The following is a 227500-nucleotide window of genomic DNA, read 5'->3' as shown; positions in this document are numbered from 1 at the left end:
AAGGATTGTTTTAATTAAATGGATTCATGGGCTCAAAGTGGCAGATATGGAATAAATTAGCCCGCAGGAACCGCAGATGCTGGGATCCCAAGCAAAAACACTCATCTGCTGCCTTACAGATCCCGACTACGGGTGCTTTCTGTACGGAGTTAACATGGAAACATAGAAAATAGGTGCAGGAGTAGGCCATTCGGCCCTTCGAGCCAGCACCGCCATTCAATGTGATCATGGCTGATCATCCACAATCAGTAGCCCGTTCCTGCTTTCTCCCCATATCCCTTGATTCCGTTAGCCCTAAGAGCTAAATCTAACTCTCTCTTGAAAACATCCAGTGAATCGGCCTCCACTGCCTTCTGTGGCAGAGAATTCCACAGATTCACAACTCTGGGTGAAAAGGTTTTTTGCTCATCTCAGTCCAAAATGGCCTCCCCCTTATTCTTAAACTGTGCGACCCCTGGTTGCCCAACATGGGTAACATTTTTCATGCATCCAGCCTGTCCGATCCCTTAAGAATTTTATATGTTGCTATAAGATCCCCTCTCATCCTTCGAAATTCCAGTGAATACAAGCCCAGTCGCTCCCGATTCATCGAGTACATGGATAGGTGTCTGAAGAAGGGTCTCGACCTGAAACGTCGCCCATTCCTTCTATCCAGAGATGCTGCCTGTCCCACTGAGTTACTCCAGCATTTCCTGACTGACTCCCCACCCCCACCAACACCCCCCCCCCACCCCCCCCCCACCCCCCACCCCCACCCCACCCTCCACAATCTTTGTACATCCAATTTCCCTCTTGGGATAAATAAAGTTCTATCGTATCATATTTTATGTCTATCTTCGGTGTAAACCAGTATCAGCTGCTCTTTCCTTCACAATTCATCGCGACCCGAAACGTCATCTATCCATGTTCTCCCGAGATGATACCAGACCCACTGAGTTACTCCAGCACTTTGTCTCCTTTTGTGTAAACCTGCATCTGCAGTTCCTCGTTACTACATTTCCTCCCACACTCCAAAGATTTACAGGTTTGTAGGTTAATTGGCTTCTGTAAATTGTAGACCTCCCCCAGCACGTTGGACACTGTTAGTGTAATCACTAGTCGGCACGGATTCGGTAGGCCGAAGGGCTTGATTTCAAGCTGTGTCTCTAAACTCTAAAGTAAAGGTGAGAGGTAGAATCAGAAGGGAGTTTAGTTCAGTTCAGTTTAGTTTATTGTCACATGTACCGAGGTACACGTGAAAAGCTTTTGTTGCGTGCTAACCAGTCAGCGGAAAGACAATACATGATTACAATCGAGCCATTTACAGTGTATAGATACATGACAAGGGAATAATGTTCAGTTTAGTTTAGTTTAGAGATACAGCACGGAAACAGGCCCTTTCGGTCAACCGAGTCCGCGCCGACCAGCGATCCCCGCACATTAACACTATCCTATACCCACTAGGGACAATTTTTATATTTACCCAGCCAATTAACCTACAAACCTGTACTTCTTCGGAGTATGGGAGGAAACCGAAGATCTCGGAGAAAACCCACGCGGGTCACGGGGAGAACGTACAAACTCCGTACAGACGGCGCCCATAGTCGGGATTGAACCCGGGTCTCCGGCGCTGCATTCGCTGTAAGGCAGCAACTCTACCACTGCGCCACCGTGCCATTTCGTGAAGAAATGTTGCTGTAGGAGTAGAGATTTAAGAGTATGATTGTAGATCTGTTTCTGTGGCCGGCATGCAAGTGGTCGCTGGGGTTGGACGCCATCTTGGAAGCAACCTTGGACGTTGGGTCGTGGAGCCACACAACACGGAAACAGTCCCTTCGGCCCAACCTGTCCATGCTGATCAAGGTGCCCCATCAATGCTACTCCCATTGTACCCACGCTTGGCCCATATCCCTCTAAACCTTTCCTGTCCAGTTGCTGGAAGTTGATGGGAATGTGGGGAGAATAAAATGAGATTAAAGTAACATTAGTGTAAATAAGTGGTTGATGTTTATAAGTGGCTGATGTTCAGCACGGTGGGCCGAAGGGCCTCTTTCCATGCTGTATCCATCTACGACTCAAAGATACACTCACACGCGCACACACACACACACAACATACTTACACAACGCGCACACACACACACACACACACACACACACACACACACACACACACACACACACACACACACACACACACACACACAGTTTATTCAGAAAAGGACAGAGCAAAATCACACATTCATAAGCACAGGCACCAATAAACACGTGTGAATTCAAACATGCACCTACACACACTCATGTGCATGCACACATAAACATACACACATGCAATCGCACACACATTCACACACACACGTGTGTGCGATCACATGCAAAATCACACAATCACAAACACGCACACGCACACAATCACAAACACACATATACGCACATACAATCACACACACACACAATCTATCACACACACAATCACTCTCTCTCTCTCACACACACTCTCAGACAGACAAACACACATGTGCTCACAGCACAGAACCAATGAGGGACGGCGATGCACACCCATATTCTTCCCTTCACATTTGTAATAAAACTGTTTGTTCCCTTGTTGGAATAAATCCACAAGCAGGCTACAAGCACATCTCAACCATAAATTCCCCAGGGCTATTCAGAGTGCACGATATACTGTACTTTTTATTTTGCATTAAGCTTGAGAGCATTTTTATTGCATTAAGCTTGAGAACTTTCATCAGCGAGAGAAGGAGAACTTCTTCAAAGTCGGCGTGCCTTGTGGAGATTTCGCAGTGGAGCGGGCGGACGCAATGTGTAGGAAGGAACTGCAGATAAGTTCATATTCATAACGTGACAGGAGTAGAATTAGGCCATTCGGCCCATCGTGTCTACTCCGCCATTCAATCATGGCTGATCTATCTTTCCCTCTTAACCCCAGTCTCCTGCCTTCTCCCCATAACCCCTGACACCCGTAACTAATCAACAATCTATCTATCTCTGCCTTAAAAATATCCACTGACTTGGCCTCCATTGCCTTCTGCGGCAATGAATTCCACAGATTCACTACCCTCTGAATAAAGAAATTCCTCCTCATCTCCTTCCAAAGGAACGTCCTTTCATTCTGAGGCTTTGACCACTGGTCCTAGACTCTCCCACTAATGCATGCTACCTGTGGTTCATACTGAATATGTACCAGATGCCCTTTATACCAGATGCTGCTTTACACCCAAGATAGACACAAAAAGCTGGTGTAACTCAGTGGGACAGGCAGCATCTCTGGAGAAAGGGAATAGGTTATGTTTCAGATCGATACCCTTCTTCACTCTGAGGGACAGAGGGATGGAGAGAGAGATTGAGAGAGGGAGAGGGAGAGGGAGAGGGAGGGGGAGAGGGAGGGGGAGAGGGAGGGGGGGAGGGAGGGGGGGAGGGAGGGAGGGAGGGAGGGAGGGAGGGAGGGAGGGAGGGAGGGAGGGAGGGAGGGAGGGAGGGAGGGAGGGAGGGAGGGAGGGAGGGAGGGAGGGAGGGAGGGAGGGAGGGAGGGAGGGAGGGAGGGAGGGAGGGAGGGAGGGAGGGAGGGAGGGAGGGAGGGAGGGAGGGAGGGAGGGAGGGAGGGAGGGAGGGAGGGAGGGAGGGAGGGAGGGAGGGAGGGAGGGAGGGAGGGAGGGAGGGAGGGAGGGAGGGAGGGAGGGAGGGAGGGAGGGAGGGAGGGAGGGAGGGAGGGAGGGAGGGAGGGAGGGAGGGAGGGAGGGAGGGAGGGACACTCTGGGGGCGATCCCCAGTGGAGGTCTCTCTACAAGGGAGTCCTCTCCTTTACATCGGGGACCTAGGGTGGAGAGTGTTGCACAGAGCCGTGGTTTTGAGCCGGTTCACGGGCTCGCCGGCCGCCTGTATTTTCTGCGGCGAGGAGAAGTCCGTGTTCCACGTGCACATGGAGTGTGTGAGGTTGCTGCCCCTGCACGAGTATCTGAAGGGGTTGCTCCTCAAGTTTTGGCTGCATTTCAGTCCTATGATCCTGGAGTTTGGGCACGGGGCAGGGAGTGGGGAGGGCCGATCGGGAGGGCGGGATATCCTTGTCGGTCTGCTCGTCGGCCTGGCCAAGATGGCCGTCCGCGGTTCCCGGCAGCGGGTGGTCGATGGTCACGCAGGAGTCGGCCGCCTTGCCGTTTTGGTCTCCAAATTTGAGGAAGGATATTCTTGCTATTGAGGGCGTGCAGCGTAGGTTTACTCGGTCAATTCACGGAATGGCGGGATGTTTAAAGACTGGAGCGGCTAGGCTTGTATGCAGTGGAATTTAGAAGGATGAGAGGGGATCTTATCGAAGACAATAGACAATAGGTGCGGGAGTAGGCCATTATCGAAACATATACAATTATTAAGGGGTTGGACACGTTAGAGGCAGGAAACATGTTCCCAATGTTGGGGGACTCCAGAACCAGGGGCCACAGTTTAAGAATAAGGGGTAGGCCACTTAGAACGGAGATGAGGAAAAACCTTTTTCAGTCAGAGAGTTGTGAATCTGTGGAATTCTCTGCCTCAGAAGGCAGTGGAGGCCAATTCTCTGGTTGCTTTCAAGAGAGAGCTGGATATAGCTCTTAAGGATAGCGGAGTCAGGGGGTATGGGGAGAAGGCAGGAACGGGGTACTGATTGAGAGTGATCAGCCATGATCACATTGAATGGTGGTGCGGACTCAAAGGGCCGCAAGACCTACTCCTGCACCTATTGTCTATTGTCTATTGCCCCTCTTCCGGGCCTGTGTCCGTGCTCGCCTGTCCCTGGAGAGGGAACACGTGGTGTCCAGGGGGACTCTGGAGGCCTTCCGTGAACGCTGTTTGCTGCTGGGGGCCGCGGGCACTGTAGATAAAGATACCAACATCGTACTATAATGACTGCTTGATGTATTGTGGCCATCGAGCGTTTATGTACTTTTGGTGCACTGGTATGTGCATTTGTTGGAATGGAACAAAGAGGGAGACTCCGAGAGGAGACCTAATAGAAGTTTATAAAGTTATGAAAGGCGTAGACAGGATCGACAGACAGTACCTTTCTGCAAGGGTGGAGATGTCAAAGATTTGATGGCGTAGCTTTAAGGTGAGACGGGCAAAGTGTAAAGGAGATCTGCTTGACTTGGCATTGTGGTCTGCATGGGACGCTGTGGGCCGAAGGGCCTGTTCCTGTACTGGACTATTCTTACCCCGATGGTTGCTGGGAAGAAGCAGAGTTTGATACCCAATGTTCTCAATTTTCAGGCCTCTGTACCTTTGAGTTCTCAGTTTTAGTTTTATACAAACCGCGGTCGCGGTGGCGCAGCGGTAGAGTTGCCGCCTTACAGCGCGTGCAGCGCCAGAGACCCGGGTTCGATCCCGACTGCGGGCGCCGTCTGTACGGAGTTTGTACGTTCTCCCCGTGACCCGCGTGGGTTTTCTCCGAGATCTTCAGTCCCATCCCACACTCCAAAGACCTGTGTAGGTTTGTAGGCTAATTGGCTTGGTACAAAATGTAAATCGTCCCTAGTGTTTGTAGGGCAGTGTTAGTGTCCGGGGGTCGCTGGTCGGTGCGGACCCGGTGGGCCGAAGGGCCTGTTTCCGCGCTGTATCTCTAAACTAAATTAAACTGAACTAAACAGACAGTAATGTTTAGTGAGGCTGGCATTACAACTTGCTGTTGGGAATAAGAAAGGACAGTTTGTTACAATAAACTGCTTCTACCTTAAGTCTGTTTTAACCTAAAATCCAAGAGTCCACCAAATGTTCTGCTTATTCCATAGAACATAGAACAGGGCCGCACATTGGTGCAGCGGTAGAGTTGCTGCCCTTACAGTGCAGAGACCGGGGGTCGATCCTGACCACGGGTGCTGTCTGTATGGAGTTTGCACCGCGCCGACCAGCGATCCCCGCACACTAACACTATCCTACACGCGCTAGGGACAATTTACAGTTTTACCAAGCTAATTAACCTACAGACCTGGAGGTCTTTGGAGTGTGGGAGGAAACCGGAGCATCCGGAGAAAACCCACGTGGTCACAAGGAGAATGTACAAACTCTGTACAGACAGCACCCGCAGTCAGGATCGAACCCAGGTCTCTGGCGCTGGGTAAGGCAGCAACTCTACCGCTGCGCCACCGTGCTGCCCGAATGATAGGATAGACGCTGCTGCGTTAATGCCATTGACGTTCAGGCTGGGTATATACTGAACATTTTTGTTGGTTGTTATGGTGTTTGTAAGTAGTACTATAGAAACATAGAGACATAGAAAATAGGTGCAGGAGTAGGCCATTCGGGGCCACGCACATCAAGACTGCTAACTAACCCTTCCTCATTACACAATACCCAGTCTAGAATAGCCTGCTCTCTCGTTGGTTCCTCTACATGTTGGCTTAGAAAACTATCCCGTATACATTCCAAGAAATCCTCTTCCTCAGCACCTCTGCCAATTCGATTCACCCAATCTTTATGTAGATTGAAGTCACCCATTATAACTGTTTTACCTTTGTTGCACGCATTTCTAATTTCCTGTTTGATGCCATCCCCAACTCTACTACTACTGTTAGGTGGCCTGTACACAACTCCCACTAGCGTTTTCTGCCCCTTAGTGTTTCACAGCTCTACCCATATCGATTCCACATCCTCCAAGCTAATGTCCTTCCTTTCTATTGCATTAATCTCCTCTCTAACCAGCAGCGTAACCCCACCTCCTTTTCCTTTCTGTCTATCCTTCCTGAATATAGAATATCCCTGGATGTTGAGCTCCCAGCCTTGGTCACCCTGGAGCCATGTCTCCGTAATCCCAACTATATCATAATCATTAATAACTATCTGCACATTCAACTCATCCACCTTATTACAAATGCTCCTTGCATTGAGACACAAAGCCTTCAGGCTTGTTTTTACAACACTCTTACCCCTTATACAATTATGTTGAAAAGTGGCCCTTCTTGATTTTTGCCATGGGTTTGTCTGCCTGCCACTTTTACTTTTCACCTTGCTACCTGTTGCTTCTACCCTCATTTTACACCCCTCTGTCTCTCTGCTCCTGCTCCCACCCCCCCTGCCATGTTTACATGTCTGTTGTGCTGCTGCAAGTAAGAATGGTTCCGCTTTAGGACGTATGACAATAAAACACTCCCTGACTCTTGGGGACCAAGCCGACTCTTGTCAAGGAAGGAACTGCAGATGCTGGTTTAAACCGAAGATAGCCATCTTATCCCCAGCCTAATGGCCTCAAATGGGCAAGATATTCATAACATCGCAAAAAAGCTGGAGTAACTCAGCGGGAACAGGCAGCATCTCTGGAGAGAAGGGATGGGCGATGTTTGTGAAGAAGGGTCTCGACCTGAAACGTCACCCATTCCTTCTCTCCGGAGATGCTGCCTGTCCCGCTGAGTTACTCCAGCAACTTGTGCCTGTCCTCCATTGTCTGGCTCTGTCAGAAGGATGAACGGAATCAACAAACGGGACAAACCACTTGAGGCAAAAAAAAAGTACATTTAATTAAATCAATTAAAGAGCGGCACGGTGGCGCAGCGGTAGAGTTGCTGCCTTACAGCGCCAGAGACCCGGGTTCAATACTGACCACGGATGCTTGTCTGTACGGAGTTTGTACGCTCACCCAGAGACCTGCATGGGTTTTCTCCGTGATCTTCGGTTCACTCCCACACTCCAAAGACGTGCAGGTTTGTAAGTTAATTGCCTTGGTGTGTGTGTGTGTAAATTATCCCTAATGCTTGTAGGATAGTGTTAGTGTGCGGGGATCGCTGGTCTGTGCAGACACGATGGGCCGAAGGGCCTGTTTCCGCACTGCATCTCTGAACAAAGCTCAACTAAATCCAGTCAGTCGCACAACGCCAGTTTTCAGCAGCAGCATCGATGCACATCACATCAATGACCGGTGATACACTAATCAGTGCCATCTTATCCCCAGCCTAATGGCCTCAAATGGGCAAGATATTCATAACATCGCAAATTACCTCCCACTTTGAATTCAGTATTCCTGTGGGATTAAATCCGAGAATCCTAATTTAAAAGGGCCATTCGGCTCATTCGGCCCGTTCCTTATCTTGACATTAACTCGGCAAGGCCAACAGCATAATCAAGGACCAGTCGCACCCTGGCCACTCCCTCTTCACCCATCGGGCAAGAGGTACAGAAGTGTGAAAACGCACACCTCCTGATTCAGGGACATTTTCATCCCAGCTGTCATCAGGAGTAGGTGCAGGAGTAGGCCATTCGACCCTTCGAGCCAGCACCGCCATTCACTGCCATCATGGCTGATCATTCACAATCAGTACCCCGTTCCTGCCTTCTCCCCACACCCCCTGACTCCGTTATCCTTAAGAGCTCTATCTAGCTCTCTCTTGAAAGCATCCAGAGAATTGGCCTCCACTGCCTTCTGAGGCAGAGAATTTCACAGATTCACAACTCTCTGAGTGAAAAAGGTTTTCCTCATCTCTGTTCTGAATGGCCCACCCCTTAGTCTTAAACTGTGGCCCCCGTGACCTGCGTGGGTTTCCTTCGAGATCTTCGGTTTCCTCCCAAACTCCAAAGACGTACAGGTTTGTAGGTTAATTGGTTTGGTATAAATGTTTTAAAAAATTGTCCCTAGTGGGTGTAGGATAGTGTTTTGACGTGCGTGGGGATCGCTGGTCGGCACGGAACCGGTGGGCCCGAAGGGCCTGTTTCCGCGCTGTATCGCGAAACTAAAGTTCCTTCCCTGGTGAAGATAAATGTTGCGACGTTTGTCATCCGCACCATGTCATCTGCTGTCACCTGCATCCTCTGTAAACGTCACTACTTTGCGTGGAAACTCACTTTGTCTTTCCTCAAGGCCACTGCTAACCCTAAGGACATGATATTAACTCCAAGGAATTGGAAGCTCTCAGCCATTTCCATGCCACCAGTGCCATCCATGTTGGTTGGAGCCTGTACTCCGCCATGCTTCCTGACGTCCACAACCCGCTCCTCCGCCTAGCAGTGCGGTCGGTGAAACTCCTTGAAGGCTCGGCAGTGTGTCCTGTCCACGACAATAGACAAAAGGTGCAGGAGGAGGCCATTCAGCCCTTCGAGCCAGCACCGCCATTCACCATGACCATGGCTGATCATCCGCAATCAGAACCCCCCCTGTTCCTGCCTTCTCCCCATACCCCCTGACTCCGCTATCTTTAAGAGCTCTATCTAACTCTCTCTTGAATGCATCCAGAGAATCGGCCTTCACTGCCTTCTGAGCCAGAGAATTCCACAGATTCACAACTCTCTGGGTGAAAAAGATTTTCCTCGTGTCCGTTCTAAATGGCCCACCCACACTTCTTAAACTGTGGCCCCTGGTTCTGGACTCCCCCAACATGGCGGCGCTGCCCTAGCAGCTGCGGCTCACCTGCGGTCCATTTGTCTTTGTGTTTTTGTTGTTTTTTTTGTCTTAATTGTAGTTGTGATGTGGTGTTTTTGTGTTTGTGTACTATGTGTGTATGTGGGGGGGAGGGGGGGATCTGTAACATTGTAAATATGTGTCCCTTCCGAACGGAGACCCGACCTTTGTTTTCTGGGTGTTGTCTCCGTTCCTGCTGCGGCCTACCATCGGCCCAACTCCTGGAGCTGTCGGCCTCCAGGGCTCTGGTTCGCAGAGCCCGCGGATCGGACTTACCATCACCGGAGCCGGCCGTCTTCGGAGGCTGCGGGAGCGGCTGCGACTCGCCTTAGGCTCGGGCCGCGTGGGTGCCGACATCGGGAGCTCCGGCAGCGGCAGCGTGTTCGCCCGCCCCGGATCGCGGGGCTTGGGTCGAGGACATTTCACCGTCCGGCGCGGCCTAAAATATGCCGCGGGATATTTCTCTGCTGGGCGGGGGCTTCAATGTCGGGAGCCACGACCGCCCCGACGTGCAGCAACAGCGGCAGCGTGTTCGCCCGCCCCGGATCGGACTTATCATCGGCGGAGCCGGCCGTCTTCGGAGGCTGCGGGAGCGGCTGCGACTCGCCTTGGGCTTTGCCCGCTGTGGACCGTCCGGTGCGGCCTGCAACCACAACAACCTGACTGCGGGCGAGGACAGCAGGAGAAGGGAAAGACATTGTGGCCTTCCATCACAGTGAGGAGAGAGAGGACTGGAGGAGACTCACTGTGATGGATGTTTCTTTGATGGATGTTTCTTTTTTGTGTGTTTTTGGGGTTGTGTAATTTGAATGTCTATTTAATGCTTTTATTGTTGGACTGTGTTTTGGGGGTTTTTTTTGGGGTTGTGTAATTTTAATGCTTATTTAATGCTTTTTATTGTTGGACTGTGGGTGACTGAATTTCGTCCAATATTGGATGACAAATAAAGCTATCTTGAATCTTGAATCTTGAATCTCTTGAATGTTTCCTGCCTCTAGCGTGTCCAATCCCTTAATAACCTTATATGTTTCAATAAGATCCCCTCTCATCCTTCTATATTCCAGCATATACAAGCCTAGCCGCTCCATTCTTTTAACATACGACAGTCCCGCCATCCCGGGAATTAACCTGGTGAACCTACGCTGCACGCCCTCAATATCAAGGAACTGGGGGCAGCATGGCAGTGCAGCAGTAGCGTTGCTGCCTCACAGCGCCAGAGACCCGGGTTCGATCCCGACTACGGGTGTTGTCTGTACGGAGTTTGTACATTCTCCCCGTGACCTGCGTGGGTTTTCCCCGGGTGCTCCACTTTCTTCTACAACCCAAAGAAGTGAAGGTTTTGTAGGTTAATTGGCTTCAGGAAAAATATTGTAAATTGCCCTAGGTGTATAGGATAGTGCTAGTGTACAGGGTAATCGCTGGTCGGCAAGGACTCAGTGGGCCGAAGGGCCTGTTTCTGCCATGTTTCTCTAAGGTCTAAAGTTTCCAAAAGCACTTATAGCACATTCAAAAGGTCATAAGGTCATAAGTCATGTGATAGGAGTAGAATTAGGCCATTCAGCCCATCAAGTCTACTCCACCAATCGATCATGGCTGATCTATCTCTCCCTCCTAACCCCATTCTCCTGCCTTCTCCCCATAACCCCTGACACCCGTACTAATCAAGAATCTGTCAATCTCCACCTTAAAAATATCCACAGACTTGGCCTCCACAGCCTTCTGTGGCAAGGAATTCCACAGATTCACCACCCTCTGACTAAAGAAATTTCACCTCATCACTTTCCTAAAAGAACGACCTTTAATTCTGAGGCTGTGACCTCTAGTCCTAAACTCTCCCACTAGTGGAAACATCCTCTCCACATCCACTCTATCCAAGTCTTTCACTATTCTTCTAAACTCCAGTGAGTACAGGCCCGGTGCAGACAAACGCTCATCATAGTTTAACCCACTCATTCCAGGGTTCATTCTTGTAAACCTCCTCTGGATCTTCTCCAGAGCCAGCACATCCTTCCTCAGATATTCATTACCTCTGCTTAAATCTCAATGGATCAACTCCAAGTTTAACCATCACCCGGTCCTTATACAACAAAATCGGTATCAAGCACCTGAAGGCATGGCACGACACTGTGTGGGTTTTCTCCGGGTGCTCTGGTTTCCTCTCTCGCTCTAAAGACGTGCAGGTTTGTAGGATAGAATCATAGACAATAGGTGCAGGAGTAGGCCATTCGGCCCTTCGAGCCAGCACCACCATTCAATGTGATCATGGCTGATCATTCCCAATCACTACCCCGTTCCTGCCTTCTCCCCATACCCCCTGACTCCGCTATCCTTAAGAGTTCTATCTAGCTCTCTCTTGAATGCATTCAGAGAACTGGCCCCCACTGCCTTCTGAGGCAGAGAATTTCACAGATTTACAACTCTCTGACTGAAAAAGTTTCAAGTCATTTCCCTTTCCCCTGGCTCTCAGTCCGAAGAAGGGTCTCGACCCGAAACGTCATCCATTCCTTTTTGTCCAGAGATGCTGTCTGGACCGCTGGGTCACCCACTCCAGCTTTGATGTGTCTATCTCAGGTCTGTAGGTCATTTGGCTTCGGTAAAATTGGAAATTGTGCACGTGGTGATCGCTGGTCGGCGTGCTCTCAGCGGGCCTAAGGGCCTGTTTCAGCGCTGTACCGCTAAAGTCGAGACTCTAGAAATCTGACTGAACAGTGCATTAGCAGTGTGTAATAAAGGAGAGGCAATCTGTCGTCTGCAGATTAGGTTGCACAAGAAAATAGAGTTACTTATTTGAAAGGCGAGATTGTTATTTTAGCTAATACAATCAGGCATTGTTATTCAACTCGGCCAGAACGGAGTGCATGGAACACAAGTGGCAGGGCATTTTGCAGAAATTATATTTCATAACAGTACAGAATTGAATTACTTACATGCAGCATTCGACCTACTTTCTATCCCAATCCTAATGCCTGATGCTGAAGGCATTAAACGTCAGGCTGTAGTGGAGCAATACTTGACTGTTTATTTTTCAACTAAAACGGTTTGCAGAACTATTTTGATGACAAAAGGACACAAGGTGCTGGAACAACTCAACAGACAATAGGTGCAGGAGGAGGCCATTTGGCCCTTTGAGCCAGCACCACCATTCACTGTGATCATGGCTGATCATCCACAATCAGTACCCCGTTCCTGCCTTCTCCCCATACCCCCTGACTCCGCTATCATTAAGAGCTCTATCTAACTCTCTCTTGAAAGCATGCAGAGAATTGGTCTCCACTGCCTTCTGAGGCAGAGAATTCCACAGATTTCCAACTCTCTGAATGAAAAGGTTTTTCCTCATCTCCGTTCTAAATGGCCTACCCCCTTATTCTTAAACTGAGGCCCCTGGTTCTGGACTCCCCCAACATTGGGAACATGTTTTCTGCCTCTAGCGTGTCCAATCCCTTAATAATCTTATATATTTCAATAACTCAGCGGGTCAGGCAGCATCTCGGGAGACCATGGATAGGTGACGTTTCACAGAGTGCTGGAGTAACTCAGCAGGTCAGGCAGCATCTCTGGAGAACATGGACCAGGTGACGTTACACAGAATGCTGGAGTAACTCAGCGGGTCAGGCAGCATCTCTGGAGAACATGGATAGGTGACGTTTCACAGAGTGTTGGAGTAACTCAGCGGGTCAGGCAGCATCTCTGGAGAACATGGATAGGTGACGTTTCACAGAGTGCTGGAGTAACTCAGAGCGTCAGGCAGCATCTCTGGAGAACATGGACCAGGTGATGTTTCGGGTCGGGACCCTTCTTCAGACCGAAGGGTCTCGACCCAAAACATTGCCTATTCATTTTCTCCAGAGATGCTGCCTGACCTGCTAAGTTACTCCAGCACTTCTTTGTCCTTTTATGCATTGACCGGCATTTGCAGTTAGTCATGGAGTCTTACAGTGTGGTTTAAATGGGATTGTTTTGATTCCTGTCTTTGTTAGTCCCTCCTCGGACCACTGTCAGTAGGTACTCACCACTGCTGACCGGGAGCACCCCACAAGCCTTGCCGTTTCAGAGATGCTCTGACCCAGTCGTCTGGCCATAACAATCTGGCCCTTGTCAAAGTCGCTCGGGTCTTTACTCCTGCCCATTTCTCCTGCATCCAACACATCAACTTCAAGAACTGACTGTTCACTTGCTGCCTAATATATCCCACCCCTTGACAGGTGCCATTGTAATAACATAACCAATGTTATTCACTTCGCCTGACAGTGGTCATAATGTTTTGGCTGATCGGTGTATATATATATATATATATATATGTATGTATCGATCTATGCTAAGACAGGAATCAACACAATCACATTTATATCAAATCACTCCGGTATTTTGTACTAAATATTTAATGCTTTTATTTCTCATCGTTATGCACTGGCACGATTTGCTGTCAATCATTTTGTACTTGCAAACTGAACAGAAATGTAATCAAAATAGTTTAGAAGGTCAGCAGGATCCATTAAACATTAACTTCACCTGCTCCGCAATAATAGAAAAGCTACAAATGGAAAAATACAAACTTTAACAAAAAAAAAAACATCCGACTTAATCGGATGGAAATATAAGGCAGAATAGAGACTTAATGTTTTCTCAAATGTCAAGGCAAATCAGCTGTTGTTTAATTCATATCTTTACTAATAAAATTCAGTTTGTATCAACTGGTAAATTGGTTCCAAAGTTGCAAAGAGCCGAAAGCCTGCCTCTCTAATGTGACACTGTCTGAATGCCAATTCCTGCCTTGATGTTCGTCATCCGTTTCTTCCCTCCCGACCCATTGCAAAATGGTGAATGCCAACAGTTGCTTATGTCTCTCTCCCTGAGTCCAATCCCACACTCAGGGATTTCACCTCGCTAGGCCGCCCTCCTTTCTTGAGTCCAGAGCTACGGGACCGTTTGATCAGTGTTTGACTGCACTGGGCCTCTCCTCATATATAACAATAACATATAACAACTACAGCATGGAAACAGGCCTGTCCGGCCCTACCAGTCCACGCCGACCATTCTCCCTGACCTAGTCTCATCTACCTGCACTCAGACCATAACCCTCCAATCCCCTCCTATCCATATACCTATCCAATTTACTTTTAAATAATAAAATCGAGCCAGCCTCCACCACTTCCACCGGAAGCCCATTCCATACAGCCACAACCCTCTGAGTAAAGAAGTTCCCCCTCATGTTACCCCTAAACCTTTGTCCCTCAATTCTGAAGCTATGTCCCCTTGTTGGAATCTTCCCCACTCTCAAAGGGAAAAGCCTACCCACGTCAACTCTGTCCGTCCCTCTCAAAATTTTAAAAACCTCTATCAAGTCCCCCCTCAACCTTCTACGCTCCAAAGAATAAAGACCCAACCTGTTCAACCTCTCTCTGTAGCCTAAGTGCTGAAACCCAGGCAACATTCTAGTAAATCTCCTCTGTACCCTCTCCATTTTGTCGACATCCTTCCTATAATTTGGCGACCAGAACTGCACACCATACTCCAGATTCGGCCTCACCAATGCCCTGTACAATTTCTACATTACATCCCAACTTCTATACTCGATGCTCTGATTTATAAAGGCAAGCATACCAAACGCCTTCTTCACCACCCTATCCACATGAGATTCCACCTTCAGGGAACAATGCACAGTTATTCCCAGATCCCTCTGTTCCACTGCATTCCTCAATTCCCTACCATTTACCCTGTACGTCCTATTTTGATTTGTCCTACCAAAATGCAGCACCTCACACTTATCAGCATTAAATTCCATCTGCCATCTTTCAGCCCACCCTTCCAAAAGGCCCAAGTCTCTCTGTAGACTTTGAAAATCTACCTCACTATCAACTACTCCACCTATCTTAGTATCATCTGCATATTTACTAATCCAATTTGCCACACCATCATCCAGATCATTAATGTAAATGACAAACAACAGTGGACCCAACACAGATCCTTGGGGCACTCCACTAGACACTGGCCTCCAACCTGACATACAATTGTCAACCGTTACCCTCTGGTATCTCCCATTCAGCCATTGTTGAATCCATCTTGCAACCTCACTATTAATACCCAACGATTTAACCTTCTTAATCAACCTTCCATGTGGAACCTTGTCAAATACCTTACTGAAGTCCATATAGACAACATCCACAGCCTTGCCCTTATCAATTTCCCTGGTAACCTCTTCAAAAAATTCAAGAAGATTAGTCAAACATGACCTTCCAGGCACAAATCCATGTTGACTGTTTCTAATCAGGTCTTGATTATCCAAATAATTATATATATTGTCCCTAAGTATCTTTTCCATTAATTTTCCCACCACAGACGTCAAACTAATAGGTCTATAATTGCTAGGTTTACTTTTAGAACCTTTTTTAAACAAAGGCACAACATGCGCAATGCGCCAATCTTCCGGCACCATCCCTGTTTCTAATGACGTTTGAAATATTTCCGTCATAGCCCCTGCTATTTCTGCACTAACTTCCCTCAATGTCCTAGGGAATATCCTATCAGGACCTGGAGACTTATCCACTTTTATATTCTTCAAAAGTGTCCGTACCTCCTCTTCTTTAATCCTCCTAATTTCCATCACTACTCTACTTGTTTCGCTTACCTCACATAATTCAATATCCTTCTCCTCGGTAAATACCGAAGAAAAGAAATTGTTTAATATCTCCCCCATTTCTTCCGGCTCAGCACATAGCTGTCTACTCTGACTCTCTAATGGACCAATTTTATCCCTCACTATCCTTTTGCTATTGACATATCTGTAGAACCCCTTGGGGTTTACTTTTACATTACTTGCCAAAGCAGCCTCATATCTTTTTTTTGCTTTTCTAATTTCCTTTTTAAGATTCCTTTTACATTCTTTATATTCCTCAAGAACCTCATTTACTCCCTGCCGCTTATATTTATTGTATATCTCCCTCTTTTTCCGAACCAAGTGTCCAATTTCCCTGGAAAACCACGGCTCTTTCAAATTATTATTCTTTCCTTTCCACCGAACAGGGACATAAAGACTCTGTACTCTCAAAATTTCACCTTTAAATATCCTCCATTTCTCTATTATATCCTTTTCATAAAACAACAATTTCCATTTCACTCCTTTTAAATCCTTTCTCATCTCCTCAAAATTAGCCTTTCTCCAATCCAAAATCTCAACCCTTGGTCCAGATTTGACCTTCTCCATAATGATATTAAAACTAATGGCATTGTGATCACTAGACCCAAAGTGCTCCTCAACACATACCTCCGTCACCTGACCCATCTCATTTCCTAACAGGAGGTCCAACACTGCCCCTTCTCTGGTAGGTACCTCTACGTATTGCTGCAAAAAACTATCCTGCACACATTTTACAAACTCCAAACCATCCAGCCCTTTAACAGAATGTGATTCCCAGTCTATATACGGAAAATTGAAATCACCCACAATCACCACTCTGTGCTTACTACTAATATCTGCTATCTCCTTACATATTTGCTCTTCCAATTCTCGTTCCCTATTTGGCGGTCTATAATACACCCCTATAAGTGTTGCTAAACCTTTCTCATTTCTGAGTTCCACCCAAACAGCCTCCTTAATCGAGCCTTCTAGTCTGTCCTGCCAAAGCACTGCTGTGATATCCTCCCTGACAAGCAATGCAACACCCCCACCTCTTGCCCCTCCGATTCTATCACATCTGAAACAATGAAATCCTGGAATATTTAATTGCCAATCGCAACCCTCCTGCAACCATGTTTCACTGATCGCCACAACATCATACTTCCAGATGTCAATCCAGGCTCTAAGCTCATCCACCTTTCTTACAATGCTCCTAGCATTAAAATATACACATTTAAGGGACCCATCATTTCTTATTCTCAGTTTATTTCTTTTCCCTTCTTTCTCTCCTACATATTGGGTCTGAGTGTTTCCCTTTTCTGCCTCCTGCCTCACACACTGCCTATTAGCTATCTGTGTTTGAGTCCCTCCCCCCAACCGTACTAGTTTAAAGTCTCCGCAGTTATTTTAGCAAATCTCCTCGCCAGGATATTGGTTCCCCTCGGGTTCAGATGCAACCCGTCCTTTTTGTACAGGTCATACTTCCCCCAGAAGAGGTCCCAATGATCCAGAAACTTGAAACCCTGCTCCCTGCACCAGTTCCTCAGCCACGTATTTATCCTCCACCTCACTCCATTCCTATTCTCACTATCGCGTGGCACAGGCAGTAAGCCTGAGATTATTACTTTGGAAGTCCTTTTTTTTAACTCTCTTCCTAGCCCCCTGAATTCTCCTTTCAGGACCTCTTCCCTTATCCTACCTATATTGATGGTACCTATATGTACCACGACCTCTGGCTCCTCTCCCTCCCCTTTCAGGATATCCTGGACACGCTCAGACACATCCCGGACACCGGCACCAGGGAGGCAAACCACCATCCGGGTCTCCCGACTGCGTCCACAGAAACGCCTATCTGACCCCCTCACTATAGAGTCCCCTATTACTACTGCTCTCCTCTTCCTTTCCCTACCCTTCTGAGCAACAGGGCCGGACTCCTTGCCAGAGGCCCGGGCACCGTCGTTGCCCCCAGGTAGGCTGTCCCCCCCAACAGTACTTAAACAGGAGTACTTATTTCCAAGGGGTACAGCCACCGGGGTACTCCCTAGTCCCTGCCTCTGTTCCTTGCCCCCCCCTAACAGTGACCCACTTGTCTACCTCCCGTGGTCTAGGAGTGACCACCTCCCTGTAACTCCTATCTATAACCTCCTCACTCTCCCTGATCAGACGGAGGTCATCAATCTGCCGCTCCAGGTTCCTAATACGGTCCCTTAGGAGCCCCATCTCGTCACACCTGGCGCAGATGTGGATGTCTGGAAGACTATCAGACTCCCAGATTCCCCACATCTGACACCCAGAACAAAAAACTGCCCTGGCAGTCATACTCTCCAAACAAAGCCCCGCGCTCAGTTACTAAACCTACCGCCCGGCCGCTACTCCAACCGCTCCAACCGCCCACCCAAAAGAACTGAGTGATCTCCTGGGAGAGGCGAAAAACCGGATAAAAAACCCAGGCCAATATGGGAAAAAATCCGGGAAATTCCTCTCCGACCCCAAGCTAGGCGATCGAAAGTAGTCCGGGAGATCACACAGGTCTTACTCCTTACTATCCCCACACACTACTTCCCAAGCAACACAGCTTGGTGCTGCTTGCTGCTGCTACTGCTGCTTGCTGCTGCTGCTACTGCTGATTGCTGCTGCTGCTTGCTGCTGATTGCTGCTGCTGCTACTGCTACTCACTGCAGGGTTGCCAACTTTCTCACTCCGAAATAAGGGACGAAAGGTGACGTCACCGCCCCGCGCCCCACATGACCTCACCCAGCCAGCGGCCACGTGCTCCCGCTCCACCAATGGCTCAATCTCCGTTAGGCGGCGCCCGGGCCTCCGGGCCTACACTGTCCAGGCCTACAGCGCCCACCGGGCCTACAGCGGCCACCAGGCCTACAGTGTCCGGGCCTACAGTGTCCGGGCCTACAGTGTCCGGGCTTACAGTGTCCGGGCCTACAGTGTCCAGGCCTACAGTGTCCGGGCCTACAGTGTCCGGGCCTACAGTGTCCGTGCCTACAGTGTCCGGGCCTACAGTGTCCGGGCCTACAGCGCCCTCCACGCCCCCCGGGTCTAATAAGGAACAAGGGCGGTCCCGTACAGGACAAACCAATTTAGCCCAATATACAGGATGTCCCGGCTAATACGGGACAGTTGGCAACCCTAACTCACTGGGGTATAGAAGGATGAGGGGGAACCTCATTGAAACGTACCTCACTGAGCGGGGACCTCATTGAAACACAGTGAAAGGCTTGGATAGAGTGGACGTGGAGCAGATGTTTCCACCAGTGGGAGAGTCTACGACCAGAGGTCAGAATCTCTGAATTAAAGGGCGTTCTTTTAGGAAGGAGATGAGGAGGAATTTCTTTAGTCAGAGGGTGGTGAATCTGTGGAATTCATTGCCGCAGAATGCAGTGCAGGCCAAGTCAATGGATATTTTTAAAGCAGAGATAGATAGATTCTTGATTAGTACGGGTGTCAGGGGTTATGGGGAGAAGGCAGGAGAATGGGGTTGAGAGGGAAAGGTTGAGATAGATCAGCCATGATTGAATGGCGGAGTAGACTTGATGGGCCGAATGGCCGAATTCTGCCATTTATCACTTATGAACATGAATCTATGAACCAGCATGGAGATGGAATCACCAAGAAGGCTTGCCAGATCTTCTTTGCACGTTGTGGAGGCAGCCCAGACCATTACACACAAATCAAACTCACTTCCATTGACTCCATTTAGGTTCTACCAGCTGAACCATCGCGTCATCCCGAATGTTCCTGGTATTTGCTGATTTTGTTCTATCCATGATTCATTTGGGCTTTTACAGCAACTTCAGTAGCTTTAGGATCAGCAAAAGCAAGATTAGCTCCTTAATACCAGATTTATTTAATTACTTGAATCTAAATTCCTCAACTGAGAATCGAACTCTAGATCGATAGCGCACGTTGCTAAATACCAAACCAATTATTTAGTTTAGTTTAGTTTAGAGATACAGCGCAGAAACAGGCCCTTCGAGTCCGCGCCGACCAGCGATCCCCGCACACTAAACTATCCTACACGCACTAAGGACAAGGGATTGGACACGTTGGAGGCAGGAAACATGTTCCCAATGTTGTGGGGAGTCCAGAACCAGGGGCCACAGTTGAAGAATACAGGGTATGTCATTTAGAACGGAGATGAGGAAAAACCTTTTCAGTCAGAGAGTTGTAAATCTGTGGAATTCTCTGCCTCAGAAGGCAGTGGAGGCCAATTCTCTGGATACTTTCAAGAGAGAGCTGGATAGAGCTCTCAAAGATAGTAGAGTCAGGGGGTATGGGGAGAGGGCAGGAACGGGGTAATGATTGTGAATGATCAGCAATAATCGCATTGAATGGCAGTGCTGGCTCGAAGGGCTGAATGGCCTATTCCTGCACCTATTGTACTCATTCACTCATTTATTTATAATGATTGATCTCTTGTTATCCACTTTGCTGCTGTAACACTGTAAATTTCCCTGGTGTGGGACGAATAAAGGAATATATTATTATTGGCTTGCCAGAACTTCTTCTGCAGTTGTACAGGGCCCTAGTGAGACCACACCTGGAGTACTGTGTGCAGTTTTGGTCTCCAAATTTGAGGAAGGATATTCTTGCTAATGAGGGATTGCAGCGTAGGTTTACTAGGTTAATTCCTGGAATGGCGGGACTGTCATATGTTGAAAGACTGGAGCGACTAGGCTTGTATACACTGGAATTTAGAAGGATGAGAGGGGATCTTATCGAAACGTATAGGATTATTAAGGGGTTGGACATGTTAGAGGCAGGAAACATGTTCCCAATGTTGGGGGAGTCCAGAACAAGAGGGCACAGTTTAAGAATAAGGGGTAGGCCATTTAGAACGGAGATGAGGAAAAACTTTTTCAGTCAGAGAGTTGTGAATCTGTGGAATTCTCTGCCTCAGAAGGCAGTGGAGGCCAATTCTCTGAATGCATTCAAGAGAGAGCTAGATAGAGCTCTTAAGGATAGCGGAGTCAGGGGGTATGGGGAGAAGGCAGGAACGGGGTACTGATTGAGAATGATCAGCCATGATCACATTGAATGGTGGTGCTGGCCCGAAGGGCCGAATGGCCTCCTCCTGCACCTATTGTCTATTGTCTATTGTCTATTGTTGTGGATGCAGCCCAGACCATTACTCACAAACCAAACTTCCTTCCATTGACTTCATATCATATCATATCATATATATACAGCCGGAAACAGGCCTTTTCGGCCCACCAAGTCCGCGCCGCCCAGCGATCCCCGTACATTAACACTATCCTACATACCTGTACTGAGTTCTAAACTGCCAATATGGGCAGCTTTTGATTTGATCGTGCAACTAATTTGTATGTTTGCGTTTGTTTTGGAATAAAGTATTTGCGTTAAAAAAAAACGGTGAACCCACATTTAGGTTCTACCAGCTGAACCATTGCATCATCCCGAATGTTCCAGGCATTTTTCTGATTTTGTCGCACTAATGAAACAGTTAGGTTTTTACAACATCTCAGTAGCTTTAGGATAAGCAGAAGGAAGATTAGCTCCTTAATCCCAGATTTATTTAATGACTCGCATTTAAATCCCTCAACTGGGAATCAAACTCATATCTCTGGATCGATAGCCCAGGTCACTAACTACGTATCCAACGACTTAAATGCTGGGTGACCACCTCACGAATCCCACTAGTCCCGTACTTCATTGGGGGGCCTTAGAGCTCAGTCATGGCCAAGGATTCTTCAGACAAGGGAAGGTTTAGGTTTATTGTTGTCATGTGTACTGTGGTACAGAGAAAAGCTTCGTTTTGCATGCTCGCCGATCAAATCAGATAATACTCTACATAAACACAATCAAGCCAAACTCAAGTTTATTGTCTATTGATACGGGGAGAATCAATGCCGCCCTGTCCTCTTAATTCTTGGCAAGGTTCCAGCATCTGTTCCTTGTGTCTCCAGGGTTAAATCGCAGGCTGGTTCTAAAATATTTTTAAAAAAGATTTAAGACTATAGGGAGGGAAAGGGAAGAGACTCGACAAGCTGGTCAGGAAGGCCAGCTCTGTCCTGGGTTGCTCCCTCGACCCAGTACAGGTGGTGGGAGAGAGGAGGATGATGGCAAAGTTAACGTCGCTGCTGGACAATGACTCCTCCCACCCCATGCAGGACACTGCACTGAGTAGCTCCTTCAGTGACAGACTCCTTCACCCCAAGTGCGTGAAGGAGAGATATAGGAGGTCCTTCCTTCCCGCTGCTGCGAGACTGCACAACCTGCACTGCTGCCAGCAGACGAGTCAACAGTAACAGTTAAGAAAACACAGAAGACTGATGACAATTTATGTATCTTTTATTTATAATGAACTAGACAAAGTGGACCCGTTGGGCCCAAACCTCTCCTGCATTGGTGCAGCACCCTTTCCTCACCCCCCCCCCCTCCTCAAACCCCCCTCCCCTCTCCCCCACTCCCCCTTCCCCCCTCCCTCCTCCCTCCTCCCTCCTCCCCTCCCCCTCCCCTCCTTTTAAACTTTAAAATGTGAATAACTTAAAAAATATAAGACCGATTTCAATAAAACTACTTGCATTATCACTAAAGTGACGACGGTGAGTAAGTTGGGCCTAAAATTGTCACGCTATCGTTCACTGTTTTGGCTGAAGTTCAGTCACAAACAAGATAACAAACGAGAGTTTTAGTATATAGAAGATCTCTTGCTGCCTTGCTATCCACTTTGCAAATTTCCCCGGTGTGGGACGAATAAAGGAATATATTATTATTATTATTATTTGGACATTGTTGGCCAGTGTAGGCTTGTTGGGCCGAAGGGCCTTTTTTCCCCACACAGTATCACTACTCAATTTCTTTGTAAGCCAGATACCTTTGACTTTCTGAAGAAGAAGGGTCCCAACCCGAAATGTCACCTGGCCATTTTCTACAGAGATGCTGCCCGACCCGCTGAGTTTCTCCAGCACTTTGTGTCCATGTATGTGGCTAAGACGCGTGAAATAGTGGTCGGGTCAAGTTGAGATTATGGTCATATGCACAATCATGGTGAGGCACGGGTGCAGATACAATGTAAACCTTGCTTACAGCAGGTAGACACAAGATACTGGAGCAACTCAGCGGGTCGGGCAGCATCTCAGGAGAGAAGGAATGGGTGAGGTTTCGGGTCGAGACCTTTCTTCAGACTGATCACTAATGCCAAGTCAAGTCAAGTTTATTTGTCACATACACATACACAATGTGCAGTGAAATGAAAGTGGCAATGCCTGCGGATTGTGCACAAAAAAAGAATTACAGTTACAGCATATAAATAAAGTTAATAAAGTTAATATAGAGCAGACAAAATTTAGTCCCTGGAGTTATAAAACTTGACAGTCCTATCATATCATATATATACAGCCGGAAACAGGCCTTTTCGGCCCACCAAGTCTGTGCCGCCCAGCGATCCCCGTACATTAACACTATCCTACACCCACTAGGGACAATTTTTACATTTACCCAGCCAATTAACCTACATACCTGTACGTCTTTGGAGTGTGGGAGGAAACCGAAGATCTCAGAGAAAACCCACGCAGGTCACGGGGAGAACGTACAAACTCCTTACAGTGCAGCACCCGTAGTCAGGATCGAACCTGAGTCTCCGGCGCTGCATTCGCTGTAAAGCAGCAACTCTACCGCTGCGCTACCGTACCGTCCTGATGGCCTATGGGAAGAAACTCCGTCTCATCCTCTCCGTTTTCACAGCGTGACAGCGGAGGCGTTTGCCTGACCGTAGCATCTGGAACAGTCCGTTACTGGGGTGGCAGGGGTCCCTCATAATCTTGCTCAATCATAATCTTACAGCAGTATCGCACGGTGGCGCAGCGGTAGAGTTGCTGCCTTACAGCGAATGCAGCGTCGGAGACTCAGGTTCGATCCTGACTACGGGCGCCGTCTGTACGGAGTTTGTACGTTCTCCCCGTGACCTGTGCGGGTTTTCTTCGAGATCTTCGGTTTCCTCCCACACTCCAAAGACGTGCAGGTTTGTAGGTTAATTGGCTGGGCAAATGTAAAAATTATCCCTAGTGTAGGATAGTGTTAGTGTGCGGGGATCGCTGGGCGGCGCGGACCCAGTGGGCCGAAGGGCCTGTTTCTGCGCTCTATCTCTGAATCTAAATCTAAAAAATCACAGGGCCAAGTAAGAATTCCTTTGTTCCGTTGACTATGACAATCAAACACTTTTAAACCTCTTGATTCTTGACATGATTCCATCATCTGTCGTTCCTTGTGTCTCCAGGCAGGTTCGAAATTTTATTGAACAGATTTAAGACTGTTTCTTTGTAAACCAGATAGTTTCTTTCTAGGACTATTAGGGCAGCACGGTGGCGCAGCGGTAGAGTTGCCGCCTTACAGCGCTTGCAGCGCCGGAGAGCCGGGTTCGATCTTGACTGCAGGCGCTGTCTGTACGGAGTTTGCACGTTCTCCCCGTGACCTGCGTGGGTTTTCTCCGAGATCTTCGGTTTCCTCCCACACTCCAAAGACGCACAGGTTTGTAGGTTAATTGACTTGTTATAGGTGTCAATTGTCCCGAGTGGGTGTAGGATAGTGTCAGTGCGCGGGGATCGCTGGTCGGTGCGGACTCGGTGGGCCGAAGGGCCTGTGCCCGCGGTGTATCTCTAAACTAAACTAAACTAAACTGTTATCAAGGCAACTGAGTCATCCTACCACAACCAGAAGGAGCAGTCGTGAACTATTATCTACCTCATGGGAGACACTCGGACGATTTTTGATCGGACTTTACTGGCTTTGTCTTGCACTAAATGTTATTCACGTTAGTCCTTTTATCATGCATCTGTGCACTGTGAACGGCTCGAATGTAGACAATAGACAATAGACAATAGGTGCAGGAGGAGGCCATTCGGCCCTTTGAGCCAGACCGTCATTCAATGTGATCATGGCTGATCATTCACAATCAGTACCCCATTCCTGCCTTCTCCCCGTACCCCCTGACTCCGCTATCCTTAAGAGCTCTATCTAGCTCTCTCTTGAATGCATTCAGAGAATTGGCCTCCACTGCCTTCTGAGGAGGAGAATTCCACAGATCCACTGTAATCATGCGTTGTCTTTCCGCTGACTGGTTAGCACGCAACAAATGCTTTTCACTGTACCTCGGTACACATGACAATAAACTGAACTAAACCTTTGAGTTTCCCCAACCCAGAAATGCCACCGATCCATTTTCTGCAGAGATGCTGCCTGGCCCACTGAGTCACCCCGGCACTTTGTGTCTACCTTTTGACTTTCCCTCCCACTGTTAAAAGTACCAGATGGGTGAGTGAAATGTTAATCTGAATGAGCTCAGCGTCGAAAGTAAAGTGACGATGAAGGTGTTTCGGGAACGGTCTGAGTGCGAGATCCTTGGAGCTAATAAGCGGTTGGTGAGAAAGGAGTCATGGGCTTTACCTGGAGGCAAGGCAATCTGTGCTCGTGAGTGTTCAGGCCAACTCAAAGGTTAAGCATCTCCTGAATATGCATGCCTTACACGCATACCGGTGTCATCTTGGCGCGTGCCGAAACAAAACCCAATCGAAAGGAACGCTGACGTCAATACCAATATAAGGCCGCAAAATACTGCGTTAACAGAATCTCTTACCATTCACATCCCTCCCATTGTTATCTCTCACACCTTGTGTCTTTTCATCTCCGGCCTTTGTGTAACCATCTGCCAACCACCCCACCCCCCCCCTCCTCTTCCCACCCCCCACCCCCCCACCCTCACCCCCAACTTCCTCTCTCCCCTACTCTAGCACAGAGTCTTTTGCCCAGAGGACAATACAATACAATACAATATATCTTTATTGTCATTGTACAGGGGTACAACGAGATTGGGAAAGGGCTAAGGTGAGGGGGGGACATAGGGTTAAGGTGAGGGGGGGAGAGGGGGGATTGAATTTAATAGGAACCTGAGGGGCAACTTTTTTTACGCAAAGGGTTGGTCGGTAAATGGAATGAGCTACTGGAGGAGGTAGTTGAGGTAGGTAAGATAATGTTAATAATAATAATAATAATAATAATAATAATAATAATAATAATTATAATAATAATAATCATCATCATCATCATCATCATCATCATCATCATCATCATCATCATCATCATCATCATCATCATAATAATAATAATAATAATAATACTAATAACAATAATAATAATAATACTACTACTAATAATAATAATAATGAGTAAGTTTATTGGCCAAGTATGTGCACATACAAGGAATGTGCCTTGGTGCTCCACTCACAAATGACAACACAAACATATAGTTAACAATTAAGAATAAAGCTTAAACACATCAAAACAATAACGATACACCATTACGGTCTAAACGTGTGGGTGAAAATAAACCAGAGCAAAAAAGAGACTACAGACTTTGGTTATTGAGTAGAACTATCAATCGTGGCAAAAAAAGCCGTTTTTATGTCCGGCTGTGGCTGCTTTGTCAGTCGGGAGTCGCCTTTTAAAAAGAAAAAAAGTTTATTTTTAAGAAACATTTGGACAGGTGCATGGATAGGGATATCAGACAAACGCACGCAGGTGGGACTAGTGTAGATGGGGCACGTTGGTTGGCATGGGCTCATAGAAACATCGAACATTGGTGCAGGAGGAGGCCATTCGGCCCTTCAAGCCAGCACCGCCATTCATTGTGATCATGGCTGACCATCCACTATCAGTAACCTGTGCCCAACTTCTCCCCATACCCCTTGATCCCACTAGCCCCCAGCACGTTGGGCTGAAGGGGCTGTTTGCACCCTGCACGTCTCTATGACTTTATAACTCAGTGGGTCAAGCAGCATCTCTGGAGAACTCGGATAGATGACTTTTAGGGTCGGGACCCTTCTTCAGACTGGTTGTAGTGGGGGAGAGAAAGCTGGAAGAGAAGTGGGGGGTGGGGGGGGGGGCGGGAAGACAAAGCTGGGCAAGTGTTAGGTGGAGAAGAAAAGTGTGAGATAAAGATAGAAGAGGTTTAAATTGTAAAGCCAGAGGAATAGATTGGGTAGATGCACAGTCTTTTACCCAGAGTAGGGGAGTCGAGGACCAGAGGACATAGGGTCAAGGTGAAGGGGAAAAGATTTAATAGGAATCCGAGGGGTAAATCTTTCACACAGAGGGTGGTGGGTGTATGGAACGAGCTGCCAGAGGAGGTAGTTGAGGCTGGGACTACCCCATCATTTAAGAAACATTTGGACAGGTACATGGATAGGACAGGTTTGGAGGGTTATGGACCAAGCGCAGACAAATGGGCATTGTTGGCCGGTGTGGGCGAGTTGGGCCGAAGGGCCTGTTTCCGCACTGTATCAATCTATGACTCTATGAAGGAATATAGGGATTTAGGGGGGATGGAGGGGAGAAATGGGTGCAAATCTAGGTGGGACACAGGAGGAGAGTTAGATAGAGCTCTAGGGGCTAGCGGAAGCCAGGGATATGGGGAGAAGGCAGGCACGGGTTACTGATTGTGGATGATCAGCCATGATCACAATGAATGACGGTGCTGGCTCGTAATGCCAAATGGCATCCTGCTGCACCTATTTTCTATGTTTCTACGTTTCTATGAGAGAGGAGAACATTGCAGAAGGGTCCCGACACCAAAATGTCACCCATTCCTTTTCTCCAGAGGTGCTGCCTGACCCGTTGAGTTGCTCCAGCTTTTTTGCGTCTACCTTCATTGCAAACACACGCAGGCCTTGGCATACTTGCTCCAAGGTGCTCCAAAGAGTGATTTTCATTCCCTTGTTGCTTCACACGTCACCTCCCAAGATATCTCGGAATAATTTAGTGGCCAATTAAAGTGAGCTCAGATAGCAGTCGTCGTTCTCACATCGGAAGGAGCGAAACCAGTTCGAAAACAGCAAGTTCCCACAAACGTCAATGTGACTATGACTAAAGATAGACGCAAAAGGCTGGAGTAACTCAGTGGGACAGGCGTCATCTCTGGAGATGAAGGAATGGGTGGTGTTTCGGGTTGAGACCCTTTAGTTTAGTTTAGTAAGGTCCAAAACGCCGCAGCGAGACTCCTGACGGGTACCCGTAAAAGGGACCACATCACGCCGATTCTGGCCTCTCTCCACTGGCTCCCAGTACAGTATAGAATCAACTTCAAGCTCCTCCTATTCACATACAAAGCCCTAAATGGGCTTGCCCCCCCCCATATCAAAAATCTTCTAACCCACCACTCTATCTCCAGGTCCCTCAGGTCGGCCGACTTGGGACTACTGACTATCCCGCGGTCTAGGCTTAAGCTCAGGGGTGACCGCGCTTTTGCGGTTGCAGCTCCGAGACTGTGGAACAGCATCCCTCTCCCCATCAGAACTGCCCCCTCCATCGACTCCTTTAAGTCCAGGCTCAAAACCTATTTCTACTCCCTAACGTTTGAGGCCCTCTGAGGGGGCGCTGTGAACTGTTTATGTATGTGCTGTTATGTTTGTGTGCCATTGTATGTTCGTTTCTTAGTACCTGAACTGATGTACAGCACTTTGGTCATCGTGGGTTGTTTTTAAATGTGCTATACAAATAAAATTGGCTTGACTTGACTAAAGATACAGCGCGGAAACAGGCCCTTCGGCCCACCAGGGTCGCCCCGACCAGCGACCCGCATATTAACACTATCCTACACACACTAGGGACAATTTTAACATTGACCAAGTCAATTAACCTACATATCTGTACATCTTTGGAGTGCGGGAGGAAACCGAAGATCTCGGAGAAAACCCACGCAGGTCACGGGGAGAACGTACAAACTCCGCACAGACAGCGCCCGTAGTCGGGATCGAACCCGGGTCTCCAGCGCTGCATTCGCTGTAAGGCAGCAACTCTACCGCTGTGCCACCATTCAGATAGAGCTCTAAGGGCTAGTGGAATCAAGGGATATGGGGAGAAGGCAGGCACGGGTTACTGATTGTAGATGATCAGCCATGATCACAATGAATGGCGGTGTTGGCTTGAATGGCCAAATGGCCTCCCCCTGCACCTATTTTCTATGTTTCTATGTTTCCTCTCCCATCCCGCCCACCGTCAGACGGTGATGCAGAGAGATAGAGAACAAATGAATTAAAGGTATGCAAAAATGTAACGATGATAAAGGAAACAGGCCATTGTTAGCTGTAGGCTAGATGAGAATGAGAAGCTGGTGCAACTTGGGTGGGGGAAGGATGGGGAGAGGAGGAATGCAGGGGGAATTCCTAGCCTCAAGTCTTTTGCCCAGAGTTGGGGAACCAGAGGACGTAGGTGTACGGTGAAGGGGGAAAGATGTAATAGGAATCTGAGGGGTAACTTATTTTACACAAAGGGTTGTGGGTGTATGGAACGAGCTGCCAGAGGAGGTAGTTGAGGCTGGGACTATCGCAATGTTCACTACATTATATCTATGTCCCGCCACTGGAATTTAGAAAGATGAGAGGGGATCTTATCGAAACATATAAGATTATTAAGGGGTTGGACACGTTAGAGGCATGAAACATGTTCCCATTGTTGGGGGAGTCCAGAACCAGGGGCCACAGTTTAAGAATAAGGGGTAGGCCATTTAGAACGGAGATGAGGAAAACCCTTTTCAGTCAGAGAGTTGTAAATCTGTGGAATTCTCTGCCTCAGAAGGCAGTGGAGGCCAATTCTCTGAATGCATTCAAGAGAGTGCTAGATAGAGCTCTTAAGGATAGCGGAATCAGGGGGTATGGGGAGAAGGCAGGAACGGGGTTCTGATTGTGAATGATCAGCCATGATCACATTGAATGGTGGTGCTGGCTCGAAGGGCCGAATGGCCTACTCCTGCACCTAGTCTATTGTCTATTGTCTATTGCCCCCTCCCCTGACATCAATCTTCAGATAGCACCTGCTTTCCCTCTCTATCCCCTCCCCTTCCCAGTTCTCCCACTAGTCTTCCTGTCTCCGACTCCATCCTATCTTTGTCCCGCCCCCTCCCCTGACATCAGTCTGAAGAAGGGTCTCAACCCGAAACGTCACCCATTCCTTCTCTCCCGAGATGCTGCCTGACCCGCTGAGTTACTCCAGCATTTGTGTCTACCTTCGATTTTAACCAGTATCTGCAGGGTTTTTTTCCTAAACTGTCAAAAGAAGTAGTTGAAGCAGGTACTAATATAATGTTTAGGAAATATTTAAACAGGTACATGGATGTAGGATAGGTTTAGCGGGATATGGGCCAAATGCAGGCAGGTGGGACTGGTGTAGATGGGACATGCTGGTCGGTGTGGGCAGGTTGGACTGATGGGCCTATTTCCACGCTGTAAGACTCTATGACTCTCAATTTTTATATCTCTTCTAAGAGGTGCTGTGGGACTTTTTAGCTTCATCTAGTGCCTCACCTGGAAGCCAGTGGAGTGAGCAGCTGAAACATTAGCCTTGAGTACTGCCTCAAATCCTGCAGAAAACATTGAACTCAGAGCCTTCTGCCAATTCTGATTTGTTTGTTATCAATCATTCGCGTTTCATCCTCCGAGTCTCAATCATTTCTCTTCCACTTTCCCTTGGAGCCCGGAATTAAATATGAATCCGACATTCTGATGGAAATTTTCACTCATATTGCACAAGGAGGGTTTATGGATTCAGACGAACTTAATAAGGTATAACATCTCATAACTTACACATCAAATATTTATGGAAAGCATTGCTAAGTGTGTTTGAATAATGAAACTTGATGCAATACCCCCTTTCTATATTCATATTCCTGGACGATATTTCTAATCCCTTTAGAAAATAAAATCTACATTATACTTCTTTGAACGCTCAGCAAGGCTTGGGATTTTAACACTGATGAATGTAGTATTATAATTCTCCATTTTCTAGCATTCTGGATGAGACACGGTGCTGGCTGCTATTCCAAATGCTCAAAGGGCGGCACAATAAACAATAGACAATAGACAATAGACAATAGCAGGCAGGAGTAGGCCATTCGGCCCTTCGAGCCAGCACCACCATTCAATGTGATCATGGCTGATCATTCTCAATCAGTACCCCGTTCCTGCCTTCTCCCCATACCCTCTGACTCCGCTATCCTTAAGAGCTCTATCTAGCTCTCTCTTGAATGCATTCAGAGAATTGGCCTCCACTGCCTTCTGAAGCACAGCGATAGAGTTGCTGCCTGACCACGCAGGAGAACCGGGATCGATCCTGACCGTGAGTGCTGCCGGTACGGGAATTTGTACGTCCTCCCCGTGACCTGCGTGGGTTTTCTCCCGGTGCCCAGGATTCCTCCTACACTCCAAGGACGTCCAGGTTTTGTAGGTTAATTGGCTTCAGCAAAAATGAGACATGATCCCTGTTGTGTAGGATAGTGTTGGTGCACGGGGTGATCGCTGGTCGATGCGGACTCGGTGGGCCGAAGGCCCTGTTTCCGTGCTATATCTCTAAAGTCTAAAGTCTGCAGTAAATCTCCATCATGTGTCTTTTGCAATGTAACCAGTGCAGAACCACTGTATATTATTTCACCGTGGGCGGCAACTTCGAACAAGTATCATCCCTGGAAAACCTTGCCAATATTGTGGAGAGTTTTATGTACTACATACAGCTTTACGTTTCAAACATAGAACAGAACAGTACAAGAACAGGCCCTATTAGGGTTGCCAACTGTCCCGTATTAGCCGGGACATCCCGTATTTTGGGCTAAATTGGTTTGTCCCGTACGGGACCGCCCTTGTCCCATATTAGGCCCGGGGGGGCACTGTAGGCCCCGACGCTGTAGGCCCCGACGCTGTAGGCCCCGACGCTGTAGGCCCCGACACTGTAGGCCCCGACGCTGTAGGCCCCGACGCTGTACGTCCCGACGCTGTAGGCCCCGACGCTGTACGCCCCGACGCTGTAGGCCCCGACGCTGTAGGCCCAGACACAATAGGCCCCGACGCTGTAGGCCCCGATGCTGTAGGCCCCGACACTGTAGGCCCTTAGGCCCCGACACTGTAGGCCCCGATACTGTAGGCCCTGACACCGTAGGCCCCGACACTGTAGGCCCCGACACTGTAGGCCCCGACACTGTAGGCCCCGACACTGTAGGCCCCGATACTGTAGACCCTGACACCGTAGGCCCCGACACTGTAGGCCCCGACACTGTAGGCCCCGATACTGTAGGCCCCGACACTCTAGGTTTCCGACATTTTAGCTCCGGGCAGTCTAGGTCCGGAGGCCCGGGCGCCGCCTAATGGAGATTGCATAGCAACTCGTCTCCCAGCCCGGGCGGCCGCCATTGGTGGAGCGGGAGCACGTGGCCACTGGCGCGGGGTGAGGCCATGCGGGGCGTGGGGTGGTGACGTCACCTTCTCCCGTATTTCGGAGTGGGAAAGTTGGCACCCCTATGGCCAACAATGTCTGAGCTGAACATGATGCCAAGACCAAAGTAAGCCACAAAATGCTTTAGTAACTCAGCAGATCGGGCAGCATCTCTGGAAAACATGGAGAGGTGACGTTTCAGGTCAGGGCCCTTCTGCAGACTCATGAATATAATGCCAAGACCAACTCTTACCTGCATGCACACACATTCCCATATCACTCCATTCCATGCATATCCATTTACCTATCCAAAAGTCTCAAGAATACCACTCATGTATCTGCCTGCCTCCAGCACCACACCCAGCAGCACATTCCAGACTCTCACCACACCGAGATGTTGAAAAACTTTTGTTTTTAGAGATACAGGGTGGAAACGCCCATCGGCCGACCGAGTCTGTGTCGACCAGCGATCCCCGCACAATGTAAAATTGTCCCTAGTGTGTATGTGTCGGGTAGTGCAGGGATCGCTGGTCGATGTGGGCTCAAGTCTCAAGTCACCGGTAGCCGATTGTTTTCCTGTTGTTTAGTTTAGTTTAGAGATACAGCGCGGCAATAGGCCCTTCAGCCCACCGAACCCGCACCGACCAGCGATCCCCGCACACTAACACTAGTAGGGCAGCACGGTGGCGCAGCGGTAGAGTTGCCGCCTTACAGCGAATGTAGCGCCGGAGACCCGGGTTCGATCCTGACTACGGGCGCCGTCTGTACGGAGTTTGTACGTTCTCCCCGTGACCTGCGTGGGTTTTCTCCGAGATCTTCGGTTTCCTCCCACACTCCAAAGACTCCAAAGAGGTTTGTAGGTTAATTGGCTGGGCAAATGTAAAAATTGTCCCTAGTGTGTGTGTAGGATAGTGTTAATGTGCGGGGATCGCTGGTCGGCGCGGACCCGGTGGGCCGAAGGGCCTGTTTCCGTGCTGTATCTGTAAACTATCCTACACACAATTTCCTACCACAAAGGGACAACTTTTACATTTATACCGAGCCAAATAACCTAAAAACCTGAACGTCTTTAGAGTGCGGGAGGAAACCGGAGATATCGGAGAAACTCCCACGTAGGTCACGGGAAGAACGCGCAAACTCCGTACAGACAGCACCCATAGTCGGGATCGAACCCGGGTCTCCGGCGCTGTGAGGCAGCAACTCCCCCCCTTGCGCCACCGAGCCGCCCTGCTTGCCAAGTTGCTTGGCACATAACGAGATGGTAAAAAAAAAATGCCGCGTCAACACAAGCCTCTTCTTTGACGTTAATTATTTAAGAAACTAGGCAGTGGCTTAAAATACAAGGTTTGCAATTTGGAGCAGGAGTTCATCCCACTGTTTACCCAATCGTTAAGGATCTGCAGACTCCATCAGATCCATTTTTCGCCGGCTTGATGGGCCGTAATTCCGTTGACCTCTGTCGCTCACCCCTGGGGTGTGTGCAGTTTGGTGTCAGCCTCCTCTCATCCATCACTCCTGGTGGCGGGTGTGATGTGGCATCCATGGTACCGTACGCTCATTGCTCATCGAGTCACTCCTTGTGATCGTCAACCTCCCTCCCTCCCCCCATCCATCACTGTCTACCGGGACGTTATTGCTGACAGGGAGAGAGCCGAGACAAAAGGCTTATTAACTAAATTCAAGTCGGGACCCGTGAAAGCTCTCTTTCTCTCTCCGGGCGGCCTAACGCGCCGCCCACAATGGGTCTTGGACTAGAAACATAGAAACATAGAAAATAGGTGCAGGGGGAGGCCATTCGGCCCTTCGAGCCAGCTCCGCCATTCATTGTGATCATGGCTGATCATCCATTGTGGCCTCTTAATGATAGCGGAGTCAAGAGATATGGGGGAGAAGGCAGGAACGGGGTACTGATTGTACATGATCAGCCATGATCACGGTAAATTCCCGGAATGGCGGGACTGTCGTATGTTGAAAGACTGGAGCGAGACTTGGCTTGTAATCACTGGAATTTAGGATGAGAGGGGATCTTATCGAAACATATAAGATTATTAAGGGGTTGGACACGCTAGAGGCAGGAAACATGTTCCCAATGTTGGGGGAAGTCCAGAACCAGGGGCCACAGTTTAAGAATAAGGGGTAGACTATTTAGAACGGAGATGAGGAAAAACTTTTTCAGTCAGAGAGTTGTGAATGTGGAATTAGTTTAGTTTAGTTTAGAGATACAGCACGGAAACAGGCCCTTTTGGCCCACTGGGTCCGCGCCGACCAGCGATCCCTGCACATTAACACTATTCTATACACACTAGGAACAATTTTTACATTTACCAAGCCAATTAACCTACAAACCTGCATGTCTTTGGAGTGCGGGAGGAAACTGAAGATCTCGGAGAAAAACCCACGCAGGTCACGGGGAGAACGTACAAACTCCGTACAGACAGCACCCGTAGTCGGGATCGAACCCGGGTCTCAGGCATTCGCTGCATGATTACGGGGAGAAGGCAGGAAAATGGGATTGGGAGGCAGAGATCAGCCACGATTGAATGGCGGAGTGGACTCGATGGGCCGAGTGGCCTAATTCTACTCCTATAACGTGAACCTGTGAACCGGCTGGGGGCAGCCGAGAACAAAGAGGGGCTTAGCCAGAGATGAAAGCAGGTGTGATTCAGACTGAAGAAGGGTCTCGATCCAAAACGTCACCCATTCCTTCTCTCCCAAGATGCTGCCTGACCCACTGAGTTACTCCAGAATTCTGTGATACTTCGATTTGAACCAGCATCCGCAGTCTTTTTTTCTAAATCATCATCATCATCTATCTTTGGTCTAAACCACCTCCTCCAGTTCTTTGTTTCTATATTTTGTCTCCTCCACTGTAACATCTCAAGGTACGGCTACTTTGAAGAAGTTCTCCTACTCTTTCCGACAGTTCTACAACACTCTCTCTCACTGCTCCCCCTCTGTGATTCCTCCACCTCTCGCCTCCAGCTCTTCACACCCCCTACTTTCAGTCTACAGAAGGGTCCCGACCCGAATCGTCTTCCATCCATTTTCTCCAGAGATGTTGCCTGACCCGCTGAGTTACTCGAGCACTTTGTGTCCATCCATATAATGTGTTGACGTTGCTTGGAAGATAGGAGAGTACAGCACAGGAACAGGCCCTTTGGCCCACAATATCTGTGTAGAACCTGATGCCAAAATTTGGGGCGGTCACGGTGGCACAGCGGTAGAGTTGCTGCCTAACAGCGAATGCAGCGCCAGGTTCGATCCCGACTACGGGTGCTGTCCGTACGCAGTTTGTACGTTCTCCCCGTGACCTGCGTGGGTTTTCTCCGAGATCTTCGGTTTCCTCCCACACTCCAAAGACGTACAGGTTTGTAGGTTAATTGGCTTGGTAAATGTAAAAATTGTACTTGGGTGTAGGATAGTGTTAATGTGCGGGGATCGCTGGTCGGCACGGGCCTGGTGGGCCGGAGGGCCTGTTTCTGCACAGTATCTCTAAACTAAACTAAACTAAACTAAAGGTAGACACAAAATGCTGGAGTAACTCGGCAGGTCAGGCAGCATCTCTGGAGAGAAGGAATGGGTGACGTATTGGGTCTCGACCCGAAACGTCACCCATTCCTTCTCTGCTGAGATGCTGCCTGACCCGCTGAGTTACTCCAGCATTTTGTATCTACCTTCAATTTGAACCAGCATCTGCAGTTATTTTCCTATACATAAACAAAACTAAAGATCAACTCTTATCTGCCTGCACATGATCCATGTCCTTCCATATCCAGGTGCCTACCCAAAAAATTCTTCCAATTTCTTTCCAAAGACGTGCGGGTTTGTAGGTTAATTGACCTCTGTAAATTGCCCTCTAATGTGTTGGGGTGTGTAGATGATAAATCATCCTAAAAGGGGGAACAATTTAATAAGAAACCGAGGAGCAACTCTTTTGCACAGAGGGTGGTAGGTATATGGAATAAGCTGCTGGAGGAGGTAGTTGAGGCAGAGACTATCATAACGTTTGTGGACAGGTACATGGATAGGATATGTTCAAAGGGTTTTGGGCCAAACGCAGGCAGGTGGGACTAGCATAGATGGGTCATGGTAGTCCAAGTGGGCAAGTTCGGCTGAGTTTCCTTGCTGTAAGACTCTATAACAACAGTGGCGCAGCGGTAGAATTGCTGCCTGATAGCGCTTACAGCGTCAGAGACCAGATTTCGTTCCTGGCTACGGGTGCTGTCTGTACGGAGTTTGTGCGTTCTCCCCATGACCTGCGTGGGTTTTCTCCGAGATCTTTGGTTTCCTCCCACACTCCAAAGACGTACAGGTTTGTAGGTTAATTGGCTTGGTAAATGTAGAAAATGTCCCGAGTGGGTGTAGGATAGTATTAGTGTGCGGGGATCGCTGGTCGGCGCGGACCCGGTGGGCCGGAGGGCCTGTTTCTGCGCTGTATCTCTAAACTAAACTAAACTAAACTAAAGGCAGACACAAAATGCTGGAGTAACTCAGCGGGTCAGGCAGCATTTCAGGAGAGAAGGAATAGGTGACGTTTTTGGTCGAGACCCTTCTTCAGTGTTAGTGATAGTGTTAATGTCTGGGAGTCGCTGGTCGGCGTGGACCCAGTGGGCCGAAGGGCCTGTTTCCGAGCTGTATCTTAGGGGCAGAACCAGGGGCCGCAGTATAAGAATAAGGGGTAGGTCATTTAGAACGGAGATGAGGAAAAACTTTTTCACTCAGAGAGTTGTGAGTCTGTGGAATTCTCTGCCTCAGAAGGCAGTGGAGGCCAATTCCCTGAATGCATTCAAGTGAGAGATTAAGGGCCTGTCTCACTGAAGCGATTGTTTAGGGAACTTCAGGCGACTAGGCTGTCACCACACGGTCGCCGGGGTGTCGCCTGTATGGCCGTGAGTCGTCTCCAAAGAGTCGTAGCGTTTTTCCGGTGGCCGCTGGATTTTCAGAATGTTGAAAATTTTCGCCGACAGTGGGTTTGACGCCAATGAGCGTAGCTTGACGTTTCCTGACGTGGCCGCTGTCGTAGGTTGTTGCCAGGTGACGTAGGTTGTCACCGGTGCTGACTTTGGTGAATTCCATTGGCGACTGCCTACGTCAAGGTACGTCAACCGGCGACATCAAAATCGGAGGCAAAAATTACGTGAATTGTCTTCAGTTGTCGCCAACAGGGTCGTAGCTTGTCACGGGTGGATGTAGGTTGACTTCGGTTGTCATAGGTTGTCGCCTGTGTGGTCGTAGGTTGCCGTAGGTGGACGTCTTACTCGCGACGATTGGATCGCCGGTTGTCGGTAGCTTGCCGTAGCTTGACTAGGTGGTAGGTTGTTGTAGCTTGTCGTAGACGTTGTCGTAGGGGGGGGTCCAGTCATCGGTTTTTCAGCTACGACTATGACAGTCGCCGGCAGTCGCCTGAAAAATCGCCTCATCTCCCCGTGACCCACGTGGGTTTTCTCCAGATCTTCGGTTTCCTCCCACACTCCAAAGACGTACATGTTTGTAGGTTTAGATAGAGCACTTAAGGATAGCGGAGTGAGGGGGTATGGGGAGAAGGCAGGAACGGGGTACTGATTGAGAGTGATCAGCCATGATCGCATTGAATGGCTGGCTCGAAGGGGTGAATGGCCTACTCCTGCACCTATTGTCTATTGTCTATTGTTTATAGCACTTAAAGATTGGAGAGTCAAGGGATATGGGGAGAAGGCAGGCACGGGTTACTGATGTCAGTAATGATCACAGTGAATGGCGGTGCTGGCTCAAAGGGCCGAATGGCCTACTCATGCACCTATTGTCTATTGTCTAAACTAAATGCTGCCGGGACAAGTATAATACATTCGGCTGCAAGCAGAACAAATGAGTAAAAAGCTTTACTAATCAGGTAGCGATCATGTGAATCAGATGTTCAGATCGTGCAATTGATCGAGGTCAATTAGCAGTTTGAAAAAGCAGACTCGATTGATAAGTGTTGAGATTGCTGATTGCATTAGCAGCACAGTTGGAGCCTGCTAATTGTAGCTGGGGGAAAGAATTCAATGTTTCTTCAAACAAGTGCACAGCAGTAGAGTTGCAGCCTTACAGTGCTAGTGATCTGTGTTCCATCCCGACTACGGGCGCCGTCTGTACGGAGTTGGTACGTTCTCCCCGTGACCCTCGTGGGTTTTCTCCAGATCTTCGGTTTCCTCCTACACTCCAAAGACATACATGTTTGTAGGTTAATTGGCTTGGTATAAAAATATAAATTGTCCCCAGTGTGTGCTTAGTGTCAATGTGCGAGGATCGGTGGTCGGTAGGGTTGGCAACTGTCCCGTATTAGCCGGGACATCCTAATCTGGCCCACTATTTTGGGCTAAATTAGTTTGTCCCGTATGGGACCACCCTTGTCCAGTATTAGGGCCTGGGGGGCTCTGTAGGCCCGGACGCTGTAGGCCCGGACGCTGTAGGCCCGGACGCTGTAGGTCCGGGCAGTGTAGGTCCGGAAGTTGCTGTAGGTCCGGACAGTGTAGGCCCGGGCGCCACCTGACGGAGGTTGCCTAGCAACCCGCCTCCCGGCCGCCATTGGTGGGGTGGGAGCACGTGGCCGCTGGCTGGGTGAGGTCACGTGGGGCACGGAGCGGTGACGTCACCTTGTCCCTTATTTGGGAGTGAGATAGTTGGCACCCCTCCTGGTCGGTGCGGACTGGGTGGGCCGAAGTGCCTGTTTCCGCGCTGTATCTCTAAACTAAATTACTCAGCAATTGGTGACTGCGGTGGAGATCCATGAAATTCCAGGCGCAAAGATCCGTAGGGAATAGAACATGGAGCATAGAACACTGAACAGTAAGGACATAAGGAATAGGAGTAGAATTAGCCCATTCGGCCCATTTTCTACTCCGCCATTCAATCATGGCTGATGTATCTCTCCCTCCTAACCACATTCGCCTGCCTTCTCCCCATAGCCTTGGCACCTGTAATAAGGACATGAGGAATAGGAGTAGAATTAGGCCATTCAGCCCATCAAGTACAGTACAGTGACGGCACAGTGGCGTAGCTGGTAGGGCTGCTGCCTCCTAATGCCAGAGTCCCGGGCGGCACGGTAGCGCAGCGGTAGAGTTGCTGCTTTACAGCGAATGCAGCGCCGGAGACTCAGGTTCGATCCTGACTACGGGTGCTGCACTGTAAGGAGTTTGACAATAGACAATAGGCAATAGGTGCAGGAGTAGGCCATTCAGCCCTTCGAGCCAGCACCGCCATTCAATGCGATCATGGCTGATCACTCTCAATCAGTACCCCGTTCCTGCCTTCTCCCCATACTCCCTCACTCCGCTATCCTTAAGAGCTCTATCCAGCTCTCTCTTGAAAGCATCCAACGAACTGGCCTCCACTGCCTTCTGAGGCAGAGAATTCCACACCTTCACCACTCTCTGACTGAAAAAGTTCTTCCTCACCTCCGTTTGTACGTTCTCCCCGTGACCTGCGTGGGTTTTCTCCGAGATCTTCGGTTTCCTCCCACACTCCAAAGACGTACAGGTATGTAGGTTAATTGGCTGGGTAAATGTAAATGTAAAAATTGTCCCTAGTGGGTGTAGGATAGTGTTAATGTACGGGGATCACTGGGCGGCACGGACTTGGAGGGCCGAAAAGGCCTGTTTCCGGCTGTATATATATGATATGATATAATCCTGACCTCGGGTGCTGCCTGCATCTGTGTGAAGTCTGTACGTTCCCCTTGTGACCGCATGGGATTTCTCTGAGTCCTCTGCATTCCTCCCACATCCCAAAGACGTGCGGGTTTGTAGGTTAATTGACTCTCGGTAAAATGCGTAGAGTAAAGGGGGGGGGAAGGGTTTAATTGGAACCCGAGGGGGCAACTTGTTTTACACAAAGGGTGGTGGGTGTATGTAACGAGCTGCCGGGGGAGGTAGTTGAGGCTGGTCTTATCGCAACGTTTAAGAAGCAGTCACATGGAGTCGGCGATGACGATAGAAATGACGGGCAAGAGCGAGTCTGGTGGGAGAGGAGAGGGGAGGAGAGGGGACTGGGATCTGGCTCAACGCCCCCTTCGAGGTCGGCTGCTGCTGCAAGCTCCCACTCCCCGAGGCACAAAGGTGGACGGGCGAGAGGTACGTGGGTTAGCAGGTTGATCCACATGTAGGGTTGCCAACTTTCTCACTCCCAAATAAGGGACAAAAGGTGACGTCACCGCCCCGCGCCCCACGTGACCTCACCCAAGCTAGCGGCCACATGCTCCCGCTCCACCAATGCCGGCCGCCTGGGCCAGGAGGCAGGTTGCTACGCAACCCCCGTTAGGCGGTGCCCGGGCCTCCGGGCCTACAGTGTCCGGGCCTACAGCGGCCCCCGAGCCTACACTGTGTCCGGGCCTACACTGTCTGGGCCTACAGTGTCCGGGCCTACAGCGCCCCCCCAGGCCTACACTGTCTGGGCCTATAGGGTCCGAGCCTACAGCGCCCCCCCGGGCCTACAGTGTCTAGGCCTACAGTGCCACCCGGGCCTAATACAGGACAAAGGCAGTCCCATACAGGACAAACAAATTTAGCCCAATATACGGGATGTCCCGGCTTATCCGGGTCAGTTGGCAACCCTATCCACACGTCCAAGGAAGGCGATGGCTCGAGGCCCTGCAGCAGCCTGGGGCTCGCCTGGATTGGGTACCGCTCACAAGATCTAGAGCGCGGGCTGGACTTTGAAAATGGCGCCAAAACCTGTCGCCAATTGCATGCGGGACCAGTGGACTATTTATGTACACTTTACTATTCAGGATGGTGTTTAGGCATGGCAATACCTTACTGGACTGTTGTAAGAAAATAATTTCACTGTGCATTTGCGCATGTGACAGTAAAGAACCATTGAAATGCTGTGGAGAAGGATGCACAAGGTAGATACTTAGAAGACACAAGGAACTGCAGATGATGGAATCTTGAACAAAACACAAAGTGCTGGAGGAACTCACCCGATCAGGCAGAATCTGTGGAGCGGATGGATAGGCAATGTTTTGGTCAAAACCCTTCATCACTCCAAAGACCCAAAAGATTGCCTATCCGTTCCTTCCACAGATGCTGCCTGACCCACTGAGTTTATCCAGCACATTGTGTGATGTTCAGAAGCATCAGTTTGGTGACTCTGGAATTACAGTGGCATAGCTGGTAGAGCTGCTGCCTCACAGTGCCAGAGACCCGGTTTTGATCCTGATCTCAAGATATTTTTTTTTCGGTTTAGTTTAGAGATACAGTGTGGAAACGCCGACCAGCAATCCACGCACACTTACACAATCCTACCCAGACTAGTACTAGTAGTTGGCTAGGGACAATTAGTACTAGTAGTTAGCTAGGGACAATTACTAGTAGCCAATTAACCACTGGTAGCCAATTAACCTACAAACACGCGCGTCTTTGGAATACGGGAGGAAACCAGAGCTCCCGGAGAAAGCCCACGCAGGTCACGGGGAGAACGTACAAACTCCGTACAGACAGCACCCGTAGACAGGATGGAACCCGGGTCTCTGGCGCTGTGAAGCAGCAAGTCTACCGTTATGGCACCGTGCTGCTAGTACTGTCGGATACTGTCAATGTGGCGTTTGCACGTTCTCGCTGTGACCGTGTGTGTTTCCTCCGTGTACTCCGGTTTTCCTCCCACATGCCAAACATGTGCAGGTCTGTAGGTTAATTGGCCCTCGGTAAATTGCTCCCGGTGTGTAGGGAGTGGATGATGTGTAGGGAGGTGTGTAGAAAGTAGAATAACAGAGAACCAGGGTGAACTAGGGCCATCGATGGTTGGCGCAAACCTGGTGGGCCGAAGGGCCTGTTTTCATGCTGTAAAACTCTAAATCAGAAAAAGAACCCAAAGAAATTCGCGTCACGGTGGCGCAGCGGTAGAGTTGCTGTCTTACAGCGAATGCAGCGACCCAGGTTCGATCCCGACTACGGGTGCTGTCTGTACGTAGTTCGTACGTTCTCCCCGTGAATTGCGTGGGTTTTCTCCAGGAGCTCTGGTTTCCTCCCGTATTCCAAAGACGTGCAGGTTAATTGGCTACGGTAAAATTGCAAATTGTCCCTCGTGGGTATGGGATAGTGTTAATGTGTGGGGATCGCTGGTCGGCACGGGCCCGGTGGGCCGAAAGGGCCTGTTTCCGCGCTGTATCTCTAAACTAAACTAAAATAGAAACCATATCTAATGATAGAATTCACAACTATCAGTTACGCATTTCATTTCACAGTTAGTGATAAAGTAACACACACAACTCATACAAATTTAAAGTATTCAGCCAATTTCATGCTTGGTATTCAAGTCCACCTGACCAGAATGTGCAGGTTGTGATGAGTGGCATTGATTCATTGGAATGTAAAGTCCACATCCGTATGCATTAGATTAAAAATGTTTTTACAGTCATAGTCGTTTCTTAGGTCATAAGGACATAGATAAAGGGAGCAGCATTAGGCCATTCAGCCCATCAGGTCTACTCTGCCATTCAATCATGGCTGACCTATCTCTCCCACCTAACCCCATTCTCCTGCCTTCTCCCCACAACCCCTGACACCTGTACCTCTCGTTCGTCTCACTACTCCATCCTACACTCTTTGTATTGGCCACCCAACCTTCTTTTACCATGACACCGAAAGAGGCCCTTCTGCCCGCCAGTGTCATACTAGCTCCCAGCAAAGCAACCATCTGCACCTTATTCACCTGGAATCGTAGAGTCATCCAGCACGGAAACCCTAAACCCTCAACTCGAGAAAGTAGTGGATCCTGAATCGACAAATAAGACTCCAAAAACATAGAAGTAGCATCAGAAAGCACACGAGGAATGGAGTGTGGGAGGAAACCGGAGCACCCGGAGAAAACCCACGCGGTCACCGGGAGAACGTACAAACTCTTGTGCAGACAGCACCCGTAGTCGGGATCAAAGATAACAGAGCAGAGCAAGATAGACCACTCGACCCTAAAAACCGTAGTACGTCATGACGCCATTTTAGTAGGCAGAAACTTGCAGAAACATTTTAAAAGAAAAATAACAAAAATCTGTGAATTGATGGATGAGATATATTCTGCATTTTAATGGTATCATCACACATACCGTTCCCCCAAAACACTGATTACACTGCGAGAGGCAGAGCGAACGGCGGGTTTTGCCTACTAAAATGGCGGCCGTTCCGCTCCTTTGCGTTCTACACTTCAACATGGGCGATTTCAACGGAGTGGTCCATCTTGTTCCTCTAGTATCTTTGCCCGCAAGTGACCCTCTAAACAACCTAAGCCAACATAAAGGCTGTGGAGTCGATGAATATTTTTAAGGCAGAGATAGATAGATTCCTGATCAGTGCGGGTGTCAGGGGTTAGTTTAGAGTTTAGAGATACAGTGCGGAAACAGGCCCTTTCCGCGCCGACCAGCGATCCCCGCACATTAACACTATCCTACCAGGAACAATTTTTTACATTTACCAAGCCAATTAACCTCCAAACCTGTACGTGTTTGGAGTGTGGGAGGAAACCGAAGATCTTGGAGAAAACCCACGCAGGTCACGGGGAGAACGCACAAACTCCGTACAGACAGCACCTGTGGTTGGGATCGAACCCGGGTCTCCAGTGCTGCATTCGCTGTAAGGCGGCAACTCTACCGCTGCGCCACCGTGCAGCCCTGTGGGGTTATGGTGAGACGGCCGGGGAATGGGGTTAAGAGGGAGAGATAGATCAGCCATGATTGAATGGCTGATCACACCTGTTTTTGTATTCCAGCCCTCTTGATATAAATGCTGGCATTCTGTTTGCCTACTTTATTACCGATTCGACTTGCAGATTAACGTTTTTGGGAATCATGCACCTGTGCTCCCAAGTCCAAAGAAAGAAAAAAAGGATTTCTGTCCAGCTGCAGGAAGCAAACTGTGCAACTTCAGAAATGCCACTTCCTCAGACACCAAATTGTTATTTCTGATATGTGACAATGGAGAATCAATGTCTTAACGGCCCCATAGCAGAAACGACCACGTTACGGGGCTGAAAACTGGATGTGACCTGAGCTAATTCTGCTACCACCATCGTCTACTGTACAAGTGATGGCTCCCACTGATTGTCGCCGGAAGCTTGCGCCCTTTTCAGGACAGACGATAACAGTGATGTATCACTTCACTTCCAATTTCCATCCTGCCCTTAAATATACCTGGACTGTAGACAATAGGTGCAGGAGTGGGCCATTCAGCCCTTCGAGCCAGCACCACCATTCAATGCGATCATGGCTGATCACTCTCAATCAGTACCCCGTTCCTGCCTTCTCCCCATACCCCCTCACTCCGCTATCCTTAAGAGCTCTATCCAGCTCTCTCTTGAAAGCATCCAACGAACTGGCCTCCACTGCCTTCTGAGGCAGAGAATTCCACACCTTCACCACTCTCTGAATGAAAAAGTTCTTCCTCATCTCCGTTCTAAATGGCCTACCCCTTATTCTTAAACCGTGGCCCCTTGTTCTGGACTCCCCCAACATTGGGAACATGTTTCCTGCCTCTAATGTGTCCAATCCCCTAATTATCTTATATGTTTCAATAAGATCCCCCCCTCATCCTTCTAAATTCCAGTGTATACAAGCCCAATCGCTCCAGCCTTTCAACATACGACAGTCCCGCCATTCCGGGAATTAACCTATCTCCGACATCTCCCTCCCATTTCTGGACCTCACCATCTCCATCACAGGAGACAGACTAGTGACTGACACAGCTCGCACAGCTATCTGAACTACACTTCTTCCCACCCGGTCTCCTGCAAAAAGTCTATCCCCTACTCCCAATTCCTCCGTCTAAGCCGCATCTGCGCCCGGGATGAGGTGTTTCACACTAGGGCGTCAGAGATGTCCTCATTCTTCAGGAAACGGGGCTTCCCCTCTCCTATTATAGATGAGGCACTCACCAGGGTCTCTTCTACATCCCGCAGCTCCGCTCTTGCTCCCCCTCCTCCCATTCGTAACAAGGGCAGAATCCCCCTCGTTCTCACCTTCCACCCCATCAGCCAGCGTATCCAACAAATCATCCGCCAACATTTCCGTCACCTACAACGGGACCCCACCACTGGCCATATCTTCCCATCCCCTCCCCTTTCTGCGTTCTGTAGGTTAATTGGCTTGGTAAATGTAGATGTAAAAAAAAAAAGAATTGTCCCTAGTGGGTGTAGGATAGTGTTAATGTGCGGGGATCGCTGGGCGGCGCGGACCCAATGGGCCGAAGGTCCTGTTTCCGCGCTGTATCTCTAAATCTAAATCTAAAACCCTGTTGTGTAGGAAGGAACTGCAGATGCTGGTTTAAACCGAAGATGGACACAAAATGCTGGAGTAACTCTGGAGAGAAGGAATGGGTGACGTTTCGGGTCGAGACCCTTCTTCACACTGATCATCCAGAGATGCTGCCTGTCCCGCTGAGTTACTCAAGCATTTTGTGTCCAATTCCAAACACTTAGCCATTAGTTTTTCTCGTGGTTTGTCAGCTGACAATCACTTCGAATTATTCATCACAGAACAGAAAGGTGCAAAAACGTGCCGATAAGATGAGGAAATCGGACGGCACACTGGCACAGCCACTGCCTTGCAGTGCCAAGGTGCCAGGTTCAATCCCGATCTCGGGCCCTGTCCGTGTGTGGTGTTTGCACGTTAACCCAGGAAACCTCCTGGATTTTCTCCAGGTGCTCTGGTCTCTTCCCACATCCCAAAGGCGTGCGTGCGTGTTTGATTGGCCCTCTTGTAAATTGCCGCCTCGTGTGTAGGGAGTGGATGAGAAAGCGGAATAACATAGAACTAGTGTGAACGGGTGATCGATGGTCGGCTTGGGCGCAGTGGGTCGAAAGGGCCTGTTTCTGTGCCATATCTTTCAATTAATCTTTTAAAAAAACAGGCGTAAAGGGTTTGAAAGTGTAGGTGAACTGACACTTTGATCCTTATTCAGCATGAGGCTTCTCGGATCTTGCTAAAACCCACAATCACCACAAAACCAGCTTCTGAATTCACAATGTGGACTTAAGTGCTGGTATTACAATGAAGTAAAGCGCAGGCTGATGTAAAATGGCCAGAGGATCCACAACCTAGTGTAATTTACTTCCTTCTGAGTGTAATTTATCAATGCCTGCCGTGATGAATAAATGCAAAAGGCCTGACTCCATCTTCAATATGTTAACGTGTACAGCATTTCTGAACGTGCCCTTAAATGAAATGTATGCCACAGCTCCTCAGACACTAAACAATTTAAGCTTCAGGTGAAGTAAATCTTACTCCCAATGTTTATTGAAGAATATAATGGACTCGCACACTACTTAGAACGTATTTAATAATTAGTGAAACGTATCCACAATATGATCGCCACCACAAGTTGAGAGAGAATAAGTGCAACAAATATTTTCTGAAGACATCTTAAAACCTTCTAGTGAGTAAAATGAACATTATTTGCCATTGCTGATACAAAGTCAACCGTAATTCTAACAGTGTTTAATTCGAACAAAGTCCGACATTTGCAAACCTTAAAAACATCGAAATGTTATTTGTTATTTTTCAAACCAGAACTAGATATAATAGATGGAGATATTTTGTGTGAATGCCTGAGCTCAAGTTGAAGGCCTTCGGATAAGTGCATTTCCAATTGCAGGAAATTCCACTGTGGGCCGAAGGGCCTCTTGTTCCTGTGCTGGGGTTTTCTAATTGCCACTGGGTAAAATTGGACGCAGTGTTAAGTTCCTTCTACTCTCTACCCAAGTGTACATGACACCCCTCATACAGTAGTTTTACATTTCAATAACTAGTAAAAATAAATTTTCCATCAGTTATAATGATGAGTGTTTGACGGGACTGGGCCTGTACTCGCATTGAAACTTACCGAATAGTGAAAGGCCCGGATGGAGTGGAAGTGGAGAGGATGTTTCCACCAGTGGGAGAGTCTAAGCCCAGAGGTCACAGCCTCGGAATTAAAGGACGCACCTTTAAAAAAGGGATGAGGAGAAATTTCTTTAGTCAGAGGGTGATGAATCTGTGGAATTCATTGCCACAGGCGGCTTTGGAGTCCGTCATTGGGTATTTTTAAGGTGGAGATTCACAGATTCTTGATTAGTAAGAGTGTCAAGGGTTATGGGGAGAAGGCAGGAGAATGGGATTGAGAGGGAGATACAGATAGACCAGCCATGATTGAATGACGGAGTAGACTCAATTGTCCAAATGGCCTAATTCTGCTCCTATGACCGAAAAACGTAGTCATAATAACGTGAGCGATGGAAATTGAATGTTTTTATAGTTTAGCAGCATTGGGCAAATAAACAATAAAAAGGCCCATATCTATTAGGAATTGGAATTATGCAATACAGAGCCCTGAATGATGTATGCACGCGCCACCCATCTACATTCAAGAGTCTACGAGTAATTCCATATATACAGTACATATATCCTCTCACTCACTTCAATGATATACTTTGAGGTAATTTCTCACCCCTCCCTCTGACTCTATAGAACAACACAGAACATCTGATGAAAGACAACAGACTTGAAACATGAACTGTACTTCCGAGAGACGAGGAACTGCAGATACTGTGGACACAAAGTGCTGGAGTAACTCAGCAGGTCAGGCAGCATCTCTGGAGAAAAGGAACCAGTGACGTTTTTGGTCCGTGTCCTTCTTCAGACTGAAAGTGGTGGGGGTGGAATGTAGGCAAAGGACTGGCACGAGGTGACCTCAGGAAGGTTGGAGCTCATACTGGCCCATTGTTGGCTAAGGAAGAGGTGATAACGAAGGGTTACAGGGATGCAAACAGTGATCGGGAATTGGTAAGACGGCTAGCGTGGGGGGTAAAAGAGGGAATGCAAGGGTTTACTTGAAATTAAAGAAATCAATGTTCATACCTGTAGGAAAAAAACTGCAGATGCTGTTTAAAATCGAAAGCAGACACAAAATGCTGGAGTAACTCAAAGCGGGTCAGGCAGCATCTCGGGAGAGAAGGAGTCTGAAGAAGGGTCTCGACCCGAAACGTCACCCATTCCTTCTCTGCCGAGATGCTGCCTGACCCGCTGAGTTAGTCCAGCATTTGTTTCGACCTTCAATGTTTATACCGCTTGGATATAAGCTGCCCGAGCGAAATAGGAGGCGCTGTTCCCTCAATTTGCGTGTGGCCTCACTCTGACAGTGGAGGAGGCCCAGGACAGAAAGGTCAGTCAGGCAATAGGAAGGGGAGTTGAAATGTTTGGCAACCAGGATATCGTGCAGGCCAAGTAGGGTCTCGACCCGAAATATCACCTATTCCTTTTCTCCAAAGATGCTGCCTGACGCACTGAGTTACTCCAACATTTTATGTCCGATATCAGAATAAGCTAGGAAAAAAAAAAGACACAAAGTATTGGAGTAACTCAACGAGTCAAGCAGCATCTCTGAACATGGCTAGGTGACGTTTCGGGTCACGATCCTTCTTCAGAATGATTGTGTTGAGTCGGGGTGGGGAGGGGGTGGGGGTGGGGGGGAGAGAAACCTGGAAGAGAACACAGTAGGTGGAATATGGAATGAGCTGTCAGAGGAGGTAGCTGAGGCAGAAACAATAACATTTAAAAGGCATTTGGACGGGTACATGAATGGGAACGGTTTAGAGGGATATGGGCCAAATGCGGGCAGGTTAGACTAGCGTAGATGGGGCACCTTGGTCGACATGGGCAAGTTGGGCCGAAGGGCCTGTTTCCCTGCTCTATGACTCTGAGAAGTGGGGGGGGGGACGACGACGCCGACAAAGCCTGGCAAGTGCTAGGTACTTCTCTTACCACAGAGGCTGCCTGACCAACTGAGAATTTTCAGTGCTTTCAGTTTTAATTTCAAATTCTCAGCAGTTTTTAATTAAATTTTACATTGGGTTGGGGGTGATGTGAGGATCGAAGTCAAAGGGGGAATTATGAAAATAGGAAACAGGCCACATAACCATAATTATAGATATAGACACAAAATGCTGGAGTAACTCAGCGGGACAGGCAGCATCTCTGGAGAGAAGGAATGGGTGACGTTTCAGGTCGAGATCCTTCTTCAGACTAGAGTCAGGGGAGAGGGAAACGAAAGATATAGATGGTGATGTAGAGAGATATAGAACAAATGAATGAAAGATATGGGAAAAAAAGAGTAACGATGATAAAGGAAACAGGCCTTAATTATACCCTCCCCACCATGGGAAAGATGCTTCACAGCTACAATGCAGAGTGGCTGACGAACTGGCATCAAAGAAGTCACAAACACTGAAACACAAGTGCCTGAAACCTAAAATGAAAGCTGAAAATGATGTTGACATTCAGCAGGCCGGGGATTCCGATGAAAGGTTATCGACCTGAATTATTTCTCCGCGGGGTTGCTGCCTAACCTGCTGAGTTCCCAAGCGTTTGCTGTTTTCTATAGCATGTCATGCAGGCAGCAGGAGGTTGGGGAGAGGTGCTTGTAAGGATAAAAGCAAACAAATCCACAGCGACGCAACCGATGGCAACCATTTAAAAAATGTCTGATCTGGGAATTCACATCACACCCTGAAACAATGCATTGGTGATCTGCACTGACGCTTCGATAATTGCGGGAGGGTTGATGAAACTCCGCACTATTTTAGGACGTATTTGGCCCCCGCTGAGCGTTGATTATTATTATTACTCCCAGTCTGACCTTTCTGTCATCGGCCTCCTCCAGTGCCATAGTGAGGCCCACCGGAAATTGGAGGAACAGCACCTCATATTTCGCCTGGGCAGCTTGCAGCCCAGCGGTATGATCATTAACTTCTCCAACTTTAGATAGTTCCTCTGTCCCTCTCTTCCCCTCCCCCTTCCCAGTTCTCCCTCCATCTTCCTGTCTCCACCTATATCCTTCCTTTGTCCCGCCCCCCCCCCCCCCCCCTGACATCAGTCTGAAGAAGTTTTATTCACAAAATGCTGGAGTAACTCAGCAGGTCAGGCAGCATCTCAGGAGAGAAGGAATGGGCGACGTTTCGGGTCGAGACCCTTCTTCAGACTGAAGAAGGGTCTCGACCCGAAACGTCACCCATTCCTTCTCTCCTGAGATGCTGCCTGACCTGCTGAGTTACTCCAGCATTTTGTGAAATAAATACCTTCGATTTGTACCAGCATCTGCAGTTATTTTCTTACACTACCTGTTGATTATTATTTGCTCTTTTATTCCTCTTTTTTTTTAACGTGCACAATATCTCACAAGTTTAATTCCGCAATAAAGGTAATGAACACCAACTGGGAGATAATGAGCTGTAAAGTGACTCTTTCGATCTGATTTTAAAAGTAGGAAGGATCGTGCGAGTGCTCTCAGAAACATACCAAAACCCAAACGGTGGATACAGAGAATGAAGATGGAGGAGCAGGGGCAGCTTACAACCCAGCGGGATTTTACGTCCTAAAAAGAAAACTGCAGACGCTGGTTTAAATCAAAGGTAGACACAAAATGCTGGAGTAACTCAGCGGGTCAGTGAGGCATTTCTGGAGAGTAGGAATGGGTGACCTTTCGGGTCGAGACTCTTCTTCAGACCGATGAAGGGTCTCGACCCGAAACGTCACCCATTCCTACTCTCCCGAGATGCTGCAATGACCTGCTGAGTTACTCCAGCATCGTGTGTCTACCAGCGGTATGAACGTTGATTTCTCTAATTGCATTCCCTCTCCCCCACACCCCCGCCCTCCCCCCAACCCTAGTCGTCCTACTAGTTGCATTGTTCGCATCCCTGTATCCCTTCATTATCAAACCTTCCCCAGCCAACAATGGGCCATCATGGGCTCCACCCTTCCTTGGTCATCTGTTGCCGGCTCTGCTTTGTTCTGGCCTTTTCCTACCTCCAGTTCCACCGCCTCTAAATTTCAGTCTGAAGGGTTCCGAACCGAAACGTCGCCTGTTCCTTTTCTCCAGAGATGCTGCCTGACCCGCTGAGCCACTCCAGTGCTTTGTGTCTATCTATGGACAGAATAAACTCACGGCAAAATGGAGGCACAAGTGACTGCGGATGTGAAGGGAACAGGACAGTCTTCGTGTTGGCTGGAGACCCTCCGGACTACAAGCTTTCCACTGCTCAGGCTTTGACTGAGAACAATACCTGACGCAGCGGAAAATTGATGGATATCAATGGTGAAGGACACCATTCTCATTTCACGAACAGAAAATAAGTTAAAACAAATTCTACCAATGCACATGAATTTACACTGGCCAATGCACTGGATCTGAACTCTAATGGCACCCTAGACTTGGTTATTCGTGAGTTCAAAGTGGAAGGTGACCGCGAATTTAATGGCTATCCAGAAAAACCACCGGGGACGCCTTGTACCTGAAAAACCATTAGGAACCCTTGTGCGAAAAACCAATAGGGCCCGGATGCCAGAAAACCAATAGGGATCTTTGTATCAGAAAACCAATAGATAGTGTAAGAAAATAACTGCAGATGTTGGTACAAATCGAAGGTATTTATTCACAAAATGCTGGAGTAACTCAGCAGGTCAGGCAGCATCTCAGGAGAGAAGGAATGGGTGAAGTTTCGGGTCGAGACCCTTAGTCTGAAGAAGGGTCTCGACCCGAAACGTCACCCATTCCTTCTCTCCTGAGATGCTGCCTGACCTGCTGAGTTACTCCAGCATTTTGTGAAGAAAACCAATAGATATCTTTGTGCCACAAAAACCAATGCACAGGGGGTGGTAGGTTTTACATGGTAGGGTGGTAGGGAATCAAAAGCCAGAGGATATAGGTTTAAGGTGAGAGGGGAAAGATTTAATAGGAACCTGAGGAGCAACTTTTTCACTCAGAGCTTGGTGGGTACATGGAAAGAGCTGCCAGAGGAGGTAGTTGAGGCAGGTACTATCACAATGTTTAATCAACATTTAGACAGGTACATTGGTAGGATAGGTTTCGAGGAACATGGGCCAAACACAGGCAGGTGGGACTAGTGCAGATGGGGCATGTGGGTCAGTGAGGGCAAGTTGGGCTAGACTCCATGAATCTAATAGGGATCCTTTAACTTTATGACTTAAATACAAAGCAGCTGATTGAATGGCCATGTGATCTCCCATTGATTCATCACCAATGTAAAATAAATCTGAAATTAACCATTCATTTTGTTTACAATCACGGCTCCAGAGTTTCCTCTCTATTTTGCAAGTTGAATTAAATGCTGAGATGTAAACACGGACTGAGGTAAAGGTTTGGATGCCACTGTGGAAAGGGTCCGAGGGAGATTTACGTGAACGATCCCAGGAATGATTGGGTTAAAGTATGACGAGCAATTGCCAACGAAATGGTGCGCTACAATCTCTCAGTCCTGGGCATGGCAGAAACAAGATGGGCAGAGTCAGGGAAGATCAAATTGGCCCAGCGGGAAGCCCATTATCTACTCCGGAAATGAAGATGAGGGAGCACGAAGGAGAAAATGGAGTTGGATTGGACTCACCCTCACAAAACCCGCCACAAACATCACCCGGCAAGCCCTGAAATGGAACCCCCAAAGAAAACGGAAAAGAGGTCGTCCCCAGGAACAGCAGGAGAAGAGGTATCCAGGCAGGAATGTCTGGGAGTGGGATCAACTGTGGAGATCTCGAAAGAACCGCCAACAACCGAGTGAGGTGGAGGACATTCGTCAATGGCCGATGCTCCCTGGAGGAGCAACGGGCTTAAGAAGATGATGAGCATTGGACAGCACTGGGCCTGTGCTCGTTAAAGTGTTTAGAAGGATGAGGGGGGGGGGGGCGGGGGGACCTTGTTGAAAGTTACCGAATAGTGAAAGGCCTGAATAGAGTGGTTGTGGAGAGGATGTTTCTACCAGTGGGAGAGGCTAGGACCAGAGGCCATAGCCTCAGAATAAAAGGACGTTCCTTTATAAAAGATGAGGAGGAAGTTCTTTGGTAAGAGGGTGGTGAATCTGTGCAACTCATTGCCACAGAAGGCTGCAGAGGCCAAGTTAATGAATATTTTTAAGGTGGAGACTGATAAAGAGTATTGATTAGAACGGGTGTCATGGGTTATGGGGAGAAGGCAGGAGAATGAGGTTGAGAGGGAGAGATAGATCAGCCAGGATTGAATGGCGGAGCAGGCTTGATGGCCTAACTCAGCACCTATAACTTAAGAGCTTATGGGTGCAGAGGTCAGCTTGCCTTCACTGCCGGGGATCAGAATGCTACACTTGCTGTCAGGTGTTGCACTTGAAAGGAAATTGGGGAAGGGTTCGATGAGAAGGCACCGGCTCCATGGATGAACGGTCTTCCTTCCCACGACCAAGGCAGAGAGAGAAGAACCCACACTCTGTGCCCGGAGAATGGCGGGGAGACTAATCGTACGCAGGTAAACCAAACAATTCCGGCTTGAAGTCCTCCAGCGACTTGAGTACCAGGGTTGCCGACTTTGTGAGCTCCGGGTCCAGGTGTGGATCTGGAACGTGGACCACCTGCATCCCTGCCGCCAATCCTGCCTCCACGCCATTCGGGGAATCTTCAAACACGAGGCACTGGTGCGGAGAGAACAAAGCACACGTCTTTGAGAAAAACAACGCACAGATTCCCTGGCTCCCCCAGCACACCGTATCCCAGCCTTCCCCCTGACCAGCCCGCCACTCACACACAAATTCTTATTTCGTTTTATTTATTTAGAGATACAGCGCGGAAACAGGCCCTTCGGCCCCCCCCCCCCCCCCCCCGAGTCCGCGCCGCCCAGCGATCCCCGCGCACTAACACTATCCTACACACACTAGGGACAATTTTTACATTTGCCCAGTCAATTAACCTACATACCTGTACGTCTTTGGAGTGTGGGAGGAAAGCGAAGATCTCGGAGAAAACCCACGCAGGTCACGGGGAGAACGTACAAACTCCGTTCAGACGGCGCCCATAGTCAGGATCGAACCTGAGTCTCCGGCGCTGCATTCGCTGTAAGGCAGCAACTCTACCGCTGCGCCACCGTGCCGCCCATGGGTTCTTCATGGGTTTTAAGAACCCAACCGACCTCCCTTCTTCCATTGACTCCATTTACATCTCGCGCTGCCTCGGCAAGGCCAGAAGCATAATCAAGGATGAGTCGCACCCCGGCCACTCTCTCTTCTCCCTTCTCTCCCATCAGGCAAAAAATACAGAAGTGTGAAAACGCACACCTCCAGATTCAGGGACAGTTTCTTCCCAGCTGTTATCAGGCAACTGAATAATCCTACCACAACCAGAGAGCAGTGCTGAACTACCATCTACCTCATTGGTGACCCTCAGACTATCCTTGATCGGACTTTGCTGGCTTTACCTTGCACTGAACGTTATTCCCTTATCATACATCTATACACTGTCAATGGCTCGATTGTAATTGTGTATAAACAAAATGCTGGAGTAACTCAGCGGGACAGGCAGCATCTGTGGAGGGAAGGAATGGGCGATGTTTCGGGTAATCATGTATTGTCTTTTCCGCTGACTGGATAGCATGCAACAAATGCTTTTCACTGTACCTTAGTGCACGTGACAATAAACTAAACTGAAACTAAAGGTCACTTTGTGGTGTTTAAGAGAGGCACATGAAGGGATATGGAAGTTTGACCAGCTTATCAAAGGCTTGAGGCCATAGCTTTAAGGTGAAAGGGGAAAAGTTTAAAGAAGATGTACAGGACAATTCTTTTAACAGGGAGAGTGGTGGTTCCCTGTCGGGAGGTGGTGGTGGGGGCAGATATATGAATGGCTTTTAAGAGGCTTTTAAGTAGGCATATGGACATGCAGGTAATGGGGGGGGGATGTGGATCACATGCAGGCAGATGAGAAGAGTTTATCTTGGCATTATGTTCAGCACAGACGTAAGACGATGAGATCATAAGACATAGGAGCACAATAGGCTATTCGGCCATCGAGTCTGCTCCGCCATTCAATCATGGCTGATCTATTGTTCCCTCTCAAGCCCATTCTCCCGCCTTCTCCCGTCACCTTTGACACCCTTACCAATCAAGAACCTAACAATCTTCGCTTTAAAGACACCCAATGACTCGGGCGGGTCAGGCAGCGTCTCAGGAGAGAAGGAATGGGTGATGTTTTGGGTCGAGACCCGAAAAGTCACCCATTCCTCCCCTCCCGAGACGCTGCCTGACCCGCTGAGTTACTCCAGCATTTTGTGTCTACCTTCAATTTGAACCAGCACCTGCAGTTATTTTCCTACACAGTCTGAAGAAGGGCCTCGACCCGAAAAACGTCACCCATTCCTTCTCTCCTGAGATGCTGCCTGACCCGCTGAGTTACCCCAGCACCTTGTGTCTACCTGCTGTAAGCAAGGTTTACATTGTATCTGCAGTTTTATTTTCCTACCCAATGACTTGGCCTCCACAGCCACCCGTGGCAATAAATCCCACAGATTCACCACCCTCTGGCTAAAGCAATTCCCCTGCATCTCCATTCTTGTCGGGGGGTGAAGCACCTGTTCCTGCGCTGGACTGTTCTACGCTCCATGTTTTGACTGCAAAAGTCATTCTGATATTCTGTCTAATTTTCCTCCATGCCTGTTTAGTCGGGGGAGTGAATGACAGTGAGCCCTTGAATGACAGACAATATCACAGCTAATTAACTAGCCTGATATGATACTTGGGCAGCATTAAGAAACAGTACTCCTACTGCTTCCCACCCTCCGAATTTTCCGCTCTCTTTCCAGGAGAGGTGTCAGGGCCAACTAAGGCTCCCTGATCTCCAACTCGGATATATGATCAGTTTCCTCCCGAGCACATTTTTTTTCCATGGGCACAATTACTGCACCATCAAATAGATGACACTTGGCTTGCCTCAATGAAAGGATGAAATACAAATTGCCAGATATCACACATAGGAAAAAACCCCCAAAGATGAAGCGGATTCCTTTATGTTCTTTCTCAAGAATGCCACCCATCATCTTCCGCAGATGAAGGGAGCTGATTAGCGAATTCTGATCTGAGAGTTAAAAAACAGGAACAATCCCATTCTTCTTTTATCAACACACTTTGCAGTTGAAATCCTGAGTAGCGACGTTCCTTTTAAGACTTCCCTCCCCTTCCTCGAAGCACGCCTGTGTGTTTTTTTTTAACTTCCCCCAGCCTTGACCTTGAAGGCCTTGCAGTGCTGTTTTGCGTTACAAAATGCATCTCAATTAAAGGATTTTGCAGAGGCTAATATTTCTGTGACAGCAACCTCTTGGAAGAAGTCTTTCACCATGCATCAAGACCGTCTAACTCCATTAATGTTTTCAGAGCTTTGAACAATATCCGCGTCAGAGAAAAAAAAAAGTCAGCCCATTGCCAACTGGCTTTGCCGCTCAGCGTCTATCCACTCTGCAGAATTAAGTCGGACTCCCTTAAAATCCCTGTGTCCAGTGATGAAGAGCTCGGCTGTGATACGGTCCGACTTTTGTGGGTAAGCTTAAAAGCTCCACAAAATGGCATTATCAGACCCTTCAGAAACACTTTGTGTCCAGACATTGCACAGAAATGCACTTGACAAGCTTGCAAAGACGAACCTAATTGACTTCCGTGATGTCATGGATCTTGTTTGCAACCGACCAATTATTACCCGAGCGGTGCGCATAATGGAGGGACTTAACTAATTCCCTGAAACTAGAGGCAATTAAAAATCTTCATTACCGAGGAAGCCAAGCTAATGACCCATAATCATTGCATTTATCTGTTACAGCAAATATATATGCATCAAGCACGGTCTTTGTGCTTTGATTTTGACAATACTGTAAGATGTTAATACCTCCTCAGAATTGAGGGGGGGATGCATGTCAAATTTGATGTGGAATGGGAGGATCTGCTGTATCACACACACACACACACACACACACACACACACACACACACTGTCAATGCCGTAGAGAGATCTGACAGCTACATATCAGATAATGCATCAAAGTTTTCCCTCAGCGTCAGCCTGTAAAGACAGGGAAGAAAATCGAGTTTGCCGCTTCCATTCATCCAGGTGCTTCGTATTATGGATTTCAAAGGGCATTTGTGTGACAAAGCAAAGCAAAAATCTTCTTCCCAGTCACGTCAGCCCCATTAATTATTCCGAGATGAAGAATTATGAATTCTGCCGCACAGAATATTGATCCTGGATCGTAGAATACCGTGCAAGGACAAAGCCCACACTCGCCCTGCAGCTTTCAGCTGTGAGAGCAACTCCGATCTAATAATGTGTTATGGGCAGAAGGGTGGAGTCGGTGTTCAGATTACATTATTATGGACTTGCCTGTGTAGAAAGGAACTGCAAGATGCTAGTTTACCCCGAAGATAAGACACAAAATGCTGACCGAAGAAGGGTCTCGACCCGAAACGTCACCCATTCCTTCTATCCAGAGATGCTGCCTGTCCCGCTGAGTTACTCCAGCATTTTTGTGTCTATTACGGACTTACCTGACGGGCAAGCCTAGGTGGACTGACCAAGTTTACAATGTCCAATTTTTAAATTATTTTAAGCGTGTTGTAGCCTTAGACGTGGGAAGTGTGCGGTGCTTTTCAGGCGATACAGTTTTTACATTCACTAGGGACAATTTTTACATTTACCAAGCCAATTAACCTACAAACCTGTACGTCTTTGGAGTGCGGGAGGAAACTGAAGATCTTGGAGAAAACCCACGCAGGTCACGGGGAGAACGTACAAACCCCGTACAGACAAGCACCCGTAGTCGGGATCGAACTTGGGTCTCCGGCGCTGCATTCGCCGCAAGGCAGCAACTCTACCGCCGCGCCACCGTACATCCTTCCCGTAATGAGGTGCCCAGAACTGCATGCAATACTTTTACGGTTCCCCTTGGTTTAACCATGTAAGGAGCAAAGACGGAATCATGTTAGGTGCGGCACAGTGGCGCCTTAAGGCAGTTGCTGCCTTGCAGCGCCAGAGACCCGGGTTCGATCCTGACTACGGGTGCTGGCGTACGGAGCATTAAATGTAAAAACTGTTCTTTCCAATGTAGTCCCTGGTGGACCACAAGATACAAGATACAAGATGTGAAGGTTTTAGAAAGGGTGCAGAGGAGGTTTGCAAAGTTGATGCCTGGACTAGGGGGTATTAGCTACAGGACCAAACTTTGCAACGTTTTCTCTGGAATGTTGGGGACCTGATAGAAGTGCATCAAATTATGTGAGGCTTAGACAGGGTAGACAGTCAGAACCTTTTCCCAGGATGGGAAAAATCAAATGCCGAGGGCAGAGTTAAGTTTAGTTTAGAGATACAGCGCAGAAACAAGCTCTTCGGCCCACCGAGTCCACGCCGACCAGCGATTCCCATACACTGGCACTATCCTACAAGACGGACAATTTATCATTTTTCCCGAAGTCAATTAACCTACAAACCTGTACATCTTCGGAGTGTGGGAGGAAACCGAGGGAAAACCCAGGCGGTCAAACTCCGTACGCCAGCACCCATAGTCAGGATCGAACCCGGGTCTCTGGCGCTGCAAGGCAGCAACTGCCTTAAGGCGCCACTGTGCCTTATCGAAACGTATAAGATTATTAAGGGGTTGGACACGTTAGAGGCAGGAAACATGTTCCCAATGTTGGGGGAGTCCAGAACAAGCGGCCACAGTTTAAGAATAAGGGGTAAGCCATTTAGAACTGAGATGAGGAAAAACTTTTTCAGTCAGAGAGTTGTAAATCTGTGGAATTCTCTGCCTCAGAAGGCAGTGGAGGCCAATTCTCTGAATGCATTCAAGAGAGAGCTAGATAGAGCTCTTAAGGATAGCGAAGTCAGGGGGTATGGGGAGAAGGCAGGAACGGGGTACTGATTGAGAATGATCAGCCATGATCACATTGAATGGCGGTGCTGGCTCGAAGGGCCGAATGGCCTCCTCCTGCACCTATTGTCTATTGTCTACTGTATCTTATGGTCCCTTAATCTGGATCTATTTGAAGTGGAAAATCACAATACTATAGCTTAACGTCAAAATCCACTCACTGAGCTGCTGAGAAAAAAGTTACTCTCATAGCTTTGGCAAGTTGAAAACCAAAGCAAATTGATTGTGCGCACGTAATATCCCTTTTAATACGGTGGGACTTTGATTATTCATCTTAATCGAGGACAAACGGTCTCAAACAGATTGCCATCAGTTTCCTCTCCGAATACTACTTTCTCTTAGGTCGGAAGCTAAATCTCGAAGCTGCACTGATAGGAAATTATACCTGACACAGGACACCGACATAACAAATATTTATGTGGGAAATGTGTGACACGAACTACTAAATTGCATTTCTGCCAGTTTATGCTAAAGTAAACCGCGACTCGAACTAAATTCCACACTCAGCCCCGCCAGAATTCACTGCATTTATTCCTCATCTCACTTCAGTGAGCTTACCCTGTCACTTAGTTACGCAGAATATATATCCCTTTGTGGCCGCACTCTCTTTTCCGATAAGCCACATCTTTCATTGCCACAGAGACAGACGTCTGCTCACTCATAATGTGTTTATTCCTCCAGCTAGCAAACAGCCCCATCAGGTGGGGGGCAATTCCGAAGCGATTCACCCAGAGAGAGGAGCAAAGAGCATTTTGCTATGCCTGCCCAACGTCGTTAGCAAGAGGCAGGGGCGGGGGGCCATTTTGATGGTCGACCCTTAATTGTCATGAAGGCGGTGAGCTGTCAGCTTCATCCGAACACTGGGCATTGCTTCTTGCTGTTCAGCGAGAGGTTAAGGGTGTGAAACCCACAGCCAGATGGATTGTAAAATGAAGGGGATGGGGGCTGGGAAATGACTGTGAACCAGGCTGCTCATGTGCGGGGAGAGCTTTCAACCGAAGCACACAGTGGCACAGTTTCAGGGCGAGAGTTCAGTCCCGACCTCCAGTCCAGACCTGCGTGGGTGGAGTTTACATGTTCTCTGTGTCTGCTCTAATTCTTTTAAAAAAGAGATTCCGCATGCAAACAGTCCCTTCGGCCCATCAAGTCCACACCGACCATCAATCACCCTTTAGACTTGAGGTACAGCGCGGATAGGGGCCCTTTGGCCCACCGAACCCGCGACGACCAGCGATCACACCGTACCATATCACTATCCTGCACACGAGGGACAATTTACAATTTTACCGAAGCCAATTAAGCTTGTAAACCAGTATGGTGGCGCAGCGGTAGAGTTGCTGCCTTACAGCGAATGCAGCGCCGGAGACTCAAGTTCGATCCTGACTACGGGCGCCGTCTGTACGGAGTTTGTACGTTCTCCCCGTGACCTGCGTGGGTTTTCTCCGAGATCTTCGCTTTCCTCCCACACTCCAAAGACGTACAGGTTTGTAAGTTAATTGGCTGGGCAAAAATATATTTTTTAAATTGTCCCCAGTGTGTGTGTAGGATAGTGTTAGTGTGCGGGGATCGCTGGGCGGCGCGGACCCGGTGGGCCGAAGGGCCTGTTTCCGCGCTTTATCTCTAAATCTAAATCTAAATCTAAATCTTTGGAGTACGGGAGGAACCGGGAGAAATCCCACGCAGGTCACGGGGAGAACGTACAAACTCCGTACAGACAGCACCCGTAGTCAGGATTGAACCCGGATCTCTGGGGCTGTGAGGCAATGACTCTACAGCTGCACCACTCAGCCATTGTGTTCATATTTGCCCATCGCACCTTTAGATCCACTCCCTACACTCAGGGCATTTTACAGAGGCCAATTAACCTGCAAACACGCACGTCTTTGGGATGTGGGAAGGAGGAAGTTAGTTGTTCCTTTTCGATACATATGATAATAAAACACTCTTGACTCGTGGCTCTCTTGAAACTGGAGCACCCGGAGAAAACCCGTGCAGTCGCGGAGAGAAGGTGCAAACTCCACACAGACAGCACCTGAGGTCAGGATCGACCCAGGGTCTCTGGCGCTGTGTTGCATTGGTTCAAAACGGGTCCCGACCCAAAGCTCAGCCGTTCTTTTTCCCCATTGATGCTGCCTGACTCGCTGAGTTACTCCAGCACCTTGTGTCGATCATCGGTTATGAACCGGCATCTGCAGCTCCTTGTTTCCTCTTTCCATGTCCTCCTGAGATGCTGCTTGACCTGCTGAGTTACTCCAGCACTTTGTGACCTTTTGTGTATAAACCGCTATCTGCAGTTCTTTGTTTCGACAACTGATGAACACACCTGAGAGACACTGCCAGGTCCATTACAGGTACCGACCTCCACACCGTCGAAGGGAACTACAAGCGACGCTGACTCAAAAAGGCAGCCAATATCATCAAAGTCCCACACCACCCTGGCAACGCTCTCATTTCACTCCAGGAGTCATCTCCGAACGTACCGGTTGGCAAGGGACTGTCATATGTTGAAAGACTGGAGCGACTGGGCTTGTATACACAGGAATTTAGAAGGATGAGAGGAGATCTTATCGAAACGTATAAGATTAATAAGGGGTTGGACACGTTAGAGGCAGGAAACATGTTCCCAATGTTGGGGGAGTCCAGAACAAGCGGCCACAGTTTAAGAATAAGGGGTAAGCCATTTAGAACTGAGATGAGGAAAAACATTTTCAGTCAGAGAGTTGTGAATCTGTGGAATTCTCTGCCTCAGAAGGCAGTGGAGGCCAATTCTCTGAATGCATTCAAGAGAGAGCTAGATAGAGCTCTTAAGGATAGCGGAGTCAGGGGGTATGGGGAGAAGGCAGGAACGGGGTACTGATTGAGAATGATCAGCCATGATCACATTGAATGGCGGTGCTGGCTCGAAGGGCCGAATGGCCTACTCCTGCACCTATTGTCTATTGTCTTCGGTACCAGTTCCCTGCAGCCCTTCAATTCTTCGATGGTCCAAAGATCCATCTAACTCCTCTTCAAACGCTTTCTACGATCCAACTTCTGCAACCTTCGAGGTGCAGAATTCAAGAGATTCGCCATCCAAGATCAGCTGTGATTGAAACGGCGGACTAGACTTGATGGGCCGAGTGGCCTGATTTCTGCTCCTATCACTTAAGAACTAGCGCAGAAGAGAAGAGGAAGGCGAATGATGGAAGGAGCCAAGCTGAGGGAGTCGGGGAGGAGATTCCAGAGCAGAGAGAAAAATTTCATTTCTGTATTAAAAACGTATTACTGGAGAGGAAAGAACTGCACAAATCGCATGAGGAATCAATAAAGATGCGTGCTCCTAATGCCATTCACAGGTATTAAAACGACATTCACTTTTGACAACAAAATGAATGCATTTCCCGGTCAAAGATAGATACTTTGTGCGAGTGAATAGATATGTTACATAGTTTTCTCATAAGTAAGATTACTGGCAATGTACCTGTCACCTTGTGAATTATAAAAACGTGACACCACAAAAGCTTCAGAAAGATAATAATCCTATGAATGATTTAAATGGGGCTGCGCTCTCAGGAAATTTAATCCAAATAAATGTAACGTCGTCTCTTTACGTGTGAGAGTTAAGAAGTAGTAACCTCATGAGGCACCACATGTAAAAATAAAATCCACTTTATCCAATCTTTTCAACTTTAAGTGAAAGAAAATTCTTAGAAGTAATCAAACTGCATGTTAAAAAAAAAAGAAGCATTTTATTTCACTCTCGGATGGAAAAAGGCAGATGAATGGGTTTCTATGAATACTGATCTGACACAAACACCGAGATATTGTGAAATATTGAGAAGTGAACGTCTCAAATAAAATAAGCGACAGACAGGCAGACCAGGGATTAGAGACATCAACTGTGTGTTTTGAAGGGAAAGATTAAGGGTTGTGTGTCAATAGACAATAGACAATAGGTGCAGGAGTAGGCCATTCGGCCCTTCGAGCCAGCACCGCCATTCAATGTGATCATGGCTGATCATTCTCAATCAGTACCCCGTTCCTGCCTTCTCCCCGTACCCCCTGACTCCGCTATCCTTAAGAGCACTATCTAGCTCTCTCTTGAATGCATTCAGAGAATTGGCCTCCACTGCCTTCTGAGGCAGAGAATTCCACAGATTTACAACTCTCTGACTGAAAAGGTTTTTCCTCATCACCGTTCTAAATGGCCTACCCCTTATTCTTAAATCGTGGCCCCTGGTTCTGGACTCCCCCAACATTGGGAACATGTTTCCTGCCTCTAACGTGTCCAACCCCTTAATAATCTTATATGTTTCGATAAGATCCCCTCTCATCCTTCTAAATTCCAGTGAATACAAGCCTAGTTGCTCCAGTCTTTCAACATATGACAGTTCCGCCATTCCGGGAATTAACCTAGTAAACCTATGCTGCACGCCCTCATGGTATACACACACACACACACAAATTGTGGAGGAACTCAGCAGGTCAGGCAGCATCTGTACAAAACGTGACTCAGAACATACCTTGTCCATGTCTATTCCCTCCACAGATTTGGGGGCTTTATCTATATACTAAAACTCTCGTTTGTTTGTTTGTTTATTCCTGAACTACAGCCAAAACGGCACACGATAGCATGACAATTTTAGGCCCACCTTACTCACCGACGTCCCTTTGGTGCTAATGGAAGAAGTTTCATTGAAATTAGTGTTATATTTTTAGAGTTATTCACATTTTAAAGTTTAAATCTATCTCCTAGGGAGGGAGGGGGAGGAGGATGGGGGGGGGGGAGTGGGAGGGAAAATAAGGGGGTTGAGGGGGGTGGAGTGGGGGGGAAGGGGGAGGGGGGAGAGGGAGGGAGGGAGGGAGGGAGGGAGGGAGGGAGGGAGGGAGGGAGGGAGGGAGGGAGGGAGGGAGGGAGGGAGGGAGGGAGGAGGAGGGGAGGTGGGGAGGGGTAAGGGGGGGGGAAGAGGGGAGGGGGAGGGGGGGAGGAGAGGATGCTGCACCAATGCAGGAGAGGTTTGGGCCCAACGGTCCACTTTGTCGAGTAAGTTTTAAAGATACGGCATGGAAACAGGCCCTTCAGCCCAGCGGGTCTATGCTGGCCACAGACCACCGGTTCACATTAGATTCAAGCAAAAAGCTGGAGTAACTCAGCGGGACAGGCAGCATCTCTGGAGAGAAGGAATGGGTGATGATTCGGGTCATCCTGCTTTTATGGTCACTATTTACGTGACTGGTTCATTCGGGTTTCGGGCTAACGTCAATCCTCGCGGTGTTGATTGTCGGGACTGAACTGCACCACGATTGAATGGCCATGACAGGTTTAAATTTAGTTTTAGGTTTATTATTGTCACATGTGTCGGGGGACAGTGGAAAGTGTTGTCCTGCATGTTGTCCAATGAGATCATATAATGCTATATATTCGGACAATTCAGTTAAACTCAAGTAGAATAGGTGGAACAAAGTGGATGCAGAGTGCAGAATATAGTCCTCAGCATTGTAGCGCACCAGTTCCATGGAGAAAATTCAATGTCTACAATGCTTTGAGGTAAATTGGATACCACATCTCTTCCATAAGCTAGGGTACTGTCAGATTCACCTCCACTCTTTTGCGGACATTGGACTTTGCCTACGGAACTGATGCACCACAATGCTGAGAACTATATTCGGCACGCTGTATACACCGATCAGCCAAAACATTATGACCACTGACAGGGAAAGTGAATAACATTGATTATCTTGTTACAATGGCACCTGTCAAGGGGTGGGATATATTAGGCAGCAAGTGAACAGTCAGTTCTTGAAGTTGGTGTGTTGGATGCAGGAGAAATGGGCAGGAGTAAAGACCTGAGCGACTTTGACAAGGGCCAAATTGTTATGGCCAGTCGACTGGGTCAGAGCATCTCTGAAACGGCAAGGCTTGTGGGGTGCTCCCGGTCAGCAGTGGTGAGTACCTACCGACAGTGGTCCGAGGAGGGACAAACCACAAACCGGCGACAGGGTGTTGGGCGCCCAAGGCTTATCGATGCACGAGGGCAACGAAGGCTATCCCGTCTGGTCCGAACCGACAGGGGGTCCACTGTGGCACAAGTCACAGAAAATGTTAATGGTGGTCACGGGAGGAATGTGTCACAATACACAGTGCACCATCGCACCCTGCTGCTTATGGGGCTGCACACGGAGGACCGACAGCATATTAGGCAGGTGGTCATAATGTTTTGGCTTATCAGGTCATAATGTTTTGGCTGATCAGTGTATATTCTCCACTGTGTATCTTCCCCTTTGCTCCATCTAGTTTTTAGACTAGTTTCAGTTTCAGAGATACAGCATGAAAACAGGCCCTTCGGTCCACCGAGTCCGTGCCAACCGTTGATCACAGATTCACACTAGTTCTACACACTAAGGGCAATTTACAGAAGTCAATCAACCTAGAAACCCACATGTCTTTGGGATAGGGGAGGAAACACGAGCACCTGGAGGAAACCCACGCGGTCACAAGGAGAACATGCAAATTCCATACCCAGGCAGCACCCAAGGTCAGGATCAAACCCGGGTCTCTGGCGCTGTGAGGCAGCGACTCTACCCGCTGTGTCACTGAGGACCAATAGCATATTAGGCAGGTGGTCATAATGTTTTGGCTGATCGATGAATTCCCTTTGCTCTACCTATGGTGCTTGAGTTTGACTCGGCTGTGTTGATGTACAATATTTTCTGATCTGATTGCGTGGCTGTGCGAAGCCCAGGCCCTCTTGTTGGAGACGGCACCTCCGGCATTTTTCTGACCTGAATAGTACAGGCCGTGCAGATAAGGACTGCTTCAATTGCTTTAAGAGTTGCAAACGGAATTGAGCATTTGTGCAATCGGAGAATATATCGTCATCTCTGATCTTCCTTTGAAAGAAAGGACATTGACAATGCCAAAGAATGGAATTCCCAGGCAGTGAGCAGAACATAACTGGGCAATTTCCCGCATTGTCGGGTCGATGCCAGTGCAGTAACTGTACTGGAACAGCTTGGGAGCACAGGTCGTCAATGCCACAGGTAGGATGTTGTCTGGTCCCACGGCCTTCGCCATATTATGTGCTCTCAACCATTTCTTGACACCACACGGAGTGAATCAAATTGGCTGCGGACTGTCCTCTGTGTCGGCGTGGATCTCAGAAGGAAGCCAAGTTGGCAAGTCGATTTGGCACTTCCAGTTGAAATTCAGCCAAGGTGGTGGAGTCTTGTTTCTGCATCAAGCCTCAGTATTCCGCACACTGGGGCCTTGGTTCGTGATACAGGTATACGTATCCTCCCAATAATTATATGAATGCAAAAGACAAATGCACCTTTAAAAAAACATTTTAGGGAATGTACACACCTGGAACGTGTCATACAAAAGGAAACAGGCCCAATTTGCCCACGCTGACCAAGATGCCCCATGTACGTTAGTCCCACCTGCCCGCATATGGCCCATATGCCTCTCAACCTTAATCCATATACTTGTCCAAAATGCTGTTTAAATGCTGTGAGAAGCATATTTGAAGCAGGATAATGGATATTTAAGAAACAGGTAAGTGTGGTACGTGTTGATCTTCTGGAAGAATGGGATCAAATAGGAGCAGGTCTTCATCCGAATGCTTATAAGGTTGTGAATACTTCAGCCTCATGTCTGGCCCCGCTATAAATGAGGATGGGGATATTCTTGATGCCTCCTCAAATTAGCTGTTCTGTTGTTCACCACCCATTCTTGAGATGCAGTTGGACTGCAGAACATGGGGGGTGCCAACTATCTCACTTCCAAAATAAGGGTCAAGGTGACGTCACCGCCCCACGCCACACGTGACCTCACCCAGCCAGCGGCCACGTGCTCCCGCTCCACCAATGGCAGCCGTCCAGGCCGGGAGGCTGGTTGCTACGCAACCTCCGTTAGGCGGCGCCCGGGCCTCCGGACCTAAACTGTCCCGTCCGAACTTACACCGTCCGGACTTACACTGTCCGGGCCTACAGTGTCCGGGCCTACTGCGCCCCCCGGGCCTAATATGGGACAAGGGCGGTCCTATATGGGACAAACCAATTTAGACCAAAATACGGGATGTCCCGGCTAATACGGGACAGTTGGCGACCCTATGCAGAACTTCAATGTGATTGTGAGCTCTGTCTATTGCATGCAGTTGTTGCTGTTTAGCATGCACATGGTCCTGCGTTGCAGCTTCTCCACACTGACACCTCAATATACGGTCTGCCGTGCGTTGGTTGCGGCCTGCCATCTGCATTCCACAGCATGGGTCCACCGTGGGTACTGACCTCCCCACCATCAGAGGGATCTGCAGGAGACGTTGCCTCAGAAAGGCAGCCAGCATCGTCAAAGAACCTCACCACCCTGCCACGCTCTCACTTCAACCCTGCCATCGGGACAGAGGTGCTAGGAGCCTGAAATCTGTGACCTCCAGGTTCAGAAACAGCTCCTACCCAACAACAGTTTGGTTTATTATGGTCACTTGTACTCAGGTGCAGTGAAAAGCCTTTTTCTTTGCATGCTATCCAGTCAAAACGACTGGATAGCATGACAAAAAGTCATCATGGAAAGGATAAAGAGTGTAGCATTCAGTGCAACCATCAGGCTTTTGAACACTACAAACACCAGGTTTACTCCAAACTCTCTTGGTTTTCATCCAGAGGGTTGTGAATCTGTGGGATTCTCTGCCGCTGAAGGCAGTGGAGGCCAATTCACTGGAGGTTTTCAACAGAGAGTTAGATATAGCTCTTAGGGCTAAAGGAATCAAGGGAAATGGGGAAAAAGCAGGAACGGGGTACTGATTTTGGATAATCAGCCATAGAAACATAGAAACATAGAATCATATTGAATGGCGCCATGATCATATTGAATGGCGGTGCTGGCTCGAAGGGCCGAATGGCCTCCTCCTGCCCCTATGTTTCTATGTTGCACTAAGGTCTTTGGGCTATTTTTGCATTAATATTGGGTTTCTTTTTAGTTTATTGAACTTTTCGTTTTCTATTATTTATTACGTTATCTATGAGAACTGTGTTTGCAGGCCTGTCATGCTGCTGCAAGAATGTCATTGTTCCGTTTTCAGTACAAATGACAATTAAGCACTCTTGCCTCTTGAACCAGGATCGATTGTAATAGCAGAGTGAAGGGTTTTCTGGCTCATCGGGTTATGGACTGCACTGGTGCATATTTTTCTCTGACTTCTTGGCTTTCAAGAAAGACCAGCATCACAGTGTGCCTCAAAGGGGTTCGAGACATATTTGCTTTTTCTTTATCTTGATGCCAGTAAACATTTTCTGGTAGGAACAGCACCTCATATTTTGCTTGGGTATTTTACACCCCAGCGGTATAAACATTGACTTCTCTAACTTCAGATAGTCCCTGCTTTCCCTCTCTTCCCCCCCCCCCACCCTTCCCAGTTCTCCCACCAGTCTTCCTGTCTCCGACTACATCTGATCTTTGTCCCGCCCCCTCCCTTGACATCAAGTCAAGTCAAGTCAAATCAAGTCAATTTTATTTGTATAGCACATTTAAAAACAACCCACATTGACTAAAGTGCTGTACATCAGTTCAGGTACTAAGAACGAACATACAATGGCACACAAACATAACAGCACATACATAAACAGTTCACAGCCCCCCTCAGAGGGCCTCAAACGCTAGGGAGTAGAAATAGGTTTTGAGCCTGGACTTAAAGGAGTCGATGGAGGGGGCAGTTCTGATGGGGAGAGGGATGCTGTTCCACAGTCTAGGAGCTGCAACCGCAAAAAGCGCGGTCACCCGAGCTTAATCCAAGACCGCGGGTCTGAAGAAGGGTCTCGACCCGAAACGTCACCCGTTCCTTCTCTCCCGAGATGCTGCCTGACACGCTGAGTTACTCCAGCATTTTGTGTCTACCTTCAATTTAAACCAGCATCTGCAGTTTTCTTTCCTAAACATTTTTCTGACTTGGAGGCAGGTACAAAGGTACCAAATTGTCTATACTGACATGGCTAACGTCCCTTCAAGGCGGAGCATTGTTTAACTTCAAACTGAACCACTTTCTTTAGTCCATCTTTGCCAGTATGAGATGGTTTAGGTTTATTATTGCCACGTGTGCCAAGGTACAGTGAAAAGCCTTTTTTTGCATGCGATCCAAACAGATTAATAAGTACAATCAAGTCAAACACAAGTAGAATAGATAGAGCAATGGGGAACATACAGAATGCAGTTCTCAGCATTGTAGCGCATCAGTTCCATAGACAAAGTCCAATGTCCACAATGGAGTAGAGTTTAATCGGACAGTACCGTAACTTATAGAAGTACCGTTCAGAAGCCTGATAACAGAGGGGAAGAAGCTGTTCCCGAGGAAGGTGGTGCGTGGCTTTCAAGCTTCTGTATTTTCTGTCCGACAGGAGCAGGGAAAAGAAGGATTGACCAGGGAGGGACAAGTCTTTGATTATGTTGGCTGCTCTTCTGAGGCAGCGTGACGTATAGAACCAATGGTGGCAAGTCTGATCCATGTGGTAGACCGAGTTACATCTAAAAGACTGCAAACATTTTTAGCAGTCTTGGGCAGAGCTGTTTCCAAAACGAGATGTGATGCAGGAGTCAAATACTCTGGACTTTAGACCTTAGAGATACAGCGTGGAGACAGGCCCTTCGGCCCACCGAGTCCGTGCCGACCGCATACACCAGAGAGATAGAGAGGGGGGAGAGGAGCACCTGCGCTGCCCTAGCAGCTGCGGCTTACCTGCAGTCCGTCTGTCTTTGTGTTTTTATGTTGTTTTTTTTGTCTTGATTGCACTGTAAATGTGATGTCGTTTTTTTGGGTTGTGTACTATGGGGGGGGGGGGGACTGAAACTGTAAATGTAAAATTGCCTCTTCCGAACGGAGACGCGAACCTTTTGTTTCTGGGTGGTGTCTCCGTTCCCGCTGCGGCCTACCATCGGCCAAACCCCTGGGGCTGGCGGCCTCCACCTGGGACTCGCCTGTGGAGGCTCCGGCCGCGTGGACGTCCATCGGGAGCTCCGGCAGCGGCGGCGTCTTCGCCCGCCCCGAATCGCGGGGCTTGGGTCGGCCCGCCGTGGACCTTTCACCGTCCGGCACGACCTGAAATAGACCGCGGGGTTTTCTCTGCCCGGCGGGGGCTTCAATGTCGGGAGCCACGACCGCCCCGACGTGCAGCGGCAGCGTCTTCGCCCGCCCCGGATGGCGGGGCTTGGGTCGGCCCGCTGCGGACCTTTCACCGTCCGGCGCGGCCTGGAACGTGGCAACTACAACAGCCTGACCGCGGGAGAAGACGGCAGTGGAAGAGAAAAGACATTCTGGCCTTCCAGAATGAGGAGACTCACTGTGATGGATGTTTCTTTTGGTTTGATTGCGTGTGTTATTGCTTATTTTTATTGCTCGTGTTGTTGGACTGTGGGTAATCTTTCATTTCACTGCACATTTATGTGTATGTTACAAATAAACTTGACTTGACTTGACACATACACTAACATTATCCTACACACTAAGGATAATTTACAAAAGGCAATCAACCTACAAACCTGTACGTCTTTGAAGTGTGGGAGGAAACCGGAGCACCGGGAGAAAACCCACACGGTCGCAGGGAGAACGTAAACTCCATACATACAGCACACACAGTCAGGATCGAACACGGCTCTCCAGCGCTGCGAGACAGCAACCTTGCCATGGTGACTACCCCTTCACCACGTATTCCTGCTTATATTTCTTACGAGCCCTGAATCCACAACCTTCTGACTCAGAGAGAGCAGAGTGCTACTGACAGTCGAAAAACAACCATCTTGCTACAAATCAGGGAAGCCTCTTGCCAATAATTTCTCCCCTCGGCGCCCATTCCCATCCTTGGTTAAATACTGCCCTGTTGTCGAGTGTAGCTTTATCTCTCCTCGAGCATTAGCACTAAAATATTTATATTTTTACACAAAAAGTAAACTGATTGTGGAATGATCCCAAAACAATCATAAAAATCATGGAATCTGAGGTAGTAAAAAATAAATTAACTTGTTTAGCCCTCTTGTAACAGCTGCCTTGTACACTTTCTTTTATTAAAGGTCGTAACCAGTTGAACATTATTTCTTGAATTATCAAGATTTTTCTTGGGGCTGTGCTAGTTTCTTCAAGTTGACTGTCTGGTTTTAGCGAGTTTTGAAGCTGGCCATGTATGCTTTTTTTTAATGAGTTTAGAAGGTTGTGGGGTAATGTAATAGTGGCTTTTAAAATGATAAAAGGATTCAATAAGGGAGGTAGCAGAGGAGCCATTTTCTGTGCCGAGGCAAAGAGAGGGATTATTAGGCGAGGACACTTAAGTCTGATATTAAGAAGCACATTCTCACAGAGGGGTTGCTTGAATCTGCAAATCTCGGCAAGTGAAAGTTGTTGAGACAAATGAAATTCTCCAACTTGAAAATGCAGAAGGGTGTGAAAGGTTCAGTTCAGTTTAGTATATTGTCACGTGTAACGAGGTACAGTGAAAAGCTTTTGTTGAGTGCTATCCAGTCATCAGAACGACAATGCATGATTATAATCGAGCCATTTACAGTGTTTGGACATCATTGTTAAAGTAAAACATTCTGCTGTAGGAGTAGATTATTAAGGGGTTGGACACGTTAGAGGCAGGAAACATGTTCCCGATGTTGGGCGAGTCCAGAACAAGGGGCCACAGTTTAAGAATAAGGGGTAGGCCATTTAGAACTGAGATGAGGAAAAACATTTTCAGTCAGAGAGTTGTGAATCTGTGGAATTCTCTGCCTCAGAAGGCAGTGGAGGCCAATTCTCTGAATGCATTCAAGAGAGAGCTGGATAGAGCTCTTAAGGATAGCGGAGTCAGGGGGTATGGGGAGAAGGCAGGAATGGGGTACTGATTGAGAATGATCAGCCATGATCACATTGAATGGCGGTGCTGGCTCGAAGGGCCGAATGGCCTCCTCCTGCACCTATTGCATCAAAGATAGGAGTTTCGCCATCAACATAGGCAGTTATTCCTCTGCTCCAGCTAGCCTCTCCTGCGGAGTTCCACAAGGCTCCATCCTAGGCCCCATTCTCTTCTCTCTATACATGCTCCCCCTTGGCCAAATCATTCAAAGGCACAGCATTTCTTTCCACTGCTAGGCCGATGACACTCAGCTTTACCTCCCCCTGAAAGCCAACAACCAGTCAAATTTAAACAGCCTCTTACACTGCCTTGAGGACATAAAATGTTGGATGGCACAGAACTTCCTCCAATTAAATGAGAGCAAGTCTGAGGTCATCCTATTCGGCCCCCCCGACTCCATCAAATCGACAACAGGCAGTCTTGGAAGTCTATCCTGCCTAGTCAAACCGTATGTCAAAAACCTCGGCATGATATTTGACTCTGCATTAAAATTTGATAAGCAAGTCAACGCTGTGGTAAAAGCCAGCTTCTTCCAACTTCGAACCATAGCTAAAATCAAACATTTCCTCCAATTCGACGACACAGAAAAAATCATTCACGCTTTCATTTCCTCCCGCCTAGACTACTGCAACTCCCTATACACTGGGATCAGCCAATCTTCCCTGTCCCGCCTGCAACTGGTCCAAAACGCCGCAGCGAGACTCCTGACGGGTACCCGTAGAAGGAACCACATCACCCCGATTCTGGCCTCTCTCCACTGGCTCCCTGTACGGTACAGAATCAACTTCAAGCTCCTCTTATTCACGTATAAAGCCCTAAATGGACATTCCCCCCCCTACATCAAAAATCTTCTAACCCCCCTCTCTAACTCCAGGTCCCTCAGGTCGGCCGACTTGGGGCTACTCACTATCCCGCGGTCTAGGCTTAAGCTCAGGGGTGACCGCGCTTTTGCGGTTGCAGCTCCTAGACTGTGGAACAGCATCCCTCTCCCCATCAGAACTGCCCCCTCCATCGACTCCTTTAAGTCCAGGCTCAAAACCTATTTCTACTCCCTAGCGTTTGAGGCTCATTGAGGAAGCGCTGTGAACTGTTTGCGTGCTACTGTACCTAATCAGATGTACAGCACTTTGGTCAACGTTGGTTGTTTTTAAATGTGCTATACAAATAAAATTGGTAATATGTGATTGTAGATCTGCTTCTGTGGCCAGCACGCAAATAGTCGCCTGGGTTGGGCGCCATCTTGGATGCCCTTGGAAGGAGGTGGAGTAGAATGGTTAGCACGCAACCAAAGCTTTTCACTGTACCTCGGTACATGCGACAATGAACTAAACTCACAAACTAAACACCGCAAGGGGGAAACGCAAGAAACTGTGGATGCTGAAATCTTGAGCAAAACACAAAGTGCTGGAGGAACACAGCGAGTCAGGCAGCATCTGTGGAGAGAAATGGACAGTGGACGTTTCAGGTCAGGACGCGTCTTCAGGGCGGGGAGAGGAGACAAAGATGGAAAAGAGAGGTGGGGGCGGTACAAAAGCTTGGCAAATGATAGACGGATGCAGGTGAGGGAGGACTGATTGGCAGATCGATGGAGTAAATGGCAAAAGCTAGAAATGAAAGGGTATCAAATAAGGAGAGATTTAGGTTTATTATTGTACTGAGGTACTGTGAAAAGCTTCGCTTTGCATGCTTTCCAAATAGGTCAAATAATGCTGTACATAAATAGAATCAAGTCAAATTCAAGTCCAATAGGTAGAGCAAAGGACAGATACAGAGTACAAAATGTAGTTCTCGGCATTGTAGTGCATCAGTTCCATGGACAAGAGGTGAATTGGACAGTATCCTAGCTTATCAAAGTACTGTTCAGAAGCCTGATCACAGAGGGGAAGAAGCTGTTCCTGAGTCTGGCAGTGCGCGCTTTCAAGCTTCTGTACCTTCTGCCGGACAGGGGCATGGAGGAGGAGGAATGACCAGAGTGGGCCAAGTCTTTGATTATGTTGGCTGCTTTCCCGAGGCAGAGTGAAGTGTAGATGGAGTCAATGGCGGGGAGCCTGGTCTGTGTGACGGACTGGGCTACATCTATAACTCTCTGCAATTGAGGTCAACAGTGGCTTGACGTGCGTTATTTTAAAACTCTTCTTTTTTTTTTCTCTCTCCAGTGTCTATTCTCTTACTCAAATTAATGCTCAGCAATCCATGCAGAAAAGGAGAAAGGCAAATTCCTCTGGTTTTACAGGCTTGGCCAACAAAGGAATTGCAGTGTCAACATTCGACCACTTGTTGTCATTATTGCACTGTATAATGCTGTGCTGCAGATTAGTGAACATAAACCACTCTGCACCAGACTGCCAGGACATACAGTTATTTTCTCTGTACATCAAGACACGATTGGTAAGTTTGCAGACTATACTAACGTGGGTGGTATTGTCGTAGATAGCAAGGATGGTTATCAAAAACTGCAGCAGGATCTTGATCAGCTGGGCAAGTGGGCTGAGGAATGGTTAATGGAGTTTAATGCAAATAAGTGTGAGGTGTTGCGTTTTTGAAAGTCAAACAGGGCAGGATCTTCACAGTGAATGACAGGGCCCTGTGTAGGGAAGTGGTGTAGCACAGAAGGATCTTGGAGTGTAGGTACATAGTTTTGGGGAGGCTAGGACTTTATTCCTTGGAGCATGAGGAGGATGAGGGGTGATCTGATAGAGATGTATAAGATTGTGAGGGGGAATAGATCTGGCATGGAAACGTCACCTATCCACGTTCTCCAGAGATGCTGCCTGACCTGCTAAGTTACTCCAGCACTTTGTGTCCTTTTGTGCATTAACCAGCATCTTCTGCAGTTCTTCGTTTCTATATTACAGAGTGAACACGCTTTAGAACTGAGTAATTCCCCAAAACCACTGCAAGTGCATTGGGAGACAAAGTGAAGGAGAAAAGGGGCAGAGAGAAAAAGAGGACCAAGAAAAAGCTATTAAAAAAAGCACATTTTTCAATGATTTTGCTGGTAAGGATGTTCCAGTCTTGAGCCGAGCACAACGACCAAATAAATTTCAGCCAACACATTTTAATGCAAATATCAAGGCATCTCGTGTGATGCTCAGAATTAATTATTCAGCAACACTGACGGGCTGGAACTACGAGAAATCGCACCAGTTTCTTTTCTATCTGGGAAGAGATGCAATGTGTGGAAAAGAAACTATTCTCATTGTTCCTCCCCAGCTGTTTTCTAAATGAACGCAACTTTTGAAGGGAAAATATTCGAGCAGACATGGGATTAAAATTTCATGTCCCGTCCATTATTTGTGACATAAATCGTGGTACTAACACTCTCCTTGATATTCCTTGCTTATGCTTTGATACACAATTTGTTCAATATATTAGTGAGAGCTGGTAGTGGAACATCAACACCTCCTTTGCTAATCATACTGACAGGCTACCCAACTTGCAGATCTGTTCCTTCCCATGATGTGCAAAAAGAAATGCCAACAGTCCATCAGACACTTGGCCCAATTGGCAATACAGAGGAACATATTACACTCTGGATGATATCGGGTTCAAAGGTTCAAAGGTTCAAAGGTTTCAAAGGTCTTTTATTGTCATGTGTACTAATTAAGGTACAACACCTTCGCTCAGTCCGCCTTAACCAACCTGATCTCCCAGTGGCTGAGCACTTCAACTCCCCCTCCCACTCCCAGTCTGACCTCTCTGTCATGGGCCTCCTCCAGTGCCATAGTGAGGCCCACCGGAAATTGGAGAAACAGCACCTCATATTTCGCCTGGGCAGCTTGCAGCCCAGCGGTATGAACATTGACTTCTCCAACTTTAGATAGTTCCTCTGTCCCTCTCTTCCCCTCCCCGTTCCCAGATCTCCCACTGTCTTCCTGTCTCCACCTGTATCCTTCCTTTGTCCCGTCCCCCTGACATCAGTCTGAAGAAGGGTCTCGACCCGAAACGTCACCCATTCCTTCTCTCCTGAGATGCTGCCTGACCTGCTGAGTTACTCCAGCATTTTGTGAATTAAGGTACAGTGATATGCGAATTACCACACAGCCATTACGGGGAAAAAAAGCAGCAAGTCACACATATACATAACAGTTAACATAAACATCCACCACAGAAGATCCCCCACATTCTTCACTGTGATGGAAGGCAAAAAAAGTCCAATCTTCTCCCTCTTTATTCTCCAGTGGACGTGGCAGTCGAACCATCCGTCGGGGCGATCGAAGCTCCCGTAGCTGGCGGTGGAAGCCCCCGCGTCGGGGCGATCAAAGCCCCCGCGTCGAGGCGGTGGAAGCTCCCACAGCTTGGAGTTCCTGAAGGTTGGTCTCTAACCGGCTCCACGATGTTAAAGTCCGCAGGCATCACGCGGTTGGAGCTCCAAGGTCGATCCCTGGCAGAGGGATCGCGAGCTCCGCGATAGTAAGTCCGCAGGCACCGGCAACGGAGCTCTCGAAATCGGTCTCCAGCGAAGGCCGCCAACTCCTCGATGTTAGGCCGCAGTGCGGACGGAGATACGACACGGGAAAAAATTGGATCGCCATCGAGGTAAGAGATTTTTAAAAAAGTTTCCCCCAACCACCCCCCCCCCCCCCACCCCCCAACATAAAACAAACTAAAGAACACAAAAAACAGACATTTAACACAAACTAATTAAACAACAAGGAAGGGGCAGAGACTGTTGGCGAGGAAGCCATTGTTGGTGCCACCCAGCTGGATGGTAAAACAAGTCATTTCCCTGCACTCCATTTGATGGCACCACATATTTCTGGGTGTGGTTTCACATTTTGCATCATCTCCCAATGCTTGTTTATTCCCGAGTTCAAAACCAACCAAAACGTCACGTTGGTGTAGATGGGTGGCACAGTGGCGCAGCGATAGAGCTACTGCCTCAAAGCGCCAGACACCGGGTTTGATCCAGACTACGGGTGCTTGTCTGCACGGAGTTTGTACATTCGCCCCGTGCCCGGCGTGGGGTTCCTCCAAAATCTTCAGTTTCCTCCCACGCTCCAAAGCCGTACAGGTTAGTTGACTTGGTATGAACGTAAAATTGTCTCTGTTGTGTGCAGGGTAGTCTTAATGTACGGGGATCGCTGGTCGGTGCGGACTCGGTGAGGCGAAGGACCTGTTTCTAAACTAAACTAAAAACCCCCTCTCACAGCCCTTTTTTCAACACTTTGATGACTAAGACAGTGCCATCTCTTTCCATCACTCTGAATTGTAAAGTTCCATCAATCGCCCTTCCAAATTCCCTATTTCTGGGCCAGCAGAGCCAAAGATGTGTACAACTTCTCTGCCTCAGAAGGCAGTGGAGGCCAATTCTCTGAATGCATTCAAGAGAGAGCTGGATAGAGCTCTTAAGGATAGCGGAGTCAGGGGGTATGGGGAGAAAGCAGGAACGGGGTACTGATTGAGAATGATCAGCCATGATCACATTGAATGGTGGTGCTGGCTCGAAGGGCCGAATGGCCTCCTCCTGCACCTATTGTCTATTGTCTAACTTAAAAAAAGGCTATTTGGCCCACAGTGTCATGCCTACCTGTTCTACTCCAATTTATAAGGTCATAAGTGATAGGAGCAGAATTAGGCCATTTGACCCATCAAGACTACTCCACCATTCAATCATGGCTGATCTACCTCTCCCCCCTTAACGCCATAGCCCCTGACACCCAGACTAATCAAGAATCTATCTATCTCTGCCTTTTAAAAAAATCCATTGACTTGACTTCCATAGCCTTCGGTGGCAAAGAATTCCACAGATTCACCACCGTCTGACTAAAGAAATTCCTCCTCATCTCCTTCCTAAAGGAACGTCCTTTAATTCTGAGGTGTGCCCTCTGGTCCTAAACTCTCCCTCTAGTGGAAACATCCTCTCCTCGTCCACTCTATGCAGGCCTTTCACTGTTTGGTAAGTTTCAATGAGGTCCCTCCCTCATCCTTCTAAACTCCAGCGATCACAGGCCCAGTGCCGTCAAACATAACATGCCTGCGTAAATTCCATATCCCTCTATGCTTTGCTCACTCAACCAGTTGCCCAGGTGAATCCACCATGTCATCTCTGTTCCTAACTCCACCACCTCATCTGCGAGTCCAAAGAAGGGCCGTATCGTCACCTTTCCATGTTCTGCAGTGCTGCTGCCTGACCCGCTGAGTTACTTCAGCACTCTGTGTCAGATTAGTGTGTTGTTTTTAAATGGACAACCAGCTACCTGGGTAGACAGGCACAGCACAAGCCCTGCACTGTTAACACTTCAAAAGATCTCAAATGCTGAGACGATGTTTGCATTCACCTCTCTTAAATCTAATCCCACGACTGGAGAATAATTAGGGACTTGAACACCAAATGATTTCCCTGTGCTTGAGAAAAGAATGCTGAGGCAATGAATAATGCTGAAACTGGCCGAATAAATGCAGACTATTTCAATGTGTGAAGTTCATGACTCAGTCTTGCACTCGGTGCATTCAGCAACGGAATTATTGGGTAGCTACTTTGATAGATTTTCTGGCTCTGAGTAACTCTTGCAGGCTGGAGAATAGCAGATTAAATGAGAACAAACAAGAGTTTGGTACTCCAATCGTTCTGATGAGGAACAATCAACCTTCCATTTAAAAATCAAGGCCACTGCATCAAAATCTCTTTTCCCAGGATTGTTGACTGCACTCTTTACACCAGCAGATTTGGATCTTCCAAGAGCTGCACTGTATTGCGCCTGTCAATTTGCTAAATATTTGGAGCATTTTTGCATTCCTGAGCTTGAGATACCCATTCTATACAGCTCTAAGGGTCCCAACCAGAAAAGGTGCTTATCCAAGTTCTCCAGAGATGTCGCCTGGCACCTGCCCGTTGGCTGATGTGGGCAAGTTGGGCCGAGGGGCCTGTTTCCACGCTGCAAGACTCTTAAGATTATGACCCGCTGAGTTATTCCAGCACTGCACGGAATTTGTACGTTCTCCCCGTGACCGTATGGGTTTTCTCTGGGTGCTTCGGTTTCCTCTCACATCCCAAAGACACACAGGTTTGTAGGTTCATTAGCTTAGCTAAAATTGTAAAATTGACGCTAGTGCGGACGATAATGCTATCGACTCGGTGGGCCCAAGGTTCTACTTCTGCGCCATATCTCTAAAGGCTAAAGTCTCAGGTGTATCTTACCACCTACAAAGGGACCACCTTGTTAAGGGTGACTTCCCTGTGGATTGTCACCTTGTCGTGGTGGAGAAGCTTGTGTGGTCCTGAGATCCTGAGAGCGATGCCATCTGGAGCCACGCTCCTGGTAGGGTCACCCATGGCGGTAAGGTCGAGGGGGAGAGGTCACTGACAAAGAGCGATCCAACCAAGACCTCAACGGTGGAACAGGCGGAGGGTGACGGCTGACTTTAGTGGGAGCGTCACAACGCCTGGGAAGCGGATGAAGGCTGCAGCAGAAAAGGGTCCCCGGTCGTCTTGGACTCCAAGCCACTGGATCCTGACCCAGATCTGTCAAGGACCGCGTCTCCCCACTTTAAACAAAGTCACGCACAGCCGTCCTCCATAAAGGAGGACAGACGTACTCGCTTCGAGTGACCGCCGATGATGGTTAAGGGTGAGCTCTGTGAATCCTGCATTATTCAGCTGGACTCTAACTGCTCTCCAAATTGTGTAGGAAGGAACTGCAGATGCTGTTTTACACCGAAGATAGACACAAAACGCTGGAGTAACTCAGCGGGTCAGGCAGCATCTCCGGAGAAAAGGGAAAGGTGACGTTTCGGGTTGGAACCCTTCTTCAGCTTTCTAAACTGGTGGAAAACCACAAAGACTGAGGCACGATTGCATTTATCAGCTCCAATGACCAGTCTGTGTGACAGCTTGAAGGATAGGACATGCTCAAACAGCACTGATTGATTGCATGTCTCTACTGCAAAGGATTGGAATCAAACAAAAGTTCTTCCTACGTGTCAGTTAACCTGCCTTTCCCATTGAAGAGGTTGTATACCATGGTTATGATATCACATGTGGATCCAAAAATATAAGAACTATTGTGGACTCCCAGACCAAAATCTCTGAGCTGTTTTCTACAACTGATTGCTTTATAAACCACATTTTATTTTCCGTTAATAGTGAAGGAAAGCTACACCCGATAAAGAAAATGTGCAAGTGGACACTACAGTGAAACCACCAATGATTCCGCGTTGAACTCTTCAATTTGAGGTCACTGAGTTACTAACAATCCTCCCCCACCTCTTCTCTTTGACTTCTCTTTGGATTTGTATCCATTTCTCCCCTTCCCTCTCTCCCTGTCCTCCCACCGATATTCCTTCCTCTGGCTTCAAACTTTGCACCTCTTCTATCCTTATCTCTCACGTTTTGTCTCGACAGCTCCGGCCTTTGCCCAACCATCTACTTATTAAAAGCTCTCCGTCATCCGTATCCAACTTTCTCTCCCCACCCCGCCACAATCAGCACTGGCCCGAAACCTCGCCTGCCCACGTTTTCCACAGATGCTGCCTGACATGCCAAGTTACTCTAGCACTTTGTGTCTTATTTTTCCCTCCCACAAATGAGTTTATTATGTCCCAGAGGGAAGCCACTTCGCTCATCAAGTCAATGCAGACCTCAATGGAGCATTTCTCTGAGCCTCTCACACCATGGCGAATTTGTCTCTTCAAAGACTATCCAATTCCCCTTTGAGGTAGAACATAACAGCACATGGACAGACCGTTCCGCCCTGGCAGCTGCGGCATACCTGCAGTCCGTCTGTCTTTGTGTTTTTATGTTGTTTTTTTGTCTTGATTGTAGTGTAAATGTGATGTAGTTTTTTGGGGTTGTGTACTATGGGGGGGGGGGGACTGTAAATGTAAAATTGTCTCTTCCGAACGGAGACGCGACCTTTTGTTTCTGGGTGGTGTCTCCGTTCCCGCTGCGGCCTACCATCGGCCATGCACCTGGAGCTGGCAGCCTCCACCTGGGACTCGCCTGTGGAGGCTCCGGCCGCGTGGTCGTCGGAGGCTCGCAGCCCCCTGCCCTGGGTGGGGGCCGACATCGGGAGCTCCGGCAGCGGCAGCGTCTTTGCCCGCCCCAAATCGCGGGGCTTGGGTCAGCCCGCCGCGGACCTTTCACCGTCCGGCGCGGCCTGGAATAGGCCGCGGGAGTTTCTCCGCCCGGCGGGGGCTTCAATGTCGGGAGCCTCGACCGCCCCGACGTGCAGCGGTAGCGGCGGCGTCTTCGCCCGCCCCGGATCGCGGGGCTTGGGACGGCCCGCTGCGGACCTTTCACCATCCGGCGCGGCCTGGAACGTGGCAACTTCAACAGCCTGATCGCGGGAGAAGACGGCAGGGGAAGAGAAAAGACATTCTGGCCTTCCATCACAGTGAGGAGGTGACTGGAGGAGACTCACTGTGATGGATGTTTCTTTTTGGTTGATTGTGTGTGTTATTGCTTATTTTTATTGCTCTTATTGTTGGACTGTGGGTAATCTTTCATTTCACTGCACATTTATGTGTATGTGACATAAACGTGCAGTGAAATGAAAGATTACCCACAGTAATCAATAAACTTGACTTGACTTCTCTGTCATACATGATGCCAAGACCATCGCTTCGAACATCCCATCACCAATTAGGGAGTAATCCTGACCTACCATCTACCTCATTGGAGACCATCGGACTATCGTTAATCGGACTTTCTGCACGTTATCTTGCACAAAACATTATTCCTTTTATCCTGTATCTGTACAGTGTGGACAACTAGATCGTAATCATGTATCGTCTTTCTGCTGACTGGATAGCACGCACCAAAATAAGGCCTTTCGCTGCACTTCGGTTCATGTGACAATAAACTAAACTAAACACTTAACTATGTATAGGAAAAAAAACTGCAGATGCTGGTTTAAATCGAAGGTAGACACAAAATGCTGGAGTAACTCAGCGGGTCAGGCAGCATCTTAGGAGAGAAGGAATGGAGTGATGTTTCGGATCGGGACCCTTCTTCAGATTCATAACTACCTGTACAGATGCTGCTGACTGATCCTGCCTCCAACGTCCCTGCATGAATTCCAAGTTTTGCGTCATGCTTTCGTAGTGACGCCCCATTAGCTTTTGAGTGACCACTGCTTGCGACATTCGGGTAGGTGTAAGTGGAACGTGCAGGCGTGAGGTCGTGCTTGCTATGTAGTTAATAAAGTCTGGATCGTTATCCAGGTGTAAGGCCTCTGTCATTATACGGTCACCACGACAATGTGGAGGCAGGCAGAAGATAGTATAAGAAAATAACTGCAGATGCTGGTACAAATCGAAGGTGTTTATTCACAAAATGCTGGAGTAACTCAGCAGGTCAGGCAGCATCTCGGGAGAGAACGAATGGGTGATGTTTCGGGTCGAGACCCTTAGACAATAGACAATAGGTGCAGGAGGAGGCCATTCGGCCCTTCGAGCCAGCACCGCCATTCAATGTGATCATGGCTGATCATTCTCAATCAGTACCCCGTTCCTGCCTTCTCCCCATACCCCCTGACTCCGCTATCCTTAAGAGCTCTATCCAGCTCTCTCTTGAATGCATTCAGAGAATTGGCCTCCACTGCCTTCTGAGGCAGAGAATTCCACAGATTCACAACTCTCTGACAGAAAAAGTTTTTCCTCATCTCAGTTCTAAATGGCCTACCCCTTATTCTTAAACTATGACCCCTTGTTCTGGACTCCCTCAACATTGGGAACATGTTTCCTGCCTCTAACATGTCCAACCCCTTAATAATCTTATACGTTTCGATAAGATCTCCTCTCATCCTTCTAAATTCCAGTGTATACAAGCCTAGTCGCTCCAGTCTTTCAACATATGATAGTCCCGCCATTCCGGGAATTAACCTAGTAAACCTACGCTGCACGCCTTCAATAGCAAGAATATCCTTCCTCAAATTTGGAGACCAAAACTGCACACAGTACTCCAGGTGCGGTCTCACTAGGGCCCTGTACAACTGCAGAAGGACCTCTTTGCTCCTATACTCAACTCCTCTTGTTATGAAGGCCAACTTCACTGCCCGCTGTACCTGCATGCTTCATTTCAGTGACTGATGCACTAGGACACCCAGATCTCGTTGTACGTCCCGTGTTCCTAACTTGACACCATTCAGATAATACGTCTTGAAGATAGCATCGTTCGGTGAACTTTTGTAATTATGTCGACGCCAGAAACGTGGCCACACTTGTGTACTGCCTGGATGAGATCTGCTCTATGATTTTACCGTGCCTGGTCTGCTCCATGATTTTACCGGGTTGTTGTGCAAAACAAAGCATTTCACTGTGCCTAGGTACATGTGACAATAAAATATAATTGTAAGAAGGGTCTCGACCCGAAACGTCACCCATTCCTTCTCTCCTGAGATGCTGCCTGACCTGCTGAGTTACTCCAGCATTTTGTGAATAAAATATCATTGAATCATTAATGCTCCCTTGTACCATTTGCCCAAGGTTTTAAACCCTATGCTCACTGGACGTTGAACTATTCTGCTCATGAGTAACGAGCAGATGCTCATCCCTCCAGCTGTACTTATTTTACTGTTGATGTTCTCATTTTAAATGGCCTGGCCGATCAAGCATTGTGCAACAGCAAACAAAGTTTCATGCACATTAAGATATTCCAAACAGGAACAGGTTATACTGAATATGTGGACAAATCCTTCTTTGAACGGTCGCCAACTGTGATTAGATGCGTCGCTGGAGGTCTTTATAATGCAAAAGTGACCGCGTGATGTTTGATTATGAGGTGTAAGATCACAAGGCATTCATTTTACGGAGCTATGCTCATAAGCACAGCAGCCTACGATCGATACTTTCCCCCCAACATCAAGCACCGTGTCTGTCCCTGTCGAGGGAAGCTTCGGCTGGCTGAAGACCTTTTGCCTTCTGGGTTTTCCTGCCAGCAAAATGTCCTTTCCAGCCACAGGAGCGTGACTCTCTGACTCCCTGCCTCATACATGGAAATGCGTTGGAAGATAGGAGTGAAGAATTTAACATGAGACACTGCAACACATTGCTGCTGAAGTGTGGGGCACCTATTCTTTAAAGGTTAGTGTGCGTGTGCGTGTGTGTGTGTTTGTACTTTATCACTTTACAAGTGAGCCATCCACAGTGTACAGATACAGGATAAAGGGTTAACGTTTCGTGCACAAGATAAAGTCCAGTAATTCCAACTAAAGATAGTGTCTGAAGAAGGATCTCGATCCGAAACTACACCCATTCCTCCTCGGCAGAGATGCTGCCTGTCCTGCTGCGTTACTATCTATCGTTGCACTATACAACTGGCTTCAGCGGACCCAATGCAAACTGCCACGCGTTTATTCTGCTGAGACATGTTTTATTCTGCTGGCTCAGGTGAATAGTCACAGTCTTTTTCCAAGGAGAGGTGAATGTGTAACACTGGAGGACAGGGATTTTAGTTTAGTTTTGTTTATTGTCACGTGTGGTGAGGTACAGTGAAAAGCTTTTGTTGTGTGCTAACCAGCCAGCAGAAAAACTATACAGGATTGCAATCGAACCATCCAATGCACAGATATATACGATAGAGGGTTAACGTTTCGTGCAAGATAGAGTCCAGTAAGTTCGATTAAAGATAGTCCGAGGGTCTCCAGTGAGGTAGATGTTATAGGCAATAGACAGTAGGTGCAGGAGTAGGCCATTCGGCCCTTCGAGCCAGCACCACCATGCAATGTGATCATGGCTGATCATTCTCAATCAGTACCCCGTTCCTGCCTTCTCCCCATACCCCCTGACTCCGCTATCCTTAAGAGCTCCATCTAGCTCTCTCTTGAATGCATTCAGAGAATTGGCCTCCACTGCCTTCTGAGGCAGAGAATTCCACAGATTCACAACTCTCTGACTGAAAAAGTTCTTCCTCATCTCAGTTCTAAATGGCCTACCCCTTATTCTTAAACTGTGGCCCCTGGTTCTGGACTCCCCCAACATCGGGAACATGTTTCCTGCCTCTAACATGTCCAACCCCTTAATAATCTTATACGTTTCATACGCCTTTATACGCCTAGCCGCTCCAATCTTTCAACATGTTAGCTCAGGACTGCTCTCCAATTGATGATTGGATTGTTCAGTTGCTTGATAACAGCAGGAATGAAACAGTCCCCGAATGTGGTAACTGAATCAGCAGGTGAAGGGTGAAGCAAGAAAAGAAGATTCAAAGTGGACATGTGAAGCACCTTTTTTCAGGGTGGAGGGTGCATGGATGAGGGGAAGTTGTAGAAGCAGGTATAATTCCTTTTAGACAAGTACATGGATAAGAAAGGTTTCGAGGAATATGGTTCAAACGCAAGCAAAAAAGGTTGCAAAGTGCGAGAGTAATTCAGCGGGCCAGGCAGCATCTCTGGGATAACATGGATAGGTGACGTTTTGGGTCCAGACCCTTCACCTGAAACGTCACCCATCCATGTTACTCCAGAGATGCTGCCTGACCTGCTGAGTTACTCTAGCACATTGTATCCTTTTTTTGTAAACCAGCATCTGCAGTTTCACCCAAAAAAACAACTAACAATGTGTAGGAAGGAACTGCAGATGCTGGTTTAAACCGTAGACACAAAAAGCTGGAGTAACTCAGCGGGGCAGGCAGCATCTCTGGAGAGAAGGAATGGGTGACGTTTCTGGTCGAGACCCTTCCTCACACTGGAGTCTGAACAGATAACAATGGCCTGCTTCCTTTATCATCGTTACTTTATTGCATATCTTTCATTCATTATCTCTACACATCACCGAATATATATCGTATAAGACAATAACTGCAGATGCTGGTACAAATCAAAGGTATTTATTCACATAATGCTGGAGTAACTCAGCAGGTCAGGCTAGCATCTCAGGAGAGAAGGAATGGGTGACGTTTCGGGTCGAGGCCCTTCTTCAGACTGAGGATATATATCTCTCGTTTCCCTTATCCCTAACCAGTCTGAAGAAGGGTCTTGACCCGAAATGTCGCCCATTCCATCGCCCCCGCTGAGTTACTCCAGCTTTTTGTGTCTATCTGCAGTTCCTTGTTTCTACAAACATAAGCAAATAGGACCAGCTCGGGTAGACGTTATGGTCGGCATGGACCAGTTGGGCCATAGGGCGTTTTCACGGCGTATAACCCCGACTCCACGTATAAGAGAAACGGTCTGATAGATATGTCACACTCTGACAGTTTTACTACAGTTCTTTGCAAAATCCTGCACCTATCTCATCTAAACATAGATCTGTCTGTACATAGAGAATGGGAGAAATAGGCCACCTGACCCTTCGAGCCTGCTCTGTCAAGAGGAGTTGAGTATAGGAGCAAAGAGGTCCTTCTGCAGTTGTACAGGGCCCTAGTGAGACCGCACCTGGAGTACCGTGTGCAGTTTTGGTCTCCAAATTTGAGGAAGGATATTTTTGCTATTGAGGGCATGCAGCATAGGTTTACTAGGTTAATTCCCGGATTGGCGGGACTGTCATATGTTGAAAGACTGGAGCAACTAGGCTTGTATACACTGGAATTTAGAAGGATGAGAGGAGATCTTATCGAAACGTATAAGATTATTAAGGGGTTGGACACGCTAGAGGCAGGAAACATGTTCCCAATGTTGGGGGAGTCCAGAACAAGGGGCCACAGTTTAAGAATAAGGGGTAGGCCATTTAGAACTGAGATGAGGAAAAACATTTTCTGTCAGAGAGTTGTGAATCTGTGGAATTCCCTGCCTCAGAAGGCAGTGGAGGCCAATTCTCTGAATGCATTCAAGTGAGAGAGAGCTAGATTTCTGCTCTTAAGGATAGCGGAGTCAGGGGATATGGGGAGAAGGCAGGAACGGGATACCGATTGAGAATGATCAGCCATGATCACATTGAATGGCGGTGCTGGCTCGATGGGCCGAATGACCTCCTCCTGTACCTATTGTCTATTGTCATTCCATATGAATGTGACCGATCCATGCAAATTTTGTCACCAGAGTAGACGGGACATGCTGGCCAGTGTTGGCAAGTTGGGCCAAAGGGCCTGTTTCCACGCTGTAAGACTCTGTGACTCTGGCGTTGCCCTGCTTGCGACTGCGGATATCCAGACCAGACCATCCCACACATCGTGAACGACTGCTCACTGAGGCTTTTCCCTGGTGGCATCAAGGCCATCCACCCAGCGACTGCTGCTGGCCCGGCCTGGATGTCCACCCTCGGCCTACAACTTTAGGCTGTGCACGCCACAAGAAGAAGACTCTGGCGATGCGCACTTTCAAGCTTTCGTACCGCCAACTTGTACACAAATTGGTGCCACTTTTCCACCATCGGCAGTTGTCTGCCTTCAAAAGCAATTCAATGGCTGTGAAATACTTTGGGACAAAGTGATGCTGTGAAAGATTCCATGCAACTTCAAGCCCTCCTTTCATTCTCAGGTTCTCCTGCCACCTTCAAAGCACTATGTACATAATGCCCTCAGGGCTCTGTGTTCCTGTACTTCATTCAAATCCATTCCATTCAGTTTACATCGCCTTTCCTCGGTTCTCCCCGCCAATATTAAATTGAGCACTTAACTACATTAAATTCCATCTGTCAGATGCACTTAAAGCACTCCTGTGTTTATCCTCATTGTGTTTTATGTCATTGGCAAAGTTTGAAATTAGGCCAAGGTCATTTACGCACAGTGGCATGATTAGGTGTGTCTTGTTGTCTTAGCATAGTAATGCAGTGTTGAATCCATCTTTTTAGTGCTACCTTGTGGAGATTTCGCAGTGGAGCAGTAAAATGTAGACCATAGGAACTGCAGATGCTGGTTCACAAAAGTACACAAAGTCGCCAAACACTTGCGGTGGGTCTGCCAAAGCCTAATCTTATCGAAACATATAAGATTATTAAGGGGTTGGACACGTTAGAGGCAGGAAACATGTTCCCAATGTTGGGGGAGTCCAGAACAAGGGGCCACAGTTTAAGAATAAGGGGTAGGCCATTTAGAACTGAGATGAGGAAAAACCTTTTCAGTCAGAGAGTTGTGAATCTGTGGAATTCTCTGCCTCAGAAGGCAGTGGAGGCCAATTCCCTGAATACATTCAAGAGAGAGCTAGATAGAGCTCTTAAGGATAGCGGAGTCAGGGGGTATGGGGAGAAGGCAGGAACTGGGTACTGATTGAGAATGATCAGCCATGATCATCGCAGAGGATCTCTACGCACATCGCAGAGGATCTCACCTGGTCTACCAACACCATCACCACAGTAAAGAAGGCACAGCAGAGACTCCACTTCCTGAGGATCCTCAGGAAAACCAACCTGCAGGAGAAGCTCATGTTGTCCTTCTATCGCTGCTCCATCGAGAGTGTGCTGGCATACTGTATAACCACATGGTATGCCAGCTGCTCAGAAAAGGACAGGAAGGCCCTTCAGAGGGTCATCACGACGGCCCAGAAAATCATCGGCTGCTCACTGCCCTCCCTGGAGCACCTGTTCAGCCTGCGCTGCCTCAGTAGAGCAGGCAAAATAATAAAAGATCCATCCCACCCCGGCCACCGTCTGTTTGTTCATCTGCCCTCTGGTCGACGTTTCAGGTCAATCAAATCCCGAACAAACAGACTTAAGAACAGTTTTTACCCCAGGGCCATACGAGAACTGAACACTACCTGTGCACTAGGCAACACCGTTAAAAAATCTTGTACTTAATTTAATTGTATTTATGTATTTATTTGTTTTTGCATTTATTGCATATATGTTTGTACGCACCGTCAGGATTGGCTGTTTTTTAATTTCGTTGTACTCGTTGCAATGACAATAAATGAATATTATTATTATTATTATTATTATTATTATTATGATCACACTGAATGGCGGTGCTGGCTCGAAGGGCCGAATGGCCTCCTCCTGCACCTATTGTCTATTGTCTAATGGAACACCTGGTTGCTAACCATTTTGCGGACACAAAATGCCGGATCAACTCAGCGGGACAGGCAGCATCTCTGGAGGGAAGGAATTGGTGACGTTTCGGGTCGAGACCCTTCTTCTGGAGGGTCCTGAAGAAGGGTCTCGTCCCGAAACGTCACCCATTCCTTCTCTCCAGAGATGCTGCCTGTCCCGCTGAGTTACTCCAGCATTTTGTGTCTACCTTCGGGTTGAAACCAGCATCTGCAGTACCTTCCTACAAATGCAAACCATTTTAATTCCCCTTCCCATTCCCACACTGACCTTACTGAAAGTCACGGGAAAGGGAAGCGAGAGATATAGAAGATGATGTAGAGAGATAGAAAACAATGCAATAAAAGACATGCAAAAAAGTAACGATGATAAAGGAAACAGGCCACTGTTGGCTGTTTGTTGGGTGAAAACGAGAAGCTGCTGCGACTTGGGTCGGGGAGGGATAAAGAGAGAGGGAATGCCGGGGATACTTGAAGTTAGAGAAATCAGAATTAGAATCAGAATCGCCTTTATTGTCATCCAAAATAACAAGTCTTTTGGACGAGATTCCGTCACCCACAGTCCAACAATAAGAGCAATAAAAATAAGCAATTTCACACACAATCACCAACCAACACAAAACAAAAAAAGAAACATCCATCACAGTGAGTCTCCTCCAGTCACCTCCTCACTGTGATGGAAGGCCAGAATGTCTTTTCCCTTCCCCTGCCGTCTTCTCCCGCGGTCAGGCTGTTGAACTTGCCACGTTCCAGGCCACGCCGGATGGTGAAAGGCCCACAGCGGGCCGACCCAAGCCCCACGATCCGGGGCGGGCGAAGACGCTGCCGCTGCACGTCGGAGTGATCGTGGCTCCCGACATTGAAGCCCCCGCCGGGCAGAAAAAAATCCCGCGGCCTATTCCAGGCCGCGCCGGACGGTGAAAGGTCCGCAGCGGGCCGACCCAAGCCCCGCGATTCGGGGCGGGCGAAGACGCTGCCGCAGCTCCCGATATCGGCCCCCACCCAGGGGCCTGCGAGCTTCCGATATCCACGCGGCCGCGGCCGAAGCCTTCGAAGGCGAGTCGCGACCGCTCTCGCAGCGCCACCACAGCCTCCGAAGACAGCCAGCTCCGCAGATGGTGAGTCCGGTCCGCGGACTCTGCGAACCAGAGCCCAGATGGTCCCAGCTGGAGGCCGCCAGCTCCAGGTGTTTGGCCGATGGGAGGCCGCAGCGGGAATGGAGACACCACCCAGAAACAAAGGTCGGGTCTCCGTTCGGAAGAGACAATTTTACAGTTTCTCGCCCCCCCACCCACACATAGCACACAACCACAAAAAACACTACATCACATCTAAACACTACAATTAAGACAAAAAACAACAAAAGACAAACGGACTGCAGGTGAGCCGCAGCTGCTGAGCTGAGCCGCCATTTTACCTCCGTGAATAAGCCTTCCCCCTAGTCGCGTATCGAGCGATGTCTATTACAAACACACTGACTACCACAAATATCTCGACTACATTCCTTCCCACCCTGCCTCCTGAAAAGACTCTATCCCCTACTCCTAAGTACTCCGTCCGCGCCCAGGATGAGGTGTTCCATACCAGGACATCCGCGATGTTCTCATCCTTTAGGGAACGGGGGTTCCCCTCTCCTATCATAGATGAGGCCCTCACTCGTGTCTCCTCGGTACCCTGCAGCTCCGCCCTTGCTCCCACTAGTCGCAACAGACAGTCCCCCTCGTCCTTACCTTCCACCCCATACATAAAACACATAATCCTCTGAAATTTCCGCCACCTCCAATGGGATCCCAACACGAGTCACATCTTCCCATCTCCACCCCTTTCCGCCATCCGCAGAGACCGTTCCCTCCGCAACGCATTCCTTCTCTCCTGAGATGCTGCCTGACATGCTGAGTTACTCCAGCATTAAATACCTTCCATTTTTGATAACCTCGAACATCCCCCCACCCATCCTTTTTCTCCCCCACACCCACCTTATTTTTTCCTTTCCCCCCACCCCCCCCCCTCCCTTGTCCCCCACCTGAACCTGTACTTTTTGCCCCTCCTCCTCCACCTACATTCCTTCCTCTCGCTTCACAAGTCAAATTCTTCAATCTTTTTGTCTCATACCTTCTGTTTTTTTTTTCCATTTCTGGCCTGTGTCCAACCACATATGGAGTTCTTAAGGGATTGGACAGGCTACAGTAGATGCGGGACAAATGTTCCCCATGTTGGGGGAGTCCAGAACCAGCGGTCACAGTTTGGGAACGAGGTGCAGGCCATTTGGGACTGAGATGAGGAAAAACATTTATCATCCAGAGAATTGTGAATCTGTGAAATTCTCTGCCACAGAAGGCAGTGGAGGCCAATTCACTGGATGTTTTCAAGAGAGAGTTAGATTTAGCTCTTAGGGCTAACAGAATCAAGGGATATGGGGAGAAAGCAGGAACGGGGTACTGATTCTGAATGATCAGCCATGATCACATTGAATGGAGGTGCTGGCTCGAAGGACCGAATGGCCTACTCCTGCACCTATTTTATTTGTTTCTATGTTTATCTGCTTAGCAAACATCCCTCCCCTCACCTGTATTCATCTGTGACCTGCCATGCTTTGTCCCCCCCCACTCAACGATCCTCCTGAAGGGTTCCGACCCAAAACGTCACCTTTCCAGTTCTCCAGTGATGCTGTCTAACCGTCTTGAGTTACTTCAGCATAATGGGCCTTTGTTTAATTCAATCATTAATCAGTGTTGGCTTAGCTTGCTTCGTTAAAAGAAACAACCCACAAGTCAGCGAGGAAACTAGACATTAAATTAAAAGGCATGAAGTGCTGGAGTGACTTAACGGGTCAGGCAGCATCTGAAATGGCAGAGTGCCAGACTGAGACGCACACAAACTGGAGGAACAGAATCTCGTGCTGCACCTGGGTAGCTTACAAGCCAGTGCTATGAACATGGAATTTTCCATTTCTAGGTAACTAACCTCAACACTGCCCTCCTTCCTTCCTTTCTTCTCTCCTGCTCCTGCTCCCCCCCCCCCCCCCCCCCCACTGTGCATCACGTTGAAACATAGAAAATAGGTGCAGGAGGAGGCCATTCGGCCCTTCGAGCCAGCACCGCCATTCATTGTGATCATGGCTGATCGTCCACAATCAATAACCCGTGCCTGCCTTCTCCCCATATCCCTTGATTCCACTAGCCCCTAGAGCTCTATCTAACTCTCTCTTAAACCCATCCAATGATTTGGCCTCCACTTCCCCCCGTGGCAGAGAATTCCACAAATTCACAACTCTCTGGGTGAAAAAGTTCCTTCTCACCTCAGTTTTAAATGGCCTCCCCTTTATTCTAAGACTGTGGCCCCTGGTTCTGGACTCGCCCAACATTGGGAACATTTTTCCTGCATCTAGCTTGTCCAGTTCTTTTATAATTGTATATGTTTCTATGAGATCCCCTCTCATCCTTCTAAACTCCAGTGAATACACTCCAGTGACTAGCACCCATTTCTTTCCTCCGCCTATATTTCTTCCTCCGGCTTCACAATTCGCACTTCTTCAATCCTTATGCCTTTGTCTTTTCATCTCTGCCCTTCGTCTATCCATCTACTTATCAAACCCCCTCTTCACTTGTATCCACCTATCACTTATCAACCTTTGCCCTGCCTTTCCTCTCAATAGACAATAGGTGCAGGAGGAGGCCATTCGGCCCTTCGAGCCAGCACCGCCATTCAATGTGATCATGGCTGATCATTCTCAATCAGTACCCCGTTCCTGCCTTCTCCCCATACCCCCTGACTCCGCTATCCTTAAGAGCTCTATCTAGCTCTCTCTTGAATGCATTCAGAGAATTGGCCTCCACTGCCTTCTGAGACAGAGAATTCCACAGATTCACAGCTCTCTGACTGAAAAAGTTTTTCCTCATCTCAGTTCTAAATGGCCTACCCCTTATTCTTAAACTGTGGCCCCTTGTTCTGGACTCCCCCAACATTGGGAACATGTTTCCTACCTCTGACGTGTCCAACCCCTTAATGATCTTATACGTTTCGATAAGATCTCCTCTCATCCTTCTAAATTCCAGTGTATACAAGCCTAGTCGCTCCAGTCTTTCAACATATGACAGTCCGCCATTCCGGGAATTAACCTAGTAAACCCACGCTGCACGCCACCTTCTTTCCTCCACCTATATTTCTTCCTCCGGCTTCACAATCGGCACTTCTTCAATCCTTATGCCTTTGTCTTTTCATCTCTGCCCTTCGTCTATCCATCTACTTATCAAACCCCCTCTTGACTTGATCCACCTATCAATCATCAACCTTTGCCCTGCCTTTCCTCTCCTCGAGACTTTTCTTCTCCCCCCCCCCCCCCAAACATAACCAATCTGTAGAAGGGTCCCGACACAAAACTCACCTATCCATGTTCTCCAGAAATGCTGCCTTTGCTTGCTGAGTTACTCCAGCATTTCGTTTTGTGTTTTTTTCTCCCCTTCTTCTGGTTTTTACACAGGAATTACTCAGGAGAGGCACTAAAAATGCCATTGTCACCCTTTCCCCTGGAGATATTGACTCGTATGAGAGAGAGATGAAATGACAAAGAAAGCAAACATAGGAGTAATTTATAAGCAAGCCAAATCAGGTGGAGCAAGTGCTGATGAAATTGCTGTGGTGGAAGACGTCTTTCCAACCCGCGATAAACAGAGGCAAGGCCATTACTGATCATTTATGGTCGGGGATTTATTTTAATTATAACAAGTAGATAATACTTTATCAGCATCAATTCAAGCAAAGCAAGATCACCCTTGCAAAAACAGCGCATTGCTAACCATAATTCTACTTTACTACCCGCATTTATTTGGTGACAGCTTAACGGAGAAGTGTTCAGCTACATTTTGCAGGGAAATATCATGAATGCAAACTGGATCCATTTCAAACATCCACGGAAACCAATCCCTTTATTATCAAGCACTGTTTCTCCCTTGCGAACTGTGTGCTCTGCAAGATCACAGGCCTCACCAATGGAATTAAATATTTTACATTCAATGAACAGCAGAACACAGAACAGTACAAATGTATAGGAAGGAACTGCTGGTGCTGGTTTAAAAACCGAAGATAGACACAAAATGCTGGAGTAACTCAGCAGGACAGGCAGCATCTCTGGGTAGAAGGAATGGGCGACGTTTCGGGTCGAGACCCTTCTTTAGACTGTCTGTAGAACAGTACAACACGGGAATAGGCCGTAATTCCAGTTTCGATGGTAGGATTTGACCTCCTTTCAGGTCAATAGACTAGAACATTGAATGGTACAGTATAGGAAGTGGCTGTTCGGCCCACAATGTCAATAGACAATAGGTGCAGGAGTAGGCCATACGGCCCTTCCAGCCAGCACCGCCATTCAATGTGATCATGGCTGATCATTCTCAATCAGTACCCCGTTCCTGCCTTCTCCCCATACCCCCTGACTCCGCTATCCTTAAAAGCTCTATCTAGCTCTCTCTTGAATGCATTCAGAGAATTAGCCTCCACTGCCTTCTGAGGCAGAGAATTCCACAGATTCACAACTCTCTGACTGAAAAGGTTTTTCCTCATCTCTGTTCTAAATGGACTACCCCTTATTCTTAAACTGTGGCCCCTGGTTCGGGACTCCCCCAACATTGGGAACATGTTTTCTGCCTCTAACGTATCCAACCCCTTAATAATCTTATACGTTTCGATAAGATCCCCTCTCATCCTTCTAAATTCCAGTGTATACAAGCCTAGTCGCTCCAGTCTTTCAACATATGACAGTCCCGCCATTTCGGGAATCAACCTAGTGAACCTACGCTGTACACCCTCAATAGCAAGAATATCCTTCCTCAAATTTGGAGACCAAAACTACACACAGTACTCCAGGTGGATTGAACATGATGCCAAGTTCAATTAATCTCCTCCGCTAGTATCCATATCCCTCCACTTCCTGCATATCCATGTGCCGATCTCAAAGCCTCTTAAATGCCACTATCCTATCTACCACCAGCGCGCTCCAGGCACCCACCATTCTCTGCGGGCTTTGCTTGCCCTGCATGTCTTCCTGAAGCTTTACCCCTTTTACCTTGAATAGCTTTAAGGTGAGAGGGGCAAGGGTCAATGACTAGAGAGCATAGCTTCAATCTGAGAGGAGCAAATGCCCAAAGACTAGTGGACATAACCCTCGAATCATTGACCTTTGCCACTCTCATCTTAACGCTGGATACTCTCGTCTTTGACATTTGTCCCTCTCGCCTTAAACCTATGCTCTCTATTTTTTTTAGATTTAGATTTAGAGATACAGCGCAGAAACAGGCCCTTCGGCCCACCGGGTCCGCGCCGCCCAGCGATCCCTGCACATTAACACTATCCTACACCCACTAGGGACAATTTTTACATTTGCCCAGCCAATTAACCCACAAACCTGTACGTCTTTGGAGTGTGGGAGGAAACCGAAGATCTCGGAGAAAACCCACGCAGGTTGCGGGGAGAACGTACAAACTCCGTACAGTACAGCACCCGTAGTCGGGATTGAACCTGAGTCTCCGACGCTGCATTCGCTGTAAGGCAGCAACTCTACCACTGCGCCACCGTGCCGCCCTTTATTTAAAAAGGAACATATAGGAACATATAGCCTTTGACATTTGTCCCTCTCATCATAAACTATGTGCTCTACTCTTTGACATTTGTTCCTCTTGTAGTGGGTGGACCAAGGGAGTGGCCTAGCCCCCGGGCGCCGCCACACTCTCAACTTGAAGCCGTGCCCTGTAGTCTTTGACATTTGCCCCTCTCACCTGAAATCCAAGCCCTCTACTCTTTTGATGTTTGCTCCTCTCACCTTGAAGCTGTGCCCTCTAGCCTTTCACATTTGCTCCTACCCTGAAGCTAGTCAGGCACAGGAGGATCCAGTGGGTCGATGTACAGCACTTTGTACAGTACTTTGGTGAACGTGGGTTGTTGTTAAATGTGCTATACAAATAAAATTGACTTGACTTGACTTGACACTAATATAACGTAGAACATAGAACAGTGCAGCACAGGAACAGGCACGTTGGCCGATAATGTCTGTGCCATCGGTGATGCCAAGGCCAACTCTTACCTGCCTGCATATAATCCATTTGCCTCCACTCCATGCACATCTATGTGCCTACACAGAAGCCTCTTAAATGCTGCAATCATCTTTGCTTCCACCACCCCAACCCCCGGCAGCATGTTCCAGGCACTCACCCACCCTCTGTGCGGAAAAACCTGCCCCAAACAGGGTGGCAAGGTGGCGCAACAGAGGAGTTGCCGCCTCACAGCGCCAGAGACATGTGTCCGATCTTGATGATGTGTGCTGTCTGTGCGGAGTTTGCACGTTCTCCCTGGTCTCGTCAATATATAGGAGTCCACACCGAGAACAACGGATGCAGTAAATTGCAGTTCCCAAAGTTGGGGGAGTCCAGAACCAGGGGCCACAGTTTAAGAATAAGGGGTAGGCCATTTAGAACTGAGATGAGTAAAAACTTTTTCAGTCAGAGAGTTGTGAATCTGTGGAATTCTCTGCCTCAGAAGGCAGTGGAGGCCAATTCTCTGAATGCATTCAAGAGAGAGCTAGATAGAGCTCTTAAGGATAGCGGAGTCAGGGGGTATGGGGAGAAGGCAGGGACAGGGGTACTGATTGAGAATGATCAGCCATGATCACATTGAATGGCGGTGCTGGCTCAAAGGGCCGAATGGCCTCCTCCTGCACCTATTATCTATTGTCTATTAAATGAGGTTGGAGGAGGTGCAAGCGGACCGCTGCCTCGAGGTCCCTGGGTGGAGTCGAGGGGGGAAGATTCGGGACGGGCGTTGCATCCCCTGCGGTTGCTCGGGAAGTATCTGGGGAGGGGGCGCTCTTTAGTAGGAAGAGATGAGCGAGCCAGAGGGCTGCGGTGCGAACGGCTTCTGCGGAAAGTGGAAAAGGGTGGAGGTGGGAAGATGCGGGTAGTGGTGGGATCCCGATGGAGGTGGCAAACACGTCGGAGGATTATATGTTGTATGCGACGTCTGATGGGGTGAAAGGTGAGGACTAGGAGGACTGTACCCATGTTGCAACTGGGGAGTGGGAGGGGAAGGGGAACAAGAGCGGAGCTAAGGGATACCAAATTCACAGCAGCCCATTAACTTAACCACTGCTTCTTCTGGGCGTGGGAGGAAACCAGAGCTCCTGGGCCTAGCCAAGATGGCCATTCGTGGGTCCTGGCAGCGGGCAGTCGAGTCGACGGCCGCACAGGGGTCGGCTGCCTGCCCCTTTTCCGGGGTTACGTCCGCGCTCGCGTGTCCCCGGAGAGGGAACACGCGGTGTCCACGAGGACGCTGGAGGCCTTCCCTGAACGGAGGTCGAACGTATCAGTTCAAAGAATCAGAACAAAGTTGGCAAATTTTTAATTTGCTAATTGATTTGTTTGTAAATAGACAATAGACGCAGGAGGCCATTCGGCCCTTCGAGCCAGCACCGCCATTCAATGTGATCATGGCTGATCATTCTCAATCAGTACCCTGTTCCTGCCTTCTCCCCATACCCCCTGACTCTGCTATCCTTAAGAGCTCTATCTAGCTCTCTCTTGAATGCATTCAAAGAATTGGCCTCCACTGCCTTCTGAGGCAGTGAATTCCACAGATTCACAACTCTCTGACTGAAAAAGTTTTTCCTCATCTCAGTTCTAAATGGAACTGAGTTCTAAACTGCCAATATGGGCAACTTTTGATTTGATCGTGCAACTAATTTGTATGTTTGCATTTGTTTTGGAATAAAGTATTTGCGTTTAAAAAAAAACGGTGAACCCACCTGGTTGCAGGGAGGAGGAGGTGCAAACGCCACACAGGCAACAACAATTAAGAAGCAAACCCTGGTGGGGTGGGAGCTGTGTGGCAGCTGGGCTACATTTTGGTAGAAACTCTAGGAGCACTAAAGCAGGAGGCAGATAGTACCCGGGCCATGAACGTGGCACGACAGCTTTTAGTGACACTTGTCAACGTCTTCAGGAAAGGCGAGACATACATTGATGTACAAAAGAATCAATAGAAAGTTTGTCTTACGGCTGCAGGGCACGCTGGGGGGTCAAACTTCTGAGCAGAGACCAAGAAGGTGTCGGGATGCGGCTTGCCGTTCTTCACTTCGGGATGGTCGCCACGTGTAATGTGGTGGAATAAGGAGAAGAACTCCTTGTGTCTGGTCGTCTTAAGTTCATACATCTCAGTCAATGAGCTGGTGCCCACAGCTATCGGTACATCGTGCTTACGGAGGTGACGCACTAACGTCTCGACACCTGGGGGGGGGGGGGGACAAACAAAACACCAATAAATGTTTATGAATTCACAGTGGCGCAGCGGTACTGCCTCACAGCATCAGAGACCTGTGTTAGATCCTGCTGTCTGTACAGGGTTTGCACGTTCTCCCTGTCACCACATGGGTTTCGATTTTTTAGATTTTTTTAGATTTAGAGATACAGCGCAGAAACAGGCCCTTTCGGCCCACCCGGTCCGCGCCGCCCAGCGATCCCCGCACACTAACACTATCCTGCACACACTAGGGACAATTTTTACATTTGCCCCAGCCAATTAACCTATAAACCTGCGCGTCTTTGGAGTGTGGGAGGAAACCGAAGATCTCGGAGAAAACCCACGCAGGTCACGGGGAGAACGTACAAACTCCGTACAGACGGCGCCTGTGGTCAGGATCGAACCCGGGTCTCTGGTGCTGCATTCGCTGTAAGGCAGCAACTCTACCGCTGCGCCACCGTGCCGCCCTCCGAATGCTCAGGTTTCCTCCCACAATCCAAAGACGTGCAGGTTTACAGGTTGATCGCCTTCTGTAAATCGTCCCTAGTGTTCAGGATAGTGCTAGTGTACAGATGAGCGTTGGTCGGCGCGGACTCGGTGGACCAAAGGGCCTGTTTCCACGCTGTATCTCTAAACTGAACTAAACTAATTTCAATCGGGCATTTCAGAGAATGGACGCGACAAAGAAGTTCACGCTCGCAAGTTATAAGAGTAGAATAATGCCATTCGGCCCATCGAGTCCACTCCGCCATTCAATCACGGCTGGATTTGAGTATAGGAGCAGGGAGGTTCTGCTGCAGTTGTACAGGGCCTTGGTGAGACCGCACCTGGAATATTGTGTACAGTTTTGGTCTCCCAATCTGAGGAAAGACATTCTAGCCTTAGAGGGAGTACAGAGAAGGTTCACCAGATTGATCCCTGGGATGGCCGGCCTTTCATTTGAAGAAAGACTGGATAGACTAGGCTTGTACTCGCTGGAATTTAGAAGACTGAGGGGGGATCTTATAGAAACATACAAAATTCTTAAGGGGTTGGAGAGGCTAGATGCGGGAAGATTGTTCCCGATGTTGGGGAAGTCCAGAACCAGGGGTTACAGCTTAAGGATAAGGGGAAAGTCTTTTAGGACCGAGATTAGAAAACATTTCTTCACACGGAGAGTGGCGAGTCTGTGGAATTCTCTGCCACAGAAGGTAGTTGAGGCCAGTTCATTGGCTATATTTAAGAGGGAGTTAGATGTGGCCCTTGTGGCTAAAGGGATCAGGGGGTATGGAGAGAAGGCAGGTACAGGATACTGAGCTGGATGATCAGCCATGATCATATTGAATGGCGGTGCAGGCTCGAAGGGCCGAATGGCCTACTCCTGCACCTATTTTCTATGTTTCTATGATCTCTGCCTCCTAATCCCATTTTCCTGCCTTCTCCCCATAACCCTTGACACCCGTTCTAATAAAGAATTTGTCCATCTGTGGGACGTCAGAGGAAGCCGGCGCACCCGAAGGAAATCCATGTGGTCACAGGGAGAACGTGCAAAATCCATACAGACAACACACCAAGGTCAGGACCAAACCCGTGTCTTTGGTGCCGTGAGGCAACAGCCCCATCAGCTGCACCACTCTGCATGAACTGTTGTGAACAAACAATAGACAATAGGTGCAGGAGGAGGCCATTCGGCCCTTCGAGCCAGCACTGCTATTCAATGTGATCATGGCTGATCATTCTCAATCAGTACCCCATTCCTGCCTTCTCCCCATACCCCCTGACTCCGCTATCCTTAAGAGCTCTATCCAGCTCTCTCTTGAATGCATTCAGAGAATTGGCCTCCACTGCCTTCTGAGGCAGAGAATTCCACACCTTCACCACTCTCTGACTGAAAAAGTTCTTCCTCTTCTCCGTTCTAAATGGCCTACCCCTTATTCTTAAACTGTGGCCTCTTGTTCTGGACTCCCCCAACATTGGGAACATGTTTCCTGCCTCTAATGTGTCCAATCCCCTAATTATCTTATATGTTTCAATAAGATCCCCCCTCATCCTTCTAAATTCCAGTGTATACAAGCCTAATTGCTCCAGCCTTTCAACATACGACAGTCACGCCATTCCGGGAATTAACCTAGTGAAACTACGCTGCACACCCTCAATAGCAAGAATATCCTTCCTCAAATTTGGAGACCAAAACTGCACACAGTACTCCAGGTGCGGTCCCACCAGGGCCCGGTACAACTGTAGAAGGACCTCTTTGCTCTTTGTTATATTTTTAGTTATTCACATTTTAAAGTGTTAAAGGAGGGGAGGGAGAAGGGAGCAGGGAGGGAGGGGGGTGAGAAGGGAGGGGGGTGAGAAGGGAGGGGGTGGGGTTGAGGAGAGAGGACAGGGTGCTGCAACAATGCAGGAGAGGTTTGGGCCCAACGGGTCCACTTGGCCTAGTGTGTACCAAGATCCCGTGAAAGTTTTTTTTTTGATGCGTGCCATCCAGTCAGGGGAAAGACTGGGCTGTACGGTGGCACAGCGGTAGAGTTGCTGACTTACAGCGCCAGAGACTCGGGTTTGATTCTGACTACGAGTGCTGCCCTTGTCCCCATGACCTGCGTGGGTTTTCTCCAGGTGCTCCGGTTTCCACCTACACGTACAGGTTTGTTGGCCAAATTGTAAATTGTCCCTAATGTGTGTTGGATAGTGTTAGTGTGCGGGGATCGCTGGTCGGCACGTTGGGCCAGAGGGCCTGTTTCCGCGCTGTACGTCTAAACCGAAGTACACGATTACAATCAAACAGTCCACAGTGTGCAGATACAGGATAAACGGGAATAACGTTTAGTGCAAGGTGTAGTCCTGTAAAGTTTGATTAGAGATATTTTTAGGGTCTCCAATGAGGTAGATGGTAGCTCCGGTATCACAAAATGCTGGAGTAACTCAGCGGGTCAGGCAGCATCTCAGGAGAGAAGGAATGGGTAACAATAGGTGCAGGAGTAGGACATTTGGCCCTTCGAGCCAGCACCACCGTTCAATGTGATCATGGCTGATCATTCTCAATCAGTACCCCATTCCTGCCTTCTCCCCATACCCCCTGACTCCGCTATCCTTAAGAGCTCTATCTAGCTCTCTCTTGAATGCATTCAGAAAATTGGCCTACACTGCCTTCTGAGGCAGAGAATTCCACAGATTCACAACTCTCTGACTGAAAAAGTTTTTCCTCATCTCCGTTTCGGGTCGAGACCCTTCTTCAGATGGATGGATGGTAGCTCAGGGCTGCTCTCCGGATGCTAGTTTACAGAAGGAAACGCAAAGTGCTGGAGTAACTGAGCGGGTCTGGCAGCATCTCTGAAAGATGTGGATAGCAGAGGTTTTCCCAAAACCCAAAACATCACCGGCAACAAGGTAGCATGAAGGCTCGACCAATTATTATAAACGATGTGATTGACCGACAGTTACCTGGCATCAGCTCTGCGGAGGGAAACAGGCGAGTCTGCACAACGGCAGCTTCTTTCACCAACTCTTCGGGGGTGATCGGGAGTTCCAGCTTCTCGCAGATAACTGCGGCCCCGTCCAAGGCCCGCATTCCCATAATTATGCCCTTCAGGTCCCAGGTAAATCTCTTATTATAACGGATGCAAACTTCGTCGAATGCTATGGTGTACAGCCGCTCCGTGTCTGCAACAGAAAAGGGGCATAAACGTCTGTTAGGCACAAGCAACTGCAGATACTGTTTAGTTTAGTTCAGAGGTACAGTCTGGAAATAGGCCCTTCGGCCCACCGAGTCCAACAGTCACCCCCTGCACCGCTAGTTCCACGCTACACACTCGAGGCAATTTGCAGAAGCCAATTGACCTCCAGGTCTTTGGAATGAGGGAGAAAACTGGGGCACCCAGAGAAAACCCACGAGGTCACAGGAAGAACTCTAAACTGAACACAACACACAAAGTCTGGAGATAGACATAAAAAGCTGGAGTATCTCAGCGGGACAGGCAGCATCTCTGGGGAGATGGAATGGATGACGTTTCGGGTCGAGACCCTTCTTCAGACGCCTCGACCACAAACGCCACCCATTCCTCCTCTCCAGAGATGCTGCCTGTCTCGCTGAGTTACTCCAGCTTTTTGTGTCTATCTTCGGTTTAAACCAGCACCTGCAATTCCTTCCCCCACATAAAGCCTGGATGCTGATTGGAGGCTCTTTTCCTACTTCGTCTGACAGAGAGACGGGAATGGGGGTTCTGTAAGTTTAGGAATAGACCACAACTTTTACGATAACATACACAAAAGTGCCGGAGAAACTCAGCGGGTCAGGCAGCATCTGTGGAGAACATGGGATAGGCGATGTTTCGGGTCAGGATCTTTCTTCAGAATGAAGAATGTTGATGAATGTGAAGGGTCCCAAGCTGAAACATCACCTATCCATGTTCTCCACGGACGCTGCCTCACTGTCTGAATTACTCCCGCACTTTGTCTTTACTTTTGTAAACCAGCATCTCCACTCCCACCCCCCCCCCCCCCCAATCTTTGCACATCCCCAATCCTCTCCACTCGTCACTTCTTTAATTTCATGTTTCATGTATTTTGTGTTTTATGACAGTTGGCAGATCAATTTCCCTCCTGGGATAAATAAAGTTCTATCGTATCGTACCAAACAGTGGTGCAGTAGTACAGCTGCTGGCTGCCGTACAGTCCCAGAGACCTGGGTTCAACCTCGACCACAGAGAACAGCATGGAAACAGGCCCTTCAGCCCACCGAGTCCACACCCACCATCGATCGCCCGTTCTCGCTAGCTCTATGTTATCTCACTTTCTCATTCACTGCCTTCGGACACAGGGCAATTTATACAGAAGCCAATAAACCTACAAACCCACACATCTTTGGGACTTGGGAAGAAACTGGAGCACTCGGAGATAACCAATGTGGTCACACAGAGAGAATGGGCAAACTTCACGCAGGCAGCAACCCACGTCAGGATCAAATTGTGGAATTCTCTGCCACAGAGGGCAGTGGAGGCCAAATCACTGGACGGGTTTAAGAGAGAGTTAGATAGTGCTCTCGGGGCTAGTGGAATCAAAGGATATGGGGAGAAGGCAGTCACGGGTTATTGATTGTGGACGATCAGCCATGAGGTTAATTCCCGGAATGGCGGGACTGTCGTATGTTGAAAGGCTGGAGCAATTAGGCTTGTATACACTGGAATATAGAAGGATGAGGGGGGGTCTTATTGAAACATATAAGATAATTAGGGGATTGGACACATTAGAGGCAGGAAACATGTTCCCAATGTTGGGGGAGTCCAGAACAAGGGGCCACAGTTTAAGAACGGAGATGAGGGAGAACTTTTTCAGTCAGAGAGTGGTGAAGGTGTGGAATTCTCTGCCTCAGAAGGCAGTGGAGGCCAGTTCGTTGGATGCTTTCAAGAGAGAGCTGGATAGAGCTTTTAAGGATAGCGGAGTGAGGGGGTATGGGGAGAAGGCAGGAACGGGGTACTGATTGAGAGTGATCAGCCATGATCGCATTGAATGGCGGTGCTGGCTCGAAGGGCTGAATGGCCTACTCCTGCACCTATTGTCTATTGTCTATGATCACAATGAATGGCGGTGCTAGCTCAAAGGGCCAAATAGCCTCCTCCTGCACCTATTTTCTATGTTTCTATGTTTCAAACCTGGGTCCTTGATGCTTTGAGGCAGCAGCGCTACCAGCTGTGCCACTGTGCCGCTATGTGGATAAGACTATTTAAGGAGCGTAAATGCAATGGATTTCTCTCAGCTTCTGTGTCCCTCTTCTCTCAGCTTTGTAATTCTGTGAAACCACAGAAAGGGAACAGAATAGCTGTGATGCCAGAAAAACCGAGTGGCTTTGTTTGCAGTGAGGCAGAGGATACAATGTTCTCTCAGGGCAGGAGATGCACATGAGATAAAGTACAATGTTGTGTTCTGCTGGTTAGGTGGAGCTGTACAAGAGATAGACTGTCTATTTAAGGGTATGGTGTGCAATAAAAGAATCAGAGGCCAACTTGCCACAGGGCAGAATATAGACACAAAATGCTGGAGTAACTTAGTGGGACAGGCAGCATCTCTGGGTAGAAGGAATGGGTGACGTTTTGGGTCGAGACCCTTCTTCGGACTCCGACCCGAAACATCACCCATTCCTTCTATCCAGAGGTGCTGCCTGTCCCGCTGAGTTACACTCCAGCATTTTGTGTCTAACTTCGGTGTAAACCAGCATCTGCAGTTCCTTCCTACATATTGCTACTGGACAAAAAATGCTGGAGTAACTCAGCGGGTCAGGCAGCATCCCTGGAGAGAAGGAATGGGTGACGTTTCGGGTCGAGACCCTTCTTCAGACAGACTGGACAGGTCAGTTAAACAAATGGTTCCCTTTAAATTCCTAGTTGGTCGATGTTTCTTGGCTACGGGTAGAAAACATGCAGAGAACAACCGGTTTCTTGGATCCAAGATAAAAAAAGTAGTGAGCTGACAAGTGGAATGGATACGGTGACTTGCTATACCAGGTTTTCTCTCGGGTGAAATCCAATATTCTCGCCTGTTGAAGTCCAAGGAACATGAAAAGGATCCTTCGCAACAATTTCTCCTCAAGTTACTCTATAACAGCAAATTAATTCGTCATTATTGTTCGGGGAATATGCAATATGTCTCTATGCAATATAGAAAATATACTTGCCCGTAAATGCAAATAATTGATTTAGCATAAAACAACATTGATATGGGAATGTTTTTGGGTGGGAAAACTCCTGAAGAGAACAGCATAGTATCCAAACCAAGTGGCAGAAATGTGTAGGAAGGAACTGCAGATGCTGGTTTAAACTGAAGATAGACGCAAAAAGCTGGCGTAACTCAGCGGGGCAGGCAGCATCTGTGGGGAGAAGGAATGGAGTGACGTTTCGGGTCGAGATCCCTCTTCAGACAGTCTGAAGAAGGGTCTCAACCCGAAACATCACCCGTTCCTTCTCTCCAGAGATGCTGCCTGACCCGCTGAGTTACTCCAGCTTTCTGTGTCTATCTCTTTGGCAGAAATATGTCCAAGCTCGTGGATGGGAGTAAGGTGGTGAGAGGGAGGAGCCAGGAGATGTTTCAGAAAGGATTGCTGCAAATAAGAACTTCACTGTTCTGCTTTCGGTGACAATTAGATGACAGTTGACAATTAAATACACTTGATTTATTCACAAAATGCTGGAGTAACTCAGCAGGTCAGGCAGCATCTCGGGAGAGAAGGAATGGGTGACGTTTCGGGTCGAGACCCTTCTTCAGACTGATGTCAGGGGGCCGGGACAAAGGAAGGATATAGGTGGAGACAGGAAGATAGAGGAAGATCTGGGAAGGGAGGGACAGAGGAACTATCTAAAGTTGGAGAAGTCGACGTTCATACCACCGGGCTGCAAACTGCCCAGGCGAAATATGAGGTGCTGTTCCTCCAATTTCCGGTGGGCCTCACTATGGCACTGGAGGAGGCCCATGACAGAGAGGTCAGACTGGGAATGGGAGGGGGAGTTAAAGTGCTGGGCCACCGGGAGATCAGTTGCGTTAATGCGGACCGAGCGCAGGTGTTCAGCGAAGCGATCGTCGAGCCTGCGCTTGGTTTCGCCGATATAAATAAGTTGACATCTAGAGCAGCGGATGCAATAGATGAGGTTGGAGGAGGAGCAGGTGAACCTCTGTCTCACCTGGAAAGACTGTTTGGGTCCTTTGATGGAGTTGAGGGGGGAGGTAAAGGGACAGGTGTTGCATCTCGTGCGGTTGCAAGGGAAAGTGCCCGGGGTTAGGATGGTTTGGGTAGGAAGGGACGAGTGGACCAGGGAGTTGCGGAGGGAACGGTCTCTGCGGAACGCAGAGAGGGGAGGGGATGGGAAGATATGGCCAGTGGTGGGGTCCTGTTGTAGGTGACGGAAATGTTGGTGGATGATATGTTGGATCCGCTGGCTGGTGGGGTGGAAGGTGAGAACGAGGGGAATTCTGTCCTTGTTGCGAGTGGGGGGAGGGGGAGCAAGAGCGGAGCTGCGGGATGTAGAAGAGACCCTAGTGAGAGCCTCATCTATAATGGAGGAGGGGAAGCCCCGTTTTCTGAAAAACGAGGACATATCGGAAGCCCTAGTCTGAAACACCTCATCCCGGGCGCAGATGCGGCGTAGACGGAGGAATTGGGAGTAGGGGATAGACTTTTTGCAGGGGACCGGGTGGGAAGAAGTGTAGTCCAGATAGCTGTGCGAGTCGGTGGGCTTGTAGTAAATGTCCGTCACTAGTTTTTCTCCTGTAATGGAGATGGTGAGGTCCAGAAACGGGACGGAGATGTCAGAGATAGTCCAGGTATATTTAAGGGCAGGATGGAAATTGGAGGTGAAGTGTATGAAGTCAGTGAATTCTGCATGGGTGCAAGAGGTAGCACCAATGCAGTCGTCGATGTAGCGGAGGTAGAGTTCGGGGATGGGGCCAGTGTACGTCTGGAACAGGGAACTTGACTCTTGGTTCCAGCCCTCACCCTTCTTTGTTCCACCAAAGACCCACTAGCCCCCTGTCTCACCCCTCTCCTCTTTATACCGACTCTCTTTCCACTCAGTCGTGATGTAGCTTCCCGACCTAAAACATTGTCTGAAGATGATTCCTGGACCCAAAATGTCATCTGTCCATTACCTCCACAGATACTGCCTGACATGCTGCGTTCCTCCAGCGCTTCGTTATTTTTTTTTCTAGATTCCAACATCTGCAGTTTCTTCTTGAACTTTAATGTTACGTTTCAAGTTTCTCCAAACTATTTTCTTTCGCAATATTTAGCAATCATCATGTAAATACTTCGCTTCCTCATTCGCCCTTCCAAAATACATGACTTCGCAATTTCCCCATATTGTACTTCCTCCTGCAAACTTTCACCCGCTCAATTAACCCGAAGCTCTGCAGGTTCTTTGCATCCTCCTGTGTTCCTTTCTGTCCTTTGTGTCCACCACTTACTAACCCACCTATCTTCGCATCATCAGTAAATCTGCCTCACACCCTCAGTTCCTGCATCATCAACCAGTTGAGCCCCAGTACTAATTCCTGGAGCTCCTGTACCACCAATCCCACATCTCTCCCCCTCACCCCTTCCCCTCACTCACTCTCCCCCTCACTCACTCTCCCCCTCACTCACTCTCCCCCTCACTCACTCTGCCCCTCACTCACTCTGCGCCTCACGCACTCATCCTCTCACTCACTCTCCCCCTCACTCACGCGTCCCCTGCCGAACTAGGACTGGAAGCTGCTGCATAGCATCCTGTAACTTGTGAGGGGGAGAGTGAGTGAGGGGGAGAGTGAGTGAGGGGGGGAGAGAGTGAGGGGGGGAGAGTGAGGGGGGGGAGAGTGAGGGGGAGAGAGTGAGGGGGGGAGAGAGAGAGGGGGGAGGGAGAGTGAGGGGGGGGAGAGTGAGGGGGGGAGAGTGAGGGGGGGAGTGAGGGGGGGGAGAGTGAGTGGGGGGGGGAGTGAGTGGGGGGGAGAGAGAGTGAGGGGCAGAGTGAGTTAGGGGAGAGTGAGTGAGGGGGAGAGAGAATGAGGGGGAGAGAGAATGAGGGGGAGAGTGAGTGGCAGAGTGAGTGAGGGGAGAGTGAGTGAGGGGGAGAGAGAATGAGGGGGAGAGAGAGTGAGTGAGGGGCAGAGTGAGTGAAGGGGTGAGGGGGAGAGATGTGGGATTGGTGTGAGAGGGGAGTTCGATGAGGCGGTAGTGGGGGGACGCGTTAGGGGGAGATGTGCATGAGTGAGGGGGTGAGGATGGTCAGGGAGGAACAGCTGCCTGCCGGCGAGGGTGGGTAGGGATAGAGGATGGGGTGAGACGAGAGGGGTGGGTTTCGGGGCGAGAGGGACAAGGTGAGATGTGTGAGGAGGTACATACATACATAGACAATAGGTGCAGGAGGAGGCCATTCGGCCCTTCGAGCCAGCACCGCCATTCAATGTGATCATGGCTGATCATCCACAATCAGTACCCAGTTCCTGCCTTCTCCCCATACCCCTTGATTCCGCTATATCAGAGCTATATCTAACTCTCTTTTGAATGCATCTAGTGAATCGGCCTCCGCTGCCTTCTATTGCGGAGAATGAGGGGAAGGGGTGAGCGGGAGAAATGTGGGATTGGGGTGAGTGGGGGACGGGTTAGCGAGCGATGAAGTGAGAGGAGTGAGGTGAGAGTGTGAGCGGACGAGTGAGTGAGAGGGAGTGTGAGTGAGGGGGAGAGTGTGAGTGAGGGGGAGAGTGTGAGTGAGGGGGGAGAGTGTGAGTGCGTGAGGGGGGGAGTGAGTGAGTGAGGGGGGAGAGTGTGAGTGCGTGAGGGGGGGGGAGTGAGCGAGTGAGGGGGGAGAGTGAGTGAGGGGGGAGAGTATGTAAGTGAGTGAGGGGGGAGTGTGAGTGAGAGGGGGTGAGAGTGGAGAGAGTGAGTGAGTGAGGGGGAGAGTATGTGAGTGAGGGGGGAGTGTGAGTGAGGGGGAGAATGTGAGTGAGGGGGGAGTGAGTGAGTGAGTGAGTGAGTGAGGGGGGAGTGAGTGAGTGAGGGGGAGAGTATGTGAGTGAGTGAGGGGGGAGTGAGTCAGTGGGGAGTGAGTGAGTGAGGGGGGGAGTATGTGAATGAATGAGGGGAGAGAGTGAGTGAGGCGGATGTGTGAGTGGGAGTGAGTGAGGGGGAGAGTGAGTGAGGGGGAGAGTGAGTGAGGGGGGAGAGTATGTAAATGAGTGAGGGGGAGAGTGAGTGTGTGAGTGAGGGGGGAGTGAGTGAGGGGAGGGGAGGGTGTGTGAGTGGGAATGAGTGAGTGAGTGAGTGGGGAAGTGTGTGAGTGAGGGGGAGTGTGTGAATGAATGAGGGGAGAGAGTGAGTGAGGGGGGAAGTGAGTGAGGGGGGGGTGAGTGAGGGGGGAGTGTGTGAGTGATGGGAGGGGGGGAGTGTGAATGAATGAGGAGAGAGAGTGAGTGAGTGTGTGAATGAATGAGGGGAGGGTGAGTGAGTGATGGGGGAGTGAGTGGTGAGTGAGTGGGGGGAGTGTGTGTGAGTGAGGGGGGGAGTGTGAGTGATGGGGAGTGTGTGTGAGTGAGGGGGGAGTGTGAGTGATGGGGAGTGAGTGAGTGAGGGGAGAGTGTGTGAGGGGGGAGTGAGTGAGTGAGGGGGGAGTGTGAGTGATGGGGAGTGAGTGAGTGAGGGGAGAGTGTGTGAGGGGAGAGTGAGTGAGTGAGGGGGGAGTGTGAGTGATGGGGAGTGAGTGAGTGAGGGGGGAGTGTGAGTGAGGGGGGAGTGAGTGAGTGAGGGGGGAGTGTGAGTGATGGGGAGTGTGTGTGAGTGAGGGGGGAGTGTGAGTGATGGGGAGTGAGTGAGTGAGGGGAGAGTGTGTGAGGGGAGAGTGAGTGAGTGAGGGGGGAGTGTGAGTGAGGGGGGAGTGAGTGAGTGAGGGGAGAGTGTGTGAGGGGAGAGTGAGTGAGTGAGGGGGGAGTGTGAGTGAGGGGGGAGTGAGTGAGTGTTTTGACGGTTTGAGGGAGAGACTGAGGGGGATGATGAGGGTCGGGTCGGGCCTGCTCCGCTGCCGGCCGGTTGAGCCTCGCCCTCGGCTCGGACGCAGCCAGGAAGCCCCCCGGGGGGGGGGGGGGGGGGACTCTCACCCAGCAGCAGCCCGTCCATGTCGAAGATGACGTGGGTGACGGGCCGGTAAGATGAGCAATTGGCCGCCGCCTTTGTCGTCTCCGCCGCCGCCATGTTGTAGGTAGTGAGTTGGAAGTGGGGGTTGCGGTCGGCCACCCGGGGGAGCAACGGAGGCAACGGCGGGGAGATGTGGGCGGGCGGCGGGGGCGGGACAACGGCGCCATGAGTGGCAGGGAGCGCGACCAATGACAGGGGGCGGATCACGGAGTGGAGGGGCGGCCCAATAGGGACGTGAGTGGCATGGAGTTCGACCAATGACAGGGGGCGGATCACGGAGTGGGGGCGGGTCAACGGGGCAGGGGGTGGGATTTGGGTAATGAGTGAGATGGGGAAAGCCAATAGCAGGACTGAGTAGGATGGGGGCGGGTCATTGAGCAATGAGTGACGGGCTCGGTGAGCGGGAGGGGGCGGAGGCTATGGAGGGGCGGGACTAGGTGAGCAGGAGGGGGGCGGGGCAGGAGCCGGGGCTCGTGGAGCGTCTGGGGGCGGGGGCTATGGAGGGGCGGGGCCTGGGGATGGGGCGAGGCTGGGTGAGCACGAGGGGGCGGGCCGGACGAGCGGGTGGGGGCGGGGTCTAGGCAGGCTTCCTGGGGCGTCTGGGGGCGGGGCAGGGGGCGAGGCTAGGTGAGCGGGAGGGGGCGGGGCCTGGGAAGGGGCAAGGGCTCGTGGAGCGTCTGGGGGCGGGGCTGTTCAGGTGGCGGGGCGCTGTGAGCTGGTGGGGGCGGGGTCTGGTGAGGGGGCAGGGCTCGTGGAGCGTCTGGGGGCGGGGGCCTGGGGAGGGGCGGGGCTAGGTGAGCAGGAGGGAGCGGGGACTGGGTAGGGGGCGGGGCGCGGGGTCTGGGGAGGAGGCGGGCCTGACGAGCGGCTGGGGGCGGGGGCTATGGAAGGGCGGGGCTGGGTGAGCGGGTAGGGGCGGGGCCTGTGTAGGGGGCGGGGCTAGGTGAGCGGTCGGGCGGGAGTCCGCCGACTGGGAGCGGCGCTCGAGACGGTGAGAGAGAGAGAGAGACGGCTTGGGTTTGTGGGGGGTGATATCTGTGCAAGTGGGGGTGGTGACGGACCCTGTGGCAGTGGAGGTGGGGCCAGGGGTGACACCTGTGCCAGTGGGGGCGGGTCATGCCAGTGGAGGGGTGGGGCCAGTGGGTGACACCTGTGCCAGTGGTGGGGCGGGCCCCGGTTGGGCCCAAGTGCCAGTGAGTGACACCTGTGCCAGTGGGGAGGTGGGTGCCAGTGAGGTTGGGCCTGTGCCAGTGAATGCCATCCGTTGCACTGGGGGTGGGCCCTCTGCCAGTGCGGGTGGGGCCAGTGAGTGACACCTGTCCCAGTGGGGGAGGTGTGTGCCAGTGAGGACGGGCCTATGTCAGTGTGGTTGGTTTCAGTGGGAGCAGTGCCTGTACCAGTGAGTGACACCTGTGCCAGTTTGGGTGGTGCCAGCGAATGGCACCTGTGCCAGTGGGGGATTAGTACGTCAGTGCGGTTGGTGCCAGTGGATGCAGGGCTTGTGCCAGTGGGATCAGGGTCTATGCCAGTGAGTAACACCTGTGCCAGTGGAGGTAGGACCTGTGCCAATAGGGTTTGGGACGTGTGCCAGCAGGGCAGGGCCGGTGCCAGCGGAAGGAGGTCCTGAGCCAGTGAGTGATACCTGTGATTACCAGTGCAGGTAATGCCAGTGAGTTGCATCTGTACCAGAGTGCTGGACCTGTGCCAGTGGGGGTAGGCCCAGGCCAGGCTAAAAGGTGTACCTCCTCAAGGTGTGCACATCCAGGCTGTAGCTGGTTACACGCAACATTGCTCTCGTAAACAACCGCCAATATCCAGCATTAGTCCTACTCTTACTCTGTCCTCACCTCCCCGTCCAGCCTCCTTTATCTTCCCCGCCTCTGTTTACAAGAAGTCTCCGACCTGCATGCTTGTTTAGTGCGGACCGAAGCTGAATTAATCGCTGCCAACAGTCAGCAGTGTTTAATTATCATACGTAGCGAAACAGAACAATGAAATGTTTACTTGCAGCCCCACAGACTCATCCAGTGACTTGTGAAGCTGTCACCCGCGCGACTGGCTTTTATCTCATCTATTATGAAGGGGATGATATCTCATTTATAAATTAGATGCGTAGGAAGGAACTGCAGATGCTAGTTTGCACCGAAGATAAACACAAAAAGCTGGAGTAACTCGGCGGATCAGGTAGCATCTCTGGATAGAAGGAATGGGTGACATTTCGGGTCGAGACCCTTCTTCAGACTGATGTCAGGGGAGGGGGCAGTACAGAGATAGAATGTAGTCGGTGACTGTAAGACTGGTAGGAGAACTGGGAAGGGCGAGGGGATGGAGAGAGAGGGAAAGCAAGGGCTATTTGAAGCTAGAGAGGTCTATGTTCATGCTGCTGAGGTGTAAGCTACCCAAGCAAAATATCTGGTGCTGTTCTTGGTTCATGGTCACGTTAGAGGCAGGAAACATGTTCCCAATGTTGGGGGAGTCCAGAACCAGGGCCCACAGTTTAAGAATAAGGGGTAGGCCATTTAGAACGGAGATGAGGAAAAACTTTTTCAGTCAGAGAGTTGTAAATCTGTGGAATTCACTGCCTCAGAAGGCAGTGGGGTGCAGTTCTCTGAATGCATTCAAGAGAGAGCTAGATAGAGCTCTTAAGGATAGCGGAGTCAGGAGGTATGGGGAGAAGGCAGGAACGGGGTACTGATTGTGAATGATCAGCCATGATCACATTGAATGGCGGTGCTGGCTCAAAGGGCCGAATGGCCTACTGCTGCACCTAAAAAAGGGGGGAAATTGCTCCTAGTGTGTAGGGAGTGGATGAGAAAGTGGGATAACATAGAACTAGTGAAACAGGCCCTACAGGCCACGTCAACCATTCACACTAGTTCTATATAATCCCACTATACCTTCCACTGCCTATATACTAGGGGCAATTTACAGAGGTCAATTAACCTACAAACTCCCACGTTTTGGCGATGTGGAAGGAATCGAACTCACGCAATCACACTGAGAATGTACAAACGCCACACAGACAGCACCTGAGATGAGGATCGAACCCCGAGGCACTTTGAATGCAGAATTAACTGTGTTAAGTAACCTTGCTGACTACTTTTATTATTTTTATTTCAGCAACATGAATATCTTGGCGGTGTTTCTTCTGCTCCATTTCTCACAAACAATTCTCGGCCAAAGTGCAGATCAGCGACCCAACTATGTTATTTTCATGGCGGATGATCTCGGTATTGGAGACCTAGGATGTTACGGAAACACCACTATCAGGTTTGAAGTTCACTGTGTGTGCACATGTGTGTGTGCGTGTGTTCGCATGTGTATGAAGGATATTGGAAAAACTTCACACAGTCCTTGGAAAATGTACTGTAAGCGTGTGCATGAGGGATATTGGCAAGGACCTAACGTGCTGGGGTAACTCAGCGGGTCAGGCAATATCCCTGGTGAACATGGATCGGCGATGCTTGTAGGAAGGAACTGCAGATGCTGGTTCACACTAAAGGTAGACACAAAATGCTGGAGTAACTCAGCGGGACAGGCAACATCTCTGGAGAGAAGGAATGGGCGACGTTTCGGGTCGAGACCCTTCTTCAGACTGTGTCACACCTTACCCTTCTCCATGGATGGGTGATGTTTTGGGTCCAACCCCTTCTTCAGCACATCGTTTCTCGGTTTACCTCTTTGGGTAGCGAAGGAGGACACGCTTGTGTCGAATAATGACGGAATCTTCTCAGTTAGACTTGAAGCCACCATTTGCTGTTGCAATGGTATCAGTGCTGCAACTGAACCATAATTGGGGGCTGCACGATGTAGAGTTGCTGCCTCACAGCACCAGCAATCCGTGTTCGATCCTGACTATGGGTGCTGTCTGTACGGAGTTTGTACATTCTCCCCATGACCTGCATGGGTTTTGTCCGGGTGCTCCGGTTTCCTCCCACGCTCCAAAGACGTCCAGGTTTGTAGGTTAATTGGCTTGGTAAAATTGTAAATTGTCTATTTCTATGTTTCTATGCCCCTGGTGAGCGTAGGAGAGTGTTAGTGTACGGGGATCTCTGGTCGACGTGGTCTCAGTGAGCCAAAAGGCGTGCTGTATTTCTAAACCAAACTAAACTGTGGGTCCCATTGGGTGGGATGATTCTGTGTGAACGGGAGATCGATGGAAGGCTCAATGGGCCAAAGTGCCTGTTTCCATGCCTGTGTGCATGTACTCCACCACGCTTCCTGAAGTCAATCACTAGCTCCTTCGTCTAGCTGACATTTTGAGTTAGAGATGGCCTTTATCTCTCTCTCATTAAAGCTGAGGCTTTGTGGTGGGAAAGTATGGTGGTCACACCCAATAGAAACCAAAGATACTAGTGGAACAAGATAGACCACTCGACCCTAAAAACCGTAGTATGTCACGACGCCATTTTAGTATGCAGAAACTTGCAGAAACATTTTAAAAGAAAAATAACAAAAATCTGTGAATTGATAGATGAGATATATTCTGCATTCTAATGGTATCATCACACATACTGTTCCCCCAAAACACTGATTACACTGCGAGGCATAGCGAACGGCGGGTTTTGCCTAATAAAATGGCTCCTTTGCATACTACACTTCAGTATGGGCGATTTCAACGGAGTGGTTCATCTTGTTGCTCTAGTATCTTTGATAGAAACTGTGCACGGTGATCCTCAGAACGTCTAGAGTTGGCCAGAGCAGAGCAAAAACTACCAATGTTTTTACTCATTGCAGGCCCTTTTTTTTGGGTTGTTTGTTCGTTAAACTACATGGAAGCATATTTTATTGCAACTATATTTGCATTGCACTTCAAGATGAAAGTATAGTCGTACGCAAGCTGCTGTAGAAATGTGGATAAACATGCAACATTGCTGATAGTGCCAGTGGGAGGAGGTTAGTAAATTGGCATGAAAGCAACAACTTAGTCTGAGCCAACTGGTTTGGTCAGAATCTTCAGCTTCTGGCTTTCACAGGTGATTTAAATCTTTTTTAAACAAATTGGCGTGCACTGTATATGGATAGGAAAAGTTTAGAGGGATGTGGGCCAAAGGCAGCCTAATGGAAACTAGCTTTGATGGGGCATCTTGGTCGGCAAGGACGATAGACAATAGACAATAGACAATAGACAATAGGTGCAGGAGTAGGCCATTCAGCCCTTCGAGCCAGCACCGCCATTCAATGCGATCATGGCTGATCACTCTCAATCAGTACCCCGTTCCTGCCTTCTCCCCATACCCCCTCACTCCGCTATCCTTAAGAGCTCTATCCAGCTCTCTCTTGAAAGCATCCAACGAACTGGCCTCCACTGCCTTCTGAGGCAGAGAATTCCACACCTTCACCACTCTCTGACTGAAAAAGTTCTTCCTCATCTCCGTTCTAAATGGCCTACCCCTTATTCTTAAACTGTGGCCCCTTGTTCTGGACTCCCCCAACATTGGGAACATGTTATCTGCCTCTAATGTGTCCAATCCCCTAATTATCTTATATGTTTCAATAAGATCCCCCCTCATCCTTCTAAATTCCAGTGTATACAAGCCCAATCGCTCCAGCCTTTCAACATACGACAGTCCCGCCATTCCGGGAATTAACCTAGTGAACCTACGCTGCACGCCCTCCATAGCAAGAATATCCTTCCTCAAATTTGGAGACCAAAACTGCACACAGTACTCCAGGTGCGGTCTCACCAGGGCCCGGTACAACTGTAGAAGGACCTCTTTGCTCCTATACTCAACTCTTCTTGTTACGAAGGCCAACATTCCATTGGCTTTCTTCACTGCCTGCTGTACCTGCATGCTTCCTTTCATTGACTGATGCACTAGGACACCCAGATCTCGTTGAACTCCCCCTCCTCCTAACTTGACACCATTCAGATAATAATCTGCCTTTCTATTCTTACTTCCAAAGTGAATAACCTCACACTTATCTACATTAAACTGCATCTGCCATGTATCCGCCCACTCACACAACCTGTCCAAGTCACCCTGCAGCCTTATTGCATCTTCCTCACAATTCACACTACCCCCCAACTTAGTATCATCTGCAAATTTGCTAATGGTACTTTTAATCCCTTCGTCCAAGTCATTAATGTATATCGTAAATAGCTGGGGTCCCAGCACCGAACCTTGCGGTACCCCACTGGTCACTGCCTGCCATTCCGAAAGGGACCCATTTATCCCCACTCTTTGCTTTCTGTCTGTCAACCAATTTTCTATCCATGTCAGTACCCTACCCCCAATACCATGTGCCCTAATTTTGCCCACTAATCTCCTATGTGGGACCTTGTCGAAGGCTTTCTGAAAGTCGAGGTACACCACATCCACTGACTCTCCCTTGTCAATTTTCCTAGTTACATCCTCAAAAAATTCCAGTAGATTTGTCAAGCATGATTTCCCCTTCGTAAATCCATGCTGACTCGGAATGATCCCGTTACTGCTATCCAAATGCTCAGCAATTTCGTCTTTTATAATTGACTCCATCATCTTCCCCACCACTGATGTCAGACTAACTGGTCTATAATTACCCGTTTTCTCTCTCCCTCCTTTCTTAAAAAGTGGGGCCGAAGGTTCTGTTTCTATGTTGTAGGACTAAGATGGAGGCATGAGGAACCACAGACGCTGGAGTCTTGAGCAAAATACATATTACTGGAGTAACTCAGCAGGTATCACAAAATGCTGGAGTAACACAGCCGGTCAGGCAGCATCTAGGAGAGAGGGACTGGGAGACGTTTCGGGTCGAGACCCTTCTTCAGACTGGAGTAACTCAGCAGGTCAGGTACCATCTGTGGGGGGAATGGATAGGTGATGTTTCAGAAGGGTCCCAACATGAAGCGTCGTCCTCCACAGATGCTGCCAGACCCGCTGAGTTACTCCAGCACTTCTGCGTTTAGCTTGCAGAAGTTGATTGCCCAGGAGGTGGGGACTTTGAGGAAATGAGCGGTGTCTAGAATGGACAAACAGACGTCCTCACAACTGCCCCGGCAGACCCATTATTTCCGCCTGCTCCTGTCCCACGGAAATGATTTCCAACTACCTCGACTCCATCCTGAGTGAAAATCCTAGATTTTCAAAAAGCCTTTGATGAGGTGCCACACGGGAGGCTGCCAAGAAAGATGAGAGCCCACGGTATCAAAGGGCAGACGCTGGCATGGATGGCAGGTTGGCTGAATGGCAGAAGGGTGGCAATAAAGGGGGGCGTTTTCTGCTCGGCTGCCAGTGACTAACGGAGTTCCGCAGGGGTCGGTGCTGGGGCCACTGGTCTTCACGTTGTATACTGATGATTTGGACGAGGGGATTGGAGGCTTTGTGGCCAAATTTGCAGATGATTCGAAAATAGGTGTTGGGGCAGGTAGTGTAGAGAAAGCAGGGACTCTGCAGAAGGACTTGGACAGATTGGGAGAGTGGGCAGAGAAGTGGCAGATGGAATATAGTGTACTAAAGTGAGGAGCCATGCATTTTGATAGTAGGAATAAAGACGTAGACATAGAAACATAGAAAATAGGTGCAGGAGGAGGCCATTTGGCCCTTCGAGCCAGCACCACCATTCATTGTGTAAGAAAATAACTGCAGATGCTGGTACAAATTGAAGGTATTTATTTCACAAAATGCTGGAGTAACTCAGCAGGTCAGGCAGCAGCTCAGGAGAGAAGGAATGGGTGACGTTTCGGGTCGAGACCCTTCTTCAGACCCGCCATTCATTATGATCATGGCTGATCATCTACAATCAGTAACCTGTGCCTGCCTTCTCCCCATATCCCTCAATTCCACTAGCCCCTAGAGCTCTATCTAACTATTTTAAATTCATCCAGTGAATTGGCCTCCACTGGCAGAGAATGCCACAAATTCACAACTCTCTGGGTGAAAAAGTTTCTTCTCGCCTCAGTTTTAAAATGGCCTCCCCTTTATTCTTAGTCTGTGGCTCAAGGTTATGGACTCCCCCAACATTGGGAACATTTTTCCTACATCCAGCTTGTCCAGTCCTTTTATAATTTTATACGACAGCCCCCTTAGGATCAAACCCGGGTCTCTGACATTGTAAAGCAGCAACTCTACCGCTGCACCACTCAGCCGCCCTCTTGTTGAGTGGTGCAAAATTAAATTCAGCCATGATTAGAATGGATGTCAAGGGAGAAGGCAGGAAAATGGGATTAGGAGGCAGAGATCAAGCATACCAGAGATCAATCGTCACGGTGGCGCAGCGGTAGAGTTGCTGCCTTACAGCGAATGCAGCGCCGGAGGCCCGGGTTCGATCCTGACTACGGGTGCTGTCTGTACGGAGTTTGTACGTTCTCCCCGTGACCTGCGTGGGTTTTCTCCGAGATCTTCAGTTTCCTCCCACACTCCAAAGACGTACAGGTATGTAGGTTAGTTGACTGGGCAAATGTAAAAATTGTCCCTAGTGGGTGTAGGTTAGTGTTAGTGTGCGGGGATCGCTGGGCGGGGCGGACCCGGTGGGCCGAAGGGCCTGTTTCTGCGCTTTATCTCTAAATCTAAATAATTGAATGGCGGTGTAGGCTCGATGGGCCGAATGGCCTAATTCTATTCCTATAACTTGTGAACTTGTGATTGAATGGCGGTGTAGGCTCGATGGGCCGAATGGCTTAATCCTGTTTCTATAACTTGTGAACTTATGAATCTTCAACAGTGCATTCCTCTCCTGTTACAGGACCCCTCATATAGACAGCCTGGCACACGACGGAGTGTTGTTGACCCAACACATTGCCGCGGCGTCACTCTGTACCCCGAGCAGAGCTGCCTTTCTGACGGGCAGATATCCAGTCAGGTCAGGTAAGTGCATGTACCCGGGCCACACGCCTGGCGTTGGAGTGGGTCCAGAGGAGGTTTACGAGAACGAACCCGGGGATGACTGGGTTAATGTATGATGAGCATTTGACGGCACTGGTACTGGGCCTGTACTCGCTGGAGCTTAGAAGCATGAGGAGGACCTCAGTGAAAGGCCTGGATAGAGTGTAAGTGAAGAGGATGTTTCCACTAGTGGGAGACCCCTAGGACCAGAGGCCCCACTTCAGAATAAAAGGACGTACTGTGGCGGCTCCCAAGGGTCAGGCCATTCCACTATCGAATCCCTCGGCACGGGAATGGACTAGTTCGGGGGCGGCCCTCAGCTACAGGGATAAAGGGCAGGGGTTTAGGCGCGATCGTTCTCTTGAAGACCCGACTGGACAAGAGAACAACAGCAAATAAAATTCCTCCCAAAACACCTGGCTCCTCGCCTTCATTTCAGGCTTATCGCCGCGCCACATTGGTGACCCCGACGCTCCATTGGTGTCGTAATGGAGTCAAAAGACAGAGCCGCCGGTCCGTCCACCTCACAGGCCGATCGGGCCCTGTCTCACGACACGGTCACCGTTAAACTACTGACGTGCTGGACCGCCCGGCCTTGCGTCTGGTTTCAGCAGGCGGAGGGCCAATTTCAGCTGCGGGGCATTATTGTGGACGACACCCGCTACGTCTACCTGGTGGGGGCCCAGCGCCACGTCCGGGCGCCCCTCCAGGATTTCGGTCAACCACGCCGGCGGTTCGACCACCTGCACGTGGACATTGTGGGCCCGCTCCCACCGTCCCGGGGCATCACACACCTCCTCACGGTGGTGGACCGCTTCACACGGTGGCCGGAGGCCATACCGCTGGCCGACACATCCACAGCTACATGCGCTCGTGCGTTGGCCGCGCACTGGATTGCTCGCTTTGGGGTGCCGGTGCTCATCTTGTCGGACCGGGGGCCACAGTTCACCTCTGAGCTGTGGTCGGCCATGGCTCACCTGTTGGGCGTGCGGCTGCACCACACCACGGCCTATCACCCGCAGGCAAACGGCCTGGTGGAGAGGTTCCACCGGCAGCTGAAGGCGCGACTCTCCAGTCTGGATGGACGAACTACCATGGGTCTTGCTGGGCATCCAGACTGCGCCTAAGGAAGACTTGGTCTCATCTTCAGTGGAGCTCGTGTACGGGTCGCCGCTCACAGTGCCCGGGGAGTTCGTGCCGATGGCGCCGGGGCAGCAGGGACCGCGAGCGAGTTGGCAGGCTTATGGGGAGAAGGCAGGAGAATGGGGTTGAGAAGGAAAGATAGATCAGACGTGATTGAGTGGGTAATGAATGTACAGCTCAGGGTAATGCAAAATTTAAGGGACTCGGGGAATTGCTTGCTAGTGGTGAAGTGTTGGAAACAATTAGCGTTAGTGTTAGAGATACAGCGTGGAAACAGGCCCTTCGGCCCACCGAGTCCATGATGGCCATCAATCATCTCGTATACTAGTGCTATGTTATCCCACTTTCTGTAGTCGCCGTGGCATGGAAGGCTATGGACCAAATATGGGTGCATGGGATTAGTGGTACAGTGGCATGGACATGGTGGGCCGAATGGCCTGTTTCTGTATAGGAAGGAACAGCAGATGTTGGTTTACACCAAAGATAAACAGAATAAGCTGGAGTAACTCAGCGGGTCAGATAGAGCCTGGACAGAGTGGATGTGGAGAGGATGTTTGCACTAGTGGGAGAGTCCAGGACCAGAGGTCACAGCCTCAGAATTAAAGGACGTTTCTTTAGAAAGATAAGGAGAAATTTCTTTAGTCTGAGTGTGGTGAATCTTTGGAATTCATTACCACAGAAGGCTTTGGAGGCCGTCAATGGATATTTTTAAGCCAGATTTTTTATTAGTACTGGTGTCGGGTTATGGGGAGAAGGCAGGAGAATGGGATTAGTAGGGAGAGATAGATCAACCATGATTGAATGGCGGAGTAGACTTGATGGGCCAAATAGCATAATTCTGCTCTTATCACGTAGAAGCGTCATATCGGCAGCATCTCCGGAGAGAAGCAATGGGTGACATTTCAGGTCGAGACCCTCCTTCAGTCTCGACCCGAAACGTCACCCATTCCTTCTCTCCAGAGACGCTGCCGTCTCGTTGAGTTACTCCAGCTTTTTGTGTTAATCTTCCGCCCGTTTCTGTGTTGCACTGCTGTACAATCTAAAGGAGAAGGTTGTTCTCTCTTTTTCAGGAATGGTCTCCTTCAGCAGAATCGGTGTCTTTATATTTGCAGCTGGGTCGGGTGGACTTCCCACCAACGAGACCACCTTTGCCGAACTGTTGAAAGAACAAGGCTACTCCACTGCCTTGATTGGTAAGAGGGAGCAACCTTACCCTCTAATCTGAGGAAAGACATTCTAGCCTTAGAGGGAGTACAGAGAAGGTTCACCAGATTGACCCCTGGGATGGCAGGACTTTCATATGAAGAAAGACTGGATAGACTAGGCTTATACTCGCTGGAATTTAGAAGACTGAGGGCGGATCTTATAGAAACATATAAAATTCTTAAGGGGTTGGAGAAGCTAGATGTGGGAAGATTGTTCCCGATGTTGGGGAAGTCCAGAACTAGGGGTCACAGCTTAAGGATAAGGGGGAAGTCTTTTAGGACCGAGTCTGTGGAATTCTCTGCCACAGAAGGTAGTTGAGGCCAGTTCATTGGCTATATTTTAGAGGGAGTTTGATGTAGCCCTTGTGGCTAAAGGGATCAGGGGGTATGGAGAGAAGGCAGGTACGGGATACTGAGTTGGATGATCAGCCATGATCATATTGAATGGCGGTGCAGGCTCGAAGGGCCGAATGGCCTACTCCTGCACCTATTTTCTATGTTTCTATCCCTCGCCCTTTTGACCTGTAACTCCTCCTCTGTGTTATCATTTTCTGCCCTCTCTCTTGGACTGCACCCTTTTGTCTTCTTTCTTTGCACACACCGACGTGACTTTGGGTGTGTCCCGCCACACTGATGGAGTCACAAGGTCATAAAGCATTGAAATAGGCCCTTCGGCCCAACTCGTCCTTGCCGACCAAGTTGCCCCAATCTAAACTGATCCCATTTGCCCACATTTGTCCCTCTAAACCTTTCCCATCTATGTCGCTGTCCTAGATGTCTTTTAGATAGACAAAAAGTCCTGGAGTAACTCAAACGGGTCAGCAGCATCTCTGGAGAAAAGGGAATGTGTGACGTTTCGGGTCGAGGCCCTTCTTCAGACAGGGTGAAAAAGGGTCCAGTCTAAACAAGATTTTCAACCCGAAACGTCACCTATTCATTTTCTCCAGAGATTTTGCCTGACCCACTGAGTTACTCCAGCATTTTGTGTTTATCTTCAGTGTAAACCAGCATCTGCAGTTCCTTGCTACACAAGTGTCTTTTAAATTCTGTTATAGTCTAGGCTTCAATCTCTTCTGGCAGTACGTTCCATATACCCACCGCCCAACTGTGTGAAAATGTTGCCCTTCATTTCTTAGATTTAGATTTTTAGATTTAGAGATACAGCGCGGAAACAGGCCCTTCGGCCCACCGGGTCCGCGCCGCCTAGCGATCCCCACACATTAACACTATCCTACACACACTAGGGACAATTTTTACATTTACCCAGTCAATTAACCTACATACCTGTACATCTTTGGAGTGTGGGAGGAATCCGAAGATCTCGGAGAAAACCCACGCACGTCACGGGGGGAACGTACAAACTCCGTACAGACGGCGCCCGTAGTCAGGATCGAACCTGAGTTTCCGGCGCTGCATTCGCTGTAAGGCAGCAACTCTACCGATGTGCCACCGTGCCACCCTTTCCATAAAAACTTTCCCCTCTCACAGTAAACCTATGTCCTCTGGCTCTTGATTCCACTACAAGACTCTGTATTCACACCATCTCTTCCCCTCATGATTTTATACACCTCATAAGATCACCCATCTGCCTCCTGCACTCCAGAGAATAAAGTTATAGCCTGCCCAACCTCTCTCGAAAGAAATCTCCCTCTCAATCTCTCTCCTCCCCTCTCTCTCTGCCCCATCTCCCCAAATCCCCGCCCTCCCCACCCCGTCACCCTTCCACTCTCTCCCACCCCACCTCTCCCCACTGTCTCTAACCCTCTGGAGGGACATGGATCATGTGCAGGCAGAAAAGGTTAGTTTAACGGTATCTTGTTCGACACGCATGTATGTGCAGGGAATGGAAAAATATGGATCATGTACATGCAGAGGAGATGAGTTTAACCTGACATCAGGTTCACCATGGATATATCGTTGTATGTTCCATGAAAATGAATGATTGTCATTTGGAGATTGAGGCCGCACGGTGTCGCAGCAGTAGAGTCCCTTCCTTACAGCGCCAGAGACCCAGGTTCAATCCTGACTATGGGCGCTGCCTGCACAGAGTTTGTACATTCTCCCCTTGACCACATGGGGTTTTCTCCGGGTGCTCCCAATTTCCTCCCACGCTCCGAAGACGTGCAAGTTAGTAGGTTAATTGGTTTCGGTAAAATTGTAAAATCATCCCGAGGGTGTAGTGAAAAAGCTTTTCACTGTACCTCGGTACACGTGACAATAAACTAAATGGACTAACTAGTATATTGTAATTGTACGGGGTGACTGCTGGTCAGCGCGGACTCGGTGGGCTGAAGGGCCTAACTCCACGCTGTATCTCTAAAGTAAAGTAAACACCCAATGAGATCTGGGTGTCCTAGTGCATCAGTCACTGAAAGGAAGCATGCAGGTACAGCAGGCAGTGAAGAAAGCCAATGGAATGTTGGCCTTCGTAACAAGAGGTGTTGAGTATAGGAACAAAGAGGTCCTTCTGCAGTTGTACAGGGCCCTAGTGAGACCGCACCTGGAGTACTGTGTGCAGTTTTGGTCTCCAAATTTGAGGAAGGATATTGTTGCTATTGAGGGCGTGCAGCGTAGGTTTACTAGGTTAATTCCCGGAATGGCGGAACTATCATATGTTGAAAGACTGGAGCGACTAGGCTTATATACACTGGAATTTAGAAGGATGAGAGGAGATATTATCGAAACGTATAAGATTATTAAGGGGTTGGGCACGTTAGAGGCAGGAAACAAGTTCCCAATGTTGGGGGAGTCCAGAACAAGGGGCCACAGTTTAAGCATAAGGGGTAGGCCATTTATAGACAATAGACAATAGGTGCAGGAGTAGGCCATTCAGCCCTTCGAGCCAGCACCGCCATTCAATGCGATCATGGCTGATCACTCTCAATCAGTACCCCGTTCCTGCCTTCTCCCCATACCCCCTCACTCCGCTATCCTTAAGAGCTCTATCCAGCTCTCTCTTTAAAGTATCCAACGAACTGGCCTCCACTGCCTTCTGAGGCAGAGAATTCCACACCTTCACCACTCTCTGACTGAAAAAGTTCTTCCTCATCTCCGTTCTAAATGGCCTACCCCTTATTCTTAAACTGTGGCCCCTTGTTCTGGACTCCCCCAACATTGGGAACATGTTTCCTGCCTCTAATGTGTCAAATCCCCTAATTATCTTATATGTTTCAATAACATCCCCCCTCATCCTTCTAAATTCCAGTGTATACAAGCCTAATAGAAACATAGAAAATAGGTGCAGGAGTAGGCCATTCGGCCCTTCGAGCCTGCACCGCCATTCAATATGATCATGGCTGATCATTCAGCTCAGTAGCCTGTACCTGCCTTCTCTCCATACCCCCTGATCCCTTTAGCAAAAAGGGCCACATCTAACTCCCTCTTAAATATAGCCAATGAACTGGCCTCAACTACCTTCTGTGGCAGAGAATTCCACAGACTCACCACTCTCTGTGTGAAGAAATGTTTTCTCATCTCGGTCCTAAAAGACTTCCCCCTTATCCTTAAGCTGTGACCCCTGGTTCTGGACTCCCCCAACATCGGGAACAATCTTCCCGCATCTAGCCTCTCCAACCCCTTAAGAATTTTATATGTTTCTATAAGATCCCCCCTCAGTCTTCTAAATTCCAGCGAGTACAAGCCCAGTCTATCTAGTCTTTCCTCATATGTAAGTCCCGCCATCCCAGGGATCAATCTGGTGAACCTTCTCTGTACTCCCTCTAAGGCAAGAACGTCTTTCCTCAGATTAGGAGACCAAAACTGCACACATAATTGCTCCAGCCTTTCAACATACGACAGTCCCGCCATTCCGGGAATCAACCTAGTGAACCTACGCTGCACGCCCTCAATAGCAAGAATATCCTTCCTCAAATTTGGAGACCAAAACTGCACACAGTACTCCAGGTGCGGTCTCACCAGGGCCCGGTACAACTGTAGAAGGACCTCTGCTCCTATTTCTCAACTCCTCTTGTTATGAAGGCCAACATTCCATTGGCTTTCTTCACTGCCTGCTGTACCTGCATGCTTCCTTTCAGTGACTGATGCACTAGGACACCCAGATCTCGTTGAACATCCCCTCTTCCTAACTTGACACCATTCAGATAATAATCTGCCTTTCTATTCTTACTTCCAAAGTGAATAACCTCACACTTATCTACATTAAACTGCATCTGCCATGTATCCGCCCACTCACACAACCTGTCCAAGTCACCCTGCAGCCTTATTGCATCTTCCTCACAATTCACACCACCCCCCAGCTTAGTATCATCTGCAAATTTGCTAATGGTACTTTTAATCCCTTCATCTAAGTCATTAATGTATATCGTAAATAGCTGAGATGAGGAAAAACTTTTTCAGTCAGAGAGTTGTGAATCTGTGGAATGCTCTGCCTCAGAAGGCAGTGGAGGCCAATTCTCTGAATGCATTCAAGAGAGAGCTAGATAGAGCTCTTAAGGATAGCGGAGTCAGCGGGTATGGGGAGAAGGCAGGAACGGGGTACTGATTGAGAATGATCAGCCATGATCACATTGAATGGTGGTGCTGGCTTGAAGGGCTGAATGGCTTCCTCCTGCACCTGTAGTCTATTGTCTAAATCAAACAACTCTCGGGGACAGAACGCCAGGTAGCCCGACCTGTGAGTGCGTGTGAATGCAGGATTTGTGAGTTTGTACATCTCGCGATCTGCTTTACAGGGAAGTGGCACCTTGGTCTGAATTGTGAGGCCAGCGGCGACCACTGCCACCATCCGGCGAACCACGGGTTTGACTACTTCTACGGCCTGCCGCTCTCCAACATGCGCAACTGCAAGCCCGACAGCGGCGACATCTTTGTGGCGGGGTCCCGGAGCACCATCCGCCAGGCGGTGCCGCTCGTGGTCCTGGCACTCTTCACGTTGCTGTTGCTGGAACACTTGGCTCTCCTGGCCGTCCCCTGGAGAGCTCTCGGCCTCGTCTTCTTGACCGCCGCGCTGCTGATTGGCGTGGTGGTGCTGTTCCTGTCCCAGTTTCGCCATCTCAACTGCATCCTGATGCAGAATGACCAGATCATTCAGCAGCCCTTTTCATTTGAGAGCCTGACGCAGAGGCTGACCGGCGAAGCCACGAGCTTCATGGAACGGTAGGTGACGTGATTCCAATGACCTGTTTACTTGAAGGTGTCCTTTGTGTGTGACCTCCTCTCATTATCAGTTTAGTTCAGAGATACATAGTTTCAATGTGAAGGGGAAAAGATTTAATAGGAATCGGAGGTGTAACTTTTTCACACAGAGGGTGGTGGGTGTATGGAACAAGCTGCCAGAGGAGGTAGTTGAGGCTGGGACTATCCCATCGTTTAAGAAACAGTTGGACAGGTACATGGATAGGACAGGTTTGGCGGGTTATGGACCAAGCGCAGGCAAGTGGGACTAGGGTAGCTAGGACATTGTTGGCCGGTGTGTGCGAGTTGGGCCAATGGGCCTGTTTCCACACTGTATCAATCTATGACTCTATACAGCCTGGAAACACCACCTCGGCCCACCGAGTCCATACCGACCAATGATCCCCGTACATTAACGCTACCCGTCACACACTAGGAACAGTTTACATTTATAGCAAGCCAATTAACCTACAAACCTGTGCGTCTGAAGCGTGGGAGGAAACAGAAGGTCTCAGAGAAACCCCAGGCAGTCACGGGGAGAACGTACATACTCCGTACAGGCAGCACCCGGTTGCAAGCACTGTAAGGCAGCAACTCTACCGTTGCGCCACCATGCCACCTTGTACTCCAATTGTGCAGAAAGCAACTGCAGGTGCTGGTTTACACTGAAGATAGACACAAAAATGCTGGAGTGACTCAGCAGGACAGGCAGCATCTCTGCATAGAAGGAATGGGTGATGTTTCGGGTCGAGACCCTTCTTCAGAGTTCATAACTCATCGGAGCAGAAGTAGGCCATTCAGCCCATAGCATCTACTCTGCCATTCAATAGTGGTTAATAGACAATAGGTTGATCTAACTATCCCTACTTGACAGCCGTGACAATCAAGAATCTGTCAATCTCCACCTCAAAAATATCCATGTACTGGGCCTCCACGGCCTTATAGACAATAGGTGCAGGAGGAGGCCATTCGGCCCTCCGAGCCAGCACCGCCATTCAATGTGATCATGGCTGATCATTCTCAATCAGTACCCCGTTCCTGCCTTCTCCCCATACCCCCTGACTCCGCTATCCTTAAGAGCTCTATCTCTTATGTGGCAATTAATTCCACAGATTCACCACCCTCTGACTAAAGAAATTCCTCCACATCTCCTGAGTAATGGTATGTCCTTTTATTCTGAGGCTATGCCCTCTGGTCCTAGACTCCCACTCGTGGAAACATCTTCTCCACCTCCAGGCTATCCAGGCCGTTCACTATTCGGTACATTTCAATGAGGTCCCTCCTTATCCTTCTAAACTCCAGCGAATAATCGACATTACAGCCCAAAGAAGGGTTGTGACCCAAAACGTCACCTATCCATGTTCTCCAGAGATGTGACTTGACCCATTGAGTTACTTTGTGTCTTATGGATGTGAAGAAGACGTGGGTGAATCTAGAACGTAAGAATTACCGAGGAATGATCAATCTCGGCCTTTTGGCTGAGATCAAGTGTAGTATCACCTTCTTGCGTGGTTGCATCAGGTGGAGCGTAGAGCCAAGGCACGTGGGCACTAAGTGTCACTACCTGCTGAGGTTCTTTCTGCGTAAGAAGGAAATGCAAATGCAAAAGAGGTCGTCTCAGGAACAGCTGGAGAAGAGGTGTCCAGGCAGAAATGTCTGGGAGTGGGTTCAACTGGGGAGATCCCGAAAGAACCGCCAACAACCGAGTGAGGTGGAGGACATTTGTCAATGGCCGATGCTCCCTAGAGGAGCAAAGGGCTTAAGAGGAAGAAGGAGATAGATGGAAATTCAGGGTTGAAAATTCCAATCAAATCAGCCATGATCATGCGCTAAAGATGGAATGCAGCATGCTTACCTTCATTGGCCAAGGCGTATAGTTGAGAATAAGAGTCAGGAAGTCACGATGCAGCTTTAGTATGAATTTCATTGTTCCATTTTGGTACAGATGACAATAAAACACTCTTGGCTCTTGATAGGACTTTGATTGGGCCGCATTTGGTGCCGTGCAGTTCTGGTCGTCCCATTACAGGAAGGATCTGGAGGTTTTGGAGAGATTTAACTAGAATGCTGCCTATATTAAAGGGTATTAGCTATAAGGAGTTGTTGGACAAACCTAGATTGTTTTGGAAACATAGAAAATAGGTGCAGGAGTAGGCCATTTGGCCCTTCGAGCCAGCACCGCCATTGAATACGATCATGGCTGATCATCCAAAATCCGTTCCTGCTTTCTCCCCATATCCCTTGTTTCCGTTAGCCCTAAGAGTTAAATCTAACTCTCCCTTGAAAACATCCAGAGAATTGGCCTCCACTGCCTTCTGTGGGGGGTGGGGCATAGCTTTAAGTTGAGAGGGACAAAGTTTAATGGAGACTAGACCAAGTGGACCCGTTGGGCCCAAACCTCTCCTGCATTGGTGCAGCACCCTGTTCTCCCCCCCCCCCCCTCTTTCCTCAACCCCCCCCCTCCCTTCTCCCCCCTCCCCTCCTTTTAAACTTTAAAATGTGAATAACTTAAAAAATATAACACCGATTTCAATAAAACTACTTGCATTATCACTAAAGTGACAATGGTGAGTAAGGTGGGCCTAAAATTGTCGCGCTATCGTGTACCATTTTGGCTGAAGTTCAGTCACAAACAAGATAACAAATGAGAGTTTTAGTATATAGATGTGTGGTCAGGCAGTGTTTTTACACAAAGAGTGGTGGGTCCCTGGAACACGCTGCCTGGGGGTGGTGGAGGAAACATATATGACCTCTTGCAGACGGAGGAGATTAGCACGACATCACTTCTCAGAGAATGTGTGGGTGGTTGGGAGTTGAGAGTGGCAGAAGAGGGGCTGCCGCTTTACTGATTACAGGACTAAGGAGTTCCAGATAAAAGCCACTAACAAGTAACAAGCTTGGAGCTGGACAATGCCAGCTATGCACAGCAGTGAGGGAGCAATATAGTGTTCCTGAGATGCTGCCTGACCTGCTGTTACTCCAGCATTTTGTGTCCTGAGATGCTGCCTGACCTGCTGAGTTACTCCAGCATTTTGTGAATAAATACCTTCGAGCAATATAGTCAATAGATTTCAGCAGCCAATAACATCATTAACATTGGGTGGCATGGTGGCGTAGCACTGCTGCCTTACAGAGACAGAGACCCTGGTTCGATCCTGACTACAAGTGCTTGCCTGTACGGAGTTTGTACGTTCTCCCCGTGACCTGCGTGGGTTTTCTCCGAGATCTTCGGTTTCCTCCGACGCTCCAGGTTTGTAGGTTAATTGGCTTGGTTATAAATGTAAAATTGCCCCTTGTGTGTGTGCGTGCGGTAGTGTTAATGTGTGTGGATCACTGGTTGGTGCGGGCTCGATGGGCCGAAGGGACTGTTTCTGCGCTGTATCTCCAGACCTGAGCTTTGGGTGAAAACTGGGCACACGTAATGTCACCGCGTACACAAAAGAGCAGAGCACAGGAACAGGCCCTTTGGCCCACAATGTCTGTGCCGTACGCGATGCCATAATAAACTAATCTCCTCTGCCTCCATGTGATCCCTATCCCTCCATTCCCTGCATATCCATGTGCCTATCTACAAGCCTCTTAAACAGCACTATCGCATCTGCCTCTACCACCACCCCTGGCAGCATGTTCCAGGCACCCACCACGTTCAGTGTGGGGAAAAAAAACTATCCCCTCACAAACCTCTTTAAGCTTTGCCTCTCTTATCTTAAAGCTGTGCACTCAAGTCCCTGACATTCCCCCCCCCCCAGGGAAAAAGGTTCTGACTGAATTGTTCCTATGTTTGAAAGTGGCAATAGACAATAGACAATAGGTGCAGGAGTAGGCCATTCGGCCCTTCGAGCCAGCACCGCCATTCAATGTGATCATGGCTGATCATTCTCAATCAGTACCCCGTTCCTGCTTTCTCCCCATACCCCCTGACTCCGCTATCCTTAAGAGCTCTATCTAGCTCTCTCTTGAATGTATTCAGAGAATTGGCCTCCACTGCCCTCTGAGGCAGAGAATTCCACAGATTCACAACTCTCTGACTAAAAAAGTTTTTCCTCATCTCTGTTCTAAATGGCCTACCCCTTATTCTTAAACTGTGGCCCCTGGTTCTGGACTCCCCCAACATTGGGAACATGTTTCCTGCCTCTAACATGTCCAACCCCTTAATAATCTTATACGTTTCGATAAGATCCCCTCTCATCCTTCTAAATTCCAGTGTATACAAACCTAGTCGCTCCAGTCTTTCAACATATGACAGTCCCGCCATTCCGGGAATTAACCTAGTAAACCTACGCTGCACGCCCCCAATAGCAAGAATATCCTTCCTCAAATTTGGAGACCAAAACTGCACGGTGGTACAGCTGGTGGAGCTGCTGCCTGACAACATCAGAGACCAAGGTTTGATCCTGATCCTGCATGCTGTCTGTGGAGTTTGTACGTTCTTCGTGTGACCATGTGGGTTTCCTCCGGGTGCTCTAGTTTCCTCCCACATCACAAAGACTTGCGCGTTTGTAGGTTAATTGGCCTCTGTGAAGTGCAGGGAGTGGATGTGAGAGTGGAATAAGTGTGATCGGTGTGGACTCAGTGGGCCTAAAGGCCTATTTTCATGTTGTATCTGTAAACTAAATGTTCAATTTTTTTCTGAGGTTAGACTTTTGAACTTAGAATTCTCTCCTTCAAAGGGTAGTGGAAGCAGAGACTTTCAATATTTTTTAATACAGAGGTTGATAGATTTCTTGTAGAAACGAGGAACTGCAGACTCTGGTTTACATAAAAGGACACAAATCGCTGGAGTAACTCAGCAGGTCAGGCAGTATCTCTGGAGAACATGGATAGGTGACTTTTCAGGTCAGGACCCTTCTTCCGAACCGAAACATCACCTATCCACGTTCTGCAAGTGAGAATTTCATTGTTCATGGCTCGGGACAAATGACGACAAAACAATCTTGACATGAGACAGAGACATGGATTCTCCATGGATTGTCACCTTGTCGTGGTGGAGAAGCTTGTGCGGTCCTGAGATCCTGAGAGCGATGCCGTCTGGAGTCACGCTCCTGGTAGGGTCACCCATGGCGGTAAGTAAGGATGAGGGAGAGGTCCCTGGCAAAGAGCGATCCAAACCAAGACCTCAACGGTGGAACAGGCGGAGGGTGACGGCTGACTTTAGTGGAGCGTCACAACGGCTGGGAAGGCGGATGAAGGCTGCAGCAGAAAAGGGTCCCCGGTCGTCTTGGACTCCACGCCACTGGATCCTGACCCAGATCTGTCAAGGACCGCGTGGTGGCTGTCTGTGCACCAGTCTCCCCACGTTAAACAAAGTCACGCACAGGCATCCTCCATCGAGAGGACAATCATACTCGCTTCGAATGACCGCCGATGATGATGATGATGATGACATGGATAGGATAGGTTTAGAGGGATATGGGCCAAATGCAGGCTGGTGTAACAAGTGTAGATGGGATATGGTGGTCGCCATGGGCAAGTTCAGCCATACGGCCTGTTTTCACCCTGTAAGACGATGACTGGGACTCGATTCCACAGATGCTGCCTGACCACTGAGTTACTCCAGCACTTTGTGTCCTTTTAGATAGATTTCTTGATAAGCAAGAAGGTGAAAAGTTACCATGGGTAGTGACAAATGCAGAGTTAGATTACAGATGGATTAACCATGACGTCATTGAATGCAGAAGCAACCTCAATGGACTGACTTCACCTTGTGCTATATATATATATATATATATATATACTGAATATATATATTCTAAAGAAGGGTCTCAACCTGAAACGTCACCCATTCCTTCTCTCCTGAGATGCTGCCTGACCTGCTGAGTTACTCCAGCCATTTGTGAGTAAATACCATCGATTTGTACCAGTATCTGCAGTTATTTTCTTACACTATATATATATAATATAAGAAGATAGACACAAAATGCTTGAGTAACTCAGCGGGGCAGACAGCATCTCTGGAGAGAAGGAATGGGTAACATTTCAGGTTGAGACCCTTCTTCAGCCTGAAGGTCTAGGGAGAGCGATACAAGAAATATGGAAGGGCACAAAAGAGCATGTAAGGTGTGTAAAGGACAGATCAAAGCAGACAATGCTCACACTAATGTACAATGGTTCATTGTTGGCTATGGGGAAGGTGACAACAAGGCATACAACAAGGCATACAACAGACATAAGATAGACACAAAATGTATACGAAAATAACTGCAGATGCTGGTACAAATCGATTTATTCACAAAATGCTGGAGTAACTCAGCAGGTCAGGCAGCATCTCGGGAGAGAAGGAATGGGTGACGTTTCGGGTCGAGACCCTTCTTCAGACTGATGTCAGGGGGGGCGGGACAAAGGAAGGATATAGGTGGAGAAAGGAAGATAGAGGGAGATCTGGGAAGGAGGAGGGGAAGGGAGGGACAGAGGAACTATCTAAAGTTGGAGAAGTCGACGTTCATACCACCGGGCTGCAAACTGCCCAGGCGAAATATGAGGTGCTGTTCCTCCAATTTCTGGTGGGCCTCACTATGGCACTGGAGGAAGCCCATGACAGAAAGGTCAGACTGGGAATGGGAGGGGGAGTTAAAGTGCTCGGCCACCGGGAGATCAGTTTTGTTAATGCGGACCGAGCACAGGTGTTCAGCGAAGCGATCGGCGAGCCTGCGCTTGGTTTCGCCGATGTAAATAAGTTGACATCTAGAGCAGCGGATGCAATAGATGAGGTTGGAGGAGGTGCAGGTGAACCTTTGTCTCACCTGGAAAGACTGTTTGGGTCCTTGGATGGAGTTGAGGGGGGAGGTAAAGGGACAGGTGTTGCATCTCGTGCGGTTGCAGGGGAAAGTGCCCGGGGATGGGGTGGTTTGGGTAGGAAGGGACGAGTGGACCAGGGAGTTACGGAGGGAACGGTCTCTGCGGAACGCAGAGAGGGGAGGGGATGAGAAGATATGGCCAGTGGTGGGGTCCCGTTGTAGGTGACGGAAATGTTGGTGGATGATATGTTGGATCCGCTGGCTGGTGGGGTGGAAGGTGAGAACGAGGGGGATTCTGTCCTTGTTGCGAGTGGGGGGAGGGGGAGCAAGAGCGGAGCTGCGGGATGTAGAAGAGACCCTAGTGAGAGCCTCATCTATAATGGAGGAGGGGAAGCCCCGTTTTCTGAAGAACGAGGACATCTCAGAAGCCCTAGTGTGAAACACCTCATCCCGGGCGCAGATGCGGCGTAGACGGAGGAATTGGGAGTAGGGGATAGACTTTTTGCAGGGGACCGGGTGGGAAGAAGTGTAGTCCAGATAGCTGTGCGAGTCAGTGGGCTTATAGTAAATGTCCGTCACTAGTCTGTCTCCTGTGATGGAGATGGTGAGGTCCAGAAACGGGAGGGAGATGTCAGAGATAGTCCAGGTATACTTAAGGGCAGGATGGAAATTGGAGGTGAAGTGTATGAAGTCAGTGAGTTCTGCATGGGTGCAAGAGGTAGCACCAATGCAGTCGTCGATGTAGCGGAGGTAGAGTTCGGGGATGGGGCCAGTGTACGTCTGGAACAGGGATTGTTCGACGTACCCGACAAAGAGGCAGGCGTAGCTAGGGCCCATGCGAGTGCCCATAGCTACGCCTCTGGTTTGGAGGAAGTGGGAGGAGTCAAAGGAGAAGTTGTTGAGGGTAAGAACCAGCTCTGCTAGGCGGAGGAGAGTGTTGGTCGATGGGGATTGGCTGGTTCTACGGTCGAGGAAGAAACGGAGGGCTTCGAGACCATCCTTGTGTGGGATGGAAATGTAGAGTGACTGGACATCCATGGTGAAGATGAGGGAGTGGGGGCCTGGGAACCGGAAGTTATCAAGGAGATGGAGAGCGTGTGAGGTGTCTTGGACGTAGGTGGGGAGGGATTTAACCACAAAATGCTGGAGTAACTCAGCGGAACAGGCAGCATCTCTGGAGAGAAGGAATGGGTGACGTTTCGGGTCGACATCCTTCTTCAGAGACCTGAAATGTCACCCATTCCTTCTCTCCAGAGATGCTGCCTGTCCCACTGAGTCACTCCAGCATTTTGTGTCTGTCCTCAGTTTAAACCAGAATCTGCGGTTCCTTCTTAAACATTCAACAAACATATTCTCAATCCTGGGAGCAAACTCAACAAATTGGTTTCATTGCATCTTCGTTTATGGACCTCAACATTCTGTGTGATGTCTCAGCTTCCTCAGAATCTCCAGGTTTTGTTTGCACACCTTGGTTGATGTGTCATGCCTTCTTTACCCCCACATCTCTGCTTTCAAGTCTACATCAAACGGGTTCCAGCAGAGAAGGAGATAAATCAAAGTCTGCCTTCATTTCCGGTCTCATAGCTAGTTAAGTAATGTCGATTCAGAGACATTTACTCCAGTGCAGCTGTTGGTTTGTTCCCCTTATCAGTTCCTACTGATAATGGTCAGGGCCATTGTTGTAGTGTGTGGCTTTGATACCTATTTGCTTTGAAGCCTTGGCTCTCTGCTTATTTTGCTTTGAAGTCTCAGTATTTTCTTCCAAGCTGTAATAAAAAGCTTCTGTAGATAACAGAAAGCAATCTGTCATACCTAAGGATGATTTTTCCCTCTCTCTTTCTCTTTTTTCTCTCTCTTTCACTCTCTTTCTCTTTCTCTGTCTTTCATTCTCTCCCTCTCTCTCTCTCTCTCTCCTCTCTTTTTTTTCTCTCTCTCTTTCACTCTCACTCTCTCCCCCTCTCTCTCCTCTCCCTCTCCCTCTCCCTCTCCCACTCCCTCTCTCCTCCTCTCCTCTCTCTCTCTCTCTCTCTCTCTCTCTCTCTCTCTCTCTCTCTCTCTCTCTCTCTCTCTCTCTCTCTCTCTCTCTCTCTCTCTCTCTCTCTCTCTCTCTCTCTCTCTCTCTCTCTCTCTCTCTCTCTCTCTCTCTCTCTCTCTCTCTCTCTCTCTCTCTCTCTCTCTCTCTCTCTCTCTCTCTCTCTCTCTCCTCCTGTATCCATGTATATGTCCAAATGTCTTTAAAATGGCGTTATAGTACCTGCCACAACTATCCACCTGTTCCATACCCGGCACCCTCTGTGTGAAAAGGTTGCCTCGCAGGTTCCAATTGAATCTTTCCCCTCTCACTTTAAACCTGTGCCCTCTAGTTCTTGATTCCCCTACTCTGGGTAGAAGACGGCATTCACCCTATCCATTCCATTCATGATTTTACACGTCTATAAGATCACCCCTCATCCACCTGCATTCCAAGGAATAAAGTTCTAGCCTGCCCAACCTCCTCCGTTAGCTCAGGCCCTCGAGTCCTGGCAACATCCTCGTAAATCTTCTCTGCACTCTGTCCAGCTTAACAACATCCTTCCTATAGCAGGGTGCCCAAAATGAACACAGTACTCCAAATGCGGCCTCAACAACATGTTGTACTGCTGTAATACAACACCCCACGTTCTATACACAATACGCTGCCTGATGAAGGCCAATGTACCAAAAGCCTTCTTGACCACCTATGATGCCACCGTTAGGAAACTATGTTGTGAAAGGATTTTCTCCAGTGATGCTGCCTGAGTGACTCCAGCTTTTTTGTGTCTATCTTTGGTGTAAAGCAGCATCTGCAATTCCTTCCTACACATGTACCCGAACTATATCCCTTTGCTCTACAACGCCTCCCAGGGTTCTCCCATTCACTGTGAAGGTCCTGCCCCTGGTTTCCTCCCACATCCTTCCTCCTGTCCTACCCCTGGCACTTATCTGCATTAAACTCCATTCGCAGCTGCACGCTGGCATGGTGCATTAGTTACTCAATACACTGGCATCAACAACCTCACCAACCATCTCCAGCGGTTTGGATAACAAATGTGGAATGTACACCGTTGCAGAGGATGTGTGGGGAGGAACTGCAGATGCTGGTTTAGACCGAAGATAGACGCAAAATGCTGGAGTAACTCAGCGGGACAGGCAGCATCTCCGGAGAGAAGGAACGGGTGACATTTGGGGTCTCGACCCTTCTTCAGACTGAGAGTCAGGTGAGAGGGAGTCTAGAGATATCGAGGGGTAATTAGTTTAATTTATTGTCACGTGTACCGAGGTACCACGAAAAGGTTTTTGTTGCGTGCTAACAAATCAGCAGAAAGACAATAGGTGCAGGAGGAGGCCATTCGGCCCTTCGAGCCAGCACCACCATTCAATGTGATCATGGCTGATCATTCTCGATCAGTACCCCGTTCCTGCCTTCTCCCCATACCCCCTGACTCCGCTATCCTTAAGAGCTCTATCTAGCGCTCTCTTACAATTACAACCACCGGGCTGTGTGTTGAGCCCCATCCTTTACTCCCTCTACACTCACGACTGCGCCCCCACCCATCCCACCAACACCATCATCAAGTTCGCGGATGACACGACTGTGGTTGGACTCATCTCAGGAGGAGATGAGACAGCCTACAGGGATGAAATCCAAAGGCTGGCAGCATGGTGTTCAGTGAACAATCTTGTCCTGAACTCCTCCAAAACAAAGGAACTTATAATTGACTTCAGGAAAACCAGTGTAGAATACGACCCACTCTACATCAATGGGGTCTGTGTGGAAAGGGTACCCGCTTTCAGGTTCCTGGGTACACACATCGCAGAGGATCTTACCTGGTCTACCAACACCATCACCACAGTGAAGAAGGCACAGCAGAGACTCCACTTCCTGAGGATCCTCAGGAAAACCAACCTGCAGGAGAAGCTCATGATGTCCTTCTATCGCTGCTCCATCGAGAGTGTGCTGGCATACTGTATAACCACATGGTATGCCAGCTGCTCAGAAAAGGACAGGAAGGCCCTTCAGAGGGTCATCACGACGGCCCAGAAGATCATCGGCTGCTCACTGCCCTCCCTGGAGCACCTGTTCAGCCTACGCTGCCTCAGTAGAGCAGGCAAAATAATAAAAGATCCATCCCACCCCGGCCACCGTCTGTTTGTTCATCTGCCCTCTGGTCGACGTTTCAGGTCGATCAAATCCCGAACAAACAGACTTAAGAACAGTTTTTACCCCAGGGCCATACGAGAACTGAACACTACCTTCTGCACTAGGCAACACTGTTAAAAAATCTTTTGTACTTAATATAATTGTATTTATTTGTTTTTGCATTTATTGCATATATGTTTTTACGCACCGTCAGGATTGGCTATTTTTTAATTTCGTTGTACTCGTTGCAATGACAATAAATGAATATTATTATTATTATTATTATTATTAACTTCAGATAGTTCCTCTGTCCCTCTCTTTCCCCTCCCCCTTCCCAGTTCTCCCACTCGTCTTCCTGTCTCCTACTACATCCTATATTTGTCCCTCCCATGACATCAGTCTGAAGAAGGGTCTCGACCCGAAATGTCACCCATTCCTTCTCTCCAGAGATGCTGCCTGACCCGCTGAGTTACTCCAGCATTTTGTGTCTACCTTCGATTTAAATCAGCATCTTCAGTTTTCTTTCCTACACAATTGAGCCATTTGTAGTGTCAAGAGAGAGCTGGATAGAGCTGTTAAGGATAGCGGAGTCAGGGGGTATGGGGAGAAGGCAGGAACGGGGTACTGATTGAGAATGATCAGCCATGATCACATTGAATGGCGGTGCTGGCTCGAAGGGCCGAATGGCCTCCTCCTGCACCTATTGTCTATGATATGGGAATAACATTTGGTGCAAGGTGTGAAAATGACAGATCAAAGCAGACGATGGTGAGGAGATGTAGAATGGTTCATTGCTAGCTGAGGGGAAGGTGCTGTCTGTCCCGCTGAGTTACCCCAGCATTTTGTGTCTTATCTTCCTTGTACGCTTTTGCATCGTGTCCTTACTCTAACCTCCCTTTGACAATTGTTTTGTAATGTTCCCTTGTTCTGCAGGAATTTGGGCCATCCGTTTCTGCTGTTCATATCCTACATACACGTCCACACAGCACTATATGCTTCTCCGGAGTTTTTGGGGAAAAGCAAACACGGTTTGTACGGTGACAGTGTGGAGGAGATGGATTGGAGCGTAGGTAGGTAGGTGTTCTGAGCCCTTCTAGATGAGCTCTACGTTGCTGAGACATTATGTGGACATTTTATGCAAAGTGTCGCTTAATTTTAGCCTCGAGGTTTGGCCGAGAGCGGATATTAAAATATTTAGTGGTAAGGTTGCCAACTTCCTCACTCCCAAATAAGTCAAGTCAAGTCAAGTCAATTTTATTTGTATAGCACATTTAAAAACAACCCACGTTGACCAAAGTGCTGTACATCTGATTAGGTTCCAATGGGAAAAAAACGAAACATACAGTAGCACGCAAACAGTTCACATAAATAAGGTACAAGGTGACCTCATCCAGCCAGCGGCTGCGTGCTCCCGCTCCACCAATGGCGGCCGCCCGGGCCGAGAGGCGGATTGCTACGCAACCTCCATTAGGCGGCGCCCGGGCCTACACTGTCCGGGCCTACACTGTCCGGGCCTACAGTGTCCGGGCCTACAGTGTCCGGGCCTACAGTGTCCGGGCCTACACTGTCCGGGCCTACACTGTCCGGGTCTACAGTGTCCGGGCCTACACAGTCCGGGCCTACAATGTCCAAGCCGACAGCACCGTCCGGGCTTAATACGGGACAAGGGCGGTCCCGTACGGGACACATCAATTTAGCCCAAAATACGGGATGTCCCGGCTAATACGGGACATTTGGCAACCCTAGGTACAGAGAACATGGAACAGCCTACAACACAAGAACTAGACCTTCAGAGTTCTAACCCTAATGAGGTAGAAGATCAAGCTTGATCTTATTGAATGATCTTATTTGGTGTATTGTGTGCAGTTCTGGTCACCCCATTACTGGAAGGATGTGCAGGCTTTGGACAGGGTGCAGAAGAGTGCTGCCGAGTGCTGCCTGGATTAGAGAGTATTAACTACAAGGAGACGTCAGACAGACTTGGAATGGTTTCTCCGAAATGACGGAGGCTGAGGGGAGACCTGATAGAAGTATATAGGCTGCACGGTGGCGCAGCGGTAGAGTTGCTGCCTTATAGCGAATGTAGCGCTGGAGACCCGGGTTCAATCCCAACTGCGGGTGCTGTCTGTACAGTTTTTGTACATTCTCCCCATGACCTGATTGGGTTTTCTCCGAGATCTTCGGTTTCCTCCCACACTCCAAAGACGTGCAGGTTTATAGGTTAATTGGCTTGGTAAATGTAAACATTATCCCTAGTGGGTGTAGGATAGTGTTAATGTGCGGGGATCGCTGGTCGGCGCGGACCCGATGGGCAGAAAGGGCCTGTTTCCGCGTTGCATCTCTAAACTATATAAAATTATGAGGCATAGATATGGTAGACAGTCAGAATCTTTCTCCCAGGGTGGAAATGTCAAAGATTAGAGGGCATACCTTTAAGGTGAAAAAGGCAAAGTATAAAGGAGATTGCGGGGCGAGTTTTTATGCAGAAGAGTGGTGGGAGCGTGCAATACACTGCCAGGGATGGGGTTTGAGGCATATATGATAGTGACATTTAAGAGGTTTTTAGATAGGCACTTGATATACAGGGAGCGGTGGGATGTGGATCATTTAGGAAAGAGATGAGAAGGAATTTCTTTAGTCAAAGGGCGGTGAATCTGTGGAATTCTTTGCCAAAGAAAGCTGTGGAGGCCAAGTCGGTGGATATTTTTAAAGTACAGTAGATTCTTGATTAGTACAGATGCCAGAGGTTATGGGGAGAATGTTATGGGGTTAGGAGTGAGAGATAGATCAGCCATGATTGAATAGTGGAGTAGACTTGATGGGCCGAATGGCCTAATTCTTCCCCTATCACTTATGAACTTATGATGTGCAGGCAACGGAGATTAGTTTATCTTGGCATCATGTTCAGCACAGACATTGTGGGCCTAAGGGCCTGTTCCTGATCTGTACTATAGACAATAGACAATAGGTGCACGAGTAGGCCATTCTCAATCAATGATCATTCTCAATCAGTACCCCGTTCCTGCCTTCTCCCCATACCCCCTGACTCCGCTATCCTTAAGAGCTCTATCTAGTTCTCTCTTGAATGCATTCCAAGACTTGGCCTCCACTGCCTTCCGAGGCAGTGAATTCCACAGATTTACAACTCTCTGACTGAAAACGTTTTTCCTCATCTCCGTTCGCTGGGGTGTAAGCTGCCCAAGCGAAATATGAGGTGCTGTTCCTCCAATTTGCGGTGGGCCTCACTATGGCACTGGAGGAGACCCATGACAGAAAGGTCAGACTGGGAGTGGGAGGGGGAGTTGAAGTGCTGAGCCACCGGGAGATTGAAGTTGACATCTGGAACAGCGGATACAATAGATGAGGTTGGAGGAGGTGCAGGTGAACAACCTCTGCCTCACCTGGAAAGACTGTTGGGTCCTTGGATGGAATCGAGGGGGGAGGTCTCGAGGGTCTTGACCCGAAACGTCACCCATTCCTTTTCTGCTGAGATGCTGCCTGACCCGCTGAGTTACTCCAGCATTTTGTGATACCTTCGATTTGTTCCAGCATCTGCATTTATTTTCCTACTCTAACAGAGTCTTCTGCATCCCTTTTATTCCTTTCTGTTCAGTACCTTTGGGAGATGCAGCCTGCTGAAGGCCCGTTCCCATCCTCCTCAAAGTTACCCTTTGTATTGAAAGTTGTTAAGTTGGTTCATGCCCCAGTGCCCGGACCTTGTGTTCCGATGAGAAAGAGAATCCAACTCTGCGGTCTACCTGGCTTCAAGACCTCTGCCTTTAATCAAAATCCCCGAGGCTGCAAGGAAATGTATTTGAAGTTGTTTACCGAACAATAGGTTTGAACCATCCACTTTACACAAGTAAGGCCTTAAAATCAATGTTTCTAAGAAACCCACGTAGCAATGAAATGCATCTCTGCTCAAGGTTTTGTTTATGTCTATAACAGATATAACAGAGCTTTATTTGTCATTCGGTACCGAAGTACCGAACGAAACTACATAGCAGTCATAGAAAAAAAAAGAACACAAGACACATAACCCCAACACAAACGTCCATCACAGTGACTCCAAACACCCCCTCAGTGTGATGGAGGCAACAAAACTTCCACTCTCTTCCCCACGCCCACGGACAGACAGCTTGTCCCTGACCGACCCGCACAGTCCCCGCACCGGGCGCTGAAACGTCCCGCGGCCGAACCGGGCGATGAAAGGCCCGCGACCAAGCCTTGCGCAGCTAAGTCCCGTGGCCGAGCCGCACCGGGCGATGCAAAGTCCCGTGGTCGAGCCGCACCGGGCGATGTTAAGTCCCGTGGTCGAGCCGCACCAGCGGTGAAAAGTCCCGCAGCCGAGCTGCACCGGGCGATGTTAAGCCCCGCGGCCGAGCCGCACCGGGCGATGTTAAGTCCCGCAGCCGAGCCGCACCAGCGGTGAAAAGTCCCGCAGCCGAGCTGCACCGGGCACTGTTAAGTCCAGCGGCCAAGCCGCACCGGGATGTAAAGTCCAGCGGCCAAGCCGCACCGGGATGCAAAGTCCAGCGGCCAAGCCGCAGCGGGCGATGTTAGGCCCCGCAGCCGAGCCGCACCCCGCGCCGTGAGGAAGAGAAAAGTTTCTCCCCCCCCCCCCCCCACACCCACCCACCCACACCACCACCCCCTCCCACACATACACAACCAAAAATATATATATAAAAACCATCCCAACACCGACACACAACAAAAAAAAGGGGAAAAAAGACGGACAGACTGCTAGTCAGCCGCTGCCGTTAGGCGCCGCCACGAGGCCATGCTGACCATACAAACAAAATCAGATGAGAACCAGATGGTTGTTACCTGAAAGGCCACAAGTGCTTGTTTATTTATTTTAGTTTTGAATGGCTTGGATGGAGTGGATGTGTAGAGGATGTTTCCACTCGTAGGAGAGTCAAGGACTAGAGGTCACAGCCTCAGAATTAAAGGACGTTGTTTTAAGAAGGAGATGAGGAGGAATTTCATTAGTCAGAGGGTGGTGAATCTGTGGAATTCTTTGCCACAGAAGGCAGTGGAGGCCACGTCAGTGGATATTCTTAAGGCAGAGATAGATAGATTCTTGATTAGTACGGGTGTCAGGGGTTGCGGGTAGAAGGCAGGAGAATAGGGATAGGAGGGAGAGATAGATCAGCCATGATTCGGTGTGGCGGTGTGGACTTGATGTGTCGAATGGCCTAATTCTGCTCCTTTCGCGACCTTATGAAATACAGTGCGGATTCTGTACATTAGTACAATCCTACACACTAGGGACAATCTTTACCGAAACGTATAAGATTATTAAGGGGTTGGACACGTTAGAGGCAGGAAACATGTTCCCAATGTTGGGGGAGTCCAGAACAAGGGGCCACAGTTTAGGAATAAGGGGTAGGCCATTTAGAACTGAGATGAAGAAAAACTTTTTCAGCCAGAGAGTTGTGAATCTGTGGAATTCTCTGCCTCAGAAGACAGTGGAGGCCAATTCTCTGAACGCATTCAAGAGACAGCTAGATAGAGCTCTTAAGGATAGCGGAGTCAGGGGGTATGGGGAGAAGGCAGGAACAGGGTACTGATTGAGAATGATCAGCCATGATAACATTGAATGGCGGTGCTGGCTCGAAGGGCCGAATGGCCTCCTCCTGCACCTATTGTCTATTGTCAATTAACCTACAAACCCACATGTTTTTGGAGTGTGGGAGAAAACCAGAGCACCCGGGGAAAACCCACGCGGTCACAGGGAGAACGTACAAACTCCATACAGACAACGCCCGTAGTCAGGTTCGAACCCGAGTCTATGGCGCTGTGTGGCCTAGACTTTACCGCTGCGCCTCTGCGCTACCCTGGAAGTGGTTATAAATACTGTAACAAGCCAGTGCTGTTACAGGCTCCAGTGTTTAACCGGCTATTAATCTACCTGTGTGCAGTTAATGCACCAAAACTATTGAGCTAACAGTGAAAATTTCCGTCTTCTCCTCCCCTTTCAATATAATTAGACCAATGCAAGGAATTATTAAGAATTGGTGTAACTTGACTTTTTAAGCAGAGGTTGGAAGGACTCGAATTGTTTTCTCTGAAACATCATAGGCTGAGAGGAGATCTAACTAGGGTTGCCAACTTCCTCGCTCCGAAATACGGGACAAAGTGACGTCACCGCCCCGCGCCCCACGTGACCTCACCCAGCCGGCGGCCACATGCTCCCGCTCCACCAATGGCGGCCGCCATTGGTGGAGCGGGAGCACGTGGCCGCTGGCTGGGTGAGATCACGTGGGGCATGCGGCGGTGACGTCACCCTTTGTCCCTTATTTGGGAGTGAGGAAGTTGGCAACCCTGCTAATACGGGACATGGGTGGTCCCGTACGGGACAAACTAAATTAGCCCAAAATACGGGATGTCCCGGCTAATATGGGACAGTTGGCAACCCTAGACCTAACAGAAGTGCGTAACTTTATGAGAGCGATAGATAGGGTGGACAGTCAGAGCTTTTTTCCAGGGTGGAAATGTCAATGACCGGAGGGCGTAGCATTAAGGTGATTTTTGGTGATTTTTATTTTAAGTGGAACAAGAAAGGAGAGTGAGTCATCGCCAAAGTTTGCAACGGTGATTTTGTAACTGATGAATTAAGCTTTTGAGTGATTGGTTGATTGATTAATTGATTGATTGAGACATACAGCATGGAAACGGTCCCTTCGGCCCACCAAGCCCACGCTGACCATCGATCTGCCCGTTCACACTAGTTCTATGTTATCCCACTTTTGCATCCAGAGTCCTATTAACCTACAAACCAGCATGTCTATGGCATGTGGGAGGGAAGTTGGGTTGCCTACTGTCCCGTATTAGCCGGGACATCCCGTATTTTGGGCTAGATTGGTTTGTCCCGTACGAGACCGCCCTTGTCCCGTATTAGGCCGGGGGGGGGGGGGCGCTGTAGGCCTGAATGCTGTAGGCCTGGACGCTGTAGGCCCGGACGCTGTAGGCCCGGATGCTGCAGGCCCGGGGGGGGCGCTGTAGGCCCGGACGCTGTAGGCCCGGGCGCTGTAGGCCCGGACGCTGTAGGCCCGGACACTGTAGGTCCGGACAGTGTAAGTCCAGACCGTGTAGGTCCGGAGGCCTGGGCTCCGCCTCACGGAGGTTGCGTAGCAACCCGTCTCCCAGCCCGGGTGGCCGCCATTGGTGGAGCGGGAGCATGTGGCCGCTGGCTGGGTGAGTTCACGTGGGGCGCGGGACGGCGACATCACCTTGTCCCTTATTTGGGAGTGAGATAGTTGGCAACGTCTAGAGGAAAGTGGACGAAACCCAAGCGGTCACGGGGAGAACGTACAAACATCACACAGACAGCGCCCGTAGTCAGGATCAAACCTGGGTCTCCAGCGCTGCGAGGCAGCAACTCTACCTCTGTGCTACTGTGCTGCCCAATGAAGCTGGCGACCAGTTAGAGGAGATTGAATGCACCTTTTAATGAGGTGCTGTTTACTTATTGAACATGTTTGTTAATGCAGTCCGTGCTAAGCTGTGTGAGCTCTGACCCGATACTGTTGAGAGTTTATTATACGAGGGAAATGCAACAATTGGGTAAATAACCATCTCTGTCCTCGATGCACAGGTTGCTTAATGCGTTGGGAGCATCAATGTGGCAATTGAACTTAATGGAAATGGTCGGTTAACATTTTTTAAATGATTGTCTGTTTTTTAAGTGTGCCTTTTATTTATGAGACTGGGACTGTAATCTGTCCTCTGCTTTAATGATATTGCATTGATGGCCTCACCTGCGATCGAGAATGGGGCGGCATGGTGACACAGCGGTAGAGTTGCTGCCTCACAGCGCTAGAGACCCGGGTTCCATCCTGACTGCGGTTGCTGTCTGTACGGTGTTTGTACGTTCTCCCCCGTGACCGTACGGGATATTTCCGGTTGCTCCGGTTTCCTCCCACCCTCCAAAAATGCAGGGCCGTCTTTACAGCATTATGGGCCCCGGGCAAAGCAGTGTACTGGGGGCCCTACGACAACTACTCACAGGAATAAAAATGTAAATGGTCGATAAAATGGGGCCCCTATGCTTGTGGGGCCCCGGGCAAGTGCCCATCAGGCCCATGCGTTAAGACGGCCCTGCAAAAATGTACAGGTTTGTCAAAGGTTGATGATCAAAGGGCAGGGGGCAAGTGATGGTAAATAAATGAGTGCAGATGGGTAATAAGATGGTCATATGTAGAGGGCCAAAAATACTTATTTTTGTGCTGTGTAACTCCATTACATTAGATTGAATACGCAGCCTGTGTTGATTTGAAGCTTTGTTAGTATTTGTTGTGAAATAATATTTTTTAGCATTGGTCGTCAAAGACCAATAAAGCTTCAAATCGCTCCCTCCTTATGAGCAGAGGGGACAGGGGCAGCACGGTAGCGCAGCGGTAGAGTTGCTGCCTTACAGTGCCAAAGCCCCGGGTTAGATCCTGATTACGGGTGCTGTCTGTACGGAGTTTGTACAGCCTCCCTGTTTCTGAGTTGGCTTTCTCCGTGAGCTCCGGTTTTCTCCAGCATTCCTACGTACAGGTTTATCTATCGGTAAATTGGCTTCTAAAAATTGTCCCTAGTATGTAGGATAGAATTATTGCAGGGTGAAAGCTGGTCGGCGAGGACCTGGTGGGCCGAAGGGCCTGTTTACCTGCTGTATCTCTAAACTCAACAAAAAAAACTAGAATTCTCTGCCTCGGAAGGCAGTGGAGGCCAATAGACTGGATGAATTTAAAAGAGAGTTAGATAGAGCTCTAGGGGCTAGCGGAATCAAGGGATATGGGGAGAAGGCAGGCACGGGTTACTGATTATGGATGATCAACCATGATCATGTTGAATGGCGGTGCTGGCTCGAAGGGCCAAATGGCCGCCTCCTGCACCTATTTTCTAGGTTTCTACGTTTCTACGTTTCTACGTTTCTATGTTTAATTTAAAAGAGAGGGAGGAGGTAGCTATTTTAAATAATTATGAGGAACAAAGACAGGATATATATTCAGACACTTTTCCTCATCACAGAGGTGTCAATGACTAGAGGACATGGTTTTAGCACTTACAAGTCAGCAAATGGCCATCCCCTGTTTGAGATTCCATGAGGGAATTAATCAGTGGTGGACATCCGTCACACCACTGTGTCGCCATCCCATTCTGTGACCATATGTAGGTACAAGGAGCTAGAGATGCTATTTATTCACAAAATGCTGGAGTAACTCTGCAGGTCAGGCAGCATCTCAGGAGAGAAGGAATGGGTGACGTTTCGGGTCGAGACCCTTCTTCGGACTGAAAAAGAGTCTCGACCCGAAACGTCACCCATTCCTTCTCTCCTGAGATGCTGCCTGACCTGCTGAGTTACTCCAGCATTTTGTGAATAAACACCTTCTCATTTGTACCAGCATCTGCAGTTATTTTCTTACAGCTAGAGATGCTAGATCACCAAAATGGCACAAAGTGCTGGAGTAACTCAGCGAGTCAGGCAGCATCTCTGTGAGAACATAGATAGGTGAGGTTTCGTATCGGGACCCTTTCTCCACATCATATATCTGTGTTTTCCAGAGATGCTGCCTGACCTGTTGGCTTGTTCCAGCACTACAAGCTGAATGTCCTTTCTTTCCCATGCGCCTCAACGCCTCCCAGGAGGCCGTGGAGAAGCTGGGCGTTGGAGAGCCCGAGCCTGAGCCTTGCAGGGTCGCCTGAGACCCGCGTCCGACGTGCAGGCCCGGGTCGACCGAGCCCGCGGCCGGCCCCTGCGCCGACGGAGCCCCGCCCGCGGCCCGGAGACGTCAGGAGGGGTCCCGGCGGCGATCGCGGACGAGGTCGGTGCGCCAGTCAGGGTCGGCGGTCGAGGACGGGAGGCGGAGGACACCCTGCCAGGAAGAAAGGAGGAGCCAGCGTGGGGGGGGGGGGGAAACGCCGTGAGGGAGGTGGAGGGAGGAAGAACAAAGGCGGACCTGGCGTGGGGGGACCGCCGTGTGGGGGGGGAGAAGAACAAAGGAAGACCCAGCTTTGTCGGGGGGGGGGGGGGAGGGAGGAAGAACAAAGGCGAACCTGGCGTGGGGGGACCGCCATGTGGGGGGGGGGGGGGGGGGAGAAGAACAAAGGAAGACCCAGCTATGTCAAGAGGGGGTGGGGAGGGAGGAAGAACAAAGGCGAACCTGGCGTGGGGGGACCGCCATGTGGGGGGGGGGGGGGGGAGAAGAACAAAGGAAGACCCAGCTATGTCAAGGGGGGGGGGAGGGGGAGAACAGAGGTAGTACTGATGTATGCAAAACAAAGAATTTTACTGTGACTTGTCACATGTGACAATCTATCTATCTATCTATCTATTATTATTATTATTATCTATCTATCTATATAATACTAAAACTCTGCGGTCCAACATTCCGTATGTATGTATGTATATGTGTATGTACGGAAGATTACTTACAAACCCTACTCCTCCTAGACGGTACACCAAAGCGCTACGATTTTTGTACCGCCGTATTCACCATTAACCTGGGCAACTATTGTAAGTACTTTCGTTCAAATTGAAGCTACCTTTTTAAAGCTAGAGAGATATTAAAGTTTAAATTTTTCATTTCTAACCCTTTTCTTCAAGGGGCTACATTTGTTTCCAAATGTTTCCAGAAAAGGATTTAGTTTTCAGCAAGGATTTAGTTTTCAGCTTGTGACGGCTACATTGTTTCGAAAAGCTTCCAAGAAGTCTTTTTTGTTATTGCAAGTCAAGTCAAGTCAAGTCAAGTCAAGTCAAGTCAGTTTTATTTGTATAGCACATTTAAAAACAACCCACGTTGACCAAAGTACTGCACATCTGATTAGGAAAAAAACCCAAAACATCTGATTAGGAAAAAAAAAAAAAAAAGAAGGCTATAGTGGTCACTTGACATACACAGATCAGGAGGACAGAGTAAGAGTGGGGCTGGGGGAGGAGAGAATGGGGGGTGTGGGGACGGGCCCAACGGGCCCTCCCCAACGGGCACACTTGGAGAGTAAGAGTGGGGCTGGGGGAGGAGAGAATGGGGGGTGTGGGGACGGGCCCAACGGGCCCTCTTTTCCGGGCCCAACGGGCACACTTGGAGAGTAAGAGTGGGGCTGGGGGAGTGAGAATGGGGGGTGTGGGGACGGGCCCAACGGGCCCTCTTTTCTAGTTATAATACTAAAACTCTGCGTTCGTATGTAGGGATGTATGTGTGTATGTACGGAAGTTTAACTTACAAACCCTACTCCTCCAAGACGGTACACCAAAGCGCTACGATTTTTGTACCGCCGTATTCACCATTAACCTGGGCAACTATTGTAAGTACTTTCGTTCAAATTGAAGCTACCTTTTTAAAGCTAGAGAGATATTAAAGTTTAAATTTTCATTTCTAACCCTTTTCTTCAAGGGGCTACATTTGTTTCAAAAAGTTTACAGAAAATCATTTAGTTTTCAGCAAGGATTTAGTTTTCAGCTTGTGACGGCTACATTGTTTCGAAAAGCTTCCAAGAAGTCTTTTTTGTTATTGCAAGTCAAGTCAAGTCAAGTCAAGTCACTTTTATTTGTATAGCACATTTAAAAACAACCCACGTTGACCAAAGTACTGCACATCTGATTAGGAAAAAAAAAAAAAACATCTGATTAGGAAAAAAAAAAAAACGGGCACACTTGGAGAGTAAGAGTGGGGCTGGGGAAGGAGAGAATGGGGGGTGTGGGGACGGGCCCAACGGGCCCTCTTTTCTAGTAAAGTATAAATTCTCATTCATTCCCCTTTCTGGGCTCGGGGGTAAAGTCAAACCCAGTCACTCTGCCCTGAAGTAAACGTTCATTCTGTGCATACCAGAAAGAGAATGGGAAAACTAGTAAAGGAGAGAAAATTTACCATCTGCATTAAACATGCCGGTATTTCAACGTAGCTGGAATCCTTGGAGATTGGCACAAAAAGAAATTGTACAATTATACCCTCATATCAAGTCGCCAGGAATGCTCCTGAGGTATTCAGAAAATGACAAGTTACTTTGAAATGCGGGTTGTTGTGTAAGTAAACAGAGGAGCCAAATTGTCCATCAGAACCATGTCTCAGGAGACTTGAAATCGGCTTTGTTCCAGCGAGCAAGAAGTGCATGACTCTTGTATCCAAAAACAAAGTAGACTACTTTGTCTGTTTACTTTTGTGCACACGGTCGGGTCTTGCATCTGGAGCTGAATTAACCGTAAACGTGTTGGAAGTAATTTTAAGCTGGCAAATAGAATGGGAAAACGTGGCAGGATTGAATCAGATCTCATCAGCTGCCTGTTTAGTGCTCCAGCCCTCACTGTGATCAGCAGAATAGGCCGCTAATCCAATCCCGTCATTTTCACAGGGCCTTTAGCATTAATCATAGGAGTTTGATTGAATTTCTTACTCATCGGACAGAACATACAACAATCCTGCTCGTTCTTAGTGATACGTCATACATGGAAAGCATGCGAACAGTGTGGTCATCGCATTCAAGGAAGGTTGCACATGCATTGGAGGCAGAAATGAGAACATTAACTAGGTTGACTCCTTTCTTTTTTCTTTTAAACGCCAGTCAAATATTCTGATGCTGGAGTGCACTTTTAACTGACACCTTATAGACTTTAGAGATACAGCATGGAAACAGGTACGTTCTCTCCGTGACCGCGTGGGTTTTCTCCAGGTGCTCCGGACACAGAAACAGTCCCTTTGGCCCACTGGGCCCGCGCCGACCAGCGATCACCCCGTACACTAGCACTAGGCAACTAGCCAACCGCAGTTTTGTACTCAAGACCAGCGACGGACAATCCAGCCGACTGCGACGCCTAAGAAACGGAGTCCCCCAAGGCTCGGTACATGGGGGCTCGGTCCCCCAAGCCCCCATGCTCTTCAACCTCTATATCAGCGACCTGCCACGCACGACCTCGCGCCAGTATGGATACGTAGATGACTTGGCCCTACTGCACTCGGACAAGAGCTGGTCAAATGTTGAGGATGTGCTCTCGGCGGATATGGAACTTGTCGCGGGCTACCTTAAGACCTGGAGACTAAAACTGAGTGTGGCAAAAACCACCACTACGGCCTTTCACCTGTACAACAAGGGAGCTCAACGCCAGCTAACCGTCATCCTCAATGGGTCACCTCTACCCTACAACCCATTTCCTACATACCTCGGGGTGAAACTAGATCGGCAGCTGACCTACAAGCAACACCTTGAAGCTCTCCGTGCTAAAGTCTCGGCACGGAACAACCTCCTGCGTTGCTTGGCCGGATCGTCATGGGGCGGCAGGACATCTACTCTTCGAACCAGTGCTCTTGCACTCGTGTACAGCGCCGCTGAGTACGCCGCCCCAGCATGGTGCCGCAGCGCTCATACCAGCAAGCTAGACGCCGCCCTCAACGACATCGTGCGGATCATCACTGGCTGCCTACGCCCTACTCCGACGGATCTCCTGCCGGTGCTCGCAGGTATCGCACCCGCCATGCTTCGCAGAGAGTTCTTCACTCATAGGATGGTGTGCAAGGCCCCATCGGTCGCGAAACATCCTTTGCACCACCTTGCCCAGGATTCACAGCAACTGGGATCTCAACGCCTGTCGTCTCGTCGCCCTTTCTCCCGTCATGCAATGACCCTCTGTGGCTCCGGTTTCAACATACTAGGAGCATGGAGAACCAGCTGGGAACTGACATCACCACCTTCTCAATTCACTGTCGCACCGAACACCACAGCCCCACCCGGCTCGGACACGCCCCGCAAAGAGTGGGTCGCCCTGAACCGGCTCCGCACAGGGGTCGGCCGGTCCAACGCCAACATGCATCGTTGGGGGTTGCGTCCATCAGCGGCCTGCGTGTGTGGAGCAGACCAGCAAACAGCGCAGCACGGCATGTTCGACTGCACTGTCCTCCGTCCCCCTGGTGGAGGGGTAGACCTCACGGCCCTCGACAACAGCACATTGCACTGGCTACAGCGCCTGGAGGGCGTTACATAACTCCTGCTGCCTCAAACGCAAGAAGAAGACTAGCACGAGGGACAATTTAAACAATTTTACCGAAGCCAATTAACCTACTAACGTGCACGTTCATTGGGATGTGGGAGGAAACCGGAGCACCCGGAGAAAACTCACGCGGTCACGGGGAGAACGTATAAGCTCCGTAGTGAGAATCGAACCAGTGTCTCTGGCGATGTAAAGCAGCAACTCTGCCGCTGCGCTACTGTGCCGCCTGCCACTCACGCTGCAACTTCACAGGTGCAGCTCAGGAAACCATTCAGCCCATCTATGTGCTAGCATCCCAGCTCTTTCAAAGACCAATGCCATTAGTCCAATAAGAAAATAACTGCAGATGCTGGTACAAATCGATTTATTCACAAAATGCTGGAGTAACTCAGCAGGTCAGGCAGCATCTCGGGAGAGAAGGAATAATAATAATAATAATAATCCATTTATTTTATATAGCGCCTTATCGCATGCTCAAAGCGCTTTACAAAAACAACATAGAAACAAACAGACAAACTATCCTGACGGAAAAGCGGCGAATACTCAACGCCAGCGTCCTCTCACGTCAGGGTCCGGCAGTAGACATTAAAAAGCACAAGACACACAGATATAATTTTTTACACAAAACAGCCATCACAGTGATTGCTCTAGGCATACCCTCACTGTGATGGAAGGCAAAGTCTTATCTCCTCCTCGTTCTTCTCCCGTGGTACCACGAGGTGATCGAGGCTCCCACCTTTTTGAAGCCCCCACCGGGCGATGGAAAGTCCCAGGGCCGAGCCGAGCAGGCCGATGAAAGTCCTGAGCCCCCACCGGGCGATGGAAAGTGCTGCGGCAGAGCCACGCAGGGCGATGAAAGTCCTGAGCCCCCACCGGGCGATGTAAAGTGCTGCGGCCGAGCCACGCAGGGCGATGAAGGGCCTGCGAGCGGGTCGATCGTACCTCGCGCTTCGGGGCGGTCGAAGCTGCTACGGATGGAGCTCCCAAAAGCCGGTCGCCAGCCAGGGACCTGCGAGCTCCCGATGTTGCGGTCTGCAGGGCCCACGGCCGAAGCCTCCGAGATGGTAAGTCCAGGCCCTGCGACCGGAGTCTTCAAGGTCGATCCCAGCTGGAGGCCGCCGACTCCACGATGTTAGGCCGTAGCGCGAACGGAGATACGACACGGTAAAGGTCGCATCTCCGTTGAGGAGGAGATTTGAAAAAAAGGTTTCCCCCAACCCCCCACCACCCCCCTACATACACAGAATTAAAAATAAAACAAAACGTACATTTAACAACGACAATGACAAAAAAACAACAAAAAAAACGGAGAGACTGCCGGTGAGCCGCAGCTGCAGAACACAGCCACGCCCCCACTTCAGACTGAAGAAGGGTCTCGACCCGAAACGTCACCCATTCCTTCTCTCCCGAGATGCTGCCTGACCTGCTGAGTTACTCCAGCATTTTGTGAATAATGCCACTCCCTTGTCCCTGTGGTATAAACCATTGCCTGCAGTTCCTATCGATCGCATTAAGTCTAGACTTAATGTGTACTTGTCATGTACAACAATATGAAATGAAACAAAACAGTGAAATACTGATCCATTGCAGCTTTACAGCCACAGTAAATGCAAAAAACAACTGCAAAAATAAATAAGTATCAGCCAGTAGAAACAAGGAACAGCAGATGCTGGTTCACCAAGCAAGGAGAGACAACAGTATGCTGGAGTAACTCAGCGGGTCTCTGGAGAATGTGCTTAGGTGACGTTTTGGCTTGGGACCTTTCTTGAGATGCTTCAGGACAAGTAAATGAGAGTCCGGGGGGGAGGGGGAAGAGGGGGAGTGCGGCGGGGAAAGAGGGGAGGTGTGGGGGGAGGGCGGTTTACCTAAAGTTGAAGAAATTCAATGTTCACACCGTTGGGTTGTAAGCTGCCCAAGCAGAATAAACGCAAAGCACATAGAAACACCATGAACTATATTGTACAGCCTGCCAACATTATACATAGAGAAAATATATAATGAATAAAAATGTAAGAAAATAATAGTGCCGGTACTAATGCAAAAAAAAATGTTTAAATGTCTTTTAAACACCCTGATCGTACCTGTCTGTACAGCTTCCTGTAATAGCTTGTTCCACATAGCCACCACCTTCTGTGTGGAAAGGTTAAGGTCATAAGTGATCGAAGCAGAATTAGGCCATTCGACCCATCATGTCTATTCCGCCATTCAATCATGGCTGACCTATCTCTCCCTCCTAACCCCATTCTCCTGCCTTCTCCCCATAACCCCTGGCACTCGTTCTAATGAAGAATCTATCTATCTCCGCCTTAAAAATATCCACTGACTTGGCTGCCACAGCCTTCTGTGACAAAGAATTCCACAGATTCATCACCCACTGACTTCAGTCAGAGAGTTGTGAATCTGTGGAATTCTCTGCCTCAGAAGGCAGTGGAGGCCAATTCTCTGAATGCACATCAAGTCCACACTGCCATTCAATCATGGCTGATCTATCTCTCCCTCCTAACCCCATTCTCCTGCCTTCTCCCCATAACCCCTGACACTCGTTCTAATGAAGAATCTCTCTATCTCTGCCTTAAAAATATCCACTGACTTGGCCGCCACAGCCTTCTGTGACAAAGAATTCCACAGATTCACCACCCTCTGACTAGAGAAATTGCTCCTCGTCCCAGGTTGCCCCTCAGCTCGCTTTTAAATCTTTTCCTTCTCACCTCAAACCTTTGTAATTTTTTTTTAAGGAGAAATCCTGGCTTCATTGGAAAGGCTGAATCTGAGTCAGCGGACTCTGGTCTACTTCACTTCAGACCAAGGTGCCCACGTTGAAGAGATTTCTGACGAAGGGGAGATGCAGGGAGGATGGAACGGCATCTACAGGGGTAAGTGGAGATAATACGCAAATAACTCAACACAAATGTGTTTTTCTCCACCATGGGTGGAAGCTTACCAGAGTACACATTGGACGTTTCCAGTCTTACTTTTTTTTGAGATACAGCACGGAAACAGGCCCTTCGGCCCACCAAGTCCGCGCCAATCAGCGATTACCATGTACACTAGGACCATCAGGAACAGTTTCTTCCCCGCTGTTATCAGGCAACTGAATCATCCTACCGCAACCAGACAGCAGTGCTGAACTACTATCCATCTCATTGGTGACCCTCAGACTATTCTTGATCAGACTTTGTTGCATTAACCTTGCACTAAACGGTATTCCCTTATCATGTATCTATACACTGGAATAGCTCGATTGCAATCATGTTTCTGCTGACTAGCACGCAACAAAAAGCTTTTCACTGTACCTCGGTACACGGGACAATAAACTAAACTGAACTCTACCTTCCACTCTAGGGACACTTTACAATTTTACCAAAGCCAATCACCAAACCTACAAACCTGTACGTCTTTGGAGTGTGGGTGGAAACCGGGGCACCCGGAGAAAACCCACGGGGTCACAGGAAGAAGGTACAAACTCCGTACAGACAGCACCAGTAGTCAGGATTGAACCCGGGTCTCTGGCGCTGTAAGGCAGCAACTCAACTCTAAGGCAGCAACTAGTGGGCGGCACGGTGGCGCAGTGGTAGAGTTGCTGCCTTACAGCGAATGCAGCGCCGGAGATTCGGGTTCGATCCTGACTACGGGCGCCGTCTGTACGGAGTTTGTACGTTCTCCCCGTGACCTGCGCGGGTTTTCTCCGAGATCTTTGGTTTCCTCCCACACTCCAAAGACGTGCTGGTATGTAGGTTAATTGACTGGGTAAATGTAAAAAAAATTGTCCCTAGTGTGTGTAGGATAGTGTTAATGTGCGAGGATCGCTGGGCGGCGCGGACTCGGTGGGCCGAAGGGCCTGTTTCCGCGCTGTATCTCTAAATCTAAAAATCTAAATCTACTGCTGCGTCACTATGCCGCCCCAAAAGCAAGTTGCTTGAGTAACAAACTTAATTACAGTCTCTTTCAAGATTAACCATGGTATCTTTGGTGGAAAAACTGGGGGAAATTCATTCAACTTAACCAAAAGGACCACTGTAAAAGGAAGTGGGAGAGTCTCGGACCAGAGAGCACAGCCTCAGAGTAAAAAGGACATATTTTTACAATGGAGATGAGGAAGAATTTCTTCAGCCAGAGGGTGGTGAATCTGTGGAATACATTGCCACAGATGGCTGTGGAGGCCAAGTCGTTGGACATTTTTGAAGTGTAGATCGACAGGTATTTGATTAGTGAGGGTGTGAAAGGTAATGGAGAGAAGGCATGATCGAATGGCAGAACAATGGGCCAATTGGCCTAATTCTGCTCCTTTATCATATGCTCATTGTTTTTTCCCCTCTGTTATTCAGCTTCTGAATGGTCCTACTAAAGATAGGGTACAATCCCAATTCACCTCTACCCCATTGTGGACATTGGACTTTGTCTCTGGAACTGATGTGTTATAATGCTGAGAATTATATTTTATTTACATCCTTTTTCTCTAGAGATGCATCCTGACCCGCTGAGTTAATCCAGCACTTTGTGTCTTTCTTCGGTATATGAAAGGAATAGATTGGTTAGATGCACAGAGTCTCTTGCCCAGAGTAGGTGAATCGAGGACAAGAAGACATAGGTTTAAGGTGAAGGGGAAAAGATTTAATAGTGATCTGAGAGTTAACCTTTTCTCACAAAGTGTGGTGGGGTATGGACCAAGCTGCCGGAGGAGGTAGTTGAGCCAAGGACCATCCCAACGTTTAAGAAACAGTTAGACGGGTACATGGATTATACAGGTTTGGAGGGGTATGGACCAAACGCGGGCAGGTGGGAATAGTGTAGCTGGGACACGTTGGCCGGTGTGGGCAAGATGGGCCGAAGGGCCTGTTTCCACACTGTAACACACCATTACTCTAAAATACCAGCATCTGTAGTTCTTGTCTGCACACTAATCCTGAAATAGTTTTCTACTTTCATGTAAAATATCACACCTTCCTGCTCCCAACAATTTTAGTTAATATCAGATCTTTGCCTTCAAATGAGTAACATCTGCCTCTGCATTGTTCTCTGCCTAAACCTTCAATTTATTAATTAACAAGGCTCAAAACAAGACTCCAAATTAAGCCGGTCACGAAAGCATTTTCTTGCCTAATTACTGTATCTTCTATTCGTTTTAATGGAGTGTGTTAAACACTTGCTGTGCCTTCAACAGCTTTTCATTCTAAAAGGACAACTTTGGTACATATTTGAAAAGCTCATGTTTTATTCAAAGCTCTTCGCACTAGTTTCATCTAAGTAATTAATGATCACCCAACAAAACCGAGACACAGCACTTTCTTTTATTTTTTAAATGCAATTTACTGGAGCAGAGCAAATCTTTCTTGAACCCTCTTCAGAACGAAAGGCTGGTAAGTGCCTTCTGGAGTCTCCACAAACTGTCACGGCCACTTTAATCTCGCGCTAATAACTGGATTACGGACATTTTGTGATCCGGCTCAGTGACAAGGAGACAGGAATCCGGTTTCGAAAGACTTGGGATGCAACATCCACGCTGTTGCTGCCACGTGATTCCAGAAACCCGGGCTCCAGCCCAACGGGCCAGTGATCGGTGGCACGGTGGCCGGCCCAGCGGTAGAGTCGCTGCCTTACAGCACCAGAGACCCAGGCTCGATCCTGACTGCGGGTGCTGACCGGGTGATCAAGGCCGCTCTGGTACATTGGCGTTCAACAGGCTGCTAGGTATAGAAGTTGAGAAGTTACGCTACAGTTGTACAAGATAGGGTGGCACAGTGCTGTAGGGGTGGCATAGTGGCTCAGCGGTAGAGCTGCTGCCTTACAGCACCAGAGTCCTGGGTTCAATCCCTACTACAGTGTTTGTATGATCTCCCTGTGAACGCATGGGTTTTCTCCGGATGCTCCAGTGTCCTCCCACACTCCAAAGACGTCTAGGCTTGTATACGCTGGAATTTAGAAGGATGAGAGGGGATCTTATTGAAACATATAAGATTATTAAGGGATTTATTCACAAAATGCTGGAGTAACTCAGCAGGTCGGGCAGCATCTCGGGAGAGAAGGAATGGGTGACGTTTCGGGTCGAGACCCTTCTTCAGTCTGACCTGCTGAGTTACTCCAGCATTTTGTGAATAAATCGATTTGTACCAGCATCTGCAGTTATTTTCTTATACAGATTATTAAGGGATTGGACACGTTAGAGGCAGGAAACATGTTCCCAATGTTGGGGGAGTCCAGAACCAGGGGCCACAGTTTAAGAATAAAGGTTAGGCCATTTAGAACGGAGAAGAGGAAAAACCTTTTCACTCAGAGAGTTGTAAATCTGTGGAATTCTCTGCCTCAGAAGGCAGTGGAGGCCAATTCTCTGAATGCTTTCAAGAGAGAGCTAGATAGAGCTCTTAAAGATAGCGGAGTCAGGGGGTATGGGGAGAGGGCAGGAACGGGATACTGATTGTGGATGATCAGCCATGATCACGTTGAATGGCGGTGCTGGCTCGAAGGGCCAAATGGCCTACTCCTGCACCTGTTGTCTCTTGTCTATTGTTAAATAGCTTCTGTAATTTGTAAATTGTCCCTCATGTGTGGGATAGTGCTAGTGTACGGGGTGATCATTGGTCAACGTACACTCGGGGGGCTCAAAGGCCTGTTTCCACGCTGTATCTCTAAAGTATAAAGGTCTAAAGTCTAAAGTTCCTGGGCAAACATAGCTCTGAAGACCTGTTGTGGACTCAGCACATTAATGAATTCATAAAGAAAGCCCGTCAACGCCTTTACATCCTTAGAAGATTGAGGAGATTCAGTATGTCGACGAGTACTCTCTTGAACTTCTACAGGTATATGGTAGAGAGTCTTCTTTCGTGTCCATCATCTACGTTTCAAATGTTGACATCGCTGTCATCGTCCGTCCTGAAAAGGACACAAGCTTCCGGCGACATTCAGTGGGAGCCATCACTTGTTACAATAGACGATGGTGCTAGCAGAATTAGCTCAGGACACTTCCAGTTTCCAGCCCCGCGACATGGACGCTTCTGCTATGGGGCTGTGGAAGAGAGTGTATTGACCGGTTGTATCACGGCCTGGTTCAGCAACTGAATGCCCGGGAACGACAGAGTTTAAAAGAGTGGTGTACACTGCCCAGTCCATCACAGGTTCTGAGCTCCCCACCATCGAAGGGATATACAGGAGACGCTGCCTCAAAAAGGCAGCCAGCATCATCAGAGACCCACACCACCCTGGCCACGATCTCATTTCACTCATGCCAACGGGAAGAATCTATAGGAGTCTAAAAACCTTGACCTCCAGGTGCTTCCCAATAGCTATCAGACTCTTGAACACGACAAACACCAACTAGACTACGGACAGTCTTGGTTGCATGAGGGACTTTGGGATGTTGTTTTGGTTTGCATGAATATTGGGTTTTTTCATTTAACTTTTTTTCTTTGTAATCTATTGAGTACTGTGTCCGCAGACCTGTTATGCTGCTGCAAGTACGAATTTCCTTGTTCTGTTTTCGGTACATATGGCAATTAAACACCCTTGACTCTTGTCCCTTAACTTCCTGTGGTGTCTGTGCGGAGTTTGCACGTTCTCCCAGCGACCGCAGGCTTCGTCCTGACGTTTCCTCTCTTGCCCCAAAGAGGTGCAGGTAGTCAGTTGTGTTCCGTAAATTATCCACGGTGAGCATTGGCGGCAGGAAAATTAGGATGGGGGAGGGGGGGGGGTCACCTGGAAAGTGTGTGGGAGAAGATTAGTTACAGGGAGGATGGGGTGGGACTAATGAGAATGCACGGGGACCCAGCATGAACTAGATGGGCCACATAACCATCTGGGTCAGAAGGAAGGAAATTTGTTTTCCAAGATCCAGCATGGACTGGATGGGCCAAATAACCTCGATCTGGGTCAGAAGGAAGGACATTTCTCTTCTAAGATCCAGCATGGACTAGATGGGCCAAATAACCTCCATCTAGGTCAGAAGGAAGGACATTTCTCTTCTGAGATCCAGCATGGACTAGATGGGCCAAATAACCTCCATCTAGGTCAGAATGAAGGACATTTCTCTTCCAAGATCCAGCATGGACTATGGGCCAAATAACCATCTAGGTCAGAAGGAAGGACATTTCTCTTCCAAGAACCTCTCTTGGAATTTCAAAGGGGAGCACAATGAGACTTTGAGCAGTGCTTCCCATCCACGTAGTTAATACCCTCTTATCCAAGCAGCATTCTGGTAAACCTCTTCTGCACCCTTTCCAAAGCCTCCACATCATGTTCACAAGTAATAGGAGCAGAATCTGGCCATTGGACCCATCAAGTCTACGCCGCCATTCAATCATGGCTGATCTATCTCTCCCTCCTAACCCCATTCTCCTGCCTTCTCCCCGTAACCCCTCACACCCGTACTAATCAAATTAGACAATAGGCAATAGGTGCAGGAGGAGGCCAGTCCGCCCTTCGAGCCAGCACCGCCATTCAATGTGATCATGTCTGATCATTCTCAATCAGTACCCCATTCCTGCCTTCTCCCCATACCCCCTGACTCCGCTATCCTTAAGAGCTCTATCTAGCTCTCTCTTGAATGCATTCAGAGAATTGGCCTCCACTGCCTTCTGAGGCAGAGAATTCCACACATTCACAACTCTCTGACTGAAAATGTTTTTCCTCATCTCAGTTCTAAATGGCCTACCCCTTATTCTTAAACTGTGGCCCCTTGTTCTGGACTCCCCCAACATTGGGAACATGTTTCCTGCCTCTAACGTGTCCAGCCCCTTAATAATCTTATACGTTTCGATAAGATCTCCTCTCATCCTTCTAAATTCCAGTGTATACAAGCCCAGTCGCTCCAGTCTTTCAACATTAAACTGCTAATCACCGTACTAATTACCCGTACATCCTGTAATGGGGCTGGCATTCCTTGTTTTTTTAAGGAGGAAAGTCCACAAACTGGGAAGGTGGTATCCGGGTTCCAGGTCTCCTCCGATGGCCTGGAGTCCTGGCAGCGAGCAGGAGAATCCACGGGCCGACCAGTAACATGGACCTCTTCCCAACGATCGCCAAGCTGGCCGGAGCCACAATGCCAAGCGACCGGTAAGCAACTGGGCTTCCAGAGGGAGGTGTAGGGTTGCCAACGTTGTATTTTAACACAAAGTGCAGGAGTAACTCAGGGGGTCAGGCAGCATCTCTGGAGAAAAGGAACACCCTCGCTCAGCCCGCGTGAACCAACCTAATCTCCCGGTTGCTAAACACTTTAATTCTCCTTGCCATTCCCACACTGACCTTTCTGTCCTCGGTCTCCACCATTGTCAGAGTGAGGCTAAACGCAAATTGGAGGAACAGCACCTCATATTTCGCTTGGGCAGCTTACAGCCCAGAGGTGTGAATATTGATTTCTCTCACTTCAGGTAGCCCCGGCATTCCCTCTCTCTCTCTCTCCATCCCTCCCCCACCCAAGTCGCACCAGCTTCTCGTTTTCACCCAACAAACAGCTAACAGTGGCCTGTTTCCTTTATCATCGTTACTTTTTTCGCATATCTTTCATTCATTGTTCTTTATTGCTCCACTTCACCGTCTATATCTCTCGTTTCCCTTATCCCCCACCAGTCTGAAGAAGAGTCTGGACATCGCCCATTCCTTCTCTCCAGAGATGCTGCCGGATCCGCTGAGTTACTCCAGCTTTTTGTGTCTGGCATCACTGGGGAGAAGGAATAGGTGACGTTTGGGTAGGGACCCGTCTTCAGGCTGAGAGTCGAGGTGGGGGGTCGGTAGAAATAAACTGGAGGAGATAAAGAGTGGTGGGTGTATGGAACAAGGTGCCAGAGGAGGTAGTTGAGGCTGGGACTATCCCAACATTTAAGAAACAGTTAGTCAGATACATGGATAGGAGGAGGTTTGGAGAGATATGGACCAAATGCAGGCAGGTGAGACTAGGACATGTTGGCCTGTGGGGGCAAGTTGTGCCGAATGGTGTGTTTCCACGCTGTATCACTCTATGATTCTAAGATATCAGCATCTGCAGCTATTTTCCTACACTATGATTCTAAGAAGTCGGAACTAATCAGGGTATCCCAGCCTGACCATCCTCTCCCTGTCGCTCAGGCCCCCATGTCCTGGCCACATCCTCATTAAAAAAGAGAATCATGAATGACATTTTATGTAAATACTACGCTGTGTTTAATTCGTCTTGGCATCATGTTTGGCATGGGCATAGTTCACTGCAGGGCCTGTTCCTGTGCTGTACTGTTCTATGTTCCCCTAAGATAGACACAAAATGCCTGAGTAACTCAGCGGGCCAGGCAGCATCTTTGGAGAAAAGGAATAGGTGACGTTTCAGGTCAGAACCCTTCTTCAGACCCTCAACCCAAAACTTGACCTATTCCTTTTCTCCAGAGATGCTGCCTGACCCACTGAGTCACTGCAGCATTATGTGTTTTATCTTCGGTGTAAACCAAAATCTGCAGTTCCTTCCTGCACGTATGTTCTCTGATCTTCCTTTCCCTCCGCCCCTCCTCCCAACTTTCTGCTCTCTCCAGAGGCAACTCTCTCCTGAGACAATAACCCCTCCCCAATGGTCCTCCATCACCCCCAGGATCTCTCCCGCCCACAGTCAGAGTGGACAGACACACAATGCTGGAGTAACTCCAGGCAGCATCTCTGGAGAAAAGGAACAAGTGACGTTTCAGGTTGAGACCCTTCGTCAGACTGAGAGTCATGGGAGAGTGAGTCTGGAGATATGGAAGGGTAAGGTGTGAAAGGGACAGATCAAAGCAGACGATGATGTGGGGTTGACCTTCTGCTCTGCTCTAGTGACAGAGTGCAACGAGACCTTGGTGTCCTTGGACACCAGTCACTGAAAGTAAGCGTGCAGCTACAGCAGGCAGTGAAGAAAGCTGATTGGCCTTCATAATGAGAGGATTTGAGTACAGGAGCAAAGAAGTCCTTCTGCAGTTGTACAGGGCCCTAGTGAGACCACATCTGGAGTATTGTGTGCAGTTTTGGTCTCCTAATTTGAGGAAGGACATCCTTGCTATTGAGGCAGTGCAGCGTAGGTTCACGAGGTTAATCCCTGGGATGGAGGGACTCATATGAGGAAAGATTGGAAAGACTGGGCTTGTATTCACTGGAGTTTAGAAGGATGAGAGGGGATCCTATAGAGACGTATAAAATTACAAAAGGACTAGACAAGCTAGATGCAGGAAAAATGTTCCCAATGTTGGGGGAGTCCAGAACCAGGGTCACAGTCTAAGAATAAAGGGGAGGCCATTTAAAACTGAGGTGAGAAGAAACTTTTTCACCCTGAGAGTTGTGAATTTGTGGAATTCTCTGCCGCAGAGGGCAGTGGAGGCCAATTCACTGGTTGGATTTAAGAGAGAGTTAGATGGAGCTCTAGGGGCTAGTGGAATCAAGGGATATGGGGAGAAGGCAGGCACGGGTTACTGATTGTGGATGATCAGCCATGATCACAATGAATGGCGGTGCTGCCTCGAAGGGCCGAATGGCCTCCTCCTGCACCTGTTTTCTATGTTTCTATGAAACTGAAACCTGCCTTGACCTTTCCCGACCCCAGGATAATCGACGGCCGGGACTTAATGCCTTTGCTCCGAGACGAAGCACTGCAGTCAGAACATGAATTCCTCTTCCATTATTGCAACAGCTATTTAAGTGCTGTCCGCTGGCATCCCAGGAACAGTAAGTGCTTTCCATTGTATTGGTCCCAGGTGCGTTTGTGTTAGCGCGAGCTCGATTTGTGCGGCGGAGACCCAAGGAACTGCAGATGCTGGAATCCTGAGCAAAACACAAAGTACTGGAGGAACTCAGCGGGGGGGGCAAGAGTTAAGAGTAGGATAGGAAGGGGGGGGGGAAGGGCGGATGGAGGGAATGCAAGGGTTACTTGAAATAAAAACGTACAAAAATAGGTGTAGGAGTAGGCCATTCCACGCTTCGATCCAGCACCACCATTCAATATGATTGTGGCTGATCATCTAAAATCAGTACCCCTTTCCTGCTTTTTCCCCATATCCCTTGATTCAATAGACAATAGGTGCAGGAGGAGGCCATTTGGCCCTTCGAGCCGCCACTGTCTTCTGCGGCAGAGAATTCCACAGATTCACAACTCTCTGGGTGAAAAGAAAAATCCTCATCTCAGTCCTAAATGGCCTACCCCTTATTCTTAAACTGTGACCCCTGGTTCTGGACTCCCCCCAACATCGGGAACATTTTTCCTGCATCTAGCCTGTCCAATCACTTAAGAATTTGATATGTTTCTATAAGATAAACATAAAATCAGTACTCGTTCCTGCTTTTTCCCCATATCCCTTGATGCCTTTAGCGCAAAGAGCTAAATCTAACTCTCTCTTGAAAACATCCAGTAAATTAGCCTCCACTGCCTTGTGTGGCAGAGAATTCCACAGATTCACAACTGGCTGGGTGAAATTAGAGAAATCGACATTCAAACGTCCAGATTGAAGGAATGGGTGACGTTTCGGGTCAAGTCCCTTCTTCAGGAACAGACGCTTCAGCTCACAATGTCCGTGCTGAACAAGGATATCAAGTATTCCACAGAGAGTTGTGGATTTGTGGAATTCTCTGCCACAGAAGGCAGTGGAGGCCAATTCACTGGATGAATTTAAAAGAGAGTTAGATAGACCTCTAGGGGCTAGTGGATTCAAGGGATATGGGGAGAAGGCAAGGCATTGGTCGCTGATTGTGTATGATCAGCCATGATCACAATGAATGGCGGTGCTGGCTCGAAGGGCCAAATGGCCTCCTCCTGCACCTATTTCTATGTTGAGATAAACACGAAATGCTGGAATAACTCTGCAGGTCAGGTAGCATCTCTGGAGAAAAGGAATAGTGGACATTTCGTGTCGAGAACCGTCGTCAGACTGAGACAATAGACAATAGGTGCAGGAGGAGGCCATTCGGCCCTTCGAGCCAGCACCGCCATTCATATCATATCATATCATATCATATATATACAGCCGGAAACAGGCCTTTTCGGCCCACCAAGTCCGTGCCGCCCAGCGATCCCCGTACATTAACACTATCCTACACCCACTAGGGACAATTTTGTACATTTACCCAGCCAATTAACCTACATACCTGTACGTCTTTGGAGTGTGGGAGGAAACCGAAGATCTCGGAGAAAACCCACGCAGGTCACGGGGAGAACGTACAAACTCCTTACAGTGCAGCACCCGTAGTCAGGATCGAACCTGAGTCTCCGGCGCTGCATTCGCTGTAAAGCAGCAACTCTACCGCTGCGCTACCGTGCCGCCCTGTAATTCAATTCAATGTGATCATGGCTGATCATTCTCAATCAGTGCCCCGTTCCTGCCTTCTCCCCATACCCCCTGACTCCGCTATCCTTAAGAGCTCTATCCAGCTCTCTCTTGAATGAATTCAGAGAATTGGCCTCCACTGCCTTCTGAGGCAGAGAATTCCACAGATTCACAACTCTCTGACTGAAAAAGGTTTTTCCTCATCTCAGTTCTAAATGGCCTACCCCTTATTCTTAAACTGTGGCCCCTTGTTCTGGACTCCGGGGAGTCAGGGGAGAGGGATCAAGAAGGGTCTCGACCCAAAATGGTACCCATTCCTTCTATCCAGAGGCGCTGCCTGCCCCACTGAGGTACTCCAGCATTTTGTGTCTTATCTTCGGTGTAAACCAGCACCTGCAGTTCCTTCCTGCAATATCTCCTGAGTGGCGAGAGTGATAATTACAAACATGACAAGCTGACGTCACTGGATTCTATTATTAAAATGTGGAATGTGGTCCAGGGTGGCACGGAAAATATGGAAATATGAAGTCTCTCAATTTGGAAAGTTCTAGATATATTACACAGTAATGTTATTTGAGAGTGTTTCTGGCGCAGTCACCAATCACACAGCTGCCGTACTGTAAATCTGTCAGGTTTATGAAATATTATCCTCCTGTAATTACTTTTGCATATTAGAGGAGGACATGACGTGAACGTGTAGGCCAGCCATGACTACAGGTGCTGAAACGTGCTCATATTTGGCTTAGTTTAAAGATGCAGTGCGGAAACAGGCCCTTCGGCCCACCGAGTCCGTGCCGACCAGCGATCCCCGCACATCAGCGCCATCTTATACACACCAGGGACAAAAAAAATTTGACACAACAAACCAATTAACCTACAAACCTGTACGTCTTTGGCGTGTGGGAGGAGACCGAAGATCTCGGAGAAGATTTCGGAGAACGTACAAACTCCGTACGGACGGCACCCGTAGTCGGGATCAAATGCGAGTTTCTGGCGCTGTAAGACAGCAACTCTACCGCCGCGCCACTGAGGGTTAGGGAGGGGGTTATGTGACCAGAATGGGTGAAACACAGAAGGAACTTAGTGTGTAGGAAGGATCTGCAGATGCTGGTTTACGTAGAAGATAGACATGAAATGTTGGAGTGATTCAGCAGGACCTGCAGCATCTCTGGATCGAAGGAATGGGCGAAGTTTCGGGTCGAGACCCTTCTTCAGACTGAGAGTTAATGGAGAGGGAGACGCAGAGATATGGAAGGGTACAGTGTGAAATCACAGATCAAAGGGTACGATGATCAAAGGAAATGTAAAATGGTACTTTGTTAGCTGAGGGGAAGTTACAATCAGTGATATTTAATCAGGAGGACAGTGGAACTATTCGGAGAACTAGGACGGGGGTGGGTCGGCGAGAGAGAGAGGGAAAGCAAGGGTTACTTGAAGTTAGAGAAACTTAGCCCTGCACTGTAGCAGCAACACCATATGCTGTCACAGAAGTCTGACGCTTTAGGGCAATGCTGTGGCTCAGCGAGTAGAACCACTGCTTCACAGCGCCAGAGACCCAGGTTCGATCTTGACCTCGGGTGTTGTCTGTGTGGCTGTGGAGTTTGCATAATACAGCGTGGAAACAGGCCTTTTTTCTGACCTGTCTGCACTGGCCAACAGTCACCTAGACACTAGCTGTATCCCACGCACTCGGAACATACAGATGTGAATTAAGTGGGAAGAAACCGGAGCACCCAGTGAAAACCCACGCGGTCACGAGGAGAACGTACAAACTCTGTAACGACAGCACTCGTGGTCGGGATCAAATCCAGACCTCTGGCGCTCTTAAGGCAGCAACTCTACCACTGTGCCACCCTAAATGGTGATCGTTGGTCAGCATGGACCGGGTGGGCCGAAGGGCCTGTTTCCACACTGTATCTCTAGATTTAATTTTTTTTAGAGATACAGCGCGGAAACAGGCCCTTCGGCCCACCGAGTCCGCACCGCCCAGCGATCCCCGCACATTAGCACTATCCTACACACACTAGGGACTATTTTTTTACATTTACCCAGTCAATTAACCTACATACCTGTACGTCTTTGGAGTGTGGGAGGAAACCTAGGATCTCGGAGAAAACCCACGCAGGTCACGGGGAGAACGTACAAACGGCGCCCGTAGTCATGATCGTACCTGAGTCTCCGGCGCTGCATTCGCTGTAAGGCTGCAACTCTACCGCTGCGCCACCGTGACGCCCAGGGGTTACCACAGCAGTTACTCTGAAACTAAAGAGACCCTAGAAGGAATGACGGTGAAACAACAATGGCAGGAATTTCTGGGAATAATTCGGAAGACGCAGGATCTTTTCATTCCAAAGAGGAAGACAGATTCCCAGGGGAGAACGAGGTGACCGTGGCTGTCAAGAGAAGTCAACGACAGCATAAAACTAGAAGAGAAGGCACACGCTGTAACATTACAAAGATTAATGGGAATCTGGAGGATTGGAATGTTGTAAAACACGACAGAAGGTAATTAAAAAGCAAAGACGGGCAGAAAAGATGAAATATGAAAGTAAGCTAGCCAAGGGGCAGTGGTAGAGCTGCTGCCTTACAGCGCCAGAGACCCGGGTTCGATCCTGACTACGGGTGCTGTCTGTACGGAGTTTGTAAGTTCTCCCTCTAACTGTGTAGGTTTTCTCCGGGTGATCCGGTCACCTCCCACACTCCAAAGACGTTCAGCTTTGTAACTTCATTGGCTTCTGTAAAAATTATCAATTGTCCCTGGTGTGTAAGATAGTGTTAATGTACAGGGTAGGAAATTAACTGCAGATGCTGGTACAAATCGAAGGTATCACAAAATGCTGGAGTAACTCAGCGGGTCAGGCAGCATCTCAGGACAATAGACAATAGGTGCAGGAGGAGGCCATTCGGCTCTTCGAGCCAGCACCACCATTCAATGTGATCATGGCTGATCATTCTCAATCAGTACCCCGTTCCTGCCTTCTCACCATACCCCCTGACTCCGCTATCCTTAAGAGCTCTATCTAGCTCTCTCTTGAATGCATTCAGAGAATTGGCCTCCACTGCCTTCTGAGGCAGAGAATTCCATAGATTTACAACTCTCTGACTGAAAAGGTTTTTCCTCATCTCCGTTCTAAATGGCCTACCCCTTATTCTTAAACTGTGGCCCCTGGTTCTGGACTTCCCCAACATTGGGAACATGTTTCCTGCCTCTAACGTGTCCAACCCCTTAATAATCTTATACTTTTCGATAAGTTCCCCTCTCATCCTTCTAAATTCCAGTGTATACAAGCCTGAATTCAGTCTGAAGAAGGGTCTCGACCCGAAACGTCACCCATTCCTTCTCTCCTGAGATGCTGCCTGACCCGCTGAGTTACTCCAGCATTTTGTGATACCTTAATGTACAGGATGATTGCCGGTCAGTGCGGACTTAGACAATAGACAATAGACAATAGGTGCAGGAGTAGGCCATTCAGCCCTTCGAGCCAGCACCGCCATTCAATGCGATCATGGCTGATCACTCTCAATCAGTACCCCGTTCCTGCCTTCTCCCCATACCCCCTCACTCCGCTATCCTTAAGAGCTCTATCCAGCTCTCTCTTGAAAGCATCAAACGAACTGGCCTCCACTGCCTTCTGAGGCAGAGAATTCCACACCTTCACCACCCTCTGACTGAAAAAGTTCTTCCTCATCTCCGTTCTATATGGCCTACCCCTTATTCTTAAACTGTGGCCCCTTGTTCTGGACTCCCCCAACATTGGGAACATGTTATCTGCCTCTAATGTGTCCAATCCCCTAATTATCTTATATGTTTCAATAAGATCCCCCCTCATCCTTCTAAATTCCAGTGTATACAAGCCCAATCGCTCCAGCCTTTCAACATACGACAGCCCCGCCATTCCGGGAATTAACCTTGTGAACCTACGCTGCACGCCCTCCATAGCAAGAATATCCTTCCTCAAATTTGGAGACCAAAACTGCACACAGTACTCCAGGTGCGGTCTCACCAGGGCCCGGTACAACTGTAGAAGGACCTCTTTGCTCCTATACTCAACTCCTCTTGTTACGAAGGCCAACATTCCATTGGCTTTCTTCACTGCCTGCTGTACCTGCATGCTTCCTTTCATTGACTGATGCACTAGGACACCCAGATCTCGTTGAGCTCCCCCTCCTCCTAACTTGACACCATTCAGATAATAATCTGCCTTTCTATTCTTACTTCCAAAGTGAATAACCTCACACTTATCTACATTAAACTGCATCTGCCATGTATCCGCCCACTCACACAACCTGTCCAAGTCACCCTGCAGCCTTATTGCATCTTCCTCACAATTCACACTACCCCCCAACTTAGTATCATCTGCAAATTTGCTAATGGTACTTTTAATCCCTTCGTCTAAGTCATTAATGTATATCGTAAATAGCTGGGGTCCCAGCACCGAACCTTGCGGTACCCCACTGGTCACTGCCTGCCATTCCGAAAGGGACCCATTTATCCCCACTCTTTGCTTTGCTTTCTGTCAGCCCGTATGTTTCCGCACTGTATCTCTAAAATCTAAAACTATTTTTAAGGCGTTGTGAATAACCCGCCCCATTTTGTCTCCCTCAGGCTCCGCAGTGTGGAAGGCCCACTTCTTCACGCCCAACTTCTACCCAGAGGGGTCGCAGGGTTGCTTTGACACGCATGTTTGCTTCTGCTACGGAGGCCATGTCAGCCACCACAGCCCGCCCCTCCTGTACGACCTGCTGAGAGACCCCGCGGAGACCCAACCTCTGACCCCCACCTCTGAACCCCGCCACCGGCAGATCCTGGAGGTGATGTCCGCCGCGGTGGCGGGCCACCGGAGGACTCTGGGGCCAGTCCCTGACCAGCTCTCTGCGGGTAACCTGCTGTGGAAACCCTGGCTCCAGCCCTGCTGTGGTAACCCCTGGCAACTCTGCCACTGTGACAGGGAAGGTGGCCAGAGTACCCCACGGGACGGGTCAGCAGCTTCCCAGCATTCCCCATCCCAAACACGAGCTTGACTGCAATCCAGATCCACGCCGCTCCATGCCAGGGTTTGCGTGCTTCTCACGGGTGTTGAGCATTGGCCTGTTGTGTTCACCCTTTGCTGCTCCCTCTCTTCCCCCCCCCTTCTTCCATCTCCTCCTCCCTTTCGACCATTTTCCATTCCCCCTCTCTCCATCCTCCTTCTCCGTCCCCCTCTCTTTCTTGCCCCCTCTTCCTCCACACCTCTCTTCCTAGACTAGGGGTGCCAACTATCTCACTCTCAAATAAGGAACAAGGTGACGTCACCGCCCAGCGCCCCACGTGACCTCACCCAGCCAGCGGCCACGTGCTCCCGCTCCACCAACGGCGGCTGCCCAGGCCGGGAGGCGGGTTGCTACGCAACCTCCATTAGGCAGCACCCGGGCCTCCGGGCCTACACTGTCCAGACGTACACTGTCCGGGCCTATACTGTCCGGACTTACAGTGTCTGGGCCTACAGCGACCCCCGGGCCTAATACGGGACAAGGGCGGTCCCGTATGGGACAAACCAATTTAGCCCAAAATCGGGATGTCCTGGCTAATTCAGGACAGTTGGCAACCCTGTCCTAGACCCTCCATCCGTCTCCCCCCCTTCCTCCATCCCTCCATCTCTCTCTATCCTTCCCCTCTCTCCCCATCGTTCCCTTCTCGCCACCCCTCTCCCTCTGTCCCCCCCTTTCCCTCCGCCCCCCCCTTTCTCTCTGCCCACACTTTCCACCCTCCCTTCTCTCCGCTCCCCCTTCTCTCTGCTCCCCTTCTCTCCGCCCCCTCCTTCACTCGCCCCCCCCTTTGTACCCCCTTCTCTTCACCCCCCCTTTCTTTCTTGTCCCCCACTTTCTCTCCGTTTCCTCTCTCTACATTCCACTTTTTCTCCATCCCCCTTTCTCTGCCCCCCTCTCCCTCTCTGTCCCCCTCCCCATCCCCCCTCTCTCTCTCCTTTCCCCCTCTCTCTCTGCCCCCCCCCCCCCCCCCTCCGTCCCTCTTTCTCATTCCCACTTTCTGCATGGATGAGTCACCCTCCATTTCCCTTCTCCTCCTCGCCATCCCCCCCCCCCGCCCTTCTCTACCTCCACCTCCACCCCCCGACTGCCCCTTGGGAAGATTGTCCACCTAGACCTCTCCCATATCAGGCAGACCTACAGGTTGTTCCAAAAAGAGAAAGTACCCCATTCTCCGACCAGCATCTGCCGTTCTTTCCTCCCCATTCTCCAACCTGCTCACTGGCCTCGCCCTCACCTCTCCCTGCACAAGTCCAGCTCCTCGAGTGTGTCCTTACCCCCTCAAAGTCAACCAAGGTCTTCTTTCAGAGATCCTGTCAGGAGAATTGAGCTTCTCTAGCTCTCGCTGAGATGCTAAATAATGACAGCCGGCTTTGGCCCAGCTTCCGACTCCCGGGAACTGCAACTCATGTGTTCTGCAAAGCACCTTGAGACATCATTTCAAAGTGGGGACGCAATTATCAACGGGAAGCCGTTGGCCATTTTTAGGAAAGAACACAACATTCACCATAGGAAGTTTGAATCTCCATTTTGAATCAAGTATGCTCCATGTGCTACTGTACATGGCATCTTTGTCCTGGGTGCCGTTGTTACAATGTCTATGCCATAACAAGAGAAGAATCGACTGAAGGAAAGAGACACGACTATCTCCCAATGACTTGTTCTGAATCATTGTCATGTGGCACGGAAACCAGGCCCTTTGGCCCATGTCGTCCATACTCGTCCAAGATGCCCCATCCAAGCTGGTCCTATTTGCCTGCAATTAGTCCAGCTGTGTTAGTACCAGCGTCAACTACCTCCTCTGGCAGTTCGTTCCATACACCCATCAGGAGGCAAGTCTCTATTGAGTATTTGCACAAACTGAAAGGATATTCCCAGTGATGCAATCTATCTCCTGGCTGGTCACAAGATCTGTAAAAGGCCAGCAAACCATCTCATTGACATTGTGATGAGCCAAAGTGGCACAGAACTCCATCTTTGAAGAATTGGACCATATTATTTACCAGAGAACTCTGTGGAACTCTGTCTGAAGAAGGGTCTCGACCCGAAACATCACCTACTCCTTTTCTCCAGAGATGCTGCTTGACCCGCTGAGTCAATAGACAATAGACAATAGGTGCAGGAGTAGGCCATTCAGCCCTTCGAGCCAGCACCGCCATTCAATGCGATCATGGCTGATCACTCCAGCTTTTTGCGTCTATCTTCGGTTTAAACCAGCACCTGCAGTTCCTTCCTGCACATTGGTTTCAATAGGAAAAATCAGACATTGATAATAAAAATTGTGATTGTATTAAGGAATAGCAAATTTAATGACCCTGTCTCCTCAGATGGTTTTGACACCAATGAAAGACTTTTTGAAGGAGGGGATAAAAATCCGTGATCCTAAAACCCAGTCATGTCAAGAAAGAAGCCAAAAGACGTGTTTGACAAGCAAATGAATACTTATATGCACTGCCCTTTCAAAACCCCCAACATAAATCAATTATTATTCTTTCTTATTATAAGCCACGTCCACTGTCATTATGTGTTAATCAAAGTAAGAATTTTGAATATCATTTATGAGAGAAATTTTGAATTGGAAAAAATAGCCTATCAAGGATATGAATGTCCTGGAACTTTGCTTTTGAGAAGCTACCTGAATGTTGCCAGTGTTGTTAGAAAATGTGTGCCATATTTCTGCCAGTGGAGGAATCCAGAAGCGGAATTGTCTGCACGAGGAAAGATAAGGAAGATATAACAAAAGGAGGATATGAATATACAGCCTAGAACAGTACAGCACAGGATCAGGCCCTTCGGCCCACAATGTCTGTGCTGAACATATAATAGACAACAGTATAGCACAGCAACAGGCCCTTCGGCCCACAATGTTTGTGCTGAACATGATGCCGTTAACCTAAAATCTGCTTGCACGTAATCCACATCACTCCATTCCCTACATCTCCATGTCTCTTTAAAAGCCTCTTAAATACCACTATTATATCTGCCTCCACCACCAGCGCTTTCAGCGCGTTCCAGGCATCCACCACCCTCTGTGCAAAACAACTTGCCCAACACATCCCCTTTACATGTTGCCCTTTTACCTAACGCTAAGCCCTCTCATCTCAATATTCCCACCCTGGGAGAAATGTTCTGGCTGTCTACTCCATCTATGCCCCTGATCATTTTGATATACTTCTATCAGGTCTTCCCTCAACCTCCGATGTTTCAGAGAAATCAGTCTGTAATTTTGTCCAACCTCTCCCTGAGCGTAAACTCTCTAAATCAGGCAGCGTTCTGGTAAACCTCCCCTGGACCCTCCAAATAAAGACTAGAACTGCACGTCATACTCCAAGCCTGTGCGGTCTACTCTTTGACATCTCCACCCAGGGAAGAAGGTTCTGCCTGCGTAATTTTAGACACTTCTATCAGGCCTCCTCGCAACCTCTGACATTCCAAAGAAACCGATCCACGATTGTCCAACCTCCTTATAGCTCACACCCGCTAATTTACAAGGATGTTGCCAGGACTTGAGGGTGTGAGCTCTCGGGAGAGGTTGAGTAGGCTGGGTCTCTATTCCATGGAGCGTAGGAGGATGAGGGGAGATCTTATAGAGGTGTACAAAATCATGAGAGGAATAGATCGGGTAAATGCACAGAGTCCTTTTACCCAGAGTAGGGGAATCGAGGACCAGAGGACATAGGTTCAAGGTGAAGGGGAAAAGATTTAACAGGAATCCGAGGGGTAACATTTTCCACACACAGGGTGGTGGGTGTATGGAACAAGCTGCCAGAGGAGGTCGTTGAGGCTGGGACTATCCCATCGTTTAAGAAACAGTTGGACGGGTACATGGATAGGACAGGTTTGGAGGGTTATGGACCAAGTGCAGGCAAGTGGTACTAGGGTAGGTGGGTTATTGTTGGCCGGTGTGGGTAAGTTGGGCCGAAGGGCCTGTTTCCACACTGCATCACTGTGACTCTATCCGGACAGGTTCATAATCTGGCAAGGTGCTTAATTCCACAATACACAGGATTACATAGAATATACATCCCAAGAGGCCTATGCCGATGTTTCTGATGCTTTCCGAGCTGCTTCTGTCTCTCCTCATCCAGAAGGTGCAGCACATCCATATTGACAGCACGGTGGCACAGCAGTAGAGTTGTTTCCTTACAGCAACAGACACCCAGGTTCAATACAGACCACAGGTGCTGTCTGTGTGGAGTGTGTTCTCCCTGTGACCGCGTGGGTTTTCTCCAGGCGCTCCGGTTTCCTCCCACCCTCCACAAAGACGTGCGTGTATGTAGGTCAATTGGCTTCTGTAAATTGTGCCTAGTGGGTAGGATACGGGTGGTGGTTGGTCTGCGTGGAATCTAGGGGTAACTAAACTAAACAATTCATTCCCTCTCTCCTAGATGCTGCCCGACCTGCTGAGTTACTCCGGCATTTTGTGATGCCTTCGATTTGTACCAGCATCTGCAGTTATTTTCCTAAACAATACATGCGATTACATGGAATACACATCTCAACCTGTCATTTATTCCCAAAATGCTGGAGTAACTCAGCAGGTCAGGCAGCATCTCAGGAGAGAAGGAATGGGTGACGTTTCGGGTCGAGACCCTTCTTCAGACTGATGTCAGGGGGGCGGGACAAAGGAAGGATATAGGTGGAGACAGTCAAGTCAAGTCAAGTCAAGTCAATTTTATTTGTATAGCACATTTAAAAACAACCCACGTTGACCAAAGTGCTGTACATTTGATTAGGTTCCAATAGAAAGAAAAAAAAATGAAAACATACAGTAGCACGCAAACAGTTCACAGCGCCTCCTCAATGAGCCTCAAACGCTAGGGAGTAGAAATATGTTTTGAGCCTGGACTTAAAGGAGTCGATGGAGGGGGCAGTTCTGATCGGGAGAGGGATGCTGTTCCACAGTCTAGGAGCTGCAACCGCAAAAGCGCGGTCACCCCTGAGTTTAAGCCTAGACCGTGGGATAGTGAATAGCCCCAAGTCGGCCGATCTGAGGGACCTGGAGTTAGAGAGGGGGGTTAGAAGATTTTTGATGTAGGGGGGGGAGTGTCCATTTATGGCTTTATAGGAACAGGGAAAGGAGTGGGGGGAAGAGAGGGACAGAGGAACTATCTAAAGTTGGAGAAGTCAATGCTCATACCACTGGGTTGCAAGCTGCCCAAGCGAAATATGAGGTGCTGTTCCTCCATTTTCCGGTGGGCCTCACTATGGCACTATGGCGCAGGGCACGGAAGGAAAATTGTTCTGAAAAGCGGCAGATAGACTGTTGGATCCTGTAGTCCGGGTTGGGTTCGAATTGGAGGTTCTGGAAACGGAGCTGGAAACCCCGAGGCAGAAGATGGAGGCGCAGGCAAGTTCCAAGAAAGCAGATGTGTTCTTACTCAACCTGTCATTGTTGACCTTTCTGCTCCCTTCTGAGCCTCTTCCATCCCTCCACTCCGCTTGCCCTCACACTTGTCCAGACTCTTCCTTAATGCTCCAATGCCATTCATCTCAACCACTCTGTGTGACTGCAACTTTCACATTATCCTGCTCGGAATACTTAATCTCATATTTACCATGATTCAGCATGGAAGCCACTTCAGGTCAAGTCGAGTTTATTGTCATACGCGCAAGTACGGTTTAGATTAGTTTCGAGATTCAGCGTGGAAGCTGGCCCTTCAGCCCACCGAGCCCACGCCGTCCAATGATTCCCGCATACTGACACCATCCTACACGCACTGGGGATCATTTACAATTATACCAAGCCAATTAAACTACAAGCCTGTACATCTTTGGAGTGCGGGAGGAAACCGGAGCACCTGGTGAAAACCCACGCAGTCACAGGGAGAACACACAAACTCCGTACAGACAGCAGCCTTAGCCGGGATCGAACCCGGGTCTCTGGCGCCGTGAGGCGGCAACTCAACCACCGCGCCACCTGTGCTGCCTTCACGGTGAGGTACAGGTACAATGAAAATCTTGCTTGCAACAGCATCAAAGACATATAGAGTCAGACAGCACACACAAACATAAATTATACGTAAATCGCATATAAATTCTATAAGTCAGTGAAAATAAAAAGACTACATAAAACAAGACAGTGCAAAAACAATTAGAAAACAAGTCTATGGTAGTCCATGGTAGACTACCCTGTGTATTGTGACACATTCCTCCCGTGACCACCATTAACATTTTCTGTGACGTGCCACAGTAGACCCTCTGTCGGTCCGGACCAGATGGGATAGCCTTCGTTGCCCTCGCGCATCGATGAGCCTTGGGCGCCCAACACCCTGTCTGTTGCCGGTTTGTGGTTTGTCCCTCCTCAGACCACTGTCGGTAGGTACTCACCACTGCTGACCGGGAGCACCCCACAAGCCTTGCCGTTTCAGAGATGCTCTGACCCAGTCGTCTGGCCATAACAATTTGGCCCTTGTCAAAGTCGCTCAGGTCTTTACTCCTGCCCATTTCTCCTGCATCCAACACATCAACTTCAAGAACTGACAGTTCACTTGCTGCCTAATATATCCCACCCCTTGACAGGTGCCATTGTAACAAGATAATCAATATTATTCACATCACCTGTCAGTGGTCATAATAATAATAATCCTTTATTCGTCCCACAACGGGGAAATTTGCAGGGTTACAGCAGCAAAGTGGATAGCAAAAATCAAATAAGCATTCATTATAAATAAAATAAAGATAATTATCATTATTGACTGGTCTGCTGGGAGCAGTGCTGGTTGTGCAGTCTGACGGCAGCAGGGAGGAAGGACCTCCTATATCTCTCCTTCACACACTTGGGGTGAAGGAGTCTGTCACTGAAGGAGCTACTCAGTGCAATGACAGTGTCCCGCATGGGGTGGGAGGAGTCGTTGTCCAGCAGTGATGATAGCTATGCCTTCATCCTCCTCTCTCCCACCGCCTGCACTGAGTCGAGGGGGCAACCCAGGACAGAGCTGGCCTTCTTGATCAGTTTATCCAGTCTCTTCCTGTCAGCAGTTGAGATGATGCTGCTGCTCCAGAAGACCACTCCATAGAAAATGGCCGATATAAACACCGTGTGTCGAAGAAGGTCCTCGGGAGTGCCCCCCTACACTCCAAAGGACCTGAGTCTCCTCAGCAGGTACAGTCGGCTCTGGCCTTTCTTATTAATGTTTTGGCTGATCGGTATAGTTCTCAGCATTGTCGTGCAACAGTTTAGTTTAGTTTAGTTTACTTTAGAGATACAGCGCGGAAACAGGCCCTTCGGCCCACCGGGTCCGCACCGACCAGCCATCCCCGCACACTCACGCTATCTTACACACACTCGGGACAATTTACACTTGTGCCAAGCACATTAACCTACAAACCTGTACGTCTTTGGAGCGTCTGTACGTCTTCTAGAGGCAAAGTCCACAATGTCTGCATTGTGGTAGAAATGAATTGGGCAGTAGCCTAGCTTATGGAAGGACCATTCAGAAGCCTGGTAACAGAGGGGAAGAAGCTGTTCCTGAGTCTGGTGGTGCGCGCTTTCAAGCTTCTGTACCTTCTGAAGGTAAAGAGGAGGGACGAAAGCTACAGGGAGCATCCCTGATTTTCAGCATCGGTAGATTTTGTTGATTTGCAGTAAGTCTGCTTGGACCTACCTGACCTCCCAGTTGCCAAACACTTCAATTCCCCTTCCCATTCCCACACTGACCTTTCTGTCCTGGGCCTCCTCCATTGTCAGTGTGAGGCCCAACACAAACAGGAGGAACAGCAACTCATATTTCGCTTGGGCAGCTTACAACCCAGCTGTATGAATATTGATTTCTCTAACTTCAAATAGCCCTTCCACTCCCTCTCTCTCCATCCCTCCCCCACCCAAGTCGTATTAGCTTCAAAGTCGTCTTGTTGAGTTTCATTGTCTCTTGTGTAACTTGTTCTCAGCTGGGCCACGGCTAACAATGGCCTGTTTCCTTTACCATTGTCACATTTTTGCACATCTTTCATACATATCTCGACATCACCGTCTATATCTCTCATTTCCCCTTTCCCCAGACTCAGTCTGGAGAAGGGTCTCGACCAGAAACGTCACCTATTCCTTTTCTCCAGAGATGTTGCCTGACCCACTGAGCTACTCCAAGTTTTTGGGTCTACATCTGGAGTTCCTTCCTACAGAAGAAAGTTGCCTTCCTCTGTCCTTAATAAAGCATCTATTTATTGGTTTGAATCATCAACTATTTTTGACGTCTCAGAAATCTGTGAATGAGAGATACTGCGATATTATCAGCCGGTGTCATTACTTTTAATGGACTGGGCCTCAAAACCCACAGATTACTCAGTTCCTTTATCCCATTTAGACATTTAATTTTCCAGGAGTCTTCTTAATTCTCCCAACAAAACGTGTCCGCTCACATTTATTCATCTTGAAGCTAATGTGCCAATTTACAGACGGGTGGTGAAATCTCTTTAATGACTTCCTGAAATTTGTCAGACTGCTTCCCACCATTGTCAAAACTCCCCAATTAGCAGTCATTCACAGATTTAGAATAATTTAATCAGAATCCAAACTGATTGCTTTTTAAAAGCAACAGATGCCTTATTTGTAGCAGGGCGAGAGAAGAACGAGATGCAAGAAACTGCAGGTGCTGAAATTCTGCGCAAAGCACAAAGTGCTGGAGTAACTCAGCGGGTCAGGCAGCATTTGTGGAGAGAAATGGACAGGCAGAGATAGGCACAAGAAACTCCAGATTCTGGAAGCCTGAGCAAAACCCAAAGTGCTGGAGTAACTCAGCGGGTCAGGCAGCATCCATGGAGAAAAGGAACAGGTGACGTTTCGAATGAGTCCGAAGAAGGGTTCCAACCTGAAACGTCTCCTATCCATGTCCGACAGAGATGCTGCCTGACCCGCTGAGTTACTCCAGCATTTTCGGTCCATCTTCCGTGTAAACCAGCATCTGCAGTTCCTTCTTACACAATGGACGGGAGAGGTATCGGGTCGGGAGTCTTCTTCAGACACTCAAGGTTTAGAGAAGAATGAAGAAACATTGATGGAGATAGAGTGATACAGCGTGGAAACAGGACCTTCTGCCCAACTTGCCCACACTGGCCAACATGTCCCAGCTACACTAATCCCCCACCTGCCTGCGTTTGGTCCACATCCCTCCAAACCTGTCATATCCATGTACCTGACTAAACGTTGTGATAGCCCCAGCCTCAACTACCTCCTCTGGCAGCTTGTTCCATACACCCACCACCCTTTGTGTGAAAAAGTTACCTCTCAGATTCCTATTAAATCTTTTCTCCTTCACCTTAAACTTATGTCCTCTGGTCCTTGATTCTCCTACTCTGGGCAAGAGACTCTGTGCATCTACCCAATCTATTCATCTCATGATTTTGTACACCTCTATAAGATCACCCTTCATCCTTCTGTGCTGCAGGAGTCCCAACCTACTCAACCTCTCCCTATAGCTCAGACCCTCTAGGCCTGGCAACATCCTCGTAAATCCTCGAAATGGATGGGATAAATGGAAGTCTAGAGTTTGATATTGTCATGTCCCGTAAAAGAACAATGAAATTCTTACTTGCAGCAGCACAACAGCTATGTAAGCCCAAGGAACTGCAGATGCTGGTTTACAACAACAAAAAACAAAGTGCTGGAGTAACTCAGAGGGTTAGGCAGCATCTCTGGAGGACGTGGATAGCTGATGTTTCTGGTTGGGACCCTTCTCCAGACTCATTTGAAACGTTACTTTCATATGAAGAAAGACTGGATAGAGCCAGCGCTGCCGTCGCAGCTGCGGCTTGCCTGCAGTCCGTCTGTCTTTTGTGTTTTTTGTTGTTTTTGTCTCAATTGTAGTGTTAATATGATGTAGTGTTGTATGTTATGTTTTGGGGGGGGGGGGGTGGGAGGGAACGGGAACTGTAACTGTAACATTCTCTCTCCAGAACGGAGACGCGACCTTTGTTCTGTGCCGTGTCTCCGTTCCCGTTGCGGCCTACCACCGGCCATGCACCTGGGACCACCTGGGTCTCTGGTTCGCAGAGCCCGCGGTCCGGACTCACCACCTGCGGCGCTGGCTGCCTGCGAATGCTGCGGGAACGGCTGCGACTCGTCTCCGGAGGCTCCGGCGCGGGCCGCGTGGACGTCGGAAGCCCGCAGGCCCCTGGATGGGGGCCGACATCGGGAGCTCCGGCAGCGGCAGAGGCAACGTGTTCGCCCGCCCCGAATCGCGGGGCTTGGGTCGGCCCGCCGCGGACCTTTCACCATCCGGCGCGGCCTGAAATAGGCCGCGGGATTTTTTTTTTTTTTTTTTTTTTTTTTTTCACCGCCCAGCGGGGGCTTCAATATCGGGAGCCCCGACCGCCCCGACGTGGCAACTCCAACAGCCTGACCGCGGGACAAGACGGCAGGGAAGAGAAAAAGACATTCTGGCCTTCCATCACAGTGAGGAGGGACTGGAGGAGACTCACTGTGATGGATGTTTCTTTTTGTTTGGTGTTAGTTGTGATTGTATGTGTTATTGCATTTTTATTGATTAATCTTATTGGTCTTATTGTTCAACTGCGGGTAATGTTTCATTTTACTACACATTTATGTGTATGTAACAAATAAACGACTATTGACTATTGACTATTGACTCGGCTTGTACTCGCTGGAATTTAGAAGATTGAGGGGAGATCTTATAGAAACTTACAAAATTCTTGAGGGGTTGGACAGGCTAGATGCAGGAAGATTGTTCCCGATGTTGGGGAAGTCCAGAACAAGGGGTCACAGTTTAAAGATAAGGGGAAAGTCTTTTAGGACTGAGATGAGAAAGTTTTTTTTCACACAGAGAGTGGTGAATCTGTGGAATTCTCTGCCACAGAAGGTAGTTGAGGCCAGTTCATTGGCTATATTTAAGAGGGAGTTAGATGTGGCCCTTGTGGCTAAAGGGATCAGGGGGTATGGAGAGAAGGCAGGTGCGGGATACTGAGTTGGATGATCAGCCATGATCATATTGAATGGCGGTGCAGGCTTAAAGGGCCGAATGGCCTACTCCTGCACTATTTTCTATGTCACCTATTCTTCAGTCTCCACAGATGCTGCCTGTCCAGCTGAGTTTAGTTTAATTTAGTTTAGAGATAAAGCGCGGAAACAGGCCCTTTCGGCCCACCGGGTCCGCGCCGACCAGCGATCCCCGCACATTAACATTATCCTACACCCACAAGGGACGATTTTTACATTTACCAAGCCAATTAACCTACAAACCTGTACGTCCTTGGAGTGTGGGAGGAAACCGAAGATCTCTGGAGAAAACCCGCGCGGGTCACGGGGAGAACGTACAAACTCCGTACATTATATGCACCTGTAGTCGGGATCGAACCCGGGTCTCCGGCGCTGCATTTGCTGGAAGGCAGCAACTCTACCGCTGCGCCACCGTGACCGCCAATGCTGGAGTTACTCCAGCACTTTGTGCCTTTTTTTCCTCGGGTAAATGGAAGGGTCGTCAGAAACGTTCAGCTGGAGGTGAGGCAACATTTCAGGTTGAAAAACTCAAGATGCAGGAAATCTGGACACAAAAACATAACGAATTTGCTGGAAACACTTAGCCTGTGAGGCAGCATCCGTGGAAAGAGGAACAAAGTTTGCGTCAGGTGAAAGATTCAGACGATGGGTCTTTAACGTTATCTCCTTCCACAGATGCTGCGTGACCTAGTTTTGTTCCCAGTGTTTTCTGTTTTAGAAACATAGAAAATAGGTGCAGGAGTAGGCCATTCGGCCCTTCGAACCTGCACCGCCATTCAATATGATCATGGCTGACCATCCAACTCAGTATCCTGTACCTGCCTTCTCTCCATACCCCCTGATCCGTTTAGCCACAAGGGCCACATCTAACTCCCTCTTAAATATAGCCAATGAACTGGCCTCAACTACCTTCTGTGGCAGAGAATTCCACAGATTCACCACTCTCTGTGTGAAAAAAAACTTTCTCATCTCGGTCCTAAAAGACTTCCCCCTTATCCATAAACTGTGAAATGTGTAGCAATGTTTCAGGCTGTATAACTAGTCTGGACTTGCATCATTTATTTTTATACATCCCTTCTCAGATATCTGAGCTGTGCATTATTTGTAAGTGTTGAAACTGTGCCCTGTATAGGCGTTAAGTATTGCCAAATTATTTCTGTTTCCTTGACAGCAGCCACTTTCTTTCTTGTTCAGTTTAGTTTACTGTCACGTGTACCGAGGTAAGGTGAAAAGCTTTTGTTGCGTGCTGACCAGTCAGTGGAGAGACAATACATGATTACAATCGAGCCGTCCACAGTGTACAGATACAGGAAAAAGGGAATAACGTTTAGTGCAAGGTAAAGTCCATCAAAGATTGTCCGAGGGTCACCAATGTGGTAGATTAAGACCGCACTGTAGTTGGTGATAGGATGGTTCAGTTGCCTGATAACAGCCGGGAAGAAACTATCCTTAAATCTGGAGGTGTGCGTTTTCACACTTCTGTTCCTCTTGCCTGGTGGGAGAGGGGAGAAGAGGGAGTGAGACCTTGAGCATGCTGGAAGAGTGATGTTAAAAGGGGAATTATGTTTTTCAATTCTTTAGCAGGTGGCCATTTGACCCATCGAGTCCATTCTGGATCTTACAGCAATCAATTCAATCCCATTCCACATGCCCTCCCCCCCCCCCCTCCTCCCCTCACACACATTTCCTGGTGACCCATTAGTTCACAGATGAGAGAATTTACAAACCAGAGGTCGGGATGGAACCCAGATCACCTGAGCTTTGAAGCAACTCAGAGGGCAGCCACGGTGGCGCAGCGGTAGAGTTGCTGCCTTACAGCGAATGCAGCGCCGGAGTCCTGGGTTCGATCCCGACTTTAGATGCTGTCCATAAAAAGTTTGTACGTTCTCTCCGTGACCTGCGTGGGTTTTCTCCGAGATCTTCGGTTTCCTCCCACACTCCAAAGACGTACAGGTATGTAGGTTAATTGGCTTGGTAAATGAAAAGATTGTCCCTAGTGGGTGTAGGATAGTGTTAGTGTGCGGGGATCGCTGGTCGGCGCGGACCCGGTGGGCCGAAGGGCCTGTTTCCGCGCTGTATCTCTAAATCTAAATCTTGAAAGCATCCAGAGAATTGGCCTCCACTGCCTTCTAAACTAAACGAACTGTACTGCCCCATTCTGACTGGCCAACTTTTCAATTGAATTGAATTGAAGCATTTAGCAGTTATTGTCATTCAAAATAAATTTGCCATACAGTCAGGACAGTAAAGAGCACAAAACACACACTTACATAAGTTTAACATAAACATAAACATCCATCACAGTGACTCATCCAGGCGGGGGGAGATAAGGAAACGGATATTAGAACGGAGACGAGGAAAAACCTTTTCACTCGCAGTACCCCGTTCCTGCCTTCTCCCCATACCCCCTGACTCCGCTATCCTTAAGAGCTCTATCTAGCTCTCTCTTGAATGCATTCAGAGAACTGGCCTCCACTGCCTTCTGAGGCAGAGAATTCCACAGATTCACAACTCTCTGACTGAAAAAGTTTATCCTCATCTCAGTTCTAAACGGCCTACCCCTTATTCTTAAACTGTGGCCCTTTGTTCTGGACTCCCCCAACATTGGGAACATGTTTCCTGCCTCTAACGTGTCCAACCCCTTAATAATCTTATACGTTTTGATAAGATCTCCTCTCATCCTTCTAAATTCCAGTGTATACAAGCCTAGTCGCTCCAGTCTTTCAACATATGAAAGTCCCGCCATTCCGGGAATTAACCTAGTAAACCTACGCTGCACGCCCTCGGGGTGTTCGGGGTGCTCGGACATTGCTACGGGGCTGGAGCTCCCGAAAGCCGGTCGCCAGCCAGGGACCTGCGGGCTCAACGATGTTGCCGTCCACAGAGCCCGCGGCCCGAAGCCCCGAAGGTCGAGTCACAGCCGTGGTCACGGCGCCACCGCAGCCTCCGAACGTCGGCCTGCTCGGAGACGTTAAGCCCACAGGCCCCGTGGCCGGAGCCCTCGAGGTCGATCCCACCTGGAGGCACCCAACTCCTCGACGTCAGGCCACTGCGCGAACGGAGATACGACGTGGAAAAGGAACGCCACCCCCCACATAATACACAGCTGAAAATAAGCTATTGCATACATCAAACGCTAACAAATAGACGAAAAAAAGAAGCAAGACAAACAGGCTGCCGGTGAACTGCAGAGACGGCTGAGGAGCAAAGAGGTCCTTCTGCAGTTGTACAGGGCCCTAGTGAGACCGCACCTGGAGTACTGTGTGCAGTTTTGGTCTCCGAATTTGAGGAAGGATATTCTTGCTATTGAGGGCGTGCAGCGTAGCTTCACTAGGTTAATTCCCGGAATGGTGGGACTGTCATATGTTGAAAGACTGGAGCGACTAGGCTTGTATACACTGGAATTTAGAAGGATGAGAGGAGATCTTATCGAAATTGTAAATTGTTCGTAGTATGTAGGGTAGTGCCAGTGTACGGGGTGATTGCTAGGCGGCTATAAGATTATTAAGGGGTTGGACACGTTAGAGGCAGGAAACATGTTCCGAATGATGGGGGAGTCCAGAACAAGGGGCCACAGTTTAAGAATAAGGGGTAGGCCATTTAGAACGGAGATGAGGAAAAACATTTTCAGTCAGAGAGTTGTGAATCTGTGGAATTCTCTGCCTCAGAAGGCAGTGGAGGTCAATTCTCTGAATGCATTCAAGAGAGAGCTGGATAGAGCTCTTAAGGATAGCGGAGTCAGGGGGTATGGGGAGAAGGCAGGAACGGGGTACTGATTGAGAATGATCAGCCATGATCACATTGAATGGCAGTGCTGGCTCGAAGGGCCAAATGGCCTCCTCCTGCACCTATTGTCTATTGTCTATTGTCTACAATGCCGCCACTTGGGCCTTCAGAAGGTACAGAATCGGAAAGTGCGCACCACCAGACTCAGGAACAGCTTCTTCCCCTTCTTGTTATCAGGCTTCTGAACGGTCCTTCCACCAGCTAGGGTGCCGTCCGATTCACCTCTACCCCATTGTGGACTTTGGCTCTGGAACTGTTGCTCGGCAATGCTGAGAACTATATGTTTGTGTCTAACCTCATTGGAGCACCTGCCTTCTGCTGGTGTAAGAAAATAACTGCAGATGCTGGTACAAATCGAAGGTATTTATTCACAATATGCTGGAGTAACTCAGCAGGTCAGGCAGCATCTCAGGAGAGAAGGAATGTCTCGACCTGAAACGTCACCCATTCCTTCTCTCCTTAGATGCTGCCTGACCTGCTGAGTTACTCCAGCATTTTGTGAATAAATGCCTTCTGCTGGTGTTGAGTTCACTTGTTCAGGGCAACCTCCAGTCACGTTTTTCCTCTTGAATCTTTGGTTATCTTATTGAAACATATAAGATTATTAAGGGATTGAACAAGCCATTTAGAACGGAGATGAGGAAAAACCTTTTCACTCAGGGAGTTGTAAATCTGTGGAATTCTCCGCTTCAGAAGGCAGTGGAGGCCAATTCTCTGGATGCTTTCAAGATTTAGATTTAGAGATACAGCGCAGAAACAGGCCCTTTGGCCCACCGGGTCCGCGCCGCCCAGCGATCCCCGCACATTAACACTATCCTACACCCACTAGGTACAATTTTTTTTAACATTTGCCCAGCCAATTAACCTACAAACCTGTACGTCTTTGGAGTGTGGGAGCAAACCGAAGATCTCGGAGAAAACCCACGCAGGTCACGGGGAGAACGTACAAACTCCGTACAGACGGTGCCCGTAGTCAGGATCAAACCTGAGTCTCCGGCGATGCATTCGCTATAAGGCAGCAACTCTACCGCTGCGCCACCGTGCCGCCCTTCAAGAGAGAACTAGATAGAGCTCTTAATGATAGCGGAGTCAGGGGGTATGGGGAAAGGGCAGGAACGGGGTACTGATTGTGGATGATCAGCCATGATCATATTGAATGGCGGTGCTGGCTCGAAGGGCCGACTGGCCTACTCCTGCACCTATTGTCTATTGTCTATTGTCTATTATAAAGTGCTTCTTTTTGCCGTGAAATTATGGACGTCATCCCTATGCCCTGTTTTCCCATTGGTATCAGGTTCGGCACAGATATGGTGGGCCGAAGGGCCTGTTACTGGGCCTGCACTGTCCTCTTGCAGATTTCTCTCCTTTACTTTGTTGCGGCAATTACGCTTAATGGTGTCAGACTTTGAATTATCAATATTTTAATTACAAAACCGTGGGGTTTATAAATCTGCAGTCACCAAGCACCAAGATGTATTGAAACGTTCTTGAATCGAATCGATGTTTGCACATTAAATGTAAACCTGTTTGTGTTTCGTTTGAATGGTTGAGTCAATGAGTTAGTAATGCTGCGATGTCAAGGCTTGTAAATTGACAATTTTAGTTTAGTTTAGAGATACAGCGCGGAAACAGGCCCTTTCGGCCCACCGGGTCCACGCCGACCAGCGATCCCCGCACATTAACACTATCCAACACCCTTCTGGTGACAATATTTTTTCATTTACCAAGCCAATTAACTTACATACCTGTACGTCTTTGGAGTGTGGGAGGAAACCGACGATCTCGGAGAAAACCCATGCAGGTCACGGGGAGAACGTACAAACGTACAAACTCCGTACAGACACTGGAATTTAGAAGGATGAGAGGAGATCTTATCGAAACATACAAGATTATTAAGGGGTTGGACACGTTAGAGGCAGGAAACATGTTCCCAATGTTGGGGGGGGGGTCCAGAACCAGGGGCCACAGTTTAAGAATAAGGGGTAGGCCATTTAGAACAGGGATGAGGAAAAACCTTTTCAGTCAGAGAGTTGTGAATCTGTGGAATTGTCTGCCTCAGAAGGCAGTGGAGGCCAATTCTCTGGATGCATTCAAGAGAGAGCTAGATAGAGCTCTTAAGGATAGCGGAGTCAGAGGGTATGGGGAGAAGGCAGGAACGGGGTACTGATTGAGAATGATCAGCCGTGATCACATTGAATGGCGGTGCTGGCTCGAAGGGCCGAATGGCCTCCTCCTGCACCTATTGTCTATTGTCTATTGACAGCACCCGCAGTGGGGATCGAACCTGGGTCTCCGGCGCTGCATTCGCTGTAAGGCAGCAACTCTACCGCTGCGCCACCGTGCCACCCTTGTACAATTCTCTCCCGTTGTACATAGATTGACACATAAACCCGAGCACGAGAGGAATAGATCGGGTAGATGCACAGTCTTTTACCCAGAGTAGGGGAATCGAGGACCAGAAGACATAGATTCAAGGTGACGGGGAAAAGATTTAATAGGAATCCCAGGGGTAACGTTTTCACACAGAGGGTAGTGGGTGTATGGAACAAGCTGCCAGAGGAGGTCGTTGAGGCTGGGAGGATCCCATCATTGAAGAAACAGTTGGACAGGTACATGGATCGGACAGGTTTGGAGAGTTATGGACCAAGCGCAGGCAAGTGGGACTAGGGTAGCTGGGACATTGTTGGTCGGTGTGGGTGAGTTGGGCCGAAGGGCCTGTTTCCACACTGTATCACTCTATGACTCTATTGAGGAGCTATTGCCGAACCTGGGACCCATGAGCGATTAAGTAAAGATATGGCATGAAGCCTTGTAAATCTTGCAATTCTCATCCCCATTTTGGGCGGCACGGTGGCGCAGCGGTAGAGTTGCTGCCTTACAAGGCCAGACCCGAGTTCGATCCTGACTGCGGGTGCCGTCTGTACAGAGTTTGTACGTTCTCCCCGTGACCAGGTGGGCTTTCTCCAGGTGCTCGGGTTTCTTAGAAACATAGAAAATAGGTGCAGGAGGAGGCCATTTGGCCCTTCGGCCCTTCGAGCCAGCAACGCTCGCATCCCAAAGAACATGCAAGCTTGTAGGTTAATTGGCTTCGGCTTTGGTAAAGTTGTAAAACTGTTCCGAGTGTATAGCATAGTGCTAGTGTACGGGGCGATTGCTGATCGGCACGGACTCGGTGGGCCGAAAGGCCTGTTTCTGTGCCCGGGGCACCTGGAGAAAACCCACGCAAGTCACGGGGGAGAACGTACAAACTCCGTACAGACAGCAACCATAGTCAGGATCGAACCTGGGTCTCCGGCGCTGTGAGGCAGCAACTCTACCGCTGCGCCACCGTGCCGCACGAGTAGTTTCTGTACTTTGCTTCTGTCTTGGGCACCTTCAAAAGTACCAGCCTGCCAAGTTCACCAAGCGCTGCTGGATCTCCCAGTCGATAACCCTTTTATCTCCCCTTCCCATTCCCATATTGACCTTGTGTGTACGAAGAAACTGCAGACGCTGGCTTAAACCAAAGATAGGCACCAAATGTTGTAGTAACTCAGCGGGACACGCAGCATCTCTGGAGAGAAGGAATGGGTGAAGTTTCGAGGTGGAGACCCCTCTTCAGACTGAAGACCCGAAACGTCACCCATTCCTTCTCTCCAGAGATGCTGCCTGTCCCGCTGAGTTACTCCAGCATTTTGTGTCTGCCCAAATTGGCCTTTCTGTTATTGGGTTCTCCTCCATTGCCAGAGTGAGTCCAAATTCAAAATTCAAAAACGCTTTATTTGGCCCCGTGGGGCAATTTACAAAGGCACGTAGGGTAGTACAAGAACTATTGGGGGTTGGGAGTTGAGCTGAACAGCCTTGGGGACAAGGCCCCTCAAACCCGACAAGGCGCTGGACGTGTGTGGACTTGGGTAAGTTGAGATGGCTTTGGACAGAAGAGACCGCAGCTCCCGTATCAATGAGGAAAGTGTGCCATGTGTCCTGTATCTTTAATTCGAGGGTGGGCTCGTCCTGCCTTCTGAAGCCCACTCTCATTTGGCCCAGTCATTCCTGACCGGGTGTCCAGGGGTTGGGGTTATGGTAACTAGCAGGGTAGTTCTGCATCGGCCCCTGCGACCCCTGTGGGTTGCCAAACGGTCCTGGGCTGTTTCGTCTGTCGCGGCCCCTTAAATTCCCACACGCCCGTCCTCTGCCCCTATGAAACTCATCATTACTGGGACATTCGCGTTTGAAGTGCCCTCTCCCCCCCACAGGAGTAGCAGGAGTAGCAGGTTCCGGGCGCTAACGTGGGCGCTCCTCGTCCCCTCGTGGCCATTCCACGGGGGACAAATGACTGGCCGCGCGGGGCACAGGGTGGTCCATCCGGGATCCACCAAGGGGTCCACCCGGGCCGGTAAAATGGTGGTTGCATTTGATACCCTGCAGGGTCCGGTACACTGCCCCTCTTCAGAACATATTCAGTTTTTATTTTTGTCTGTACATCCTTACCCTCAGTGCCATGTGTATCTTTCCTTAAAGCTTTAACGGTTCGTTTTAGGACATCTGGGGTAGAAGCGCTCCATTCCAGGTTGTTGGCTTTTACAAGGGATACTATCGATGTAGGCACGCAATGTAGGAGGATAGAATTGAATTGTGGGGACGCCAAGTTGTCCCTAAATGCCTCATCTCCCGAGTGGAGATCGTAGATTTCACTAAACCTGTCCAGGAAATCCTCCACTGCCTCATTTCTTTTTGGTTTGGTGTCTAGGATTTTATTAATATCAATGGGTTTTCTGAGGACCCCATGACAGGCGTTAATGATGGCATCTTCTCTCATATTCGGGGCATTACCGACAACATTTGCCATAGCCGCATGATCCCGATGCCCCCCTATTATCTTGACAAACTTCAGCCATTCCTTTCGATTCAGGACCTGTCTGACCAGGGACCATAAATCTCTGCTATCAGCCTGATACACCGATATTGTAGTACGTAGCCAGTCGCAGAATGCCTGGGGGGATTTTTTTCTGTCCGTAGCACCATTAAGGAGGGAAACAATTTCATGCGGTTTCCAAGGAATGTACACTTCTATGGTATTGGGTGCTGCTGCACCTCCACCGGGCGGAACTACCCCGGCTCTTGGATTGGGCACATGACGTACAGGGAGTTGCCGATTAGTATTTTCCTCATCACTAGACCCAGACGAGTCTGTGTCCGTATCCCCCTTATGAGAGGGGCTCCCTGATCTGGGACGTATCAATTGTTTAGTCTGGACGTGCTGCGGGAGTGCGGTGTTCGAATCTGCGGTCGTTTTCGGATGATCTTTACTACCCCAGGTGGAGGGGGGCCATCAACGGTAGGATATATGGCTGAGGGAATAGGGGGTGCACTGGGGCTCTGAGCATGGTCCTGAATTCCTGATTGGAAGCCTCTTGGCAGGCTGGGATAGGGAAGCCCGCCACCGGTTGGGAGGGGGTGTTTGGCTAGTAACGGTGAGATACAATAGACCCTCGTCCCATATGGAGTCGTCATCCCCCCCAAAACCTATGCCAGCCATTGAATTGCACAATTCTTTTAATTGTACATCTTTAGTTTGTTTAGTTACGGTCGCACGTTTCCGTTTTTCTTCTCCCACCTCCTTTTTTAAAATGTCTACAGTTTTAGGGCTTCCTTCGTCTGTCAACTTAATGCCCAATTTTACGGCGTTGTCCTGCCAACTAGATAAAATCTCCTTATCCCTCTTTTCTTGGCAAAACTCCCGCCACTTCTGGATCAGAAGTTTTGCTTCCTTACTGCGGTTTCGGGTCCAGATAAGGTCCTGGGCTTTTTGGACAGTCTCCAGGTCATCTGACCCTCCGAATGGCCACACAGTAGGTCTTAGTTTCGATATTAAGGGTCCCCGATAATAGTCGGAATCGTTTAGCATATTCCGGGAGATTATCACATAAAAGGTTAAGAGGGGACCTGTCGTCCGAGGTGGTATCTATTACATTCCCCATTTGTATAATCAAAAGGAGTTGTATATTCCCTGAGTTTCCTCTCGTGCCTTGGCAGCCCACTTCAGGGTCCTGACCTTCGCGTGGGGGATTTCCCCTCTTAACAACCGGTCTAAGGCTGGGTGTTAGGCAGAGAAGTACTCCCTTGTCCGATATACAACTCTTTAATTTTAACTCTTTATATACAACACACACAACACACACAACACACTTATGCTCTATAATTTACCCGAGGGTCATTATTGGTTGAGTCTTATTATACCTTTTATTCTATGTCCCCTAGTGAGACACGGTACACCTTATTAGCTGCTAACGCGTTAGACCTTTTTTAATCTTTAGAGGATTGAAACCTCAGGGCCTTTAACCCTCGTTTACCGTTTAGACTCAACGATCCTTCCTAAAAATCCTTACCCACCTGTCCGTCCAACTGACCCCCGAGATTCCGTCACGCAGATTAACACATCAGCGGTGATCGGTGGGTCATAGAGGAGTCACAAAGACGGGGAAAATAGAGTGGCCAAATAAAATACTCACTCTACTGGCCAATTCCACCGTTCTTCGATCCTCGTGCCCTCGAGTCTCAGCCACTATGTATCGATCTTTGTTGTGGAATCCCACCGCTGCCACCAAATGTCAATAGACAATAGACAATAGACAATAGGTGCAGGAGTAGGCCATTCAGCCCTTCGAGCCAGCACCGCCATTCAATGCGATCATGGCTGATCACTCAATCAGTACCCCGTTCCTGCCTTCTCCCCATACCCCCTCACTCCGCTATCCTCAAGAGCTCTATCCAGCTCTCTCTTGAAAGCATCCAACGAACTGGCCTCCACTGCCTTCGCGTCCGTGGTCAGTTGGATGACAATAATCAGAAACGGCACAGACTTTACCTGTTAGTTTATTAGAGATATCTCGGACAGGTTTCTAAAAGCACACAGAGTTGCGGACTCCGGGGCCAGTGGAAACATGTCACACCAGCCCCTAGAATGAAGCCCCTTTTATCCCCCAAACCGCAGAATTCAGTTATTTACAATTAGCACAACCAATCAATATTGGAATTAAGTCAGTTTTCCCTTATACGGCCGAGAGTTGGAACAAGGTCAGTTTTCCCATATAAGGTCCTAACATGCTATTGTTCAAGGTTTTTAGTCGGTGTCTGTTTATTGTTTATGTTCTTTATACATTTGTGTTTTTGTCTCCTGAAGACGAGCTGGAACATTCTGCGGTCTTGGGCTACATATTACTACTAGCTTTAGCAAGCTCATAGACAATAGACAATAGGTGCAGGAGTAGGCCAGTCGGCCCTTCGAGCCAGCACCACCATTCAATGTGATCATGGCTGATCATTCTCAATCAGTACCCCGTTCCTGCCTTCTCCCCATACCGCCTGACTCCGCTATCCTTAAGAGCTCTGTCTAGTTCTCTCTTGAATGCGTTCATAGACTTGGCCTCCACTGCCTTCTGATGCAGAGAATTCCACAGATTCACAACTCTCTGACTGAAAACGTTTTTCCTCATCTCAGTTCTAAATGGCCGACCCCTTATTCTTAAACTGTGGCTCTTGATTGTGGACTCCCCCAATATGTTTCCTGCCTCTAACGTGTCCAACCATATCATATCATATCATATATATACAGCCGGAAACAGGCCTTTTCGGCCCTCCAAGTCCGTGCCGCCCAGTGACCCCCGTACATTAACACTATCCTACACCCACTAGGGACAATTTTTTACATCTACCCAGCCAATTAACCTACATACCCCTTAATAATTTTATATGTTTCGAAATGATCCCCTCTCATCTTTCTAAATTCCTGCGTATACAAGCCCAGTCGCTCCAGTCTTTCAACATATGACAGTCCCGCCATTCTGGGAATTAACCTAGTAAACCTACGCTGCACGCCCTCAATAGCAAGAATATCCTTCCTCAAATTTGGAGACCAAAATTGCACACGGTACTCCAGGTGCGGTCTCACTAGGGCCCTGTACAACTGCAGAAGGACCTCTTTGCTCCTATACTCAACTCCTCTTGTTATGAAGCCCAATGAAGTTTTGTGTCTATGAAAGCCCGTTGCCCTGGCTGCAGGGCCTCCAGCCTTCGCCTCCGTCCGGATCGTCCAGCGAGCCATCGTCCCTCTCCTAGCCCACGACCTTGAGGGCGCAGAGGGCAAGACCCCGGATCCTCCCACTGCCCCCCCCCCCCCCTTCGATCTTGCGTCCGCAAGGATGCCTGCGTATTCCGCTCGGGTAGCTCGCAACCCAAGGGCGTGAGCATTGATTTTTAGATGACCACAAAACCCAGCCCCTCCAACCTCTTCATTCTGCGTATGGGAGAGGGTAGGGGGGCGAAGATGTCCTGGTTGGGTTGCTCCTGGGCCTGGCCAAGATGGCCATCCGTGAGTCACGGCGCCAGGCGGAAGAGGGCCCTGCTCGAGCCGGCTGCCTGCCCCTTTTCCGGGGTTACGTCCGTCCGCGCCCGGGTGGTGTTGGAGAGGGACCGTGCGCTGTCCACAGGCACCCTGGGGGGTTTCCGGGACCGCTGGGCACCGCGGGGGATTGGACCCATCCTGGATAGGGTTCGTAATATAGTCGTATAATAGTTTCATTTGGTATATTTGTTCGTATTGTATTGTGGTGGTGGGTTCTGTTTGGTTTTATTGCATTGTAAATATTGTTTTTAAATAATCGAATAATTTTTTGATATATATTTTTTAATCCTTCTGACCTCCCCTGCCTTCTCCCCCCCCTTTCCCCTCTACCCCACCCGGACTTGGCACCTAGTTCTCTCCCCTCCCCCCCTCCCCTTCCACCTACAATACTCCTCTCGTCGTAGAGTCGTACAGCATGGAACCAGGCCCTTCGGCCCAACTTGCCCATGCTGAGCTTGGTGCTCCATCTACACTGGTCCCATTTGCCTGTATTTGGTCCATATCCCTCTAAATCTTTCCGGATCAAATGTCTTTTAAATGTCGTGATAGGATCTGCCTCAACTACCTCCTCTGGCAGCTCATCCCATACACCCTCAAATTAGTTTGGAGATACAGTGTGGAAACAGGCCCTTCAGCCCAGCGAGTTGGGCTCGGCCCGAAACATCACCCACCCATGTTCTCCAGAGGAGCTGAGTCATGCCACCATTTTGTGTCTTTTTTTAAACCAACAGTATTATGGAAGAGTTAGTTGGCATTCACACAGCTATAACAAAAATACCTAGAAACAAGGAACTGCAGATGCCGGTTTCGGCCAAAGATAGGCACAGAGTGCTGGAGTAACTCAGCGAGTCAGGCAGCATAGAAACATAGAAACATTGAAAATAGGCGCTGGAGGAGGCCATTCGGCCCTTCGAGCCAGCAACGCCATTCATTGTGATCATGGCTGATCGTCCCCAATCAATAACCCGTGCCTGCCTTCTACCCATATCCCTTGATTCACACAGAGCGTGGTGAATCTGTGGAATTCTCTGCCACAGAAGGTAGTTGAGGCCAGTTCATTGGCTATATTTAAAAGAGAGTTAGATGTGGCCCTTGTGGCTAAAGGGATCAGGGGGTATGGAGAGAAGGCAGGTACAGGTTACTGAGCTGGATGATCAGCCATGATCATATTGAATGGCGGTGCAGGCTCGAAGGGCCGAATGGCCTACTCCTGCACCTATTTTCTATGTTTCTATGATTCCACTAGCCCCTAGAGCTCTATCTAACTCTCTCTTAAATCCATCCAGTGATTTGGCTTCCACTGCCCTCTTTGGCAGAGAATTCCACAAATTCACAACTCTGGGTGAAAAAGGTCCTTCTCACCTCAGTTTTAAATGGCCTCCCCTTTATTCTAAGACTGTGGCCCCTGGTTCTGGACTCCCCCAACATTGGGACCATTTTTCCTGCATCTAGCTTGTCCAGTCCTTTTATAATTTTATATGTTTCTATAAGATCCCCTCTCATCCTTCTAAACTCCAGTGAATACAAGCCTAGTCTTTTCAATCTTTCCTCATATGACAGTCCCGTCATCCCGGGGTTCAATCTCATGAACCTACGCTGCACTGCCTCAATTACAAGGATGTCCTTCCTCAAATTAGGAGACCAAAACTGTACACAATACTCCAGATGTGGTCTTACCAGGGCCCTATAAAACTGCAGAAGGACCTCTTTACTCCACTACTTAAATCCTCTCGTTATGAAGGCCAACATTCCATGAGTTTTCTTCACTGCCTGCTGTACCTGCACGCCAACTTTCAGGGATGAGTGACGTTTCATAGAAACATAGAAACATAGAAAATAGGTGCAGGAGTAGGCCATTCGGCCCTTCGAGCCTGCACCGCCATTCAATATGATCATGGCTGATCATCCAACTCAGTATCCCATACCTGCCTTCTCTCCATATCTTTCATTCACTGTTCTTTATCTCTCTACATCACCGTCTCTATCTCTCGTTTCCCTTATCCCTAGCTAGTCTGAAGAAGGGTCTTGACCTGAAAAGTCACCCGTTCCTTCTCTCCCGTTCAGAGATGCTGCCTGTCCCGCTGAGTTACTCGAGGCTTTTGTCTCTACCTTCAGTTTATACCAGCATCTACAGTTCCTTCCTACACAGTTTACCTTGGAATGTGAAAGATGAAACTGCAAATGCTGGTTAACACCGAAGGCAGACACAAAGTGCTGGAGTAACTCAGCGGGTCAGGCAGCATCTCTGGAGAGAAGGAATGGGTGACGTTTCGGATCATAGAAACATAGAAAATGGGTGCAGGAGTAGGCCATTCGGCCCTTCGAGCCTGCACCGCCATTCAATATGATCATGGCTGATCATCCAACTCAGTATCCCGTACCTGCCTTCTCTTCATACCCCCTGATCCCTTTAGCCACAAGGGCCACATCTAACTCCCTCTTAAATATAGCCAATGAACTGGCCTCAACTACCTTCTGTGGCAGAGAATTCCACAGACTCACCACTCTGTGTGAAAAAAAACGTTCTCATCTCGGTCCTAAAAGACTTCCCCCTTATCCTTAAGCTGTGACCCCTAGTTCTGGACTTCCCCAACATCGGGAACAATCTTCCCACATCTAGCCTCTCCAACCCCTTAAGAATTTTATATGTTTCTATAAGATCCCCTCTTATAAGATTTCGGGTCAGATCCCTTCTTTAAACGCGGCCCGATCCAAAACGCCACCAATCTTATTTCTCCAGAGATGCTGCCTGACCCGCCGAGTTACTCCAGCACTTTGTATCTCTCATTAAAAAAACACCCATTGCTCTGGCACCGTTTCTATGTTACCACTAATTTGATTTAACTCGCCCGCCAAAGCCTATTTTCAGTGGGGAGAGATAGGGTTGAAGGCAGCCAGCAAAAAAAGAATTACCTACTCGCAAGAAATATTGCGTTGCAAGCTGTAAAGATGGCAAAATGTCCCAAGGTAACGTTATATGAACTTGCACAACATTTTTCTGCTAAAGTTCCCTCGTAAAGCACTTGCTTATCAATTGAAATTGCAAATTAAAGTAATTTATCACAAAAGTTTGCAGTGTTGAAGTGTTGCCATTAATTCCTTTCAGAGCTTTAGGTTTTTTGTTTTTTTCCACGGGTCCCATTTTTTTGTTTGTAACTGCAAGGAGTTTTGTTCACATTTCCCACAGGGAGAACCCAAATAAATAACTGGCGATTCTCCAGTACTTTTGCTGAGGTGCCAGACCAGACCTGGTTCATTTGATAACCCTTGTGGAATTCTCTGCCACAGAAGGCAGTGGAGGCCAATTCACTGGATGCCTTCAAGAGAGAGCTACAGTAGATATAGCTCTTAGTGGCTAACGGAATCAAGGGAGATGGGGAGAAAGCAGGAACGGAGGGTACTGATTTTGAATGACCAGCCATGATCATATTGAATGGCGGTGCTGCCTCGAAGGGCCGAACGGCCTACTCCATCACCTATTTTCTGTGTTTCGAACCATCGAATGTAATCAGTCTACTATTGATAACCTTCGTAACCCTTGCATCCCATTTCTCTGAATGCATTCAAGAGAGCTCTAGATAGAGCTCTTAAGGATTCCAGAGTCAGGGGGTACTGATTGAGAATGATCAGCCATGATCACATTGAATGGTGGTGCTGGCTCAAAGGGCCGAATGGCCTACTCCTGCACCTATTGTCTATTGTCCAGGGATGCTGTCTGACCCGCTGAGTTGCTCCAGCTTTTTGTGTCTCTCTTCGGTTTAAATCAGCATCTGCAGTTCCTTCCTACACATTGATAACCGTGCCTTCAATTGCCCAAGACTCTAAGCTTTGGAATTTCGAATCATAGACTCATTCAGGGCAGAAACAGGCCCTTCGGCCCAACTCATCCATGCAGGCCAAGTTTTGCCCAATAGAGCTAGCCCTACTTAAAGTCACGGAGTCATACAGCACAGAAACAGGACCTTCGGCCCAACTTGGCCAAGACAACCAAAATGCCCCATCTAAGCTCAGCATCTAAGGGCGCAGTGGTAGAGTTGTTGACTTACAGCACCAGAGAACCCAGGTTCGATCCTGACTGCGCCTTAATACGTTTCTATAAGATCCTCTCTCATCCTTCTAAATTCCAGTGAATACAAGCCCAGTCTTTCCAATCTTTCTATCTTCGAGGACGAAGGGGGGCCGGGCGATTGAGGGGCACCAAGAACAAGAGGTGGGAGATGTGGGGGGATCAAGAAGGGACCAAGAAAATTTAAGGGTGTTTTGTAACTCTGTGGCCCCTGTGTGCGTTGTGGGACAAAAACAAAGAATTTAATTGTACCTTCACGATACACCTGATAATAAAGTATCTATCCATCTAATGTGGTCACGCCTCCTTCCCACCAAACTCCAACAGTTACATCCCTCCATTAAATCTTTGCTGATTTCACAGCCTTGGAAAATGGCAGAGATGTTGTTAACCTCAATCAGAGAGAGAGGAGGCGGTGTTATTAATCTGTCAACCTCATTAACCCGAGCGTTTAATTTTTTGACTGAGCCCCATCAGCTTAATGAGACGTGGCCACATTATCCGCATTCACAATTCGTCAGCAAAGCCCATTAGGTATAGCAAGGCGTTGTACAATATGTTCCCATCTCCTTATCAGCCGGAGGGGGATGAGTTTCGGTCATGGCTACTGCCCCCTGCAAACAGCTGTGGTTCACCCAAGCTTACTGCCACGTTGGACTGTTGGAAGTGGTGGACACTGCCCGGTCCATCACCTGTAGGGGTTGCCAACTATTTCACTCCCAAATAAGGGACAAGGTGACGTCACCGTCCCGCTCCCCGCGCCCCGACGTGACCTCACCCAGCCAGCGGCCACGTGCTCCCACTCCACCAATGGCGGCTGCCTGGGTCGGGAGGCGGGTTGCCAGGCAACAACCGTTAGGTGGCGACCGGGCCTCTGGGCCTACACTGTCCGGACCTACAGCGTCCGGGCCTACAGCGTCCGGGCCTACAGCGTCCGGGCCTACAGCGTCCGGGCCTACAGCATCTGGGTCTACAGCGTCCGGGCCTACAGCGTCCGGGCCTACAGCATCTGGGTCTACAGCGTCCGGGCCTACAGCGTCCGGGCCTACAGCGTCCCCCAGGCCTAATACGGGACAAGGGTGGTCCCGTTAGGGACAAACCAATTTAGCCCAAAATAGGGGATGTCCCGGCCAATACGGGACAGTTAGCAACCCTAATCACCGGTACTGACCTCTCCACCATCGAGGGGATCTACAGGAGGCACTGCCAATGGATGTGGTGGAGAAGATGTTTCCACTAGTGGGAGAGTCTCGGACCAGAGGTCAAAGCCTCAGAATTAAAGGACGTTCCTTTTAGGAAGGAGATGAGGAGGAATTTCTTTAGTCGGAGGGAGGTGAATCTGTGGAATTCTTTGTCACCGAAGGCTGTGGAGGCCAAGTCAATGGATATTTTTTCAGGCAGACATAGATTCTTGATTAGTACAGGTGTCAGGGGTTATGGGGAGAAGGCAGGAGAAAGGGGTTAAGAGGGAAAGATCGATCAGCCATGATTGAATGGTGCTGTAGACTTGATGGGCTGAATGGCCTAATTCTTCTCCTATCACTAATGAACCTATGAAGATTCAGTTCAGTTTATGGTCGCGTGCAGTGAATAGCTTTAGTTGCGTGCTAACCAGCCAGCGAAAGACAACCCATGATTACAATCGAGCCATTCGCAGCGTGCAGATACATGATAAGGGAATAACATTTAGTGCAAGGTAAATCCAGTAAAGTCCGATCAAGGGTAGTCTGTGGGTCACCAATGAGGTTGACAGTAGTTGAAGACCGACCGCTCTCTGGTTGTGGTAGGATGATTCAGTTGCCTGATGACAGCTGGGAAGAAACTGTTCCTGAATCTGGAGGTGTGCGATTTCACGCTTCTGTACCTTTTGCCCGATGGGAGAGGGGAGAAGAGGGAGTGACCGGGGTGAGACTCGTCCTAGACCTGTGGACTCGAACTGACACTGCCCGGTCCATCACGGGTACTGACGTTCCCACCACCGAAGGGATCTACAGAAAGCTGAGATTCCTTCACCCCCCTCGCATCCTGAGGCCCCTCTGTACATCGTTCATGAGTTGTAGGAGCAGAATCTGGCCATTCGGCCCATCTACACTGCCATTCAATCAGTCATAGAGTCATACAACGATGAAATAGCCCCTTCAGCCCAACTTACGCATGCTGACCGACATGCCCCATCTACACCTGACAGCCCACTGGTGTGAATATTGATTTCTCTACCCTCAAGTAAGGGCGGAACGGTGGCGCAGCGGTAGAGTTGCTGCCTTACAGCGAATGCAGCGCCGGAGACTCAGGTTCGATCCTGACTACGGGCGCCGTCTGTACGGAGATTGTACGTTCTCCCCGTGACCTGCGTGGGTTTTCTCCGAGATATTCGGTTTCCTCCCACACTCCAAAGACGTACAGGTATGTAGGTTAATTGACTGGGTAAATGTAAAAATTGTCCCTAGTGTGTGTAGGATAGTGTTAATGTGCGGGGATCGCTGGGCGGCGCGGACTCGGTGGGCCGAAGGGCCTGTTTCGGCGCTGTATCTCTAAATCTAAATCAATCGTAACCCCGGCATTCCCTCTCTCTCTCTATCACTCCCCCACCCAAGTCGCACCAGCTTCTTGTTTTCACCCAGCAAACAGCCAACAATGGCCTGTTTCCTTTATCATCGTTACTTTTCTGCATATCTTTCATTCACTGTTCTTTATCTCTCTACATCACCGTCTATATCTCTCGTTTCCCTTATCCCTAACTAGTCTCAAGAAGGGTCTTGACCTGAAAAGTCACCCGTTCCTTCTCTCCAGAGATGCTGCCTGTCCCGCTGAGTTACTCCAGCTTTTTGTCTCTACCTTCAGTTTTATACCAGCATCTACAGTTCCTTCCTACACAGTTTACCTTGGTGTGTGAACGAAGAAACTGCCAATGCTGGTTTACACCGAAGGCAAACAAAAAGTGCTGGAGTAACTCAGCGGGTCAGGCAGCATCTCTGGAGAAAAAGGAATAGGTGACGTTTTGGATCGAGACCCTTCTTCATCCCTCTGACTCTCAGTCTGAAGGAGTTTAAGAAAATAACTGCAGATGCTGGTACAAATCGAAGGTATTTATTCACATAATGCTGGAGTAACTCAGCGGGTCAGGCAGCATCTCGGGAGAGAAGGAATGGGTGACGTTTCGGGTCATAGAAACATAGAAAATAGGTGCAGGAGTAGGCCATTCGGCCCTTCGAGCCTGCACCGCCATTCAATATGATCATGGCTGATCATCCAACTCAGTATCCCGTACCTGCCTTCTCTCCATACCCCCTGATCCCTTTAGCCACAAGGGCCACATCTAACTCCCTCTTAAATATAGCCAATGAACTGGCCTCAACTACCTTCTGTGGCAGAGAATTCCACAGATTCACCACTCTCTGTGTGAAAAAAAACGTTCTCATCTCAGTCCTAAAAGACTTCCCTCTTATCCTTAAACTGTGACCCCTTGTTCTGGACTTCCCCAACATCGGGAACAATCTTCCTGCATCTAACCTGTCCAACCCCTTAAGAATTTTGTAAGTTTCTATAAGATCCCCCCTCAATCTTTTAAATTCCAGCGAGTACAAGCCGAGACCCTTCTTCAGATTGAAGGTGGGTCTCTTGAAACGTCGCCTATTCCTTTTTTCCAGAGATGCTGCCTGACCCGCTGAGTTACTCCAGCATTTTGCGTTTATCTTTAATTTATCTTGGTATCCTGTTCGGCACAGACATTGTGCTGCACTGTTCTATGTTCCAAGTTCTAACTGAATGGGTCATTAACATTAAGCAAGTCCACGCTGTGGTAAAAGCCAGCTTCTTCCAGCTTCGTACCATAGCTAAATTAGACAATAGACAATAGACAATAGGTGCAGATGTAGGCCATTCGGCCCTTCAAGCCAGCATCGCCATTCAATGTGATCATGGCTGATCATTCTCAACCATTCCTCCAATTTGACGACATTGAAAAAAATCATCCACCCATTCATTTCCTCCCGCCTAGACTACTGCAACTCCCTATACACTGGGATCAGCCAATCGTCCCTGTCCCGCTTGCAATTGGTTCAAAACGTTGCAGCGAGACTCCTGACGGGTACCCGTAAAAGGGACCACATCACCCCGATTCTGGCCTCTCTCCACTGGCTCCCAGTACGGTACAGAATCAACTTCAAGCTCCTCCTATTCACATACAAAGCCCTAAACGGGCTTCCCCCCCATATCAGAAATTACTGTAGATGCCTACAGTGTCCACGCCTACACCCCCCCCCCCCCCCCCCCCCCCCCGGGCCTAATACGGGACCAGGGCGGTCCCATACGGGACAAACCAATTTAGCTCAATATACGGGATGTCCCAGCTAATATAGGATAGTTGGCAACCCTAGTCTCGACCCGAAACGTCACCTGTTTTCCTTTTCTCCAGAGATGCTGCCTGACCCGCTGAGTTACTCCAGCACTTTGTAAATACCCTGGCCAGTGAGAGTTTCTGCTTCTGGTGAATTCTGATGCTTCCAAGATGGCGCCCAACCCAGGAGACTATTTACGTGCCGGCCACAGAAGCAATCACATATTACAATCGCTCCACACTCTTAAATCTCTACTCCTGCAGCAACATTTCCTCTTTTACTACGATACCTCTTTGATGACTATCCTTGATCGGACTTGCTGGCTTTACCATGCACTAAACGTTATTCCCTTATCATGTATCTGTACGCGGTAAATGGCTCGATTAAAAAATCATGTATTGTTTTTCCGCTGACTGGTTAGCACGCAACAAAAAGCTTTTCACTGTAACTCGGTACAAGTGACAATAAACTCAACTGAACTGAACTGAATTTTGGTATTTTCTTTTAGTCAAAATGAAAGGATGAAAATAAAGTTTATTTTCCCGCTGTCTTTGGGAAAGCAATCTGGTACTTTTCCATTGCAATGAATGTTATCGTATTGGTTGTGTTGGAAATTCATCCATCATTCAACCCAGCGGTAATGTAAATTTGTACAGTTCAATCACACTGGAAACTGGCTTGTACAGTAACGGCTGTATCTTACATTCTATTTCCAAAATTCAGTTAGCGGAACCTAATTCCAGAGTTGGAGAACAACGCCTTGTCGTATACTTGGAGAAGATCAGGGGTGAGTTCTGAAAATACTGCCCCCATCTTTTGAGAGGTGTAGTGGTTGGCGAAACCAGGCGTCATAAATGATAAGTCATGTTTGAGGAAGGATATTCTTGCTATTGAGGGCATGCAGCGTAGGTTTACTAGGTTAATTCCCAGAATGGCGGGACAGTCGTATGTTGAAAGACTGGAGCGGCTAGGCTTGTTTTACACTTGAATTTAGAAGGATGAGAGGAGATCTTATCGAAACATATAAGATTATTAAGGGGTTGGACACGTTAGAGGCAGGAAACATGTTCCCAATGTTGGGGGAGTCCCGAACCAGGGGCCACAGTTTAAGAATAAGGGGTAAGCCATTTAGAACGGAGATGAGGAAAAACCTTTTCAGTCAGAGAATTGTAAATCTGTGGAATTCACTGCCTCAGAAGGCAGTGGAGGCCAAGTCTCTGAATGCATTCAAGAGAGAGCTAGATAGAGCTCTTAAGGATAGCGGAGTCAGGAGGTATGGGGGGAAGGCAGGAACGGGGTACTGATTGAGAATGATCAACCATGATCACATCGAATGGTGGTGCTGGCTCAAAGGGCCGAATGGCCTCCTCCTGCACCTATTGTCTATTGTCTATTGTCTATGTCATAGGAGCAGAATTATTAGGCCATTCGGACCATCACTGCTTTGCCTCCTCCGCCATTCAATCGTGGCTGAACTCTCTCTCCCTCCTAACCCCATTCTCCTGCCTTCTCCCCCATAACCCCTGACACCCGCACTGATCAAGAATCTGTCCATCTCCGCCTTAAAAATATCCAATGACTTCACCTCCACAGCCGCCTGTGGCAATGAATTCCACATGAATTCATCACCCACTGACTAAAGGAATTCTGAAAAAGCGTTTCGACCCGAAACGTCACCCATCCCTTCTCTCCAGAGATGCTGCCTGTCCCGCTGAGTTACTCCAGCATTTTGTGATTCCTTCGATTTGTACCAGCATCTGCAGTTAGTTTTCCGAAAGAAATTCCTCCTCATCTCCTTTCTAAAAGTACGTCCTTTAATTCTGAGACCATGGCCTTTGGTCCTAGACTCTCCCACTAGTGGAAACATCCTCTCCACGTCCACTCTAGCCAAGCCTTTCGCTATTCGTTGAGTTGCAATGACGACCCCCTTCATTCTTCTAAACTCCAGCGAGTACAGGCCCAGTGCCGTCAAACGCTCATCCTATATTAACTCAATCATTCTTGTAACTCCCCTCCTCAGGACCCTCTGCTTTTTGAAGTGCAGAATGACAAATTCTTGATTAGTATGAGTGTCAAAAGTTTGGGGGAGAAGTTTAAAAAATATATATATATTTCTGAGGTGGGGGAAGGACAATGGAGGACTCGGCATGGAGAGACCGTCGGCTTGTACTCGCTGGAATTTAGAAGATTGAGGAGGGATCTTATAGAAACTTACAACATTCTTAAGGGGTTGGACAGGCTAGATGCAGGAAGATTGTTCCCGATGTTGGGGAAGTCCAAAACAAGGGGTCACAGTTTAAGGATAAGGGGGAAGTCTTTTAGGACCGAGATGAGAAAGTTTTTTTTCACACAGAGAGTGGTGAGTCTGTGGAATTCTCTGCCACAGAAGGTAGTTGAGGCCAGTTCATTGGCTATATTTAAGAGGGAGTTAGATGTGGCCCTTGTGGCTAAAGGGATCAGGGGGTATGGAGAGAAGGCAGGTACGGGATACTGAGTTGGATGATCAGCCATGATCATATTGAATGGCGGTGCAGGCTCGAAGGGCCGAATGGCCTACTCCTGCACCTATTTTCTATGTTTCTATGTGAGGGGGGAGGGGAAACAAAGGACAATGGGGGCCCCGTGTGGGGGAACCGATGTGGAGGGGGGTGGAACAAAAGGAGGAGCCGGTGTGCTTTGTAACTTTGTATAAAGTGGCCGCTATTTGTGTACATTGGTTATGCAAGCACAGAATTTCACTGTGCCTAGGATTTCATTCCATTATTTAATATAATGCGTGTATGGGACAAACTGCCGGAGGAGGTAGTTGAGGCAGGTAATATCACACAGTTTAAAAACATATTTGGACAGGTACATGGATTGGACAGAGTTTGGAGGGACATGGGCCAAATGCATGCAGGTGGGACTAGTGTAGACAGGACATGTTGGTTGGTGTGGCCAAGTTGGGCCGAAGGGCTTGTTTCCAGGGTCAATGACTCAATGACTCTATGACTGATGTCGCAGTTGTACAAGACGTTGGTGAGGCCACATTCGGATTATTGTGTTCAGTTCTGGGCACCATGTTATAGGAAAGCTGGAAAGGGTACAGGGACGATTTACAAGGGTGTTACCAGGACTAGAGGGTGTGAGCTATAGGGAGAGGTTGAGCAGGCTGGGACTCTATTCCCTGGAGTGCAGGAGGATGAGGGGTGATCTTATAGAGGTGTACAAAATCATGAGAAGAATAGTTTGGGTGGATTCAAGATTCAAGATATCTTTATTTGTCATCCAAAAAACACGTTTTTTGGACGAAATTTAGTCACCCACAGTCCAACAATAAAAGCAATAAAATAAGCAAATTACACAACCCCAACCAACACAAAAAAAAAGAAACATCCATCACAGTGAGTCTCCTCCAGTCCCCTCCTCACTGTGATGGAAGGCCAGAATGTCTTTTCCCTTCCCCTGCCGTCTTCTCCTGCGGCCAGGCTGTTGTGGTTGCAGGCCGCGCCGGACGGTGAAAGGTCCGCATCGGGCCGACCCAAGCCCCGCGATCCGGGGCGGGCGAACACGCTGCCGCTGCCGGAGCTCCCGATGTCGGCATCCACGCGGCCCGAGCCTAAGGCGAGTCGCAGCCGCTCCCGCAGCCTCCGAAGACGGCCGGCTCCGCTGATGGTGAGTCCGGTCTGTGGGCTCTGCGAACCAGAGCCCTGGAGGCCGCCAGCTCCAGGAGTTGGGCCGATGGTAGGCCGCAGCAGGAACGGAGACAACACCCAGAAAACAAAGGTCGGGTCTCTGTTCGGAAGTGACAAATTTACAATTTTACAGTTCCCCCCCACACACACACACATAGTACTCAAACACAAAAACACGACATCACATCGACAATTAAGACAAAAAAAAAAACAACAAAACACAAAGACAAATGGACTGCAGGTAAGCCGCAGCTGCTAGGGCAGCGCCGCCATTTTGGGATGCACAGTCTCTTGCTCAGAGTTGGTGAATCGAGGACTAGGGGACATGGGTTTAAGGTGAAGGGGAATAAGACTTAATAGGAATCTCAGGGGTAGCTTTTTCACACAAAGGGTGGTGGGCGTATGGAACAAGCTGCCAGAGGAGGTAGTTGAGGCTGGGACTATTCGAACATTTAAGAAACAGTTAGACCGGTTTGGAGGGATATGGACCAAATGTGGAGAGGTGGGACAATTTACAGAGGCCAATTATTAGAACATAGAACATAGAAAATAGGTGTGGAAGTAGGCCATTCGGCCCTTCGAGCCAGCATCGCCATTCAATATGATCATGGCTGATCATCCAAAATCAGTAGCCCGTTCTTGCTTTCTCCCCATAGCCCTTGACTCCGTTAGCCCTAAGAGCTTAGAGCTAAATCAAACTCTTTCTTGAAAACATCCAGTGAATTGGCCTCCACTGCCTTCTGTGGCAGAGAATTCCACTCATAAGGAGATTAAATTCACCAATGGTTTAGTTTTTTTGTTTTTAGTTTAGAGATACAGCGCGGAAACAGGCCCTGCGGCCCACTGGACCCGCGACGACCAACGATCCCCGCCATGATCACATTGAATGGCGGTGCTGGCTTGAGGGGGCCGAATGGCCTACTCCTGCACCTATTGTCTATTGTCCATTGTCACATTAACACTATCCTACACACACAAGGTACAATTTTTACATTTACCAAGCCAATTTTACCTACATACCTGTACGTCTTTAGAGTGTGAGAGGAAACCGAAGAGCTGGGATATGTTGGCTAGTGTGGCCAAGTTGGGCCAAAGGGCCTTTTTCCACACTGTATCACTCTCTGAACTAGACCAAACCCTACTGCCCATCACCTTTTATTCGTCCATGTCGGACGGAACTGCAGATGCTGGTTTGCACCGAAGATAGACACAAAATGCTGGAGTAACTCAGCGGGTCAGGCAGCATCTCTGGAAAAAAGGAATGGGTGACGTTTCAGGTTGAGACCATTATTCTACCATTCAATTAGCTTAAAAATCCCCAAGATTCAGCTCTGAGATCACATCATTCCAGAAGTGTATCATCCAGTACATAACCTTCCATCGGGTTTTATTGAAAGTGAGAGGGGGAAGGTTTGAAGGAGATTTGTGATGAAGGTTTTTCCACACAGTAGGTGCCTGGAACACACTGCCTGGGGAGGCGATGTAAGTAGATATGACGGTGACATTTAAATGGCATTTAGACAGGCACAAGAGCAGGTTAAGGCATGGAGGCTTATGGATCAAATGCAGGCTGAGGTGATTAGATTCACTTGGCATCTTGTTCGGCACAGATATTGTGAGCATAAACACATTCCTGTGTTCTACCGTTATAGAGACAATAGGTGCAGGAGTAGGCCATTCGGCCCTTCGAGCCTACACAGCCATTCAATATGATCATGGCTGATCATCCAACTCAGTATCCCGTACCTGCCTTCTCTCCATACCCCCTGATCCCTTTAGCCACAAGGGCCACATCTAACTCCCTCTTAAATATAGCCAATGAACTGGCCTCAACTACCTTTTGTGGCAGAGAATTCCACGAATTCCACGATTATAGAGACAATAAGTGCAGGAGTAGGCTATTCGGCCCTTCGAGCCAGCACCGCCATTCATCGTGATCATGGCTGATCGTGCACAATCAGTACACAACAGAATATAGAACATAGGTTTAAGGGGAAGGGGAAAAGATTTAATAGGAATCTGAGGGGTGTCTTTTTCACACAAAGAGCGGTGGGTGTATGGAACAAGCTGCCAGAGGAGGTAGTTGAGGCTGGGACTATCCTAAACGTTAAGAAACAGTGTAGACAGGTGCATGGATAGGACGGTTTTGGAGAGATATGGGCCAAGCGCAGGCAAGTGGGACTGGTGTAGCTGGGACATTGTTGGCCAGTGTGGGCATGTTGGGCCGAAGGGCCTGTTTACACACTGTATCACTCCAAAGCTCGATGATGAGCAACGCTCTGCCCATGCCAGTACATTACTACCAATCCCAAGATAGACACAAGATGCTGGAGTAACTCAACGGGACAGGCAGCATCTCTGGAGAGAAGGAATGGGTGACATAGAAAAAACATAAGACATAGAAGATAGACATAGCAGGCCCGTTTCTGCGCTGGATGACTCTATGACTCATAGAAACATAGAAACGTAGATTAATAGGTACAGGAGTAGGAACATTCGGCCCTTCAAGCCAGCACCGCCATTCAATATGATCATGGCTGATCATCCAAAATCTATACCCCGTTCCTGCTTTCTCCCTATATCCATTTATTTACAAAATGCTGGAGTAACTCAGCAGGTCAGGCAGCATCTCGGGAGAGAAAGAATGGGTAACGTTTCGGGTCGAGACCCTTCTTCAGACTGATGTCAGGGGGGCGGGACAAAGGAAGGATATAGGTGGAGACAGGAAGATAGAGGGAGATCTGGGAAGGAGGAGGGGAAGAGAGGGACAGAGGGACTATCTAAAGTTGGAGAAGTCGACGTTCATACCACCGGGCTGCAAACTGCCCAGGCGAAATATGAGGTGCTGTTCCTACAATTTCCGGCGGGCCTCACTATGGCACTGGAGGAGGCCCATGACAGAGAGGTCAGACTGGGAATGGGAGGGGGAGTTAAAGTGCTCGGCCACCGGGAGATCAGTTTTGTTAATGCGGACCGAGCGCAGGTGTTCAGCGAAGCGATCGCCGAGCCTGCACTTGGTTTCGCCGATATAAATAAGTTGACATCTAGAGCAGCGGATGCAATAGATGAGGTTGGAGGAGGTGCAGGTGAACCTCTGTCTCACCTGGAAAGACTGTTTGGGTCCTTGGATGGAGTTGAGGGGGGAGGTAAAGGGACAGGTGTTGCATCTCGTGCGGTTGCAGGGGAAAGTGCCCGGGGATGGGGTGGTTTGGGTAGGAAGGGACGAGTGGACCAGGGAGATCCCTTGATTCCATTAGCCCTAAGAGCTCTATCTAACTCTCTCTTGAAAACATCCAGTGAATTGGCCTCCACTGCCTTCTGTGGAAGAGAATTCCACAGATTCACAACCCTCTGGGTGAAAAAGTTTTTCCTCATCTCAGTCCTAAATGGCCTCCACCTTATTCTTAAACTGTGACCCCTGGTTCTGGACTCCCACCAACGTGGGGAACATTTTTTCCTGCATCGAGCCTGTCCAATCCCTTAAGAATTTTATATGTTTCCATAAGATCCCCTCTCATCCTTCTAAATTCCAGCGACGTTTCGGGTCAAAGACCCATCTTCAGACTCCTGATCCCATGTGCTTTAACATTGTTCAACAATCTTTTGTGCCGTCTCCTTCTCAAAATACTTTCACGCACAGCGCACACCACGTCCACATGCTCTCCTATATCTGTTTGTTCCTTAGGAAAAACACAAACAGATTCAGAAGCAGGCACGATTTTCTTGACTCTGCCCAACACTATCATTATTTGCCAAGTGCTCTGTAACATGTCCTTAATAACAGACGTCTCCCGCTACTGATGTCAAGATGACCGGTCTATCAACGCCTTGCTTTCACAACCCTTCCCTCTTTTTAAACAATAGGAGTTACATATGAATCATAGAGTGTCAAACAACCTCCCCTCCTCTCGACATCAGTCCGAGGAAGGTTAATGGAAAAATGTTCCCAATGTTGGGGGAGTCCAGAACCAGGGGCCACACTGTCTTAGAATAAAGGGGAGGCCATTTTTAAAACTGAGGTGAGAAGGAACTTTTTCACCCAGAGAGTTGTGAACTTGTGGAATTCTCTGCCACAGAGAGCAGTGGAAGCCAAATCACTGGATGGATTTAAGAGAGAGTTAGATAGAGCTCTAGGGGCCAGTGGAATCAAGGGATATGGGGAGAAGGCAGGCAAGGGTTATTGATTGTGGACGATCAGCCATGATCACAATGAATGGCAGTGCTGGCTCGAAGGGCCGAATGGCCTCCTCCTGCACCTATTTTCTACGTTTCTATGATCTCGACCTGAAACTTCACCCATTCCTTCTCTCTGGAGATGATGCCTGTCCCGCTGAGTTACTCCAGCATTTTGTGTCGATCTTCGATTTAAATCAGCATCTGTAGTTCCTTCCTACACATTTTCTCTGCTCTACTGCAAAATCTACTCAAGGTATGTCTACTTTGAAGAAGTTCTCCTCCTCTCTACATCAGTCTGAAGAAGGGTCTCGACCCGAAACGACACCCATTCCTTCTCTCCAGAGATGCTGCCTGTCCCGCTGAGTTACTCCAGCATTTTGTGTCCATCCTGGAAATAGGCCCTTCAGCCTACTGTAGTCTTGTAACCATTCATGCTAACTATCTATGTAGGAAGAAACAGCAGATGCTGGTTTATGCCAAAGATAGACGCAAAATGCTGGAGTAACTCAGTAGGTCAGGCAGCATCTCTGGAGAGAAGGAATGGGTGATGTGTAGGTGATAGGTGTCTGAAGAAGGGTTTCGTTTCGTTTTTGGTCTAGTTTAGTTCAGAGATACAGTGCGGAAACAGGCCCTTCGGCCCATCGAGTCTGCGCCGACCAGCAACCAGAGGTCAGGCAGCCTCTCTGGAGAAAGGGAATTGGTGAATTTTTGGGTCAGAACCATTCTTCATACTTGCTTCTTTCGCTGACTGGTTAGCGCACAACAAAAAGCTTTTCACTGTACCTCGGTTCAATAAATTAAACTCAAACTAAGCTCAAACTCATCTCTACCCTGGGTTAAAAAACAACTTTGTGCATCTGCCATCGCCATCCTTAAGTGAAATGAAAACCTAAAGTGCTGGAAGCACTCAGCAGGTCTGGCAGCATCTGCGGAAGGAGAAACAATGAATGTTTTAGGTCAAAGACCTTTCAACAGAGCTGAGAGAGAGAGAGAGAGTGAAAGCAAGATAAAGTTGCAAACAAGGGCAGAGCTGGTGGACAAAGGAAACATCAGTGATAGGGCAAGACTTACATTTAACTCTCATTGATTTCCTCATTGTAACGGCTGTTATCCCCTTGCTCCTCATTCTCCCTAGATACGTTGCCAGGACTCGAGGGGCCTGAGCTATAGGGAAAAGTTGGACAAGCTAGGACATTATTCCTTGAAGCACAGGAGGGTGAGGGGTGATCTTAGAGAGGGGTATAAAATCATGAGGGGGAGAGGGCGGCTTGGTGGCACAGTGATAGAGTTGCTGCCTTACAGTGAATGCAGCGCCGGAGACCCAGGTTCGATCCCCAGGCAAGGTGCTGTCTGTTTGTACGTTCTCCCCGTGACCTGCATGGGTTTTCTCTGCGATCTTCGGTTTCCTCCCACACTCCAAAGACGTACAGGTTTGCAAGTAATCAGCTTGGTACATGTAAAATTTGTCCCTAGTGGGTATAGGATAGTGCGGGGATCGTTGGTCGGCGTGGACCCGGTGGGCTGAAAGGGCCTGCCTCGACCACTGCATTTGGTGGCTCGTTCCGTGTACCTACCGCGGCCTGGAACTCACTGCCGGTAGACCTGGTGGGACAATGGGTCATGGTGTCATGGAGTCATACACGTGTAGAAATGGGCCCTTCAGAGGGATCCCTCCTGTGGAGCGTGGATCTTGTGTGTCCAGGTCCATAACTCACTCAAAGTGGTGGCACAAGAGGCACAGCGGTAGAGTTGCTGCTTCACAGCGATTGCAGCGCCGGAGACCCAGGTTCCATCCCGACTGCAGGTGCTGTCTGTACGAATTGTGTACTTTCTCCCCCTGGGTTTTCTCCGAGATCTTCGGTTTCCTCCCACACTCCAAAGGCGTGCGGGTTTGTAGGTTAATTGGCTGGGCAAACGTAAAAATTGTCCCTAGTGGGTATAGGATAGTGTTAGTGTGCGGGGATCGCTGGTCGGCGCGGACCCGGTGGGCCGAAGGGCCTGTTTCAGCGCTGTATCTCTAAACTAAACTAAACTAAACTAAGATAAGTAGACAGAGTGGTAAAGAAGCCATGCGGTTATGCCTGCATTCATCGGTCCGGACATGGAGGATGTTGTCAAGCTGGAAAGGGTGTAGAGAAGATGCACGGGGGTGTTGCCAGGACTCGAGGGTCACAGCTACAGGGGGGGAGGTTGAGCGGGCTAGGACTTTACTCTGTGGCGAAGAGAAGGATATGGGGTGATCTTCTCAAGGTGTAAAAAATCATGAGAGGAATAGATCGGCACAGTCTTTTGCCCAGACCGGCAGAATCCAGATCCAGAGGACAAAGGTTTAATAGACAATAGGCAATAGGTGCAGGAGGAGGCCATTCGGCCCGTCGAGCCGGCACCGCCATTCAATGTGATCATGGCTGATCATTCTCAATCAGTACCCCGTTCCTGCCTTCTCCCCGTACCCCCTGACTCCGCTATCCTTAAGAGCTCTATCTAGCTCTCTCTTGAATGCATTCAGAGAATTGGCCTCCACTGCCTTCTGAGGCAGAGAATTCCACAGATTCACAACTCTCTGACTGAAAAGGTTTTTCCTCATCTCAGTTCTAAATGGCCTACCCCTTACTCTTAAACTGTGGCCCCTTAAGGTGAGTGGGGGAAAGATTTAATCGGAACCTGAGGGGTAAGGCTTTATCACAAAAGGTGGTGGGTGTATGGAATGAGCTGCTGGAGGAGGTAGCTGAGGCAGGGACTATCGCAATGTTTAAGAAACATTTGGACAGGTACATGGCAAGGACAGGTTTGGACCAAACGCTGGCAGATGAGACTAGTGTAGATGGGGCATGTTGGTGAATGTGGGCACGTTGGGCTGCAGGGTGTGTTTCAACATTGTACGGCTTTATGTGTCAGGAAGTTATGACGCCGTTTTATAGGACTTTTATGGCCGGTCACGGTGGCGCAGCGGTAGAGTTGCCGCCTTACAGCGAATGCAGCGCCGGAGACACGGGTTCGATCCCGACTACGGGCGCCGTCTGTACGGAGTTTGTACGTTCTCCCCGTGACCTGTGTGGGTTTTCTCCGAGATCTTCAGTTTCCTCCCACACTCCAAAGACGTACAGGTTTGTAGGTTAATTGGCTTGGTAAATGTAAAAATTGTCCCTAGTGGGTGTAGGATAGTGTTAGTGTGCGGGGATCACTGGTCGGCGCGGACCCGGTGGGCTGAAGGGCCTGTTCCCCGATGTATCTCTAAACTATAAACTAAAATATATGGCCATGCGGGGTATGGACTATGTGCAGGAGATTGTGTGCAAGAGATGGTCTCAGCACAGGCATTGTGGGCCGAATGTCCTATGTTCTATGAGTCATAAGTCATAAGGTCATAAGTAATAGGAGCGGAATTAGGCCATTCGGCCCATCAAGTCCACTCCGCCATTCAATCGTGGCCGATCTACTTCTCGCTCCAAACCCCATTCTCCTGCCTTCTCCCCGTAACCCCTGACGCCCATACTGATCAAGGATCTATCTATCTCTGTCTGCCCTATTGACTTGGGCTCCACAGCCTTCTGTGTCCGGTGGTGCGCGCTTTAGAGCGTCGGTAACGTCTGCCCGACGGGAGCGTGGGGAAGATGGAATATCAGTGTCCGTGTTTGCTCAGTTAACGACAGAACGCAGGAGAAGGTAATCCCCTCTCCCACTTTGCCAAAGGCCGGAATCTTGGAGCGTTTTGCATCCTATGAATTGTACTGTTTTCCGCTCTGCGGGGACTGTAGGATTTGGCGATGTACCACAGCACCTGTTCCACCACATGGGCCTTGTTCTGACAAGCCTTGAACTTTAAACATAAGACCAGTGTAAATTAAGACAAGCTGGTACACCACCTGGCTTTACATTTATTCATTTCGTCGACGTAGCTATGCCCATATTGAGTCAAAATCAACTTCCTGGCGAGAATCTACTCTTCTTCTAAACACTGAAAACTCTCATTTGTTTGTTCGTTCCACCAAAACGGTACACGATAGCGCGACAATTTTAGGCCCACCTTACTCACCGTCGTCCCTTTGGTGCTAACAGAAGAAGTTTCATTGAAATCGGTGTTATGTATTTTAAGTTATTCACATTTTAAAGTTTAAATCGATCTCCTTGGGAGGGAGGGGGTTGGCAGGGGGGGAAGGAGGGAGGGAGAGGAGGGAGAAGGGGGGGTTGAGGGGGATGGAGTGGGGGGAGAGGAATGGGGGAGAGGGAGGGGAGGGGGAGGGGGTGGAGGGAGGGGGGAAGGGGGAGGAGGGAGGGGGGAGGGAGGAGGAGGAGGAATGGAGGGGGTGAGGGGGGAGGAGGAGGGGGAGAGGGGAGGAGGAGGAGGGATGGTGGGGGTGAGGGGGAGAGGGGAGGAGGAGGGGGGAGGAGAGGGTGCTGCACCAATGCAGGAGAGGTTTGGGCCCAACGGGTCCACTTGGTCTAGTTTCCATTATAAAACATTGAACATTAAGCCTTAGTGTTCTTATTCCCTGGCTCAGGAACATTTTCTTCCCTTCTGTTGGAGTCATAGTCACACAGCGTGGAAACAGGCCCTTCAGCCCAACTTGCCCGCACTGGCCAACATGTCCCATCTACACTAGTCCCACCTGCCTGTGTTTGGCCCACATCGCCCTAAACCTGTCCTATCCATGTACCTGTCTAACTGTTTCTTATACGTTGGGATAGTCCCAGCCTCAACTACCTCCTCCGGCAGCCCGTCCCATACACCCACTACCCTTTGTGTGAATGAACTTATATTTAGTGGGATGCTTGCCACAAAATGCTGGAGTAACTCAGCGGGACAGGCAGCATCTCTGGAGAGAATGACTGGGTGGCGTTTTGGGTCGAGACCCTTTTTCGGACTGAGAGTCAGGGGAGCAGGAGACGTGGAGATATGGAAGGGTAAGGTGAGAAAAGGGAGATTTGTCCCAGGAGGGAAATTGATCTGCCAACAGTGAGAAAAACACAGAATACATGAAACGTAAAATTTAAGTGGTGAGTGGAAAGGCTTGAAGGATGTGGAAAGATGGGTGGGGGGGGGGGGGGGGGGTGGAGTCAGTCTCAGTCTCAGTCTCAGTCTCAGTCTCAGTCTCAGTCTCAGTCTCAGTCTCAGTCTCAGTCTCAGTCTCAGTCTCAGTCTCAGTCTCAGTCTACTCCACGACAGAAGGGGGAGGTGTTTGATAGCCACAGGGAAGAAGGATCTCCTGTGGCGTTCGTTCTGTGCTGCATCTCGGTGGGACCAGTCTGTTGTTGAAGGTGCTCCTCAGGTTGACCGGTGTGTCATGGAGGGGGGTGAGCCGTGTTGTCCAAGACGCTCCGCAGTTTGAGGAGCATCCTCCCTTCCAAGACCACCTCCCGTGAATCTAACAAGTGGAGATTGGCAGGTACTTGATTAGTTCGGTTGCCAAGGGTTACGGGGGGAAGGCAGGAGAATGGGATTTGAGAGTAGGGTTGCCAACTGTTCCGTATTAGCCGGGACATCCCGTATATTGGGCTAAATTGGTTTGTCCTGTACGGGACCACCCTTGTCCCGTACTAGGCCCAGGGGGCGCTGTAGGCCCGGACACTGTAGGCCCGGACACTGTAGGCCCAGACACTGTACGCCCGGGCACTGTCGGCCTGGACACTGTAGGCCCGGACACTGTAGGCCGGACACTGTAGGCCCGGACACTGTAGGCCCGGACACTGTAGGCCCGGGGGCCGCTGCCGGCCCGGACACTGTAGGCCCGGACACTGTAGGCCGGACACTGTAGGCCGGACACTGTAGGCCGGACTCTGTAGGCCCGGACACTGTAGGCCCGGACACTGTAGGCCCGGACACTGTAGGCCCGGACACTGTAGGCCCGGACACTGTAGGCCCGGGGGCCGCTGTCGGCCCGGACAGTGTAGGACGGAGGCCCAGGCGTCACCTAAAGGAGGTTGCGTAGCAACCCGCCTCCCGGCTCGGGCGGCCGCCATTGGTGGAGCGGGAGCACGTGGCCGCTGGCTGGGTGAGGTCACGTGGGGCGCGGGTGGTGACGTCACCTTTTGTCCCTTATTTGGGAGTTAGAAAGTTGGCAACCCTAATTGAGGGGGAAAGACAGATCGGCCATGACTGAATGGCAGAGTAGACCCGATGGGCTGAATGGCCTAATTCTCCTCCTATGACTTGTGAACTTACCCAGTCTGCATTTACCCGTGAAGATTCGCATTGCAGCACAATTCAGAAATGTTAATTGAAACTATACACAGCGACCACTGATATAATCTGTTACAAGAGACTGCAGAAGAATGATATGATACAGGATTAGTGGTAAAAAAAATTGCAGAGTTTCAGAGCACACCATGCACTAATGCAGCTTTTGTGCTCGAATGATCTTACTCAGTTTTAAATTTTTAATTATCTATCCTTTCAATTCCCTTATAATTACTTCTAACTGATTCTGGATCCCACACTGGGATTAAATGTTGCTTCGAGTCAACAAGGCATTGTCTCTCAAAATATATTGTGTATAATTTTGGTCAATGCTTTTAGCCTTAGAGTTGGGTTTAGTGTTTGTTATTGTCACGTGCACCAAGACACAGCGTGTAGCTTGGTTTAGGAAGAACTGCAGATGCTGGTTTGAACTGAAGATAGACACAAAATGGTGGAGTAACTCAGCGGGGCAGGCGGCATCTCTGGAGAGAAGGAATGGGTGGCGTTTCGGGTCTCGATCCGAAACGTCACCCATTCCTTCTCTCCGGAGATGCTGCCTGTCCCGCTGAGTTACTCCACCATTTTGTGTCTATCTTCAAAACAGCTTTGTTTTGCATGCTTGATTTAGTTTAGTTTAGTTTAGTTTAGAGATATAGCACGGAAACAGGCCCTTCGGTCCACCGGGTCCGCGCCGACCAGCGTTCCCCGCACACTAACACTATTCTACATACACTAGGGGCAATTTACAATTCTTACCAAAGCCAATTAACCTACAAACCTACATCTTTGGAACGTGGGAGGAAACCAGAGCACCCGGAGAAAACCCATGCGGGTCACGGGGAGAACGTACAAACTCCGTACAGACAGCACCTGTGGTTAGAGTTGCCAACTTTCTAACTCCCAAATAAGGGACAAAATGTGACATCACCGCCTGCGCCCCACGTGACCACACCCAGCCAGCGGCCACGTGCTCCCACTCCACCAATGGCGGCTGCCCGGGCCGAGAGGCGGGTTGCTACGCAACCTCCGTTCGGTGAACACACTCGGCCCCGCTCCCCGAACACACTCCGTTACCCTACAGTGTCCGGGCCTACAGCGTCCGGGCCTACAGTGTCCAGGCCTACAGTGCCCTCCGGGCCTAATATGGGACAAGGGCAGTCCCGTACGGGACAAACCAATTTCCCCCAAAATACGGGATGTCCCGGCTAATACGGGACAGTTGGCAACCCTACCTGTGGTTAGATCGAACCCTGGTCTCCGGTGCTGTAAGGCAGCAACTCCACCTCTGCTGCCCCCTCTCCAAACAGATCAGATATTACATACAGAGATACAATTATTTTAAACTCCAGTACAATTGGTAGAGCAAAGGGGAAGATACAGAGTGCAGAATATAGTTCTCAGCATGGTAGCGCATCAGTTCTTTAGACAAAGTCCAATGAACTCAATAGGGTCAATTCCCGGAATGGCGGGACTGTCATATGTTGAAAGACTGGAGCGACTAGGCTTGTGTACACTGGAATTTCGAAGGATGAGAGGGGATCTTATCGAAACATATAAGATTATTAAGGGGTTGGACACGATAGAGGCAGGAAACATGTTCCCAATGTTGGGGTAGTCCAGAACCAGGAACCACAGTTTAAGAAAAAGGGGTAGGCCATTTAGAACGGAGATGAGGAAAAACTTTTTCAGTCAGAGAGTTGTGAATCTGTGGAATTCTCTGCCTCAGAAGGCAGTGGAGGCCAATTCTCTGAATGCATTCAAGAGAAAGCTAGATAGAGCTCTTAAGGATAGCGGAGTCAGGGGGTATGGGGAGAAGGCAGGAAAGGGGTACTGATTGAGAATGATCAGCCATGATCACATTGAATGGCGGTGCTGGCTCGAAGGGCCTAGTTTTGAAGATTAGCTATTCCTGCTGCAGGTCATGGACTCAGATGTTTGATGCAACCACGATCGATGGCCTAGTCCTGTACCTATTGTCTATTGTCTATAACAGAGGTCGTGGCCTCTGAGAGGAGTCCAACGGTACCGGAACGTTCCGCCTCGGCTGCCGAGGGGCCGAGATACTGGCCCGCAATGTCTGGCTTTGAGAGTCGGCGATGGGAACGGATCTACCGGCTCCGGCCGGGCCGGAGCCCCAGAGCCCCAGGCCGCAGGGGGCAAATTCGACCCGCAGATAGGCCGCGGAAGTCACGATGAGGTCGAGATCGGCCGCCTCACCCAGCCAAGGTGCCACATTTTCGGGGAGGACTTCCAGAGGGGGGGGGGATTTCAAGTGCGGTCTCGTAGTTTTTTTTCCGGACTAAAGGAGGTGCCGGAATAGCAGTTGTCGGAAAAATGGGTGGAGGACCTGTAGTTGGAATCTAGGAACGAAAAAAGACACAAAGTGCTGGAGTAACTCAGCGGGCCAGGCAGCATCTATGGAGAACATGGATAGGTGACGTTTCAGGTCGGGACCCTTCATGAGTCTGAGGAAGAGTCCCGACCCATAACGTCACCTCTGCATGTTCCCCAGAGATGCTCTCTCGACCTGCTGAGTTACTCTAGCACTTTGTGTTCTTATCTGTGTAAACCAGCATCTGCAGTTCCTTGTTCCATGCTATCTTATGGTCAGAATGGACAGGTTGGGCTGAAGGGCCTATTCCTGCGACTCGCCAACCTACAGCAATGGCAAGGGCGGCACAGTGGCACAGCGGTAGAGTTGCTGCCTTACAGCGCCAGAGACCCGGGTTCGATCCTGACTACGGGTGCTGTCTGTACGGAGTTTCAACGTTCTCCCTGAGACCAAGTGGGTTTTCTCCAGGTGCTCCGGTTTCCTCCCACACTCCAAAGACGTACAGGTTTGTAGGCTAATTGCCTTGGTAAATTTGGAAATTGTCCCTGGTGTGTGTAGGATAGTGTTAGTGAGCGGCGATTGCTGGTTGGCACGGACTCGGTGGGCCAAAGGGCCTGTTTCTGCGCTGTATCTCTAAACTAAACTAAAACAGTGTTGATGAATCTCAAGAAGATAGACACAAAATAGACAATAGACAATAGTCAAGTCAAGTCAATTTTATTTGTATAGCACATTTAAAAACAACCCACGTTGACCAAAGTGCTGTACATCTGATTAGGTACTAAGGAAAAAAAATGAAACATACAGTAGCACGCAAACAGTTCACAGCGCCTCCTCAATGAGCCTCAAACGCTAGGGAGTAGAAATAGGTTTTGAGCCTGGATTTAAAGGAGTCGATGGAGGGGGCAGTTCTGATGGGGAGAGGGATGCTGTTCCACAGTCTAGGAGCTGCAACCGCAAAAGCGCGGTCACCCCTGAGCTTAAGCCTAGACCGCGGGATAGTGAGTAGCCCCAAGTCGGCCGACCTGAGGGACCTGGAGTTAGAGAGGGGGGTTAGAAGATTTTTGATGTGGGGGGGGGGAATGTCCATTTAGGGCTTTATACGTGAATAGGAGGAGCTTGAAGTTGATTCTGTACCGTACAGGGAGCCAGTGGAGAGAGGCCAGAATCGGGGTGATGTGGTCCCTTTTACGGGTACCCGTCAGAAGTCTCGCTGCGGCGTTTTGGACCAGTTGCAGGCGGGACAGGGAAGATTGGCTGATCCCAGTGTATAGGGAGTTGCAGTAGTCTAGGCGGGAGGAAATGAAAGCGTGAATGATTTTTTCTGTGTCGTCGAATTGGAGGAAAGGTTTGATTTTAGCTATGGTTCGAAGTTGGAAGAAGCTGGCTTTTACCACAGCGTTGACTTGCTTATCAAATTTTAATGCAGAGTCAAATATCATGCCGAGGTTTTTGACATGCGGTTTGACTAGGCAGGATAGACTTCCAAGACTGCCTGTTATCGATTTGATGGTGAATAAATAGGTGACGTTTCCAGTCTGAAGAAGGGTCTCGATTTGATGACCTCAGACTTGCACTCATTTAATTGGAGGAAGTTCTGTGCCATCCAACATTTTATGTCCTCAAGGCAGTGTAAGAGGCTGTTTAAATTTGACTGGTTGTTGGGTTTCAGGGGGAGGTAAAGCTGAGTGTCATCGGCATAGCAGTGGAAAGAAATGCCGTGCCTTTGAATGATTTGGCCAAGGGGGAGCATGTATAGAGAGAAGAGAATGGGGCCTAGGATGGAGCCTTGTGGAACTCCGCAGGAGAGGCTAGCTGGAGCAGAGGAATAACTGCCTATGTTGATGGCGAAACTCCTATCTTTGAGGTACGAAGCGAACCAGCTCAGGGCAGTGCCATCAATGCCAACCGCGTACCGGAGACGGTCAATAAGGATGGTGTGGTCCACTGTATCGAACGCTGCGCTGAGGTCGAGAAGGAGCAGGATTGCACAGTCGCCGGTGTCGATGGCGAGAAGCAGGTCGTTGTGTACCTTCAACAAGGCAGACTCTGTGCTGTGGTGGGCTCTGAAACCTGACTGGAAACTTTCCAGGATGGTGTATTGGTGCAGGTAGGGCACTAATTGGTGCAATAGGTGCAGAAGGAGGCCATTCGGCTCTTCGAGCCAGCACTGCCATTCAATGTGATCATGGCTGATCATTCTCAATCAGTACCCCGTTCCTGCCTTCTCCCCATACCCCCTAACTCCGCTATCCTTAAGAGCTCTATTTAGCTCTCTCTTGAATGCATTCAGAGAATTGGCCTCCACTGCCTTCTGAGGCAGAGAATTCCATAGATTTACAACTCTCTGACTGAATGCTGGAGTAACTCATCGGGAAAGACAGCGTCTCTGGAGAGAAGGAATGGGTGACATTTCGGGTCGAGACCCTTCTTCGGACTGGAAACGTCACCTATTTATTCTCTCCTGAGATGCTGCCTGTCCCGCTGAGTTACTCCGGCATTTTGTGTCTACCTTCGGTGTAAACCAGCATCTGCAGTTCCTTCCGAAACATTAATGTTTCACAACACTAGTTTAATTTATGCGGTTGCCTGATGCTTTTATGTTTATCTTAAGTCTTTCAAAAGGCAGAGAGGTAATGGGATTTAAATAACATAGCAGAATCGAGAGTCTCTTAGATAATTCCTTATCTGGAGATCAGTAACATATGAGCAAGTTTTGAAGATTAGCTATTCCTGCTGCAGGTCATGGACTCAGATGTTTGATGCAACCACGATCGATGGTTCAGTGTATCTGAGATGCCACACTCTTTAGTTTAGTTTAGTTTAGAGATACAGCTAGGGGTGCCAACTATCTCACTCCCAAATAAGGGACAAGGTGACGTCACCGCCCCGCGCCCCACGTGACCTCACCCAGCCAGCGGCCACGTGCTCCCGCTCCACCAATGGCGGCCGCCCGGGCCGGGAGGCGGGTTGCTAGGCAACCTCCGTCAGGCAGCGCCCGGGCCTCTGGGTCTACACTGTCCGGACCTACACTGTCTGGACCGTCAGTTTCCGGGCCTACAGTGCCCGGGCCTACAGTGCCATGGCCTACAGCGCCCCCCGGGCCTAATATAGGACAAGGGTGGTCCCGTACGAGACAAACCAATTTAGCTCAAAATGCGGGATGTCCCGGCTAATATGGGACAGTTGGCAACCCTAGATACAACACAGAAACAGCCCGAGTCCTTGCCAACCATGCTGCAGGAAAAATGTTCCTGATGTTGGGGGACTCCAGAACCAGAGGTCACAGTTTAAGAATAAGGGGGAGGCCATTTAGAGCTGAGATGAGGAAAAACTTTTTCACCCAGAGAGTTTTGAATTTGTGGAATTCTCTGCCACAGAAGGCAGTGGAGGCCGATTCACTGGGTATTTTCAAGAGAGTAGGCTTTTTGCACTAACAGAATCAAAGGATATAGGGAAAAAGCAGGAACGGGGTACTGATTTTGGGTGATCAGCCATGATCACATTGAATGGTGGTGCTGGCTCAAAGGGCAGAATGGCCTACTCCTGCACCTAGTTTCTATCTTTCTATGACCAGTGAGCCCGCATATTAACACTATCCTACACACACTTGGGACAATTTTTTACATTTATTCTAAGCCAATTAATCTATAAACCTGTACGTCTTTGGAGTGGGAGGAAACCGAAGATCTCGGAGAAAACCCACGCGGGTCACGGGGAGAACGTACAAACTCCGTTCAGACAGCACCTATAGTCGGGATCGAACCCGTGTCTCCGGTGCTGTAAGCGCTGTGAGGCAGCAACTGTACCACTGCGCTAACGTGCCACTGGTACAAAGGAACCCTTTATTACCTACAGACCTTTCAACTAATTTGCCTGCAGCAAGCAGGCTTTTAGTCCTCTGGAGGCTACACTCTCCATTACAGTCCTGTAACAATTAATTTGAGATCGCTCAGCATATGTGGAGGCTATTCGGCCCATCAAGCTTACCTAGAGGGAGAGGTTGAGCAGGCTAGGACTGAGCCACAGGGAGAAGTCGAGCAGGCTAGGACTTTATCTCTTGGAGCGCAAGAGGATGAGGGGGTGACCTTATAGAGGTGCATAGGAGGAATATGCATGGAGATCACGATGCATTTGTGTTCCTTACATATTGGGCACAGCAGTAGAGTTGCTGCCAGAGACCCGTATTCAATCCTGACGTCGTGTGCTGTCTGTACAGAGTTTGCACGTTCTCCCCGTGACTGCGTGGGTTTTCTCCGGCTGCTCCGGTTTTCCCCCCACACTCCAAAGACATGCACGTTAGGTGGTTTATTGGCTTCTCAAAATCTGTCCCTGGTGTGTCGGATAGAATTAGTGTACGGGGTGATTGTTGGCTGGCACGGACTCGATGGGCTGAAGGACCTGTTTCCACACTGTATTTCTAAACCTGACCTAAACTAAGAATATATAGCGTGAATACACAGACTTTTACCCAGAGTAGGGGAATCAAGAACCAGAGGAAATAGGTTTAAAGTGAGGGGGGGGGGGGGGGGGGGGGAGATTTAAATAGGAATCTGAAGGACAACTTTTTACACAAAGGGTGATGGTTATATGGAACGAGCTGCCGGAGAAGGTAGTTGAAGCAGGTACTATCACAGAATCTAAGAAACATTTATTCAGGTAAATGGATAGGGTAGGTTCTGAGGGATAGGGGCTAAACGCAGGCAGGTGGGACTAGTGTTGATGGAACATGTTGGTCGGTGTGGGCAAGTGGGCTGAAGGGCCTGTTTCCACACTGTAAGATTCCATGACTCTATGAGTGAAATGTGAAGCCAGAGGACAGGATTTTGATGGAAGGGAACAGAAGGGGGGGGGCAGAAGAAAAAAAAATTGCTTTTCAAAAGGTGCCGTATAAATGTAATGTATAGGAAGTATGCCTGGTTGACTCCTTCCCCTCAGCTAACAATGACCTATTCCACATTTTCCTTGACCATCGTCCCCTTTGATCTCCCGTTTCACACCTTACCCTTCCATATCTCCACGTCTCCCGCTCCCCTAACTCTCAGTCTGAAGAAGGGTCCCATTCCTTCTCCCCAGAGATGCTACCTGTCCCGCTGAGTTGCTCCAGCGTTTTGTGTCAATCTCTCCCGTCCAAATGTAAGCTCTTCCACACAGAGGGTGGTGGGTGTGTGGAACGAGCTGCCAGAGGTGGTAGTTGAGGCTGGGACTATCCCAACGTTTAAGGAACAGTTAGACAGGTACATGGATAGGACAGGTTTGGAGGGATGTGGACCAAGCGCAGGCGGGTGGGACTAGTGTAGCTGGGACATTGTTGGCCGGTGTGGGCAAGTTGGGCCGAAGGGCCTGTTTCCACGCTGTATCACTCTATGACTCTATGACTCTTTTTGTAACTGCAATGAATGAAAGAGAAAAGGTTATTTTAACTTTGCTTTCTCCCTGCCTATCGTACAGATTGCTGGTGTGCAAATATCGATTATATATATTTTTCTCAATCCCGGTCGATATTTAATTTTCCATCACCACGCTGCCTAGAACAGTAAAAGATTATTCTTTATTGCAACTGGTGCCTCAAGGGTACAAAGGCTTCAATTGTCGGTCATTAAAGCAGGAAAGTGGTTTTTAAATATTTTAAGGAACAGGACAGATTAATAACCAGTTTGACAAATAAGCAAAGGGATGTAGTTTGAGGGGTTGTAAATCACGGGCCTGTTTTTCATTGAGCTCACAATAATTATTGTTGCGAAATGAAGCCGCATTCTTTGTCGGGGAACAGGTGCAAGGTTGTGAGAAACCAATGAAACTCCTTTGGATCAATGTAAACCACAAATATCACAGTTTCCATTCAGTGGAAAAGACATTTCCAAAAGCAACCGAAGTTTCGGTGAGAAACCAAGGCGTCTGAGAGTCAGTGGGGTGGGGGGGGGGGAGGGAGATCGGGGTTTCATCGCCTCGAGGAGCCGTTAGAAACGTAGAACTTGCAACAGAACAGCACGGTTCAGAAAAGGCCATTCTGAAGTCTGAAGAAGGGACTCGACCCGAAACGTCACCCCATTCCTTCTCTCCAGAGATGATGGTGTCTTCCCTGCCGAGTTACTCCAGCGTTTTCTGTCTATCCTCGGTGTAAACCAGCATCTGCAGTTCCTTCCAACAGGCCATTCGGCCTGTGATATCTGTGCCGAGACCATCTCTTATCAGCCTACAAATAATCAATATCCCTCCTTTCTCTGTATGTCCACTTGCTTTTCCAAAAGTCTCCTAGTTTAGTTTAGTATTGGTTTTAATTTGGAGATACAGCGCGGAAACAGGCCCTTCGGCCCACCAAGTCCGCCCCGACCAGCCTTTCCCATACACTAACACTATCCTACACACGCTAGGGACAATTTACGATTTTTTCCCAATTAACCTATGTCTTCGGGGTGCGGGGAAAAACGGGAACTCCCGGAGAAAACCCAGGCAGTGAGGGGATGAACGTACAAACCGACACAATGTGTACTGAGGCAATAGACAATAGACAATAGGTGCAGGAGTAGGCCATTCAGCCCTTCGAGCCAGCACCGCCATTCAATGCGATCATGGCTGATCACTCTCAATCAGTACCCCGTTCCTGCCTTCTCCCCCTCACTCCGCTATCCTTAAGAGCTCTATCCAGCTCTCTCTTGAAAGCATCCAACGAACTGGCCTCCACTGCCTTCTGAGGCAGAGAATTCCACACCTTCACCACTCTCTGACTGAAAAAGTTCTTCCTCATCTCCGTTCTAAATGGCCTACCCCTTATTCTTAAACTGTGGCCCCTTGTTCTGGACTCCCCCAACATTGGGAACATGTTTCCTGCCTCTAATGTGTCCAATCCCCTAATTGTCTTATATGTTTCAATAAGATCCCCCCTCATCCTTCTAAATTCCAGTGTATACAAGCCTAATTGCTCCAGCCTTTCAACATACGACAGTCCCGCCATTCCGGGAATTAACCTAGTGACCAGGCGTTAGTTTACCAGACGATACTTTACGCCGAAGACAGACACAAAAAGGTGGAGTGGCTCAGCAGATCAGGCTGCATCTCTGGAGAACATGGGTGGGCGACGTTTCGGGTCGAGACCCTTCCTCGGACTCAGCCCGAAGAGGTACATCTCTCTGCTTCGTTTTCCTCACCTGTTGGCATCTCCACACTGAAGGCTGTTTTGCACAAAGACATTAATCGTTGGGCTAGAAAGAATTGTTTGTTTTTAGGCACATAGAATGGTCGCAGGATACGAATACGTGCCCTCAAAAAGATCTTTGAAATAAAGCGGACAAGAATGAATCTGACAAGCTCCAGCTGTGCAGTAATGCAGACATCTAAATAATATCCCAGTTGCTCTTATTTCACTCACAGTATAAGCTTGATAAACAGACTCAAAACGATAGCATGGCAGCGCGGTGGCGCGGCGGTAGAATCGCTGCCTCACAGCGCCGGAGACCCGGGTTCGATCCTGACTACGGGTGCTGTCTGTACGGAGTTTGTACGTTCTCCCCGTGACTCAAAATGGCGGCACTGCGGCTCACCTGCAGTCCGTTTGTCTTTTGTGTTTTTTGTTGTTTTTGTCTTAGTTGTAGTGTTTAGATGTGATGTGGTGTTTTTTGTGGTTGTGTGTTATGTGGGAGGTGGGTGGAACTGTAAAATTGTCTCTTCCGAACGGAGATGCGACCTTTTTCTCTGGGTGGTGTCTCCGTTCCCGCTGCGGCCTACCATCGGCCAAACACCTGGAGCTGGCGGCCTCCAGCTGGGACCACCTGGGGCTCTGGTTCGCAGAGTCCGCAGACCGGACTCACCATCTGTGGAGCTGGCTGCCTTCGGAGGCTGCGGGAGCGGCTGCGACTCGCCTTCGGAGGCTTCAGTCACGGGCCGCGTGGATGTCGGAAACTCGCAACCCCCTGGGTGGGGGCCGACATCGGGAGCTCCGGCAGCGGCAGCGTCTTCGCCCGCCCCGGATCGCGGGGCCCGCTGCGGGCCTTTCACCGTCCGGCGCGGCCTGGAATAGGCCGCGGGATTTTTCTCTGCCCGGCGGGGGCTTCAATGTCGGGACACACGATCGCCCCGACGTGCAGTGGCAGCGTCTTCGCCTGCCCCGGATCGCGGGGCTTGGGTCGGCCCGCTGCGGGTCTTTCACCGTCCGGCGCGGCCTGGAACGTGGCAACTTCAACAGCCTGACCGCGGGAGAAGACAGCAGGGGAAGAGAAAAGACATTGTGGCCTTCCATCACAGTGAGGAGGTGACTGGAGGAGACTCACTGTGATGGATGTTTCTTTTTTTTTTTGTTTTGTGTTTGTTTGTGATTGTGTGTGTGTTATTGTTTTATTTTTATTGCTCTTATTGTTGGACTGTGGGTGACGGAATTTGGTCCAAAAGACTTGTTCTTTTGGATGGCAATAAAGGTGATTCTGATTCTGATTCTGACCACGTGGGTTTTCTCCGGGTGCTCCGGTTTCCTCCCACACCCCAAAGACGTACAGGTTTGAAGGTTAATAGGCTTCTGTAAATTGTTTACAATTGTCCCGAGTGTGTGTAGGATAGCGCTGGTGTACGGGGTGATCGCTGGCGGGCACGGACACGGTGGGACAAGCTGCCTGTTTCCTCGCTGTATCTCTAAAATGAATTAAACTAAACTGAGATGATATACTTACGGTGGAAAAGGCTAAGTGACGACACAGGATGTGCAGATGCTGGAACCTTGAGAGAAACACAAAGTGCCGGAGGAACTCAGCGGGTCAGGCAGCATCTGTGGAGGGAATGGACGAATGATGTGAAAAGCGTTTTTGTTGCGTGCTATCCAGTCAGTGAAAACGTCATACATGTTGGGGGAGTCCAGAACAAGGGGCCACAGTTTAAGAATAAGGGGTAGGCCATTTAGATGAGAAAAAACTTTTTCAGTCAGAGAGTTGTGAATCTGTGGAATTCTCTGCCTCAGAAGGCAGTGGAGGCCAATTCTCTGAATGCATTCAAGAGAGAGCTGGATAGAGCTCTTAAGGATAGCGGAGTCAGGGGGTATGGAGAGAAGGCAGGAATGGGGTACTGATTGAGAATGATCAGCCATGATCACATTGAATGGCGATGCTGGCTCGAAGGGCCGAAATGGCCTCCTCCTGCACCTATTGTCTATTGTCTATTGTCTATGATTACAAAGATAGCCACAAAATGCTGGTGTAACTCAGCGGGTCGGGCAGCATCTCGGGAGAGAAGGAATGGGTGACGTTTTGGGGTCGAGACCCTTCTTCAAAATGATGTCGGGGGAGGGGGCCGGGACAAAGATAGAATGAAGAAGGGTCTCGACCCGAAACGTCACCCATTCCTTCTCTCCGGAGATGCTGCCTGACCCGCTGAGTTACTCCAGCATTTTGTGTCTACCTTCGATTTGTACCAGCACCTGCAGTTTTTTTCCTCTATATGATTACAGTCAAGCTGTCTACACTTTACAGATAAAGGATAAAGTGCAAGATAAAGTCCGATTAAAGATAGTCCTGGTGTCTTCAGTGAGATAGATGGTAGCTCAGGCCCGCTCTCTGGTTGGTGATAGGTTGGTTTGGTTGCCCGATAACAGCTGGTCATATCACAACATTATTATTGGGAATATCAGAAAGTTTGATTATTTTTTATTATTTATGGGCAAATATTAATTTCTGAAATTAGGTTTTTAAAGATCTAATAACACAGTGCTCTGTGCTAAATAGTTTCCAGGGATAACGAAAGATGGTCAAACCTCATCCCTATTTTCAGTTTAGTTTAGTTTGGAGACAGAGTGTGAAAGCAGGCCCTTTGGCCCATCGAGGACAGCACCGACCAGCGATCCCCGCACTTTAACGCTATCCTACACACACTAAGGGCAATTTACACTTATACCAAGCCAATTCACCCACAGACCTGCACGTCTTTGGAGCGTGGGTGGAATCCGAAGATCTCGGAGAAAACCCACGTGGTCACATGGAGAAGGAACAAACTCTGTACAGACAGCACCCGTAGTCGGGATCGAACCCGGGTCCCTGGCCTCGTAAGACAGTAGCTCTACCGCTGCGCCACCGTGCCGACTATTTGGGGCAAGGACTCCTTGGGAGTCCTGGAGTATGTCGTTATCCAGATGGTCTTGTTCACTCCAGTCTCTGAAGAAGAGTCTGAAGAAAGGGTCTCGAGCTCAAAGCCGGCCTGGATCGAGTGGATACGGAGAGGATGTTTCCACTAGTGGGAGAGTCTAGGACCAGAGGGCACAGCCTCAGAATAAAAGGACGTGCCTTTAGGAAGGAGACGAGGAGGAGTTTTTTTTAGTCAGAGGATGGTGAACCTGGGGAATGCATTGCCACAGGTGGCTGTGGAGGCCAAGTCGTAGAGTCATAGAGTGATACCGAGTGGGAACAGGCCCAACTTGACCACACCGGCCAACATGTCCCAGCTACACTAGTCCCACCTGCCAGCGTTTTGGTCCATATCCCTCCGACCCCGTTCTATCCATGCACCTGTTTAACTGCTCCTTAAATATTGGGATAGTCCCAGCCTCAACTAACTACCTCCTCTGGCAGCTCGTTCCATACACCCACCACCCTTTGTGTGAAAAAAAAAGTTTCCAGGGAAAATTGATATTTTAAAGGCAGAGATAGATATATGCTCATGGGAAAAAAGCTTGAAACGCAAAATACACGAAACATGAAATTAAAGTGACGAGTGGAAAGGATGGGGGGA

General features: G+C 49.0%; 2 protein-coding genes across 6 annotated transcripts; one reads left to right on the top strand and one right to left on the bottom strand.

Moving 5' to 3' along the window:
* Nucleotides 1–51712: 51712 nt before the first annotated feature.
* Nucleotides 51713–109598, bottom strand: pudp (pseudouridine 5'-phosphatase). The gene is made up of 4 exons (XM_078402956.1): nt 109470–109598; nt 101304–101522; nt 97638–97867; nt 51713–53617 (listed from the first exon to the last, which is right to left on the bottom strand). The coding sequence occupies exons 1-4, from the start codon at nt 109561–109563 to the stop codon at nt 53441–53443; spliced, it is 720 nt and encodes a 239-aa protein (XP_078259082.1). The 5' UTR covers nt 109564–109598; the 3' UTR covers nt 51713–53440.
* An 845-nt stretch (nt 109599–110443) lies between these two features.
* Nucleotides 110444–169716, top strand: LOC144595053 (steryl-sulfatase-like). Of its 5 annotated transcripts, none has more exons than XM_078402034.1 (10): nt 110444–110497; nt 112627–112776; nt 118171–118292; nt 120524–120646; nt 125350–125773; nt 137618–137754; nt 153392–153529; nt 159539–159698; nt 162175–162296; nt 168495–169716. In XM_078402034.1, the coding sequence occupies exons 2-10, from the start codon at nt 112631–112633 to the stop codon at nt 168908–168910; spliced, it is 1788 nt and encodes a 595-aa protein (XP_078258160.1). In that variant the 5' UTR covers nt 110444–110497; nt 112627–112630; the 3' UTR covers nt 168911–169716. The 5 variants fall into 5 exon arrangements, with proteins under 5 accessions (XP_078258160.1, XP_078258163.1, XP_078258161.1 ...); XM_078402035.1 differs by lacking the exon at nt 110444–110497 and adding an exon at nt 110851–111166; XM_078402036.1 differs by lacking the exon at nt 110444–110497 and adding an exon at nt 111650–111690.
* The last annotated feature ends 57784 nt before the right edge of the window (nt 169717–227500 follow it).

The sequence above is a fragment of the Rhinoraja longicauda genome, chromosome 7, assembly GCF_053455715.1.
Source record: "Rhinoraja longicauda isolate Sanriku21f chromosome 7, sRhiLon1.1, whole genome shotgun sequence".
NCBI lineage: Eukaryota > Metazoa > Chordata > Chondrichthyes > Rajiformes > Arhynchobatidae > Rhinoraja > Rhinoraja longicauda.
The sequence above is the reverse complement of the archived record's forward strand: the minus strand, read 5'-3'. Positions and strand labels throughout refer to the sequence as shown.

Excerpts from the sequence above, each read along its gene's own strand:
- LOC144595053 (XM_078402034.1), top strand. The coding sequence starts at position 112,631 with ATGAATATCTTGGCGGTGTTTCTTCTGCTCCATTTCTCACAAACAATT. Across the intron at positions 137,755-153,391 it reads GGAGATGGATTGGAGCGTAG|GAGAAATCCTGGCTTCATTG; the intron begins GTAGGTAGGTGT and ends TTTTTTTTTAAG. Across the intron at positions 153,530-159,538 it reads ATGGAACGGCATCTACAGGG|GAGGAAAGTCCACAAACTGG; the intron begins GTAAGTGGAGAT and ends TGTTTTTTTAAG.
- pudp (XM_078402956.1), bottom strand. The coding sequence starts at position 109,563 with ATGGCGGCGGCGGAGACGACAAAGGCGGCGGCCAATTGCTCATCTTAC. Across the intron at positions 101,523-109,469 it reads CATGGACGGGCTGCTGCTGG|ACACGGAGCGGCTGTACACC; the intron begins GTGAGAGTCCCC and ends TTTCTGTTGCAG. Across the intron at positions 53,618-97,637 it reads CCCCAGCGTGCCCTGCAGCC|TGCCTCGTGTTTGAAGATTC; the intron begins GTAAGACAAACT and ends TCTCCGCACCAG.